Source organism: Microtus oregoni, unplaced genomic scaffold, assembly GCF_018167655.1.
Source record: "Microtus oregoni isolate MIOR12 unplaced genomic scaffold, Mior012 000013F_ref0000133, whole genome shotgun sequence".
NCBI lineage: Eukaryota > Metazoa > Chordata > Mammalia > Rodentia > Cricetidae > Microtus > Microtus oregoni.
The window spans coordinates 10,396,397-10,635,998 of NW_024543072.1; the positions used below are offsets into that span (position 1 = coordinate 10,396,397).

The 239,602-nt window shown below is 46.4% G+C and overlaps 2 protein-coding genes across 2 annotated transcripts; one reads left to right on the forward strand and one right to left on the reverse strand.

Annotated features, from left to right (window-relative positions):
* Window positions 1-1,785: 1,785 nt before the first annotated feature.
* Wdfy4 (WDFY family member 4) lies at window positions 1,786-204,158 on the reverse strand. The gene is made up of 61 exons (XM_041662791.1): window positions 203,925-204,158; window positions 195,727-195,841; window positions 194,778-194,884; window positions 193,410-193,544; window positions 191,953-192,142; window positions 189,298-189,487; window positions 187,531-187,688; window positions 185,689-186,141; window positions 184,481-184,585; window positions 181,720-181,910; window positions 175,037-175,614; window positions 165,956-166,049; window positions 152,437-152,651; window positions 151,485-151,609; window positions 150,314-150,503; window positions 149,861-149,937; window positions 148,633-148,854; window positions 147,498-147,676; window positions 146,365-146,596; window positions 145,002-145,147; window positions 143,852-143,963; window positions 143,195-143,385; window positions 141,125-141,277; window positions 139,916-139,989; window positions 138,048-138,209; window positions 137,382-137,473; window positions 136,136-136,235; window positions 133,116-133,321; window positions 132,012-132,181; window positions 129,874-129,999; window positions 125,700-125,864; window positions 122,669-122,872; window positions 122,081-122,195; window positions 120,023-120,180; window positions 118,659-118,897; window positions 115,449-115,570; window positions 113,443-113,628; window positions 111,697-111,833; window positions 92,534-92,611; window positions 87,997-88,203; window positions 86,690-86,741; window positions 84,040-84,206; window positions 72,150-72,298; window positions 66,557-66,677; window positions 64,253-64,338; window positions 62,514-62,576; window positions 34,429-34,471; window positions 33,378-33,497; window positions 30,662-30,779; window positions 29,188-29,297; window positions 20,896-21,049; window positions 18,467-18,558; window positions 17,207-17,419; window positions 16,460-16,610; window positions 14,948-15,132; window positions 13,785-13,943; window positions 10,363-10,542; window positions 9,239-9,421; window positions 6,990-7,074; window positions 3,160-3,271; window positions 1,786-2,229 (listed from the first exon to the last, which is right to left on the reverse strand). Exons 1-61 carry the CDS (start codon window positions 204,156-204,158, stop codon window positions 2,163-2,165), a joined length of 9,543 nt encoding a protein of 3,180 aa, XP_041518725.1. The 3' UTR covers window positions 1,786-2,162.
* Window positions 52,185-52,982, forward strand: Lrrc18 (leucine rich repeat containing 18). The gene has a single exon (XM_041662792.1). It carries the CDS (start codon window positions 52,185-52,187, stop codon window positions 52,950-52,952), a length of 768 nt encoding a protein of 255 aa, XP_041518726.1. The 3' UTR covers window positions 52,953-52,982.
* Window positions 204,159-239,602: the final 35,444 nt, after the last annotated feature.

Consider the following 239,602-nt stretch of genomic DNA (forward strand, 5'->3'; position numbering starts at 1 on the left):
ACCTACCTATGGCATGGGATATCTTAGGCGATCTCTCTCACCTCAAGTCCCACTTGTTTGCATTGACATCTCAGCCCTAAGATGCTAGCCAGAAGACTCAAACCCATTTCCCCATTTTCCCCTTGGGAGAACAGGCACAGCAGGAGGACGCTGTAGCTGGGGTGGGGAATCCCAGAACCATTTGGAATGGAGCAAATGAAAAGTAAAAATTCCAAACTGCCTAGGCTCCCACAAAGCCAGTGCGTGCAGTAGGATCAGAAACCCATTGCCATTGTTCTTGAGTTCTCAGTAGTCCTCATTGTCCGCTATGTTCAGAGAGTCCAGTTTTATCCCAGGCTTTGTGGGAGCCTAGGCAGTTTGGATGCTCAACTTACTAGACCTGGATGGAGGTGGGGGTTCCTTGGACTTCCCACAGGACAGGGAACCCTGATTGCTTTTCGGGCCGAGGGGGGGGGGACTTAATTGGGGGAGGGGGAGGGAAATGGGAGGCGGTGGTGGGGAAGAGACAGAAATCTTTAATAAATAAATAAATTTAAAAAAAAAAGAAAAGTAAAAATTCTACTGGCGTGAATGAATGGAAGGCAGACTTTGGACCAACAAGCCTTTCAGCCCTGATAATGTTATAGATTGTGTTTTGAAAACTGACTGCAGACCCAGCCCTGGTATTTATGGCATGCTTCTTGGCTTTCCTGGCGAGCGGGGCTCTCTGATGTTATAATTATGGCCCTTTGGCGCACAGTCCCAGCCGGACACGGCATTGCAAATGGACTGTCTGCTAATAGTGCATGCAGATGATGTAGGAGGTGGCATGATCCTTGACCCCAGGGTCAGACAAGAGCCATTCCCATCCAGAGAGGGGTATCCTGGACTTATGAATTGGTTCGTCCCCCAGCTTTCTCCACTGCTAAGCCCTTGAAGTTCAGAGATAAATCAGGATGCCCTAACTGTGCTCTTTTGCTGTGTTTGCCATGGCCGTATACCACCTCACCTTCCTTAATATTTATCTGTAAGTTGGTTCACTGATCCTTAAAGGTGAGGTGATCCAAAGCCACCAGACATCAAATTCATTTTCCTACCACCCCTAGGCCTGGGTTTAAGGGAGTAAAGACAACCGCCATAGCCCCTTCAGGCTTGGAGAAACATGCAGAGGAAACACATCCCTGCTTGGGCCCCAGAAGAAGAGGCTTTCAGAAGAGGAGCTGAACTGCTTCCAACCCCCCTGCCCCATGTACCTGCAGATACCTGAGTTTTTCTTTTCTTTTGTTTTTTTTTGTTATTGTTTGATCTTTTTTTTTTTTTTTGAGACAGGATTTCTTTGTGTAGCCTTGGATGTCGTGGAACTCGCTCTGTAGATGGGGCTGGCCTTAAATTCACAGAGATCCACCTGCTTCTGCCTCCCAAGTGCTGAGAATAAAGGCATGCGCTACCACTGCCCGGCCCAGCTACCTGAGTTTTGTCCATTAAATACTTCTCCAAGATGAGGAGCAGCTCACAATAAATGTGAGGGTTGGGGACATTTGGTGTCCAGTTAGCAATGGACAGAGGGTCGAGCTAGCCAAGGCAGGGCCTGGCTGGGAACCACTACCAGCTTTTACTATAAAGTTGGGGTAGGGATGCCCAAGTCTGGTGTATTGCCCTGCCCGAGGCCCCTGTGTCAGGGTCAGGTGACAGTCGTGTGTGGCCCTTGAGTGAGCAGCGGTCTGCTCCACAACACAACTCATGAACTTGTTGACTTATAAGAATTCAGACAAAACAGGGCGCGGTGACGCTCAAGCAGCCTTCCATTTGGGAAATGGTGTTTTAATAAAATAGACAGCAGGACGGCTTCCATGAGCCAATACCTGCCCCTTTCTTTTCTAGCATAGTAAGCCTTGGTAGATAAGTCACACATCAATTTCCTGCACAATTTGTCACCAGCCGGTCAGTTTCCACAGGAATGTCTACCAGCATCCTCATACAGAAGTCTTATGGACCCCAGAGATGTTTGGGGTATACAGTGCAAATCGTCAGGTGTCCTTGAGAACTGTGGGAGGAGAGCCCCCCAAAAAAGCTTGCTCTGGGTATAGGGCCCAGGTGACACATCACCTGGATGCCAGCAGCCTGCCGCTGCAGGCCCTGAGACACCCAGCTTCAATGCCAGGGCCTTCAGCATTCATGTGCTCCTACCCATCAGCTGACCAGCAGAAGATCCTCCCCTTCTCGTCGCCAACCAAGAGCTTGGTCTGGTTTCTTGAGAAGAAAAAGGAAAGATAAGAACATTGGAGCACATCGTCTGAGACCCACGTATCCTAGCCAGCACCTGGGAAACAGTGTATGTATGGGACTGTATCCAGAACACGGTGGGAGCTCCTCTGTCCTGTCTCCTCTGGTGCTGATGGGGGAGTGGAAGAAATGAACCCAGTGTGGACCTGAGGATCAGGGTGGGAGCTTTGGGAGGGGATTGTTGCAGATCCAGAGGCCCTGGGGGAAAGCCGAGGTTCTGAGGAGTTGGCTGAGGTCCCCCTCCATCTCTCCAGCAGTAGCTCTGGGAGAACATCTGGCTGAGAAAGGATGGAGCTACACCTCTGACAGAGCATTGGCATGTGCTCCAGCGAGGACTTCAGGTCTGTTCTTTTCTAGTCCACGACCATGCCATCCCACCCAGGCCAGCCTGGCATCCAAAATACTGAATTCCTCACACCGAGGACTTCAGAGGGCAACAGTAGGCCAGTGAGAGATAGAAAACCAGCTGCTCTTGAGATTGCAACTCCCTAGAAGGGTTAACTGGGTCACCATGACAGCTAAAATAATGAGAACCCAATGCCATCTTTGAGACGACTCTTCATTGGCTAAGGGACTTTAGAGGCTTTTCCATCCAAGTACGATGGTCATCATCGGCAAGTTATAAACACTAGTGGGATTCAGGACAACAGGACCTCTTCAAGACAAAACTACATAATATACTTCTCTACCATTTGTAATTCTTCATGAATCTGCATATTCATGAAATAGAGATCAGGGACATATAGGGATTAACAACAAGATGGGTTTGCTCGGGTTCCTGAAGTGATGTGACCTTCCTGGGTCTGATAACCTAAACACAGCTGGAAATACTGGAATTTGGCAAAGTTGACTGTAGCGCCCTCTGCTGGAGTTCTGGAGAAAGCAGTCTGCTCTTACCTAGTTATGGCCAAAGCTGTCACAGCAGGGCTTGTCTTGCTAGGCTTGCCACTCAAAGCAGCACTGACATCCAGCTCTCTGCTCAGGGCAAGGTTCTTGGCCCACTTGTGCCCTGTGGAAAGCACGAGAAAGAAAAAGTTAGAGCGCCCCGTGGCCTCACGGACAAGCCCATATGCACCCCATGCATAGGACCACACAGATACTAACATTTATATTTGTGGTCAGCAACTTGTTAAATTGAGGGGGAAAATATATTTAATCTTGGCCTGTGCTGTTGCAAAAAGGGCCGTCCCAATTTAATTTGCAGGCTGTGATAGTTACATGTGCTGACGTGCCGCGGTATCCATTGTGTACCAAATTGGATTTGTGTATTATTGCTTTCTAAATTGCATGCCTAGTTCAGCAAAATTGCTCATCAGTGTTTACTGGCTTTATGCTTAATAAGATGCCCCACAATACCTTGCTGCCAGGGTGTAATGCAGCCTGTAATTGCCTAGTAAAAATAAATTACATAAAGTCTGCATTATCAACTTAACGAAATCCTCTCACGCCCAACCAATAATTAAATGCTGAGAGAATTTTCTCAAAAAAATATAACTCAATGATTGTTACTTCACTCATTCTAATGACTACATTTGGAGACAGACAGCAATTCCTTCAACGTGAAGGGTGAGGAGATGGAGAAACAGCAAGTGGGCACGTCCCTACGAGACACATCATTGTCTCAGGGCCTGGATGTCACCGCACCCCCCCCCCCCCCCGTGGTGCTGAAGTGGCCACTTAGGGGTGCGGAGGTTCAGTGCACCAGGGGACACATGAGGATATGAGTAGAGAACATGGCTCGTGGGCAGGGACAGACACTTGGAAATCTGAGCACAGCTCCAAACATCACGCTTTCCCTGAGTCCAGATCTAGGAGCTGCTTTCGGAAGCAGATCATGCTTTCCGTAGTGGAGTTCTTACCGCAAATGATGAATAAATGCGTTCCGGGCAGAAATGAGATTACGACTGCCTCAAGTGCGTATCCTCAGCGTTTACAGATCTCCTCTCGTGCCCCTTAAGACATTTGAGGGGTGCAATAACATACGCGCCAATAGGACACGCATGCAAATATTCGCGTGCCGTGCTTAATTCTGATCCCTTCCCAACAAAATGGCTTTGAGCAATGTGATGAGGGCATCGCGCTTCCTTCTTAGAGACCTCCAGTGGGTTATGTTCACAAATTTGTTCTCAGATTTGTTGACTTCAACAGAGGCGCAATCCAATTTTCTGTTAAGTCTGTGTGCCCCACCCCCACCTTGTCGGTTCATCCTAGTTGGAACCTTGCTCCTAACTGTCAGTTCTGCAGGGCATCTGTGACCCCCAGGTCAGGACAGACAGCAGGGGGACAATGAGGATCCTGGAACTCCCTGCCAGCCGGAAAGCATCTTGTAATTCCCCTAATGCCATCATCGCTATATTCAAAGAGAAAATTTTTAGAGGTCTGAGGAATGAATTCTGGAGAGTAGATTTTTGTCTACTATTTCTCTGTCCCCAGCACCTACATGACTGGAATCACAGGGGATATTCTCAACTAGCCGAAAAGAAACAGGGCCACACCAGTTGTGAGGGATGGAGTTGGGTCTCCAGCTTAGTCTCCTTCCTGTTCGCCAGACTGCATGTCCAGTACTCTTGATACCTAAGAGAAGCTGGGGGTCCTCCACCATGCACTGAGGATCTGTCGGCCAGGACCTGAGCTCACACTTCTGGCTATGAAGGGGCAGTTGATCCCGAGACCTATATAGGTCCTATGACTTTCAGTGTCATACATGTGTATATGAGACGCGTTTCACAAATAGCCAAGGGAAAAGGATGCCTGAGCTGGATCCTCCCAGGGGGACAGAAGCAGGGGAGGGAGTAGAAATGTTGTTCTCCAGAGAAACACAGAGCACATGGCCAGGCGCTCCTCTTTCACACTGCGACAGAGCGGCCCCTCATGGCCTCGAGTCACGCTGGAGGAACAAGGACACTGAACTGGACACGGCTCTTGGTTTTATGATGTCTATGCTCTGACTCAACCCAGACTACCAGCCAATTGCTGGAAATGCCAAAGGATGGGATTTTCAGTCTAGACAGAGTGTAGGACGTAGAGGAGCCCCAGCAAACGTCTGAGTGCTTACAGAACTCACAAATGGGTACCTGGATGAATCAGGAAGGCACAAAACATGCAACAGAGGCAAACTAATTGAAAATGGCCACGACATGGCCAAGGGAGCCCTATGGGGTTGGAGAAAGTCTGCTCCTGTGGACAGTCATGAGTCTGGAGCTAACAGGAGACTTGGCTGACTGGGGAACTCTCCAAGTACGGTAATGTGTTCCTTCATTTGGGGGGCCCAGGAGGGATAGTTTGGCTCTGGACTGCAGTCTTCTAAAGGAGGCGGTGAGAGGGGAGATGTTTGCAGTGGAGGGAGTGATGGTGGCAGGGATGACGGCAGAGACGGAAGTGAAGTGGTGTCAGCTATGAGGACGAGGCTTTACCTGCATTTGTATTGCAGGGGCTGCTGGTGGTGACAGTATGATTGAGGTCAGGGTGACTGTGGCTGCTGTAGTGGCAGACATAAGGATGGTGGCAAGCTGTGGGGATGACCTTAGGCAAGTTACTGAGCTGCTCTGTGCCTCAGTTTCCTTATCTCTATGATGGGCAGCTTGCTACAGTCTGCTGTGCAGGACTTCAGTGAGAAAGGAGGGATGTGTGGGAAGGGTTCAGAGTGTCTCATGCTCTCTGAATTTCAGCCCTGGGGTAGCCTGGGTTGTGGAGATGGCAGAAGGGTTTTGTGTTTCAGTCTCACCTGCCATAATGAGAAGGCTTTGCCACCAGATAGAGGTCTTCTTGTTGTACATATAACTGGGAATGTGTGTGATATTTCCAACCCATCAACTAAACTTCTTCAAGGGCGTGGGCTGAGTCCCAGGATGGGGCACTACACTTGTATTAAACCCGTGGCTGAATGGGAAGGGGGGCATAATGAAGGCTAATGGGGCATCTGCGGTACAGTAGAGCCACCTCCTCCTCCCTGGGAGAATGGCCTATCCCTTCTGTTTACAGGATGCTAACCAGTTACATTCAGATCCTGGTCGGTGGACTCTGGCTTTCCAGTACCATTGGGGAGCATCAAAGAACACGAGGTCACATGCACCCCAAAGACCTGGGGTCCCCAACACCCACAGTGTCATTGTCCCCTGTCCAATGGGTACCATAGTCCAAATGAAGGACTCAATGGGGCTTTTCATGGTGCTTCATGATCCGCCAGATGCCTGCAGGACACAAAGTGTTCTCTGATAGCCCTCCCTGCCACTGTCTGGATCTGAAATGTCTATCAGGTTCATGCTGGAAATGCTCTGAGTTCAGCACTGCTTTGAAGGCCATAGCTGTAAGGGGTAGAGAAGTTTGGCAGGAACATGTCACGGGGTGTGCACCTGTCTGTGTCATACCCAATGCTGGTCCTGCTCTAATGTTCTGCTCCCTGCTCTGTTGCATGGGGACGTCTGCCATGTCACACTTCCTCCGCCACAGATGGAGTCACTCCTGCCACCATGCCTTCTCCCCAGTGAAGGACTGAAATGCCTGAACCAATGGGCCAAAGTAAACCATCCTGTCCCTGACCTGTGTCTGTCACGTATGGGATCACGGAATGCAAAAGTCACACATCTAGTCCCCACCCTGGCAGCGCTTTCCAGAGCTCCCATGGCTTCCCTAAACTCAGATGCTCTGGGTAGGCTGCAGCCCTGGTGCCAAGACAGGGAGAGAAGAGTACAGGAGGGCGACATGAGTTAAGCTTCTCAAAAGGGTACCTCTGGGGCTTAGGGGCTCAGTGGAGGGTTCTTCTGTCACTGCCTTCCTAGGAACAGACATCTTCACGTCCTCTGTCTTCCAGATCTGTCCAGAAAAGAGACCATATCATGCCTTGTAGAATAGCCCTATCTTCAGGGGGTCAGGGTGGTCCACCCCATTCTCTCACATCTGAGGGAAAGGGTGCTGGCAGATGGAAGTGTGCTCTGAGTATTCACTTCTGGTGTTATTATCAGGAAAACGGTTATCTAGGCTTCAGCCTCCTTGTGGTGATTCAGCCTGTAACAATGGTTTGGATGGCTTTACTCTCTTCCCTGAGACTCTCAAGTGGATCTCCTCCTCCTCCTCTTTTCTGCAATCCTTTATCAGTTCGGTGTGTGTGTGTGTGTGTGTGTGAAAGAGAGACAGAGACAGAGACAGAGACAGAGAGACAGAGAGACATACATACATGCATATGTGAAGATGTGAAGGCACATGCACCCATGTATAAGCCTGTGGAGGTCAGAGGTCAACTTCGGGTATCTAATTTCCATTCTCCTTCCTCTGTTTTGAGGCAGGAGCTCTCACTGAAGAACTTGCCCTTTCAGCTAGACTGCCTAATGAAGGAGCTCTTGTCACCACCCACTTTTTATTTTAAACCTAGCTTTTGCATGGGTGCTGGAGATGTGAATTCAGGTCTTCATGCTTGAGCACGTTATTTAAGCCATGGACCCATCTCCCCAAGTCCTCCCATACCTTATCTAACCTTAAATCCTGCCGGCTTCTTATATTGTCACTGGGTCAACACTTTAGACCCTACAGTCTATTTTTTCTGTTGTCACTGAGGGAATGCCTTCCTATTCTGCCATCTTCTAGGCCAGCCTGTCTTCTGGGTTTGATCCTAAACCTTGTGTGTGAGAGCCCTCAGGATGACCGCAGGTGGCTTCTGTCCTCTGAAAGCAAATTCAGCAACTGTTCAAAGGTTTCTGTGTGCTCCCCAGCACCTCACACAGCTGGGGCCGGGAGGTTCCAGGAGCCCGGTCACTACCTTGACTGAATGAAGGCTGAGCACACAGTGAACTCCTCCGCATGTCTGCGGCAGACTCAGGGAAGATGCACTTACGGCTCAGTCACCCCAGTTCCTCTTTCGTGTCTGCATTCAGATCATACCCACCAAACCAATGTCCTTTTGACCTTTCATTTCCTGGCCAGCTAAGGACACAGGTCATGTGCCCTTCACTGAGAACACTGTCGGAGATATTCTTCTGGGGTGTATCTCTCCCCAGGCTCATCTCTCGCCATTCATGCTGGCCCACGGACCTCCCCATACAGCAACTGTTCTGCATCTTAGAGCTCAGCTAAAACGCCACCTCTCCTGAGGTCTGTCTGGCAGAGGGAAGTACGTGCTTCGCCTGAGCACTACTGCATCACCCCATTTCTCTCCCAGAAGCCCCGTATTCTCACAGGTCCGCGCTGTGGGCGAGCCTCTCAGTTATTCGCAGTTGTCTCCCATTCTTTCATCCTCCATGCCAGTCTCAGAGAAAACAACCTGAGCCTTGTTCTTCCGATCTCGTTCCCTGGCTTCAGTGTTTCCCTCTCTTCCTGGCTTCCGGACACTCCTTTCTTAAGCTCCTGGTACTCTTGATTATCTCAACCAGGACACCTCCCTCATGAGTAACATTTTACATGTACTCTTCCAAAACCCGAGTGTCCCAGGGAAAAGTGCCTGCAGTGGCTTATACAAAATCCTTGGCATGGGATTAAGAGTTAAGTAAGTGGGTAGACGGATAGACGGATGGTTAGATAGTTGGATGGTTTAATGGATGGTTTAATGGATGGATAGAAAGATTGCTGAAAGCTTAGATAGATAACGGATGAGTGAGTCAATGGGTCGAGGGATGAACAACCAGGTTTGTGGGTAGATAGATTAGTGAGTGGATAAATGGGTTGACTCATTTCACATATTGTTTTTTTTTTCAGTATTATGTTATCCTCTACTGAACTGGACTATTCATTATTCATACCTTCACACCTTATGATACGTTACTATATGTGTATGTATGTGTGTGCAGTACCATATTCTCTCTCCCTGTCTCTCATTTTTCTTTTGGCCATGAAAAAGCACCACCTTTCCCTTGATTTTCTATAGGTAACTAGTATAAAATACTTTAAAATTTCATATGCGGTACTTGGCCCAATTGAGGCAGTGAAGAAATGAGATAAACACAAATATCCTCCCGTGTACTCATTCTGCGCCCCCAAACACACTTACCCGAACCATGCCATCCTTACTCCCTGTGACGATGACGTGACTTGCATCCCACACTGACCCCTCCACTATGCAGCAGCATGTTATGGTTCCTTCTGGGCCCCAGGCTGTGGTAATACTGGCCAAGGGCTGTCCGTTGACATCCCACAAGGACAAATGGGCTCCGGCACAGGAGACAATGGTTCCCTATAGCAATGAGAGTTGGCTTTATTCTGTGCAAGATTCACCAGCAGTTTCCCCAGCTCAGCCCCCCAGTTTGATTACCAAAGTACCCCAACTCGTCTTCTTCCAAGGCTTCAAATCTCATCAACCCACTTAGACATTTACAGTTTGATGGCATTGTTGAGATGTAGTGGGAACTAGATCTTTCTAAGTTGGAAGAAACGGGTCACTGAGGGCATGCCTTTGAAGGGTATTTCTTGTCTCTGCCCTTTTGGGGCACTCTGTTTCCTGAATACCATGCCATGAGCAACTCTGCTCCACCATGCCCCATCTAAGTGTTGTTCTGCCTTGACTTGGACCTCAAGCAGTCGAGCCAGCTGAGCAGAGACTGAAACTTCTGAAATATAGCCATAATAAACCTGTGCATTATGACACTGGCCCAGGCTTTGGGCTACTCCAAAATCCTGATTCCTAACCACATCTTGACTTTCATAGCAGACAGCCTGAAGACTGTTCCTGTTTCTCTGGATAAGAGACCTATGATTGGCTGTCTAGCAGTGCCTCCATGAAGAAAATGTGCATTTCATCTGGTGGAGGACAGCACACAAAGGTGCCAATGACAGCAAATGGCTCCTAAAACTTTGTAATGTCCTTTCAGAAGTAACCTTCAGGGAGAGAGAGCCCTAATACCTCCTAAAATACTCCTTTATATCTTGAGCGTAACTTACTCTGGCATGGGCAGATCTTCCTGCTTAACCTTGCTGTACCTGTACCAGAGCAAAGACCCCCTAGTGCCTACCTTCCACTGGCAGAGGATGGTTGGCACACATGGGGCCTGATCCACATTTGGGAATGACCAGCATATGTCTGTCCTTGAGTTTTGTGGCACTATCCAACACAGTATTTGTGTAGGCCCCAAGACACGGTGAGTGAACCCAGACACGCAGAAATGAAAAAGGCCTCACCGAAACATCACTGATGGCAATAGCCGAGATCCCTTCCCGGTGGACAGGCAGGCAGGCCACGCGAGAGAAGTGGTCCAGGTCCCAGAGGATACAAGTGCGATCCTGGGAGCCACTCACCAGGAGGCTGAAGGTGACTGAGGCTGTCAGACATGTGACAGCCTGGGTGTGTCCATACAAGGCCTAGGAACAGGAGGCATAACCAGAAGTGATGAGAGAGACTCATAGCATAGCTACTAGTGGGTTGCTGCTGCTTCTGGGCCCCAGATGAGGAAACGAAGATTCAGAGCAAGTCAATGATTTTACAGATGTGGAGGGGTGGGGGTGGGGGAGTGCATGTGTGTGTGGGCTTCTTGGTGGCATCCATTTCTAGGACCTGAGATCTACCTGGAGAGAAGAGATAGTCCCTTTGTAGTAAGTAATCCAGCCCAGAGTTTCCTTATGCTTTTTCCCCTTTCTGTATTCTTGTATCAGAAGCAGCTCCTAGCACAGTTAGTATGCAAAGGTTTCAAAGGGCAAAGTATGTGCCCAGATCAGCAGCCTCATCAAATCTGGGATCTTAGTGAATAGGCCCCTAGTCTTCCAAATCAGAAACTCTGGTGATGGAGCCCTGGAATCTGCATTCTTTCCCATCCAAGAAATTGCGTTCGTGTTCGGGTTGGTGATGTACTGCACTATGGGAGACTCAGAAACAAACCAGTCCTTAGACCAGACTGGGAAGACCGCAGGACAACACAAGAACACAGCCCACAAAATCAACAAAGCAGGGTTCCTAGGGACTCTACAATCAGGGAGCCTGCATGGGTCTGAGCCACGTCCTCTGCATATAAGTTATGTTTGTGTAACCTGGTATTCTTGTGGGACTCCTAACAATAGGAATGGAGGTTGTCTCGGACTCTTTCACCCTCTTCGGTTCCTTTTCCTCATACTGGGTTGCCTAGGAGTTGATCTAGGGGAGAGGGGAGGTACAGGGAAGGGGCTGGGATGAGTGGAAGGAGGGGAAACTGCAGCTGGGGTGTAATTTATGAGAGAAGGATAAAAAAAATCACAAGTAAAAAAAAAAGCTCAATCTTTTGTTTAGAGACAGAGCTGTGGGCAACACAGCCTAGGCCAATCATGAACTCATGAACCTCCAGTCTAAACTGGGATTCTAGAGCTCGAATTATCAGCATGGGCCCCTGAGTCTGCCTAAAGATACGGATCAGACACAGGCTGACCGGCTTGGCAGCAAACACCTTTGCCTGCTGCATTATCTCGCTGGTGTAAAACGTTACTTTTTCCGACCTAGGATGTGAGTGCGTGTCTTGTGGGTCTCAGGGGACTTGCTCTTAGCCTTCCGGTTTAAACCATTTACTCTTGGCCTTCAGGCTTGCTTCATGGATGTCTGTGAAGACAGCTCTTTCCAGACTGCTTAAGAGGCCAAGTTCCTTCTGAGTACATTGCTCCTGGCTATGGTGAGGATTCCTAAGCATGCCAGAGGGTACCCAGAAAGCCCGAGGGGCTTCTCTGCGTGAATATGCCTGACATGCCTTGGAATCAGCCAGGAGTGCAGAGGTGGCACACAGAAAGGTCTGGCCTGGCTCAATCATTGCTGGAGCTCCAGCCCTGGCAGAGACAAACTGTTCACTCATTTTGGTCATCATTTCTCAAAGCTGACATTTTGCCTGGTCACAGCTATTAAACATTTTGTCACAAGTTCCCATTTGTCCTCAATGGAGCCTAATGTGACACCAGCCAGATGGTGGTGGCAAATCTCTGGACATGACCCACTGACGAAGACTTAAGTTGCCTCAAGAGCGTGAAAATAGAGAAAGGAAGAGACTTGATAAGAATTCTCTGATCTTCCGGAACAACCTGAGTCTGATGAGTAAGTCTGACCACGGATGATATAACACCTCCAAAGGACACAGGCAAAGGGACCCTGAAGGACAGTTTGGGGCTTCAGAGAGAAGAGCTTCGAGCCTGAGTGGCAACGCAGGCTGCATTGTGGAATCAGGTTACCCTGTGCTGGGCAGAAAGGGCCGGTGTGCATGGCATGGTATTCCACTGCCGAGATAAGCGTGGTTTACTGTCACCCATGGGCCCAGAAACTGCAGCATCAGAAGGCACCCAGTGCCCTGTCATCTGGGAAGGAAGAAAATCGAGGCTGAGCCCACAGTTCTAAATGTGCACCCAAAGGGCTCTTTCTTTTCTTTACTTCTTTCTTTTGTTGCAGAAGACATGTCAATTAAAAAAACTTTGCTATATCATCTAAGTAGCAAAATATAAATACAACACAATAAAATAAAACCTCTCAAAATAATTCTCCATAATGGTGGTTGTGGTGAGGTGGCTAGTCTCAATAAACTCTTGATAGCACTGGAGAGCTATAGAGTAATTTTGAAAAACTTTGTGTCATTGCTCAGTAATTCTTCTCAAAATACATCATAAGGAAACAATTAGTCAGAAGCAAACAGCATATATATAACATGTTTTCTGTGGCACTGTTGAAAATGGTTAAAAGTTGGAAATAACCTAATTGTCTAGTTTTAGAAGAAATGGTTTATTAAGTCGTGGTATACTGACATAACAATTGAAATGTAATTTTATGAGAATGGAATAATCTGCAACAATTGAAATGCAAATTATACAGACCATAGAAAAACAGAAACAATTTGATAAGCTGACAGAGAATGGGACAAAAATATTCATATAAGATTCAGAAAGGTATAAAAATGCATATAGGGGTTGGTAGTATGCAACAATAAACATTTTTTATAGGGGAAGCAGAGAATTTATTTTTAAAGTGAATTCAAATTTGTCTTTAATGCTTCACATCTTTAAAAATAAACAGTTTCTGAACTGTTTTGAATCCATTTCATAACGACCTCTAGGAATACAGGTCAAGGGCAGACCCTCTTTGATGAGGAGCTGGAGGTCTAAGCTCCCAGCCTGCTGTGGATCTGCCTCTGCTTACGTCACCTCCCTTTGGAAAAAGTCCCATTTTCTGCATCTATACACTGGGAAGAGCCACTTAACTTCTTTGTATCTTTTTGTTTTTAACCAAGGCTGTGCAGGTGGGGGGATAATGGTCAGTCTCCTTTCCCAGGACTGTTAGAAGGTAAATCACAGGATGCTTGTGAACAGGCTGTGTGGGCAGCCAGGGCAGAAGGCTAAAGCTGGGCCTGGCTCAGGGGGCTCTGCCTTCCTGACCCTGGGCAGGAAGCACCTGCTTGTACCCCCAGCATCCTGCACTACATTTGGGCCTCCGTGGAGGTCCCTGCTCTGTCTGCTCAGCGGATCTACCCACCGGCATTGAAACCATTCCCCAATGACAGCTGCAGACTGCTCCTGCGTCCCATGCGCTAGAGAGAGGCAACACTTTTACCTGATTGTGCTTTGGCACCCCAACTGCCAGAGACACCACACCAATGAGGGGCACATACCTGCTGGAGGTGCAAGCCTCTTGGGCGACCTTTGACCAGGCTGAGCTCCCACACGCACACCACTGCGCTGGCCCCAGAGGTGACGATCATTGTAGGGGATGGGCATACAGCACACAGACAGGGGCCCCAGGCAGCCAGGTTCTCAAACGTCATCAGGATCTGTGAGGGATGGGCCATGGATGCTGACATGGGGGCAGCAGACACCGAGAAACCAGATCAAAGAAGTAGGAAGCACACAGGTGAACATGGAGGGGGTGGGGAATGGGGGCCATGCTCTAGGTTCTACCAGACTCAGGTGACTGAGTCTAGGCCATCCTCGACGGGTCCCCACAGAGGAGCTCCTACTCCAGCCAGTGGGGAGACAAGCAGGCACCTGAGTAGCTACTCAGATGCTGTAAAACCCTTGGAGTTGGGGTGGGGGTGCAGCTCAGCCTGAGACAGTGGTAGAACCAGAAATAGAACTGGAGCAGGGATAGTATTGATGATTGCCACAGGCAGCTGGTGGGGTCAGGTTAGAATGAGAAGGGCTAGAAACATGGTATATAGAGGATTCATGATATATAATCGGTGGGTTAGGAGGGGATCTGGACAGGGAGGGCTCTGTGAAAAGTTCAGAGACAACTGGAAGACTTAAAGGATAGGACCTTTAAGCAGAGAGAGAGAGGGAGGGTGAGAGGGAGAGGGAGAGGGAGAGAGAGAGAGGGGGAGAGGGAGAGAGGGAGAGAGGGAGAAAGGGAGAGAGAGGGAGAGAGGGAGGGAGAGAGAGAGAGGGAGAGAGGGAAAGAGAGAGAGGAAGAGAGGGGAAAAAGAGAGAGGGAGAGAGAGAGAGAGGGAAAGAGAGAGGGAGAGAGAGGTAAAGAGAGAGAGAGGAAGAGAGGGTAAGAGAGAGAGAGGGAGAGGGAGAGGGAGAGGGAGAGAGAGAGAGAGAGAGAGAGAGAGAGAACTTTTGCAAGTTGCTAAATATCCATCCTGAGCCACTCTCAGGTGAGTGGTGGCTGTGGAGGCAGAAGCCCAGGAACTCCCACCCAGACTGAAAACACATCTGGATGGGCCTTATGTACCCCTTGTGACCAGGGTGGGCTATGAAGGTGACAGTGTGCTTTACCAGCCTGAAGTCCACCTGGAGAGAGTCAAGACCCCAGAGTCCTGCCCCTGCCACCCACCTTGTCAGAACCATAGCTCCCCAGGCAGCAGCTGAAGTCATCAAAGCCCCAGCTGAAGGTCCTGTTCCAGAGAGGCGGCAGCAGCATCTTGTTCTTCTCCACCGCCAGGATAGTCTTCTCGGTAGGTACGATGTGGCCAATGGCCCCTTTGGGGGATTCTGATCCTAGAGAGAAAAGGTACATATCTGCTCCCCAGTGAGTACGATGGAGTATGCAATGAGGAAAGCACCCACTTTCTCTGGGCCCAGGGAGATGATACTGCAGAATAAAGAGCTCCATCGTGCACACAGCCTGGCCAGGAGCCATTCACCCAGGATCTGCTACTTCCACTGGTAGCCCAGGTGCCCCTTCCTCAGCTCCTCTAACTGCGACTCACATGTTTTAGTGACTCTCAGGCAGTGATACCAGAAGCCCAGACAGTCTGTTGGGGCAGATGATCCAAAGCCACAGGGCTTGGGTACCTGCCCACCTACCCTTCCTGCACTATCTTGAAGGGACCTCTAGCATGTGGCCTAACTCCAACCACAGATTCACTAGTCAAACTCTGGAAACCGTTCCTGGCCCCATTTGGAACCCAGCTCAGCATTCAGCTTGCTGATGACCAGATGATATCCATCCCAAGCCGGTTATCCCAGGGAAGTCTGCCCCTTCTTTCTGCAAAGTCCTCTCAGAGTAAGCTTGCCAACCGGCCAGCACAGGTACGCATACTGTGGGAGGAGACTGTGTTCAACGCGTATTCAGTCATGGGACCTGCCTTCCATCATGGTGGCAGATGCCCCTCTCTTGTCCTGTGCAAGTTCTTATGAGAAAAGCACCCTGTTCCAGAGCAGAGTTCGCACAGCTAGGAAGCTGTGGGGCTGGGCTTCACAGGCACCTGCCCAGAACACATGTCCTTAGCAATGAACTCTGTGCATATGTGCATCTGGGGGCTTGAGAGCAACAGCGGTGCAGAGCCTGTCATCTGTCTTTGTAGGGGTGTGTGTGGAATGTGTTAATACATGTGTACAAGAGAGAAGGGTGTGTATATGTGTGTATGTGAGAGAGAGAGAGACAGACATGCAGGAAGGCAGGCAGGCAGGCAGACAGACATGTGGGTCTTAGAAGTTAGGGTCTAACCTAGAATTGCTAGACCCCTCCAGAAGAGACCACCCTCCACTACCCATTGAATTTGGAGACAGTCATTACAAACCCACTAAGTTCCAAGCCCATGCCCTTGAGCTCCTAGAGCAGTATTTCTCGACCTACAGGTTATGACTCCTTTCGGTGGGGCGTTGAACAACCCTTCCACGGGGGTCAAATATCAGATTCATAACAGTTCATAACAGCAGCAAAATTACAGTTATGAAGTAGCAACGAGATAATTTTATGGTTGTGTATGTGTGTGGTGGGGTCACCACAACACAAGGAACTGTATTAAAGGGTCACAGCATTAGGAAGGTTGAGAATCACTGCCCTAGAGGAATTCAGTTCCTAAAGAGAGAAGCCTGAGACAATGCAAGGACAGGCGATCACCTTTGACTGTGACTTGAGAAGGTTTCAGTGCTGGCAGGTTGTGGAGGAAGGACTGGGAGTGGCCCAGAAGGCCCGCTGGGGAGGAGGCATCCTTTCCGGGCAGTGGTGGCTTCCCTGTGGTGTTTCTGGATGGGTGAGGTTTAGTGAAGATCTGGAGATACATACAAACACACCACATAGGTCACTAGGAGGTGGATGCCTTAGAAGGGAGCCATGGACATCACAGTTGCACCCTACTCTAGCCACTCTCAGGGCTGGCCTGTCTCTAGCAGAACTGCCGTGTCAGCAGGGTCTTTGGATGTTACAAATGAAGGGCCTGGGGCTCAGAGAATGGCCACTGTTTTTTCCAAGTCACAGGACAAGTTCTGCTGGTTGCCAATTCTTTTCTCTCCCAAACTGCCTAGGCAAAAGCTGCCCTTGCTGAGGAGGGAGGTCCTTAGGAGATCCTTTTCAGCTACTTGATAATCTTAACTCATTAGGAAATTAATAATAATAATAATAATAATTTATGGTATCTATCACATATGTAACAGAGGAACACAGCATTTGCCCCGTATTAATGATGTCATCTGACCTCTTCAGGTGGTAAGTGGGTGAGGCTCTGGTTCTGAAAACGGGATGAATCTCCTCTCGCACCCGCCACCACCTTCACTCCTAAAGGCAGAGAACATCCTTGTCCTCTTTCCCAAGCTTGTGCTGCCCTCGCTCTTGATAAAGAAGACGAACATCATGGCCTGCCTCACCTACCTGCTTGGGTACCTGTCCAAAGTTGCTGATGAACCCCAGGATGGTGCTCTTGATCAGGGGGTCACTGATGCTGGTGAGGTCTATTCGATCACCGTAGAAGTAGGGGTGGAAAGTGTTCACTGCCTCTACAGCGGCCTGCCCCTGCTGCTTACATCCAAAAACCAGGTCTATCCAGTGGTGGAGGTTGCCACTGACGAAGTCGCTCTCCAGAGCCTGAAATCGAAACCCAAAGAGCAGGAAATCCTAACTCATGCTTTTATAAAATTCAGTTCTCTAAAAGTTAAAGCCACTGTGTGTGTAGGTGTGTGTGTGTGTGTATGTGTGCTCATAGATGTGTGTATGCATACTGAGGTCAGAGGTCAAATGCAGGTGCTGCCCTTCCCCATTTAAAATATTTATTTTTATTTATTTATTTATTTGGTTTTTTGAGACAGGGTTTCTCTGTAGCTTTGGAGCCTATCCTGGAACTAGCTCTGTAGACCAGGCTGGCCTCAAACTCATAGAGATCCGCTTGTCTCTGATTTCCGAGTGCTGGGATTAAAGGTGTGCACCATCACCGCCCAGATAATTTTATTTTATTTTTTTTAAGACAAGTTCTTTCACAGGCCTGGAATTTGCAGAGCTGGCTAGACCCCGGTGAGCCCCAAGAATCTTTGTGTTTCCACACCCCTAACATGGGGCTTACAAATGTGCACAACACCCAGTTTTTATTGTTATGGGTATGCTGTAGCATCTCATTCTGGTTTGAATACATTTCTTTGATGACTAAAGATGCCGAGCACGTTTTTGTTTCCTTTGGCTAACCCAGAAGAAGTGTCCCCACGTAGTCTCTGGCCTTCATCTTCATCAGTTTTTCTGGATGGCAGGCTCAATCATCTCTACTATTGGACAGCCCTGTGGTAGGTGAGAGCTCCCTGGGGTCTCCAAACCATCTCTGAGCAATATGGAGAACACAGTTCAGATAGTGGCACTACTGGGGTGGGGTGGAGCTGGAGAGGACACTGACATCCCACCAGGGCAGCCTGAAAACCTCAGACATGACACTTGCTGGCACGATGCCCATCACAGCAGCCTAGAACAATCACAGAGCAAACCAGTGCTCTTCAACCATCCAAGAACACAAACTTCCCTGGTGCGCTCTCTTCCCTGGTTCCTCCGGACATCAAAGTCTCAAGGTTTGTCCCCACCAGTGAGATAGAAAACTACATGAAGCCTGCGGGGATACCGAAGTGCACATAAGGATAGACTGGAGTGTCTCACCTGTCTGTGCAAGCTGATGAATTTCCTTGGGTCCCCATCAGCCCAGGGAGGGAGTTGCACGTCCCCCAGGGTTGTTCCATCCTGCATGCATCCTGAGTGTGAAGGGAAACAGGAGACATAAGTGAGACCACACTAGGTTCAGAACCATGTTGTTTACAATAGCCAACTCCTTGCAGGTTGGAATATGAGCTGGATCTGACCAGATCACACTGCTTTCCACCACTTCTATCCACAGAGCCAAAGTCTTCTCTGCTTGGCCATACAGCTGGCATCCTTCATGAGGTCCTCCTGGCTTCCAAAACGACACTAGACTAGCTTTCCAAGTCACACAGTCTTACTGCTGCCACTATTGGTGCATCTGCCTCACCGCTAACAATGCCTTTCACTGGGGGGATGAAACAGAGGAAGAAGACACTGATGATGACCCAGACATGCAAGTACCCAGGTCTATGCCAGGCACCACTCGAAGTTCTTGGCACACACCGTCTTCCTAAGTCTTCAACCACTTATATGACAAATTCCAAGAGCACAAGAAGAGCAGCCTTGCTTCCAGCCCATGTCTCCCCTTTTACCAGCTGCCAACTTTGAACAAAACGCTTGGCCTTCCTGGGACTCATTTCTCTATCTGTAAGGATGAAGGTACTGACCACACCTTACAGGGCTGACACAGGTGAGAAAAGCAAGCATACAGCACTCACAATATAATACCAGTCATGACCAGCACTCAGCAATGCTCCTTTGGTTTGTTGAGCCCTCTAGAGCACTTACGATACAAGCTGAACAACATTCCCCTTTGGTCTGGGGCTTTCAGGCCGTGCCCACCCTCATTTTCTCATTACCCACACTCGACTCCAGGCTCTCCCTGGGGAACAGAATAACACAGGTGCCCCCAATTCATTCTCACACCATGGCCCTGACTGTCTTCCTCACAGGGTGTCTCAGCACCTGGCAATTTCGTGTCTTTATTTGTTTATAGCGTAAATTCTGTCCCCTCACCTGGAACATGTCTTTAGGATAAACCACATCTGCCTGAGGTACCTGTACACAGTAGGTACTATATAGTCACGCGTTCTCCTAATGACACCTGGCTGTCTCTGACCTGTTGTTTCTCCATCTAAGCCTGTCACATCTTCCTCCGAGGACACAGCTGTAATCCAAAGGCAGAGGTGAACTCTGCATGGTTCTGTTAGGCATCTGAGAACGCAAACACTGTCAGGCTCACCAAGGACCCAGGTCAGGCTTGCTGGCTAGACCAGAACTGGAGAGACTTGAGGTGCCCTATGGCACTGTGACTTCATGCCCAGGGCTGAAAATCACATGAGACTTTGTGGGAAATGATCTCAGTTGGCCTGAATCCAGGTCTGATCCCTTGCTGAAGGAAAAGGAGAGGCTAAGGGTGGGTGGGCCTGGAGGATATCAATATCCACCTCCAGGTGTTGTCTGCAGCACCCTTGGCCTGAAGGATATCAATATTCACCTCCAGGTGTTGTCTGTAGCACCCATGGCCTGAAGGATATCAATATCCACCTCCAGGTGTTGTCTACAGCACCCATGGCCTGAAGGATATCAATATCCACCTCCAGGTGTTGTCTACAGCACCCATGGCCTGAAGGATATCAATATCCACCTCCAGATTGTCTGCAGCACCCATGGCTTCTCTTGAAGCTAGAGAGCTTGCTTACCGCCTGCTCCAGCTCTGACCATTTATCCCCTCAGCATATGGTTCCTTCCACCTTCCTCTCACACACACTCATGGGAGAGACCCCTGGCACATGTGCAGTCTCCAGGGCCTCCCCAGGTCTCTGAGTCTCTGTCACTGTCTGTGCCATCTCTGAAACAGGAAGAGGACTAACACAGCCTAGGCTACGGGACAGAAGATGTGCTACCCAGAAGTCAGCCACAGTGGAAATGGGGCTAGTGAACCTCAAATAAAAACGTGAGGCCGGCGGTGGTGGCACACACCTTTAATCCCAGAACTTAGGAGGCAAACACAGATGGAGCTCTGTGAGTTCAAGGCCAGCCTGGTCTACAGAGCTAGGTCCAGGACAGTTAGGGCTTTTACATAGAGAAACCCTGTCTCGAAAAAGCAAAGGGGGGAGGGATGTGGGTAGGCAGTGCTAGACCTGAGTCGTCAACAAGGGTTCTACTATCTCACTACAGACTTCATCTCTTGGCATCCTCAGAGAAAAGGCCACTGCCCAAGATAGGTACTGGGTGCTGTCCTGGAAACCTGGGACCTAGCGCCCTTCCTGGGAAGACACTTTTGCAGCAATGTTCTGTCGCCCAGCAGAGACTTCACCCTCCATGCACTGGTCCTAACTAGGAGCTAGTAGCATTTCCATCAAGGAAACAGATTTCCCTGGAGACCTGTGGGAGAAATCCCGAGCTCCCTGGCCTCTCCCAGCAGGCTCCCCCACACCTCCACTCACCAAACTCCACTGCATTACAGTTGGTTAGAAACTCAGGCAGGTAGAAGAATTCAGGGGTCAACTCCCTGACGTCGCTCATGTTCTCCTTGGAGGCAGATTCCCACGTGCTCTTCACACTGTGGAACATTCTATCAGCCACATCAAAGCTTCCGCCCTGTGGGAGGAAGGGAGACGCCATCAGCCACATGTGTGTCTCCCTCTATCCCCTTGGCCTCTGAGGAAAGAGCCCTGAAGTCAGGAATGAATTGGCATCTCCATTCTATAGACCAGAAAACTGGCACCCAAAGTGCACTGATTTCCCCAAGGCTATCAAAGCAGTGGATGCCAGAGCTGGGGCCAAGCCCATGGGTAAGGTATAAAGGGTATGTTTTGCTCTGCCCGTCCCTAAGGAAATCGCTGGAACTGGCACAAACTTGGCCTACTATGTGGACGCGGAAGGTTGAAGAGGACTCAGCTCTTTCTGAGAGAAGAGGATCTGCACAGATCTAAGGCATGTCACCTCTGGGCAACCTGGTAGCCAAGAACTGGGTGGTCCATTTTTTGAGCCAGAGGTATTGATCCATTGTGAGCCATACATCATTTTCTGCACAAAGACAGAAGCACTAAGATCTCCGGGTCCCCATGAGGTCTCGGCCATAACACACAGCTTCAAGATGTGCCCCCACCCAGGTCACTTTGCTCTGCGTTAAAATTAAGAGACGATGTCCACCATCAAATCGAGATGGAAATAGAAATGAAGTGTGGGAAATCTAAATAAATCTGCACCTAACGAGTCGCTCATTGAAATGTATTAAGAGCTTTGTGTATTTAATCTGCAGCCTGAGCCTCACATCGTGGGAGATTGATGTCTTCTCCTGGTCCCATTTTTCCTTTTGCAGCTTTTATAAGTGCTGATGGTAATCTCCTGAGAAACAATATGATTTGGTAATAAAAAGATTACCTGTATTAAATAAAAATAATATATACATAGGAAATATTGTTAGTGCTACAAATCTGGTTAAAGATATTACCACAAAGAAAAATGTTATTTTTTTCACAGCTGTCTAATGCAGTTTAGCAAAAGTAATATCTTTAAAACTTAAGCCTGTATTATTTATAAAGGAAGCAATAACTGATTTTCCTATTTCCTATATTAATAAATGTATTTGCATACATTTGTTTCAAAATTAATGGCTTTTCTCACTTCTGCAATACAAAAGAAAACACCAAATTCCCTAGAAGAAAAAGTGGAGTTGCTTTGTTGCTCGCATTGTGAGTGTGCGGGTTGACATAAACTCCAGCGCCCGCCGGCAGTCAGTCTCAGACAGAACTCGGTTCTTAGGCAAGCAGGCAGAGATGACAAGAGACAGGGCAAGACTGAGGAGCACTGAGCTGTGTGGTTCAGCCTTGCAGAGTGACCCACAGGAAGAAAATCCGCCAAGTGGAGTAAGCAACAACAAAACGTAGTCTGGGAATGGGGAGGAAGAAAGTGATGGGCAAGAGCTCCCCTGCTGAGATCGTCCGCCTTGTCCATCCTGCAGCTGTCCTTGCCTTTCATGAATAATGTGTATGCAAATGACCAGTGAAGATCAGTAACATAACTGCTCAATGGCAGATGATGTCCTGCGTGCTGCTCAAAGCTGGAAGGCGGTGGAGCCAAGTTAAGGCCACAGAGCTCAGAGACAAAAGGTTCACACACACGATATCACACACATGGAAAATCACCAGCAAAGTATTTTGAATATAGTAAGGATCAGAAGATTATCTGTGGTATCTTACTCGTCTATAATATTAAGAAGCGCTCAGCAATACTGAAAGATACAAATCAAAATTATGAGTGAAGCAGTGGAGAGGTGAGGATATGACAAGGGGAGTTTCTGAACATCGATTTAAAACCAAGGAAATGTTGGTCCTTGCGCAAGCACGTAGGTTGTAAATGACTTGACCTGAAAAATAATGCATATTGCTGAAAGCATGCATGCAAAATGCTCCGTTTGCATGAGCCTTAGGTTGCTGTTGTCCCTGGGTAAACCTTTCAGTCGTGGCATTCTTAAACCCCTCTCTAGCCTGGGCAGGAAGAGAAGGTCAGAGGGCAAACATTCAATTTTTAGCCCATACTCAGAAGAAACTCAGACCTCACATGTGTTCAAGGACATGTGACTACACATACATTCTTTTCTATTAATATTTTATTTTTCATTATGTACGTACAGATACATGATATCGACACATACACACATGTACACACATGTGCATAATGTTCATGCCCACAGAGTCGGAGGCAATCGATTCTACTAGAGCTAGCAGTTGTGAACTGTGAGCATGGGTGCTCAGACTCAAACTCAGGGCTCTTGCAAGAGCAGTACCCACTCGTAACCAGGGAGCCATCTCTTCAGACCCTAGATATCCTTATGGTATATACTGAAACCCTTCCAACAGGGACCAATGCAGACTGGCCCACTCACATCTAGCTAAGGAATTGGACTGGTCCTGGGAGCGGATTGACGACCTATTAGCACTGTGTAGGCATTTTTCTTAATAGTTGAGAAGCATCATGTAAGCAGTGCATTTGCTTACTTAGGTCAGCTGATTTCAACGACCATCTGTCCATCAGGCAGCATGCCATGGTAGAGAATGCTGTGCTCTGGAATTAAGCTTGACTCAGGTAAGAATGTCGGTGCTTAGTTGAAGGGTGAATAGGAGTTTTTAAAGTTGCTTTAATCACCTATCCCCTCCTCTGTGAAGCTTCAGTGATTGTTTGGGGTGTGAAATCAATAATGTATATGCCCCAGCAAGTATATATATATGAGAAGGCAAGATATACCACCCCCAGGTGGTAAGCTTGGTATAAAGAAAGCAGTATTAAAGGAATGAGCCTTGTATCTTTTTAATAATTTGTATTGAATTACCTCTATGGGTTTTTGACCACACATATATGTCTGTGCACTGTGTTCTTACATTGCTCACAGAGACCAGAGCGGGCATCGATCCCTGGAGCGAAGTTACAAAATGTATAAACCACCTCATGGGTGCTAGGAATCAAACTTGGGTCCTCTGAAAGCACAGCCAATGTTCTTAACCACTAAGTCATCTCTCCAGTCCTAGTCCTATATATATCTTTTATTCTGTATACTTCAGGGACTGCGATGGGATCCCAGTCTTAAGATTCAATCTCTTAGTAGATGAGGAAGAAAACCTGGGGCTCTCCGAAGGAATAAAGAGAAATGGAGTGAAAAGTATTGGAAACAAAAGGTCGAGTCTTGAGAAACAGGCTTCTCCAGTGCCTGGGACGGAGGCAGGAGGGTAGAAAAGGTTAAGACACCTTAAGATTGTGACAGGAAGTAAGAGGGGCATTTCTAGGGCAGGTCATAGTACCAAGTAAAGAGGAAAGAGTGGGCAGGTAAGAGGAAACTAGCTGGACATCCCATGAGCCTCTGCAAACAGCCCATCTCAACATCCTACTCCAAAATATAATGCTATGGGTGACATTTGGGAAGCCCAGGTACTAGTCAGTGCTGCTCTCAACAGGGACTGGTCTGAGCTAGAGCAGCCACCGCTCTCCTTCCCATAGGACGAGACCTTTCTCTTAAGCAAGTACCCCAAAGCATGTTGACATCCATGCCTCTTACTGTGAGTCAAGCCAAGCTTCCATCCGCATCAGTCAGGGGTTGAAAAAGACGGGGAGATGGCAGCTCAAATATTCAACTACCAAGGAGAAAGTCTAGGGCCAGTTATCTGGGCTCATCAACTCTACCAGTGCCTTTTCCAGTGCCCCTAGATAAAGTCATATATCAAAATTATTTCATACTAGAGACCCTGAAATTCTTGTAGGTCATAGTTTAGGACCTTGAAAATCCCATGTTTTCAAGTCCTGATTATACATTTCAAGTATGACTGGAGGTTTTCTGGTTCAGCCCTATCCTAACTATGTACAAAGTATTGGGTACTTGGTTGGGGGCCGGAGCCTAACCTGGAAGCTGTGATGACATCAGGTAGAAGGCACAGAGGCAGTGCTCACTGACACAGGCTCTCTGTCCTCCTCAAGTTACTGTGACCGTGGTACCTACCTGAAGCTGGGATGTCACAGCACAGGCTGAGTCCACTCCAGGATTCTTAGTTCCCTGCAGTCAGCAATGCCTAGCACAAAGTTCTGCCATCCCTCCATCTCACCATCATGCCTCAGGTAGTTTGGAAAACCCTTCCCCCGCTGCTGATAACAGCTGACTTCACGGGGGTGGGACTTAATTAGCACAGTGTTTTATTTCCATTTCTTATTAAATACAGCAGCTGCCGCCACACTGTGTCCTTGCTGGGAACAGGCTGCCTTGCTGGGCACCACCCAGGCGAGATCTCATCTTAAGCCTGAGAATATACAGCACTTTTGCTAGGATAGAAACACAGACCAGGGCTAAGGTCTCACAGCAAGGGTGTAGCTTCACAATGACTTGGCTTTCAGGAGGCTCATAGATCCTGGATCACCACAGACAAGGCTCATGAGAACTATAGAATACTGGGATTGTCATTAAGATGGGGTACCAGCTACTTGCCCTGAACACAGTGGTCCATCCCTCCCTGAGAAGGAGTGAACCATAGAACACATGACCATGACAAGTCTGGTCACAGTCTACATACATCCCACCTGTTCAGACCACACACAACACCCACATCTACAGTTGGAAGACTGTATCTGAGGGATGGATCCACACTTAAAGTCGAAACCATAGACAGGAAATATTTTAATAGATCATGTCTGTCTCAAGTGTATGGACTTTTTCTTCTCACAGTTCACTGAACCATATAGTATCACAACTGCTTATAGGACATCTGTACTGGAGTGGACATTGTAAATAATCTAGAGGTAGTTTAAAGGATATGGGAGGATGTATAGGTCCTATGCAAACACGATGCCCTTTTATATAAGTCACCTGAGCATCCTCTGACTGCAGTATGGGAGAGGGGGCCTGGAACCAACCTCATGGGTGAGCAATTATTCAATATCTTCTAGACTATAACAATCTATCGTTGTATTGACAACTTTGAGTAGAAAGAGAAACACATCAATACTAAAGAGCATCAATTCTAAAAATGGGCCTAAATGTAGTAGCATTTAACCACAGGGGCGTAAGGCGCCTCTCACAGAGTCAGGACACAGTTCACTGAAGTCCTGAAACTGTGGAAATCCTGGTGCTGTCCCTACACTGGGCCAGCACATGCTAAGTCCGTAGAGCCCACAGTGTCCCGTGTCAGCCTGTCAGCAGCTCAGCAGGCCACACCAGCGGTGTCACACGAGCACACAGTGTGTGGCAGACAATGTGCTCCGTGGCACACTACTCTGGCACTTCATACCATCGAGCTCTATGCTTAAAAATAGCTAGAGGGTAGATACCACGTGATGGGCACTTTGCCACAATGAGAAAGCTTAAACTTTTTAGTGGTGATTGTAAGGTACTTGGCATCATCTGGAAGTGTGTTCCAGACTAGTGCTGTTATGAGATGGACTTCAGAAGCCGCATCTCACCCTCCATCTTTATCTCACGAATAAGGAAACCAAATCCAGAGAAATGCAAGGGTCTCTTCCACATCAGAGGGCAGAGCCAGGACACAGGACCCTGGGGCCCCAGTGACTCACTCACATTAGCAGGTGAATGGCAGTCTGCTCAGCTCAGAATGGAGAGCATGCTGATCCTCAAAGCTCAGAGCCCCAGCGTCCTGCAAATGCAGGAGGCCTCTCTCCACCCTCCAACTCATCCACAACTTAGAAGTCAACTTCTAAGCCAACTTAGAAGTCAGATCCTCTGGTGGGCGAGACCACAAGGAAGGAGACAATGTCACCATGAAGGAGGGCAGGCAAAAGTCTCCTGAGAAGAGACAGGCTTGCCCCTAGGAGGCAGATGAGATGAAACAAAGATGCCAGAACATTCCTTCTGAGATCTGGTGAGGCCCAGGGAGAATTCTCTCACAGATGTTACTCATCCACTGAAGAACTAAAACTGTTGTTGTTTTGTTCTAAGATAAGACAAAAGATGTCTGGTTCTTCAGGGCAGTGATGAGCAACTGGAAATTCACTGGTCCAGAGCAAAGGCTTTACACGGGGAGCCCACATGATTACAATTTGGATGGACCAATCTATCAAAAGACAAACCTGAGCCAGAAAAAACTAAGAGTCACACTTGAGATTCCCAGTGCGGTCACACTAACAATTGCTCAGGTGCCTCCTCCTAAATACATAAAAAGTTGGCTCTGGTCATCTCACCCTGGGCTAGACCATCCCAAATAGTTGGAACTAACTAGTTATTATTGAAGCAAACTGACTACAGAGAGCTCACACCAATGATTAGCATCATTACCCAGATATTCTTGTGGGCTTCGCAGAACCTGTTTAATCTGGCTCAGTCTGCTCTGGGATGCTTTATTGTAGTCTAGGCTGCTTTAAAGTAGTTTAAGCCAGAGGAGACCAGCTTGGACAAGTTCAGTTCTGCTCAGATCAGATCTGTTGGTCACAGAAGGAAGAGGGGAAGTAGTCACGGCTGACCACCAGAAGTGCCAGGGGCTGGCGTGAGGCTTCCACGCAAACACTAGCAGCTTTCCTTATGTTTTTTTCATTTGCTCTTCTGAATGATCCAGTGATCTGTGCAAAACAAACCCCATTTCCAGAGGTACAAACCCTCATCTCGAGGTAACATAACACGTGGGATATCTGTGTCTATTAAGTGGAAGCTTTGTAAGTCTCAGAGCACAGCCTGTTTCCATTCCACTCTATCTCTTCCCTGTGAGGAAAGACCCTTAGCAACGAGTCGAGCTGGGACCTCTGCCTTTACTGCATCTGGCGCGAAGGCCAAAGGGACGCTGTGAAAGCATCCTGAACATTTGAAGGCTTCAGCTCCCTGGCTGGGAAGCAGCAGCAGAATCCATCATTATCATCAACAGCAGTGATCATCATTTCTTGTGGATTAATGAGCAACATCTGGAAGAGGTTCCTGGCATGGGGTAGAGCTCTGGGACCATTCATTCTCCAAACTAAACTTACTTAAGATGCTTGTTGCCTGAGAAAGGCCCAGGGGGAGCACACTTATTATTTCTGAGTGGATTTCCAGAGATATGGGGGTTATACAAAGTCTAGACAAGCCACACAGTCAGGGAAAGGGGGATGTGTGCCAAGAAACAAACGATGTGAGGGGCTCATTCCTTACTGGAGAAGATGCCTGGCCTTGCCTTTCCATTCTTTCCTAGGAATTAGGTGTATGTCAGTGCCAGCTAAGGGTGAGTCTTGTCTCTCAGGGTCATGTATTTTGAGTGATCCAAACTCACAGTTTCTGGGACACCAAAACTTCTCCGAGATAAGGTTCATGTGTTAGCGTGAGGTCATGTGTGCTCAGTGGGCCCCTGATCATGAGGCCCATGGCTTTCTCTCATAGGACCATTGCAAGGTGGTGATCATGTCAGCCATGAACTCGGTCTTGTAGTGCATTCTCCCTGCAGTGAGCTCAGCCGGCTGTCTCAGGCTGGACTACCTGACAGCATTCTACATTTCCACAGCCTCTGGATGGGATCCTTGGGTGCAGGATTTCAGGGGAGGGTTTCATGGGAAGGGAGACAAAGCACTCAAAGATCTCAGCACTGTCCCAGTGGTGCCCACGAGGGACTCTGACTTTGAAATTCTGCAACCAGGATCCCAGCACTGGCTCATCCAGGACTGCCAGATGAAACAGCACTGGCGACCCAGATAACTTAACTCTCAGAGAAGCAGCAGATAACTTTGCAGTGTGTCCTTGCTTAAGTGGAAGTCGCTGACTATCCAGAAGCAGACTTGGTTGGGTATCTGCTTCTCATTTGTGAAACCTGCCAATCCTAGGCTGGGAAGGTAGCCATTGTTAGCTTATAGATGGGTTCTGAGATAGCTGGTTTTGTTGTTTGTTTGTTTTTAGTTCAGATAATTGATTTGTTCCATGGAGCCTTTCATTTGTGGTTAGCACAGATCTCTGCATTGTGATGGTCATTGTCCCTTTTCTTTATTGATCTTTGATGGCGACATTTTTAGTATTAGCAATTTTTACTTTTCTTTTTCACTCTATCTTATTTGTATTAAATTTTCGCATTTTTTTCATAAGAAATTTTCTTATTCCCTGCTCTTTGGGACCTTTTCATTTATTTTTTAGTCAGATGTGTGAGTACTGAGAATACAAAGTCATCTTCCTACAAGGGTAGGCGCCAAGTTAAGGTTTGGGTTTTCGGAGAGGAGGCACCCTCCTTACCCAAGCCTGAGACTCTGCGTGTACATACCCTTGCATTCAGGAATAAACGACCATAGCTCACCTGTAAGGAGCAGAAGGCCTGCGTGAAGGGTGGCATCCGGACCAAGTAGGAAGCAACAATGATGGCCGAGGAGTAGTGGGTGTAGTAATGGCACTGGACGGTCATGTCGCCTACAACAAAAGGACACGCTTGAGAGTGGCTGCCCACCCGAAAGCAGCAGACAGGCTTCCTTGTGCTTGAGAAGAGCATTTTAAATTGCATTTATTGAAACTCAGTAGGCAAGCAGACGTAAGGAAAAGCATCGAGGCACTAACGGCTCAGATGGCATACGAATATGGCAAGGACTGTAAAGGTGATGTATGGATTGCAAAGTTTGAGGACTGAGCTCTAGAGCCGGTCAACGGTGGACTCTATCATTGAAAGGTGATCAAGTTGCTTATACTCAGAGTTTCTTTTCTCTGCACTTTGGAAAGAACTGTGCCAGACAGAAACACTAGATGAGTGCAGTGTCCCTCTAACTTCCCTACCACCAGATGTGAAATTGCCAGCTCTCAGCATATTTTTTTCCCATCCAGGATGGTCATAAAAATCACCCAGGCTGTGCCTTACTACACACTTTTTTTTAAAAGATTTCTTTTTATTTTATGCTTATGGATGTTTTACTTTTATCGAAGTGAATCGCATACATGCACTGCCCACAGGGGCCAGGAGAGGGCATTGGATCCCTTGGAACTGGAGTTACAGATGGCTAGAAGTAGCCTTGTGGGTGCTGGGAACCAAACTGGAATTCTCTGCAAGAACAGGAAGCGCATTCAAACTGCCTAGGCTCCCACAAAGCCAGTACGTGCAGTAGGAACAAAAACCCACTGCAATTGTTCTTGAATTCTCAGTATTCCTCATTGTCCGCTATGTTCAGCTAGTCCGGATTTATCCCATGCTTTTTCAGACCTAGGCCAGCTGGCCTTGGTGAGATCCCAATAGAACATCCCCATTGTCTTAGTGTGTGGGTGCACCCCTCGTGGTCCTGAGTTCCTTGCAGTCCTTGGGCTTCCCACAGGTCAGGGAACCCTGATTGCTCTTCGAGCAGATGAGGGGGGGGGGGACTTGATCGGGGGAGGGGGAGGGAAATGGGAAGCGGTTGTGGGGACGAGGCAGAAATCCTTAATAAATAAATAAATTTAAAAAATAAAAAAATAAAAAAAATTTAAAAAAAATTAAAAAAAAAAAAAAGAACAGGAAGCGCTCTTAACTGGTGAGCCATCTCTCCAGTCCACTTAGCTAACAAGGTCTTCCAGGCGATTCTCTCATGCAATCACAATGCTAACGGCTGGATTCAAGAATTCTTTATAAACATAATCACTGGTGAACTGCGCAACCAACAAAGTTACTGACCTTTTCAAGAAGTTGAGAACAGTACTGCACACACACACTTATATATACCTGTGCACATACACACACACACACACACACACACACACACACGCACGCACGCACGCACACACGCACAGCCAAAATTAAGCAGGTATGTACCCACCTTCAATCTTTTCAACTTCTTTAAACCTCTGGGTAAATTTCAACTTCCTCTCCTTGGTCTGAGCCCCCATTGGCTTCGAAAGATCCCGGAAAGTCTTGGGATTTGTCAAGTTCAACATCTAGAAGGCAGATGTGCAGCTGAGTTAACTCCCCCAGTCCCCTGGTGCCCCAGGAGCCACGCTCTTTAGTTTTATGGCTTCCCTTTATTGGTTTATTGTCATTTGGTCTGAACCCCTGTGGTGATTAGCTAGCTACCTGGAGTTTTATGGCCCTGAAGCCAGTGATCCACAAAGACTTAATAGGGCAGAGATGGGAAGTGAGAGGAGGGAAGATGGGTTCAAGTCAAGCCTGTTCCTAGATGACCCAAATCAGAATGTGACCACCAGGCTCTGAAAGAGACTTTCAAAAGAATTCCCATGGCCTGTAAGACTTTCCTGTTGCCAGTACTAAACAATTTGCTACAATAATTCAGGGGCCTGCTTTGAGTCAAACTGATTTTTATAAAAAGCTAGAGGTCATGGGACTGGTGGGGGAGGAGGGAGATGAAAGGAACATGTTCATTTTTTTGAGGTCCACTATCTTTTGGACAATTAAAGCATGTAATGCTGGCCCTGCTCCTTGTAGAACCCAGCCGTGGCAAGTTCAATAGAGGCCCGATTCTCAGTAGTTTACCCTTAGATAATACCTGGTTCTAAGAAAGATCACAACCTGAGACCACCCAGGCACCACCTAGGAACAGAAGATCTAAAGAAAATTCCTAATGTTCCAACCATTATAGACAGGATCATCTGCCAGCACACACCCATCGCTTTTCACCAGGACACCTCTAGACAAATGTCAGCCAATCAGAGGTCCTAAATCTTAGAAAAACCCAACCCAAATTGAGTTTGGGGCTCTCCTACCATTCCAATACGTTGGACACATGGAGAGTCCGAGTTAGCAAACTTGTGTAAGAATAAAGGCTCTTTGCTTTTACATACAGGACTTGGTTTCCTAGTTAGTTTTGGGGGACTCTGTGACTGGACACAACACTCCTGACCTTGAGAATTCACTTCAGTGGGGATGGGAAGGACTTCAGTGTCTTCGGAGACTTGCTCTGTGTGTTGGGGGACAGTGGGGACACTAAGTATCCCTGGACTTAGACATTCACAAATCTCTTTTCACAGTCCCTTGAAAGAGGGACAGTGCTGTCACAACTGCAAAAGCGGGCAGAAAGCAGTCCCAGACAAAAGGAAAGCAGCCCCCCCCCCCCCCCCCCCGCTCAGTTTCCAGGCAGTGGTTCACAGCTGCCAGAGCTCCAAATTTCCCCGAGTTCCCAGATGTTCGGGAGAAATCCCCCAAGTGCGTGTGTCAGTGTGTGTGAGTGTGTATCTGAGTGTGTGCATGAATGTGGGCATCTGTGGGTATATGAGTGTATGTGTGTGTGTGCAAGTGTGTGTATGTGTGTGTTGCATGTATGTGGTGTAGGCTTGCAAGTGTCCAGGTGCCCATGCCCTCATGTGTGAAGGTGGAGGGTAGAAGAAGGTCTTCATTGAACCAGAGGCTCACGCCTCTGGCAAAGCTGGCTAGCTAACATCTCTGGGATTATAGGACACCCAGCCATGCCCAGCTTTGTACATGGGTGCTAGGATTCAAACTCAGACACCCATACTTGTGCAGAAAGTGCTCTAATCCACTGAGCTATCTCCGTGCCCCCCCCCAAATTTCCCGATTTTTAAACATAGGAAAATAATCATAATTTTAAGTGCCAGGTATGTATTAAACAGCGAATATTTACAAACACTGCTTTGCAAGCGTGGTTTGATTCTTGAATTTTGAAGGTTCCTATTTGTAAGGCCTTGGCTTCAGGTGGACCATTAGTGTGAGAAAAAACAAGTGGTGGCCCGGAGAGAAGACGTTGCTGCCTTCACTGTCTGAAGTGGAGATGGGAAGCCACGGGACACGAAGGCTTCCATCCTCCAAACCCGAGACTCTTCCACATAAGCATCCATAGGCAGAATCGGTCAGGGCGGGTCAGGCTGTTCTGACCCATGACTCATGAACTTCTGTTTTTCACACACACTCAACACATCCCCTGATAAACAGAGTATCAGGGCCCAGACCTACTTCACGACCAGGTTGTATACACATACACACACACACACACACACACACCACTCAAATCTTGCTGTGAGGGATTCCCCCTCCTGACTCCTGCGTGCTGAGATCCAGGAATGGAGGCCAAGAGAGATGAGTGGTCTGATCTTGCCATGAGCCTCCCTGCCCATGGCATGTCTATATTCGGGGGCTGGGGTGGAGCTCAGATTCCACAGACACACTAGGCAGAATGGGTTACTGTCTTTTCCTTTTCATTTCTCTGCCTCAGACCCCTTTTCCCTCTCTCTGTACTTATGATTCTAAAAAGGAAGCCCATGAAGAGACCCTCAGTGAATGCAGCATCTTCAGTGCTGACCCAGGAGATAGGCTACAGTTTCCTTCAGAGGTGACAGGAAGAGCTCTGAGGCTCATGCCATCCATGTGCTGATTAACATAATCCAACTCGTGGTGATAATCTCACTGGATCTGTGGCAGGAACCCAGGTAAAGATTGCCATGGCTTCAGAAGAGCCTAGCAGCCTTGAGGCCCAGGGAACTGAAGCTCACGGTAAGGCTCTGTGTGCTCATGATAGGGACAGAAAATCCCTGGAGCCCTGGGGCCTATCCTGAAGAATACCTTACCTCTGAGGTGTAGTCAGCAAGGACCCAGGGAAATACAGGATACTGCATGTAGTCGTTGTAGGTCCTTCCAGCCAGGGTGTTGAGGTACATGAGGTATTCAAAATTGCTGATCTCCCTTTTCTGTCAGAAGAGACAAAAGGGGACAAGTCTAACACATCTGATAACCATCTGAGGCTATGGGGATCTAACACTGAGGCCCCAACAGGAAGCCTAGACTGCAGGAGAATAAGCAGGTGGCACCTAAGCTCTCTGTCCACATCTTATACAGGAGCCAGCACATGGCAGGCTAGCACCCGCTGATCTGAGTGTGAAAGGAAGTGAGCATATTTAGGAAGCTATACTAGCCAAAGAAGAAGTAGACCAACAATCCAAAGCAAAGGGTATGGCTTTCTTTGGGACACTCAAATACTGACCGAATGCCAGCACAAATGCTGGTAGTGAACTCACTGCTGACCCTCTCACCGTTAGAAAAATGAGCTAAAAGATGGTAGCTACAAAGAAAGGAGTCCTCACTGGTCCGCCTCTGGTGCTCTGGGAAGAGCTTTCCCTGTTTGTCTTTATCAGGGAAACACATAGGGCTCTCCGGCTTAAGCTGAACGTGCACAGACAGAGGTACGGGCTCCATGCGGAAGGATGTGCAGTACTGACCTCTGTGGGGTCTCTTCTGCACTGAGAGCTCCAGACTGTGACTCATTTGTGCTGGAGCCATGCATATCTCCTATGAAGTGACTTGCATGACACCCCCCTCTCCCCAGCGTGTGCATGTGTGCACATCCTCAAGGAAGGGAGGATAGATACACATAGAGATGCCTATATATCCTCGAAGGATGGATACATAGAGGCACCTATACATACTCCGCTTCCTACTCCAGTGCTCAGAGGCTAATCTTCCATCCCTGAGATCTTGTCAGAGAAAGAGCTGGAATTTAGCACATTTAAAACACAAACTTCCTTCTGAAGTACATGGCACAGCTCCTCTTAACAGATCTGGGTCCTTTCTGCTTATGCAGGCTGTCCCCCCACCACCATTACCACCGGAGAATGGCTATACCTGCCACTTGTGCAGCATGGTCCTGTCGAAGCCCAGGTGTCTCCTGTGGTACAGAAAAACATAGTGTGACCAAATGTTCTAAGACATGACCTTGAATATGGGAGATAGGGCTTCCTGGGGATTTGGGAGGCCAGGGGATTCTGGAAATCCCCAGACTTCCACAAACACGTGACAATCATTCTGGGCTCATCTTGCTTACCCTGCCGACTGAGGTTAGTTTTTCACAGCCACCATCACTATACACAGCACACACATTCTAGAACATACTGTTATCAAGTGTAACCCAACATGTCTCCAGACCTCATTCACTGTCTCTCCTGGTTCTCATGGCTCCATATGACTTAGCCTCCCTGGCCCCACACATTTTCTTGGATGCCAAATATAAATATGAATGCGACTCAGGAAAAAAAAATGTGAACATCATGAGGGAAACTATACAACATAGGTCTTCAAGCTACTGCTTGAACCTAACAAGCTTAATTAACAACTTCTAGTTGTGTTGGCACAGAGAGCGTTTTCCCACACATATGTCTGATCAGACATGGACTCGGGTCACATGCACAAGTTCCCCCACCTCACGTGTTCAACGACGCTCCTAGAGACGCACTCACGTTGCCCTGGGTTTGTGTTGCAGCCTCAGGACTGTGCCACACGGGTGGGTTTCCAGCTGCGGCACTACTAGGTAAGGAATATTTTGAGCTTTGTTACACCTTGTCAAACGCTTCTCTTACTCTTCTCTGCAACTAAGACATGCAGAGCCAAGGAAGGCGAGAACAGTGGTTGGCCCAGCTCGAAGAGTGGATTGAAAAGTGCATCAAAGCACAGCGTTGAGAAAGGTGTGGGAAAGGAGCCCTGCCCCTTGTCACTCCGGAAGACTTGTAAAGCTCAATTCTTCAGCCTCATTGCTGTCCCTTCCTTCCTTTGCCACCTGTTTTCTTCTATGCCATAGCCATGAGAGTTCTATTCCACTCAAGATCAATTCTCTGCTCAAGATATTCCACTAAGTCCAAACCACATCACATCTCCTCTGACTGCCCATATTTTTATGAACTGTTCATAAATGGCAACCCCCACACATGCTATCTGTCATGCGAGGCCTTCCAGGACTGCCTCCCTCCCATACCTCAGCTAGAACAGGCCTGGATGCCAACAAGTCCCTGGCAGAGACAGCACTAAAGCCTTAGATTCACAAAGATGAGGTAGGTGATAGAGCATTTTCTTTAATTTTGCCTAATACAAAGAGACTAAATGTTGTAACTGTAATTCTTGCCTGATAACTGTTTTGTTATATGCAATTTTATAATGTTAAAGTTAAAACCTTCCTTTTAATTAGAAAAGGGGAAATGATGTGGGATGTCCTCTGTATTTGTTTGCTTTTGGTTAATGAATAAAACTGTTTTGGCCAATGGCTTAGCAGAGTAAAGCTAGGCAGGACGTCCAAACAAAGATATAGAGAGTAGGCAGAGTGGAGGAGACACCATGTAGCAGCCAAAGGAAAAAGAGATCCAAACATTACTGGCAAATCACGAGCCTCATGGTAAAATATAAACTAAACAAATGGGCTAATTTAAAGAGAGAGAGCTAGTAATAGCCTGAGCCATTGGCCAGACAATCGTAACTGACATTAAGCCTCTGAGTGGTTATTTAGGAACAGGCTGGCAGAGAGAAACCGGTATGGGGTGGGGGAGGGGGGAACGGACCAGCAGGACAGGGATACTGGAACTATACAGCATCTCATTATCTACCCATTAGAGCCCCACCACTGCAGCATCTGCCATGAGCACCCACCCCTCTGCATTCAGTTTCTTTCCTTGATAGATTTTCTACAAGGGAGCAACTCCCGGGCTAGAATTCACCTCTTCTATGTGGTCCATTTTTTCTCCAGGAAAACCACCAACACTCTGGGGCAGAGCATTCTCAGGTTTACTGACCTAGCAGCAGAGCCTTGTGTGAAGCCTCTTTTGGTTGTCAGGGTTCTATCTCTGATCCCGCCCTCACCCCCTCACCTGCCTTCACCTCCTCCTGGAGGACAGTTTCATTGAGGGCTGTAAAAGGGGGCAGAGCTAGGCTGGCAACAGTGAGGGGTTGCTACTTAGAACCCTCAGGAACATTCTAGAGCCATAAGCATGGGAACTGATATGCTGAAGCCCTTCTAAGTTTACTTTTTATTTTAGAATATGAAAGAAGAGTGAGAATTTGGGGTAAAATTTGGTCTTTCAGAGTTCAGAAAATAGAGGAGCCTCTGCCATCATTTCTTTCAGAAAACATTCTAGAACTCTGCTGGCCTTTGTGAGGTTTCTTTCAAGTGGAATGATGTTAGAGAAAAGAAGGCCTTCCCTAGTCCATAGCCCCAGATCACCGGCTATGAGCTCCAAGGAAGGTCCACCACTCCTGCTCCCATCGTAGAAGAATACCATTACCAATGGTGATAAGACATCTAGCCAAAAGTGAGTTCTCCTTTTAAACATATTATTTCTCAACAATATATCGGAAAAATAAGTCTATCTCTTGAAATAGTCCATGGCACTGTTATCCATACCTGGTGATTGATAAAAACCATTTCTTCAATTGATAAAACTGCACTGTCCATCATAATAAGACGTGTTTGGGAGTAAATACGATGTCAGATGTGGCTCCTGACTTTCTAAAGCCGTCCTGAGTTTCAGGAGAGGCAGTGATGGGAAGACATTTGGCTTCGGAGATGAGAATGCCTGGACTCACAGTCACTCTGCCCCATTTGACTAAGATATATGGACACCCGGACCATCTGAACCTTTCTTAGCTTGTACTTCCTAAACACTAGTTGGACTTACATAGGAGTGTGGTGATCAAATGTGAGCATCAGTGTGGATAAGGCTGGAACAGGAGTGGGCCCAGCATCCCCCATGGGTGTGATGGTAACAGATATTGGCATTTGTCAAGAATGGTGGCTTGACTGTTTTATGCTCCAGAAGGAAGAGGAGTGTGGTGGCCAGAGTGGGACCTGCTTTTCTATGAAGACCTGCTCCGTTCTGCCCATCCCTTCTAGGTGACTCTGGAATAATGTATAACCTGTTCTTTCAACCCAGTTGGCTCCCACAGTTCACTGGGAGTCTGAATGGAGTTACTAGGCATGAGTCTGGGCCCCTGGGCAGCTTGAAACTGAGTTTAGAAGAACAGAAGTTCTCAGTTGAAGCTGTTAAAGATGAGAGAGTATGACCTTGTCTAGGCTGAGGGTGGTGTAGCTTGGTACCCACAGAAGACAGCCCATCTATCACCTCTCTATCTCTAGGCATCAATATTCACTTTCTTCTAGATGACTTTCAAAGATGAAAGAGCAATGTCTCATGAGCTGCATGTTGGATCCACTTCAAATTCTCCCTTCTTTATTCTGAAGGGATTTCCAATGGGGCTTTCTCCATTTGTGATCACATGTTACCTTGGGGGCCTTCCAGAACCCAAGGGCCATATAGATCAATCTTGTTTCATGGCTATGCTTAGACTCTGCTGGCCTGGGATAGGTCCACCAGATCAGCATCCCAACAGCACTTGGAAGCCAATCTTCTGGAAGGGTGAATGGTACCCCAGCTGTATTCCAAGAACTTACATCTCCTTAGAGGGCTCGACAGAGCTCCCTAGAGTTGGGCCTTCAAAGGTGGTGGTTAGTTCCCAGAACAAGCTTTCTGCCATTTACTTGACTGCCTGGAATCTATATTCTCTCCTCCCAAGATGGAATCTGGAGTCTCTCCCAAGCTTCAACCCTAGATCTAGTCCCAACTTGGAAGATATTCAAGGAAAGCCCAAAGTTTAACATGGGCTTCTGCCTCAAAGAAAAAAACATCTTCATGCCCAACTCCTTCTATGCTGCTTTGTCTTTTAGTAAACAGTTGGAAAGACATGATATCCAGGTTAGCAGGGAGCTGGGAGATCCAATAGGATAGGTTAGCAGGGAGCTGGGAGATCCAATAGGATAGGTTAGCAGGGAGCTGGGAGATCCAATAGGATGGGTTAGCAGGGAGCTGGGAGATACAATAGGATGGGTTAGCAGGGAGCTGGGAGATCCGATAGGATGGGTTAGCAGGGAGCTGGGAGATCCGATAGGATGGGTTAGCAGGGAGCTGGGAGATCTGTTCTCAATCATCTAGAAAAAAAAAAGCCAATCCACAATGAAGAAGATTTACTAATGTCAGCAACTGGAACTATATCTCTGTATCTCTGCTGGTGGGTTTGTTGTGTGCCCCAGGACAGGGGAGCCTGTGTCCTGCCCAGTTCTTAGCCTGGTAAGGTTCTCTGTGCCAAATGATGCTAGGGACAGTGTCTACCATGAGCAGTCACCTACCAAGAAGCCAAGAGGCTGGCATTGGAAATCTAATTCCCAAGTTGTCTTGTTGTTTGAACCCCAGAAGCAAATTCAGGTTAACCTGAAGCCCAGTTTTCATATTCAGGTAACAGATCAATAGAAATCAATGAGGAGAACTCAGCATAGTGGTTCATGCATGTAGACCTGCCATGAGGAAGGCTGAGGCAAGAAGATCACAGAATTTGAGGCTATCCTGGGCTACAGAGTTAGATTCTGCCAAAAAAAAAAAAAAAAAACAGAAAAGAAGAAAGAAAAAAGAAAAAAAATCCACAAGAAGACATATTTTTTTTTTCAGACTAGAGACCTTTGCTCTGATTCATGGATCTTTCTTTTACGGCTTCTCTGCTCCCTCCTGAGCCCTCCTTAGCACACACACCTTGCATACAGTTCTAGACTTAATGATAGGATGTCATGGCTGTCTGGCCTGCTCCAGATCACAGGGATGTCTCACCTATTGTCTGATTTCCCACTACAGCCCACTTCCTCATCATAAGCGAAGGCAATGCCTATTTCACTGCATCTACTACATCTAGCTGCCAGAATTACTCCTGGTTTCCCTTTCCGTAAGAATTTACATATCAGTACTTTAAAGAGGTTTTTCTTTATATATATTCTTTTATGTAAAATTATTGATTTTCTGTTTTCATTTATCTTAATTTCATGACTTTTAAATTATGTTTTCTTACTTAAGTATTCATATATGTATGTATGTATATATTCAGATTATAAATAATGGTAATGCAGTAAAATTTTGAGTATTTTAAATTTTTTCTAATTGTATTTGTAATTCAGTTAAATCATTTATTGTGTAGATTCAATAAAGCATTTTATATTACCTTTATCTTTAGGCTAAAATATAAAATAGTAGTATCATGACATCAAGATCTTTACTTAATGGTGAATTTTTATTTTTAAATTAAAATTAGTTCAGTTTGCTTCTCTATACAAAATTTTTCATTGTTTGGATCAATTACAGATCAATTTTAAAATATTTTACTTAATTGCTAGCCATTCTATTTGTTTTCTAAATCATGTTCAGTTAGAGGAATTAACACTACAATAATAATTTTATTTCTCCATGTTATTCCTACAATGTCATTTTCTTACTTGCAGAATGATGCTAATACTTGTTGTTTGACTGATTTTCTTAAATACAAGAAATTTGATCTAAAGCAGAGGATCTTAACCTGTGGGTCACAACCCCTTTGGGATCAAACAACCCTTTCACAGGGATCGCCTAAGACCATCAGGAAACACAGATATTTACATTACGATTCATGACAGTAGCAAAGTTATAGTAGCTATGGAAATAATTTTATGGTTGGGGGTCACTACAACACAAGGAACTGTATTAAAGGGTTGCAGTTGAGAATCACTGAGCTAAAGGAAAACACAAGTTGTCAAAGCCAATACACAGGCAGATATTTGAACTGCAGCTGTGCTCCGGCCTGTTGTCAACGTGACATCATCCGGGTCAGGCTTGACTTAGTGCATTAGTTCAAGATACAGATCCCAGCAACAGTACAGCAACGTTGGCTGAGAACAGCTACCAGACAGAAAGTGGTTGTATGCTTGTGTGACCTCATGAGCACTGGGGTTGCTTTGCTCCAATCGGGTGAAACAAAGTTACAAGAGAAGTCAATAAATTCAAGTAAATAAACATTGAAAGGACAGCCCTCCCCCAACAGAAGAGCAGGAAAACCCACAAATACATGGGAAATAAGAAGGAACTCGAACGATCGCTCGTGGGCTGAAGGCTACTGAAGATGGCTTCCCTTAAAGGGTGCCATCTGAAAGGACTGTTCAGTGTTGCTGGGGCCGTTGCCATGGAAAGTCTTTTCGTTGGAAACTCTCGCCACCCTGCTGCTTGAAGCTGGGGAAAACACACAGAGATCAAGTTTCCTCTCCCTGGGAGATTAGTAAATTACCTCAGCCTTTGCCTTTGCCTTTCCCTTTCCCTGTATAGGCTGGGTCAAGAGTATGCTAATTAACTCCAAGTCCCACGACCCTTGTTGCCTGGTGACAAAGTTGCACAGTGGAGGAGCACTAGGAGGAAAGGCAGGTAAGGTTTGCTCCTTGGTGGCCCGTGCCTGCTCATCTGCCTCAAATCGGCTTCTCTCTGCTCTCAGTAAATAGCTCGCAAATGCCTGCTCTCCTGGCTGCCTCCTTACAGAGCCCAGACACCAGCTAATGCATTATTTAGGGAAGGAGGCCACACACCCTGAGCCCTGGCCAGGACAAACAGCTAGCTGGGGATACAGGCCGGTTTTCAGGTGTCGGGAGCCATGGGCAAGCTTGGCAAGGGAGACACGGAGCCACACTTTGGTTCTTCCTAAAAGCTGGGTCTCTCTGGGCATGTGTTGCTGGCCCAGGGCAGGCAGAGGTAACATGCAGGCTCGGAAAGGGCAAGAGACTTGTACAAAGTCACATACAGAGAGGAGCGGAGGAGTGACTGGTGCAGGTAAGAAAGATACATTGTCCTAGGGTTTGAGTGTCGGCCTCCAGAGCAGAAGGGAGGGGCTGAGAAAGCCCCTTGTCCAGCAGAGTCCTGGAGTGCCCAAGCTTGTCTATTGGCTTGTCAATGCTAGTGCTTGGTGCCACTAGCTTCTCTGTGGGTCTCCACAGGGTCTCTTGGGACTGGGAGGGGAAGAACTTCATACATTGCCCCCTTCTGTTGGCAGAGTGGCCAAAAAGTGAAAGCGAGGTGATCTTTCCAGGTATCTTTTCCTGTGCCTACCGAACCCAAGGCGTGTAAGTGAAGCGGCCCCTCATCCTGGCAGGTGACCCACTGCGATAGCCACCTCAGTTTATCACCAGTTTGGTCCACCGCCAACTGTTTTTCAGCTCTCTCTCTCAGTCTCAGGTAACGAGACTTGTCTAATACCGTGGCTAGGTGTGTGAGGCACACATGCCTTTAAGCCACGAGGATAGACCTTGGCCTGAGCAGGAAAAACATTTCCTCATCACTTAGTTAAGCTCCCTCCAGCTCCTAGAGAAGGTAATGAATGCATCGGGAGTTTGCCTGCTGGCTCAGAAAGCCAAATGCATTGCAGTTCACTGTAAAGTCAAACTTCTATTGGCAATCAGAAGCTAGGTTCACAGCACGAGGAAACAAAGGATGTGGGCTCTAAGTTAGTAGTGTGTGACTGATAAAGGACAGGCTGTCAAGCCTGGAGGTTTCTTCCTGTCTCCTCAGCAGCCAGTTATTCCTAGCTAGACTCAGGCAGGCCTGCTCCTAAGCAGGTACCCACCTCTCGCACATACTAAGTATCCTTTGTGTCACATGCCTTTTGCACCCTGAGATCTTTCCACCGCCTGTAAATGTAAAGAAATTCAGTCCAGGAAAGCGTGACTCATCCCCAAAGTCCCATCTTAGCAGGAAGTGGGTAGCCACAGCCTTAGTCCTCCACCTCTCTCTTCCATGTGCCAGGCCCCGTCCACATTCTGTTCTTCCCTTGTCTCCATCTCTTCATTCTCTTTTCTTCAAGATGCTCTCACAAGTCCCTTAACAGCCCAGACTTGCCCCAGCTCTCAGGACATCTGTCCTGGAGGCACCCCTCTCCCTGGACTCTTCTTCCTCCAGTCTTCTCATGTCATGTCTCCTAAGCGTTCAACAGAGCAAATGCCACCTTCCTAGAGAGGACTTCTCAGCCCCCTCTGAGATTAGCCATCCCCATACACCAATATCTGCAGCCTAACTCCAGCCCTCTCTTTTCCACAATCACTTCTATCTTCTGCATAGCATTTACACCGTTGGAAATGGCCCTGGGTTTCTTGACTTGATTGCTCAGCAAGTGGGAAATTCATGAAAACCACAACACTGTCTGCCTTAGTCATTCACTTCCTGTCTCCTGACCTGGCCTATAGCACAACCCCAATAAAAACCGATGCAGGGATGAATGAACAAATGAATGAATGAGTGAATGATTTGCTTGCACCATAGAGAACTCTAGAGATTAAAAGCAGTAAAGACATCTGTAAATTGATTTTATATTCTTGTATTGCTGGTGATAGTAACAGTGTGCGTTTAAAAGTTGCAGTGGTTTCATTCGGGAGTCTGCAAAGACTGTTTCCCAAACCTACACCTGACATAACAGACCAATGATAGTGTCCAGGATTGCTGGTGGGAGGAAGAAGATGATGAATGGCTTCATCTTAATAGTCCACAGGAGCTAACATTACTGAGTACCCACCATAGTCCTTGGCATATACAAATCACTGTATTTCCTTCCTACCTTTGTTATTTTCCTTCCTTCCTTCCTTCCTTCCTCCTCCCTCCCTCCCTCTTTCTTTCTTTCTTTCTTTCTTTCTTTCTTTTTAACAAATTACAGCCTACTGATGTATTTTGCAGATAGGCAAACTGATTCCAGGCATGTTACATGGCCAGAGCTGACAATGACAGTTCCTGTTGTCCTGCGCCACAATGCTCTCATATACACCTGGAAAGGGACAGACCACATGGCCCCCGTATGTGAGAGATCTGAGAAGTTGCCCTCACTAAACACAGCAGTGATAGTTGACATGACAGTGATAGTTGGTAACAGTCATGTCTGTCCAAAATCAGCAGGAAGGGCCACTCATATGCCTAACATCTTAAGAGTCTTGCTCTTACACACATACAGAGAGACACACACACAGACACACACACATGCAAATGCATGCACATACATACACACACAAATACATGCCCATGCAGATACACATTTTAAACAGAGTAGAAAAGTGACCAAAATTCGTGGAACGTGAAAAAAAAATGTCATATTTGTGAGTGTATGTGAACTTTTCCATATACATTGCAGAGAATCCAGAAACTGCCGACAGCAATACTGTACTCTCTAGAGCGTATGATTGTTGCTGCTGGCTGCTTTTTCCATTGCCACTTTTGTGTGTGTGTGTGTGTGTGTGTGTGTGTGTGTACGTACTCATAAGAACACTGGGCTCATATGGACATTTAATACTTTCTTGCTAACATATCTTAAACATCTTCACTTTTGGGAAAAAAGGGTTTTGCTTTGTTTTATATTTGATTCATTCTGTGACCATACAGTAATTATTCACCAATCATCTTTTATTTGACGTTTTAGCTGCTTTTAACTATTTCGTATGCAGGAGTTATATCTTTGTTTCCTAAAGAGGAGATCTTAGAAACAGCTCCCTCCATTCCCAACGGCTGGGTGCATCACTCCTGTTCTCTGCACCATCTCTTCACTCCATCCCCGTAGGCCATCTCTCCTTCTGAGTATTTCTCCTTCTCTTCTAGGTTTAACTCCGTTAAACCAGCTCCAGCTGTGGTGCTGCCAAGCCCTCCCAGAACACTCTCTGCTGTAGCCACACACACTACCATAGGGCTGGAGAGGTGGCTCTTTGATTAGTCGCACTTGCTCCCAGAGGACCCAAGGGTGTAGGGTAGGTCAACCACCTGGAACTCAGGTCTAAGGGATCCAACACCCACTTCTGGCCTCCATCACCATATGTCACACACACACACACACACACACACACACACACACAAATTTAAAAATTTATAACTAAAAAAAAAATAATAACCCAAAGTATTTCTGACCCCAAGAGTGCCACATACACAAGGCTGGCCATTGCTTTCAGTGATCAACCAACACTTGAGTGCCTGAGTCTCCTTCCACCCACAAAACTGAAAAAAATATTGTGTTCCAGGAATCATTTTAACATGGATAGAAAAACAATGAATCAAGTTAGTTATACAGGGCCAAGATGTGTTGGGGCACAAACAGAAATGCATGTGTTGCAGGCCCCACGTGACATGAGCCCTGCGCAGCTCCATGTGTCCTCTTGTCTTCCAGGATGGAGAAAAGTCTAGGTGACAAAGATGGCTGTCATAGCACATCAGTGATTCTCAGCCTGTGGGCTGTGACTCTTGAGGGGGAGGACCAAAGGGGTTTGCACATCAGATATCCTGCATATCAGATACTTTGATTATCACTCATAACAGCAGCAAAAACTACAGTTATGAGGTAGCAACGACATAATTTTATAGTTGGGGGTCACCACAGCATGAGGGACTCTATTAAAGGGTCACAGCCTTTGGAAGGTCAGGAACCACTGTGGTACACAGGGGTGTCAGGCTGCAGTTTGTAGGGGATTTCTACTCAGCATGGGTCCACTATGGGCAGTTTCTAGCCCACTGTGCACGCCTGTCTCCCCACTCCTCACAAGGCTACATGCTCTTCCCTTGTATCTCGGCACACCTCCCCCAGAATCAGCCTCTGTGGTATCTATTACCAGCATAAAGCTCATGAGGCTAAGAAGGTTGTCCAGCTTCGCGTGGAGGATGTGCGGGGACCATGTGGTTAGCATCCTGGTCTGACAGCTCTGGACATTTACCCTCTCTACTATGCTGCTTCTCTGAACCCCAGTTCTCTGCTTTGCAAGGGGAGGGGTGACTGTAGCAAAAAAAAAAAAATGGAAGCAACGCCTGCCTGCAAGAGCAGATCTCGAAACCCCATTAGAAGCTACCAGGCTGACATGAGCCCTTTGTCCTCTGCTTGTGTTCAGGCTGGGTTGCGTGTTTGGAACATGTGGTTGATGAACAAGGCCTTTCTAGTCTGTTAAACTAATAATCTTAAAATTTTATTTTAATTGTAAGGCACCTATTCCCTTTTGTTCCTTTAACAAATCCAATTAAAACAGAGTACTTTCAGAATTACAAAATAGATGCTATTAAACCAATAAGAAATCATAATCTTTCGTTATGGGGCCATGTGACCCCTGGGGAACTTTTGCTCCAAATAAAAGTTGAATTCTTATTACCCACCAGGGGGATGAGGACAGTTTGACAGATAACGCTTCCAGGCAGTACGTATGCCAAGCCACGCTGGTGCAGAGAGAGAAGTAAATAATGCGAGGGTGGGCAGGGCTGCAAACACAGAAGGTCCCAGCAAAAATCCTCAGACCAGCATTATCATATTAACCAGATAACTGCCGAATCAACGGTCACCCCATGTAGAGAGTGTAGACGCTGCTATTCTCCAGGCTGGGAGGAGCTAGGACAGGATGGAAGGAGATTCCTCCTCTACAAATCTAGAACAGAACAGTTGGCTTTTCATGTGAGCTCGTGTGGAAAGGAGCAGCCAGTACTCTCTAGAGCAAAAGTATGGCTGCTTAGGCAGGAACAGGGAATGATGTTAGCTCAGACCAGGCTGGGTGAGAATCTTGTCTCTTTACAGCCTCGGCTTATTTGGTATAAAAAGATGCTCACACTAAGTCAGCTCCATGGGTACTGAAAGGGCTGAAGGACAAAATCCCTGTCTTCATCATTGCCCACATAAGCAAACAAGCAAGCACACATATTTATTGAGCTGCTGTACGACTTCTTTGTGTATGACTTCTAAACACCCCCTTCTCCTCTCTCTCATTTGATTTTAAGAGTTAAACTACCACATCAAGGCCATTAAACATTACTAAAATTTATATTTGTATATATCTATATGATAGATAGATACACATACATACATACATACATACATACATACATATCTATGAAGTGATTAAAGGGTCAGCCTAAATGGTTTCTACAAGTCCCGTCTTCATATGTTCCCTTCAGAAGTTCAGCGGGATATGTGCATAGCTGACCCACTCAGAATCTTAGGCCAAACTTCCTATCTATATAGTTGGCAAAGAGCTCATTCCCTTCAAACAGTTCTCATATCAAGACAGGTAACATTCGTATGTACCATAGCCAGTATCTGGACACCTAGAATCTGGAGACCCTAACACTCCTGGGTCCCACTGTCATGGAACCTGCTAGTAAGAATTCACCTTCTTGGGTTAGGGCATGGTCTTAATATTATGCTGAAGAAGGTTGGACAGGATTCTAGTCTGGTAGTACTAGGACTGCAGAATGTCTTCCTCATTATGGAGGGAGTGGAAACCAGCACTGTGACCCCCACAGGAGACATTTACTACCACTGTAGCACAGATAAAGGAGGCTGAGGGGCAGGAAGCAGATTGTAGTGGAAGTATGTTTATAAATTCTGAACCTTCTAGGTTTGACTTTGCCTGTGGCTTGTGTAACCTGGGGCAAGCCACTTGACTATTGTGAGTCTAAACTCTATTTCTTTAATAAATCGGGTTGATCTCTGGTAGAATGGTATAGGGACCGGAGATGTATGAGAGCCCAGCAGCATGTTCACAGTGAGGACCTTAGCCCATCTCACTTCGTCAACAATGGCACACAACTCTGGACAGCTGGCAGCATTCCACAACAGACATCGGAAACGCTGAGATCACGACCCTGTAAGATTCCATCCACTGTCTACTTTCTCCAAAGCAGGGGCAGTTAGCGGAAAGCATGGAGCATTTAACAGCTACACTCCCATAACACTCCAAATAACACCATGAAACAAATAGCACACCGTTCCTGGTCCAGAATGGGTGCTGGACAAGCAGTAATCCTTTCTCCCAGCCCAGGCTGCGCCTAAGTGAGGAATCAGTGCTGACCTGGGGGAGAGTTGTAAGGACTTCCAGACACTTTGTCTCCACAAAGGGGACTCAGGGACTTTTGTCTTTGCCTCCCTAGTGACTCCTCATAGGACACTAAAGTCCTTCCTTAGAGTGAGCAGCACCTGTTTGGGGGAATGATAGGAAGCCATGTGGGAAACCACAGAAGCAGGTGAGCCAGTTCGTTCCCTGCCCAGTAAATGGGATGGGCAAAAGAACAAACGTCGTTCCAAGGATGCTCAGTCTGGGACGATTAACCCTGAGATTTCTTGACTTCCAGGTGGGGGCAAAAGTAACAACCACTAAGCATCATACTTGGAAGGTTTTTTTTCTTTTTATTTTAAATTGTGTTATTTTTCCAGTCTAGCAGTGTGACACATGAACCCCTCTCTCAGTGGCGGGCAGCTCCCACCAGCACTGCTGTGTTGCTAAGTTGGGCTGTTTGGGAGATTGGGTCGAGTCCATGCATTGTTCTCTCACAAGTGAGGAGGGGTCGTCAGGGCATAACATTATGCTGCATTGAGATTCAGATGTACTTAGGGGTTAACGGATTTCTCAGGGAAGTTCTCGTCACTGCCTAAGAGAGCCCACAAGCCAAGGGTATTTCTTATTTATTATCCATGTGACATGAAGTTTCCCCAAAACATGGGCTAAAAAACAGTGGTACTTTGGCAGATCCAGTTCGATTATGTTCTATCCTACATCTAAGACATCAGTCAAAGAATGAAGTAATTATTGTGATTCTATGCTAGGAAGTTATTTAGACATATTAAACCTGTGAAAACAATCAGTGTTACTTAAAAATGAAGTCCAAGACTCAGGAGTGTGAAGCACCAGACACATGCTAGCATTATTATGATTGCAAGGCGCTTAGAGCTAAAGGCATTTGCAAATGTGTTGATGGTATTAAAATATAGGTTGCCATTACATTTTTAATTTAGATATCCATGGGGTGTCCTTCCATGCTGTTTCATTCACAATGACTAGATAGAAAAATTATTCAGAAATTAAAATCAGACCAACTGGCCCACTTACCCCCAAGTATAAAACACAGATGTAGAAGACAAAAAAAAAATAGGACTTCCTTGGAACTCTCTCATACTGGGCTTTCCAGTCTGCACGTGTGCAACAGGACCCCCTTCATCCATAGATCCCCTCATCCACAACCCATTTGTCTGTCTGCTGTATTTATGTATATTCTTCCTTGTGTGGGCTGGCCACGCTATGATACTTGAAGACTTCCATGAACTGATAAGAACAAATCTAGTTAAATCATCTGCTAATGAAAGATCATTAATGAGCTAAGTTAATGATCAAAGACCATCTGCTTTACTCTTCCACCTTCACTGCTTCCTCTCCTTATCCACGGGTGGACAGGCCTGGCCTTGAACAGAAAAGTGACAGGGGATCGGTCCCTGATTTCTCTGCCTCTGAAACAGAACTCATGGCCCTGCCCAATTCCAGTGGCCCTAAGCAGCTTCGGGGATCAGAAGTGTCTTTATTGGCACAGTGTAGTAGGCTGCCTACAACTGATGATTCCAGCCAGCGAATGGTGGCCTTGAGGAGAGCATGAATAAAAGGGGAGAGGGTCCTGGATGTTCCCACGTGGCTTGATCTGTCTGGGGATCCAGACTCACTAGGGAGGTGGCAAAGTGCATTAGGCCAGTCAGCCCCCTACTCTGCCTTAAGTTGATTGATGGGTAGGCTCAGAGCCAAAGGGCCCATTGGAGAGAGGCTCCTTAATGGACCAGTTCTTTAGCCCGTCCCCAGCGGCTCCCTTGCCCCCACTACTCAGACCTGGGAAGGCTTCTTCCCACGGCATGGGTGGGCTGTGGGGGCAGGTCCAGCTGGCCTGACTGGATCCCAGTCTGCTGGAAGCATCCTGTCTTGTCTCGGAGCCTTCAAACTCATGCTTGAATTTATCTTAAGGAGAAGAAAACCAAATGGCGGCCAACCTTTGAATATGCAGGGCAGTCTGGTGGCCAGAATTAGTGACTGTTTGGATTTTAACTATTTAAACTAGGGTGTGAGTTCATGTACAGTGTGTGTCGTTCAGAGGCTTGATACCAGGTAGGCCCCGGTGCACTCAATCAAGGAGTAAACAGATGGATTCGGGCAAGAATAAGCAAAGGATCTTGGTTTAAATCAGTCTCAGAGGACTAAGAAGACCCTCAGACAAAGGCAATTTTATTTACTGCTTGGTCAGGCCCCAGGCTACGGCTGCCAAGTAAAATACAGCCCTATGCAGGATTTGAGATGTTCGAATTAACACTCTCTCATGTTCATCCGAAACTCAAGTTTCACTTGTGACTCTTGATTTTATTTGCAATGTCTGAACACTCTAAGAGAGGCACTGATGAATAGAATATTGTGAATATATAGGTTTTCTTGTGCTGAATTCATCTGTTTGGTGAACTCAAGTGCAGAACAGTTTCTCTGACATGCCTCCCGTGAACACCTCTCCCTGTGTTCACAGTAATGTTCAGATGCTGCACATCTGCCTGCTCTTAATGGACAGAATGGAACTGTTGTGGACACACACACACACACACACACACACACAATATTCTTGAGAGCCAACCTAGTCTGAACAAGCAGGCACAGAGAGATAGTCACAGAGATTGACCATGGAGTTACAATTAGTTTTTAAGTTTAAAGTGTAGCTTATGCATAGAAACATGAAATAAAAATCTATACATACATAGATATATATGTATATAATCTTGCTGAAAGTTCAAGTGGAATCATGTTATTTTGACCAATTTCAGGAGAAGTAGCTTAACAATGTTGGGTTGTCTAACTCATGCATACTATGGTTTCCTATGAAGAATATTTTTCTTAAGTCATTATTTCATAATTTTCATCATAGAAATCCTCATTAGTATATATATATATATATATATATATATATATATATATATATGAAATATGGATGCATTTTCCTTTGGGGAACATTGGTGGTTTTTTTTTTCAAGTTTTAGCTTCTGCCTGTTACTTGCTAATATGCAGATATCTGGCAAGGCAGCTGTGTCTTAACCTTTAACCTTGCTTCCCATAATCTTGCTAAATTCAGTTATCAGTTTAAAGACTGTCCTGAACATTTCACGGTCGTCTCTATGTGGACCATCGGGTCACTTGCACATACAGGTATCTTGACTTCATTCTTTTCTGTTTACCCTTCATTTTCTTGCATTATTTCACTTCCTAGAATTTCCAATATAAACTGATAGGTACAGTCAAATGCCTGTCTTACTCATACACCTGAAGACTTGAATTTTAAATTAGGTACTTACGTGTATATCTGTGTGTGCACCTCAGTGCAGTGTCCCCAGAGGCCAGAATGGGGCATTAGATTCCCTGGCACTAGAATTACAGGAGGTAACAAGCTGCCCAAGTGGGTACTGGGAACTAAACTTGTTTGCTACAAGAGCAGAAAATGCTCTTAAGGGCTAAGGGGTCCCTCCACACCGCATTTTCCTTCCTAATACAAGCCCACAGAGCTCCGGGGCTGCCTTAGATTGCGTTTGGCTCTCCTAGGTTTTGATCTGCTTTCCCTTGTCCAGACTGTGGAGATTTGGGAATGTGTCGCTCCATTGCTGAGTGTATAGAGCCTGTCTCTAGCTGTCGCCTCCCTCACTGCTCAGTATCAGTCTCCCTCTCCAGACAGCAGGAACAACACTGGGTCTCCTGAGACTGTTGAAGAGTGGGAACACTCTGTGTTCTTAGTAACTAACGGTTAAGAACCACCATTACCAGTGCTATGCAGTATTAGACAATCTATATCCCCTAGCAGCTCTGTAAAGGGACTGTTTTCACAAATAAGGAGACTGGGGCAGAGAGTTAAAGAAAATTGCTAACTGCCGGACTAGACTTCTAAGACAACTCTCCACATTCTAGGGCTCTGTGTGGTGCTCTCTGTGCTGCCCCCAAACCTAGTTATACAGAGCAATCTATAGTTGAGTGTTGGTGTGAAGGATGTGGGGGAGGCTGTGGAGCAGTGGAGATGAAAGAGCATTCTCTAGAAGCTTTGGCAGCCCCACCCTGGCACCCTCCATACCCAGGGAGAGGAGGGGCACTCTGGATGCTGCTCCCCAGACCCAGGGCTGCTCTTACCGCTCCATAGTTACAGTAAACAAAGCCTGCTAGCTCTTATAGGTCTCAAATGGGAAAGGGATATGATAGCCATTTTTAACACTCGCTGTTTCCTCCCTTCCAGGCTTCTGCTGCCTTTGACGCAGCAGCCCCTCCCTCCGCAGCCTCCCAGGATGGTCTTTTGACAATGCTAAGGAGACTCTGTATGTGAAAGTCTGGGAAAGTAGAACATAGCCAAGCATACACACTCATGCACATGCACACACAAACACACAGGCACAGACAGACAGACACAATCCACACACACATACACACAAACAACCTAGAGTCAGAAGGACACACACACATACACCATACACACACACACAACCTGGAGTCAGAAGGACACACACACACTTACACATACACCACACACACACACACACACACACACACACACGCACGCACGCACGCACACACCCTGGAGTCACAAGTCTACTTCCCAGGAAAATGGCCAGAGAATAAGACAGTGAGAGCAGCACTGAGCATCCTTCAGCTCAGCACTGCGTCTCACATCTGGGAACCTGACATCTGGAGAGATGAGAACTGTTGAAGACCTCTGATACTTTTGCTACTGCTGCTATCCTGATTCTTCTCTTCTACCCTGTTTTGTTTTCTTTTTTTTTTCTCTCTCTCTCTCTCTGTACCATCAGGAGTCACAGCACAGGGTGGTGTCCTCTACTAACCAGATTTATCTTGTTCTGTTCTTATCAGAGCTTCCCTTCTAGCAGTTTTATGTAACTCCTTCCTCAACATCATCAGCATCAACTCAGAAAAATATCCTTCAAATACACTCTTATACTAAGAGACCATGGCCAAGGGCGGGAAAGGCCCCAAGGGCAAGAAGATCACTCTCAATGTGGCCAAGAATTGCATCAAAATCACCTTTGATGGGAAAAAACGCCTTGATCTGAGCAAGATGGGAATCACCACCTTTCCCAAGTGCATCCTGCGCCTCAATGATGTGGACGAGCTCGACCTCAGCCGGAACCTCATCAGGAAGATCCCAGACTCCATCTCCAAGTTCCAGAACCTGCGGTGGCTGGACCTGCACAGCAACTACATAGACAAGATCCCTGAGACCATCGGTCAGATGACCTCCTTGCTCTTCCTCAACGTGAGTAACAACAGGCTGACCACAAACGGGCTGCCCGTGGAGCTGAACCAGCTCAAGAACATCCGCACTGTGAATCTGGGCCTCAACCACCTGGACAGCGTGCCCACCACGCTGGGGGCACTGAAGGAGCTTCATGAGGTGGGGCTACATGACAACCTGCTGAATACCATCCCTGCCAGCATCGCCAACCTTCCCAAACTGAAGAAGCTCAACATAAAAGGGAACCCCTTTCCAAAGGCAGATGAGACAGACGCATTTGTGGACACCATCAAAAGGCTGGAAAACCTCTATCTGGTGGAAGAGAAGGATCTGTGTACAGCGTGCCTGCAAAAATGCCAACAGGCCAGGGAAAAGTTGTACAAAATCAAGAGCATGGCCCCCACGACACCAAGAAAGGCCATCTTTTCCAATTTGGTTTCACCCAACTCAATGGCCAAGGATTCCCAGGAAGACTGGAGGTGACCTGGGACCCTGACCCTGAGGCAGGAAGGGAAGAGGTGGTAAGGGGGAGGCAGTGAGCTGCACCCAAAGGAAAGTACTCTTGTGTTACTATAGGAGTCTTTTCATCCAAACCATAAAACATCCTTCCCTACCTCTCCGACTATGGTTTGGTTGATTGAGGGACTTTCTGTCTCTTGCTATTCTGCATACTTTATTATTTCTTTCCATACATGCAGCTCGGGGAACAAAGAAGCCCTCATCTATCTGTCCATCTCATTTCTGTCCCGAATGCTCCTGGTGTCACCCATTGCCCAGGGAACTAATGCTACCAACATACTCTATCACTAGCATTTGGGGGCGCATTGTCAGTTCCCAAATATGGAACTCATTCCATGGGAAAGTTTCGGATGTAGGCCTCTAGGCCAGCAGTCTCTTAGGGGTTGGTAGAAAAGCAAACGTCCCAGAGATGGACAGGCATTACCACTAAACTTTGCCAGGAAATAGCCAGAAGCAGCACTTGCAACTACATTTGCACAGCTGCTCTAGGAGCTTTCCTGAAGGCCCTTGACGGACTGTGAATGCGCCCGGTGCCCTTTAGGACTCTTAGATAATGAAAGATGTCATTGTCGTAGACACAAGGACCGTGTGCAAAGAGAAAGCTTGGTTGGTATTGTGCCAGTTCTGAGAGGAGCTGGTCGGAGCATTCTGACTGAGAAACTTAAGAAGTTGGGGACTTTTTAGCTTCTAAGCCAGGTAGCACAGAGCAGACACTCAGGGGACTTCAGTTCCATCCACAAACGAGAGCCTAGAGTGCAGCCGAAAGACTGCCATAGGCAGAGTCAGGAGCCACACTAGTTCTTCAGGCAAAAATAGCAGTTGTGGTGACAATGTTCCCATTATTGTAAGGCCCCACCCCCAACAGACACACAACCCTACCATGTGTCCCTTTCACTCACAACTTCATAGGCCTGAGAACACAGGACTGAGGAAGATACCCTGCAAAAAGGCCCTTCCACTGACTTGGCTAAGTGGGTGGCAAGTTATGCAGTAGTGGCCAGTGTACAGCTCTGATGGCCTCCATGCAAGGGACAGGCAGTGGCCAGTGCACAGCTCTGGAGGCCTCCATGCAAGGGACAGGCAGTGGCCAGTGCACAGCTCTGATGGCCTCCATGCAAGGGACAGGCAGTGACCAGTGCACAGCTGTGGAGGCCTCCATGCAAGGGACGGGCAGTGACCAGTGCACAGCTGTGGAGGCCTCCATGCAAGGGATGGGCAGTGACCAGTGCACAGCTCAGATGGCCTCCATGCAAGAGACGGGGAGTGACCAGTGCACAGCTGTGGAGGTCTCTGTGCAGGGGACAGCTCTGATGGCCTCCGTGCAAGAGATGGGCAGTGACCAGTGCACAGCTCTGAAGGCTTCTGTGCAGGGGACAGGCTCATTTCTTTACACTGTAAGCAACAGTAGACAGCATCTTTCATCTTCCAGCTCCTTAGGATTCATTTTCCTTTCATAATGCTTAGCTTGCAACATTCCCTATCAGACGTCTAAAATCTCAGAATTTTGAGCTTTCCTGAAGGCCCTTGACGGACTGTGAACGTGCCCGGTGCCCTTTAGGACTCTTAGATAATAAAAGATGTCATTGTAGTAGACACAAGGACCGTGTACAAAGAGAAAGCTTGGTTGGTATTGTGCCAGCTCAAAATTCCTGCTGCAGTTTCCCCTGCTTATTAAATATTTTTCATTACAAAAATAACCCAAACAGTCTAGTTTTAAATAGAATAGCTGACCATGTCCACCATTCTGTGGCGTAAGCCAGCTGTAATAGTGGCATGCTTTCTTCCTGGTTATTTTTCTGTGTGTATGCTTCCACATGGCTAAAATCAGAGCATTCGTGTCATTTCTACCCTGTTTTGAAACCCACATTGTCACATGGTCTTTGAAGCTAACATCACAAACATCTGCAAGACGCTCGTTCTCATGATATGCAGAACTATACATTCCTGTGGGCATTTAAGTTGTTTCTAATTTTTGCACTAATGAAAATGGTTCTGTGATGAGCACCCGGATGACTAACACATGGTACCATGGTTTAGATTATTTCCTGGCAGTCTTGCATCATTGCAAATAGTGTGTCCAAGGGTCTTTGTTTAAATAGCTGTGACACATGTCATCAAGTAGACTGTACACATTTCTACCCACCAGCAATATACATCACAAAACCACTCGCCAAATACTCCCCTGTGTGGTTGCTTTCTCTTCCTTTAATATCACAGATGATTTATTGGGAAGCCATCTAAAGGGGATGTTATATCTGAGATGTGAATAACTACAACAGAGCCCTGGGCACAAGGATCCGTGTAGGAAACTTGTCTATTGGGAGTAGAAATGGTCACTCAAACAGCTCTGATCTTAGGAAAAAGATATTCTCATCAGGTCTGCTGATGGGGCCCATAGCTAAGTCTGCATGGTTGTGTTTCCCGGCTTTTGTTTCTTCTTCTCTTTTCTCCTTTTCCCACCCTGCCAGCAACATTTCTTCTAAGCTACTCAGGAATTCACTGTGTACACCACAACACTAGCCAGAGATAGAAAGTAAGTGCTGAGCATCTTTCTGTTCAGTCCTGCATCCCTAACATCTGGGCAACTGATGTCTCAAGAAGATGTGAGCTGATGGCCTTTGCTGTGGGTTGCTGCTGTTGATGCCCTGACTTCTCTCTGCTACCCTGCTTCTTTCTCTGTAGCATCAGGGATCAGAGCACAGTGTACTGCCTTCTCCTAACTAGACCCATCTATTTTGGTCCTTATTGGGGTCAGTCTTCCAGCAGAGATTGGGCCATCTCTTCCTCTCAAATGCTTGGATTAAATGGACCACCACACAAGCTGTTTCTCTTTTCCTACAAGTTCTAACACTGCTATGGGGGAAAGATACTTAGAATTTCTGTCTTTCAAGTTTTAGGCAAAACTCCAAATAAATTCATTTACAAAGTAGCTAGCCGAGTCTTCAGGTTGTAAGCTCTGGTGACAGAATTTGTCTGGCCCCTCAGCAAGAGCATAGAGTTCTGCCTTTTAGATGGGAAACCTCAGGGCTTCCATCTGTGGCTCAGTGACTATGGGTAAAATCTGGGATAGTGACAGTCCCTGCAGTTGTCAAAACTAGTATTTCCTTCCTTCCTTCCTTCCTTCCTTCCTCCCTCCCTCCCTCCCTCCCTCCCTCCCTTCCTCCTTCTTTCCTTCCTTCCTTCTTCCCTCTTACTTTGTCCCTCCCTCCCTCCTTCCCTCCCTCCCTTCTCTTTCCTAGCATCAACAGCACCTTCTGCCTAGCTTGTGATAGAATGGAAGGATTCCTGCAGTCCCATGGCTTGAGAGACTAAGGCGTTATTGCTGAGAGTTAGATGGTAGCCAAGATTAAATAGCAAGAATATAATTTTTAAAAAAAGGAATGATTTGAAAATGACAGACATCTACGTCCCCAGTAAATCCCATCTGTTCACAGCGAGGTTTCACTCTCCCACGTCTTCTTCCCTTGTGACTTTTAGCCAGTTTGTGACCCCATTGGGAGGCTTCTGTGGTTCTTTTTTTGCACCCAAATCTAGGGTTCTTCTTGGAACTGCTTGTCAAGAAAGTTTGGAGTTTGCTGTTGTTGTTGTTCTTAGTCTGTGCTTTTGGTGACAGTGTGCAAAGACAGTGAGAAACTTAGAGGCCCAGGGCTATTTGAACATCTCTGTTGTGGTCTGCAGGAGAACCCAAAGCGTTGATTTCTTCTGAGCTTGCTGGAGAGATGTGGATGATTACTTCATTCTTGTGGAATTGCATGGCACAAGTGATTTAATATCCACTCTGATGATGTACTTGGTTTCTAGAAATGGCTGTCTGGAACACCTGGCTACTATGTCTTGCACCTTGCTAAGGTCTTGGGTGAAGTGGCTGGCAGAATACCTGGCTACTATGTCTTGTACCTTGCTAAGGTCTTGGGTGAAGTGGCTGGCAGAATACCTGGCTACTATATCTTGTACCTTTCTGAGGTCTTTGGTGAATTCAGAGTTTTAGCCAAGGCTCTCAGGACATATCATTTTCATTCCAGGCATGGAGACTTCTACAGGAATCCTTATCCCAAGCACTCCAGTTAGGAGGGGGAGTCTCAGATGTGCCCACTAAAGAGCCAGGCTCGCAACTACAGCTTCTTTCTCTCTGACTCAGGCATTTCAGGATCCATACAGAAACATGATCTAGGAGAGAGCAGCAGTCTGTGGATGCTGTCCAGTCCAACTGCTCCTCCTGAAGCTCTTTCTCTGGAGGATGGGTACAACCTTTCCTAGGTATCCAGAGAAGTCAGCAAAGAGAAGTTAAGGAAAACATTGCAGCTACAGTCCGTGCCGAGAAGGGTCTGGGTCTTGACTGTGGATTCTCCTGTCTGCTGTCTCTACTGTCCTCTCCCTGCCTCATCCCCACTGGAGTTGCCACCTCTCGGCATGCTTATCACTGGTCCTCAGAATCACCTCGCTCACGGACTTGCCGCCTTCCATTGGGCTAGTGTACACAATGATGCTTCCTTTCCATCCTCACTGAAGGTGCTTCCTGCCACTTTCGCTTTTTCCTGGGTCTCAGAAAGGGGTTTAAGCACACTGAACTTCATTAGGATTGAGAACTAAGCAGGCAGACATCTTTGATTTGTCTGGCATGCACTCCAGTCAGACCCATTTTTAGCTAGGAAGCGCTGGCTACCAGACAGCGCAAAGATTGGAGAGATTGAGCACTTAGCCACCATCTTCTGCATCTTATTCAATATTGATACTCTTTCCTTCTATAAAATGCCACTGCCATGTTTATTCCTTGGAAGTTGCATTAAGCCTGGAATTACTTGATACAAAGCCATGGGTTTCTCTTTTCTCAAGTACAACAGAAACCGTCCACCATGACAGTAGTCCCTATTTCTCAGAGCCAGATCCAGTCTGGGTGGCCCTGGTGTGATCACAGTGTGACCTGTGTTTTGCCCTGGTTGCCTGGAGCAGTTGCCTTAGTATCTTCTGTCTCTATTCCTCAGGATGCGCTCACCACCTACCTCCTAGAGTAGCTTATGGCAAAAACATGAAGACTAATCAGCCAACAGAAATAAACGACTCTGAAGAGGAAAAGTCCCAAATTAGAAGACAGAGTGGCAGAGGGAACATTCTGGAAGACAGGCTCTCCGATGCTACCCAAATTATTGAATTGCTTTATAAATTTCACTTTGTTTCCCTTGGTTCTAGGCTCTCTGCTTGTGAAAGTACCTTTGGAAGATGTTTTGTGTGATTTTCCAAATGTATGTAAAAAGAGCGCTTAAGAAAATCAAACATTTTATAAATTAATAGGCAATTAAAGTCTTAAAAGTCTACATTAAGACTGAAAGTTTCAGTCTCTACACGTCACTCAAAATGGTACTTTCTCATTACCAGTAACTTGTAAAAATTACATGTATATAATTACATTTAATTATGAAGGAGATAAAACATAAAATATGCACAAAGAGAAATGTACTCAAACATACTATAAATAAGTTAAAGCCAAATTTTAACTATCCCCTTAGTTGTACACAAAAAGGCAGCAAAAGGAAAAACAGGAATCAAGGAAAGCACAGACACAAAAGGTAAGATGGTCAACTTGTGTTCTAACACTTTAATAATTACACTAAATGTAAACGGCCAAATTTACTTGTAATGGTTCCAAACTAGAAACAACCAAATGGCTTTCAATTTACAAGTAGCTGAGCAAACTCTGGTATCATACCATGCCTATAGAGTACTACTCAGCAATTAAAAAGAAACATACTATTTGAATATGCAACAACTTAGTCAGATCTCAGTGATATTACTCCAGGGTTTAAAGGGCCAGTCTTCAAATATTGCAAACTGTGATTAAGTTCATAGGACAGTCTCTAAATAACAAATGAAAGTTGTGAAAGGAAGTAAGCAGAAGTGACAGTGCAAGAGCTCTCTTTGTAATGACGGAAAGATAGCACTTGCATGAATCTGCACACATGACAAAAATCACAAAGATTCAGACATACATGGAATAGTCCTGGGTTTCAAACTGTGCAAGTCCGTGATTAAGCATGCTCTCATGAGGGTGGAGAGTAAATGAGGCAGTTATAGAGACTCTACTCTTTTGCAAATTTCTGTGAATCTACAGTTATTTTTAGAATAAAATTTTAAAAAATTACAGTCTAAACTCAATAATAGGCAGATCTTTGCACATCTCTCCAGGACAAACTTAAAAGTCACTATGGCATGGTTAATGTGAGACTCTAGCATACTGAATAGGCTCTGAGCTGCAATTCTTCAGCCATGTCATAGAGTTAAGGCATTTCAAGCAAAAGAACACATTACTGGGCACACTCATTATTGATTGTATCCTTCCAGAGTCTCAGAAACTTGCTTTGAAAAAAAAAGTATGGCTTCTGTGTCTATGTTCTAGGTTTCTTGGAGTTAGCTGAGCACATGTAGCCTCTGGGGAGGATGAACCAGTAAGCTGCTTCCCACCACTCCTAGACCTTCACACACATATTGCATAATCCCACGTTGCTGCAGGAATGTGTAAGGATCATCTGAGTGCTAGAATATTGGTTGTCACACTCATTTTGAGTTTTGTGACAGCATTTATTCTACCTCTGGTTATAACTCTTGTTCCCTACACCCAGAGGGATGGACTGAGTCATCTTTCACCATAGACCTCTCAGGGTTTCATATGATCAAGACATCCAAGAACCTTATTGCTCCATTCAGGGAGGAGCCGAAGTGAGCTTTCCTAAAGCGGTTATGTACATTACAGATACACTGATCTCCGGGGAGAGAGACTGGAGGCAGAAGCATGGTAAGAAGGGGACGTGATGCTGAGCTTGAGGCTGCTGAGCCTGTGCCCTTGGCACTGTCACCCATCCCAAAAGATCACCATCTTACAGGGATTTCATAGCTTCTTATCACCCATACTTTAAACATTTTCAAGACAATGTATAAAGGAAATAAACAGAAACTCTTCAATGGTAGAACACTATGCTGAAAAATGGGTTTGTTATAAACTCTAGAGCACTGTGGGCTGGGTTGTTTGTTGTTTGTTTTGTTTTGTCTCCAGGCATACGAGGCGACGAGTCCTCTTTTTGCTTCTATTCATTCACTTGGGTGGATAATTACAACCTCCAGCAAAATGACCTGGGGACCCCAAGTGTAGGCAATAAGTCTCTCACGAGAGCAGTGTAAGATGCCCAGGGGTGATGTCAGCCAGCCAGTGATATCCTAGAGCATATCTTCATCAACTACTGAACTATGTCCAGTAGAGCTGGCAAACAGCCACCTTACCATCGAAGACCCACAGCAGTGCCCCGACTCACTGTGACATCCCACTCTGTGAGCAAAGGAGCTGATGTCCTGCTTCTGTCAGCAGCTGACATCGGTCAGAGCTGCCAGTGATTCTGTGTTGCCAAGATCAGTGGTCCTATTTCAGTTCGTATCCTGCTTGGCCTATTGAGACTGTTTGGTCACCCCTACCTGCAGCACCCAGGAGGCTTTTTTGAGCTTTCCCACACCCGCAGCCTGGGCTAGTTAGCTCTCTGTCTCTCCCTGCTTCCCCTCTAGTGGGCTCATCCCACGTGCATCCTCTCGGCAGGCCCGTATGCTTACAAGGCACCGCTCATGACTCTCCACCTCTTTCCACATGTATGCTTTCACCGGCTGCTCTTGTCCACTTGCTTGGTTTGAAATACCATTTACTCCAAATTACATCTCGTCAAGATCCCCGCCATTCCCCCCCCCCCACCGTTAAACTTGGAAGTTCGCATTTCTACATGGTGGCCTATGACCCTCTCCTGAAAGTGTGACAGACATTTCTAAATTCACGCATCCCAAACAAAGCTGCTGATAGTCAGCACAGCAGCTTGTCCCAGTTGTCCCGTTGCATTTTCTAGCCACTCAGGACTGAGTGCTCCCTCTCACCAACACCTCACACCTGTCATCAGATCCCATTGTCTGTCCCTTCAGCCCTGTCTGCTATCTGACCATTCCCATCACTGCTCTGCTGGCTCTGACCAGCACTGATCCCCGGGTCACTGCAGCAGGCTCTGAACCAGTCTCTTCTTCTGTCCTTGACTTACTAGTTTCTTTTCCTGACCCAACTGCCAAGGTAATTCTTCTCAGACATAAGCCAGGCCCCTCCTCCTTTTTCTGCTGACCCTTAGCCCCCTTCCTCCCAGTTACTCATAAAATCGCCCGGCTCTCATGTTCCCTCCAGGACTTCACAAACTCGTTATCGAGCCTCTGTCTGGACCCTGCAGCTCCCTGCATCCCAGTGCAGCAGCCTTCGCCAGACTAGCCAAGCTCCCTGTGTCACTGCACTTCGCCTCCTGACCCCCAAAAGCTTCTTCCCAGTCTCCCGCATGACAGGCCTGTGGCTGACTATGTCTTAATTCAAGTTGATTTCTCTTATTAAACTTTCCCTCACCAGACCTTCTTTCAGTTCCCAGACTAAATTGAGATGTGTATCCTCCTCATGAGAATATAATAGTCTCAACAACAGAAGGGAGTCTGGGGTTGTTTTGCTTGTCACTTGGTTGAGCACCAGACACCACATATCACAAGCTATCGATATTTTGAGTGAATTGGTCAGACCCACTCATAGTTAATACGAATTCACTGAATATCCCTCCTGGGATGGCAACTGCCCTGCCCATACACACTTCTGGATCAAACTAGTCCCATCTTCCTAGTCTCACTGCCACCAGAAGTAAAAACATCTGCTGACCCTAGATTGGGCTTCCAAGGAGCTGGCCCCTGCAGAGGAGGTGCTACGTTTGGGGATAGAAACCTTACCATTAACCAGTAAGATGACCCACACAGTAGGCTTTTAAGTTCCCATCTAATTCACACACCACTCATACTGTATCTCCTTTATATCCAAAATGCTTAGAACCAGAAATGCTTGGAGTTTGGACATGTTTTGAATTTTGTATATTTGCATATACATAATAAGGTGTCTGGGATATAACTCTCACCGAGAAATTCCGATGGGCCTGTTAACAGTCTGTGTGACTCCCTTGTCAGCAGGTCAATGGTCGTGTTGCATAGATCCTCTAACAAAGCCTGAGCAATTTTACGCAATCTTCTTAGTGTATTTGACTGACTGTGACCCATGTGTCACCTGAGGTAACACGCAGATGTTTCTACCTATGACAACCCATTGGCACTCACAGATTCAGATTTGAAGAGTTTTGGACTCCCGAATAAGTATGTTCAGACTGCATTGATTTAATTTCTGAACATCCAGAAACCCTCATGGCTGGTGCACACCCATTCCTGAGGGCCTGGATCAGGCTGTGCTGGAGTTATCCCTTCTACAGCAGGGGACGCAAGCTATTCAGGCCTGAGACTGTCGGGGCCTGTGCGGGTGGAGTCCAGGCCTATGTGTAGAAGTTAAACTGAAAGCAGAAACGTCAGGAGTAATAATAAGGATGTCTGCAGATTGGAAAGAAATTTACAAACAAATGGCTGTGCCCTTTGTATGGATCCTGAGCAGGAGAATAAGACAGAGCCAGGGCAGAGCGCACCCTGACCTGACATTACCTTAAGTTGAAGGGGTCCTCTGCGTTGCCTTTTCCTTTCAAGCTGGGCTGGAAAGTGCAAAAGCTAAACAAAAAAATAAATCGTGTTGTGAGCAGAGTCATTGCCCTCCCACCAGCTTACTCACACACACACACACTCACAAACACACACACATACACACTCCTGCCCATGTCCCTCCTACCAGCCTGTCCTGCAGTCCTGATCACCAGGCCTCGGGTGCCTCTGAGGCGTCTGTTTGGCAGCCTCACAGGCCAGGTCCATCCATAGCAGCGAAGGCAGGAAACAACAGCCACTGAATTACCACATCAAGGGGTTTGAAGGTCCTTTTCAGGGTCTCGCATTTCCATGACCAATTTGATAACTCCTTTCGCACATTCCTGTGTATCACTGTGTGCTCTCAGCTAACATTACAATCTTACACACACACACACACACACACACACACACACACACACACACACACAAAGACCCTGGGGAAAAGACTTGGTTCCCAGGCTGCTGCTATTGGACTGTGATGGGACTTTGCGGAGACGAGAAGAAGTGAAGGCCTTTAGGTCACTGTTGGGCCTGTAGGACCTCAGATGCCTTCATTTGCTCCTGTTTACTTCCCTGCCGTGAAATGATGCCTTTGTCGCGTGCTGTTAGCATGACTCACTGTTCGACAATAGGCCCAGAGTGATGAGGCCAACTGATCAAGTACTGGGACCTCCAACACGTGACACCAAATCAACCGCCCTATTATGAAATGGGTACCTCAAAGACACCTTTAGCAAGGCAGAAAAGAGACGCATGAGGCTTCTGGAGAGGAGCAGGAAACCTCAGCTAGTACCCAGCAGCTAGAGGAGCACATGAGGCAACAAGCGTCAAAAGTCTGCTCAGGGCAGCAGACAATGTGGCTTTTAGGAGGCAACTGACCCAAAGTGGGTAGCTCTGGCAGACACAAACCTGTGAACCCCATTTCCTCCATTCCACTCCTGAGTCCTGGATATGGAAACCGGCCCTGGGGTCACTTACCAGCCAGGAGCACCCGAAGGGCAAATCCTGAAGCTCCCCAGGACAGAGGTCAGAGGTCAGAGGCCACCTGCTCCCTCAGCTCTGTTTGCTCTGCTGGTGGCCAGGACCCAACCCTCCTCTCTGCCTAGTTTCTCTGTGGACCTGTCCCTGCCTCTATAAGTCCCTAACAACAGAAATGGATCACTGTGTGCTAAGGATTCAGTCGCAGGCTGGCGTTGCTTAGGCTGATTCATCTCTTTGGAGAGGAGAAGGAGCCGAACTGCGACAAAGGGCTTCTCTTAGGAAAGATGCTTCAGCATGCGAGTGAGAATCAGGGTTTGGAGTTCTTTCTGGTTAAAATATGAAATTGGAATGACTAAAATTGGCAACTGGAATCTAAAAGAGAGATTAAGCCAAAAGAAAAAAAAAGACTTGGAAAATTAGAAAATATAGCCAAAATGTTCTGGAAGGTCCATTACACAGCCACCGTCTTAAAGAACCTCTGTCTGCAAGACTTCTCCCCGGAGTCATTACCATTGTGCTACCTCAGTCCACAGAGATGAGGCTCCTAGGCTTTTGTTTGTACTTCGTCTCAAAAGTCAGGAAGTTCTTCCTTGTACCTCACCTAAGTTCTGCTTGCTATGGGTTGGGAAGCCTTTTCCCAAGAACACAGCTGGGAAATCTCCATTTCTCTGCCAAGGGTTTAGGGTCAGTTTCTTGGAAAGGAGAATGTGTCAGGCCCTTACCTTTTGAAGGCTTTACCCCGGTCACTGTTGTAGAAGACGAGGAGCTTAGAATCGCCATTTTGGAAAAAGATCTCCAGGGCGATGTCCTGTGCAGAGAAAGTACTGTCAGTACAAATAACTCCAGTTTGCCATGTGGGCTTCTGGGGTAGGAAACCCTGGTTCGTGTAGCCCCGGGCGTGACCACAGAGTGCACCTGCTGATGGAGCAGGAAGTGGAGGCTTTCTTTGCAGGACGGGAAGAACGGACAGAGGGAGAGCATGTGCAGTTGCACCCTCAAGCTGCATGACCTTTCTGTGTCATGGGCTTGGTTTCCTAAGACTCCACCAGAAGCCCCAGAGGCTACGGAGGAGGGATGACGCTCTGTGTGAGCACCACTGTGGACTCATCTGTAGACACGCTACTCTGGGGTGCTTCCCACACCCAGGGTGCTGAGTCTTCCTGATGTGACCACACAGTTTAATGCCTGATGAATGGACTCTACATGCTTCTCTTGCCTTTTCCTTTGGCTGTTTCCTCTCCTTTCTCCACCTCTCTTTCCCTTCCTTCTGTCCCAGGCTATGCATATAACACACTTGAAATAAGCCACAGATGAGCTGAGCCTCAGGGATGACATGGCATCTGGGAGGGAGAACTCCCAGAACTGGAGGGAAGTCCAAGGAGACGGAAACCAGGACAAGGGCCGGACTTGGACCTAGGGTTGTGCATCCAGCAGCAAGCAGCACTTGCTTCTCTCGGTGGTCAGCATGCTCTCCCAGCAGGGGAGGCATTTGTATGGGCACCTCCAAGTCCTCTACCAAGACGTGTAAGAGCCCTACAAAGAGAAAGGGAAATGACGAGAAGACAGAGGGGACAGCTTCCTCAGATCCTTAGAGTGGCAGGCTCTAGCTCTCCTGGGAGAAGCTTCTCCATCAGCCACCCGGCCCCTTGGTGACACAGATGCTCCCCCACCTCTGGGTTCCACAACCATGCAGAAAACAACCACCTGGAAGCAATCGCTATTTCTTATTACCCACTGCCGGTAACACTTCCTATGCACATAAGCTGTGAGGCCAGCACAGAAATCCAGGTAAGGTTTCTGTGTCTGACAGGTGCTGTATGAGGAGGGTGGGAAAGGTGAGGCACGGCTGCCTATGCCTGGATGGTGTGGTGCCCCGGAGAATTGACCAAGGGAGCCATACTGGGGACAAAGCCCAAAACCTTGCCTAAGATCTTCCTGGAGGAGACTCTTCCACACTTGGCCTCCTCACTTCCTCCTCTCGTTTGGAAAGAGCTCAGGGTCAGAAAAAATAGGAAGTAACTTCTTCAGGCAACAGTGGAGGAAAGGGGACTTAATAGAGCCCTAGACCCTGGTCCACAGGTAGCTGCAACTCTAGAATTTACTTCCTTGGGAGGGCCTCCCGAACTTCAGCTTTAGGGAGGCTTTCATGAGGAATTAAAGTGTTCCACACCCCCACAAATGAAGCCACAAATCCAAGAAGCCCTTAGTAGGTTCTTCCAAGTCAAATAGTGTTCCTCTTCATCCTTGCGAACTATCCTAGAACCCACAGAGAGGGCGAGGGATGAGCCCCAGTCCTCTCCTCCTAGCTGGCTTTCATCTCCCTGTGTCCCGAGGCTGCCTTGAAGGCCTTGGAGGCAGCCCTGCCCTTGCTGAGGCCATTCTGATACAGGTAAGTTAGGGTGTAGGCCACTGGGCTCCAGAGCCCTCTTCCTCCTACCCGTACTGCAGGTAATGAATCTAAACAGAATGCTCTAGGCAGAAAGTGGTGCAGGAGCTCATGACTGAGTGCATTTTCTCATGGGAGCCTCCATCTGTGTTCAGAACACAGAAAGGCCTTGTAGTCAATGGGGAGGCTCTGGGAGGTGCATTGGAGGGGAAAGCCACCAGGTCCCTAAATCACTTGGTCCAGGACATAATGAGAAGCTCAGAGCTAGACAAGATCTAGGGAAAGTCAGGAGAGGGGAGTGGTGACATGTATTCAGGATCACCAGCTCTAAGTGATGTCCCTAAATTCCTAAATCATCAATACATTTGTGTATCACAGGAAAGATGCCTATTCCTAGATGACCCAGCGAGCAAGAATAACTCAGCTAAAGGCCTGGCTGGAGAGCCTGTAGAGGCAGCCAGAGCTCCAAGTTGGTTGGCAACCAGATGATGCCCAGGGAAATGATACTCACAAGAGTCTTGAGCTGTATATAGGAGCCAAGAGGAGTCACAGACAGGTATCTCTGATGATGCCTGGTTGACTTGTTGTGATGAGAGAATCACCTCCTTAAACCCTGGTGGGTCAGAACCCCTCAACGCACCTGCAGGAGAAAGCGGGCCTGCCGGAGCTCTCTGAGGTCACTGTAGGCAAAGCGTTGGCAGGAGTAGTGGTCAGAGGACCTGTCTTTGCTGCACATGTTGAAAATGAAAGGATCGCTGATGCTGAAAAGGGAACAAGACATGTGGTGTTAGTCTCCTCCCATCGTCTGCCATCTCACTGGAAGAGAATGTAGTCCAGCCTCCTGTTCTGTTGGCCTCTGATGATCTGATGAACTGAGTACCAGAAATCCACATGTTCTGCCCTCGAAGAGTAAACTGAGTGCCAGCCTCATTGGGGGAGTCGTGTTGACCCAGGGAGTGGGGGCTGGGTATGTGAAAACAGCCCCTGTGTTAAGAAGTCTGCAAACTGCTTACACCACATGGTTCTTTGGTACCTTGGACCCACTTTCCCCATCCTGTATCTTTAATGGCCCTGGAAGCTCTTCAGATGGACCACCCCATTGTCGAATATGTCTCTCTGAGACAGAGGTCCACTGAATTAGAAGACATAGTGGAGTCAATGGACAGAAGAACTAACTGGAAATGATTTGGTTTGCAAGATCCAGCCTTGAATGAGAGAAAGGAGTACCTTCCAAATTCTCTGAAGCCAGGCCTTGGAGGGTCAACCAGCAGCCTACCAGAGAGCAGAGCAGAGCCACATGTGACCTGAGTCCCACCTCCTGCAACAGGGAGGGATGACCTGTAGGGTCCAGAAGGTAGCATAGGACCACACAGAGATGTCAGGCGGCTTTCCATCCATCAATTATCGAACAGTTCAGAATGAGCCTGCATCCTTGAAGGAAGTGGAGAGGGCAGAGAACCTTAGACCTGCCCGAATATTTGTTCCCAAAGAGGAAAACATTCTATTTCAGTCACTAGTGAACCTTGAGTAGGAGAGCTTTCAGCACCCACATAGATGACATCTTGGGAAATAAAATTACCTCCCTTTACAGACACATCCACTTCTGAAGAGCTAGGTCATGTACCCAGTATTTCACATTTATTTAGATTTTATTTCATCTTAAACTGTGTGTGCACCACTACACACTTTCTGACCATTTTGATAAAATTTCCATTTTAAGATAAATGATACCTGCCCCCATACATCAGTGCTACAGAAATTCATACCCTGATCGCAAGCCTAGAAAGGCCAGGGATGGAGATATGGAGGGGGGACTGTTTCATCTCCTCCTGGTGTTGCCCCCTCCCCAGGAAGCTCATGAGGCCTCCATGCCACCATTCTGTAGCTGAGAGAAGTCAGACTGTCACAGACATGGTGGGGCTTTCTAGTCTAGTCAGTGGACCAGGTTCACTTTATGAAGAGCTTGTACTTTAATATTGGTTGAAGGTTCCCACAGGTCAGGGTGGAAACCTGGAACCCCTGGGTAGCTTCTTATACAGATAGCGTTGAAGATGCAAAGTCGGAGTCTTTGCAAGCCCAGCTAGCCCTTCTCTGAGCAGCCTTCCTGGACTCTCTGCTCTGAGCCACAGCGCTGTGGGTTAATCAGAGAGAAAATGTGGTTTGGGTTTTGGAAGCCTTGGCCACGGGGCTTTAATTCAAAGCTGTTGCTGGCCGAGGTCCATTGTGCATGTCTAGTGCCATGATAGGGTCTAAGCTGAGCTGTTTCTAAATATTTCTGACTTTCAAAGGAGCAACAGTGGTAAATCTAGCTCCCACCCTTGGCATCCAGGTCAAGGTCTGGTGGGAAGGACAACCACTAATCTTGTTTGTTCCCCCACAGGCTCCTGCTATGAGAAAACCCCATCTACACCTTAGGTCCTCCACAGAACCGGCCAGCATCTCCTGTGCAGGCAGAGGCAGAGGCTTTGATCTTGGCTTCTATTCCCTCATCTTCCCCTGAACCCTATGCATATTTGCTAAGTGACTGCCATGCTCCTCAGTTGCACAATCCTTCCCCATCCAGGGTTTACTTTGGTCTGAGATGAGTCTCCCTGAGCGTGAGCCATGGTGCTCTCCAGTTCTAAACCTGGAAGCTGCTTGTCAGGGGTGCTGCTTCCCCAAGGTGACATTCTGTTACTGTATTCAAACCCAGGTCCCCTTGATTCGTAAGCCCAAGCTCAAGCAACAGTGTCCTTGGAGGCAGAAAGGCTGGCCTCAGAGTTTTCCCAGAGCTCTTCTGTTCACATCTCTCTCCTTCCAGCTACCCCAAGCCACAGATTCCACCACTGACCTGTGAACACGGGCAGCCTGAGGGAAAATGTACTGGAATATGGAAAGGGCTTTTGGGAGAAATGAAAACAGTTATATTTCTCATGCTTATAGGAACTGCAATAACCCTACAAAACAGAATCAGCAGTTGTGGAATCTCAGAGAAGCTAACATTCCATTAATATTAATATCCACTGTTGACTTCACGGATAGAAGTTCCCGTTGAAATCCATCAGAGGCAGTATTCACACACGTGTCACAGGGTTTTTGGGATAACATCTTACACATCATGCTAATTAAATCGGTACTCAGATGTGTAATATAGATGGGAAGAAAGGTATCCTGCTCTTCGAGAGGTGGATCGGTACAAATCGTAGGATGCTGTTCAGAGTTCTGCTTCCAGGCAGCCATCTTGGCTCATGAAACTGTCTAGAGTGATCTTGGTAAATTTTTAATAGCTCCAGCAGTAGGGAAACCTACTATATCAGGAAAATGATAGTCACAGCAATGAGTGCCTGGACTTTGACAGCTGAGGTAAGTTTTAAAATAAAATATACTTTGGTTTGCTCCTATATGAAGTCACTCAATTTTGTCAGAATGGTACTTGAAGTTTATGACTGGAATCTTGGGGATCATATTCTCTTCAGTGTCCTCACCTCTTTATGTCTGTGGAGCTACCAAGCATGAGGTATTCAGTAACTTTGTGGAATTGAATTTAACAGAGAAATGATGCCCAATATTACCTGTGGACATGGAAGGGGGATCGGGTTTAATAGCTGACCACTAAGGTTCCAGTGGATGCCAGTGTTATCGGGTAGAATTGTGACTTCCTAATGGGATATGTTTATGTCAGAATGTGACTTTATTTGAAAATGGAACATTTATAGAAGTTATCAACTTAAATAAATGGATTGGGCCCTAATTCAAGACAACTTCATGAAAGGGGAGAATGGATGCACAAAGAAGATGATGGGAAAGACAGCCATGTGAGCAATGTCTGTGTATAGCCAAGGAATTCCAAGGATTTCCCAGACTCCGGAAGCCAAGGGGAAAGGAAGGCTTCTTCCCATGAGCAGCTGAGAAAGTGGCTTCCTACTAACACCTTGGTCCATTCTTTTGGCTTGTAAGGCTGTGTAATTATAAAAATCTTGTTATTTTAGGCCACCTAATTCTTGACAACACTAATGAACTAAGGCTGAGCTTCCAGTCACGGAGGGAGCCCAGTGTAACTAACATGCCTAAGTCCAGTGGCGGGGCACTCATGGTGTTCTTGGGATTGACTGGGGATATTTTTATGGTGCATCAGCGAGCCTCTTCCAAGGCCTAATGCTCAGCTGTGCTCTACTTGATGGCTTTTAGGGAAGCATTTCAGGGCTGGCCCAGCTTTATTTTTAATAGGCTTATTTATGTATCTTCCTTAGTCTCCATGGTCAAAATAAGGCCTAATCCCCATTGATCTGACATGATCTGTGAGCCTGGCGGGGAAAGCTACCTCCTTAGTAGAACCAGCACTTTCCCAGGCCACAGACTAGACCAGGAGCAGGCGGGGTGTGTGTGTGACTGTCTGATTAACAAACATTTCCTGAGGGTGAACTAAAAATACCCAGGCAATTCCCTGGAGATACCCCAAGGTAATCAATTGTTTCCACTCTCCCTGTATTCTAGAAAAGTACGGTTCAGTTCAAGACAAGGAAGTCACTCTTGCCTTACAAATCAAATCCCCGACTGCTGGGTTTCCATTGCAACTACAAAGATAAACAACTTGATGCTTAAAACAAAGTGTAGTTGGTCAATAGGCTTTCAGTTAAGGCTAGTTCAATCCAAGCTCAGGTGAAGTGTGAAGTGATGGGCTGCGCATGTCATTTCACGGGCATGCTGAGCAACTAGAAAGAACAGAAAGCTTCCGTCAACTTAGAAAGACCAGCCTGCAGACCCACTGCTGGTATTGATCGGTATCCATAAAACATGAGCAAGAAGATGGGATAAATGTGCCAAGTATTAATTATACTGCTCCAGCTTTGGAAAATCATCAAAGACTTGTAGCGACAGGAGAAGTTTCGGTATGAATAAAAGATGGAAATTAATGGAGAGGACTGGTCAGCAAGGATAATGAAGCAAATTTCAACCCTAATCTAAATCAGGTGGGCTTGCACGCAGTCTTCTTTCTACATATCCTTTAACCTTCCTGACCGAAATTGGAGATCATGACCGCTGGGAGCTCAGATTCTTACTGTTGAGAGGTCAATACTGAACTCTTTGCCAACATCCGAAAACAATGGTTTTCAAAGTATGGTCCCCGGTGACTAGTTGAATCAGCCTAAGCTACGAGCTGGCAAAGTTTCAGAACCTACCATCTATTGAGTTAGAAACTAGAGATAGGGCAGAGTCCAGAAGTCTGTGTTCTAATGATCGCTCCAGGTGACTCTGGAGTAAGCCACGCTGAAAGTAACTAGTCACTATACTAAGTAGTTACTTGGTCACCATAGGAATCTTTGCAAACCACATTGAAAAACAAAACAAATAAACCTCTCCACCTATAGGAACACACACAGTTTGTCAACTTGTCTCCACCCATGGGAAAACACACAGTTTGTCAACTTGCACTATCAGTTTGAATTCAGGGGGCTGTCCTTTCATGAGCACAGAATGGCCAGTAGGGACTAGTTGAATTCCAAAATACCAAACATTTGTCACTATAGAAGGGTCTTAGGATTTCCTGCCGGCAATGTTTGCTACCAGTTGGGGAAAAGACGGGAGACTCCAGTTTCTTTTCTTATTTGTTTTGTGGTGTTTTCTCAAGATAGGATTCTCACTTGTAGCCCTTGCTGGCCTCAAACTTGGGATCTTCCTGCCTCAGGCTCCTGAGTATTGGGATAATACATGTGCCACCTCATCTGTATGATGGCTCAAAAGTCCTGTCCAAGGCTCACCCATTGTTAGATCTTAGCCACACCCTCAGGCAGCCCTCCCTTATCACACCAGAGCCAATACGTCTCCCAAGATGGTCACGTAAACACCCCTGCCCCATGTATGTTTTGTTCCAGAATGACAGTGTGCTCAAGCTCTTTTCATGAAGCCTGTCTGTGCCGACTACAGCACTTGAATGCCTCTGCATGCAGGGCCAGCAGCACTGTCTCATAGAGAACGACGGGCAGCCAGCCAGTTGTTGCATGTGTAACTTGATATCAATAAAGTCTTTTATCCAAATAACCCGAGGGAAGGTCCCCAAGTGCTATGACACATTTCCAGGAAGGGGAGACATAGGAACTGCCACACAACATGGGACCCAGCCCAGAAGCTGGCTTTGGGGAGCCATAGCCATGGGTTCTAAGCCCACAGTAAATGGTTGGAAGGGGAAGAGGAAAAGAGGGAACTGGAAGGAGGCAGGGCTGGGAGGAAGCTGCTGGGGAAAGTGGAGAACTCACTTGGATAAGCAGTGGCGGGTGCAATAGACATCGCCTGTGGGAGACAGGGTAAAGTTCTCACAGATGTAGAAGTGCTGCTGGCCAAAGAGCAGGATCCCTTCTGAGACCAGGTGGCCCTGCACAATCACCAGGGGGACCTTCTGTGACACCTGGAGGGAGAGAGTGTGCAAGAGTCAGATTGGATGCAAGTGAAACGTGCCTATGAATCTTATGAAGAACAGGGGGCAGTCACCAGTCACTCCCAGGACGTTTGGAGGTGACAGTGGAGTGGCGTGCAAGAACGACAAGCTGTACCATCCCAATTGCAACCCAGGAGCTTTGTTTATACTAAATACCTCATGCCACTTATAATCTCCCCAGTGATACAACCACCCGGATCATGCCATCTGGGTGACATCTAATCCCAGCACTTGAGAGGCAGAGGCAAATGGATCTCTGTGAGTTCGAGGCCAGCAACTTCCAGGACAGTCAGGGCTGTTACACAGAGAAACCCTGTCTCAAAAAACCAATATATATTTTAATTATACCATTTCCCCATTCCTTTTCCTCCCTCCAAGCCCTCCCAAATGCCCCTCCTTGCTCTCTTTCAAACTCAAGGCCTCTTTTGCCATTAATTGTTGTTACATAGAATGTATATGTATATAAATATATGTATGTATTTACATACATGTCTCTCTCTCTCTCTATATATATATATACATACATACATGTACACACACTTATATATTCCTAAATACAAACTGTTCAGTCTGTGTAATGTTACTGTGTGTTTTCAGGGCTTACCATTTGGTTTTGGATAAGCAGTTGGTGTGCTCTTCCCTGGGGAAGACTATTTCTCCTGCTCCCAGAATTTCTTACCCTTTACTCTGCCCCCTCTTCTGCAATGTTCCCTGAGCCTTACGCTGGGGAGTGTTTTGTAGATGTATCTTTTGGGACTTACTGCTGTAATCCTAAGCATGCCCAAGTCTTTTCTCTTACATTAAGCTCCCTAACAAACAAAGCATTCCCCAGTTTATAATAAGGCAAGTTTGACTGGGGACAAGTAATTGTCCAGGGACCCTCTGGTACTAGCCAATGAGTAACTGAGCCAGTAATAGAACCCAGGGATGTCCAAAACCAAGTACAAGCCTGGTACTGTTGCCTCTGCAAAGCCAAGGCAAGAGTGAGTTCAGGATGTTCAGCATCTACACAGACACTTGCTCCTGAACCACAGTTCATACTCCTTCACTGACTGAGAGCACTTGGGGCAGGGGCACAGCCCTTCCCAGTACAACTTGCCCCTAGCAACAGGTAGTCATGACGCCTTTGCCTCAATTCCGAGTCACTGCTTGGGTGTGATCAGCTGAGACCACTACACCACAGCTGTGCCAGGCCAGTCCTGACTTCCACACGCCAAAATGCTTCCCGAGAGCATATGCACGTAAAGATCCTAGGAATTCTGACTTATGACAATGACTCAGAGTCCAGCATGGATGAATAAATGATGAATAAAACCCAAAGGGGCTAAGAGTAAGACCAAAGCTAGTGTTTCTCCAAGTATTTCCATCCTTTCAAATGTAGAACTCACAGGTAGGGGTGGTACACACTGGCAATGCCGACTCTGAGGAATGAAGGGGCAAGGGTGTCTGGAGACGTTAACACAAAGACTGAATGTGGCATATACCGGGAAATGCCAGTGCTAAATTCTGAGGCAGGGAAGGCATGTAGGGGGCGGGGGCGTGGATCTAAAGGCTGAAAGCGGCATGCACCTGTATTCCTAGCTACTCGGGGAGCTGAAGCAGGAGACTTGTTTGAAGCCAACCTGGACTACAAATGAGACCCCCATCTCTAAAAGGAAATACGTAGAAGTCTCGCCACAGTCACCAGCAAACTGCGGTTTGTTCCAGCAAAACTCATGTTGAGGTCAATTACCCACAGTCACAGCCATTGGGGCCATTGGGAAAGACACTTAGGGCTTCACAGTAGATACAATCAAATTATTGTTTGTTTGGTGTTTCATCTTACACGGTTTGCGGAGACTGGAGGGGAACCTGGCCAGGAATCAGGGAATGGCTGTGCCTCACAATGGTCTTCTGAATGCAAGTCAGGCTTTTTTTTTACACTGCTCTGGTCTTGACATAAGCACCCGGTTTCCACAGTTACCTTGTTATGGCTAGTCTTTTCCCTGAGCAGCCCCCATGGTGGCCTTCCTACCTGCCTCATGTAGACATGTCTGACTTTCAGTAATAGTGACAGACTATCCCAGTGCAGTTTGTTTGACCAGTTTTTCCTGAATTCAGCTTGCTTTCAAATATTTGGCATTTGCAGGGCTGTGCCAGCCTCCCTCACGCTGCACGGGTCTCTTTGAATTGACAGGTGTGTCTGAGGAATAAAGTTCTGGAAACCAGGCAGGAGGCCGGGGTGAGGGTGCTTTAAATCCTCACGGCTGTTGCAATTACTCCTGTGCAGTGGCACGAGATTGCTAACATTGTAAGACAGGCTCTACAACCTGAATCCAAGTCTGGCTGTATTTCCCAAGGACTCAAAGTCTACTGCCCAGCCGGGCGTTGCTGGCGCACGCCTTTAATCCCAGCACTCGGGAGGCAGAGGCAGGCGGATCTCTGTGAGTTCGAGGCTAGCCTGGTCTACAAGAGTTAGTTCTAGGACAGGAACCAAAAGCTACGGAGAAACCCTGTCTCGAAAAATCCCCCCCCCCCAAAAAAAAAGTCTACTGCCCATAGTGAGGCAGGAGGGTGGAGAGGGGGGGCTCTTTGGACATGGTTGCTAGTGCATCATCAACTTCATCAGGATGGAATCTCTAAGAGTGCTGAACTTAAAAGAAAAAGATCAGAAGACTTGCGTTCACAGACTCCCTGCATCTTGTCACACAATACCCGGTTTCACCTGAGACTATGTCATCCATATGGACCCTCAGCCATCCAGACCCATAAGCCTAAAGAAACCTCTTTTCCTTATAAAATAACCAAGCCTCAAGTCTTTTAGCATAGTATCACAAGACATACTGATAATGAAGAGTTATGCTAGGTTGTTTAAACTTTTTTTCCCCTGTGACAGGTGAAATTCAGAGACACCACCTTCAAGTTTATAAGGTGATATGTGAAGTCACAATGCCAACATTGGCACAGGCACCCCCAGAACCTCTCCCCTCCCCAGGCATCACCCCCATTAAAGCCTTCACAGTTCCAGCAGTGGGGTTTTGGAGCACATGCCAAATCTGATCTGACGCTTTCCTTTGGGAAGGCTTAAGTAACAACCAGAATAAACCAAACCACAAGAAAAATGTCTAAAGAGAGCTGGGTTAATAGCTTAAAAATTGATTCTGTTAGAAAAGAAATGGCATTTTAAAAACTGGAAGATGAGCCCAAGTGAACTATTACCTGCTCTTCCATTTAAATTAGCCCAGAGAGGGCTCCATTCGTGTTTACTCACGACTCAGAAATCCCTCATGCCTCGATGCTATCGATCATTTGAGACAAGGGGAACTTTTGTTTCTGCAGAAGAACTTTTTAAAGACCTGCTAGATGATGTATGGTCATTCCCAGTGGGTGGATAACTGAGAAAGTAAATACACCTCCATTTGCAGACGATGGACAACAGGTTGTCCGGAAAACCAGAAAGGTTGGAGACAAAACGTGAGTCGGTGTCACCGGGTAGCAGCTCGCCAGGGCACATGGCTCCAAAGCAAGGCTTCGTCTTGGGGCACGTCTAGAAAGCGCAAGGACAGCTACACATTTCTGGAAGCTGTGTGTGGCAGCATTAGTCTGTAATCTAGTGTAGCATTCAAGTTCATAGGAGGAAAAACTGAGACCCAGAGAGGCCATTAAAGCCAAGGAGCCAGCGAAGGAACTGCCTGATTGGTCTATTCTCTCTTCTATTTCTGTGCGGGTGAATGATGTACCCCCACCCCGTCTTGTGTCCTCAGTATGCACTCTTAGCACTAGGAAACGGATTGGGTACAGCTATTCCTTGGTATTCTTGGGGATGATTCCAGAACCTCTGTCCACTGCTATCAAATTCCACAGATACTCAAGTCCCTTTTATCTCTCCTATTGCTTTAAATCATCTCTAGATGATTTGAATATTTAATATAATACCAGCACTGTCTACACTGGTGTATTGTATTGTCTAGAGAAAAGTCAAGTCGGGGTTGGAGCCTGCAAGATCTCAGAACAGACACAATGCTTCAGAGTTAGTTTTTGATTCACAGGTGGTTGGCACCATCAACTTAGCATTTGGAAGCATGAGAGTTTGGTTATATACTTAATTAAAAAAAAAAGATTGTTGAGAAAAACTAAACTAAAACTATGAAAAAGGGGACAGACTGCAAAAGCCATATTTGTGCTGATTCCCATAAACCCCGGCTCCTCTAATTCCCCATGGATCACAATTACTTAGAGCTTCAGTCACACCAGTGATGAGAGAAAAGAACTCTAAGGCAACGTGGAGCTTCTGCATGGCTGCCTGTGTCAGTACGGCAACACTATGAAGCAGCACCATGCTGGGCCTTTTTACATGAGTGCTTCTCTCTGAGACAAGGAGCAGGGATGCCCCCTGCCTGCCTGGCTGTGCCACTTCTACCATAAACAGTTACGTCAAGCCGCCCTCCTTTCTCTGCAGGCTGTGGCACTGGGTGGAAGGATAGCGACTTCGACACTGTATGGCTGCTCCAGCGTAATGTAAACATAAGGCCAAAGGCAGTTCAAGGCCCAGTGCCCACCACTGTCATCCCTGAGGGTAAGCTTGTTGACACTCGATTGGTGGCGTGTGGAAGTGTGTCTAGCCTGGATCTCTGAGTACTATAACCCTGGATTGAGGGTCTTGGAAATTGTTACTGTTGACATCCGAAATATTTCAAAGGCTGGTGTGTTCAAGGCTTGGTGGCCAGCTGGTTGATGGAACTGAGAGGCGACTGAGTCGGGGGAGGGGGGTCTGGCCTAGTCCCATGCCTTATTGAGATGGGAGTCCTAGTTGGAGAAGGGAAGTAACTTTGGGCCTCCCCTGGAAGAGAATGACTTTCTCTAGTTGCTCATGTTTTCTCTCTGCTTCCTGGTAATCGTATGGGGAACAATCAATCCCTGCCGCATGCTACAGCCACCATGATGTTCTCCCTCGCAGACCTGAAGCAGCAGGGTCAGAACCTGTGAACTCTGAAACTGTGAGCTGTTTTCCTCAAAGTGTTCTGTCACAGTGACAAAGACAGACGTTTATCAAGAGTTACCAAAGCTGCTGCACAAATGTCATCGTCCCAAGCTGCATCTCAGTTAAGCAGGTGCAGCCTTGGGCCTTAGAAATAGCATTTTGAGAACATGCCTAGAAAATTCTGGTACAGATGACCTGAAGAGCACACAGTAACATACAGAGAGAGCCAAGAACTCGTGCTACACCCAGAAATGCTGCTTTCATCTGATTTAAGCATGTTGCTTGGAACACACTCATCTCTTTTCTCCTTCATTCATTAACTCCAGCACAACATATTAGCAAGTACCCACCCCTGGAGACACAAAGGAATTGAATCACGCCTTCAAGATGTGTGTGGTCTGAGGCTGCTGGACAGCAGTGGTGGGAAAGAACAGGCTTTTGAAAGTACAGTGAGGGGGATCTTTCACAAGCTGCATGGGAGAACAGTTCTCAAGGAGGTAACCCCAAGGGTGAGTTAGGGATTGGAAAGGTGTGTGTGTGTGTATGTGTGTAGGTAGGCAGGTAGCACTTCTGTGCAATTAGGTAAAAGGTCAACCGTGTGCTGTGCATGTATGTATGTACGTACATGTGTGCATGTATGTGAATTTATGCACGTACAGAAATGAGTTATGGGTCAAGTCAAGGGTTGCCTTGTGTAAAAAGTATGTCACAGGGAGCTTCAGAAGGCATTAATCCAGGATGACATGGGCAGCTGTGCTTTTCACCAAGTCCTGGTGATTCAGTGAAACAGGAAGTTTGGAAACAACCAAGTTAGTACTCTTGCTAACGTCCTGCAAGCAAGATGCGCAGGGAAGAGCGTATGAGATGCGCTGTCAAGAGCAAAAATATCTCACTTTGAGCTGGCTACAAAGGTCAAAATCACATTTTACAATGAGTTTGCATGAAAAAAAATCAGTTATTTAATTTGTCATGTAATCAAAGAGAATAACAAACGGCAAAAAGAAGCCAGCACTATAGGTCTGAGTCTGGATAGATCCAGAAGCTGCATGGAAGGGCATGAGATACTATCCCAGAATGGAGTGACTGAGGGGCCCACAATTAACATGCATTAACTTCACCACACAAACACAGACAAATAGAGATGATTGCAGGGAAATGTGCTGTGGTTCTGGGAATCACTAATCAATGATGCAAAGGCAGCGCTGAGTAACAAAGTAATTACCTTCCCAGGTATCGCTTGAGGCAAAGAGGGCTCAGTTGATCACACAAGGAAATGAATTCTGCTGAAGCCACCCTGGAGTTCCAGGGCTGTGCCTTGGCTTCCCTGCATCCAAAACAGACGTACAATTCCAAAGGTCTTAGCAAAGACAGACTAGGTTTCTCGAGGTTACACATGGGGCCTCTCAAACTAAGAATAAAGGCTCTCCAGACAACAGAAGGAAGGAAGAATAAGGATTCTGAGGGTTAAACATGGACATCCTGCCGTGACTTTTCCTGGAGTGTTTAGAGATTTAGAAAATGTGGGAGACCTGGTGTCTTGTGAGGACAGGGATTTATCTTCTTTATATTTGCTTGAGTGTGTTTATATTTCGAAGAACCCTGCCCCCACTCATTTCTCATGAAACTATAGTTCCATGCTTGACAAAAGCAATGGTGGACCAAGAATGATATCCCAGTGGACCAGGCATAAGACCATGAAAAGCAGAAATAAAGTCATCATGCACAAGGCATAGGCCATGGTAGACTAGAGATGAAGTCACAATATACCAGTCATTAGGCCATGGTGGACTAGGGATAAGACTATGGCAGACCAGGGATGAGGTCATCATAGAACAGGGATAAGACCACCATGGACCAGTAAAAACGGATGTCCTGAGACCAGGAACTTGACCCATGCAGCAGGACAGGGCGCATGCTTAGCATTGTGAGTCCTAGCAGTGGAGATGGGTTTGTGGTGACTTAGACACCTCTCCACCCCTCGTTAACATGAAAAGACTATACAGGAAGTACTATCTCCAGGCTGGACGTGGGAAAGCTACTGAAGGATCGAGATGGGGACAATTTATGTCACTTGCCCAATACAAAGACTCAGAAGACATTAGAGAGAGGAGAAAAATGACATGAATCATAAGCAAAGAGCAGGAGGTGTGGTGAAGAACTCATAGACATAAGACTGCATGCATCTGGGTGGCGGTTGTGTGAGGAGTAGAACCAGCCCCAGAGCATGCACCACCAGCTCAACTCCACCCAGCTAGCTGTCCCTGGTTTAGAGTAGTCTCCTTCCTCCGATCTGTAGGTTTGCAGCCCCATGTGAGTTCCCAGGGCCTGTTTCCTCACATTCCTCCCTGCCTCAGTCTCTAGATCCCAAGACTCCCTTAGTCTTACCACCCGTCTGTCCAGACTCCAACCTAAGTAAGTTTCTTTTTCCTCAGAAAAGCTATATTTTATGGAATGCATTCAAACTTTGGGAGGCCTCTTTCCAGCGGCCAAAGCTTCCTCGGGTCCCACCCTGACCTTTAATGCATTCTCCACTATCTTGGCAACACAAAAAGATCCGTTTGACCTCTTTTGGGTGTCTACTGAGTGTGTTCTCCACAGCATGTCCCTAACACCATTCCTTGGCTCATGAGATCATCCATCTGAACAGGCATTCCTGCTTCATAGAGCTCTTGACATTTACTTTTTCCTATCCTCGGGGCCATGACAGAGGTCCTAGGGGCTTTAGGAATATGAGAACAAACTGATAGCCAGGCCACTACAAGGACAGCAATAGCAATCACTACTGCTGAGAGTGTTTGGTTGGAATTATCACCCCAGCTTCCAAACACGCCTTTATACAAAAAGTCTGGATTGTTTGCCTGGGGGCTTCACCTCAGCTCCTGGACTAAGACCACTCCCACCACTGGGGGGCTACTTAAACTGCCCCCCGGAGAGCGAACAAGTGGTCTCTCCTCTCTCTCTTTCCCTCTCGATGCCTTCCCAGTGCCACCTGGGAGCATTGCATTAAACATGGGCTTCTTGTCTGATTCGGTCTGATTGGAGTTATTTGCGTCGGCGGAGAGGCTCGGCTTCAGGAGAACCTAACAGAGCTCCACTTGAGGTCTCGATACAGAGGGCTCAGCACAGGGAGTCTCGGGCTGAGGCATGCAGCACCTCCTGCAGCTTTGTCCCAAACTAACAGACAAGGAGTAAAAAAAACTCCATTTTGAAGACAAAGAAAATGAAGTTCTGGGAAGTTCCGTTAAGGATCAACGTGGCTGAGCTTGGTGGTGGTGAAAGTGGAGAGGTGAGGCTGGGACGCAGAGGGCTCTATACACAGCCTTGAGTGTACTGTCCACCCAGGGCTCCGGCACTGACCTGCTTCTCCAGTGACCTGGGTGGGCGTGGAGGGAGGGACACTAAGCCCTTCCCTGCTTCTACTGAGACTAGAAGCATCAAGAACAAATAATTCAACACAAACCCAAGAAAGACCAGTATGAGCGACACTTGCAAAATCCCACTACCCAGCCAGGAGGAAAATCCTCTGGTACAAAAGTCTGCTTCCGGTTCCAGGTTGCTGGTACTGTATTCCCTCTCCCCCACCGCCTTGCCCTGCAGGCACAGGGACGGGAACACTAACAAGGCACTGGCAGTTTCAGCCCTCCCTCCCCTCAACTCCTTTCTACCCCTGCTGGGATTCAAACACTCTTATTTGCACGTCCTGGGGACCCCTGCTGCTGCAGCCCCCAGCACTGCCATGGCTTCCTGCTGTGTAACAAGGAAACTAAAGAAGACTGAAGCTTAAGTAAGACCCCAGGAAGGATGAAGTCCCTGCTGTTTGCCTTGCCTTCTCTGTGTGGGAAAGGCAGCCTCCTGTGTGTTTTAGATCCTTGTCTATCCAAATGAGACCCTAAGAAAAAAGCTGTCACTGGGTGGTGGATACGGAGAAAGCCATACAATCTGCAAAAACAAGGCTCTCAGACACAGGGAACGTGATAAGGACTTCTGTTGGCTGCAGGAGAATGGAACTGGAACTCTTCTGAGCCAGATCTATAAACCTCGGAGCTTGCCTACAGACGTGCCCACAAAGTGTTGACTGCCACCATTACCCTGCTGGTTTTGGAAGAATAACACCCAGGTGTCTAGAGAGGTTTTCCCAGAAGCCAAGGATGGAGCTTAGGTGAATCATGAGTCCTGGGGATACCCCATGCAGTAGGTTACAACCCAAAACATCTCCAAGGATGCCAGGCTGCTTATCCCACACAAGGTAGGCTAGCCAGCTGCTCTGAGGGGGTTTGGTTTCTGGAGATCTTTCTGGACCATCTGGTGAGGCCAAGGCGAGCCCTGGTTCCAGCAACAGAAGAGTCCAGTAGAGAGTAGCAACAGAAGAGAAGACAGAGACTGGATAAGGAGAAGCAGAGCAATTCACCAATAAGAAAGATTTGATATAAACTAACTGCTTGCTGGCTGGAAAGATGTAAGAGGGGACCACAAGGCAAAGATGCAGGTCCTTTCCAGAAAGTTGAGGATGTCTAAGCTGACAGGCATCAAACCTCAGCCATACAGAGGCATGGACCAAAGTCTGCCAGCAACTGAATGATGCTGGAAAGAATGCATTTCCAAAGCCCCCAGGATGCAGTCCTTGTCAGCATCCCTATCCTGCGGGGCTCTACCAGAACCAGAGGGTCCCACAGTGCTGGATTCTTACTAAGTTCATGGCCATTTGTTAGCAGTGGAAAACTAATACAAAGTATCACAGGACTGAGCATCTTTCATGTTTATTTTGTTTGTTTTATTTTTATTTATTTATTTTTATTTTTTTGTTTTGGAGACAGTGTTTTTCTGTGTCGCCTGGTTGTCCTGGAACTCTTTCTATAGATCAGGCTGGCCTCTTTTAATTTTATTATATATTATTTTATAATATACTACTATTATATTATACCTTTTATTTCTCAAGTGCTGGTGTTAGGAGTCTGTGTTGCCACATCTAGCTACAAGGTTCTCCTCTTACCAAAACATTGAGAAGAATCTATATGGAGATGGCATGAAGTCAGCTTCCCTTTCTCTTGAGGAAAATAGAAAGAAGTGGTGTTTGCTTCCCATCCTATGTGCTCCTTTTACCCCTAGGGTCTCCCCCATCTCACCATAAACACTGTAGCGTGTACCAGCATTCCTGGTGTACCCCTTCTCTCCCCCCCCCACTGTAGTGTGTACCAGTATTCCTGGTGTCCCCTTCTCACCACACACTAAGAAGTGTGCTCCAGTCCCTGAAATCTGCGCATGCCTGTCCTTGGCTCTCTGGATTGTCATCTGTCCCTAGAAACTCAGCCCACTCACTCAGCAGACCCCAGTTAGATCCACCCTCACCAACTCAGGGGCAGCCTGGCCCTCAGTCTCAGACATTCATCTCCTTAAAATACTTACCCAGTTTGCTGGGTTCACCCTGTGCCCTCATATTTGTCTGGGGCTTCTCCTTTGCCTACATGCCACAGAAGAACCTGCTTTCTGCTCAAGACCTGAAGCCCACAGCATTTTGCAAAGGGAAGAGATTAGTGTTTATTGAGCACCTCCCATGTGGTCCATCCTCATTAGTCTCTTCTGCTACCCTGTCTAAGCCTGCCAGAGATGCAGGAAGAGGATGCCAAGGTCCAGAGGAAAGATGAGAAAGCAGGGTCACAAAGGTGGTCAGAGGAGACTCGAACTCAGATCTGATTTGTTCTAACATGTGTGGTTCATCTTCCATTCTGTTTTCAGACTTGGGTAAAAGGACCCTTTCCTGGGACCTTAACTTTATTGTGTTCCCCATCACTCTTCAGTATGTTTTGGATGAGTATCCACCAAAGGTTCCATATCAAGGTTTGGTCCCTAGGGTCACAATACTATATATATATATATATATATATATATATATATATATATATATATATATATATATATATATTAAGAGGAAAGGCCCAGTGAGAGGGACTTATGTTCCTGTGACTGTGCTTTGAAAGAGCATTACGGGATGCTAGCCTTGTGTGCCCCCCCCATCTCACTCTTCCCTCTCTTCCTCTCTCTAGATGTGATCAGTCCACCATCCCACCATGCTACAGACTCCAAATAAAGTTCTAAACCAATGGGGATGCCCAGTCTTGGACCTGAACTCTAGAACTCGAGGCCTAAACAACTTTTTATCTTCATAAGTAACCTTTCTTAATTATCACTTTGTAGCAATCTGAAGTTAATATATATTCCTGTGGCCATGCCAGGGACATGTACAATAACTTGGGATCCCCAAACACTATCCACCAGAACCCCAATTTTTTTGCCATCCAGCTCTGGCCTGTCTCCAAGATTTGTGTATACTTCCCCTCCATACAATCCTATGGAAGATGCACAATACCACACACCACTCACCCCTAAGCGTGAGTGATGTCACAGAGTTGTCATGGTATAGAGGCAACTTAGACATTCTGGTGGGCATGTCAAAATATAGTGTCCCTCCAGGGTAGCCAGATTTTAATGCGAGACCCAGAAACAGCTACAAGGTCAAGGAAAGCATTTAGAAGACATTTCATACACCAGTTTGTTAGCTTGAATCTCACCTTGTGGATGTTTTAACATAGGGCATATAGGACGTCAGGGAAATTAGGAGCCTGCTCCCTCTGCTCATTGTTCATGTAGTTGGCAGGTGTGGAAGTTATTGGAGATTCCCTGCACCCATAATGACACCCCAGACTGTCCTGTCAGACAGTCTTCATGGATTACCTTTGCTCAGCCCACATATTACCTTTTCTCCATCACGAAGCTCTTGTAAAATGATTTGTCTTTCCTTGCATAATTCCAAGAAATCTTCTGAGTTCAGACTTTCATGCAAAGCAGGAAAGAAGGTCAGTTGTGTGCAATCCACCCCCACCTCGTCTGGCCTGCTCTCAGCTTCCTCCAGTGTCAGCTCATCTGCAGTAGCATAAAACGGACACATTGTCGTGGTGTGAGCTACACAATGTCACAAGGCAAAACATGCAGCACAAGCCTTTGCCACTGAGAACTGGGAAGCTCTGAGGAAGAAGTGGCCAGCGTGCCCTTACACTGTTTCTGAGAAGGAACACAGCTGCCTGACCCCGTGTTACAGTCCACACTCCTGCAAGCTGCACCCAGCGTGGGTGTGCCCAGTCCTGGCTACTCTACAGCTTTCAAATGATGCAAGGCAACATTTTGGAATTTACCCTCACTGATTAATGAAATATATCTCTTTAGGTCTAGGATTTGCTCCTTCTGAGTCTGTTTGTTCTCCTTTCTAAAAGAATGCCATTGATATGTCTAAACTCTAGAAACTCTGGCTTCTTATTTAAAGGAGTTGGGAAAGTTATACTGCACTGATAAATGAAGAATATCATGCTTGTGTGTCCTGGGGTATGAAGAGTGTCAGTCTCCATCCAGTAAGTGCTCTGGGCTGGACACTGTGGTGGCATCTGTCTATATAGTCCTATCTCAGCTACAATATCCCACCCTCAGATTGTGAATGAAAAATCTGAATAAGGCTTGGGTCTTTGCCCAAGATCATATGGCTACTGAGTTAGAGGGGATGGGAAGCAGGTCTCCTGGGTACAATGTAAGGTCTGACCCCATATGTTTAGCCCACTATTCGCAAAGTGACTGAACAGCGTTTGGTATCTTTTCTGTATATATGTGTATATGTGATTTTTAACATAAGAATAATGTTGTACTTACAAAATTGCATTCTAGATTATGTCATAAGTATTTTCCCAATTGATTTTTAAAGTTTTTTCAATAATTTAAATGGTATTGAAGTATTACACTGTGTGGCTATTTCATAATCAATGAATACCTTTCCTGTTCTTTAGAAACATGATGGCTTCCGTGTCTGTACCACCAGGAATGTTCTGTTTTGTTGTCATTCCTAGTCTAGATTTGTCTGGCAAGAGCCAGGACATCTGGATCTAAGTTAAAGAGACCACAGCATGGATGTCTGAGCTAAGGAGACCACAGCATGGATGTCTGAGCTAAGGAGACCACAGCATGGATGTTTGAACTTAGGAGACAACAGCATGGATGTCTGAGCTAAGGAGACCACAGCATGGATGTCCTCATCTTCCTTTCTCCTCACTTGTTCTGAGTGTGTTCCTGTCTGGAGTAGGTATGTTGGTCATGACTGCAAAGCTATGAGCCATGTTCTTTGTGACAAAGTTCAGTTCTTTGACCACCTCCCCACCTGGGAATCTCACATGAGGAAGGATCAAAGTACCTGCTGTTCCCAGATCCAGTCCCACAGGCTCTGCCCACTGCACAGAGCATACTTCTGTAGGGACGGGCATCTGAGAAGGTCCTTACTACTTTTTTATAAGAGGTTTGAATTAGGGCCTGTGCTGGCAATATTAAGGAGGCTCAGGGTTGTGGATATCCATAGATTCTTCATCTAACAAAGGGATGAAGTAATCCAAGGTTATATCTATGGAAATCCAGCACACACTTCCCAGACCTTAGCCCCTAACTTGGAGAGGTGGATGATGCTGTGATTTGGAGATAGGAGTTTAGAGTGTAGAGGAAAGAAGCCAATGGGCACATTGTCATCACAAGTCCCAGTCTACAGTAGAATGCAAAGTCAACCTGGGATCAGAACTTGAGATTCTCAGTCTGAGTTTGTGTTACTACATACTGGCAGGTAGCAACCTCGGCAGCAACCTCAACAGCAACCCTGCTACTCAGGCAGCAGAGGAGCCAGGCTTAGTAGTGCAGAGATGCTGCCACGGGGCAAGGAGCAACCACTGGCTACCCCCTAAGATCCAAGGAACTCACATGCTGGGAGCATACACCTCAGAGACAGTCATAAGTGAAATCACAGAATTGAAATATTCTCTCTCTCTCTCTCTCTCTCTCTCTCTCTCTCTCTCTCTCTCTCGTGCATATCCTAGATTTTAAGCAAGTCAGAAATGACTCCACACATTGTCTTTAAGCCTAAGGTATATAGAGACTGCCATGTAGGTCATGACATAGAAGAATTTAATGTGAAAGTATTAAACATATATACGATCTATTTTCTTCTAAGACATCTTATTATTCATCTACATATTTTGAGCACATACTAAACATGTATTTAAATTGTGTTAGGGTGCTTTTAAATTCTACTCAATAAAACAAATTGATGAGGTACTCAAAGTTACTATTTTAAGCTTACTAAAAACTCTCTCACTCCCAGAGGCCTGGGTCTGGAATAAGTCCCCCTTGTTCTGCCACACAGTACTGACGAGCTGTGTGCAAACTGCTCTGGTTTCTCAGTATTTTCTCTCCCCAAACCCACACATGTAGTAGTAGCTTTAGTGAGGTGTTAAAGGAAATCATCAATAGGTTTTTGATTATTGAAGAGAAAAACTTATTATTTAACTATTGAAGAGAAAAAGATAAATTTATAAACTTGATACCTTGGTTTTCAGCATTTGTCTGAGAAAGAGCATCTTTTCTGTCTTGGCTCTCCTGAAATAGGACCAAAGAGAAGAGAAAATAAACTCACAGACATTGTTTGTGCCCCTTTCCTTTTCCACAAAGTTACAGACTGGCGTGAACTTGTGTTTTCTTCATGCTGGTCTAGACTAAGGTACAAAAGGAAGAATGTACTAAATCTTAAGGGATCATGTAAAATGCCTGCACTCATTGTCGGAGTCAGAGCGGAGACTGCAGTTAAGTAGCATTTTCAGTAGTTTTCATGAGGTGCCAGGGGAGATTCAACAGCATGCCGATGTCTGCATGTGGGTCACCCTGCACAGGTACCGTGACCAGGTTACAGAGCACTCTCACCTGCACAGCCAACAAGACACCTTTTCTCCTGCCTCCACATCCTAAAAAAACATTCTGAGGGGAAAAATGCTACCTGCCTCTAGTCATTTAGTCATAACTAAAACTACAAGGTCTACTGAATAAATTATCATATATTTATAAAATAATTTTCTCATACGTTTTCTGGAGGGCGGGCTTAGGATGGGTAAAGATGCTGAAGACTTCAAAATCAAACTAGCTCCATATCTTGAAAAGGAAGAGAGAGAAAATACCCAGCATCCCAGTGTTTGGGGATGAGGATAAGAAAAATCATTGCTACTTTTTTTTTAAAAAAAAAAAATCTGCTATAAAATAAAGCCAAATGATTTCTCTTCCTTAAAATGCAAAATGTGTATCTGATGCTCTAGCTATGTAAGCTTCAGGAAAGTCAACTCCCAGACACTGCCTGGCTCCTCCGCTTGGAAGCCAAAACAGCCTGGGTGCTGTGTGGACTAAGTGGGTCACTGGTTTGAGCTTGCAGAACTGCTGTGTTTGAGAGATTTTTCCACTGTAAAATTTATTACAGGATTTTTTTTTTTTGGTGTGTGTGTGTGTGTGTGTGTGTGTGTGTGATAACTAATTCCCAGAAGGGCAGATACCAAGTGTTCAATGAGAAAAGATTCATGTGAGCAGACAGTGGCCATTGCCCAGCAGAATTCCCCTGGATTTCTGGGGGTTGCATTGCGGAATGGATTAGGGCTTAAGGAGAATGACTACTCATTCAGGCCCCGGGGGAGGTGAGCGCTCCTCTTTCCCCTCCTAAATGGCTTTAAGTATAAAGTTGAGGACTCTTTTGAAATTATCTAGGTACACTCTGTCATCTTGGTTAACAAAACAAAACAAAATAATCACACACAAAAAAACAAAGAACATGACAGGAAGACCACACAGCCTTCCCACCATACCCAGTACCTACCGTGCACCCTCCATGGTTCAGAGCCTCCCAGGAAAACAAGCGTCTGATGCGTTTCCTCATCCGAGCTGGTCCTTCCCTCCTGTCCAGTTCCCACTGGGAACAGGGTGTGGATTTTGTCATTTGGCCCCATAATCCCAGCTCCCCAAAGAGCTGTTCCTGAATCCTGGCCCAGGCCAAGGCTGCCTTGATGCTGCCACTTTTCCGTCTCTGGGAAGCAGAGATATAACACCACGCTTAGATACATTCCCCTTGCAGGCCTGCCCCAAAGCTCCTGAAGTGGTTATTGGAGAAAAATGGCCCTCTAGGTAGCCCCCAGGATTATACAACATCCTCTCTGGAGCCAAGATCAGGCCAGGGAGAAGGAAATGATTTCTTAGCTTCGAGACCATTCAGAATCAGGTGGGGAAGGAGAAAACTGCAGCCTTTGGCTTCCCGAGCCACTAGTCTGTTGCTGGGATTGTACAGGCAGCAGCAGGAGCTGAGGACATGGGGTTTTTCCATGGCCCCTGACTTCTGAAACAAAGCCTGCTCCTCCGGGAGACCCAGACGGGTGGCAGAGTGGGAACCAGCAGTCCTGGGATGACTGATGGTTTGAGAGAGCCAGTCTCATCTCTGGACTTCAGAATCCACAGTGACTAAATAATAAAAGGCTCAGCCTACATGGTGTGTGAGGACCTTTACATCCTAATGTCATATCATTCTTGAATATGGAAGGGTCCTAGAATAGTCAAAGAAGGGAAACCTGGAGTGAGTGTACATGCAAATGACATGGCCTTCAGGAAATCCTCCGTTTAAGTCTTTTTAAAGGCACACCGACACCCCACACTGTTTTTGTAGGCCACATTCAGTTCATGCCACACCAGCAAAGAAACACTTTGGTCTAGTTTGAATTGCAGGGCTAACTTCATATGAACTTTTATAGTATTCAAATATTTGATGGCATTTGTCCTAAATATTAATTTTTCAGAAAATGGACAAGCAAATATAGTAATGGAAGCAACAGATGTTTTAAAACTTAACATATATATAAAGGGAGTGTGCACATGAATTAGGTCAAGTTTGCAGCACTCTCTGAAGCCTACCCAGGCAGAGAAAGCAGGTTTGGCTCTTCTATCTCTGTGGGGCATTTTCCCCTGGATAGTGACAGCCCTGCAGACATGTGACTTGGCATTGAACGAACTGGAAAATGATCTTGTTTCAGGATGAGGCTCAGTGCGCAGAGTGAGTTCACCCCAGGCTTGATCGTTTACCCATGTGCTCTTGGGCTTCAAACTCACCAGCAATTTCACACGTGGGCATTTGTGTGGATGTGTGAGAGAGGAATAATGAATGAGAGACAGAAAGAAAAGAGAGAGAGAGAGAAAGAGGGAAGGACGGAGGGAGGAAGAGAAAAAGGATAAAGAGAGATTCAAGAGAGGAGGGAGAGGAAAAGAGGGATGGAGGAGGGGGGAGGAAAGAGAATGGAGATGATGGCCATCTGGATCCAGTTCTGCGTGAAACCCACCTTTCTCCTGAGTTTTCTTTATCATTTCATCAGTTGCATAAGCCAGGTAGGGTTGATGCCCTGACCCCTGCTCCTGAAGAAGCTGTGCAAAGACTAGAGACAGAGCCCGAGAGAGGAATGAATCAGCCCATTGGTCCCTAAGGAGCCTGGAGGAGAGCACATGGCTCACATGTGAAAAGGAAGAGCATCTGGGGTGACAGGCTTCCTGTCAAAAGTTTAAGGCAGCAAAGGCAGGCTGAGGCACATCTGTGCATCATGGCAAGGTCCTGGCGTGGGAACAGCATCGCCAGGCACAGAGCAGAAAGAAGCAGAGTGACAGACATCTGCAGAGAAGACAATAGGCAGAGCTTGGACAAGGCAGAGGAATAAGTGAGCAAGTCAGAATGGAGCGATGCTGGCAGAACTGCTGTCGGAAGAGACATTCAGGGAAGCGTCTGTCAGATATGACAATGTTGGGGAGGACCTCCAGGGCACTGAGTGGAAGAACCAGGGATGCTCTGGGCTCCCTCCATCTCTGTGGATCTCTGAGTGGCAAAGTGAAAGTTGAGGACTTCTTTAGTGGCTTGTTATTGGCAGCTCTGCGGTGGAGCTGCTGGCGGGGCTACTGGCTTCACTGCCACTTCCATGGGAGAGGGTCTCCCGGGGTTCACTTAGCACAGTGATTCTCAACCATCCTAATGCTGCAACCCTTTAATACAGCTCCACAAAATTATTTTAGTTGTTACTTCATAACTGTAACTTTGCTACTGTTATGAATCAGAATGTAAGTATCTGATATGCAGGACACCTAATATGTGACCCCAAGGGGGTTGAAACCCATAGGTTGAGAACCATGGAGTTAGTGGAAACTGACCCGGAGTAACCATGAGATTTCAAAATGCCAACTTGTGTCAGTGTTTGAGCTTGTCCCCGGAGCAATGGCTCCTGCTTTTAATCCCAACACTGTGGAAGTACAGATAGGCGGATCTCTGTGAGATTAACGTGGTCTACTGTGATCTATATAGGCAGTCCCAGGCCAGGCAGGGCTACATAGCAAAACTCGGTCTCAAAACAGACTAGATTTTGAGCTTGACTTCTGTGGATGTGATGAGTATTGAGTACATGTGCCGGCCCTCAGAAAAGTGGGGTGAGTGCTCCAGCCCCATTATCTCTAGCAGACATGATCACATCTGCATTCCTCTAAATATCGAAACATTTTAAATATTTAAAGACTTGGAAATGTAAAATACCTTAAAAATGCTGATTTCTCTTTAAAAAGATTAACCAACAGTAAATCACACAAATTTTTTAAGTACTTCTGAACCCCTAGTCAGGTCCCACTTATGAAACCAAGCCAAGCTGGTGCTTCAGAAGACTGGTGCCCCCCTTCTTGGCTGGCACCTCTGTTGGAGTCCTAGTCCTACCAATAGGACTTCTGACTTTGCAGAGTCAGCAGGAACTTAGAAAGCCCAGACTGCGGCTCTCTCCTCGGCAGAAATTAGTGGACCAGGTTTTCACAACAAAAATAGAAGGCTCTTGGTGAGATGCTGATTGTATATACCCTCTGCCACAAAATGGCCTAAGTGTGAGGTGGATTTCCCTAAAAGAGAATGCAACCTGAACTCATCTCTCTTCCCTTTTGGTGGCAACTGACTATGTTGGCAGCATTGCTCACTCCGGACAAAATCAGTGAGTCCTTTCGGAGGATGAACTGATGTCCAAGGGTCTGGTCCCACAGTCACATACAGTACGCAAACAGGCCGGGAGGTCAGGGCTCTTCTGACTCCCAGCCCCAGGCTTCCTGTGTCAGCCTTTGGGGGTCTTCACTCCAACGCCTGCACGATGTGTACTAATGCTTTCTTCCACCCATTGTGCCCTCACAGTGGAACATTCCAATGTGAGCCTGGTCACCCTGTCCCGGAGATTCTCCTTCACCCTTGGCCTAGCGCTAAGCTCAAAACGCCTTCAAGGCAGAGTGCCGGCTTTACAAATGCTGGGTTTTCACTACAGAGCACAGGCTTCGGCCCAGACACATTTCTCTATAAAGAAGAGATTGATGAGTTTTGATACTGAGTGCCATGTTGTAGAATGGGTGCCCATTTAAAAGGTTCTGTTTTTGATATCAATCAAAACCCAACGTCTTAGCAATTGCATAGTCCTGTGTGAAATATCTTTTGTCTACCAATCACAGGCTGAGGACATAATCCTTGTTCCTGCCTTCTTTATGGTTAGAAAGATATTTATGGCAGGGAAGGGGTTAACATGGCTAGAGTGCTTTGCCTAGACTATACAGAAGTCACACCTGTGTGGGTGCTTCAGATGTCAAAACTCATCCTTATTGCTGGCAGCTCTCTACATTTAAAAGCAAAACCTTAATGTGCCAGGAACCATCTGTGGTTTGGTCCCAGCTTCATCTTTACTCTGTGACTCCCAGCCTAGGCCCTTCCAACTAGTTCTTCCAGTAAATCAGTAACATCTAGCTCCCTCCTCCCTCGGGATCCTTACACACATTTCCTAAAATTTCCTAAAGTATTTCAGCCCATGCCATCCTCTGAAGGTCTCAGTTTAAACACTCCCTTCATCAGACAAGGCATCTAAGTTGCCCAACTTAGATTCTTCCCTTCGCTAACATCTTTTATCTCCTTGCTAAATCCCCACTATAAGTCACAGATAGCCACTGAGTTTGTGAAGTTGTTTAATACGAATCTCTCCCTTATAGTGAAGCCATCAGAACATGAGACCCAGTTCAGTGTTTTGTAATAGCACTTGCAGCTCCCAGCAGGGTCTGAGGCACCTGAGCTCACAATGTCCACCTTCTGCGTGATGCAAGACCCAAAGAATGAATAGCAACAGGACCAGGCCCTCTGCTGCTGAGCTGTGGGCGCCGTGCCCACTGGACAAGCCAAGACACCTGGACCCATCCGTGGCGACTTTTCCATTCTAAAACTTCAAAGGCCCCCTGGGTCTCTCTCCTCTTTCTCTTTCCCTTTCTTTCTCTTGGTTCAGGGTAGCTGCCAGCATACTCTGTAGTGGAAGGCATGCCTCGTTTCTTACCTGCACATAGTCTCTGTACAGAGATGCATACAGCTCCTGTCCTTTTCTTCTGTAATTCTCGATACAGGACACAAAATCCTGGAGAGGAGAGAAAGCAGCCACCGTTTAGTGATGCGTGGGAGAATTAGATCCACTCTGAGCAATTGCGACAGGAAATGATGGCTAAGGGTCCAAAACAGTCATCTTGTGAAAAATAATTTCACCTGTGCTATCTGCTAACACATATTCACACACACACACACACACACACACACACACACGTGTGTGTGTGTGTGTGTGTATGCCTTTCTTTTCTGACTGTGACAGGCTCTGTCTCCCTCTTTCGAATAATCACCAAAATGTAGCTTTTGAGCAATCTACTTCATAATAGATTAGAGAGGTGGCCAAGAGAGATGTGGTCCTCAGTCCTGGAAGGAAAGAAAGCTCACCAAGGTGTGCCTAATAATAATATCTTCGCGTTTTACTTTGAGATACTTGCATATTTTTAAATAGAACAGGGGATCCGGCCGCTAAGCAGAAAGTAGACTCTAAACAGCTGAACTCAGTGGGGCTTACGGCTGCATCGCCTGGGGGTGGGGGGTGGGGTGATGGTGGTAGTGGAGAGTTATTCTCCAAGTCCACCAACATATTCAGACCACAGAGAATCAAGGTCCTGGAAATAGGGCAGGAAGGAAAATTACGCATAGCTTTCTGTATCCGTGACCTCTTAGAGAAGCTGACAACTGAGAAACGGGGTGAAATGGAGAAGCTGGGGTGAGTAAAGACTCCCGCAGCCTCAGTTTGGAGACGTGTGTTGGATGAAGACTTAAAGGTGGGATTTCTGTTAGGTTTCACTTCTAAACCCACTGGTTCAACAGTCGGTGTGTTAAAATGGGAAGTCTACATAAAGCATTCCCGGAGACCAAAACAACTGGTGGCTGTTTTAAGGATAGGTGGTTATAGAGTGAGCATGCTCTGAGCAAAGCTAGGGGGCTCCACCACAGACCAGCACTGCTTTTGTTTAAAGAATGACTGACGGACAAAACCACAATTATCAACATTCAGTATTTGGCAGATAGCCCCTTGAAAATGAGTCAACGGAACAAGCCATCCCCAACGAAACAAGTGGCTACATTTGTTGCCAAAACATGTTCAAAACTGAGACTTCAAGCTTCAGGATGCTGGAACCCTCGTCTCTGCCCTGGGAAGGCGGCAGTTTCCCACCTGCCACAGGCTTCCCTGGTGAGATGGCTGGGGACTCAAGCCTGCCCTGTCTGTGAATGCGCCATAGAGTTTTGATTGCTCTGATAAAACACTGTGACCAAAATCAACCTGGAGAGGAAAGGGTTTATGTCGCCTTATAGCTCTCAGACACCACCCTATCACTGAAGGAAATCAGAGCAGGAACTCAAGACAGAAGGCTGGAGGGGGCAGAGCACGGAAGAGCACTGTTCACTGACTTCCTCGTGGCTTACACACTGGGCTCTCTCATAGCACCCAGAAACACTTGTCCTGGGGGGACACTGTCCAGAGCTAGGCCCTCTCATTGGTCAGCAATCAAAACCCACAAATTTATTTATAGACAAATCTTATGGAAATGTTTTTTAATAGTCTAAATCTGGATTTGTTTACTCAAGAGCTGGCAGTGCTAAACAGCTCATTTTCCATGGCTCTGACTGTAACAACGTTTTCCTTATTGTTCTGTTGTAAATATTCTCTTGTAAAAATCCCTTTTGTGCCAAGGTTTCAACCTAGACCTGCCTGCCTTCCTTCCTTTCTTCCTTCCTTCTTTCTTTCATTCCTTCCTTCCTTTTTCTATTTCTGTTTTTTTTTATACTTTTCCTTTTATTGTAATAGATTTTTCTCTCACTATATCCTGATGATTGGTTCCCTCCCTCTACTCCTCATGCTCCTCCCCACTTCTCTTGCCATCCCGATCCACTCCTTTTTTGTCTCTCATTAGAAAACAAACAGATTTCTAGATGATAATAATAAGATAAGATAAAATAAAAATTAACACTTGGAATTAGACAAAATGTACAAATAGGAGGAAAAGAGCCCAAGAGAAGCCACAAGAAACAAAGATCCACTCATTCTCAATCTGGGGAATCACATAAAAATACAAAACTGGAAGCCATAATATATTTGCAAAGGACCTAGCGCATGCCCTGTGCTTTTCGCTCCGGTCTCTGTGGTTCATATGATCTTTGTTCATGTGTTAGAGGGCCTTGTTTCCCTGGTGTCCCCCACCCCTTCTGGCTCTTACACTGCAGTTTCTCAATTGAGGTTCCCTCCCAGATGTGTCTAGGTTTATGCTGAGTTGACAAAGACCCAGTGGCACTCTGAACAATGAAATGTTTCAACAACCATGAAGCACAACTCAGGAAACCAGTATCTCCATTGTATGGGACACACATACTATAATATATGTTCCAAAAGACAATATTGATGTATATTATATATACAATATAGTCTCTATTCTAAGTGCTAGGCGGATCAAAACCATTTAATGTAACAAAATAGAACAATTTCACTGGCTAAGATTTCAGGCGAGCTTTAAAAACATTGCTATTTATGCCTAGTGGTGGCACACACCTTTAGTCCCAGCTCAGGAGCTTCTCTAAGTTTGAGGCCAGTTTAGTTTACAGAGTGAGTTCCCGAACAACCAGGGTCAAGTCACAGGTGATGGGTGACCCAGACACATGGAGGGGGAAACACCCTAAACCCAGGTACAGGCAAGGCTTTCTGAATCTTGCTCCTCCTATGTCTTGCCAAGGAGGTTTTAAATAAAAGACTGGTTTAATTCAATTTCCCCTCTCATTTTTAGCATTTTTTGATTTAGTGCTTTTTGTGGTCACCCTGGCAGCAATTTTAGGTTGAATTTGGTAGAGGGAATTCCCTGAAGCGACTACCCTGGCCCTGCGGGGGAGAGGCCACAAGGCACAGAAGCATCATGTTTGACCATCAGTAACAACTGCTGGTGGAAACTGGCGAGTGTAGGGGAGGGTGAGGATAACTCTGAAATTTCCTGTTTGCTTACCTGTGTGAATTAAACCAGATAAGCCAAGAAAAAACCAGAAGAGATTAGAAAAACTAAAAAGAAAGAGCAAAATTGATTGTATGATTTAAAAAAAAAAAGACAGCTGAGTCTTTGTAGACGGAAACTCAGAAAGTGGGTCAAGGCCCATATAAATCTGTGAGTTATTAGCAGTGTAGAAAAGGCTCAGTAAAAGATACTCCCAGAAGAAAAATTACAGAGTTGGGGCTGATGGGATAAGGTCAGAAACCTGGAGAAGGTTCAGGCCGAAGGCTCAGAGAGTTGAAAGGGAACACAAAGGAGACTCTTTGTTAAAACTAAGGAGCTACGTTTCAGAGTGAGTCATTTCAGAGAATAATCAGAAGGCTGATAATGGTGACTGACAGAATAATATAGGAATAATATAAGTGTGAGCAACTCATTTAAGAAGCTTGTTTCTGCAAGAGAAAAGAAGCAGAGTTGGGAACAAGGCATCAGGCTCCAATAAGATAAGTTAGATAACCTCCAATAAGATGCTGGATAATACAGACTCCAACAACCTAGGAGTCAACCCAATGAAGAACAAAGGTTTTAAATCCACATTCTTATAATATACAGCACTGTATAGTCAGGTCTGTCTGCAACAAATATCTACCTGTTCTGAATATTTGGGAATGTTTTCCTTGTTTTCACTTCTTTTGTTTGTTTGTTTGCTTATCTTTTTCAAGACAGGGTTTCTCTGTGTATCCCTGGTTGTCCTGGTACTCACTCTGTAAACCAGGTTGACCTCAAACTCACAGAGATCTACCTGCCTCTGTCTCCTGAGTGCGGGGATTAAAAGTGCATGCCAACACTGCCCAGCTTGTCTTCACTTTTTAAATAGTAAGCAACCACATACACAGCACCGACAATGCAGCAGGTGTCGTTAGTAAGCTAAAGATGGTCTGAGGTGCATAGACGTTTACAGGCTGGGCACAAATATCCATTACACCGCTTCCTAAAGCATGGAAGAGCATCCATGAGTTTGGGTCTCAGTAGAGGGTCCTGTAGTCAGTCCAAAACATGTACCAAGGGCTGACTGTCTGTAGTAGGCGGAAGGGAACATGGCGATAGGAAGGACGAAGTCAAGAGGCAAAAGTGAGAGAAAGGTCCCCGGCGGCACAGGATGTGAGCGATGGCGAAGAGAGGCCCCTTCTGCTTGGACACAGAGGGAAGGGGTTCAGATGGGTGCCTATATGGAGAGTGAGGGGGTCCACCCCTGATTGCTTCCACCTCCGGTGTAGAGAAGGGAAGTACGGTGGCTCTGTTTTCTCTCTGAGAGCTGAGCAGGAGTCGAGTAGAATGGCAAATGGGAGGGGACCAACCTGGAGCACATTCGTGATTTATCTAGGAGCATGGAGAATCCAAATGCTGTACTTATATCCTCTACCTTATACTTAGGGAACTGATGGGCACATTGCACTTTGCAACTGGTAAAAGGATCCGTATGTACAAAGTATATCTAATATTAAGCTTCCTCATAAGCCCATGCTGTTATTACTCCCATTTGCCCAATCAGACACTGAGGCAATGTGGGGATGAGGGACTGTAGGTGGAATGGGAAAGCAAGATGGATCTGGACCCTGTACCACAAGCATCTCCCGCATGTACATCTTCATCTGGGGCATCTCCCCAGTGCTAAACAAACCTCAAGAGCCTGTGACCTCAGAGTCTTTCTATGCCCTGGACAGTTGCTATCTACAGGATGCAGGAATAATAGTAAGGAGATTTGGGTCAATTCCAGGCCAGAGGCCCATCTGCTTGGACAACAGTGCATAGGACATATTGATTAGGGACAAATTCACAGTGGAGTTCTGTGTCACTTATTGGAGCTGAATAGCCTTTGTTTAGCGGCTGGCAGTGTGTTAAAGAACTTGAGAACCCCTGAAGCAGAGCAAAGAAACTCCAAAGGCTGCTTAAGCCTTTAAGGGGGACAGAGCAGGTACACAGGGCCATGCTTTCTCGGTGTCTCCTTAGCAAAGCAAGGGCTCCAGGATACAGGCTTGATCTCAAGATGGGGGATGAATTAAATAACACATAGAAATAGTTTTTAAGTCACTGACCACAGCTTGGTGATACCAGGAGTACCCCTGGGGCTGGCCAGTTGCTGGTGACACAATTGTCCGAATGGGACGCACCCACTCTCCACTGCTAAGAGTCATTATGCTCGTTTGTGCAAAGGGTCATTAGTCCTGTAATCACAGATGTGTCGCCTCCCAAAGGGAAAGGCCGCTAGCAGAGGGCTGAAGCTCAGACTCTGCTTAGGAACTTGGTGCAGAGCTCCTGTTATCAGTCCTGGTTTCTGCAGCCCAGCACTGCGCTGCCTTTAGCGTTCTGACCACTTTTCTCATTGCTGGTAATTTATCCCAAGGACACCATCAGATAGCCACACAAACACTCAGTTGGTGGGTTGCTTTTTTTTTGTAACCTATTTATAGAAGCAGAAAATGAAGCAATTTGCATATCTTCATAAAGGGATGCTTTGTCCCCGTCACAGAATACTATGCAGCCATTGCAGACTGCATAAAGGAATGTCGCAAGTCTCTACAGCAAAGGTGAGACAGTAGCTTCCCATTACCACCCCTAACTGGATTCTCTATACAACAGTTCATGGTAGCCTTAGTGTCAGCAAAAGATTTTGTGACATGAAAACAGGTTCCTACCATAGTGAGATTTTTTTTTAGTGGAGTTAAAAAGTAATAGGCAATTACAATAATAACTAAAACAATAACAGTTACATTTGCATGGAAAAGAAAATGAATATCTATATCTTTAGATAGATAGATAGATAGATAGATAGATAGATAGATCGATCGATCCAGGAATTAGTGCTCTTTGACCACAAGTTCTAGCTCTCCCCTCCTGTATTTCTGTGGTAACATCACACTTCTTGCTAACTCTGGGCTACGTGAGATCAGGCGGAAGGATACTTAAGCTCTTCTTGAATGGACCATAAAATAGAACATTCAAGAAAGCAACTGCTCTAGTGTAACCAAGTGAGGTTAAGGCACTCTGAATCCCTGACCAGTTTGCAATGCATGAGTAGTGTAAGTGGGAAAGGAGATTGCTACTTTGGGCCAGCTGGATCTGAGAGTACGTGTCACTGGGGCTAAACTGGACTTTTTCAGAGTAATATACACAGCAGAAACAATGGGATTGGTTAGAACGCAACTGTGTCTAAAGATTTGCAAGTATTAGAAGTTTAATTTGGTGGTTGACTCCATCTTCATTGGGCAAGAAACACTGAGTGCCACCCCAGCGAAGCCCCACCCAAACCAAACAATAACAACTGAAACAAAAGCATATCTGAGGGCAGGGAAAGAGACCAAGAGGGTTACAGTAAAAGGAAGGGCAAAGCCAGGTAAATACTATGAGCGGTATGTTAGAACAACTCAAGAAATAAGATAAGCTATTTAAAGGACTTAATGGATCCTACTCCTGATTCTGAAATAAATATGGATGATTCCCTACTGAGATAAATAAAAGATTGAATAGACAAATAGATGGAGGGGAAAGGATAACCCTTCCTTGCAGGAGAATCTCAAATGATGAGCTTGCTGCTCACCCTGCCCCTTCAGGAGGTGGGGCTCACTTGCCCCTGCATTTTCAGGGTGCGGTGGACTTGTGGGTTGAATCCCAGGGAACAAGCGGAGGCAGGAATGATCAAATGGCAGTAGAAAAGGCTGGCAGATACAATCTTGACATCTGTGTGATGGTTTCACCCAACTATCGCAAATTCTAACAGACTTTACCTGACCTCTGTCTTCGTCCTTCCAAAATGCCATGCCTCCAGAAAAACAGCAAACAAATAAAATCTGACAGAAACTACAAAATACCTGCTACTCCTCAAGCTATCAGAATCATAAAAACAACTAAGACTATGTAAGAACTGTCACAGCAGAGGAGGCGAAGGAGGCATGACAACCCCGTGCCCTGTGGCTCCTCACTGTCCCGGATTAATGGTAAAATGCAGAAGATAAAGTGAAGCAGGAGATGCGTGGCTTTGACAGACAAATGCAAACCATGCCTGCTTGCAATCTCACAGGTAGAAGGGCGTAAACGGCCACAGATCTTTAAGTTTGGCCACTTCCAAACTTAAAAATAATTTATCTCTAGAATTTTTGCCCCAGTATTTTCAGACTACAAAGAGCAAAACTGTGGATAAGGGGGATAGCAGTACCTCAACAGTTTCTATAGCTTACATCTTGCAAACAAAGCTGGCATATGAACCTTGAAAGTGTGAGTTCTTAAAGAACACCTGAATGAGGGCAAATAAGAGAAGCAATTAATAAGAAAGAAAAACTTAAAGGTAACGTTTCCCCAGGTTGCTGACAAATCACCTGTCATGTCTGCTGCTGTGCCCTTTGACCCTAGCTACCAGTGTGAAGAAGATTTGCGGGTGTTAATGGCAGTAGAGCCCGGACTCTGTGTTAGCTGGAGTTGCAGCTGAGGGTCTTTGGGGGAATTTCTATTTGGACGACACAGGCCAGGAGATTTTCTTTCTCTGTGTGCCCAGATAATTGCACTTTTCTCTGCTGTGGAGGCTCAGCCCTTGGAACCTTAATAAATGTCAAACAATACCAGAGTAATAATCATATTTCCAGCAATAATGACAAACAACTGGGGCCCAGAGTGGGTGAAGAGGGACCGGCTCACCACAGTGCAATTCATCTCTGGTTAAACTCACTCACATATTAATTTCTAAGATGAACAGTGGGTTCTAATTTGTCTTATTTTTGAACTGTGATGTTTTTATTAAATTCAATCGTCATGAGTACATAGAGAATGACTACTTGAAAAAAAAAAAAAGAACACCAGCACTCTAGTGTAGCCAGAGTGAAGACTTTAAAATTGTTAGAAGCAAGGTTTCAAGAGGAAGCCCACCCTCCCTCCTTCCTCAGAGTGTCAGGGCTTCTGTGTGGCCTAAGACAGTTGGGAAATGTCACTAGACTGGCCTTTCTCTAACACTGTGTCTCTGAGGTCACACTCACAAGACTGATCCTCAGAAAGGGACAGACATTTAGGAATTACAGGAAAGGACCCAAGTAAAAAATGAATATCAGTTCTGCCCGAGAATTTGCTACTCAAGGAGACATGTACTGAGGTTTAAGACACTATCAGGGACTGAAGTGTGTTCTTATTCCTGTTTATTCAGAGGACCATATAAGAGGAATAGATACCCAGTGGACAGAACAGGAAGCTCCCTAGGAAACCAAAACAATCCTCGGCTATAGTCCCAGACCAGGGAAGGACTAAACATCTGTAGTTGAGGCTGCTCTGCACAGACATTTTGTTATGTTGGACTGAGCTGAGAGCGTCCCTCTTGCAAATGCCAGAAGTGATTCAGATTTCATACTTGGCAGATTTAAGAATATTTGCACATTCATGATGGGGTATACTATAGATAGCTCATTTGTATAAATCGCTAACTGATTTATGTTTTGCATGAATTGTAGCTTCATGGGCAAGGTGATGTGTTTTCAGAGCACCTGTGTTTGGGCTCCAACCCTTCAAAGGGAGTCATGAGTGAAGTCTCCCACTTATAAAGCCAGGTTGGTGCTAAAAGGTTTAGGATTGGGGACTTGGAAGGTTTTGGTTGTGGAGGCTCAGTCTGTAGCAGGTGTTTTCACTCCAAGGTTACCTGACATTGAAGTATCTGGACAACTCTGTTGACATTCACAGAGAAGAAAAAAAACAGGGCTGGAATTCATGGAGAACATGCCTGCTTTGGACTTACCGAGGACCCTTAGCCAAGGCTGCTTGTTGTTTTCCCCTCAGAGTAGATCTTTGCTCTAAATATTCAGGACAGCACTGGCTGCTACCTGAGGACCCAGATGAGTTTTCTGAGGGACACACACACACAAGCCTACCAATAGGACATTCACCAAAACTGTCTACCTGGCACTCTTGAGACCGACACCAGGGCTTATTAGTAGGTGCCCACTATTGATCCACACCAGGTCTCCAAGTCACATGGTCAGCAACCAGCTTCCTCCTCCATCTGGGTCCTCACAGGGACAGCCATTGTGGGGAAAAGAATGTATAAGCAAGAGCTCCCCTGATCTGGACCTTGTGCCGTCTCCAGGGCCTTAGAGATGAGCATAGCATAGTATTTTCCCAACATGGACTTTACACTCTTCTGAGGAGAGTAAACAAGACTGAGGCGAAACAGCCCAGGGTCATAGTCAGTTTAGACAAGGTTTAGTTGGCTGCCAGAAGTAGCAATGTTCTTTGAGCCTGGGAAAGAGGATTGGCCAACAGAAGGAGAAGGCTCCAAGTAGGACCTTCGAATGCCCATGAGGAGGGATGGAAGAGAGTGAATGATTACAAGGGGAGGGTCCAGCAGGAGTGAGGACCTGGAGGACTTAAGATGAACGTGGAAATGGGAGGAAAACCAGATGCAGAGGAGTTCCCATCCAGCGGTTCTGGATCTGAAACTGTTCCAGACATCATGGGACCTGATGATGGGTATTGGCCAGTACAGGACAACCCTTGGATGTGACCTTTAAAAGGTCACAGTAGGGGAGTGAAGGTAAGCTAGGGCAGGGCTAAGCTGCTAGGCAAGGTCTGTCCGCTGTGTTCTTCCTGTTCGCCGAATCTCAGGCGTCGGCCCTCATCTGGGTAGAAGCACAGCCAGTGGATGAGACGTTAATGTGTGAACTTTCCAACCTCACGGCTCACAATGGGCCCAGACCCAAGCTGGACTTGAGTCTTTCTAGACTTTATATTTATGGTCCTAACTCATCAGAAACCACTTCTTCTATTATGTTTCCTAAGCTCTTTTCTTTATTGAGTGCATCTTCATCTAAATGTATCATAAATGATTTGGAGAGTGGGTCAAAAGCTAAATACATTAAACTATCTCTGGTATTTGAGTCATTCCAAGCTGGCAGCTGGCCCCTAGGCAGGACAGTCATAACTGGCTGCTGCTTTGCATCTGGAGGGCTTTCTTTCCTCACCAACCTGCCTTCAGACCCTCTTTCTTTTGTAGGACTCGGGTTGAGTTTTTCCTAACAATGCTTAGGCCTGGTTTCTCCTTTTAAAACCTCTTACCATGCCACAATGATTGTACCTACCCAGCAGGAGGGCCACTACTGTGAGGGAACTATGCTTTTTCCTTTTTAGCATCCCCCAGCCTTGACCAGGCATCCGAGGCACAGTAGGACATCAGTGAATGTGTGTGGGATGCTGGAGGAAGGACTAATGGAGAGGGGCAGTGACAGCTACAGGTGGATGAAGATGGACACCCAGAAGCAAAAATACAGAAAAACACGTCCCAATCACCTTCCTCCTGGTCTAAACCTCCATCTGATGTCCACATTCAGCCAAAGGGGTTTGTCCATGTTCTCACCACACAAAGTCATCGCCACCCTAAAGTTCTGGCACTCTCTTTGCTCTTATCCCACTGCCACTTTCCTGAGAAGCCTTCCAGAACACTCTAACGGCGTGCTTCTCCTCTGCTTATTTTATTCTATTCCTAGCTTCCAAACAATTTGCTCCATTTGGCCGTTAGTCTGTCTCCCCGCAGAGAGAAGGTGCCTCTCTGTTTTGCTCCATTGCTCCTGTCTGTAGACCGAGTCTCTGATATGAAAGTCTATGAATCAAAATTGGTCCAACCCAAGCTTGTCCACTTGCATTGTTCCTTTTGCTTAAAGTTCTCAGCCACTACTTTAATGCTCTGTTAGGGTAGGACGAGGTGGTAAACTGGTACCCAGAGGTCCCCAGGTCTCATGCTCAGCCCACTCAGAACCAGGCTCGAAGGTTTTATTATACTCTCCGCATACTCTATGTTCAACCTCTCCTCTTTTCTTTGTCAGGCCATTGAGCCAAGTTTCCACCCACCCCCATCAACCACGGCAAAGCAAAGACATTTCCCGAACTTCCCGTTCTGAGACTTTGAAAGACTTTTTTAATTAATCAAAATGGTTTCTCATAATAGATGGGTCCCAGGGCGAGAACGCGGCTGTAACTCACGCGACAGGCGCCCCAGCGGCCGGGCTGCTAGCGGGGTGCCTAGCGGGTTGTGAATGGCAGCAACGCCTCAGGAGGGCCCCAGCCTGATTCTCCACTCCACGACCATCTGCCGTTCTATCATTTATATAGTTGGGGACACTTCTGTCTTTGGGAACAATAAAGCAATTTTTTTTTGCTTTGATGAATACATTTAAGTTTTTAAAATTTGAATTTAGAGAAATCAATAAAAATGTATGTTGCCCCACTACAAAATTCATATCTAAAAATTGAAAGCATTTCCCGGGATGAGGTCACTTAGCCCCAAATATAACCCTAGCTTTTAGGTTATAAGGTTACTAGGATGTCCTTGAGCAAACAGTACCTCAGAGAGATCCTTAGTAATGACTAGCCTCTCAAGGACCATATTCAGGTTTCAAAAGGATTTGAGCTAAAATTGTAAAATGAAATGATTTCAAGTGTTTTGATTTACAAAACTGTAGTACACTGAGCCTTTTTTGTGTGTTTGACAATTGTCTGCTGTGATTTTTCTTATATGCTGTCTAACCAGGAAGGTAGCTGCACTACAAGGCCTGCTTAAATTAGGGAGCATGAGGTTCTTCTCTATAGACTTAGCAATGCTAGTCACACACTGATAAATTGCACATGATAGTATGTATACGTATTCCAAAGTATCCTGAGATGAGTTACAGACTTAAGGCTTAAGACCCTTGAACTCTTATTTCTTTATGACAGCCGCCAGGGACAATTAGCTCGACTGTGTGATAAAATAATTCACTGCAGAAGGAAAAGGATCCATAACTAACCAAGGGTGTGGTTCTAGCTAGCCTTTTTCAGACTACACGCCTCTGCTTCGGTAGAAGTCTTTGAAGATCTGAGCATCTTTCTCTGGGGACTTTCCCAAGGATGCTTTAGAAATGATATGTCCTTCAGTATGCAGTGGTGACCCCAGGTAGAGAATGTGCCACTGATTCACAAGCCCCACATTACCTCTGTGCCTGCTCCTGAATGGCTTTGCCCTCTTGCTCCATCCCTGCAAACAAACACCCTATTCTGTGTAAGGCTGAATGATCAAAAGGCTGGTCAAAGAGGCAACTTTCTGCAGAGTACATGAAGTCCCATGACCGTTATCCTGACTAAAGACACAGACCAGACAAGGGTGAGCATAACCAGGTGTGAAAAGGACGGCAAGCCACTGTGATTAGGCAAGCTATGGCATACTGATTATTTAGGGAGTGAACTTTGCAAGCTTAATTTATGAATGAGACAGGCTATATTAAGAGAAGCTCTATGGACAGATCAAGAGAAAAATCACGGTGTAGAGAACTGGAGTGGGTAGGTAAAGTAGACACTTTCTGCAAATCGGCCTGGCACTCTCTGACCTTGGCTGCAGATTCCTTGGTCAGTTTTTGGATCTGGCTGGCTAGTCCATGTCTGCATAATGAATGAGCTGAGGGGACTCCAGTTTTAATGGATATATGAGAGGAAGCCATTCTTAATTCATCATTAAGTCGGTGCAAGCACGACGTAGATCACAGGTTTCTGCGGGAGTTTCTGTGGAGCCCCTGCCTGGATGCTTTGATCACCCTGGCCAGCCACCTCAGGGCCACTGTCATTCAATATGTACTTAAAGAAGCCATCAGCACTGGAAAAGAAGCCACTCTGGGTTTCAACCATCAGGTATTTGTCTGTTCCCTCAGTGATGGGGTGTCAGTCAGTGGTTCTGTGGTTTTTATTTACAGCCTCCATCAACAAGACAGTCTCTGACCCTGTGTTCTCTGCCTTCATTTGAAATCTACCTAAACCTAAGAGACCTGAATCCCGCTAACCACCACTGGAGCCATGGTCCAAGAACAGGCTGGTATAGTTTGATACCAGGATGAGAGACTACATCAGGGAGGCAGGCATCTTCAACAGAACCCTCAAATGACCCAGAAATTCATGTATAAAGATGCCAAGGAGGGCATCATGTACTTAGGGCCGTCTGCTCTGTTAGGAGATAGACATAGCTCTAATCTGGATTCTCCCAATGCTGAAAGCTTGGGCACTTTGGGGGAAGAGGATTCTTTCATGGGGAGCTTGGGACACCCTTGGGATTCAGAGTGGTCTTAGTCAAAGGATGTGAGTGCTTTTAGTCCCCTTTGGGCTCTTCTCAGTTCTAATATTGCACCAGAAACCACAGACTAGCCAAGAAAGCATAAGGATGTCAACTTGGAAGCAAGGACCACTTGACCACATGGGTAGGGAGAGGAACAGTTGCACCCTGCTGAACTCAGCACACTAGTTAGATCCCACAAACATAGCTGACAGAAAGGATGCATTAAAAATGGGATAAAAAGATGGCTCAGAAATTAAAAGCATTTGCTGCTTATACAGAGGGCCTGAGCTTGGCTCCCTGCACCTACACTGGGCAGCTAACAACCACCCGCACTACAGTTCCAGAGGATTTGACACCCTTTCCTGGCTTCCATGGTCTCCTGTACACTCATGAAGTACTTACAAACATATATACACTCAGGCACATAAAAGAAAAAAAATAGATCTTTTAAAATGTTTGCTCTAAAATGTCTTTAAAAGGTAAGCTTGATGAGAAAACTTAAAATATGAATTATGGACATTTTTCAAGAAAAGAATCAGTTGCTTTTTTTTTACACAAAGAGCACAACAATAAGCAAATACTTTAAATAAAGTGATCAAACAGGAAAAAAGACATTACAATGTACAACAACAAATCTGTCAACTCAAAGCTGAGTGTTGTGGTGTGCAGTCCTTGCTGTAATTCAAATACGGAACAGCACACTGGCAAGCTTAATACTCACTGCTAATAGCAAAATGGTTCTTTTTATTGAAGATGAAGAAAAAATAAAAACGATGTTGCTCTAAGCAGTTTTGAAATGAATATCTGATTCAAAACTTCCCCTGTGCATATAATTGCATGCTAATTTACATTTTAATTACTTCCTAAGAAATCAAAGCATTTGTTGACAGTAGAACATAATGTCAACTTCACGGTGCACTGTTGGTGGATGCTTAATGAACTTAATTAGATAATTAGTGATGTTAATTATCCTTCTATTATGAAGATAAAGATGTCTCACAAATGATGTACTCAGTGAAGAAACATCAGTAAAGGCCTCCGTGTTTGCTTTTGTTCATTTACACCTAGTTTTCAAATTCCTGTAACCAGCTTATGATAAACGGTGACAAGTAAAACTTGCTTAAATTGGGGGAGGGGGGCCAGTCACTGCCTTCCTTCAGCCTGCTGTTAATCGTTCCCAGTATTCTGGGTGACGACACCGTGATGGGACCGCTGTTGTTTTTGCCAAATGTCTGTTGTATGAAACTACAGCTACACACACATAGCAATGTTAGAGTAAAACAACATGTATGCCATCGGACTGTGAAACCGTAACAGAACGGCAACATCCCCATGGCCTAACCACTGTAGTCTCCTCCATGTACTTGGGTGGTGGTGCTGAGGTTGACAAGCCCGAGCGACCAACCTTTACCAGCTTAGCACTGGCACACGCAAGCTCCTTGATACTAGTCACAGGCAGTGTGACTAACTGTGGCTCTAAGTGCTATGCTCTACTCCGTCTCCTGCAGACAGCGCGCTGGGCTGCACCAGCAATGATCTGCCGTGTGCCGTTCATCTAAGGAAGAAGTTACCATTTCAGCACACGGTGAGCTTACTCTGTTGTCTATTCGATCTGGGATGTGCTTCTTTGACTCTGGTTCTTTCCTGAGAGTTCAAATTCCTGTGGTTCTTCTATGTTATCACAAGGCATACACCTTTTATGTATTCATGCACACACACACATTTTGAAACCATGCCTATGACCACTGGACAATTATCAAATATTAATCTCACCTCAAATCAATAAAATCCTTTCTTTGTTCAAGGGAGCAGTCTGGCCACCTCTGGTCAGTTCCAGGCCCCTTTGGTTCAAGTCCCCATAAAATGAGGCTTCCTTGTCCTGATCGTAAGATGATTTGGTCTCCTTTGAACTGTCTCCATGTCAGGAGGCCCTGCCATCTGGCCCATTACAATTAAGAAAACCAAGATCCCATTTACAAGGTCTTGCAATAGAGCTTACACCACTAAAATTTTAAAACACATTTTTTCCCAAATGTGTTTAACACATTTTTCCTTTGCAGATGACTTTTATTCCTTAACAGACAGCTCTATTTAATTGCTTGCTCTCACGATTTCTTTCCTCACAACCAAGTTTTCCATTAATTCCTCAGAAGGTCTGTATGTTCAGGTTGGGAGCGGCTATTTCTGGTTTCCAGTACCCCACACACCTCTTGCCTTGTGAATACAGTGTGACTCTTCTGCCTGCCAGCAAGAACATGTCCCCATGACCACCTCTCTCTCTAGACCCTCTGCACCTCCATTTTAGAAGTTCTTGGGAATTTTAATTTTCTTCCATTTTAGACTACCTACCCCCAAGCATCTCTTAACGTCATATTTGGGTACTGTGGAAGTCCTTTCTTGTCCACAAACAGTAAGTCGTATTTGCTAGATGTTTATGTAATAGTATTCAGTGTGACGACTTTGTGGGCTTCAAATGTTCTGAGCTTTTCATTAGCTCTTTGGCATCTCTGACTCCGGCTCTTTACGACAGGACATCAGAGAACTCTTGCTCACTTGGCAACTGTCTTTTCACTTCCTCAGCTCTTACTCTCTACACCATTACACACTTCTACTTCTTTTCAAAGCCCACCCTAGCTAATTTTGAAAATCTAGTCCAACCCATGGACGCTCATGATCTGAAATTTTCTATCAGGGCTTGAACTCTGAGGTTTGCCCCAGAGTGCTTTCTCTCCCAAATATGAAGGTGGCACTGTCACCAGCAGACTGCATTCCTCTTTCAGGCTCTGCCTGAGCAATAGCATCCTCAGCCCCTCATCAGGGGAACACTAGCATAAGCATGACAGCAAGGAACCCATGGACAACTCCCTTATACTGTCCAGTTCCGTACACTTGCTATCTCTTCCACAGTTACAGAGCAGATGGTCACAAGTGTCCCTTCCTTTGCCAAAGACATTAGTAAGGGTGCCCTTCAATGGAGCCGCCACCAATTTGCTGGTTGGGGTCCGCATCTTGCTCTTGGCCACGAGTAAGTCTGTTCCGTGAAAGGAAGTGTGTGTGGTATACGATCAGGGATGGAGCTGATAGGAGATGGGCTATGAATGGCAGATCCACAGCCACGTTCTCACATGAGTGCCTTGCCCTAAGATATCCAAGGGCCTAAGCATGGCTTCTGATGATGTTTATGGTGATATCAATGCAACTGGTATATGTGGCCAAGGACAAACTTCACAGGACCCTTGAGGCACTTGGAGCAAAATCAAATGTTCTTCTGGTCTTGGCAAGGCAGAAGTCTGAGTGCTGCCCCCAATGTTTATCTTTGGAATTTTAGCAACTCCAGTAAAAACCTCACACAGCCTATCTTTCCCTCCATAAGGCCATTTCACCTTTATTCTATGGTATTGAAAACAGCAACTAGAAGTGTGAACATCTGTGTCACACTGGAAATGTGGTAGACACGGGCTCAGCACTTGGAGTGTCCTTCTTTAGCACAAGCCCTCGGCTTTGATGGGATACTAGCAGGAGAAGGTCTCCTTCCTGCAGTGGGGCCAGCGGAGACCTGGGAAGCTGTGCACAGGTCACATGGTAAATATGTGTGTGGTTTCCCAAAGACAAATGGGGAGAAGTCCAGCTCCTCTCCACCCAACATGGGTTGGTGGATGCATGCATTCAGATGAGCTCCCATTTCAAGGACACCACCCCCTGCCACGCCTCCTGACTCTCATCTGCCTTCTTGTCAACAGATGCTTCTAAGCTTTACTCCTTCCTCCCACATCCCAGGCTTTCCCTCTTCTCAGAATCATTTCTTCTGGCCTTGCTGGACTTATGTCTTTACTGGTCCCAGCCTTGGATAGCAGGATTTTCCTGTATTCTTTGATGCTGGACACTCCAACCACTGTTGCTATGGCCCTATCCACCTTAACAATGGGACACCTCCTGGACACTATCTTGCCTCAGAACTATCACCCATTACCTAACCTGTACAAGAACAAGACCCCACCACATACCCCCATTCAATCTTGTACTTATGGATACATCGAGAACAGTCATGTGGTCCTTATCTGGTGCTAATTCTTGTCTTGCCCCTGACAGTACTCTTGGACTTGTCCTGCCTGGCAGCCCTGACCTACACCATTTTCCAAACCTCTCTTCTTCTTGCCTCCACCCTAAAGTGACCTCCACTGCATGAGTTCCCAGTGTCTCCCAGGATCCAGACCCCTATTCTGTTTGCCAATGCTTTTCTTTCCATGCATGTCAGTAGAAGGTGACATGTTTTGCATTTTGGAATAACTTTAAGTCTGTAGATTAACTGTGGAGACAATACAGACCATCCGTGTCTACCTGGCCCTCACCCTCACCCGATTTTCCATGACATAAACCAATACTATATGTCATGATAATGTCCACCTGCCAAAAAAGAATGGTGTTTGATTACTGCTATGGTTTGAACACAAATTGCCTCCGCCCTCATGGGCTCACTGCATCAAGCACTTGGTCCTCAGCTGGAGGCATTATTTTAGGAAGTCTTTAGAAACTTAGGAGGTGAGGCCTATCTGAACAGCTCTTCCTACCACACATCCTTGTCTACCACAGTGCTCTGCCTAAGCTCACAGACCAAGTCAACATGTCCTGAATCCTTGGAAACTACCAAGTAAAACAAATCCTTCTTATGCCAGGTGGAAAGGGAACTTCTCAGCCTGTTCTGAAATAAGGGCATCTGAAATCACATGGGCAAGAAAGCAACATCCTCTGCTATGGAGAAAAATGGCTGGCTAGAGTGTCACCCAAGATTCTCCAAGCAGACAGTGGACATGGTAAAATGGCTTCTGAAGCACCCTGAGCTGGCTTTTGGAGACCCTAGGAGAGTCCAAGCCCCCAGCCCCATCCAAATCTTCAGGTCTTCACCATGCCAGCCAACGTTGCAATTTGATCCCAGAAGGGACAGTGATGGGGCCAGAGGAAAGAAGGAAGAAATAACATCTATCAAAATAAGTGACATCAATCAAATCGGCCTTGACTCAAAGTTCAGCTTCCCTGTCAGGAAGAGTACATATTCTTGTGAAGAGGAAAAGAAGTCAAGAAATGAGGAAGCCCACCTCACATGTCTCACTCCCAGGAACAATTTATCAGCGCTATAGAGCTGTCAGCACTGACATGATAAGGCGTAACACCGAATGAATAATGCTTCCTCCAGTACCAACTCCTTTAATTACAAGCCTCTTCTTTCCAGAAGAGAGACAGAAGATGCGAAAACACCAATTTCATGCACTCGTGCCTGAATAATGTCTCCATGCTGCTTTTTCCAGATGGCGACCTCCTCACTGGAGGGACTAATGATGTGGGCATATTTAGGGAAAAACCAATAACGGAGTCTTTAACCTTCAACAACAAAAAGCGTGTTATACAAAATGTTCCTTGGGATACATTAGAAAATATCAATTACATTGCTCACTGAGGTGTAATCAGCTGTAATAATCAAAATTAATTTTTAAAAATAATTAAACAGACCCCAGGGCAAATAGTTGATGCTCTTATCTTATGACATCACAGTGTACATATGTACCTGAGAACTGTGCCTTCTGGTAACGACAAAGACGGCTCGTGGAGATGAGTGATGGATGTGGGGTGTGAAGGCTGCTGAGTTTCAATGCAGTGTGAAATCAGGAGCCGTCAACTCCCTCCTTCCAGAACCTTTGATGCCCATTCTTTAGTAGCCTCATCTGTGCCTGGTTCTGTGCCCATTCCAACTGGGTGACCAGTATAGGAAAGTCTAGCTGATTTTAAAAATTAAAACAGGTTTGCCTTGTTTCAAAATGGATTTGTTTTTTAAAATGCAGGTTCCAAGAATGCCCGTTCTTGGTACTGAAAAGTAACCCAGATCCATTTCCAGTTAATGTCAGCCCCTGACCTGGTTTTTCTATACGCGGTCCCATCTGGAAAGCCACATACACACCCTCAGACACTCAGAGATCGTAGAATTTGATTACAAGTGGCAGACAGCAAAGTGGAGATACCACAACCGGGCTTGGAGATGCCTGAGATGTCTCCCCCGACAGGCCTCACCTCTGCTCTGCATTCAGGGTCCTTCGCCTGCCGCCCTGGCATCAGTCTCATGGCTGAGGACAGACTCCCACTCCACGAAGTCACTTTGCTGTGGTATGTGACACTTGAGCGACTGGCTAGTGACTTCTTCTCGGATGCTGTGGGAGGAAACAGATTTCAGAGCTGAAGTTGAAAGGAAGAGCACACATCAGTTCCACAGCTGGTTTGACTGTCCCCCTAGGGCCTGGATGTCGCCTGCCTGCCACCGAAGAGAAGCAGCCATGCCGCGGGCACACACTGCCATCTTCTGATGTTCCTTTCACTAAGAAATGGATGTGGCCTGTGGGGCCCCTAGACCTGCTCCAAACTCCTGGCTCTACGGCTTGTTGGTGTCTAGTGAGACATAGAACATATGGTGACCTCCCAGAGTTACTAAACCTCAGTGTTCTCGTAGTGAAATAGGAACAGAAGAACCCAGACCCGCTGTGTGTCATGAGGATGGACTAAAATAATGCGCTTAAAGGACCTGGAACATTTTTAAGTGTCAGTACATGACTGCTAGGCAAAGAGAGCCTCAGAGTCAACCTCAGCGTTGCATAACTTTATATCTTCATGGGTATATGTGTCTTGTTTTATTGCACTTCTCTTTGGCATACAGTCTGATACTGTGACTCCAAATTGCATGCACACACGTATTGCTGCAGCTTGAGGATGTTCTCTTCATGCTGCAGTATTGCCACCACTATAATGCTAGGGAGATTTGGAGAAGTGGCAAAGTCATGAGGCTTTGTCCTTACGGATGGATGGAAGCCTTATGAAAGGGCTGCAGAAAATGGGTTCAAGCGCTCTCTGTCCTTCCGTCCCTTCTGCTAGGTAAAGATACAACGTCACAAACACACCTTGGTGGATATTGCAAAAAGGCCTGACTTATTAAAGCCAAAGACTTTGGCAGACAGTGAATCTCATACACCCAGACCTTGGACTTCTTGACTTTTAAAACTCTAAGAAATAGAATTTCTGTTATTCATAAACTGTTCAACTTATGCTTTTATTTAAGCAGAACAAATGACTAAGACAGACATATTCACGCATATTTTCCAGACCATTTTGGAAAGCCAGTTAGACAAGGGCTCTAGACCTCTGGATAGTAAGGCAACTGACATGCAAACGGCTAAGGTTTGAGATGCTGTAACTTTGTGGGTTTGAAATACTTTGAAGGAGCATATGAATTTTGAAAAAGCCATCTCAAAACCTCCCCCAAAGCAAAATTAAAATCTCATTGCTGAATTGGTAACTGTGAAGGCAAACGTTTGGTTACTGTCATGCTCCTGTCTTAGAGGGAGTCATTCACTTCATAAGTGACAGACAGGACAAAGCCTGAAACTCAAGACTGATGTGTAACTTGGAGCAAAGTTTCAGAGCTGAGAGGTCATGATCAGGGTCAGACTTAGTACTCCAATCTCCCAAGTCTTAGCCAGAGCCATGAACTAATGACCAGTCCCTCAAAGAGACTATTGAAAAATGCCTGCTTGGTTGGTATTTCCAGCCTTCCACTCCCCCAGCAGGCAAACACAGCATCCGTTCTTTGTAAGGACAGATAGGAGTGTTTCAGTCATGTTGTCACGCCCACCAAAGGCATGGGATAGAAAAGGTCCTGGCCCTGGGTAGAACCCTGGATAGAAAGGCTCTGCCTTTGAGTGGAACTTCGGAAGATTTGACTCTATGGGACCCAGGAGTTTTCATTCCTGGACTTCAGTAGACAGAGACCTAAGTAATGCTGCCAGGTTTTAAGCATCGTCTCCTCCCAGAGTGGGGTGACCTCTTCAATCTTCACTTCGCTCTCCCCTGCTTTCACAGAGAGGTCAATCTTGAAGGCATCTTCCAGTGTCTGTCGCCTCTGTGCCACCAGCTGCTGCCAAAGCGTCCGCACCGACTTCTGGATGTTGTGCTGGACTAACAGAGAGAGTACATAGCACAGAGAGGGTGGCCTTTCCCAAAGAACACCAAGAGGGTTGCAGAAAGAACATCATTTCATGGTATCTTGATGATTGCCTCAGCTTGGTAAACTCCCCCCAGAAGTCAGTACATGGAGCTAAAACTACCAACATCCATGTCAGCTGGGTTCTTCCTTCTTCTCATGTCTAACTACATACCACAAAGTGCTGCCTGCCTCTCGTGCCCACATCTAGAAAATGAAATGAAGGGATCAAGGAGCCTCTCTCCAATCTCCAATTCTGTCTGACACCAGTGGTATCCCGTGTGTGACTCCTTGGTAGCTAAAGGGTTAGCCTAAGCGGCTCCCCACAACCTCCCTAGACATGTTGGTCTCTGTGGAGAATGGAGCACAAACGCAATCCTCACATTGGATCTGCATCTCATAGTCTGCCCTTCTCAGTGCTGTTGGGTTATCTGAGACCTAGAGCTGTCTCCAGCCAGCTCTTCCTGGTACATCGAATTCCCTAGTCCCTTGAACTATATCTGAAACTCCTCTAGTCTTAAACCACTGGTCCCTCTCTGGTGATAATCCTAGAGTCTCTCTCTCTCTCTCTCTCTCTCTCTCTCTCTCTCTCTCTCCCTCCCTCCCTCCCTCCCTCCCTTCCTCCGTGTGTGTGAGTGAGTGAGTGTGTGTGTGTGTGTGTGTGTGTGTGTGCACGTGTGCAGGTGCAGCCAGACATGTGTGACCATGTGGAGGCCAGAGATCAATGTTAAATGTCTTCATCACTCTCTACCTTCCTCTTACTGAACCGGCTTACTGGTTTGGATAGAATGATTGGCTACGTAAATCCCCAGGATACTCCTGTGCCCACTTCCCTGCTGCTGGGATGACAGGGGTTTTGCCACCGTGATCTTCTTTTTCCATGAGCAACAAGGACCAGAATTCAGATCCTTATGCTTATTTAGCAAATGTTTACTGACTGAGATACTCCCAGGCCTAGAGTCTGTTTGGCTAACCCAACAGGGATGGACACCTGTTCACATTAACCAAATTCTAGAGTGGAGTTACTCATGCTGTAATTAACACTGTGTTCACACAAAGTTTAAAGCCACAGACTTCTGAAAATGGAAAGGCTTAGGAACTTCTGTGACTGTAGCCCAGATGTGTTCAACCTGATGCTTTATATTACAGGGTGACACAAGGCAAGTGTCACAGACTTCAAATCAAGTGGCAGAAACTTGGGACTTCTCAATCAAGACAGAATGAAGTCCTTTAAATTCATAGATGTGATTGTCATGTACGAGCGTTCTTGCGCGCGCGCACGCGCGCGTGTGTGTGTGTGTGTGTGTGTGTGTGTGTGTGTTGATATAAACTTTCAGTTCTGAGGAACAAAGCAGGGAGGTAGCAAGGTACTGGTTTGAACTAGTTGATATGGCATGTCAGTTTCAAATTAAGAATGAGGAGTCAATGGATTGAAGTAAACTAAGTTTCCTCTCCATCTTTTTGTCCATCCCTTTATCTCACCATCCATCCACCCATCCACCCATCCACCATCCATCCATCCTTCCACCCTCTCATCCATACCTCTATTCCCCAGTTATAACATCTATCCATCCATTTCCACTCTATCAAGCCTACACAGACCATTCCAGTGCCTTTCTTCCTGGGTTTCTGTGCTCTCTCACCCCTCTAAGATGTTCTAAGGTTTCTTCTGATTCTGGAAGCTTCTTTCATATTCTTTGCACACTTTACTTGGGAAAGATCGATGGGAAAATGCAACACTGCAAACTGTTGCTATCCAGCCCCACTCCCATATGGAAAACCCAGCAAAACGCACCATCGCTCAGACTTGGGAGGCCTTCCTCCTTTCTGTCTTTCACTTCTTCACTTGGAGAAAGGAAGACTTGATGATAAGGAGTAATTCTGGGCTTGGGCTCCAATCCAAATCCTTCCGGATAACTAGTAAACAGGAAAATTTTCACTGCAAACTCAAGTCTCCTCAGGACCATGCCATGGTTCTTTATGGTAAAAGGTCACCCCTTAAAATCAGTATATATCAACATAGAAAAGCACACCAAGTCAATGTAAAACAAATACATCATAATGATGTTCACAACTGATATTGAGCAATGGCTTTCCAGGCAGCTGGAGAATGCCTTGTCCTTATAGGTTGTCCTAGCTTATGAACTTCACTTGTGCCTGCAGTAGAGACTCTCACTCATCTTTCAGTGCCTCGTTCCTGTCATCAGAACCACACTCCCAAAGCACTGGCGACTCTGTTGAACTTTGATACCACCCTACAGTGCCAGGGCTGGTTCCCACACTCTGAAGGACTCTGCTATAAGCATCTTGGAAACGTAGTAATTTGTAAACACACACTTCATATTTTAGTTTTATCAGGGCTCCACACCTCACACATCCAGTTCTAATGGAAGCCCAACCATTCACACATTGGACTCCCCAAAAACCTTACAGGGTGGCAAACCCATTCATGTTAGTGTCCATGTGTCTTCTTCCAGAAGCAGGAAAAAAAAATACTTATAATCTGCAGTTCAAATATAAAATAGCAAACATAGAAATAAATCTTCCCATGTATAAGAATGACCACTGCTGAAATTTTGAGAATAAAATGTCCTACAAAGGGGCCTGAGGAGGATGCCAATCCCAATATGCAAAAGGGCATTCAGGTCCCCTCACCTGGGCTCCCACATCAAGAGACAAGGAAAAGCTGCCAGATTAACCAAGCACTGAAAATGGATGTTTTAATGAAAATGGATTAAAAAAATGGAAGAGCAAGTGTTCTCTCTCAGATAGAGGCTTCCCCGGGACTCCCCAAGGCCTCTATTTAGTCCAGGCTGGCCTTGACCTCCCGACTTTGCTGCTTCAACCTCCTGCGGGTACAATGCTTGGCTTGCTAGAGAGTCGTAACTGAGTCAGCCCCTGTGACTGCTGATGTCCAATAGGAATAGCTTCGGGATTTAGAGAAGCCATTGTTTTCAAGTGATTAAACTTATAATTTATACTGACACAAGTATGATCCAGAAAAGCCACACTGGGCATAGTGGTAGATTGAGGCCAGACTAAGCTACTTCTTAAAAATAAAAATAAAACCAGAGCAGGAGAGAGATGCTTGGGAAGCAGTGAACACCTGTACTCCTAGCGTGCAAGAGACTGGAACAGGGGGACTGCTGAGAGTCTGAGGCAGCTTGGTCTGTGTAGTGAGACCCCATCTCTACAAACGGAAGGAAAGATGAAATGACAGAGCCAAGTCTAATACCCTGCTGTCTTTTTCTCACTTCACTCAACACAGCTCTCTTGATGAGAAGCCACATTCACAGCCTCGGTATGAGCAAGCATCCCCAGCCTGACAGCTGGAGGTCAAAAAATTCCGGAATCTGAAATTTTTCAAAACAAAGTGATATTGTAAGCGGAAAATTCTACACTTGACCCCTTGTGGTGTTTCCCAATTGGAACAAACTTGTACTAAATATAGTGTACATAGGCCACATATGTAAGGCATATTTGAAATAAATGAACATGTTGTTTACTTCTGGTACCAACCCCATTATATTTAATTTTACATACATTATATGAATACATATATGCATATACATCATATATGTAGAGAGATACAGACATGGATATATCTAAAAATGAGTGCAAATATTTCAAATGTTTTAAAAATCCAAAACATGAAACACATATGGCCTCTGAAGAATCCAAGAATAAGAATATAGAAATGTAGATTCCAGAAATAAGAATGTAGAAATAAAGAAATATAAAGCTGTAAGCCTAGGAGAATGAGAGCAGCTTTCTCGGCAGCTTAAGGATTAACTGTTAACAGGGGGTCTTTGCTTTACAACCCATAGCTCTGTCTGTAAGGCTGTAGTGGCCCCTGCAAACTGAGGGTCAGCTTTTAGATGCCCCCCACCTCCCACCCCCAGCCACTCATGACCAGCAATTGATGTGAGCTGAGTTAACTTCTAAATGATGGGACGTACCTGACTTTTTGGTTGTGCATTTTCCCACACCCTACCCTGCTACACAAAACTGGCAGTATCAGGGGAGGGTAGAGCTTTGGTAAACACCAATCAGAAAGCGCCAGAAGAAACAATGGCCTAAATACAAACACTAGTTTAACTTAAAAACCCAGTTAATGGAAATTGTTAAACACACACACAAATAGGCAAATTATATCTGAGTTTTACCTCAAAACTGTAAAAATTCTTTTGCTCATGCCTTTTTCCTATAAAACGGGGAGGTCGGAAACAGCCCATTGCCAGAGCCTTAGAAGTCTATCTCTGGGTGTGGTCTCAGTTAGCTGATAAGATTTTCGTGGCCCATGGAGATTTATTTTTTTTATTCTAGTTTTATTTTTTTCCTGGAATAAAGTTTGCTTCTGGTTTAATTGACTTTGGCAGAATACCCCCATCTTTGCGTGAGCCCCGTGGACCCAACAGTCCCAGGCATTTCATGTGAAAGAATAAATGTTTTCCACCTAAAGGTGCAGGGAGTTGAGCTGAGCGTACATGGGGTCAAGCACCATGACTTCAAGTGGGGCTTCCAGAAAGAGGGGCTATTCCCCAGCAGTTTATCAATGTTTCTTGGGCAAGTGTGTCTGTTGATATTGTTCTGGATCCCTGTAGCTTCTGCAAAGAAAATTATCTCTAGCTTACATGGTACATTGAATTATGAAATTTTTCCATACTAAAAGTGCATTTATCAAATATTAATGTTTCTGAAATCTGGCTTTTTCAAAAATCAATGTATGTTCTTAATGTTTGCCATCTCTGCCTCAAAAAGTGAAATCAATTAAATATCTTAGAATTGTGGAAAAAAGATAAATTATTATTATTTTTTGATGCCTCTAGTTGCTCAGTCACACAGATTAGGGGATGGCTCGGCAATTATAAAACACTACACACCGCTCTTGCTATCCAGCTCAACAGAAAGCTTCTTCCGTTTGTACTGACCTATTTATTGATATGACCAGATAGCCTTCCCTTCTGTACTGACCACTGGCAGAGAAGAAAGTCCCAGTTCTTACCTCCTGGTATTCAGCAGCAAAAGACAATGCATGAGGCACAGGAGGAAGCTGACATTGGAATTGTAAGTGGCAAAGATAATGTCCCAGTGCTCCTGTAGGAAGTCCAGGATCCTGAGGAGGCCAAGACACTCAGACAGGGACTGCTGGGGCTTGGAGAGGCAGTGCAGGATGACTTTATTCAAACTGCTGTATAAAGCACTCATGACAGTATCCCTTTGGGAAGACGGGCTCTCAATGACCTGAATCACCAAAAGAGGATACATGTGCACTCATGAACTGTTTGCAACTTTATACACAGACCCAATTTACAACAAAACCTCTTTAGAAACAGAGCCTCTATTGAAGAGGAGGACCCATAAAGGTAATTTTCAGAATTCAAGCAGAAACTCATGTAAAGACAAAGATGCTAAGAATGGTCCACAGCCATATTTTGGGACATGAATTTAGTAATCAGAAGTTTCAGAAACACTGGTCATGTGGCTGATATTCAGTATGAGAAAATACGTGTTAATATCTGTGTTTAAAAACAAGCACATTTAATAATAGTCACAACAATATTAACAATTGAAAATATAGTTAACAATCACAGTATTGTTATTATATAACAACATATTAGATTATACATAACAAAATATTTATATATTTTATATATAACAAAGTATTACATATTTTGTTGTTTGGTGTTATATATCATATATAATTAGATTATATATGTATATATATTTATTTAGATGGTATGATATCATGAAGTAGACAATTAAATGACCTCACTTTAGGGATGAGAACCTGAGGTCAGAGTAGTCAGGTGGTCAGCAGGGTCACCTGGGACCCCTGAGCTATGCCTTTCTTTCATATGCCCCCTAAAAGAGTTGGAGGCAATGGATTTTATCCCGTTGATTAGCAACTCAGGGGTGGCTGCAGAGGGCCAGAGTATGTAGCCTTAGCACAGGGGACTCCACAACTCCATCTCCATCCATCCTCTACAGGCTATGGGTCACAGAAGTTTTTCATTCTATCAAGTTGGTTTGTTAGCTGGGTTTCCTTGTAGCAGAATAGCTAGTGCCCTATTTCTCGGCTGTGAAGTCCCATTTGCCTACAGCCTGCTGATAGGTAGGGTTCATGTTCTCATCATTATCCCGTCCCCACCTCTCAAGCCACGCTTAGGGGCTGTGGGCGTGGAAGGTCGATGGCAGGAAAGCTGAACTGGGCCTGAGGGACCACCCTTCAGGGTATGCGGTGACTACCAGGCACACCCCGCATTTAAAGAGCCCCCACTTCCGTACCGACTTGGATTCTATCTCAACTCCTGGACAGATCTGGAGAAACCAGGAGGCCTCTCTGCCAACCAGCAGGTGGCTTCTTACCACCACGATGTGCTCTATGATGAAGAGGAGGATGTGCCTGGGATCTGCGGAGAACATCCCGCTGTACAGCTTCTCCACCAGCTTCTGGGTGAAGTGGGAAATACTTGCAAGGGAAGGAACAGCTGCAGCTTCTGGGTTTGCCTGAGACTCCGTACTCCCTAGATGGGGTAAGGAGACAGATGGATACTAGAGTCCAGTGGGCTTCTCCACCCCACAGTCTACAAGTCCCTTGTGGGGACCATGTCCTAGTCATGTGTATGCTCCAGTGTTCTGAAGACGGAGCCCCTAGTAGGTGCACAGTGAGCACATATTTACTTAAAGCCAACAGATCGTGACTGAACCAGTGATACAAATCAGAGGATGAGAAGACACGCAAAAGAATGTTCCTTCTGGGGCTTCTTTGACATGAAAACAAGCGAGCTGAATGTTCAAGACAGATGAGGAGGGCCCCCTAGACCATGCCATCATATTGGACTGATGTGTTGGCTAGATTTTAGTCAACTTGACGCAAGCTAGAGCTGTCTGGAATGAGAGAACAACAGTTGTGGAAATGCCTCCATCAGAGTGGCCTGGTTGCAAGTCAGTGGGGCATTTTCTCTACTAATGATTGAGGTGAGCGAGCACAGTTCACTGAGGGTGGTGGGACCCCTGGATACATGATCCCGAGTAAGAAAGCAAACAGCAATTCATGGGGAGCAAGCCAGTGGCAGCGTTCCTTCATATTCTCTGTTTGCATTCCTGCCTTAACTTCCTCAGTGACAGACTGATCAGGATGCGTAAGGCAAACAAACCCTTTCCTCCCCAAGCTACAATAGGTGATAGTCTTTTACCACAGAATAGAAAGCAAATTAGAACAACCGAGGAACAAGCAGACAGCCAGACTCACTTACACAGCAGGCAGTGTGTTCTCAGTGTGTAGAGACCTCAGATGATTCCTAGAATCATCCTGAGTTAGCCAAGACTGTCCTCCACACCATCCAGGTCCCCAACCAAAACAAACTGTGGGGTTACTATGTCAAAACTCTGCCTTTGTTATCCCCTACCCTCCTCTGTGCCAGATACCAAAAGAAAGTCACAAACAAGTTTCAACACTGTGCCACGTGAGAAAATCCTAGAGGCAAGACATGTCACATGGGATTCCTGTGGCTCAGAAAACTCTGCGGGGACATGGGCTTGATTTTGAGATGTCTCAGCTGTCCTGTAACGAAGACCTCAAGTGTTGAGGGATAGTGGCAGCATCTTCATTGGGCCCTTTGATTCAAGAGATGTTTACTGTCAGTGATTCCATCATCAGCATGGTTAAAGAATATTAGAGTGTTCCGGGGTCAGTTATCTCACACTCCGCAGTAATGAGCTGGGTTTCTGATGACGTCAGAGGAGACCGATGTGAACCCAGAAAACAGAAGGAGTTTCTAGCTCAGAATGGCCCAACTATAGCAGGGATGTCATAGAAAATAGAAACTATTCCCCCATCTGTGTCAGCAGAGGTCAGCAGACTCTTGCTGAAGAGTCATGCAGAGATGGACATGCCAGGGGATGGCAACGCTCAGCCTGGGATCTTGGTGACCTGATGTGGGAGTGTCATATATCAATCTGTTGATTTCATTGGTTAAGCAATAAAGAAACTGCTTGGTCCTGATAGGTTAAAACATAGGTGGTAGGAGTAAACAGAACAGAATGCTGGGAGGAAGAGGAAGTGAGCTCAGACTCGACAGCTCTGCTCTCTGGAGCAGAGACGCCACACTCCCCTCTCCTGGGCAGACGCAATTCAGCTCCGACCCAGGATGGATGTAGGCTAGAATCTTCCCAGTAAGCGCACCTTGGGGTGCTACACACATGATTGGAAATGGGCTAGTCCAGGTGCTAGAGTTAGCCGAGAAGAGGCTAGATATAATGGGCCAAGCAGTGTTTAAAAGAATACAGTGTCCATGTAATTATTTCGGGGTATAAGCTAGCCAGGCGGCCGGGGTGCTGGGGACAAAGCCCCGCTGCTCCTATTACTACAGTGACCCAATGAGCTGCCCCACACGAGGAACAGAGAACGCAGAAGCCACTCACCTCTTACGGTCGGCATGCTACCCTGTCTTGTGACGTAGAATATGTCCATGGCACAAAGTAGGACCTCAGACTGGAAGTCCCTCTTCTGCTGACTGGTGACACCATCCGGAGAAGCCTGCAAACATGACCTGTGACTGAGACGGCAGCCACTGAGTCATCAAGTCCTCTCAGTGACCACATGTTCTCTCCTGCCTACTGTGGGCTGCTGCCTGGTCAGGATTGCCTTTATACCCTCCCGCAGAGTGAAGAAGCCAGTCCTAGGAGCACACAGTCAATGGGCAAATCTCTGAAGGTGAAATTGACTCTGGGACACAGCATGCTACTTCCCCCAGGAACTGGAGCTGAGAATTCTTGAACAAACTTCTGCCCCAGAATTCACTTCCACAAAACACTCTGCTCTAAGGACCTCACATCTGTTGCTCCGCCAAGACTGGAGGTTCACAGGCTCCACACCAGGCCATTGCAATACTAACAGTCAGTCTCCCAATAGCCAGCTGGTCCCTTCAGCCAGGAAGTGTCTGCTCTTGGGGGCCAGTCCCCTCCCACCTCCCACAGTTCACAAACACCCCAACATCCCTTTTAACCTACCTCCAGAAGTACCTCCAAGGGCAACCATTGCTTGGGGCTGGACACTCCAAGCAGCAGCTCCCTGAGGAGGATTTGCATGAACTCTCTCAGCTGCCTTCGAGCTGGATGTGACTTGAAAGAATCCTGGAACGCCTCTGCAGTACTGGTGGATTCAGGGGAGGTCCCAGGACTGCTGGTGTTTCCAGAGGGCTCAGATACTGGCTCCTGGAAGACAAGCCACACAGCAGCATGGTTGGCCTGGAAGCTTTTCCCCCACGTACCTCTGTTCAGAACAGTGTGGGCAGGATTCTCAACAAGCCCAACTCCTACATGGAAATGCCTATTCTGCAGAGGCATTAAGGTTGGCCTAGGGCTAAACTGCCTGTACTGTGGCCACAGCTGTCTGAGATGTCCCATGAGAGCCACAGAGTCAGAGACCAGCAAGGAGGTCTAGAATGTTGTACTGGCCATGATGATGGCTTGCTTTGGGATACAGCTCCTGTCCTGAGTCACCAGGCCTCCACCTGTCCCCCCATCCTGCTAATGCTGACAAACAGCACCCCCAGGTGAGAAAGACAGAGAGGGAGCTGGAGGATTTTCCCCAGATCCCCAAAGATGTCTGGAACTCGCTTTTCTTTTTTTTAAAAAAAAAGTGGCCAGAGCTCATTCCCCTAGATAGCCCAGGATGACATGGAGATGCTGGAAGCCAAATGACAGACCCAAGGACACATGGCCAGGGACTGTGGACTCCCGCCCCGTGAACTTTTCATGTGCCTTCATCTGTTGGCACCTCCCTCTGCTCATTCATAAAATTAATGCAGCTATTCTTAATTAAGCCATAAAATGAATTTAATGGCACCTAGGGATGTGGTGACTGCATTAATTAGCTCCGTGCAGTCTTGCCTGGAAAGGTGCCATATAAATTCACAGCAAATGGGAAACTTTTGCCCAGCCGCCTCCTGCAAGGGGAGGTTCCGCCGCATTGTCTGTGCAACAAAGGCTTGGCGAGGCTGACTTAGTTGAGGCAAGGTAGGATGAAGAGAACTTCGAAACCAGACCAGAAGCCCTAAGAAGGGCTTGTTGGCTGGAGAAACGACTGTGAGGGAGGGACTCCTTTCCTCTGCTTCCCTCCCTCAGAAGACTATATGGAGGAAGCCCCTTGGGTCAGTGTGTATTTGGCCAAAATTCCCCAGCTCAGCAGAGGCTAAACCTGGGCCAGATACAGCACCAGGGCCACAGTACCCGGCCGTGGACTTTGGGTGCCTGAGGAGAGTCAGAGCAGCCTGAAGCACCGTCCTTCTCCCTGCCTGGCCCAGGTCACCTGACTCTGGAATGTAGGCCATCTCCTAGCTGCAGCCAGCTGTGGGCTTCTTTGGGTCTTCCTGGATTTTTCACTTATTTTTCTAGTGAGTCACTCGAGTTTATGTGAATTTGTCAAATCACTGTATGGCTACTTTCTCATTTTTTACGTATCTTCTAGCCTTTATCTTTAACCTCCTTGTTTAACCTAAATGTTCTTGTCCCTTAGCATCCATGGGATATTGAGTCTAGAAATCCCTGAAGATATCAAAGTCCCAAGATGTCCAACTTCTTTCTAGAAATGATAGAGTGTTTGCACAGATCTTGCCCATATCTCTCCCCTGCCCCGCCCTAATATTTCATCATTTCCACATGTGTGGCAGTGCTTAATGTAACATTAATGTTGTTAAAAAGCATTGTTTATTAAAGTCTAAAAGTATTTCCATCTGAGACAGGTAACACTCCCAAACATGGAGCCCATTGATATAGAGCACTGGCTAGACTCCAGTCCTGGTCCGCTGTTTATTTTCAGCTGACCATAATGGAAAGGACACAGGTTTGGAGGACCACATTTGTTAATCCTGGGAAAGGTACTGGTTCTTAGTCTTGCTACCCTTTGGCCAGATGGACCCTCAGGACACCACGCTCAGCCCAATAGTACACAGGGCCATTTTGCTTTCTGAGTCACTGTGTTCTCTGGCTGGCATTGCCTTCATCTGGTGCCGTTGGGTTATACAAAGCACCAGGGTCAAGCCTGTGTGCCGGGGGCTCAGGAGATGAGCACTGTCGCCATGCACACACTTCAGGAAGGGGCTGGATCAGGGCACCTCACTCAACACACTGGCTTTTCGGCATGTGGAGATGCACAGCCGCTCCATGCCCAAGTCTGTGAGAGTTAGTGAGGGGCGTAAGTTCTACTTCTAATATGCCCTACTGGCCTTCATTACAATACGCAAACAAACACCTCAGCTCCCTCTGGGTCTCTGCTTCCTAATTCACCAGGCTCGTGACAGAAGTGTACATTTCTGCCCTTCTTCTTCTATTCGGTCCTCGGGCCCTCATCTCACCTCCTCCCCAAGGCTTTTGACTCACCTGCTCCCACACAGCTCTGAGGCACCCACCTTTGACCTCCCGGGACTGCTTTTGCGCCTCAAACTCACACATCTTCCCAAAGCCTCAGCTCTAACCTTACAGCAGTCAATATTCAAGACCTCCTCTCCTCACCTCCCAGTGAGTCCTGTATCCTCACTCTTCTTGATCCATCTGGCTCTGAGCTGGGCCCTCACAAATCTACTGCCCAGAAAAAAACCTGGATCAAGCCCAAGGGGCGCAAAGACACAAACAGTGCTAAAAACAGAAGGTGGACGGCAAAACAATGGCATCACCTACTCCCTGTCTGTGGCACAGATAGATGACAAGAGGTTCCTGGCATGGGATATTAGTTTCCCAATGCCAGGGTGGTATACATTCCATATATATTTGAACTTGAACTATGTTCAAATATCTCAGTATTGAGGTTTCTAACAAATAAAAAAGACAGACAAAAAACTGGACTCTGGAGCTGAACTTGACCTTGAGCTGCACCTCAGCTAAGAGAAGGGAAATGACCCACATTGTTTATTCAGTGTCTAGTCAAGATGCTTAACGTGCATTTTAACTTTGGGAGGCAGGGAGGTACTCAGTCCTTCACCCGTGAAGGGTGATGCTGTTCATAGCTGCTCACTCTGAGGCCTCAGAACAAGGCAAGTCCTACCTTCTGGGCTTCCAGGGGAAAAGTGATGATGGCCAAGGTCTGAAGGAAGTCAGGGGTCCTCCATGCTGGGTCCTGGGGGTAGGAGCGTTGCACCAGGCCGAGGAACTGAAGAATACTCCTGGGGAAGGTTCGCTCCCAGGCACTATCTCCTGAACCTGCAGGGGGCTGAGGACACACTCTGTGAGTCATGGCCTGTGACACAGCATACAGCAGCATGACAGGGGCAGGGGAGCTGTGTGAGAAACGAAGGAGCTGGAATCCGGGGGGACACCTTCCAGAGACTCCATATTACAGGCTGAGCAGCAGCAGGCACTGCTTAGAGAACAGGTGTGGACATTGTTCTAAGTGTTTCACACACAACCCTTCACGTACCCCAAACCTTTAGGGAATAGGTTCCACGTTTACCTCTGTTTTGCAGTTGGACACATAGGCCTGGGGAGGTCCACTCCACCAAAGACCACCCAGTAGGTGAAATTCAAGAGTGAGTTGAGGAGGTGTGCTAGGGGCTTCTGGGTCCCCACACTATCCCTGCTCTAGTAGACTTAGCATACTGGACTCGGGAGAATATGCCTGTCAGTGCTCAGCCCAGCCTTATTCAGCCCAGAGCCAATTTCCCCACTAGAGACTCCACCCTGACCCACACTGGGGCCCACCTTAACTGAGCAGGGCTTTAAGAGACCTAGCCCTGCCAACCAGGAGCCAGGAGTTCTGTGCTGTAGTGAGTTGGTCCCCGGTGCCGTATCTGGACATGAGTTTCTTCCCACAATGTGATCTCTTCTCTGGTCCAGGCTACACGAATGAGCCTCCACTACCTGGGTCCTGACCAACCCCTGTGTCTTTCTGGACCCCAGTTCCCTTGTCTAATGTGTGCAGCTGCCCATCTAGAAGCCAACGTATGCCCCAGCTGGAACATCCAACCATTGTCTGGGGTCTTGCTATTCTGAACAGACACCTGGAACTTCAAATTGATCAGCCTCATGCTTATGCCCATTCCCTGTATAGTTCCACCAATGCAGAATCAACACTCCACCTATGACAGATGACTCCTATGTAGACACTGGTGCCCTTCCTTTGATAGCCTTGATTGTTCAGCAGCAGACCCTCTCATACTGGATTCCTTATTTCCCCAGCAGACTGCCCGCTGGTGCTGACCTGGTGGGCTTGGGTGGGAATGGCCTGTGCTCCAGAAGGTCTGGACTGTGCCTCATGCTGGAAAACTAAAATCTAGTGTATGGGGAAGGGATAAGCAAGACATGGGAGGCCCCTGAAATCACACACCTAGGCCCCATGTGAGTTGGAGGTGGGCTGGAGCAGATAGGCAGGGAGGAACTCCCCGCAACAGCCTGCATCTGGGTCTCCTGTTAGTTCTACAATGTTGGGTTTAGAAGTGAATGCGGAGAAAAGAGTTCCCAGGGCTCCCTCCAGATGGAGCCTTTCCTCTACCACTTAACGCTGTGTCTTTGGGAGTGAATCTTACCCTCCCTGCACGGTGGGTTCCAGTTCTGTCAACTGAGAACCATGCTAGGCCCATTTTGGAAGATTGTTGCCATGAGAATAAAATGAGAAAGTGTAGCCATGTGGGTATTTTCAAGTGACTGGCCTGGGGTAAACACAGAAGCAGCTGGAAGATGAGGTCAGATACACATATGCAAGACTTGGGCTTTTGGAAGAGGAACTTGGAGTTTTTTTCTGCCACTCAACGGAGATCCCTAAAGCTCAGGGCATATGGCACTAATGCTGAGGACATGTGCCTTTGCTGCCCTGCAGCCAGGGACTCTGCTTGGGTGAATTAACCCCCACAGCTTCAGTTCTGACATACCCACAGTGGAGACATTGTTGTCGACTGTCCCACACAGCAAAATGAAAAACAAACCCACCACCAAACCTAACAATGGAAAAAACATGTCAAGGACATACAGCAGCCAGAGCCAGCCCAGAGTAAGACCTGGTGAGCACACACATTGGCTCTTCCACCTTGGAGAACAATTTGGCACTATAGAACAAAGTAAGCTTATAACCCATAACTTCCCTCCTAAGTACATTTCCAACAGAAAAGAATGTGTGCCTCTGCCAAAACACACATGCTACAGGCTTGCAACAGCATCATTCATGGTACTTCAAAATGGCAAGATCTCAGCATCAGTAGTGATTATCTTCTATAGGATAATCCTCAGCAGTGAAAACCATGACCTTCACAACCATGGGAGTGGGTCCTGGAACATGACGGTGAGTGAAAGCCAGGTGAAGAATATATGCCCTGTGTTTCCATTTATGCTAAGATCAAGAACAGGCAAGCTGATCTATAGCACTACTTGGCAAGGGTGTGATAGCAAACAAAGAAATTTTCTAACTGAAAATAAAATAAAACTGTTTCAGAGCTAGCTTTTAGCGTTTTTCTTGTGTTTAAATTGCGGACTTTGCCCTGCATCCCTTTAAATGTTTGCCCTGTGTAAAATCTTATCTACTGAAACTGGCAAATGTTACTTTCAAAGCAGGCACTTTTAGTGTTAGATCAGTCGCTGAGTGGCTTTGTCTCTGTTACGTATATATCAAACTAATATCCTTAATATGTGGAGTCAATGTGTTTGCTAATGCATTGAAAACATTTGGCCTTTCATTTCCCTCAGCACATTCTACAACTTCTTTGTTGTTGTTGTTGTTTTTGTTTTTTTGTTTTACATGAGTGTCTATCATTACTCTTGGTAGACAACAGATTTCCCATGCTACAAACAGAAAATATACATCTCAGATATTCCAAAAATTAATTACATATTAGTCTTCCAGTAGAATGAGTAAATTTAGAAAAGACAAAACTGTAAATATATGTGTGCATGTGTGTGTGCATATGTGTGTGTGTCTGTGTGTGTGTGTGTGTGTACATACACTCAGCCACATGGAAATTGGGAACCAAGAGATCTTTAAACACATAACCACAGGAATTCTGGGAAATAACAATTGAAGATGTCAAATATAACAGTCTTAGAAACTGATATAAATAAATTGGCATACTGATCAATATATCCAAGATAGTGTTCTCAAAATAAACCCAGGTTCTTAAAAAAAAATAGAAAAACTGGTAGAAAGAAAGCATGAACTCAGAATTGAGAGTACGAAAGTGGAAACAATCATCCAGAAAGTAAGTTAGAAGAGACCAGTCCCCATCTGGAGCTCCTATGTCCCTCAGGGGCCCGTGTGTTAAAGGATTGGCACTGTTAAAGGCGTTGGAAACTTCACAAACTTGAGTCATTGGGAATGCAGCCCAAAAGGGGATTGTTGGATGTGAGGATCGTCTCTGCTTTCTGACCGTGAAGGGTGTAGCTTCACTCTCATGCACTCCTGCCGTGAACAGACATCACAGCCCCAAAGCTATAAGGCAGCCTCCTAACCACCAATGCAGGCTCTAAGTGAGCCAAAACCAAGTAACACAATATGCATGTATTATGGACACACCTACTCTATACATGCATAAGTCTTACATTTTCTACTTTATTGATATAAAAATACGTTCACAAAACATTGGAGAAATAAAAGGAAACTTGTTATGTGATTCTATCCTCTAGAAGGACATTGTATGACTTCCAAAGGTGCCAGACTATTCCTCTACAGTTCACAGTGGCCATGCCTAGGTGAGGGGGTGTCAGATGACTTTTAGGTTCATGTTTCTATTTTGTTTGTATGTGAAAGATGATAATTATATACGATTTTAACAAAAACAGTGATGTTTCCTCACACAACAAGCCTCTTGTCAGGCTTGGTTTCTGCAGAATGAAATTGACTTTCTCAGCCTCTTACCCAAGTCCTTGCTGAAATAGCTTGACGTTGGTCAGTCCTGTTCCCAGAACGAATAGCCTTCCCTGGTCACAGTTGCCTCCACATCTAAAATAACCCCTCCTCCCCATTGCTCATGAGCCTTGATGGTCAAAAACAAGTGGTTCCTGTGCCACATGCCAAGCAGGTGCTGGTACTACACTCATGGACATCCCATGATTCATATCTTTGAGCTAACTCAGCCTCAATCCCTTGTAAATTACAGTCACAGGCATTCTTCTGTGTAACAGAGAATGGATTAATAACACCAGCATTACTGGGAAGCTTCCGGAACAAAATAAGTTGGCCCTTCTAAACTCCTTCCCCTTGGAACCTTCTAGTATATTGTGTGGGGAACAGGTCTCACCTGGCTCATGATGGCTTTTATCATTCCCAGTAGCAACAGAGCACCTTCTGTGCACAGCCCCGCCTGGAGGACTTCTTGCTGGTGATATTTCTGTAGAAGCCACTGAAGCATTGAGTCTAAGCTCTCCTGGTAGAGGAGGAAGAATCATAAGGCTGTCCACTAAGGTGGTGAGTTTTATCACAGTGCATTGTATTTCCCAGGGGTCCCCAGTAGGAAAAACGTAAGAGGACAAAAAATAGGCTAGTTCATTAGCTCTTATGAAACCTTCATAGAAACGCACAACTCTGGGGGTGCTACATCTCCCAGCAACTTGCAGCAAGTTGAGCTCTTCAGGGCTCAGGGTGTAGAACAGGGAGCAGCATGTGTCTGGAATGCTCACGGCCCTGGGCTCTAATCTTGAAAATACTCAATGTCCCAACCAAGTACAGTGGGCATGATAAATGAACTCATAGAAGACAAGAAGGATGCCAAGGTTCAGGGAAAGAGCAGAGAGGGATCAGGGCGTAGACTCAGGAGACCTGCCACTGCCCTTTTAATAGCTCAGACAAGCTACTCAGCCTCTTGGTGGTTCAATTTCCTTCTCTATGAAATGAAAGCTCACATTATCTGCTCCCATGGGATTGTTTAAATATCAAGTGAAATAGAATATGTAAAGTGTCTCTTCCGGGTCTTAGACCCTTAGATGTTTGCTTCCCATAATACAGAGAGAAATCAAAATGCTGGGTCTCATTGAACTTAACACAGCATATTCAGAACCTTGTGCTGAAGTGATAGACATACTATTTGTGTCTATCAAGATGTAGATCCAATCCATAAAATATGGGATTAGGTAATGGGCTGAATGTCCTAGCCATGTCTTTTTCCATTTCAATTCAGTTCAGAACAATGCAACTAAAGGCTAAGAAGTGATTTCCAGTCCTGCCATTCATCAGGGACCCAGGAAGATGAGCTACAGGTCACATTTGGTCCCTGCTTTTTCGGGGTTTTGGGAGGCAGCACCCCCTAATGTAAGGTCAATGCTGCTATGTAAGGTACAATGGGGCACAAGGAGGACTTGTCGAGAGCTGTCAGAAGTGGCAGGTGACAGTGGGAGAAAGGAGCAAGGGCACCACAGGTAGACACATGACAGGTGAGCACAGAATAGCTGTCTTGTAGCCATGACCCAGCAGAGTGACAGTAGGAAGAGCAGGTAAGTTGAAGCCAGGTGGAAAGTTTAGCCAAGTCACCAAACTGAAGGAGTCCTAGTGCTGGCTGGGGTCTACATCCACCTCATAGAAATAAAAGCCCAGAAAAGCTCGTACCAAATATGAGTAAGAGTGGATGGATGGTGAGATGATGTAGTGGGTGTGGGCTCTTCTTTGGGGAAATTTAGCAAAGGAATTAGCAAACGTGAGAAATGGGGCAGGAGTAAGCCAACAGTATGAATTAAGGAGCAACTTCTGGTCTAAGCGGGACATAGTTGAACTTGCTTATGGTCTATGGGGGAGGAGTCAATAAAAAAGGAAAAACTAAATGAAAGAGAAGAAAAATGCTGTATAGGGTGAGCCACTCAGGACTACAGAAAAACAAAAGCTTCGTCTCCTAGTGACACTGGGGTGGGAGCATCTGTGATGAACAGAGCTGAGACCTAAGGTGGGGCACTGGGGCATGGCCAGTCTAGAGTCCTTTAACTTCCCTAGCCATGTCCAGGAAGAGAAATATTAGATTGATCACATCACATAGTATAAGAGAGATGGTGGGAGCCAAGAAAGTCACTAGAAAAAAAGGGAGCAAGAAAATCAAACACTGGGTGGTAGTGGTGCAAGCCTTTAATCCCAGCACTCAGGAGGTAGAGGCAGGTTATCTCTGTGAGTTCAAGACCAACCTGATCTAAAAAACAAGTTGTGAGACAACCAGGACTGTTACATAGAGAAACACAGTCTCAAAAAACCACAACTGCCCTCCCCCCGACAAAAGGCTCTAAAGCTAATAAGCGGGAATCTGAAAGCTATCTAGGAGGTGCAAGGAATGAAAAACGTCAGACATAGTTCCAATAGGAAGAAGTAGAGGGATAGAGAATCTTAGGGAACAGCCATAATCATACAGAATCAGAAAAACCAAGTATGGCCCTCCTCCCCTGGGGTGTACCCAGAACATACTCTGGGTCCATCAGTCAGCTCTGTGAGTGGTGTCTGGAGGAAGAAGGAGGACACAATGAGGTACACTTCCGGAATAAAGACATGGTAGGCCAGAAAGTCATTCAAGACCTGGAACCCAGGAAGCAGGCAGGGGCTCTGGTCAGGCACTGCAGGGCGGCTCTTCAGGTTGTCTGTTGATTAGGTAGGGGAGGCATAAGAGTCGGATAAGAACAGATACTACTACAGAGTCAAAGCACACACACTGGCCACCTCACAGAAGCACTGTGACAGAACATGTTTCATCTACAAGAGCAAAGGAAAATGCTTCATGATCATCCCTCAACTCATCCACCTACCCATTCATCTATCCATCCATCCACTCACTCATATACATGTCCATCCCTTTATTCATCCATCTATCCATTCATGTATCCATCCATCCATCCATCCACTCATTAATACACATGATCATCCCTTCATTCACCCATCTACCCATTCATCTATCCATTCATCACTCTTTCACACACATGCTCATCCCCTCATTCATCCATCTACCCATTTATCCACTCACTCATACACCTATTCATTCATCAAAAGCAGATACTAAATTCCAATTGTGCAGAAAGCAACAAGGCAGCTCTGTACTTGGCAAAAGAGCTATTACACTTCAAAAAGATGTACAGATTCCAGGTACATATGCAGCAGACAGTGTAGTGGGAACAACAGGCATCAAGCCATTCATATAAATTGGTATGTGTCTATGAATTGTGACGGGCATCGGAGAGATGTTATATAGAAGCAAAGAGATGTTTTCCAATCTCTTCCTAAATCATGTTTGTCCACTCCTGTCTTGGGGGAAGTGGTATTGAGCTGTGACATGAAGGATGAATTTGCATCCACCAGCAGAGGCGTCCAGCAATGCACCCAGTGTATAAAGAGACAAGGCGATTTGAGGAGCAGATGGCAGCTTGCAAGAGCTAATAAGCATTCAGCAAAGTCAGTCTAAGGAAGCAGGCCTTGGGGACAGAGCTACACAGGCCCTAAATGGGCAGGGTGGGGTAAGGCTGATCTTCGCTCATATCCAGGACAAAATGATGGTGGTTTCCTGGAGGCAGCCACACTCACCCATCACAATGTCCACACCCTCCATGCTGCACTCCACCCAGCACCCAGCAGACAGGCCATCTCTAAATCGCCCACGAAGAGAAGGGTTCGACAGAAAGTACAGCAGCAGCTTCAATGCCAGCGTGGTGGTGCTGGGATGCAGGTGACCCTGTAGGAGCAGCAGGAACCAGTCGGGTCCCAGGTTCAGAAACACCTGTTCCTTTGTCCTAAAGAGGCAATACATTACAAGAGGTCATCTCTCATCCCATGAACAAGAAGCATGCCCTGAAAGACAAATGTGGCCTCACAAGTCACCCCACATAGGGAAGTAAGGCAATGCTTGGCCATTGCATATGGAGTATGGATTATATTTCTAAGGAATATGATAAAAGGTTGGCATGGTCATTGCACCACAGATTTATCCTTTAACAGTGTGATGCAAGCAACCAGAGCGTCTCAGGGCAACTGGGAACTAAGTACAGGCCTGAAGATGAGTGTGCTCCTTGCAGCCCTACTCGCTGCTGTTCATATTCTCCCATCTCGCTTCATTGCCAACAGCATAGTAATCTAAACACACTTTTATTTACGTCTGTCTCTAGTCAAAGCTGATCGTAAATGTCCAGTGGTTAGCTGTGATGAACTGTCACTTCCAAACATGGGCTTTCAAATGCTGTGCTTAGATCTGCTAGAGGGAACTGGACGGCAGGGAGGTCAGAAGCCTGTCTAGAAATGATAATAGAGAGCAAAAGCCCTAGCCATTGAGTTATAGAGAGATCCGTCTGTGCAGGACAGGCTCTCAGCATCAGCTGCCACAGTAGGCATGCTGAGGGGACGGCTGGTGGCTACCAACATGATCTAATACTGGACTAGATATGAAGAAACTGCCTCTCTTTGTATTGCCTTTGCTGCTTTCTAACTGGGTGGCATTGAAGGGGCTCCTAGTGTGCTAAGCCATTTCACTCAATGACGATACAGATAATAGTGATGAACGTAATGGTACTATAGATGATGATGGTGATGATGTAATGGTGGGGACCATGATGACGCTAGCAAGGATAGTCATGGTGGGGAAAGTGGTGGTGAAGATAGCGATGAGAATTAGCTTATAGATCTTCATGATATCTTAGGCACCCTTCTCAGAATTACCTGGTAATTCACTTTATCCTCACTCTGTCCCTCTGTGAAAACTGCCCTTTTCACTCTCACAATGAGTAGAAGGAGACACACAAAGGTCATGGAAACTCCTCAGGGCCTTGGGGAAAGAGTCAAAACTCCAGTCGAGTTTTCAGAGTGCAGATGTGTGAGAACCACACAAGACAGAGACTCTTCCAAAGAGAAGAGGAGCCGGGCGGTGGTGGCACACGCCTTTAATCCCAGCACTCAGGAGGCAGAGGCAGGTGGATATCTATGAGTTCGAGGCCAGCCTGGTCTACAAGAGCTAGTTCCAGGACAGGAACCAAAAACTACGGAGAAACCCTGTCCCAAAAAATCCAAAAAATAGAAAAGAAAAGAAAGAAAGAAAGACCCAAAGAGAAGAAGAAGGGACAGGAAGGGAAAGGGCTGGACTCACTCATCTCTAAGACACTTTCCAGATTGTGTTCTGATTCTAAGGATGTATAGGAATGTATAGATTTGTAGACTAAGAGATTGGCTTTAGTGTGTGTATGTGTGTACGCACATAAATTTGTGTCATGTGTGCATGTATGCATATGTGGTATGTGTACATGTGTGTTGTATGCATGTGTATATACATGCGTATATGCTGCATGCATGTGTATATGCATGTGTGTGCTGTATGCACACGTGTTGTATCCATGTGTGTTGTATGTGTGTATACATGTGTGTTGTATGAAGGCGTATGCATGTGTATATATGTGTATGCTATATGCATGTATATTGAATGCATGTGTGTACATGTGTGGTGTATGCATGCATGTTTGGTGTATGAATGTGTGTATGTGATATGCATTGTGTCATTGTATGTATGTGGGTGTTATATGCACATGTGTGGTGTGTTTATGTGTGTGCATACATGTATGAAGACTACAAGTTGATGTGAGAATCTTCTTCTATCATGCTCCAGCTTATTCTTGGTACCAGGGTCTCTCACTGAATCTGGAGATCACCAGTTCAGTGGACTAACTGCCCAGTGACTGCCTGGGACCCATGTGCCTCCACTACGCTCCCCAACACTGGAGCTATGGACACACAACATGCAACTGCTTGTGAGAGCCAAGGATCCAAACTCAGGTTTCCATGCTTACAAAGCAAGTGCTTTACCCACTAAGTCACCTCTCCATCCCCAAACTGAAAGTGATTAGCCACTATTTGCAGTTTCTGTGCTGCGGTGTTCCTCTCCACGACACCACCAAATACACCTACTGACTCCTAAACTCAAAGAAAGAGCAAAACCACGGAATGGCTGGTTTAAGGCTGCATCCTACGAGCCAGGAATAGTATACTGTATACAGTATTCTGGTATACAGTAGGTACTCAACAAATAGTTGCTAAGAGAAGGACTACAGAGTCTCAGGCAGGCAATAGGAAAATTAATATACTCAGCCTTGTGATTAAACATTATTCTGACAGTTAATTGAAGGCAGATATTTCTTTTTATCCAAGTTGGAAGAGCTAACTAAACTGCTAAGTGAACAGCACAAGAATTTGGCAAACCTTCTCTCTGATAGATGTTATTTAGGCTAACCGTTTCTCTGTTCTGTTGTCTGCCAAGCATAAGACATCAAAGACAACAGTGGTTACAACTGCCAAAACAATAGCCATTATAGGATACGATGGTGACAAAAGGATTTGTTGAAATGATTTCAAATCAGTTTCTAGTTCTCTGCGCCCATGGAACAGTACATCAGTACCTCTCAGGGCAAGGTCTGGTTTATTGGGTGGAGAGAATATTATTTTCATTCTGACTAGTGAGGACACAGTGCAGCAAGCAGGCTTGGAGATGCTTTTCATTAAGAAAAGGTTTTAACACCCTACCCTGCGTGAGGCAACCCCAAGCCAAATCACTCTTCCCGGGTACTCACTCAGAGGACAGATGAAGTTGGGGGGAAGATATTACACCAAACAGCATCTCCAGCAACTGGTTTCTAAGCCAGATTGCCTTTCCAGATGTTTGGCTTCCAGCTAAAGAAGGGAAAAAAAGAAAATTCAGATTTGAGAGCAAACAGATGTAAAGAGACATAATATTTGCTACAGCAAGCAATTGTATTCATCAAACACATAGTTTACTTAGAAATTGAGCACAGATAGGGCTCAAAATCTTGGCACTGAATTCTAGACTTCCACGAGACACTTGAAAAGAGTTTTGGAATATGTTCTTGGAGGTAGATTCAATGTTGTTTACTCTTGGGGAAAAATCTTTAAGATGATAAGGTCAAAAATACCTTTCAGCGAGAAGCAACCTGACTCTTCAAGCATCAGAAAAGCTCTAAAGGACAAGCTCATGACATTTAACAAGGCTTTAAATAGAAGACTCATAACAGGCATGGCCATGGCCATCTTTAATCCCAGCAGCAGAGAGGCATAGGTGGGCGATCTCTGTGAGTCCATGGCAGCCTGGTCTAGCTAGGGAGTTCCAGGCCAATCAGAGCTATGCTACACAGTGAGACTCTCTCTCAAAAGCTGGGCAGTTGTGGCACACACCTTTAATCAGGAGGCAGAGACAGGTGGATATCTGTAAGTTTGAGGCTAGCGTGAGGTCCAGGACAGCCAGGTCTACACGGAAAAACCCATCTCCGAAAACAAAAACATCACAGACTATATATTATAAAAAGCCCTTGGACTTCAAAAATAAAGCCTGTAGGACAGGAAATGACCAGTCTATCAGAGGAGGTGTGGGATGGGGCGGGCAGGGGTGGCATTCCTGGAGAGACAGCACGCCCCCAGTATGAACAGAGGTTGTCCCCTCATACAAAGCTATATGTAGCGCTTCAGAGGGCCAGGTTGAGGCTCCTTGGGATACTGAGGGACCATGAGTTTCAACCAGGAAAGGAGCCTGAGGCTAGCACGTAAAGGAAGCCTAGACAGGGAATTGTTCATGCTGTGGGCCTTGGAAACCAGTGCAGGGTTTGAGGCAGGAATATATGACTTGGTGGACTGTGTAACCAGAATTATTAAATGTAGCTTCCTCAGCCACTGTTTTGCCATCATAGCTGTGGGTGTTTCCCCTTCTTTCCCACAGCTCATTTTCATGCAAGGTGGTCCCCAGTGTGTGCTTTGGGTGCCCTGAGGGTCATCTGATGCTTTGGCACCTGAAGAAGGGGCTCTCACCAGGTGCGGAGGGGTCCTGGGCTCCATCCAGGCAGCTCTGCCTCTCGTTCTCTGACGAAGGTTTGAGGGTGTATACGACAAACAGTCCGACCCTGTGCAGCAAGAGACGGAGAGCACTTAGGCAGGGCTCTCAGCTGTGCCCGCTGGGTTTGTGGTAAGTGCTCGCTACATGATCCACTCGAGTGGGGCTTCTAGTGAAAGTCTGAGGGAAACGGGATTTTGCTGGGATCAGCACAAAGTTTCTAGAGATTTCTAAATCTCTAAATCTATCAGGATTGGGCAAAGAAGTTAACTCTGGTTCTTTCAGGTCAGCTTTTCAGATAGGAGCGAAGAAGAAAGGATGGGATATGGAACCGTCTGACCATCCTGAGGGAACTCAGAGCAGGTAGACACAGGGGCCATTGCTGCTAAGGGTGACTGTGGGAATGGATGATTCTGAGTCCTTGGGATGGGTGTGTGACTACTTGAGGCTGGGAAATCAGTCTCTTCCACCCTGAATAAGCAAATCCACTCTTGTCCCAATGCTCCTCCCTGGCTACAGATCTCTACAAAGGCCTAGGTTTTGTTAAGTACGGGGATGGGGGTAGGCTTATTCCCTTGTAAAATACTTCCAGGCTCTTCCACCTGTACTGTACCACCACCACTCCCAGGAGCTTGTTCAAGTACCTGAGTAAGTCCTGGATGTTAAAGTGGCCCTTCAGTTGACAGCCCAGAATGGCGATGATGGTGGAGACCTTGGACAGGGCCAGGCTTGGTTCATTGAAGAGGAATATGAGTTTGGGTACCAGCTGTGCCTGGTGGGCTACTTCAGCATTCCTGGGTCCTTCCCTGGTGAGCCCAGGAGAGAGTCATTAAAAGCTTTGGCCAGAATGAACCAACTTCTCTCTGTTTCTGCTAAAATGGTTTTCCAAGCTAGGCTTGTTCCATGGCCCTCTGACTCCAGTGTTCTCCTGGCAACTAGTCAAGATGATAGAAGACGCCCATCAGGTATGTGTCTGCCAAGTGTCAGAGTTGCTGGAGCATGTGCTGATTGTCCCTTCCCATCCCGGGAAACCGCCTTTAAAGACAACCCCAATTACTGACTTGAGTTCTGAGCCTCAGGGAGAGCTAATGCTGGCCTCAGAAAACCCAGAACAAAGACAACAGACACACATGTGACCCAAGAGCACTTCCCAACAAGCAGCAGAAGCAGCAGCGACCTGCAGAGCCCGTCTGCATGCCTGATCTTCCTGCCCACCCTAAACCACAAAGTGGATGAGCCAGAGGAAAGAGATGGAATTCAAGTGCCCACACCCCTCCTCAGGATAATCATGATCTTATTTCCAGTAAGTTCTACTCTAAAGACAAGAGCCACAGGGGCAATGTCTGTTACTTAGACAACAGGTACAGAAAGTAGAGAATGTGGAGGGTGGGGAGGTGGATGGGTGTGTGTGTGTGGGGGGGGGTGCTCCTTTGGCCCATTCTTGTTGGCATTAGCATCTTCAGTTCTGCAGAATTTTGTATCCCAGACACAAATGGGAAGAGATCACAGAACTATGTGACAGGAAAGACCCCAAACCTTCCACCCAAAAGCTGGGGCTACCGAGGCAGAGAGTCAGTCATAGGAGTTTGAATGAAAACTCTATTTATAAACACATTCATGAGAAGGACGACATTAGCGGTTACTAGGTCGCAGGCAGAGGGATAGTCCACAGCTCTGCTGCCCCTTTCTCCCGCCACAGCCCTTTTGTGTTTGCTGTAAGGCCTCACTAATACTCTTCAGCTTCTGGAAAGGCAAAGCCATGCTCTCAGGCTGGCCACGAGACCACAGTGGCCCATCAGGACTCATTACTGCCCTAGGACTATGGAGTAAAGCCCATGGAGGGTGCCCAGCAAAGAGGAAGAGCCAAGGAGGTGTCCCACAGCCGTTTGGCTGCCACAGAAGAACGTCTGCCCAAGTGAAGCAGTGCACACTGAACCAAGGTCAAGAGGGGCAATGGGAGGTACGTAAGTGGTACCCTAACATCCTTCAGGCTATGCACCCTCCACTTAACAGATGCTAATGAACTTCTTGACTACTTCCTCCAGCCTCTCCGTTTCCAGTCCCCCTCCTCCCTGCATTTTGTCTTCCTCAGAAGTTCTGGGGTTTCATTTCTGCCATTGGAACCTCCAAGTGGCTGTTTCCAAGTGACTTGGAGAGGTCAGTTAAAGAAGCAATGACAGAGAGCAGCTCAGGGCCCAGAGCAGCTATATCTTCTGCAGGCCATCTCGCCACTAGCTGAGACCTAATTTGTCCAACTCAGGGCTAGTCCTTAGGCTGTAGATCTCTATTCCCCAGCACTGTTTTCCCGAGGTCTGTCTGTCAGAGGAGAAAAAGCTTCTCACTGCTCCGCAGGGCAAGATGAGGACCCAGCATACTGGAAGGTTGCAGACGATACAGATACTGGACCACTGGTTGTCCTGTCCCCTTAGCCCCTCCTATTTGTTTAAAGACAAAGTCCCAACACAATGAAAGACATTCGTTCCAACCCCCGGGCTACTGAAACCCAGCCAACCTTGATGACTGAAGGATCTCCAGGAGGTGGGAAAAGAGAGCAAGCTCCAGGTTATCTGCAGTGTTTGTCCAGAGCTGGAAGACAGAACGGTCTTCTGTTAAGACCAAGGCATGGGTGTAGCAGGGTCTGCTGAGTCTGAGACTGGGATTGCCGATAGGTTTACCGCTCTGGAGTCAGGCTAATACCCTGACACTGAGCAGGCACGGAGGCCATCCCTAAGGGGAATCCCAAGCATCTCTCCCATCGCCTAGTGCCTCACTGTGAGTCTGGATTCTCATCAAGGACATCTCCATCAACCACCTCTCCCAGGGTTGCTCTCATGCTGGAATGTTTGCAAATATGCCCTCTATTGACAAAGCCTTTTCCCACCAAACTCTGCAAACATGGCCCAGGATTCCTGGTCCCTAAAGTATAACGGGACTTCACTCCGCAGAAACCCTGTGTCTGACTCTCTGTGGTACTGGGCAGATGGGGGGGGGGGGGGGCGTCAAAGTGTCTTCTCGTTCCTTCTGGTCGTGAAGAAGGCCTGGGTCTTGGGCATTATGGCATCTTCAGGATATAGACAGCACCTGGGTGCCATGGACACTCAATAAAGGTTACTTGGGATGGATTGATCCATCCAGAGGTCTGTTGATCTTTCCATTTGTCCTCAGAGTCTCTAGGTGCACCTCTCAGGTCATTCTTTAAAAGAATACTTGGAACAACAAAGCACCATGCAAAGGGACTGGGATATTATCTTTAATCTTCATATCAGATTGTGCTTCATGGCTTTAAAAGCCTTTCCAAGACACTATCAGATGTAACCCTTATGCCAGTTTGCAAGGAAGAAATGATAATCTTGGTTTCATAACTAACCATAATGAATCAGGGCATAAAGATACCTGCTTGGGATCCCAGCACTAGATGGGCTGAGGCAGGAAGATCATGGGTTCAATGTCAGCCCGTGTTACATACCAAGACTTTATCTCAAAAGAAAAGTAATAACGAGGTCAGAGTAATCAAGAAGCATCCCAAGGCCAAGGCTACACTCGTCAGAGATACCAGGGCTAAACTATAAACCCAGGTCTATGAGCTCGAAAGCTGTTATGATTTTTCCCAGCTACTATCAATATGATTATGAAAGAAGATGAGATGCCAGGCTTTCTTACTGTGTTTTATTCTCATACACACACATACCCCTGAGGGCCCATGCATCAGTCTCCAGTTTACCTCAAAATTGCAGAGCACATGCTGGAAGACACACGTGTTAGTGACAGCAGACGGTCGGAAGCCCAGCTCTGCAGTGCCAGCCACTGAGAGGATCAGCTGGAAGATGCGGTGGTTTAGGAAGGCTGTCTTCTTCCTCAGGAGAAAGGCTAAGATCTGGAAAGGAGAGACGCACTGTGGGATTCCTAGATGAGTCGCTGGACCTTTTTCTCCCATCACCGTTAGTTCCCACAGCACCCCTGCTCCAGGCCACACCCCCTCTCTCTGGAATGGCCTTCCTTCATTCCATATTCTCACAAGACTCACCTGCACCAAGTTCTGTGGCACCTTCCCTTTCTATGCCCGTCTTACTGGCTATTGGAGATGTGACCTCTCACAGGGACCTCTGCTTCCCCCTCATCCCCCGCCCCTCATTTCTCCACGCTTTTCCTCATCTCTCACTGGATCTATGCATTCATCACCATGGGCTCTCATGGGTGCTGCAACATCATCAGGAAGCCAGCCACATGTCCACATCTGATCGCACAGCTTTGCTCAGGCTGCAGCCCCTGGCTGTGTCCTGCTATTATGCCAGAAGGTGAGCAAGGCATAGCATCCACTCCAGGATGAAGACAACAAGGCCCTTGTTTCTAAAAATGCATTGCAGAGCTAAGGAAGAGGCTTCCCTTGTGTCCTCAAGAGCTTGGCGTCATAAAAATCAGGCTACCGGTTCACCTGCTAACATCTGAGCCATCACCTATCCCTTCAGAACTCAGATCACTGTACATAATTCAGTCTCTAACTTCTGGTTCTGACAAAGCTCACTCTCTGTCCCTGTTACCCCAAGAAATCCCTGTTGCTCTTCCAACATGCCTTCTGAAAACACTGCTCATGGTCAGCAAATAAGTGACAATTTTCACTCTCTTCTGATCTTTTTTTTTTCTTGACACATCTTCAATTTGACATCCTTCTTCCCCCAAATAAGACCTCTCTATGCTTCCTCTCAAAGTTACCATCCGACCCAGCTAGGGGTAACTGGAGGGAAAGATCCGCATCAAACCTTCTCAATTGCAGAGTCATAACAATGTCATGAACATGTCTGCAGCGACTTTTCTGAATGGGCACTCTTCTAAGTTCCCCACGTATGTCCATAGGCACAATCATCCCCACCTCTGTATCTTCTAGTAGTCCTGTTACAGTTATCCTCATCTCTATATCTACTAGTAGTCCTGTTACAGCCAACCCCATCACTATATCTACTAGTCATCCTATTATAACCATCCTCACCTCTGTATCTTCTAGTAGTCCTGTTACAGTTATCCTCATCTCTATATCTACTAGTAGTTCTGTTACAGCCAACCCCATCACTATATCTACTAGTCATCCTATTATAACCATCCTCATCTCTGTATCTTCTAGTAGTCCTGTTATAACCATCCCCATCTCCGTATCTGCTAGTAGTCCTGTTACACCCAACCCCATCTCTATATCTTCTAGTGGTTCTGTTTTACACATGAGAAAATAGCATCACAAGGAGGTTAAGAACTCAAAGCAGAAAATATTTGCTGAGCCCTGACTCTTGGTCAGGCTTAATCGAAGTCCTTCGTTTGTATGAAATCCTTCAATCCTCAAGAGGCAGGAGGGATGATGTGGATTTTATAGGTGGAGAAACTGAGGCAGAAGTAAATTGTTTTTCAAGGTTAAACAGCAAGTTAGAAGAAGGGGCAGGATTTCAAATTAGTCTGGGTCTATAATCTGGACTCAGCCAGTGTGAGGGAGGCAGAATGAGGCATCCTAGGCGATTCTGGAATCATCGAGGAGAATGCTACTTAGCAGACAAGAGAGCAAGCTGGCCCAGACAGAGTTCCTTGCAGCTGTCACCTCGGCACTTCTGTCAATGAACGGCTGAGCAATCTATTGGCTTGGGTGGCCAAGGTCACGAGGGATGCACAACTAGCTGGGATTCTCTTTCCCAGAAGTCACTCCAGACCCGCTGTAATGCTACTGGGACAAGAGAAGCCCATCCTGTGGTTGACACCTCTTTGAGAAGCTGCAGGGCCAGGCTGTGAGGGTCAGCTGTGAGGGTGGGATTACCTGGTACCCACAGATGTGCTGCATCAGGTAGTCACACATGGCGTTACTGGTCAGAACCGAGTGCAGGACTTTCATGGCTGCATACATGGTGTGATCATCTGTTGCCAGGGAGATGAGGCCCAAGAGGATAGCAGGTCCTCCAATGTAGTCCAGGCTGCTAGCGGCAGGGCTGGAGTGGAACACCCTCACCCCTGAGGGAGCCAAAAAGGACATGTCATCAGTATGTTATAGCAATCCTACACTGCAGGACTCCTGGCCGCCGCCTGTGCCTCTCTCTGCCCACGTACAGGAGGAGAGGGCTGGGAAGAGAGATTGGAGCTCCAGAAGTCTTGGCAATATGTCTGTTATTTTCACTCTAATATAGCCACAGCTCCTGCTCACAGGCCACACTGTGCTCCAGAGCAAGGGTCCTGTGGTCCAGGGGTACCAGTGTGGGTGTGTGGCGGCGGCGGGGGGAGAGGGGGTAGTTGAGTTCGTCAGTTAGGAAGCAGCAAGCTGAGCTGGGCTTCACTCCTTGGTCACTCTCTGGCTACGCTTGTTCTCAACTCTGGCCCTCCTCACAAGACCTCCCCAGGACACTCCATCTTGTCTCCCACCCCCAGAGTTCTAGCATGCACAAGCCCTCCTTCCCGAAGTAGAGTCTGTTGCTTGACCTACCTAAGTGGCCCACGGCAACAGCACCGAGAGTCCGAAGAGACCCTGAGAGGTGGCCAGCACAGTTTCTCAGCAAGAACACAGGCGTGGCATTGTCACGGGATGCAATATTCATCTAGAGGAGGTGACAACAATCAGTGCCACAAAACCCCTGCGAGAGAAGGGTTCAAGAGACCTAGAAGATTGACACCTCAACGCCCAAGGCTGGTGACATGTGTGACAATTAGTGGAGGATTAGCCATTATTGGGGACTGAAGCTGAAGTGTGGGATCACTGTCCCATTCCTCATTTGTGGGGCAATGGCAAGTGAGTCAGCTGTAAGCACACAATCTGTATACCCTGTCTTCTCACAAAGAGGAGGCCGTGGGTAGGAGGAACCCAGGGACAACAGCGAAGCAGCACTACCAAGGCCTTATCAAGCTGGGTGGTGGTGGTGGCACACTCCTTTAATCCCAGCACTCTGGAGGCAGAGACAGGCTGGTCTCTTTGGTTCAAGGCCAGCCTGGTCTACAGAGTGAGTTCCAGGACACCCAAGGCTGCACAGAGAAACCCTGTCTCAAAAAACCAAGAACAAAGACTATCTCAGCTCAGGATCTGCAAAGCCCCATTGCTACTACTGATTCCAGAGACCCAGAAGGGGAGGAATCCTGCCTTCTGTAATCAGGATATGCAGGAAAATACAACTTTGGTGCATGCCAGGGTCTCGATCCTGACCCCTGGGGCCCTCTGCCCATTAGAGTGAAGAGAATATAAACCAACCAACCAATAATCCTTAGCGCCGAACTCAACAGAGATATTTATGCAGGGATTAGGAAATGGTGAGGCGCATAGCATCTTTCTTTACACATGCATGTGCTTGTTGTTCTGTAAGGTCACTAGTGTTCAAAGCAAAGATCAGTAGTAGGGTTTCCAAAATCAAAATGATATTGAAAGAGTTCTGAGTCTGTCATCGGGAAGGGCACACATATTCCTCTTTAAACAATTTTAAAAAGGCTTAGTCCTAGCAAATGAGGCGAGAAGTATGGCGTGTGCCTGTCTGTCCATCCATGAATGGACAAGCACAGGATAGTAACTGAAGCCCTGGAAGCCAACGAAAACCACACAGTGAAGTTCGCAGTGGAGAAGAGGGAGGCAGGGTCATGCAATGCTGTACCTCCTTGGCGATTAGGCGGCTGTCCACCTCGTTGTAGGTGTTTCTGATGTTCATTATGCTGGTGATAGAAGAGCTGGACACGTGAAGGCCAAAGGAAACCCTTTCCTCCGCAATGAGGGGTGTGGCTTCACCATCCGAGCCTTCTCCTAGGACAGCATATCTCTAGTCAGTTCCCTTTACAGAGAAAGAAACTGACCCTTTGACCATTAATGCCCACCGCCACACATTAAAGCGGTCGCTGGGCGGGTGTCTGCATGTTGCTACATTTTGTATATCTGTGTGTCAAAAGTTTTACTCCAGCTATGCTTCTCTGGTTTCTAATATAAGAATGAGATTGGAACCAAGTGTGGTGAGGCAGACCTTTAATCCCAGCACTCGGGAAGCAGGGGCAGGTGGATGGATGTCTATGAGTTTGAGGCCAACCTGGTCTACATAGTGTGACCCTATAAGGACAAAAACAAACAAAACATTAGCAACAAATAAACAGATGGCAACCTTTCAAGGTGGACTCTTCTAGAAAATGAAGGTGCTGTAGGTATGAAATTAAGAAGAATAGAAACATCTATCAAAGCTTTCGCTTCACTTCCAAGTGGCTAAGCAACTTTGTCTGAAAGAGAAAGGGCATGGGACTGACAGACCTAAGACTTTGAGCACTGCATGGCTACTGTGAACATCCCACTTGGCATGCCTATTCTGGTCCTCTGGTGACTGACAGCAAACCCTTACTAGAGGAACGCTGTATGACTACAAAGTCAGTGAACCTTGGGCTCCAGACCTGAGCCAGTGGCTCTGGTCAATGTCGCTGGCCACAGGAAATGAAGGCCACACCAGACCTGGTCCTGGAAACTGAAGCACTCAGCAGCACTCAGTCGCCGTGGCCACACATAAGGCCTTCAAACGCGGATGCATTTGTCTTTATTTCCAGATGGGAACTGACCCCCTGGACCTGGCAGAGCTCAGAGAGCAAGCTCCCTGCTTGAACAGCCAACAATCAATAAAGAAAATGGGGATGCTGTCTGCCTGTTTAATAATTGAAGACAACAGTATACTTTAGTTAAAAAGCGTCTTCATTAAAAGGAATGTAACTTATTTATCCCATTCCCCCCTCCCTTTCCTTGCCGAGAGTATTACTCACCTACCCTCCTCCATTAGGCACTGAGAAGTTGAAATCTAAAGGCTATTGTCATTTCCTCTTCTGTGACAGTTTCTCTTGGGTTGTAAATATATAATGCTCCAATTACAAAGGCCTCTCCTAATGATTGACCTCTACTGAGTTTATTCTTTATAAATATGCTATAAATAACTGGGTACCCACTTAAAAACTTATACGAGCAGAACCGTTCTAAATCAAAACACTCCGTACCTTGAAGGTGCACAGCCTGAAAGTTGCCACAGTACCTCGGGCCAAGTTTGATAATAAGGGCTAACGCATCCATTGATATGTCTTCTTCAAAGAAGTATGAGGGGCCAAGACGCCAGATTAGTGACGACTTCTGTTTCCAAATTCTAGGGGTCCCAATATAGCCATAAACATCCACAAATGAAGATGGGTCCATTGAAAGGAAAGTCCCTGGTAAGGCCTGGACATACAGCATCTGTTGAAACAAGAGCAGCACTTACCCCAGAGCCATCAAAGTTGTATGTGATGATACAATGTTAGAAGCTCATTTCCCACACCAAAATAAAATTTTATTTTATCTAAAAAGTCAGAAAGATGGCTCTCAAATCTGGGAAGCACACAGCAGAACACCCAGAAAGTGTAGATGTGGAGGGGAGTGGCACTTCAATGCTACTGTTGGAAATAAATTTGACAAGAAATATCAAGAAACATAGAAGTCCAGCTTCCTTGGCCCAGTCATTGCACTAAGAACATTTCACTAAGTCCATTATTGGAACATTAATAGTTGCATGTACTTACAATAATTACTGCTGAATGGTTCAAAAAGAAGAAAGAAAAGGCTTCTCTCTGCAGATGGTGTGCCCATGAATATTTTTAATCTCCCGGAACTACTGAGCGCATCAGAGTCACAGGGTATCCAACCAATACAAAAATCAACTGCATATCTATAAACTAACAGTGAAACCAAATCCTTTCACAATTATTCATAGGAAAAAATGGTGTTTAATAAAACATGAACAGGATCTGCATTCTGAAAATTCCAAATTGATAAGAGAAAATTCAGAGATCTATGTTAAAGAAGAGATACACCATCATCACGGATAGAAAGACTCAACATGCTAGAGATGTCACATTCCTTCTCATTGGTTTGTAGGCATAATGCAAGGTCCATCAGGATATCACACACACACACACACACACACACACACACACACACGTGTATCCACACATGCAGATACACACATGTATATATACATACATAAATATACACAAACATACACACACACACACATATATACACATAAATAACAAGTAAAAATGGAGAGGTGAGTAATTAGTAGATCATATCAAGGCAACATCTTGGCTTTGACATTGACCTTGGCTGAACCAATAGCTTGTCCATCCAGATAAGTGGTCACAGTGCAATTCCTCTTCATTTCTTTGCTGACCACCACAGCCAGGTGATACCACTGGCCACAAGTCAGCAGCTGGCTGCACCTGACCTGTAGTTGGCGCCCTGCAGAGGGCTCAGCCTCCTCTTCAGGCTCCATGACATCTGCAGAAGAGAACAGTGGACCTCACATGAGACAATATGTTTACAGAGACCCAAGAGCAGTGACGAGGGTGATACCCCTGGCTAGCCCATGTGGGCCTTATGTCTGTGGACCAGACTCCCTGCAGGGATAGCTGCTGCCATCAGTCCCTGAGCTCAGCCTCTGTACCAGACACTAGTTAAACATGGCTACCAGCATTACCTCACTAACACGCCCACAGCCCTGTGAGGCAGGTCGTTGTACCCACTTACTACCCTAAGGCAGAGAGCTTAGGCCAATCACACAGTCAGCTCTAACAGCTTCAGTTAGGCACCTGTCAGGTGACCTGAGAGGGAGGAGGCAAGCAGTCTGACTGAGTGCTAAGATTGTGGCCATTTTCAGGACTTCCCATAGACTTAGCTGGGAGGCAGTGACTCTTAGCACAGGCTGAGGTATCTGGGCTTGGCTCTAAGGGAGGCGAGCTTGGGAATATGCTGGAGTCTGATGGGCAGAGCCAGGATCAGCCATCGGTTGATCACTGCTTCCAGGCACCCAGAGTTACCAACCTGCCACGTGAAAGAGCTGTCAGCCCTCTGAATTTGGGTCATTCGTAGACAGGTCTAGGGCTACTTCAGCTCCAACTAAGTTGAGTCTATTCTTCATAAACCTTTCCCTAATGATGTAGTTTGTGTTCCATATGACTAACCCCAAGTCCCAACAGTGTTCCTCCTGTCAGGGCAGAACTGGTTTTCTGGAAGGTCATTGAGCATGATCTCTAGAGCCACGCAAGGCCCAGACCAGAGTGGCACACTACAAATATTGACATAGACCTTTCACCGCGTACAGAAGTTGGGAGCATTTAAAAAGATAAAGAGATACAGGGTGTCACCAAGTTTCCATGTACATCTGTGTGAGAACATGTGGCTGAGCCTCATTCCCCAGGCAATGACCACACAGGCCTTGAAACCCAGGGCCTTACCCAGGGGCTGAAACTCTTTCTCTTCTGTGGACACAACCAGGGAGAGGTCATCCATGCAGAGGCTGACGGAGAAGCAGATAAAGGGCTGCTCGGTCCTGGCCAGGTGGCGCACCAAGGTCAGGAAGCGCAGCGGGTGGCCCTCCATGACAGTGGCCTGCCGGCTGATGAGAAACCAGCAGGAGAAGGTGAGTCCTCCTGGTGGAGGGAACGGCCTAGGGGTACCTGGGGGTGGAACACAAGCATAGCTTTACACTCTGTCCTGCCAAGGAAGCGATTGAGACACAGACACCCCTCAGCTCCGACTCCACTCTGCAGGGCCTCCTACCAGGAACTAGCTCTGCATCTTGCTTATTCCGCACTCCGCACTCAATCCTACTCCACCAAACTTGGGTGCTTCTCACTGTTCATGTCAGGATAAGGAGGCTCCCAGACCTGGAGCCCTGCTGCCCCATGCCTCTGCACGGCATGTGGCCTTGCCAAGGGAGCAGAGAAGTCACTGTCCCTGAGGCTTATCGATATCTAAGCCTCTGCAACTGATCTCAAGTCAGGCTTGGGGCCCCGTGGAGGTGAGGACCCTAGCTCAGCTGAACCTAAGGTGAAGAGATGACCTGGTCCATGGAAGCACCATGTCCTTGTTGCAGCAGAGTTGGCAATACCGATGGCACTACTGTCCCTACTAGCATAGCTGCTGCAGCCGTGTTAGCACACTTGGGACCATTCACAGAGAGGAAGTCTGTCCTGAACTGACAGGCCAGCCACGAACCTCCAGGAACCTTAGGTCAGTCTGGGCTCTTGCGCTGCGCTGCCCAGTGTGATATAAGTTCAGTGAAAGGCTTTACAAAGCATGGCCAGGCTCACAGCTGATGCCCAGAAACCACCTACCATGGTTTCACCTCCTCCGGATGCCCCCCATCCCAGAGCTTATACCCCTATCTAGAGAAAGCTGCAGCATACACGGCTCCATTTCAGCCCGTTCCGGGCTTCTGTGCAATGGCTCAGCCTCAGAGGCAGCTACTCCACAGATGTCAATGCTACCTGAGCGCTGGCTGTGGAGTGAGCCCAGGCAGTGCATGATGAATAGGGTAGCTGCTCTAAGGGACCGTGAGCAGATGCAGTAGGCAGAAGTCTCCTCGTCCGCAGAAACTCGAGACTGAGGAAAGACTCGTGCTTTCTGGAGATGTGGGGTAGAATTTTGCCAGGGTCCCCTAAGGACTTGGGAGATGCTTACCTGATCCAGTCCCTCCAGAGATGGAATGCTCTGTGCTGGACCCCATGACCGTAGACAAGGTTGGAATAAAGAGGCATCTGGAAATAGGAAGGAATTGCTGGTCATTGGATGTCATCAGCAGTCTGGGCTGTGACATCTCCCTGCTCTACCCTACTCCAGCAGCAGTATGCCCTCTTAGGCCATGAGGTTCCAAGAACAGAAAACAGTTGGCGCTGATGGGACAACATGAAGAACATTCTAGAAGCAGGTACAGTAGGAAAAAAGAGGGCTCTGGTCCTCCAAGGATAGAGACTCTGTGGTTCTCCATTGGGCAGAGGTGTAACTACTTAAATACACCTCTGTTTGAGCAACAAGAACCAATAGGGGCCAAAATTGTGTAGCCAGTGTTATATATTATCAGAGGTACTGGGAAATTAATAAGTCATTTTCCAAATACATAAGAATTCTCCATACCCATAACCTTCCACAGACATGTCGAATTCCACGAAGGATGGAGTCAGAGCTGCCCTCTGAGGCTGCAGATTGCGAGGGGAGGTCATGGAAATGAGGCTCAATGTTGTCTGGAGGGCTGTGGCTGAATCTTGGGAGGTCCACGGGTCCTGAGACCCTCCAGGGCATGGGATGGCATCTGTAGGTTTGTCAGCTGAATCGGCACATGACCCTGCAACAGGGAACAAGAAAAAGATGTGTCTTTGCCTAATGTACCATTCCTGTTCTGGCAGTATCTCTGATGTTTCTGCCACAGCCTAATGGAGCATCCTGCAAGAGACCCTAGGTACTTCCCAAATACAGTGGACCCCCAGCCTGGACTCTGCCCATTTAGACACCATGCAATGGTGGCAATAACTACCTCTAAGTGACTTCTTTTAAGTCTAGCATGTTCTTCTCTCTGTATAGCATTTGCAGCTACTGCCAGAGTCTTGCTTGCCTGGCTGCTATTCCTTGCTGGCCTCACTGTGACTTGACCAGCTCTGTCTTCCATATTCGCCTGCCTCTGACTGCCAGCTCTAGATTCTGAGCTGGCCTTTGCTTGCCTCGGTGCTGTGTATGATCTTACATTCAAGGTGTCTGTAACATCCTTCTTTCCAAACTGGATCCCTAGCATGGCAAGCTCTCAGATAGCTCGCTTGACTCTGGGCATCGTCCAACGCTTCCACTCCCAGCATCTCACTTTGCTCCTGAGCTGTGAACTTTACAAAAAGCTTTGCTGCTCACCTCTGCCCAGTGCAGCACATGGGACCCCTGGGTTGTAAAGAAAAGAGGATCATTGTTTTGTGACCTCAGGTAAAAGGGTCAGGCAGCTGCCTAATGCCACATGTCTCACGTGGAGGCTGGAAGAGGTTCTGGGACCCTAAGCCCTACGCAAACTTCATCTACCCCACTGAGCAACAGGGGAAAAAAAACCTTTTAAAATCCGCCCACTTTTCTATCTTATAGCAATCATTCATCAGTAATAAAAATGGGTTCTCTCTGACTCCTCTCTTCTTTCTCCCAGCATTCAGTTTAGTTTCCCTCACCTAGCTCTGTTCTCCTATAGCTCTGCTATAGGCCCAAAGCAGTTCCTTTATTAACCAATGGTAATCACAGCATACATAGGGGAACCCCACATCAGTTAACTGTTCACTCCTCAACAAGTCCTGTTCTGTCTCCTCACCTGAGTTCCCAGGGTTGTCTTCATGCCCAGGAGACGAATGGAGGCTTTTCCAGGCAGCTGGCTGGGGTGAGTGAATGCCAAGGCCTAGGAACTGCCTGAACATCGTAACATCAAGAGAGGCAGCTAAAGTCACATTGCAGGCAAACTTTTCCAGACTTCTTCCCTAGATACCACCACCCCTGACATACAATTTCCAAAAGTCACACAGAAACTGTGTGCCCCTGTCTTGTTTTCTATCCAGCAGAGTTGGTGAAGCTGGAGACTTCAAGTTGGACTTCATTCTATGCACTATTTACAGGTTTATAAATGTATTTCCTGTGTACTTAGCTTTGTGGCCTGGTCTGACAGGCCTGAGAGTGCCTGAGAGGCTTCTCCAGAACCTGGGTCCCAGAGCCACTGTCTGGGGGGGGGGGGGGGTTATTCTCTGTCCCTTCTGCTCCTTTGGAAGTAGCAGTCTGCTGAGTGTGAACCTGGACCATCTTCTCCATCCTGCTCTGGGGCAGTAAGGGCCTTAACTTTTCTTGCATGATGCATGTCCCTCCTCTGCTTTCTTGTCCCTTCTCCTGAGTCCTTTCTATCCCTCCTGTGTGCAGGAAGACCTCTGCAGGGTACAGTGGTGTCCTGCATCTGATCCTCTTCATGCTGCCCTGGCCACTGCCCCTGAAAGTCTGGCTCTTTGCAATCTGACCCTAGATCCAGTCCAAGCCTCTGGGATTAACTCTAGATTTACCTCCTTGACATTTCCATTCCCCAGAGAATGCCAGATGAGGCTATGCCTGCTCTGTGTGCATACACATCCGATGCTGGAGCAAAGGAGAGGAAGATGCACACACCTTTCCCCGGTGACTTGATTGTGCACAGGGTTCCCATTATCCATCCTGCCTTGGGGTCTGTAGTGTTGGATGCTTAATGCATGCAGTACCTTAGCACGTCTGGCTCGATGGCTTGGGAGCCAAGCTTTTCAAAGATCCTGATGAGAAGCGAGTGCAGGGCACTGCCACCCGTGCTGAGGGTTCTGCGGCAAAAGGTCATAAGTGTCCGGAGCATCCCTGCCTCACACATGACCTGGCGATTCTTCTCCGATTTCACCAGGGATAGGAGGTGACTGGCCATAGAGCACTGGACCTCCTCAGAAAGCTAGGAGGCAATCAAAGCAAGCAGTGAGTCTGGGAGAGTGGACTGTCCTCTGGGTGGCTCTGTCAGACCACCTGTGCCCCCCACAACTGCCTATACCCACTGTCTCAGCCGTTCTTCTGAATGCTAGCCTCACCTGCAATAACAGGCCAGGGAAAGTCAGCTACTTGAGTTAGCCACCAACTCAGAATACAGGCTGCACACAGGAATGCAGGAATCTGGGTCCCCCTCAGAAAGGTGATGTCGGAACCATTTAACACTGGGAAGCTTTCTGAGTTGATTGCTAACACTAAAATGTCTATGGATTTCAAAAATCAAGACTTACATCTCTTACGAAAGGCAGTAAAATCTGGTCATACAGCTTTATGACCTTCTCTGAGAAAGTCACTGGTCCCGAAGAGTGGCTATACCACTAAGTGGACCCACATTCCCCAAGCTGAATTTATTCAATAAATTTCTACATTTTAGTTTGTACTTGAGTACCAAAGCTAAGGTCCACCTAGTTGCATGAACAAAACAGTCAACACACACACACATGCATGCATGTATACATATGTGCGCACACACACACATGCACACCATCCTTTAAATATTTTAAGTCTTTGTTTTACTTTGTGGTTTCAAGAAGAGAAATCTATGCCAGTGTCAATGATGTTAGGACACCAGAGCCAGGAGAAGCCACAATGGCACTTACCTAATACAGTCATCCCCACCCATCCCACGAGAGAGGGACTCCAGGACTCCCTACGGGTGCCAACACCCACAGATGTTTGAGCCATTTAGATAACGTACCATGGTATTTCTGCTTAGCCCATGGACATCATCCTACACCTTTTAAATCACTTTTAGATTACTTAGGACACGCAACACAATGCAAATGCTGTACCATCAACATTCTGCTCTATCGGGAATAAATGACGAGAAGCAAAGTCCACACGTTCGGTACGCACGCAGCATATTCTGTCTCCAGTCCATGGAATAGGCTGATATGGAGGCCAGCTGTGATACCTCTCTCATGAGCACTGGCATCCGATACCAAGCCACAGACGTGTGCTACTCCCATCCTCTATGGAGGTTTCCCTGGAACCTTCCCAAGGCTCTCTTAGTCTCGGTCCAGATACTAAAGGGCCTTGCACTGGTAATGCAGACACTGCCTACTCTCAAAGAGAGTCACAAACTAAAAGTGATATGGATGAGAAGCCAGGGAGACCATTTGTACACAGCAAGGAAAATGCTCTAATACAACTCAGTATCTGGGAGGGAAGGAGTTTCCTGTGGCCCTGTGTACATTTCATGGACTCTTAAAGGTAAAATAGAGGCCAGGGCTGATGTTTGCTTTAAGAGTAGTGTTTTTCCTGTGACAACAGTAACTTCTGGGTACTTAGGATGTGTTCTCAGCATTCCAACAAGGACAGAGTGTATAATCACGGCATCATGGCCATCTCCGCTCTGCACACAAGGAAGCCGGGCTCAGAGAAGGTAATTGCCCAGAGTCACATGGCAAGGGACTGGACTGATGATGACCCTGGGACTCATGCTCGGAAGCATATCACTTCGTCACCTCCTTGCCAGGTTTATCCATTTGTGTAGCTTAGTGCCAAAAGATAGCACCTTCCTGTTGTTATGTCATCCTCAAGACTTATCTGCCTAGTGCCTGCAACTCCTGTCTCAAAGTTAGACATTCAGTAATTCCCCTTTCTTTCCACCCCCATGTATCTCTGTGTGTGTGTGTGTGTGTGTGTGTGTGTGTGTGTGTGAGAGAGAGAGAGAGAGAGAGAGAGAGAGAGCACACTTATGTGTATAAATTTGGGCATGAGTGCATCACAGCCTGCACTTGGAGGTCAGAGAGCAACTTCAATCTCTGTCTTCACCTTCTACCTTAAGACAGGATCTTTTGCTGGTTTTTTTTTCCCACAAGGATGACACACCAGCTTCCAGGGATTGTCGCTTTCTGCCTCCCATTTCCTAGTAGGAGGAATGCTAGGATTATGGACTGGACGCTCGTGTTCTGGGGATTGGAACTCAGGTTCTTAGTCTTCTGTGTCCAGCTCTTTTACCCTGAAGAGCCCTCTAGCCCTTTAACGTCCCATGTCTAAGTTACCTTGAGTAATACTTCTGGCTTAAAATTTGGGGGCATGCCACTATGTGAGTGACTTTAGTGATGATTTTTCTTGCTGGGAAGGATTTTGTCATTCAAAACTGTCAATTTTGTCAGCACCATCATTGACTGACGTTGAAGACATGTCTCATCACATGGAGGAGATGCTGCTAACACTAGCCTGGTTTCTGTTACTATAAGGAAATGACTAGTACTGTATATTATAAAGCAGGTCCATTTAGCTTATATTTCTGGAGGCTCAAGGGCATTTGCTTAGCTCTGGCTATGTTATACCTACTTGGCTGTGTCACGTTCAGATGGCAAGGACAGAAGAAAAGGGGGGTGGATCACAAAGTGAGACGAGAAGCCAGAGATGACAGAAGGACCACACTTTCTCTTTTAAGACAACATGCTGGGGTCCTTTGAGAACTATGTCAATTCCTGTCAAAGGCAGCATGCCCACGGCCTCCTACTAGGCTCTGTCCCTTAAAGCCCCCTGGGCACTGCACCAATGGGAATGGAGTTTCTACCACAGGAACACTTGAGGGACACATTCAAAACCACTTCTAAAGTATCATAGACTTATATTTAAAAGTGATCTCTGCATAGCTGGTCTGAGCTTGCTGATACCCACGCTTAGACAAACAAAAATCAGAGTCTAAAAGCAGACATAATTAAGTTGGTGTGCATCAAACAAGTCCTGTGCCATAGCTGGTACGTCAAGGGCCTCATCTGTGTGGAAATGCATCAACTTCCCTGCCTTTGCTTCCCACATCTTTCCTCTGATGCTGTCTCTTCCTGCATCCATGTGAACCTTGTCTGCCTTTCTCTGCACTCCTGATAGCAGAGAGAGAGCATTCATCTTCCCGCCATGACCATCCTCTCTACCAGAGTCGGGCTATCATTTGGTAACTGTATTCTTTTAATTTGGGGTAAGAGTTGGGGAGACAGTCTGCATGAAGCTAGATGCAAAAATAATATCAGAATGTATTATTAATAAGAATTAAAGAGAAATGTCTCCAATCTCCAATTTTTCATTACCAGTAAGTATTTCCTTATTGCTTTAGGGACTTTGACTCTGTTTTTTGTCTTTTGACTCCCTTCCCCCACCAGAGAGCTATAATTACAATCTAAATATGCAAAAAGGAAAAAAAGAGAAAGTTTTCAGAGGGGAAATGCTGATCCTGTCTAATGCTGCCACAAGTTCACTCCAAAACTGCTCGATACCCCATAATGGAGGAGGCGAAATTGATTGTTCTCATGATCACGGCAGCCCCATCAATACCAATATTGTCTTGTTTTGAATAAAATGTGCTGGTTTTTTTTCAATGCTGGTTCCAGTAAAATAGGGTTTTAGTGAAAATATGAGCAGTGGCAGGAAACCAGTCTGGTTTCTCCCCCTGCAAATGGATTGATTTCCCTAACGCATTGTACTTCCAATGCAGGAAAGGGGAAGGTGGTTCAATTAGGACTCTGTGGTAAGGTCAAGGGTCACCAAGCTGGTGGGTTGGATTCTCAAAGCTAACTCACAAAGCGATAGTGGGGTGGCCCTAAGTCAGGTTCTGCTTTGTCCGCCTAACAGTCAAAACTTGGGTCCATCCTGGCTTATTTTTTTTTTTCATTTCCCTCCTTTTCCCAACTTTCTTCCTCATCCACATTAATAAGTCACAGTGTCCAGAAAGAACTTGGTCTCAGTGGGATGGTGACATCCTTTAGATGTGGCTTGTCTCCCAAGGGGCCACGTTCTGGAAGCTTGGCTTATAGGATGGTGGCCTGGGATGTGGTACGACCTTGAAGAGAAGGGCCTGGTGGGAGGTGGATGAGCCGCTGGAGGTCATGCCCTCAGAGTTAGCCTAGTTTGTGGGACCTCAATTTCGTACCATCGGGGTGCTTTCTCTCTCTCACCTTTCCCTCCACTATAATGTCATCTGCCAAGAGAACCTACCAGAGCTGAAGCAATTCTAGTTCTGCAGCCAGAGGCTTTTGAGTCTCCTCTTCTTACAAAGCAAGCAGCACCACTTGCTTTCTTACAGCTGTAGAAAACGGGCTAACACAGCTAAGCGTGTTCAAGGAGGGTTGAACACTCCAGTGGGCAGGGTGCCTTCCCGACACTAACCCTGATGACCTGAGAGACAAAATCTCTACACCCAGAGTCGGCTTCTTCTAGAACTCTGACAGTACCAAGGGCTTTCTTAGTCACTCATATTGGATTCATTGTTTACTCCAATTTGGTTGAAATGTTCTCCTACTTGGGGAGCAAGGTGACAGGTTTTCCAAGACATTCGCTCTTCTGGTTACTAAAAATTATAAGAAGGTTGCTAGGGATGGGGGCCCTCTGGAAAGCAGTTCTTGATAAGTTGTGGGGGTTTTGTTTGTTTTCAAATTGCTTACTTAGACTCACTTTTTTCTCCTTCCACGGCGTGGAGCTGCCGCCTTGCCATGGTTCCATGTTCTTCTGTGCTATTCCTACAGCATCCTAGACATGGGAGTTTGTGATCTCAGCTCAGTTTGCATCTTAGCTAAACTAAAATGTATTTTCTTCCAGTTAACATTTGCAGAGCTGGAAATGCCATGACCTCAGTCAGCTTCCAAGAGCCGAAGTTCTGGATGAGGAGCATGTCTGGCATACGCATGCTAAGGGCACAGGGCTCAGGCCTCCTGGTCTCCCTCTCCACTGGTCTTTTCAATAGGAGCCATTACCCACTTTGCAGGTGAGGCCCTGAGGCCTGAAATGCTTCCATCCATCTTCTTGGGTCATGATAATGACATCAGAACAGGTGCTGTCTCTAGCGTCTTTTGAAGGTGGGTAGTTTGCCACACATGCTGCCTTCATTGTAAAGAGAACTTGGCACCTCACAAGGGACGTAAACGGTGGCGACAGATGTGTTTGGGTTTGCTAGGTACAGTTTGTTTTTATTTCTACTTTTCCCCTTAGTTAAATGTGAACCCCTTTATGTGGATAAATTTACCTCCTGTGACCAGAGGCCTCACTACTCCTTACCACTTGCCTTTATTTATACATTCCCATGATCCCTGGCCCCAAACTATGTATGACCTGTACATAATTTGAGGCACTAAACTTGAGGTGCAAAAACAGGAAATGGTATGGTAAGATGGCAGAAAAAACTAGAAGAATGATCAGCTGCCATTTGGGCCACGAGAATCCCACTTGACTTTAATGTCTACCCCACCACCCCAGGTCCCAGTGAGCTTTTCGTTCTCTTTGTCTCCATGTAAGATCGGGTCCATTTGCTTTGCTTAACAGATCACCCCAAGAAGCCTCCTGGATTTTGAATGCAGCCTGAAATTTTTCATGGGACAATAATGGAAATATTTGAGGTTGGGCTTTGTGGGAAAGGCAGAAAACACAGACTATTGACTGCGGTACAGTGTAACAAGCCCAGATCTTTACCAAGTTCCTTGTTGGGCAAAATAGCCCTTTTCAATCACTCTTCCTCACGTAATGCTATCCACAGCTATTAGCACTGTCGATATTTTAGGTATTTGAAATTTGATGTTTAGGTATTAGTTCAAGTGTTTGAAATACAAAGGCAAATTCCAGAAAACGACACCCATTTCCCAACTTAGACACAAATGAGACCAGAGATACATGAATCTCATGTCCCTCCTCTCTGCCCCATTGGGCCGTGTAGGAAGTCTCCTTCAGGTCTCTGGAGCACACGTGACACTAACTCACTGGAGACAGACAAGGTCTCTCAGATGCCTGGATTCGGACAGATCACTGTTTTCCATACTTTCTCACGGCCATGCCTCTTGCAAAAAGGGCAACCTGGCCAGGAGCAAGTGGTTCAAGCCTTGCTTTGGGATCATACACCAAACACTCAGCAATGATCTTAATTTTACCCATTGCTTTCTGAAGCTCCCAAGAAGAAAGGTCATATCTGTATTGAACATCCTACAAGGTTCATTGACCAATTCAAATATTCATGATTGCGGAGTTAGTTGGGATGTTACAGACCCAGAGCCAAAACTGACTTGGGCTACCTTGAGTCCCCTTAATAGACAATTTATTGCCCACCTCTGTACCTGACCTAACAGTTAGCAGTCCACTAGCTTGCACCAACTCAAAAGTTACGAATATCCATCGAATAGCATCTAAAACTCATAGCGGGGCTTTCCCTCCTTTGCTGTGACCCACCTGCCTGCCATGCTCACTCATTGTCTTTGCCAGATGCAATGCTTTGTCTCATTATGCATGCTCTGCCTATAACAGTTCACATGACCACATTCATAGTGGAGCGTGTCATTCCAGGAAGCCGGGAACTGTGATCCCAAGCCACATTCAGTTCAGAATAAACTACTTCTTATCCTCTTGAGGGAAATTTTGGGTTGGGGCCCAAGGACAAGTCATTTTCATGAATGGAGCCATCTGGATCAGTGCCAGGCACAAACACAGGCACTTGCTCGATTGTCCGTGTTGCCTGACTGGGCGGATGTCACTGAGCCCTTCCTGCCTAGTGGTTTATTCTGAGCTGGTAAGGAAATATCCTTTTATTTGTGGAAGCATTTCTCAGAACCATTGTTTGCTAGCAGTCTGTCCTTTTCCCTCCATACCTCCTGCATTCAACTCTGCAGCTCTTGCTGTCTCCTCTCCTGCCTAAGGGAGCCTTGGCTCTTTGAGTTGAGAAATGCAAGGGATTGGAGAGACAGCTCAGCGGTTAGGCACACTGGCTCTTCTTTCAAAGGACTCAGGTTCAATTCCTATCACCCATATGACAGCTAGCAATTGTAACTTCCATTCAAGGAAATCCAGCAGCCTCCATGGGCATCAGGAACACAAGGCAGAATGCGTATACACATAAAGATTTTTTTTTAAAAGAAAATGAATAAGAGAAATACCAAGTGTCTGATCATGAAGTAACTGGAAAGAAGTACTTGCTCCTTCCAGCCCAGTGAAATGGGCATGTTTTGGGACTCCTCAGGAAACACCATAGCCTCAGCCAGGATAACAAATACCACAGTCTCAGGGCCCTTCTTGTCTGCATAAATATGTAAAATAATTTGAGTGGGAGGAACTGACCTTGAGGCAAGCCCAAAAGAGCTCCCTACCCACCTCAGAACACCCAGTAAATCCACACATCCACCAGTTGGCAGAAAGGCTGCGATTTCCCAAAAAAGGAAAGTTAGAAGTCACTAAAACTCCGGGAACTAGGAATTCAAGGAAGATGGAAATGTTTGGAGACAAAATATGGAACATCTGACATTTTAAATGGCTTTTGTTTTGCTTTGTTCACGCTGCCAGAAGTCCTAAATAAAGTAAGTAAATGGGTGACCAGATTTAATTGTCATTTTAAAGCATCTGGAAGCAAAAAATATGAAATTGATAATTCTGAAGAAATTAGAAGATATTTTTAAAAGATAAGTGGTTTTTTAAAAATTAGGAAACTCCTAAGAAAATTTTAGAGGCTTTATGAAAACCAATGATAAATTGTAAGGAACCTCATTTTTCTCAGCCCTCCTCTCTCCTCTCTGACCTAGCCTCTCCCCTTCATCTTTATCACTGTCTCAGGTCTTGTCTCTTTAGAAATCTCTGAACAGAACAAAACTCAGTATTGAAGGAAAAGATTCTTATGATGTCCCCTATGACAGAGCAGGAGGCATAGGAAGCCTGAGACTGTTCAGCAATGCAGCTGACAGTGGTGCCCCTCGGAGCTCTTTGGGTTTTGCTAAAGACTTTCATCCAGGCCACCCTGTGGACCCCACACCAGGCTTTCCAACCCTTAGTACTGAATTGGATGCTCCCCTTGGTATTGGTGCCTCTCTCTGCAGAATAGCCGCTGAAACAGGGATGTTAACCTGAGCCTGAGGCATGGGAAGCCGCCTCTGCTGACCTCTTAGTTTTCACTTAAGGGATACAATTTTTTCCCTCTGCTCTGTTAAGAGTTATGTCTTTGGAAGTGAAGGCTTAGAATTAAGGGTTGCTTAATGCTATGGGGGAAATAATCAGACCCGTGGTCTCTTAAAAATGGCAAGCGATGCACCTAAATGAAAGCTACAATGTCTTTAGGGCCAGTGGACAGCCTGCATTTTATGTATGGCTGTATGTATAACTCGTCCTCAAGGGTGTTTATGTCTGTACCATATTTACACAAAACCCAAGCTTATGTGTTTCCATAAACTGTAGTTGTTAAATTAGCCCAATTTTTTGTAGTTCCCAGTTTAACAGAGCGTTTAGGGCAAAGGGGTCAACTTCGATGCCAGGTGAGTTCAGCCTCCATCACAATATGCCAACTGGTGGGGCTTACATAAAGAGAGGAGATCTGGGCAATATGACAGCTTTGAGGGAAACAGACACAGAGCTCCAATGATGCTGTGCCCATCTTCAGGGTACTGACCTGGTCTTTATATTTAAATGGGAAAATGGAGCAAAGAAGAAAGAGATGCTCATGATTATGAGTCTGCTCAATCACTGTGACATCTATATGGTGCTAAGGGGAGTCCAGAGGAGTTCTCATTTCTTGGGCACTGCTCTGCTCTGGGGTACAGTCTCATTCTGTGGAGAACTGCTTCTCATGGAAAATGACCTGTTCTGGGGACCTTTGCAGCTCCTGGAGCCCAAGGTGACTCCAGCTTTGCAACAATCATTTACTTCTGTGTCTTTGACTTTGAAGGAGGAGGAAATAACTCAGTAGTCGCGCCTTACGTGATTGGCCTATCTATGCAGAGCTGGGCATGTGTCTGCCTCCAAGTAAAAGAGATAGACACAAAGTAAGGGCAGGGGTGCCAAACTTTCATCCTGTTTGGAGTTACCTTGTGGGTCTAAGTTGAAGAATCAACACTTTGTATTTTTAGCAAAAGCAACAGCTGAAAGCTTGTTATGAGACTTTTACATATTTAACCAGTTAGTTAACTCAATTATTTCTGCAGGAAAAAACAGAACTGTCCCCGGATTGTTAACGTTCGATACCCGTGCTTCCTTCTGCAGCAGCTTCCTTGGTCTTCATTGGAATAGGATGTTAGTTTACTTTTTTAAAAAAGCTTCCTAAATTTTAAGGAAAACTAAGACACAGAGGCGTCATCAAGCAGCAGTGGTACTGACAGTTATGAGGATCGGTTGAGAAGCTTGAAAAATATTAAAGAAAAACTCTTCAACGTAAGGAAGGACCTTGTATGGTGAAATAAAATGTTGTCCTAATGCAAAGAATTTCTAAAAAGGAAAGGTGAAAACAAAACTGAAAGGTAAAGTATGTTGCATGAAGGTTCATGGAAAATAAAGCTTAAAGACAATATGTATACATACAGCAAGGCTTGTTACAAGGCAGGATTATCAAAAAACCCAAAGGTCAGTATTGAATTCATGATATAAAAGCAAAGCCTAACTTTCTATGTCTAACAATAAGGATCCACATTTAGAAACAATACTTCAGAAAGCAAGGGTTTCATGTTTTACCCTTCCCTGCAAGGACCATTTAAAGCCTGACGATTATATTTCACTTAAATTCTTCCAACATAAAAACATAAATATGTCTTGATGCTAAGTTGGTATGCTTCCCCATTGGATTAAAGTCTTCCCTCATCAGATAGCCTTGGCCTTGGCTCTCATTGGCCTTCATGATTGTCCTAAGAATAATGGTATTATTGAGTGAGAACCCTAACAATCCCCATGGTACTGGGATTATTGGATGGCACACGAGAGACCTGACCATAATCTACTGTCTACATGGCCTTTGAAGAGTAGTCATTAAATCTAGAAGTGTTAGCTGTCACAATGTTTGGTAACCCAAGAAGGTTCAGATCTCTTAGCTTGGCCCACGAGGCTCTTGACATAATGGCTGACCTTCCCAACCCCACTTACATGTTAAAATACGTAAAAATCCAGCAGAACAAAACCAAATAGGCCTCTTCTTTTGTACCTTTCTGTGTCTGAGCCCTCCCCCCCCCCACTCTCCCTTGGTGAGGGCAGTCATGTCTTTTCTTTCAAGCCTCTCACCAGTGCCCCCAGGCCTGTAGAGGAACTATCCTACCACCAGGTCAGTGTTATCCACCTATCTTCTGTGACCTCTGCCCCTCCATCCTCAAACCCAGAGCCTGAGTTCTCACACCACTCGTCTGTGAAGAACCAGAGGTGCACGCTAGGGGATTCCAGTTAGTCACGAAAGCAAGCCATCCCATTGGTTGCTCCAACACAGACTGGGCTACAGCCAGCTCTGTTAAGTTGGATTCTACTCTATACTACAGCTGTCTGATGCACAGGCAATATCTCCATGCCGACAGCTGACTGACGGCCACAGCCCTGGGGGATTAGAGAGGCATTTTGGCCGGGCGGTGGTGGCGCACGCCTTTAATCCCAGCACTCGGGAGGCAGAGGCAGGCGGATCTCTGTGAGTTCGAGACCAGCCTGGTCTACAAGAGCTAGTTCCGGGACAGGCTCCAAAACCACAGAGAAACCCTGTCTCGAAAAACCACAAAAAAAAAAAAAAAAAAAGAACTGGTTAGAGCTCCCGCCCACAGCCATGTCTTTACAGTGTCAGATCCTTGCCTCTGCTGAGAGTGATGGGAAAGGAAGGCATCTTCCCAATGAATCTGGGTTTTCCGAGCCCAAGAAACTGAGCTGAGTTCCAATTTTTTTTATTTTTTATTATTTTATTTTTTTTTTTGCATTGTGCACCACTGATTTTCTACCGTTTTTAATATGGGTGAAAATGCTAGCGGCAGAGAGAGAGCGGGGTTATCTGTTTCCAAGAGCAGCCTGCGCTACTGGCATTTCTAAGGGCTGCACACAGAACAAATTTAATGTAGCCGTGATTGGAAATAAACCAGAACGGGATACCCATAAGGTTAGTTAAGCAGTGGCCTCTGGCACCAACCATTTCTCAGTCAAGGGGAGGAAGGGTCAGAGTAAGATGAAGAGCACAGTGAGCATTAGGAGCGGAGCGGCCTGCAGACCCTCGGGAGCTGAACAGCAGCTGTTTTCCATCCCTTCCTAACACTGCCATCTACTGAGACACCCAGTCCTCTCCTTTCCAGGCAACAAGGGCGGCAGAAGCTTAAAAGCAGCTCGGTTTCAGCAATTTCTCGTGTGGCTTCATTTCTCCTTTGATTTACTGTTCTATCTGATAGTACGAGGTTTCCCCTACCACCACCCCCCTTTTCAGAAATTAATTACTGTAATTATCCAACTTTTAATAGCTGCTGATTTGGCATCTGCAGAAAATATCCGAGAAAATGCATCACTGTGTTCATTTGCATATCTGAGAAACGGTGAAGAGGAATCGGGACTTTCCCTCAATTACATATTGACCTGAATAGAAGAAGAGGATCATGCAAATGGATTTCTTGTTTGCATATTTAATTTGCGTGGTTGATACCACAGAGCGAGCAAACATCTGAATGCCAGGTTCAGCTACATCCAAGAGGATAAGCAGCAGTGGGACAGCCCTCCCTATGTCAGCTCTGTCTCCTCACTGTCTGTCACTGGAGTGGGTTTCTGCAGAACATAGCCATCAGGTTGGTTGCCGAGACACCCAGACCACTGGCATAGCCATTCCCATAGTACTGTATGAAACAGCCGAAGGAGCCAGCCTCGTGGGGAGGTGAATGCCCGGGAAAGATGCACCATGCCAACGCATATCCCTGCACTTCACAGGAGCTGCAAAGATCAGAGACCTACTCACTGAGCCTGCCCTGGGGCCAGGTCTTGCAGATCTTCTCCTCACCAACTATAAGATCTTAGAAAGTCACGTAACTCTCCTGAACTCAAGCACTTGCACAACGGGGCAGGGAAGGGCTGCTTATGGGCTTTTAAGAACTGCTGGAGAATATGGCTGACATTGCACTCTTGGCAGAGAGGGGCTGTCTGATGTATGTGTTTCCGGTATGCTTAAGACAGGCATATGGAGGCATTAAGGTAAAGAAGGAAAGCTCTCAGAGTTTAGGTAACTCATTGACTACAAGGCATTTGATTTAAGGGCAGAATGCCTCAGGAAGTTGGTCTTTAAATCTGGTCCCCTTTAAAGTCCCTTTTCCTGTGCACACTTGACAGCACCCACATCGATAAAGGGGTGTTTAGTTCCCCATGTGCTAGGGCTAAGCTGAGCCTGTGACTTTCTCACTTGGAATGACAAAACACTGTGGAGACAATGTTGACTTGTCCCAGACCTGAATTTCCAGAAAGCCTAGAAGCCTCTGTTTCTGTGCCTTTAGGGACCCTAAGCTGTTGTGCGTCTTCCTGGAAATCCACATAGAAACACGGGCAGAGGCCTGATGCAGATGACCCTGTAGAGGAGACCTGGACCAAATTGACAGCTTGAGACAAGGGCACAGATAGATGACCAAGCTGAGCTGGCTCTTCAGTGGCTCCTGGTCACAGGTGCTGGCCCCCTGAAGTATTGGGTCCATTCATAAAGGAGCCTTTTGTGGGGTTCCACCTGAGCCAGTACCGTGGGGAGTATGTTCACATCCCTGCTGACACACAGTGTCATGAGAAATACTGTCATGTGCTGCTTAAAAACAGGGGAACACTATGTTAAGTCACTTCATCACATGAACACAGGAGGAGTCTGACCTTGGTGGAGTATCACCCCATGACCCAGGACTGTGAGGGCATAGTTATCCCTAACCCCGTAGCCCATGTATCCAGTCCATTCCACGCTGCTAGATGCACCTCCCCCTTCCCCAGCTTTATGCTCACTGTGTCGCTGCTCTTCAGGAGAACAGCATGCTGAATGAGAAACGAAGTCACCAGGGAACAAATGCGCATAGAACATAGTAGGGCTATTTTCACTCCTACGCCAGACACCACCATTTCTTAGTTAAGACCAGTCCCATCTCTACCAGCAAGAGTCTTCCGCTCCACTTCACTTTTCTCAAGTTTCAGAGACCTGAAAATTTGTGCCATGTCACAGTTACATTCAGATGGCGTGAACACCAATTGGCTGCTGTTTCTTCCTAAAACTGATGCCCTCTGCAGATGAAGCAAGGCGGATCCAATTACCTTTAACTAGGTTCTTTCACCTGTTGTTTTGAGAAGGCCACCTAATCCAGGAGTGACTGCTTTGATTACCCCTTGAAGGCTGGTCACAGATCTACCCAGGGTCCTAGAAACACTGACGCCACCCTTCAAGAGGTTCTACCTAGCGGTGACTCTGATAATCACTGTACAATAAAATGAAGAAAGTGTCACACCAGATGGCACGCTATAGACAAGCCGGGCAGCAAAGACGAAATCCATGTGTTCATCAAGAGATACCTGTGGGTGGTCGTCAAGGTACAGGCGAGGCAGCAGTCTCACCATGATGCATATAATCCCAGGATGCATGATCGTGATGTCACCCTCATCCATCCTGCATCGAGAAAAAAAACAGGACATGTGACTTCTTTTGGTGTCTTTTTGTACAGTTTTTTTCCCCTAAAACAGACCACCACCCACATTCTCAGTGCACCACCCAATGGTTGAAGGACCTTGAACCGATGCATGTGAGCCTAACGCAGCCAAGCTGTAGAATGGAGTTAGTGGTATCACACTTCCTTCTAGGGACAGAGACACAAATCTGCCTCAACGCCTTGGTTATAAGCATGTGTCACAGCGCTAGCTCACTTTTCTTCTCAAGCTTGCAAGGCTTCTCAAGGCTTTAACAACTGAGCAGTTTCCCCAGCTCCTCAAGGAAAAAATGTAAGTATTTCAAACAGAAACGGAAAGGGCATTCATGGAAACACGTGTGGGACACTGTCAAAGCATTGCCTTGAGAAGGTTCGTGGGATGAAATGTTTACATTACACAAGAAACAAGGTCTTCAGTCAAACAGTCTAAGTGTCTACTTTCAGATACTATATTTAAAAAGAAAAATGTAACTCAAAGCAAGTGAGGAAATATAATAATAAAAATAACAAAAATCACCCAGAGAGCAGAGGTGGAGGATTAGAGGCAAGCAGCATCTTCCCATTCTCTGACACCCACTTAGAGGGTGGCCATCTTGAGTAGGTCCTGCTCAGTCTTACTACTTGGCAAACACTAGTTTGTATAGTTTCACTTCCCCTGGGAAGCTCACCATGCTTTCCACTCAGCATTTACCTAGGGGTCCAATGTGTCCCCAGAGGAATGACAAGAAGCAAGTCCACTGAAAACACGCAGTAGAAGAAAAGAATGTATTTCACAAGATGAATAGATGTGCCAACCAAGCCAGGAAGGGACTTGTCATGTTCAACACAGTCAACCAGCAAACACAGCTACTAGTCCATTAGAAGGAACCAAATCGCCTAAAAAAACAGAAAAACTAACCATCCCCAAGAACAGGAAACATTGGAGAAATGGACAAATTTCTAAATGCGCAGGAACTATCGAATTAAATCGATAATGTACTAACAACTCAAACAGACCCATAAGCAATGAAATTGAAGAAGTTAGCAAAAGGCCTCCCTACCATGAAAAGCCCAGGACTGGTGAAGTGGTTTGGTTGGTAAAATTGCTGCCACCAAGCCTGAAGCCCTGAGGGTCATCCCTACATGGTAGAAGGAGTGCCAACTCCCACAGTTGTCCTTCAGTCTCCAGGTTGTACATGCACTCTCAGACATGTACATGCACTCAGACACACACCAAACAAGTTAATTAATTAACAGAGAAATAGATGTGATTTTCTAAATCTTTTAAAATAAACAAATATAGAGAAAAACTCAGACTAACATATTTGTAGTTTAATTCAGCCAAACTTGTATGAAAGAACTGACTCTAATACTTCTCAAGTTGTCCCATGGGAACAACAGAGGGAGGGACTCTGACAGACTCATTCTATGAAGTCAGTGTCACCCTGATACCAAAACTGGGTACGCATACAACACCAACAACAGAACTACAGACCAATGTCCCAGATGCACACAGGCCCAAAATGCTTCCAAGAGCACTTGCAAACCAAATTCAAGAGCGCATCAAGAAGATCATATGTTGTGACCAAATTGGTTGGCCAGTGAGGAAGTCACCTCCCAAAGACAATGGTGAATACAAGCTGGTAGGCTTTCCAGATGTCCTCAGAGCCTCTGTCCCAATAAAGGGGAAAAAAGAAAAGGAAGGAAGGGAGGAAAGGAGATAGGGAGGGAGGGAGATAGGGAGGGAGGGAGATAGGAAGGGAGGGAGATAGAAAGGGAGGGAGATAGGAAGGGAAGAGAAAGGTGAAAAAAGAGAATAACAGAAGAAGAAGGATTAAAAGAAAGGAGGGAAGGGGGAAAGGAGGGAAAGAAGGAGGGAGGAAGGAGGGAAGGAGGGAGGGAGGGAGGGAGGGAGGGAGGGAGGGAGGGAGGGCAGGCAAACCTTAAAACACCAGAAATCAGAAACCAAATTTGTTACTTGAAGGTAGGCATCATAGACGAGGACTCAGCCAAATGTTAGTCCGCATGGCTTATCTGAACCTGAGTCCAGGAGTCCCCTCTTTCCTCAGAAGAGATTGACGCGAAAGAGGATCACAGAGAGGGGGGAGTGAGCAGCCACATCAACCAGCCTAGGAGGAAATAGCAACCAATGTCATCATAGCTTCTATTTCATTATGCTTCCCTTTTATAAATTTTTATTTCTATTTTCTATATTCACTTATCTATGCATTTACTCACTTGTTCCCTGATAGCTTAGAACATCTCATAATAGGCTTTTAAGACTGGTCTTCCCCTCCATGCACCTACCCAGCCATGACCTCTTTAGTCATTCTTCATACCTCTAACCCATAAACTCTATCCTTCATTCATACCTCTAACCCATATACTGTATCTTTTATTCATACCTCTAACCCATATACTGTATCTTTTATTCATACCTCTAACCCATATACTGTATCTTTCATTCATACCTCTAACCCATATACTATGCCTTTCTTTCATACCTCTAACCCATATACTGTATCTTTTATTCATACCTCTAACCCATATACTGTATCTTTTATTCATACCTCTAACCCATATACTGTATCTCTGGGGTTTCACTTCCTGTTCTTAAACACCAAGAAAGGTCAAAGCTAACTAAAGGAAAATGTTCTATTCAAAATGTAACTCATTTATTTATTTATTATGTATACAACATTCTGCCTGCATGTATGCCTACATTCCAGAAGAGGGCATCAGATCTCACCATAAATGGCTGTGAGCTACCATGTGGTTACTGGGAATGGAACTCAGGATCTCTGGAACAGCAGCCAGTGCTCTTAATCTCCGAGCCATCTCTCCAGCACCAAAACATAACTCTTAACACATCTTAAAATTACTCACTAAACCAGGATGACACCAGACATCGGTGTCATTATAATGAAGCAGGGCTGTGTGCCCTGTAGAATGGAGCCTGAACTTTAAACATCAGCTTTTCAGCCCACACTGAGAGTTCATCGCCTCTATTGTGCAATGTCAGGGAAAGACAGGAAGAAAACATACTCAAAGCATGCATATGCTTGCACATATGTACACACCCACACCCACACACACTCTGGAAGTCAACTGGGTCACATTCTGATCCTCACGTGTGGCCTTGGACTGTTCCTCATTCTCAGGTTTGGCTTCCTCATTGATAAATTTCTAGCTTGTGGAGGAAGTTAAATAAAGATAAACACTGAAGCTCAGTGTTGGGGACAGCCATCAGTGAACTTCTCACTTGCTCCATGTTTTCTGATGCTAACAAACATGCCTTGCCCACCAAGAGCTGGTAGAATAAACTGAACAAGCTTCCTGACCAAGATAACAACTTAACCCTGCACGGCATCAGTTCACCTGAGCAGAGTCCCCTCAGAGCACTCCCCTAGAATGCAGAGATCTAGATCTTCTGAGAACAAATGCTCCCCAAGAGAAAGACGGCAAGAGAGCAGAGCATGGTGTCTGTCAAGGCCTGGCTGATACGGGAAAGCCACCAACTCCAGCAGGCATCTCTACAGCGTCCGAAAGTCAAGGTAGCCAGGGAGACATGGCTTTCATGGAGACCTTAGAAGGCATTAGCAATCACAACCCACATAGGAAGCCTTCAATGACAGCCACAGACATAGAATCAGATTCTCAAAAGACACAAAAGACAAAATCACTGTGATTCATGTGGTTGACGAAATAAAAGAGACAGAAATGTGAGGCAAGGAAAAGGGTCGTAAGACCATAAAGTTGATTTGTAAAAGACCAAATCGTGTGTGTGTGAACTGCAGCCTTTAAATTTTGGAACAAAACCTAAAAAGCTAATGGTGCACATTAGATTAGACACAATTAATAGGAAACAGGGTGAGTTGGAAGAGAGATCAAAATAAACTCCAGAAAGACTATCTAGAGATTAGGAGATGGAAAGAGAGAGTGGCTGACATGTGGAGGATAAGAGCGGATAGTGAGGCACATAGTTATCTGTCTTAACATCTATTATAAGTGTGCACTAATATATATTAATTTATGTTCTGAGACACAGAGTTTCTCTGTGTATCCATGGCTGTCCTGGAACTTGTTTTGTAGGCCAGGCTGGCCATAAACTCAGAGGTCCACCTGCCTCTGCTTCCTGAATGCTAGTATTAAAGGTGTGCACTACCACCACCAGGCAGATCGTAGTATATGTTTTTAAAGGTTAGAGAAGGGTAATAAAGTTACATGGAGAATTGATGAGGAAGCTCGATGGATGTCAAGCAGAATAATAAAGTCCTAAAATACTCCCCAGCAGGATCCATGAGGTGAAACCACAAAGCAGAAATGATGCAGTTTTTTAAAGACCCCAAAGAAAGTTGAAAAAATAACTTCTGTTTGCAGGCCAAGATTTTTCCAAAGAAAAGAAAATTAGTAAATAGCCACAATTGAAATCAATAGCTAAGGGGACTTTTACATGCTCCAAGAGGGGAAAAACCTCTTGGTCCAAAAGTGTATACCACGAAAAACTATCTTCCAACAATTAAGGAGAGAATTCATGTATTTTTCCAAACCAATAAAACTTAAGAAAGTTTATCACAAATAAACCTAAAGAAAAAAATTCCAATGGTGTTCTGAAGGGAAACAAAATGCCACATTAAAAGATAAAGGTGCAGGAAAGAATGGGGTATGGAACATATATAGTATAGATATAGAGTTTAAATTATATAGCCTAAATAATATATGAAAGTCTAAATAAATTTTGAATAAAACAATAGATAACAGATTTGTGAGGTTAACTGAACAAAAGTGGAACTAAACGACAAATCAACACTAGCATACAAGTCTGCATAGTAGTGCTAAGATCTTCGGGTTCTTTTTGTATAACAAAAAAGAAGAAAAGATTTAACTTTAAACATTTTTAAGAAGGCCTATCAAATTACTTTGGGCAACCACTAAAATACTAAGCATAGAGGATATACACTGAATACTAGTCGATGGAAAACATTAAATTAAAAATCTAGCTATTTGGATACAAAGAAAAATAAGTCAAATATAAAATAAGAAAATATCAAGTTTCCACTTCGTCATTTTATACTGGATACACACCTACAGAAGAATGAAATTAGATCCACAGCACTCACCCTGCTAATCAATTCAAAATTAAATGTCTTCATCTACAACATGAAACTGCCAAAGGGAAGCACACTACAGGTCCCGGCGAGACTTTCTGAGCAGAAGCCTAGTAGTAGCACAAGAAGTAGTTGCAAGAACTGGCAAGTGAGATGGTACAGGATTAGAGAATTTCTCCATGGCAAAGGACACTGTCGTCCAAGTAAAATGATGACAGCCTCTGGAAGAGGCAAAAAGTCTTTACCAAGTGTCTTTCAGAGGCTGTAACAGCAATACAAGGAGAACTGCAAAAATTAAATAAAGAAACAAAACTCCCAATCAATAAAATGAGCGAACGAATATACAGTTCTCAAAAGCAAAAACACAAAGTGCCAATAAGTTTCTTTTTAAAATGTTCAACATCCTTAACTTTTAGAGAAATGCAAATTAAAACTTTTATAGGATTCCATCTCACCCCATTTAGAAGAACTAACACACACACACACACACACACACACACACCAACTCAAAAAAAAAAAAAAACCCAATAACACATGCTGGCAACTACTTGCTTGTGGGAACGTAAACTTGTACAACCATGGTGGAAGTCAATTCGGAGGTTTCCCAAAACACAACAAATAGAACTAACCTAAAACCAAGCTATAACATTCTTCTGCATATTCCCAAAGGTCCTTGTCCTACCACAGAGGTACGGTCACATCCACGTTTACTGCTGTTTTTTATAATAGCAAAGAAATTAAATAAGTCTAGATTTCTGTCACCAGATGAATGGAGAATGACAATGTGGTTCATGTACATGATGGAATTTTATTCAGTCATAAAGAAAAATGAAAATGTCAGGAAAATTAATGGCTGGAAAATATTTTGCTAAGTGAGGTAAGCAAGGCTCAAAAGACAAATGCTTCTGAGGTGTGTGTGTGTGTGTGTGTTAAAGAATGTGAGAAGAGACAAGGAAACTAGAAGACTCTGAGATGGGCAGGGGATTTCAGGGAGGGAAGTATGGAAAGTTGGGGAGCACATGAGATGTAAAAGTGGAAGGGGAAGGTTGGGAATGGGAAAGTATAGAGAGATGGGCCAGGGAGATGGGGGCGGGGAGAATCAGTCAAAAGTAAGTTATATAAGAAATTGCCATAAGGAAACATATTACCTCCCATGCAAATTAAAAATAAACTAAAACATTAATAGATACATATTTCCCATTTTAGTGGTTTTTAGTGTATTTGTCTTGACAAGTATCATGCCAAGCTGACTTAACAATTTAATGGTCTGGGGAAACAACTACAAATTTGATCCAAAAACTGAATATTGTTCGGACAGTTAGAGGATGGGCATTTTTTTCCAGACCCATGTGGAGTATTTATGAAAATTCACCACCTATAATGGCCATGGAGGTGGCAGTGGACAGAAAAGGATAAGCAGGGCTGGTCTGCAACACTGCAGATTCAAAGACAAGCAGCACAGATCACAAGGAAAGCAGGAAACACAGAGCTGTGTAATGATGTAAAATCAACTGTATTGAACATGGAACACAAAGATTACAGAGAAATGCATGTGTTTAAAAGAAGACAGAGATTAATCTCCTAATGGTCTGAGGCAAGGAAAGGATTCCAGAATGAGCCCCAAAGGAGAAAATGATGACAAATCAAAAGAAACTGGAATACTCAGGTAAGAGAAACAGAAAATGCCAAAAGCTGTTCAAATGGCAAATTAAAGATGAACTTCTGACCGAAATGCTGAGGGAGGAAGAGCCAAGGAAATCACTATGCAGGACGATCAGGATAAGATGGGGGAAAACTCAGCATCAATCACTATGTGGGATATTCAGGATGAGTTTGGGGAAAACTCAGCATCACTATGTAGGATGTCCAGGATGAGATGGGGACAACCCAACATCACAAGACAAATGCTAAGAAGACAACCGGGCCTGCTGTCACACATTTGAATTCCCAGCTACCCACAAGGCTGAAGCAGGAGGATCCCTTGAGTCCAGAAGTTTGAGGATAGCCTGGGCAACATAGTAAGACACATAGCTCCTCCAATCCTGAAAGAATTTTTTTTAAAAAAAAAAAGCAGCCTTTTCTAATAAATTGAAATTTGGATAAATGAAATGGGGGTAATCTTGAGCAGTAACTTACCTTGGTAAGCTCAAAATAAAATTGTTCTCCAGTACAAATTGTTCTCACAAGAAAACACAGGCCACAGCGGCTTGGCAGTAAATCCTAGCACAAAGCCCAGGACTACAAGTGTTTTGTTTTTGGTTTTTTGTTTGTTTTTTGTTTTCCCCACCAACTCTGCCAGAGAACAGATGACAGTACAGCTCACGCCTGGACAATGTACATTTAACAGTAAAACAGCTAGAAAGGAATAAGAAAATCAAATGCTCTCATGAACATAGATACAAAATCCCTTCGAAAATTAGCAAATCAGGTGTGACAATCAGTAGACTGTGAACACCTTGATTTGTGCAGGGATGCAATAGAAGACACGATGGGGTATGTTGAGGATGGAATGGCCACAGACAAGATGCATGATTAGAAACACAAAGCCCATTAACAGACCAAATTATCCATGAAACAAAAATATCTAATCACTGCCTCAGTTTGTGAAGACTTAACAGCCATCTCTCTCACCTCTGGAAAATGGGGACTTTCTCTGGAAAACTGTAGAGTCTCCTGGGAGATGTCACTACAGTATTAATGTCATCTGTCTTTGTTGCTTGTGTGGTGTAAAAGGGCATCAGCTATTGATACTATGATTTTAACATACACAGAAAGGCAAACAACATTTTCTCTAATTTGTGGGTCTTAGGTTTCTTTAAAGACATGTAAAATACAGAAGGGACAGTGGAGGAATAAAGAAAAATGGAAAGAAGGGGACAGTAGACAGCGTACTTAGAGTGCTGAAGGACCCTGGGATGAAGGAGAAAGTGCATATTTGAGAAAAATGCTTCCTGGAGAACCTAATTCTTTGTTTGTGTGTTTGGTTTTCAAGACAGGTTTCTCTGTGTAGCCCTGGCTGTCTTGGAAACTCACTCAGTATTGTAGACCAGGCTGGCCTCAAATTCACTGAGATCCACCTGCCTCTGCTTCCCAAGTGCTGGGATCAAAGGCATGTGCCACCACCACCCAGTGTGTAGAACCTAATTTTGTGTGCAGAGAATTTACGTCACTAAAAATATTTTTGGATAATAAAAATAAATAAACTATGATTTTTATACAAACTGCAAAAGAAGTTTTAAAGTAATATTTAAACTGGGTGGGGATAGGTCCTCACATTCCTTGCATTAGTGGGACTATTTTCTACAGTTACATGTTTTTGCAGAAGTCTGAGTCATGGAGAGGTATGCTTCTGGAAAGAAGGATATGTCTTTGCTAGGAAAAATAGAAGTGACCCAAAAGACAAGAAAGAGCCCTGTGGTTTGAGTCTTAACAAACTGAAAAAAACTCATCCAAGCCCTGGCAGCACTCTGGGGACAAGGCCATAGAGGCCAAGGTTACCTGAACACTCAGGAATACTCCACCTAAGCACCCACAATGCCCAGGAGCACAGAGGATCCAGAAGAGGAAGTCTGTCTTCCTGGAGGCCAGCTCTTGCCTTCAAGGTACCCAGAAGCCTTGCAGGCTCTTGTATAGATCAACAGACTCCTCCAGCCTTATGCTGACTTGAGTCAAATTTGCTATGAGTTCCCAGAATAGAGGGGCTTGGAGTCCTCTCCGGGACTTAAATTCTGGCAACTCTAGCACACCCAGTCTGTAACTTGGCCTGTCTTCCCAGTTATGCCCACAGAGATAGTTGTATAAGAAAGGAACGGGCCCCAGACACACTGGTGACCCACAGCAGAAGCAGCCAGCCCAGTGCTAACCTCTCCTCCAGGTCTGGCCACTGCTTGAGTTTGCCTTGATGGCCACTGGCATCTCCCTTTTGAGCATCCACAGAAGGTTCCTGCCCAGCCCTGGCCGGCTCCATCAGGTCCCTGCGGAGGTGGAGGGTGCCACTGGCCATGCTGTCTAGGAAGCTCAGGATCTGTAGGCAGCTCTGCAACCTGGGTGGGAACGGACAGCTGGAGGAAAAGGCACAGCTCAGCAAGTCCCCAAAGGGTCTGGCCTTCATGTCAGATGAGGAGAGCCGCTGGGCACCCTCCTCCTCTGGAGCTCCAAAACAGCCCAGCAGACAGAGGTCCTCGGCCAGTTTCTCAAAGAGCCCATTGGTCCTGAAGAAGTGCCCGTTGACAGGGTCCAAGTGCAGTGCAGCAGACACCACACAAAGAGTATGCAACACCAGCTCCAGGGTCTGGCTGAGGGACACAGAACCCCATGTTGGCACTACAGGCACTTGGAGGGACCCCTCCAGGTCGGAAAGCAGGGACAGCAGTCCGTTGAACCCACTGGAGACTCGGAATGCAGCGTGGCCCTTGGGGGTCTCCAGGATCCGGAGCAGAGACTGAAAGAGCAAGCAAATAAAGTGAGTGAAATCCAGAGGCGGATCAAGGTCACGTACAAGCACATCCACCCAGGTTCAACCCTGTTAATCATGGTCACCAGAAACTAGGTAAGCAAGATGGGCATTCCTCAAGCATTGTGACGGCAGTCTTGTTCACTTCAGCTGTTATTTTAGGTTGTCTGTACGTACCTTTCCTCAAAGGGTGGTCTTTAAAGGGAGGTCTATCTATCTGCTAGTATCTTTATGGAAATAATTTTCCCTAACAGCAGTTCTCAATCTGTGGGTCACAACCCCTAGGGGAGTTACATATCTGATATTTACATCACAATTCATCACAGTAGCAAAATCACAGTTCTAAAGTAGCAATGAAATAATTTGGGGGTGGGGGGGTCACCACAACACGGAGAACTGTATTAAAGGATCTCAACATTAGGAAGTTGAAAACCACTGGTCTAGAATGAGTTTTGACCCCTGGCCCACAGCCCTCACCCCATCCTGAAAACAAAACTCTTACACACACACACACACACACACACACACACACACACACAACTGCTGGGAAGTTGTCTCAGCTTGCCAGCAAACTGAGGCTTCATTTGTTAAGGAACCATACCAGACTTGCTCACCCCAAGAGAATCCAGTCCTATTTAATTCTCTCTGTGAGGTATGTGACATCCCTCCGATGTGCAGAAGACCCAAAGCGACAATGTAAAGCTTCAGCTTCCTATCCTCTATCTCCCTCTCCATGTGAGCAGCGAGGCTCTGTCACATGAGGAGAGAGCAGAGGCAGTCTACTCTGCCACAGGCTGGAAAGATGAGTCCAGAAGGAGGACAAACCTTCCATGGAACAAGATCCGTGGCTACCAGACAACCTAGACCCTGTGTGGAAAACGGAGCTCAAGGGGTGAGAGCGTACACAGAATCTCCCACCCTCCAGTTGGCTGAGACTTCTGCAGGAAAACGTGTTTCTCACAAAATCAAACCTTTACAGGGCACCTACACAGTGCATTCTCTGTCCATAGTACATGGTATTTGATAGATAGTCCATACGTGGACAAGGATGAGAAAGAGGTGAAGGAAAGGAGGGAGGGAGGGAGGGAGGGAGGGAGGGAGGGAGGGAGGGAAGACATGGAAGAAGAAATGAAGCAGGTATGGCCAAGTTATAGACATATTTAAACCCCATGGCCATTGACCTCCACGATAGCCAGCACTGGAGCCCATCTGAGACCGGACGCCGTCTCCGGCATGTTTTTGGACAGCTTATGGTCTTTGTGTAGTAGACTATGGAGAGAGGTTTGAGGTACTTTGTTTTGCTTAGAAAGTCAACGCTGAACTGAATCAAGAAAAGGAGCACAGTTCGGGATCAACTCTGGGACGCTCAAGATGATTCAAAGGTCAAAACTGAAAGAGACTCACACTCTGGGCTAAGAACCAATGCTGTGACTTAATGACGTGGCTTAAGATGATGACCCAAAGCTGGACAGGTGGAAGTCAACAGACAGGGAAACCTGGGTACTCAGAACCAAAGACCCAGACTAGTCCTTCAAGACAAGCATGTATATGGTCAGAACAAGGTTCTCCCAGAAGGGCAATGCTCGGTAAACATGAAAACTCATGATACACTCCAGGCAAGGCCCTTGTCTGTATAGACAGGGTCATAGCTACCTGCCATTACCTATGGGCAAGGCCCTTGTCTGTAGAGACAGGGTCATAGCTACCTGCCATTACCTATGGGCAAGGCCCTTGTCTGTAGAGACAGGGTCACAGCTACCTGCTGTTACCTATGGGCAAGGCCCTTGTCTGTATAGACAGGGCCACAGCTACCTGCCGTTACCTATGGGCAAGGCCCATGTCTGTAGAGATATGGCCACAGCTTCCTGCCATTACCTCTGGGCAAGGCCCTTGTCTGTATAGACAGGGTCACAGCTTTGGAAACCCTGGTTTGCATGAGCAACTCATTCCCAACCGAGAAGCATTTCTTCGACTAAACAGGGAACTCACTCTGTAAAGTAGGTGAGAGTTTAAGCCTTGTCCTTCTAAATGATAATCCACACCGCAGTATGAACACGAAAATTGGCCTGTAACTGAGACTGGCCTTGGGCCTGGTCGTGTGATATGTGCCATGAAAACATGAATCAGTCACCAAGATGTTAGAAAACCTTATGAAGGCTCACATCCAACAGTCTACATCTCCATGAGAACCTCTAGTGGCTCATGACCACTAGGAGGTTGGTTTCAAGCAAAAGGAATGAAGAAAGCCCTTTTGTTTGTCACGTGACATAGGCCAAAGCAAATGCAAAGGGGGAGAAAGATTAAAACTGAAGACTTAATAGATTGTAGCTAATTGTCTGGGCACTGTACCCTAGACCACTTAGGAAGCAAATCCCAGTAGCCTACCGTATGCCAGACATGGCTAAGAAGGGTTTCATCTATCCTTCCAAGAGTGGTGGGAACATATATTTCAAAGGAGAATCAATCCAACAATAATATTTACCCATGATCTGTGTCTCTCAGTGGGTGTCACCTAGATGGCTACTTTCTTTCCTCTGGTTGGGAGGGGGAGGAGAAACGGATGCCCTTAATTGTTGCTTTGTTCGATTTATTAAATTCCGGGTCATTATCTAAAATGGGGGTAATCTCATTAGAATGTAGACGGCTCTATTATTTCTTGGGATGGGGTTAATTTCATATTTGCAGAATCATAAAGTAAAGAGTCCAAAATCCAATTACAAAGGCTTAATTTCATAGCAACTAAAGAGAAACATTTCTATCATAAAGGAAAATAAATATTTCGGGACTTCAGGAAATGATTTGTCAGGAGCTGGGGGCTCAGGAGGAGGGGTCTCCATTACTGTCATTCAACTTTGCATGATAATGCATCACACAGGGTTCCAAGTCTGCAGAAAGGGATAAATTGAATCAACAGAAGTCACAGTAATCAGGGTAGGGTTGACACATTTCAAGAAAGGTCAGCCTTTAAGCGTATTTTCTCATTCTTAACTCACTTACCATGTCATCGGCTCTGAGTTAGTATTCCTCTAGCTCGAACCTCTAAAATGGATGTCTGCGGCATGGCGCTAACTGCGTTAGGACTAACAGGATTTATTTCACATCCTATTATTTGTTATTCCTCATAATTTTCCATGTGTCATGCTGGAAGACTGGTGAGGTAATGTGATTAAGCTCCAAGTTGAACAGCTAAATGTATATTAGCAAATCAATCTGAATTTGTGCATAACCCAATCACAGTCCCCTTGGCCACAGGGAGGAAATTCATTTGCTTATATTATCCTTTAACTCCGTTATCCTTTGCCAGAATCGGTGGTGTAGTCACACAGCTCTGGTGTTGGTACTGAAGTGCCATTGGATTCTGGAAGCATCTGCCCCTAAGGTGGCCTTCCTTCTCCATGTGTGTGCTGTGACTGCCCTCCAGAGACTGGAAAAATGCTATCTGCCTCCTTCCCTAGGGTCCCAACACGCCACAATGGGTCCCCCACATCCTCTATCTGACCCTCTATGGAAACCCTATCATCTGAGCTCAGCCAGCTTTCAGCTTCTGAAATGGCAATCCAGCCAGAGAGCTCATTTCACACGGATGTTTGTGAAGTTGCAAGGGGTTCTCAGATGATTTTAAACCAATCAGAGATGCCACATCAGCTTCCAGGGAACATTCACTAGCGACTACTCGTGTACTCAGAACCTGGGCTAGGCTCTGGGGACCCAGGCCTCTCTACCACCCACTGCACAGCAGTGTATAGCAGGTCCTACTCTACTGAGGGCTCCTAACTACCAAGCAGAGCCCTGGAATGAGGAGAAAGCGGGAGGAGAGCCTGTGGGCTCTGACTTTGTTAAATAAGCTCACAGAGGGCTCATTCCTTATGAACTCTCTTGACGCTGTGATTCTGAAATTATATTGAATCTGTAAAACACTATAATGGCTTTGCATTGCTAATTCTAGAAGTTCCGTCCTATTACCCAGGGGCTAGCACTCCAATAAGATGCCTCTGGGCTGCCGAGTAAACGAGATGAACTCGCTGTGAACAAGATGGAATGCTCTCCTCCACTTTGGATGAGCTCCTTTCAGTTTCCCAGCACAGAAAGCATAGCTTTCTTCTCTGTGGGTCTGTTCGGATCTCACTACGAACATTTCAGAAATAATTTTGCACCCCAGAAATAATTTTGCACCCCGTGGAAAACCAAAGTTCTGGCTGCAGTCCTACGTTCCCAGTTCCTATCAGAACACACAAATCCAGCCAGCAAAGGCTTGACAACAGGGAGTGGCTGCCCCGTTCTCAGCTGCTGGGCTCATCTTGAGTGACAGTGGTCTTGGAAGCCCTCTGGATGCTTCTGCTTCAAACAGGAGAGAACTAGCCCATATCAGTCTCTGGTCTTTCTCAGCGCTAAATCCCAATGAACTTTTTGCCCTTTTGTGATGCTAGCTATTGGATCCTAGAGCCTCCCCCATGCTAGGCAAGCTCACTACCACAGAGCCTCACCCTAACCCTCATTAATCTTTGTTTTGGTTCAAATTACAACTGCATTAATGTGTCTCTCAAAAGACATTTATTTTTCTTTTTTCGTTATTAGTAATTTTTCACTCATTTTCTTGCTCTGTAATTAGATAATTACTTGAGTTCTTTTCATCCATGAAATGCATAATTATGATCACGGTACCATTCTCCTTTGAGCCTCTTGGGATGCCTTGTGTACCTAGGACTTTAGATAGGTCAGGACAACATTGACTTCTTCATTGCCTGGCATGTGCTCTGCAGAGACTCACACACCACACTCCTCACATTAAAAGGGACAGTGGAGAGAGAACCAGAGCTAAGGCAGTATGGCTCAATGCCAGGGCAATTGTGTATTTTTCCTAAAGTTCCTCAGTAACCAAATATAACAAGTTTGGAAAAAAGAATGTGTGTCTTTTGTGTTGTGTCACACATAAGCTCTGCTTAGATCGCCAGGGGAGTGTTTGCATTTATGTCCCTTCATTCAAACACCATAAAACAAAGAGAATTAAAAAAAGTTACCAGCCGATAATTCAGCCATTAAAGGCTCAGGCTCCCTACCGAAAAGACAAAAAAAAAAAAAAAACTAAATAAATAATATTGAAAAATTAGAAAGTTTTTTTTTTAAACACAGGGTCACAGTAATAGTGATAGCTCTGGCTTATCTGGACCTCTCTATAATAGATCAGACTGGCCTTGAACTCACAGAAATTTGTCTGCCTCTGTACCCGCCCCAAGTGTTGGGATTAAAGGAATGCACTACCACACCAACCTCAAAAGAGAGTTTTTAAAAGGCATAGGTCACAAAAGAATAAAGGGGAAAAATAGCAAAAAAAAATTACAAATGGATGGTAAATTAATAGAGTATGCATTTCTTGGACTCCTTTAAGACAATGTGATGACTATTGATCATATTACAAAAACAAATCCTCTCTGCTCTGCGCATGTGCTAACCTAGACTCACAAGTCCATCTGTGTCCCTGCCCCTTCAGCTTTGACTCTTGTGAGCTTCCTTTCCAGCTCCCGCTATTCTCTGGGAGTCCCCGGATGAGTCTGGCCTGTTACCCTCTTCCCACAGCTCTCAGTACCCACCGGGCATCTACCCAGAGTGCCCACCACCTTCCCTGATGTGGCCAACACTCTTGGATTGTGAGCACTGCTCCCTAAGCTCCCAGATAGCAAGGGTTGTGTCTCATTCGATGTGTGTCCCAAGCACTTTCACAGACCTGGTCACAGGTAGATGCTCAGAAATAGAAGTCAGCAGAGCCCCTGTCAGGTCACCACTGATTCCCACACTGATTTGGGGGGTGCACACCTGGAATCCCAGCAGTTGGAAGGTGGAGGCAAAAGAATCAGAATCTCAATGTAATCCTTGTCTAGACAATGCATCTGATGCCAGCCAGAGCTACATGAGACCCTGTCTCAAGAAATGTTTGTGTCAGGTAACTAAGTATATGGGAATTATTTATTACGGCAGCTCAAACTGCCTGGCCCAACTATCCGCCTACCCAACACAATGAACCAGTGCACAAACAAAGGAGGATCACTCGGAGCATACACATGAGAAATCCAATTACAAGGGAGGGCTTGACCTCACCTTGAGGAGATCCAGCTTCAGCTGCAGCTCCCCCTGAGTGGAGGAACACAAAGCGCCCACAATGATGCTCATGTACTCCTCTGCGTTGATGACTGAGAGCTGCTCCAAGATGCTGAGTGAGGCCCCTCGGTAGGACTCGTCATCCAGGAAGATCTTGACGAAGGGCACCATGCCATGATCTTTCAGGACAACTAGGAAGAAGACAGATAGCACTAGAGAAAGGTGGACTGTGGTACTGCAGTTCTATCATAAGGAAGTTATTTTTTTCTTTCAGCTTCCCAAATTCATCATGCTGCATTCTCTCTTTGACCCTCTGGACACATAGTTTTATGTTTTATAATCTGCACCCATAATGGATTAATGGGAAAGAGCAACTTTGGTGGTGAGAATTAAGAAGAAAAACCAGTTCAAACCTTGCTCAGCCTAGACTTTGTTAACTCCCCATGGAAAGCCTTACTCTCTCTGAAGAGTGGATAGGGGTGGAGTGGGTAGAAGGTGGGAGGAGCAGGAGGAGGGGAAGGAGAGAGGACTGAGATTGGAATGTAAAATGAGAAAATATTATTAATAAAAAATAAATTAATTAAAAAAACCATATTCTTCACCAATGAGGATTTTACTCGGGGGGGGGGGGGGGTCAACGTCTTCCCATAGGAGAAAGTTCAAGATAGGAGGGATACATTCAAAAGATTTACTGTACAAGATAATGATTAATTGTGGTTTTGAAAAACTTCAAAATCTAAGTAATCCAGCCCTTGAGAGTCCACTCTCCATCTGCCTACCTTCATTCCCTAATCCAGGGCCTACACCAATTCTTCATCCTCGCTGCCAAGATTCTTTTTTCAGTGTGTTGACTTATTCTTTGGGAATTCCATACAATATATTTGATCATATTATTTCCCTTCTCCAACTCACCTGTCTACTTTCCTGATGTCATATATTTTGTCTAAAAAAATTTACAAAAACACACGAAGTCTGGTTTGTATTGAGTGTTGTTGGCCAACTGCTCCTGAACACGAGGCCTGCCCTGGGAGTTTTAATATGCTCATTGTCACTCTATTGGAAATAAAACTGATTTTTTTCTCCTTTCTCAGAAGCTATCAATTGAGAATAGCTTCTTGGCTGGCATTGGGATCTTGTCTTCTATACAATGCAAGCTAGAATTTAAGTTAGGAACATATTTAATATTCTAGGTCTTTCCTTGGGGAGAAATTAAAGGAATCTAATTTTGGTTTGTTTTAGTTTAGAGGCAACCTCAGGACTGGCATTTTCCTGCCCAGGACTAGCATTCAGGTTCATTCTCGTGGAATAAAGACTCAGTATTGACTTGCCAACCCAAGAGCTTAATGAGTGAGGATTTGAGAGTTGAAAGTCCTGAGTCAGGATGTTCAAATCCTGGCCACATTCCCTCTACATGGAAATCATGCTAGGAGGCCCATTTAAATGCAGATTCCTGATACTGACCTCCATCTGCTACCACCCCAGAGTCTGAAAGTCACCTTAGAAACGTGAATTCTAACCAGCACTGGTGGGGAACATTTTGCAGGCTTTCCTCTGTTGGAATGAAATAGCATAGACACTCTATAAGGGCTTCAAAGCCCCTGGGATCTAAATCACCAAGACTATGGATGACAGGAATCTGTGCTGCTGCTTCATGGCGTATACTGATATGCAAAGAGGAACCTTTTTAAAAAGAAAACCATGAAAGCCACATGATCTTAGAAAACTAAAGCAAAGCCACCAAAACAAAGATAAATATAACTGCTGAATTTATCCTTGACTGGGGGGAATGTATGTATGTATGTATGTATGTTTATAACACATACACACACACACATATGTTTGGTTGTTTGGTTGGTTTTTGAGACAGGGTTTATCTGTGTAGCCTTGGTATTGTGGAATAATCTTTTTGTACAGTGTGAAGATGTGTCTTTCTTAAGGCACCTTCTGATTGGTTTAATAAAGAGCTGAATGACCAATAGCTAGGCGGGAGAGGATAGGTGGGATTTCCGGGGGGGGGGGGAGGAGATGAATCTAGGCATGGAGAGACACCAGCAAAACAGGGAACAAGTCAGACATACAGAATGGAAGACAGGTTAAAAAAAGAAAAAAGAAAAAAAAGCCACATAGCAGAATGTAGAAGTTGTAAGAGCTATTTGGGAGCAAATCTAAGCTAAGGCCAAGCTTTCAGAATTAATAAGAAGTCTCTGTGTTGCTACTGGGGAGCTGGTGGTCCAACAAAAAAAGATCGATTACACCTTGGCTATTCTGGAACTCACTCTGTAGACCAGGCTGGCCTTGAACTCACAGAGATCCACCTGCCTCTGAGTTCCAAGTGTTGAAATTAAAGGCATGTGCTGCCATCCCCCCCAGTTCAAATTATATTTCTTAAAAGATTAATGTGTTCAGTGTTTGACTCTGTAGTTTATTAAAAAAAAATAATAAAACAGTGTCTCTATTTAATGAAGCAGGGTACCAACACATTTTACTTAAAAAGAGGTTAAAGGAATTTTAATGGTCTCATTAATTTAGAAAATACTATATTGAGTAGCATTTCTTTGCCACCAACTTTATTATAAAATATTAGGAAATATCAACTGAAGTGTGTATTTTACAGATGATCACCAAGTACCAGCGAGCACATGGATATTAGCCACCATGGTCACACTGACCATTCCTTGAGTACTGCCTTTAAACACTCATAGGTAATTCATAGTTCTTGTTTTGTTGAAGACTAATGCAGCACAGTTAGTACCATCATTACCTGCATTGCGAACAGAGCCTTGCAGAAGTGCGACCACAGTGTTCAGCATCACACAGGTGAGTTCCCTCTCTGGATCTTGCACACCAGGACTGGGCACTTTGCTTCCTGCCACATTTAAGAATAAATAAATATATACTAAGTCTGCATGGAACAATCAACAATCTCTTCCTCCTTGAGTGTTCTGCCTTCCTGAAGAGATGTTAGTGCAATGTCTCCATTAGAAGGGAGCATGTATCCCAACCCTGAAAAGCAGCCATGAAAACTCTAACCACATTGACTCTCCAACGTGATCTCATCAGAAGCCTGAAAATACTAAGGGCAATACTGAAACCCTTCCTTGGGTTAGGAGATCTTGGATAAGACCAGGTAATTCTTGTTTCTAACACATTCCCAGAAGAGGCCGATGGGCCTACTGCAGCAACCACTCTCTGAGAAACATTGCCCTTGATGACAAGCCAAGCCCTGCTCTCTTGGTCTTCCCCTTACAGGCTACCACTGGTGTCTCGGAGGGATGGCTGCCAGTTTATTGACTGAACTAAAAAGCAACTTGAGGGACCCTGGAACAGGTAGATGAACCACTAGATCTTCGAGACCCAAACTGGCTCTCTTCATCCACCGCTGATTCCCACGGCTGGGACTTACCAACATAAATTGGAAGTTTACCTCCTATTTGGGAAATTAAAAATAACTAAATGAATGAGAACAATGAGAATTTATTTACTAGAGAGAATCAATAGGTCACATTTAAAAATACAAAGTAAGACTGGAAACATTAGCTCACAGAAAGAAACTAAACCCCTCTGGGAGTGGTCGTAACTCTGAGGTCAAATGGAAGAACAGATTTGTTGAAAGGCATTGTCTGTTCAGGGTACCACAGGAGCACTGAAGGAGACTATGTACCAACTGCCCTGTGAATGCCAAGGAAAGCAAGGGAGCTGATAACCTCACGCAGGAGGCGATTAAAGACAAGGAGGAACTGCAAGCTCCCCCAGTCAGTTTCAGGAGTTCCCTCACAGTGGCGTCCATCCCTCTCACCTCTACCAGGGAAGACTTGGAGACTGGCTGATCTCTGTGAAGTTACAAGTGCCAGAGTTCCTTTCTCTCTCCATCCCAGTGTGATGCACAGGCTCACATTCTCCGTGGCACAGTAGGGTGGGTTGATCAGCAGACCCAGCCCAGCTAACAATGGCGGCAGCGCATCTACCCACCTGACTTCCTCATGATTTTGGCCTGCTTCCGGAGCTGGGCCAGCAGCAGACCTAGCAGGCCTGAGTCCCGGAAGATGTCTGTGAAAAGCAGGTCACTGGCCGTGATCCTGAGGATGCTCTGCAGGGCCACAAGAGTGCAGGGCTGCTCAGGGCTCTCCTTGATCAGATGCTGCACTTTAGCCAGGATCTCGTGGGGCACGTAGAGAAGCTTGAACACCAGAGTCTCCAGCAACTGGAAAAAGTGCACCTGCACCGGGGGTGGCTTCAGGGGTACGAGCTCCACAAACTGTGAGATGGGCTGCAGGGTCCACTCCAGCAGGAAGAAATTCCGAGGGTTCCAGGCCCACATGGTCTTGATGGCCAACAGCACTTTGGTGCAAAGGACAGAGTCGCTGGCTCTGTGGAAAACATTCTGCAACACCTGGAAAGCCTGGAGATTCTTCACGGTCACCCCTGGAGACGGAAAAAAGCAACAGTTTTGCAAGTCAGCTCCCTGTCTATCTAGAAACACATGCTTGTGCTCTCCTTGGGACACGGTATTTAAAATTTCATTTTTATAGTTCCAATGAGTACATGTCTAGAAAACCTACAAACTCCAGCCTGTGGTGGGGAAAGAGCGGCATCAGCATTTTGGAGACAGGTTAGCTAACTGAGTGTTCCAGCTATGGCTGCTCTAAACCAAAAGGTGCCTGTGCAGGTCAGATACACAGGATCCCCAAGGGGCAGAAAAGAAAGGAAGCAGGAGTCTCATTAACTGCGCTGTCTTCAACTGCACATTAAGGTATAGTATCTGGGACCTACAGAGGTAGATAAAAACATGTGGTCAGAAGTAACTCAACCAGCTTAGTCTTATTTAAAATCAAAGGTAGATATTTCCACTGAACAAAGCTGGGCCAAGAAGTTTGGTTTCAATCAACTAGAATCAAATGTTGCTGGAAAGGACCTTACAGGGTCAGGTTCGCTTCTAGGTGGGTGAATGGATGTACCTTCCTTAGCCCTTTGGCCCTTCCCCCATTTACTCTCCTTAAGTCCACCCAATGCCCTTCTCCGCCTGCTGCCTGCTGCACCAGCTCCCTCCTCTCGCAGTTTGTAAGTTCCCGCCTCAGCTCGCATATCCAGACCCACCCGGCTGTTTCAGACAACCGTGTTTCTTCCCTGGTCAGTACTCTGTGCCATTAAATGCTTCCCTTCCCCTTCATCCTAGACAACAGGCAGCTTAGCCTTCAGAATTCCCTCATCAGCAGCTCTGTGCAGGGATTCCTGACTGACCCACTAGAGGTCAGGCGTGTGCCGGTGCTCTCCATCCAGCAGCCTGTATGTGATGCATGCTTGGCAGTGTAAGCAGGGGACATTAGAGCGCCGACACTAGCTGTTCACACCAGCACCCAGTAGGGTGCGGAGCACCTGTCACTCAGAAAGCATCAGTGCGCTTGCTGGCATCATCGATTCGTGTTCAGCATCCCGGGAAGAGAGTAGCCCGGGTGGCTACTGCGGGTATTAGTCTCCATTATACAAACAAATGGTCCAGGGTAAGTCACCCACGGATAGGGCTGGAATCCAGAGGTTGCCTGTTACTTGACAGGGCCTTTGCCTATGTTAAGCAATATTCCCTCCACTTGCCACGCAAAATAAACTTTCTTGTACAAAGCCAAAATTACACAGCTGGAATGTAAATTGAGGGGATATTTATTATCCACAGGCCTGGGTCATATCTCTGAAGGTCACAGAAGCGTCAGACCATGCAACATCATTGACAGGTGTAAATGAATCAGAAACACACAGGGCCCCTGTCAAGGACACCACTCTGACCGCCCAGGTACTTGGAGACACAAGAGGACCCACCAGAAGCCTCTTGATGGAACTTGAAGCCTTCAAGCTGGGGATAAGTGACACTGTCAAACACCTTCAGTTCTGAGCGCCCACAGGTGGTCAGCCACATCACAAGCTCCAGCAGCTCCTCGAGATGGGGTTCCACATCACCCTGGGTCAGCCCGTCATACCTGCAGGACAAATAGAGTCAGCTCCTCGGACTTCCTGGATGGAGCAGCCATGTTTGCAGGCAGTACTCCTTAGACAGACAAGGGAGAATTCAGCACCAAAGGTGACAAGAGAGCCCTGGATGAACATTACTCCATCAAGCTCTATCCTTTCTAGATCAGGAACACATGAAACATGGCTCCTGGGAGGCAGGAAGGCAGTGCGCTTCCTCATTCTGGTTCTTCCTTCTGTCTTCTATAAGAAGCCTAGGAAAAGCTGTCCATGCAGTGAACAGAAGAAACATCTAGAAATTGCAATCCAGAGCACCACAATAGCCAAGGAACTGACCATCAGCCAGACTGCTTGCTGTGCTCTGTGTGCAGTACCCAAAGAACCACTTATTCTTTGCATTGTTTTGAAGGAGGGTTTCAAAAAAAAAAAAAAAAGCCCTGTAGAAATGGAGACTACACTCGGGGCCTTCAAATCTCCCTCATCCAAATCATCTTCAATGCATTTGAAGCTTGGTTCTGTCATGAGTCTATAAAAGACATTGCTAAGGGCCACATTCACTGAGATGCCAGGAAGAGCCCAACAGCGTATGCACAGCCTTGCTCGGAGGCATTTTCCCCAGCTTCAGTGGAAGAGCCTGTGCCACCATGAGGTTTATTTATTTCCATCCTTTGCTCTTGCTAATACCTAGGTATTAGCACCCACCCCCTGAATACAACACAATAACCAGAGTGGATAAGCTGATCCAGCCACAGAAGCACAGTGTCTTCCCCACAGTTCATGGGTCTGGCAGGGAAGACTTTCCCTTGGAAGTTGATCTCAGAAAGGACAAGCGGGGGCGGGGGGCGGGGGGGGCAGGTCTTATGAAGTAACAAAAGGAAGGGAACTTCCTGAAATGCATTCTCAAGCGGGTACCTTCCCAGACTACTACGCTTGTCCTTCTGACGGATTTGGGATGGTGGAGCAGAAACATCCGAAGAACACCTTTATTGGGCAGTTACCAATAAAGTTAGGAGAGGCGATGGAGTGATGGAGCCAGGGGTGAGGCATGGTTTTCCCCCACACACAGTCCTTCAAACCTTGAGCTAGGGCAACTTGCAGCAGACCCCAGAAAGCTTCTGAGAAAAGCATAGAGACGCATGAGCTCTAACAGGTGGAAACCAGGCCAGCAACACGTGTGGTATGTGCCATGCAGCAGACTTACTGAAGTGGTGTTTACTGTTGCTCATTGATTCCCTTAAAGAAGTGGTTCCCGGGCTGGAGAGATGGCTCAGTAGTTAAGAGCATTGCCTGCTCTTCCAAAGGTCCTGAGTTCAATTCCCAGCAACCACATGGTGGCTCACAACCATCTGTAATGGCGTCTGGTACCTTCTTCTGGCCTTCAGGCATACAACAGACAATAATATTGTATCCATAATAAAATATTTTTTAAAAAAAGAAGTGGTTCCCACATCTGTCTGCATGTTGAGTTACTGCTTCCCAGAGTGTTTCTAGTCATGCTCTTTTGAGCCTTGAATTTCATAAGACACACTTAGACACTCTTGCTGTCTGTCTTGCCCAAAGGACAGGGATTATTCTAAGCACCACAGCTTCTCCCGGTTCTCATTAGGCCCAGCCACTTACCGCAACAGTACCTTGAGTAGCAGAGGGTAGCCCTCCCCGTTCTCAAACTCCAGGAGCAGCGCACAGGAGATGGGGTAGGAGTCTTTCACGAAATTCAGGATGAGGCTCACTGCCTGGCTCACCTCGGGTGCGGGGAGCGTGTCAGCCAACTTGGAGAGGTTCTGAACTGAAAGCCTGACACAGTCAGCAGCTGTGGGAGGGAAGCACAGCCCTGTTGAGCTAGGAAGCCGAAGGCCCGGCTGCTGCCCCCTCTCACCACCATCCACCTCCACTCCAACTTGTAAGGCAAGACTTGAGTGAGAATAAATTGAGAATGTTTTCTACAACCACTTGTATTCGAGAAGAGGTTCCCTCCCTGTGGGAGGTGCCCTCCTGGGAGCCACCGACACTGGGGTATGAGAAGCAGACTCTTAGCTCCTCCTTCCTAGAATATGAGAGTTCCAGTCCCTACATAAGAGATTCCCTATAAGACTGGAGCAGAGAGGAAGGCCTCAAAAAGCAACATGGAGCCACCATGGGGTGCTGAGCAAAAATCAGCTTGATGAGAAATCCCAGGAAGGGGCAGTAGATGAGTGAGGAGGTGGAAGGCCTCAGAGGGAATGTTCCGGAACTCAAGAAGCCAGGGCATTCAAGCAGAAGTGTGAAGGGTGGGGAAAGAGGGAGGTGGGGTCCACTTGTGAGGAGCCTGCCATTGACTTTGTTGGTCGCCTGGAGTGGGGGGAAGGCAGAAGAGGGATGTCCTCAGAGTGGCATCTGCACTAAGTGGAGACTCTCCTAAGTAGCAGGCAAGTCACAAAATTGGAACTGAGAGGATGCAGGATCAGACAGACCATCCGCTGTAAGGACTCAGAAAAGCCAGAAGTGGAACCTTTGGCAAGAGAGGATCCAAGAGTACCGATGATGTAGTGGCCACCAGCCTCCCTTCCTAAGCACCTTCTAGCCCACAGCTCATAGCAATTACCCAGGCCTATAAGAAGTTTCCGGGATGAGAATATGAGCAAAGAGGTCAAGACCATGATGGGTTCATCCATTGAAGCAGTTTACCCGAGCTAATGGGAGCTCACCAACTCCAGCTGGACTGGGAAGGACCAAACTAGTCCCTCTGAATGTGGTTGACAGTTGTATGGCTGAGGCAGACTGAGGGGCCACTGGCAGTGGCACTGGGATTTGTCTCTGCTGCAGGTACTGGCTTTTTGAGATCCTATTCTCTTTGGATGTATACTTTGCTCAGCCTAGATGTAGTGAAGGGCCTTGGACCTTCCACAGGGCAAGGTGCCTTGCCCTCTCTTAGGATTGGAGGTGGGTGGGGTAGGAGGGTGTGTGGAGGAAATAGGAGGAGGGAAGAGAATAGGAATTTGGATTGGTATTTTAAAAAAATCTAATAAAAAAATTTCCTCCAGGGGAGGAAGCTTTGTGAGGCCTTGGCCGGAGTAGCAGAGGGTAACAGTCAGAGACCCCTGCGGTCCCTGCCTGCAGCCTCTAGCTAGGACGAGGGTAAAGGAAACCGAAATGTCAAGGCATGACTCAGCTTCAATATAGGCCTAGGCTGAGCTAGCGGGAGGCTTCGAACCCCATGGTGTCTCCTCGGGAACTGGCCTACAGTCAGAGAAAAGGCTGATGGGCATTCTCCATTCTAACCAGCAGATGTCCCTTGTCACAGAAAGAGGAACAGATCAGAGCATGCATTTGGGAGCATGCAGGTGATATTAGCAGCTCAGAAACCCAGCTTGTTCCCAAAGAGCACATTCTCTGGGATCAGCCCAAGAAAAGAAGTGTAGTGTTCCAAGATGACTGCTGTGCTCATCTGGGAAAACTGAGATGTTGGGCAGAGGGTGGGAGTTAAGCAGGGATGAATGAGAGCTTTTCTCGGCGTGTGCTCCTTCGAGCTGGGTTTAGAAGGCTTTCTTCTCTAGACCAAACACCTCTCCTGAGACCTGTGTGCAGTCTCAGAAGTCTCCATGCTTATCTGGAGTGTTACCTGGCTCCTGCAGAGGCAGTGGATTCTAAGGAAGGCCCCTGAGAGAGCTAAGAGATTGACAGCTAATAAAACCCCCAGGGATGCCTGTGATGCTGAGGCCAGTATCCAGGTGCTGTCTAGGCACTGTGGGCATACCAACCCACTGAAAATCAGAACACAAGCAGTCAGCGCTATCTTACTGCCCGTCTTAGAGATAAGACAAACAGGATACCCCTGTGGTTACAGCCCTGAGATCGTTCACTGGAGTTCACAGCCTGGCTGTGGTGTCAATCACCAGCCTTCACCCCAGTGCGCTCCCTAACGCAGGCACTAAGGTGCAGGAATCAGATGTCTCCGCGTTTAACAACAGAATTTGTCAAGTTCTTCTGCCACTCCTGAGCTCCACTTTCACAGTGCCAATACCTACCTCCAAGGGACTAGCAATGTAAGGAACACGCAGGCCCTGAGTGCTCTCTGTGTGGGCGAATATATGTGGTAAACGAGGCCCCCTTTCCTCCCTCCTCCAGTGCAGCCTCAAGAGGAGCGACACACATATTTTCCCAAATGGAGCCATATAAAGTGGGGTCATGTACTGGGTACATGCAGAAAGGGCGGGGGAGGCGGGGCTGGAGCTTTGCTCTGAGTTGCAGGAACCCCTTGAGTGACCCACAGCCCACACCTGGTCTCCAGAAACCTACTTCGCAGATACTGGATGACGCTCGGGCTCTGAGCCTTGGAGATCGCCCTCAGCACACAGAAGGTGGGCTCCTTCCAGAAGTAGCAGCTGTGTTCCCGCAGACAGGTGGTAGCAATCAGCAGAGACTGGAGCTCGCTTCCTGAGAGAAGTCCCTCCAGACCCTGCGACTCGCTGCAAATGTTTAACAACATCTGGGAGTGATGCGAAGTGAGGAATCTGGTTAGGACAGGCGCTCCTATGGCAGCTTGCTCCCCCCATCTCCCCGCTTCTCTGGAGCCTTGACAGCCATGCCTCAGCAGAAGGCACTGAAGAGTGTCCACGACCACCCTCTGGCCCAGCCAGGACTGCCCACACCGTCAGCTAGGAAAGGGACGTCCTTTCTGCTTACAAAAAGAACTTCCTGTAAAACATATCTTTCTTAAACATATCGAGAGGTTACATAGGATGACTGACGTGGACAGTCTAGGCCTGTGCACCTGTACTCTATGGTACTCAAACAGTGAGAGGTCACACTGGGAGACCGACGTGGACAGTCTAGGCCTGTGCACCTGTACTCTATGATGCTCAAACAGTGAGAGGTCACACTGGGAGACTGACGTGGACAGTCTAGGCCTGTGTACCTGTACTCTATGATGCTCACACAGTGGGAGGTCACACTGGGAGACTGACGTGGACAGTCTAGGCTTGTGCACCTGTACTCTATGATGCTCACACAGTGGGAGGTCACACTGGGAGACTGACGTGGACAGTCTAGGCCTGTGTACCTGTACTCTATGATGCTCACACAGTGGGAGGTCACACTGGGTAAGTGACTTGGACAGTCTAGGCCTGTGCACCTGTACTCTATGATGCTCACACAGTGAGAGATCACACTGGATGACTGACGTGGACAGTCTAGGCCTGTGCACCTGTACTCTATGATGCTCACACAGTGGGAGGTCACACTGGGTGAGTGATGTGGACAGTCTAGGCCTGTGCACCTGTACTCTGTGATGCTCACCCAGTGATAAATCATGGCACCTAGCGATTCACCTCTCAGAAGTGATGTAGCAAGTGCCGTGTGACTCCATTTTTAAAAATTTTGGTTCCTGTCTTGCAAGTCAAACTGGGGGGGCGGGGTGCAAAGAGAAGTGCTCCCTGTATGCCAGGAAGGGGTGGAACTTGAGAGTACAGGTGGAAGGGGAGCTGGGGCAGTGAGGGGAACCACGTTGGGGGAGAATCCCACTCTTCATAGAGAGCACAGGGAAATGTGGATATTGATACATGGATGCCCTGAAGAGAACAAGGGAGAAAACCATCTTGCAGCCACCCAGATGTTGCATAGTGGAGATGCAGGAAGAGCAGAGCCTAGAGAGGACAAGGCATTTGGAAGCTATGGTTGAGATGGGCAAAATCCAGGAGCCTGGCCCCGGCCAAGCAAGCTCAAGGCATAGGAAGGCCAGGGCCCTGCTCACTCACCTGCACAAACATCCTCTGCCCTTGAACATCACACTCTAAGAGCTCATCCTTCTCCACAGGAAAAGCAAAGAAGAGGTACAGGCACTGCAGGAGCAAGGCTGGGAGCCCTGACCCTACCACTCTGCCCAGCGTCTCCTGCAAGGGAAGAGCACAGGTCACCCAAAGTGGAGGGAACTCTGGCATGCACCAATGTGAGGACATCTGTGGAGCTGTGGGGAAACCACTTCCCCTCTCTGCATCCCATGCCCTCAGTTGGGAAATGTAGGTGATCATGGGACCCATCTATGGGGACTGTTTGTTGAAAGATAATGCCCTCCCTCCGTTTACTGGAGCCCTTGTTGTTCTTAATTTCCTAGGGTGTCCCTGTCCTCCTCAACAGCAAGCTTTTAGCTTCCCTCACTGCTCCAGGGCTGTCTCTTTCTGTGGACACAAAGTTCCCACTTAGACTGCAGACAGTCCCTGCCCAGGACAAACACTGAGTACAAGCTATGGGCTCCCTTGCAGTTGGCATTTATGATAAGGCTGTGAGCCTGTCTCAGACAGCCATGACTGGTTATGCCACCCCAGTTACACACAAACATCCAAATACCTACCTGCTACTTCATGCCGAGGGCCGCTGCACCCCAGGTCCCTTGCCATAGCCCCTACAGGATACTCACTCCCACTACCTCTGTACATCACTTAGCCTGTGCTGCAAGGGTCCGTGGTCATTTCTTCTGATGACCACAACTGCCAGTATTCCTGAGAGGGAACTAGCTGCTCATCTGCTAGCCACCCGAGAGGAAGCCTGCGACACCCACTTCCGTGGTGAGAGGTTACAGTCACAGCCAGCACAGGGCACAGCACACTCAGGAAAAAGGTCAAGGGGGGACCTCACTCCCATTGAACCAATTGGGAAGCAACATGGAGCCCAGATCAGGAGCTCTAGGGACGTCGGACAGGAGTCTTCACACAGGAAGCATGCCTGTAACCCAACTCAGGATCCTTGAGAAGACTAGTTGGCACCCTGCCTGGGACACACCCAGCCTGGCCTTTATGGATAAAGTCAGCCATAAATGTTCTCACACTGATCCTAGGAGAGAGGCATGACTAACCCAACTTCTAAAATCAGAAGCAACAACACAAGCAAGTAGAAGATGTGAACTAACTCACTTGTGGTTATACACCGCTCGCCCATTGAGAAGGCGGGGCCCAAGCCTGAACCTCAGGTCCTGAAATCCATGTGTGACATCAGAAAGGGAGAAGGGAGCTGAATATAATGAGTCACTCTATGGAAGGGGACCATTCATTACTCTGTGCTGGACCTTAATTCTCTCTGTCCACAGCTAAGGGGCACTGGGGACCCTTGGGTAAAAGCCTGGAACTCACCGAGTCGGTCCCCGTGAGCACATACACCGACTTTAGAAGCAGGTAGCCATCCTGATCCACGTCCCCCTTCCACCTCAGTAGCTGTCCAACTGCAGCCCGGGCTTGCTCTGCAAGATGTCAAAAGCTGATTGATGGAGCATCCTGCCCACCCAGCTTCCAGGACCTCTCTTCCCCCAAGAGGTGCTTATGTACTGCTGAAAAACACCTGAGTATGTCCCAAACTCCTCAAGATTAGTAACTTGGGGTGTGTGGGGGGGACCTTTAGTACCCATGGTAGTTATCCATGGTTCTGTATTGCCAAATGGGTAATGACTAGCCCTTCACATTGGACCCCTACAATCCAGACTTCTCACCCCACTTCTTGATTCACCCAACAACTTATACCACTGAAGATCCAGTAACCCATGACATGATCAAGCTTCTTTCTACCTTAAATTCCAACCCTTAGCTCACAGACCCTATGGCACTCCCACTAGCCTCCAAGTGCCAGCTAACATGATTGGAAGATCACGAATCAGGCACCTCACAAAAAAGGATGCATTCTCTGGTCTCAGCATCTTTATCAGACCAAGCTTTCCACTGAACACATGGGTCCTCCTCTGAACTCAGGAAATCTTCCCAGAGACCCAGTGTGTGTGTGTGTGTGTATGTGTGTGTGTGTGTGTGTGTGTGTTATGAATGCAGCATTTGTGTGAGTGAAGTATTCATGTTTAGTGTCTCTGTGTATGGTGTGCAATGTCTACAGTGTGCTGTGTGTGGCTGTGAACATCTCTGTGCTAAGTATTTGTGTTTTGTGTCTCTGCACGCAGGTGTAGTGACCATGTGTGTCTGTGCAGATGTAGTGTCTGTGTGTGTGGAGAGAGAGAGCTCTGGGGGTCGGGTGGGTCTGCAGTCAACTCTGTTCTCCATCCTGCACATCCTGCACATCCTGCACCACCTCTCCTCTTACCTGCAGGCTTTCCCGCAAGTGCCTGCTGTATTTCTTGGGCGAGTTGGTCGGACACATCTTCTGCCAGCCTCTGGAGACTACGAAAGCAGATGATGCCCACGGAGTGTTCCCAGGCCTGAAAGGCAGCAGGCAGACTCCAATTAGAGAGAGCCATGCGACGAGCCATGCATGAAAGTCACCTGGCCTGCCTCCAGCCAGCCAAAGGCTCCGCCTTCAGTCCCAGGTGTATCCAAAATGCTCCCCATCATCCATGGTGATGAGCAGTCTTGGTTGTCCCTTGGCAAGATCTGGAATCACCATGGCAGCTCACCTGTGTGTATTTCTTGAGGGATTTGCTACTTTAGTTTAACTGAAGTAGGGAGGACATACATATGAGCATCAGCTCTCAGTGTACTCGACCCAGACTGAATAAGAAAGAGGTCAACAAGCAGCGAAGAGATGAACGCTGTTGCTTAGCTCCCTTTTTCCTTCTTATTCATCCACCCTTAAGGAATGCTAACTAAACTCGCAGCCTCGCCAAGCTGGACTTGAGTAGGAATTGTTTGTTTCTGTGTCCTATTTGGGGTGAGAAAACATTTCACTCACACACCTTCAGAAAAGTTTGCCCAATAAGTGGTTCTTCAGGTTTCCTTCCTCGCCCTCGCTCACCCAGTCATTGTTTTATCACACTGATTATCTTCTCAGGCAGTGTGCTACTACAACAAAATGCCTGAGTTTTACCTCAAAGCAGGGTTTATTAAACCCATAGTGAAGTCTGGATGGCCAAGACTATGTGGTTTCCTCTGTTTGGACTGTGGTGAAAGCCACTCCTCTGTAACACAGCGCATCAGAAAAGTAGAAATAGCAAAAGCACATGCAGAAGCACCTGCAGAAGGGACCAAGACATGGTGACATTGCTTTCTAACAACTTACTCTTTTTTAATAGTTTATTTAACTTTCTCTTATGTGAGTTGATGTAAAGTTGTCAGATCCCCTGGAACGAAGTTGCAGACAGTTGCAAGCTGCCATGTGGGTGCTGGGAATTGAAGCCAGGTCCTCTGGAAGAGCAGCCAGTGCTCTTAACTGCTGAGCCATCTCTCCAGCCCCTGTACCACTTACTCTTGTGAGAAGCCACTTCGAGAGACCAGCATTAATTCCTCCTAAAGGTAAAGCCCCCTACTCACTCGCTTCTGGGTCCCACTCTGAAAGGATCCTCCCCTGGGTCCAAGTTTCCAACAGCTGAGCCCCTGGAACTCAAACCTGACCTCAAACCATGTCCAAACTCCAGCATACAGTTTTCAAATCTTACTCCTGTCAGTTTCAGTCACTCACTATGTCACTCAGCTAAACTCTAAAAGGTGGTACTGCAGGCTATCGCATGGCCTTTGGTTCAGTGTTGTATAATGTCATTACCTCCTCCAGCTGAGAAATGTCTTCACGGCTTCATGCATTTAAATACTTGGTCACTGGATGGTAGTGCTCTTTGGGGGCTTGGGTATAGAACCTTTAGGGGGAACAGCCTTGCTGGAGAAAGTACATTGCATGGACAGGACTTTGAGGGTTCCTAGTCTCACCCCACTTCCTGCTTGCTCTCTCTGCTTCCTGTGTGCAGGGAAAGGAAGGCGTGGCGACAGGCGCGCACAGTAACTGGAACCAGAAACTGAGCAATCCCGTCTCAACTGCACGCATGCTGTGTCTAACAGCTGTCAGCATTCTGTTGGGGCTGAGCGCGAGAGCACTGTCGGGTCTCCCGTTTACAATCCTTTGTCAGTTAGGTCAGCATTTACAGAATAGAGAATTTAAAACACAACACCAAAATTTCAGACCTCCTGCAACATTTAGCTCAAAAGGTAGCATATAAATCCTCACCACCTAGTATATAAGAAATAAAACAAATCTTGTGGCCACACCGTAGATCCCGTTCTTGCAAATGTGTGGGGACAGTGTGTGTGTAGTTGAGACATGATTGCTCAGACTGTTGCTATGTTACTATGCCTGCCTGTTGCCATGTCTCCCCTGCCATGATGATGTTCTAGTCCCCTGGAACCTTAAGCCAAAATGAACCCTTCTATAAGCCACTCATCATGGTGTTCTATCACAGGAACAGAAACGTTACTGATACAACTGCCATATGTACACCATGGGCTCTGTGGGAGCTCCCTGGCTTCTCCACACCTGACCGTCCTTGTTACTGTCATCTAGCAAATGAAATGTTGCTTGTCTCAAGTTCAGATTGTGGCGTGCAGAAGTGTTTTTTCTGCCTCTTACACTGCAGACTCATCAATGAACTGAAAGGGACCCACACTCTAGAGAACCCCAGGTCCACTCCTAGACATACTCCCCAGAGAAATGTTGGCGTTGGACACGAACTACTTCTGCAGCTTTATGTGTGATTGGAGAGAATTGGAGAAAAACCTTGCTATGAATAATAAGACGGTGGGTGAATGCATTGTGGAATGTTTATATAATAGGTCACAGAAAGTCCTGAAAATACTAGACTTGATGTATTCGCACAGATAAACACCAGAAATGTAATGTTTTGAGAACCACTTATACAAGTTCATCACGGTAGGCATCTTCAGAACCTGCTGGATTTGTGCTTCATTTCCCATATGCTAGGTGGTAAAAATTTGTGCACGATCTTGTGAGCTAAATATTGCATGGGGTCTGAATTTTTAGTTTTGTATTTTAAATTTTCTATTCTATGCATGCCGACCTAACTGACAGAGGACGGTAAACAGGAGATAAGATGGCACTTTAGAACTCTGATAAAACAACGAAACTGCTCTTGACTGTTGGACACAGTATGTCTTCAGCAAATACTTGACAAGCAGAGAAAATGATTATAATAACCACAATGCACAGTAACAATGATGGCCAGATACATAATACGATGGTCCTAGTTCCGCTGATCTTCACACCAGCCTTTGATGTCGGCACTGCCTTTAGTCCCACTCTGCAGAAATGGAGTGGTCTGGTTAGTGCCTGAGAAGAAAGCCTGGATGAGACATTTTCTAATCAAGTTTGTCTGGGTGCGCTTCTATGGGGATTTGCTTTGGTTCTTAATTGATATAGCAAGACTCAGCCCAATTAGATAAAGTAAGATTAAGATTAGATAAAGTTAAGTGCAAGCAGGCAGGTGGCCTGAGTGTATTTGTTTCTCTCTGACCTTGACAATAGAGACAGGGGAGATTAAGTTGTTTTAGTTCATGCCTTGACTTCCCCTCAGTGATGGACAGTACCCTGGAATTACGGGTCAAATAAACCCCCTTTCCCCTATGTTGCTTTATAGTCAGGGTTTTTTGTCATAGCAACAGAAAAGAAACTAGAATCCTGGGTGTGGGGGAAGGATTAAACAAAAGAATCAGTTAAGATGCCACCTCAAGAGTTCAGTTGTTTCAGCTCGGTAGCGTGGTCCACACCTGTGGTGCCAGCACTCAGGGACTGAGGCACAAAGATCACAAGTTCAAGGCCAGCCTGGGCTACCTCATAAGACTGTCTCCTGAAGGAAAACAGAAAGAGGAAGAGCTGAATTATTTCACACACTGTGAGCCCAACCAAGTAGCTTTTTTATGTCCATGAACATGGCAGCCACCACCTGGAAACCAAGGGTCCCTCAGACATGCGATCTCTAGGTGGAAAGTAGTGCTTCCGCTTGGAATGAGGTAGGCTACTACCCTTCCCCAAGAACACAAGCTGGGTGGTGCAAACTTTCAAATAAGCTCCTTACTTCCTCCCTGTACTCCCAAGCCTTCAAAGACCAATTTCCAGGCCATTGACTCTGGAGCCTGGATATTGTCTGGGTAGCAGTGGGACTCCTGGAGGCAAGCGGCAATAAAGCAGATAGGGCCGCTGTGATTTGAGCAGTAATTGTACTCAGAGCTGGGGCTCCCAAGGCACAGCTTCTTCCTGGGACTATGATGGGCGCTTTCTCCGGCTGCTTTAACTCTTTCCGGCCACCAGGGTGCCGTTTGATGCACAGAGTCAATCAGTCACTGAATGGTACCTTGGAGACTCCAAAGAGTTAAAGCAACTTCCAAAAGGCCCTAATTTTTTCCCCAAACTGGGACTTGCATGCTGAGAGAATATTGCTCAATATTTAAAAAAAAAAAAAACCAAAAAACTTTTATTTACTAACATTATCTAGGCTGCACCATCATGCCTTGTGACTGTCCCTTCTCTTTCCATGTAGGAAAGAAAATGGTGTTATGATCTCCAAAGGAAAATAAAGACAAACATTTGTGAGGAGATAAGAGAAAAACCCCAGCTTCTGAGGACAAAAATAAAAACTGTGGCTGGGTTTCCTGCCTGACCATGATATCATTACTCTCACTGTGGTCTCAGAGGTTTACCTTTCAGTTCCAGCCATTCCCAGGCTTTAGGTGGGGTTTTCTGCTTAGTGTGGGACCGAGAACACCTCCTGTCTAAATCAAAAACAAAAGTAAAAGTGCTACAGGGAAGCTTCTGCTAAAGCAGCAGAACTGCAGGTCCCCCCAGTGAGAATGAGCCATGGCCAGTCTCCAAGGTAGGGCAGACTTGGGAGCGAGCCCAAGGGTAGATTCAGGAGTGAGTTCAAGGTAGGGCAGACTCAGGAGTGAGTTCGAGGTAGGGCAGACTCAGGAGTGAGTTCAAGGTAGGGCAGACTCAGGAGTGAGTTCGAGGTAGGGTAGGCTCGGGAGTGAACCAGGAGACAATGACTCTCTGTGTCCCTCTGGAAATCACACTAGAGAAATAATTGTTAGTTAACCCTTCTATTATATTCAGCATTACTTAACTTTCTTAAATTACCCGTAGATTTACTTTGTAATTGACCACATTCAATGAAACAAACTCCATCAGCTCAGTAGTTAGCTATAAACTTGGGTATACCACTCTCACACACGCACCTACACACTCATTCACACACTCATTCACACATGCATGCACATACACTCATGTACGCATGCCCGCACACACACACACACAGGGAGGGGGAGATGAATGAGGGAGAATGAGCACATCCCTGTACACATGGCTCTCTACTCAGGACTGTCTGACCTTCTTAGTACTCATCAGAAACACACAGGGAGTGAGTGAGTATCCCAGCATTCCCAGGGACAAGAAGTAGACACATGAGTTTCCTGAGCCCTGTGCCTAGAAATATTTTTCTTCCCTATTCTTTTAGCCAAGCCATTAAAACCTACCTAGATTCAAGAAGAAGGTTGTGGTAAAATCAGAGATGTGGAGCCAGTCCCAATAGACACACCTATGATAGAGTTCCCACACCTAAGGCTAAGGGATCACGAGGAAGAGGGGATAGAAAGACAGTGAGAGCCAGAGGGTCGGGGAGTTTGCTGTAAGATGGTCTCTTCTAAGACTGTTGGAAGCTATACTCACACAATCTCCCCAACATGACTCTCCAAACATGAGATAAACAAGTACACAGCAATACATACACTGTGTACACAGAGAAAAGCCCAAGAGGCCTATAACCAAGAGGTCTATGGGTATATAATCCTATACAATGACCTACAGGCAACTAAAGAGCACTGAGACCAAAATAAATAGTCTTCCCCAAGAATCACACACCAATTATTATCCAATCCCAAATGGTCAACCCTGGAAGTAATATTATATGAACTGAGCGTGTTGTATTTATGTATTTCGAAATGTGTGTGTGTTTGTAATTTTTAAAGTGGAACATCAAAGCTTTTGCTGAGACAAAAAATGGTGTGTGTATGTGCGGTGTTAAACAACAATTAATGAGAAATAAGCCATGGATTTAAAAGAAAGCAAGGAAGGGTATATGGGAGAGTATGGAGGGAGCAAAGAATAGGGGAAATGATAGAATCATATTAGAACCTCAAAAATTAGAAGAAATAAGTTTTACAGAAGGAACAGAGACCTCCCCTCTTCTATGGAGGAATGAACCCATTGGCAGAACCCTTGCTCACCACATCCACACAATCCCCCATTTCTCCCATGTGCCTCCCCTGTTTCATACAGTGAAGGATTTTACAGTTACTTCTGGGCTCTTTCTGCCTCACTTCCTGTTTTTCTCAAAACACAAATTCTAAGAACAGTCTTTAACAGTGAGACCTATAGTGTTAGCCCTCCTGGTGCCTGTATCTTTGCAGGACCTGGTGTGCCTCCCATCTCCTGGAGCAAGCTCAGCCAAAGGCTAGAAGCCAGCCAGCCATCCGTGCTTCCCCCAGGCATACTTCTCCTTCCAGCCTGAGACCCTGTGATGGGAAATGTGCTCATCAATCAAAGCCACTGTTGCCTGGACAGCAGTCCTGATAACATTGCCCTATATGCGGCAGAAGTCACTGGCCCTGTGCTGTTTCCTATGTGATGCAATGGCACCTCTTCCCTGCCTGCCACGCCCTGGAGTCAGCTGCCCAAATGTCATGTGTGCCGGGAATGACAACCATTTTGTCACCAAGGGAAAAGTAAGATCCTAGCCAGGCAAAGTCCTCACACTGTGAGTCATTATTGGTCAGGAAAAGGGAAAGCAGACAGGCCTGTCCTACAGACTCAAGCAGTGAGTAAGGAAACCCAGCGGTTAGCAATGCTGCCTTCAGGCAGCCTTTCCAGTTCAGTTCTGCCCCCACCACCCAACTGGATAACCTTGGGCAGGTTTCTCAACATCTGCAGACTTCCTCACAGAGTTGGCATAAATTTAGGTCCTGTCCATAGCAGGGCTATGGTGAGAACCTGTAAACCCCTAGCCCAGTAGCCTGGTCAGATACAATGGTGGTGAGTGCTGTCTAGGTCCCATTGATGACAGTGTGTGTTCAGTTGACATCACAACACTGGTCTGAAGGTCTTACTTCTGCCCCCTGCTAAGTGTTTGAACTTGGGATATCACTCTACTTCGGGTGCTGTTTGTTTCTATTATGCTCCTGGATTTACTGAGTTTGCATTCCAATAAACCTACTGTAAATGAAAATATATCAAACACAGCTAACCTACTGAGCATGCTCAGCCTTGGCTGCTCAGCTGTCATGCCTAGGCTAACTAGGAGCTGGGACTCACTGTGGAAGTCCAGTAGAGAGAGAGAGAGAGATCATACCACACACTGCCTGACCCAGGGATGATCAAGATCTTAAATCTAAAATCCAATTTCAGCTGACCACATAATACTTTGTACATAAAGTCAAAACATCATAAATCAAACCATGGTAAGTCAGTGAGCATCTTCATATAGTTTTGGTAATGCTAGTTAAAGACAGAACAAGGTAATACTAAAAAATACAAATAAAGAACAGGGGAAGAGTGACCCTAGATCAGGATGGAGACACTGTTGACTTTGGCCTGCCTGAGACCTCTTCTTTCTGTGCAGAAGGGACATGAGCCCCAACCAAAGGGAAAAAGCCTATGATCCTAGAGGAGACTTGCCCCTCAGATAAGCCCCTGTCAGAATTTTGTACTCTTTGGATTCCATAGGCCTTCTGTTACTAAAATGGTAACCAAAATCTTGCATGGGTCAGTGACTCTTCTGTCATTCTCAAGAGTTCCTGGGCTAAAGCATGTCTAACTGCTAACCTTCTTCCAAGCTTAACTCCACAAGGCTCTCGCCCCTTCAATGCCAATCTGACTGACAAAGAAGTCCAGCTAGGAGTGACCTCACACCTCAGAAAATACTCCTTTCCAAGCAGGAGCAGCTCAGACTCACGTGTGTTCAATGCCTTCATTCAAAGAACATTCTAGATCACCTTATTTTTCACTGGGCAAAACATTAAGAGTCAAGTTTAGACATTTCATCTCCATCAACTAAAGCCATCCAGGGCTTTTTATATACACTCAGGAGTTTCAACTATCTGGTTACTGGTATTATATCTACCAATATATTTTTAAAATAATTGGAGAAGTGATTTCCATATTGCTCATAAGCCATGACAGCTCATAAACGAACTAAGACAAGCCTTCTCCGGACTCATAAGAGATCCTTGTGCTGCTACCCAAACCACCTCAAGTGTCCTCAAAGCACTGTATCAGGGTATAGTGGCAAAGACCAGCAAGGTCGCTAACAGGGGCATGCGTTTCCAGATAGCTAGAAATGGGGCTTCCGCACAATCTCGCCAGACACAAAAGGTAAATGGCTGAAATGCACAGCTTACTAAACACTCAATCGTGACCGTTGGCTGGTGAGTGTATCACAGCCCCACAATGTGCCCCCCAAATAGCTAGAGTCCTTATGGGCCAAATAAAAATGAAATGAAATTTGAGGTTCTGACCTTTAGGAACAAGGGGAGCAGGCTCAGCAGGTTCTTCCGACGTTCTTCTGGGTTCTTGTGCGTCAGCTGCTGGTATTCCAGAAATTTCTTTTCAAGTGTGTCCCAGAGGGCAGTGGGGCCAGGACACTGTCCTTCTAGTGGGAAATCAGGCTTCATAGCAGGGGACTGGTCTTCATTTTGGAAACCTGGATCTTCAGGTCTGTCCTCGGCCTTTGAGAGATCTTCAGCCTCCATCTTCGGCAAAGCAGATCTGAATCCAGAACAAAGAATTGAAAATGAAAAGTCCTGCTACTTCCCGTCCTGAAGACTGATCGGGAGACAGGTCCAACATTACTCAGTTCAGCTTCTGGAAAAGTATCTGAAACCTACTACAATGAGGAAGCACTGCCCAGGAGATTCAGGTTTAGACATGACACACATAGTTCACAATACCAAGTGTCCCAGGCACTGGGCAGCCTTTACTGCACAGATTCTCATACAGTGACGCTGGGGGTGGGGGTGGGGGCTTCTGACACTCTCTGCGGATACCTAAGGAAAGCCGCTGGGCCAGAGGTGTAGGGGGATACACATCAGGCTGATAAGGTGAAGCCTTATAGCTGCTCCCCTTCTAAGAGACTGTGAAAGCACAGGAGATATGCAAACTCTTGAGCTGTCTCAGTAAGGGAGAAGGGGCTTTAAAAACAAGTCTCAGGGGCTGGAGAGTGCTCACAGGTTAAGGCCACTTGTTGCTTTTGCACAGGCTACAGGTTTGATTCCCAGTACCCACAACCATTCCCAGTGGCTCACAACCATTTGTAATTCCAGTTCCAGAGATCTTACACCCTCTCTGTCCTCTGTGGGCATGAGGCACACATACACACACAGACAAGATTCTCGTGCATATAAAATAAGATAAAAACATCTTTAAAAACATTTAAGTCTTAGGTGCCTTTAAAATTTTAACTAAGATATAATTCATACAACACACAATTCACTTACTAACTTTTCTAAGTTACAGACATATATGTTACAAGTATATACAATTGGCATAAATGTATGTATCTATAAAGAGATGACATATTAACAATTTTGAAGCATTTAAGTGCCATAAGTAGAGCTAAGGATAGCCTGATGCACCCTCCTGTGATCCCAGAACTTGGGAAAGTGAGGAAGGAGGATTACAAATTCAAAGCAAGCCTGAGTTGTGTAATGAGTTACACGAAAGCCTAGTACATTGTAAGATCCTGCCCCAGAAAGAGAGAGAGATGCAGGAAGAGAGAAAGAAAAGGAATGTTCACAGCTGAACAACCATCACCATTAGCAATGCCTAAAACTTTTTTCTTGGTATGTAATCTATGTCTAAGTCATAGCTTCTACCACTTAAGTTCGAAAGGGTAGGTTCCCCATTCACTCTCAGCATTGTTTGCTTTGTAGTCAATATTTTTAGAAGACTGTGTCCTTAAAATGACCCTTGAAACTCTGAGCATGCTGGGGTCTGTAAATATATACAGGGACAGTCTATGGAAGCCAGCACCACACAAGTCAGTAAACACAAGAACCTTGGGGATGGTAGCCGCTATATCCAGGTCACCAGGCAGCCATCCCCCGCACACACACACCAGAAGCTGCTTTTGTTTATGTCCTTGGCTTCACTGTTAAACATCTCAGATGAAATGTAAGCACAAACCAGGCTTGCTTACGGTCCATTTGTCTGAAGTGAAACACATTCCAAATAAAGACCAAAATATCTAGGTTGTCAGAATCCATCCTGAACTCGAACGCAGAGGCATGCCTGTTACACTTGACTGCAAAGGGAGAAGGAAGGGAGACTAGATGTTGTCCCTGCATTACCTGGCAAAGCTAACCCCCCCCCACACACACACACACACAACATTCTGAACTTGCTTAGGTACAAATCTGTGCATCCCCGGTCCTCTTCTGTCACATGTGTTTCCTACTCCTCCCAATCCTCCCAATACCATTTAGTTCTCAAGTCCTGCTGATTTTACAAGTACAACAGACACAAAGCAAACACCTCCCTGTAGCTTCTGGTTGTGACTGCTACAAAGTGAGGAGCTAAGGGTGTTACTCGTCCAGCCCACTCCAGAGTCCCTCCAAGGCTGCTAGTCTGAAGTCAGATTCCAGTATGTTCTTGCCTTTTGTTTTCTTGCCAGGGGCTCAGCTACTTTCTGTGGTCTTACTCCCAAGGGCACATATCTAAGGAGCGTCGGGTCTAAACACTAAGGTACTTAATAAAGTGTTATTGACTAAGTACGTGAAAGAATACGTGAGCCAATGAAGAAATCAGCCTCCATGTAAACTGTACAACACACACATACTCTCTCTCTCTCTCTCTCTCTCTCTCTCTCTCTCTCTCTCTCTAGAACATCACTCTAAGATTTTCATATGCTTTCCCCAAACACAGAGAGATGCTTTCTGTAAGTCAAACTGCTATCCCTATGAAGCTGGACCATATCCAGATGGTCCACCCAACACATAGTCCTAAGCATGGGCTCTATCCTATGTATCAGTCACACTGTGACCACACTCACAGGCTACACCAGCCAGCCTGCTCAGTAGAGGCTATATCTGAGGACCCACACAGCACCCGATGATGGAGGAAGGTCATTGGCTAATAAAGAAACTGCCTTGGCCCATTTTGATAGGCCATCCCTTAGGTGGGTGGAGTAGGCAGAACAGAATTCTGGGAGGAAGAGGAAGTAAGCTCATACACCTTAGCTCTGCTCTCTGGGGCAGATGCGATGAAGCAAGCCACCAAGTCAGACATGCTGAATCTTTTCCGGTAAGACTGGTGCTATACAGATTACTAAATATGGGTTAGGCAAGAGTTAGCCAAGAAGAGGCCAGAGCTAATGGGTCAGGCAGTGTTTAAAAGAATACAGTTTGTGTGTTGTTATTTTGGGGCATAAGCTAGCCAGGTAGCCAGAAGCCGGGCTGTGGGAAGAGGCCCGCAGCTCCTTCAACAACCCGACTTCGGGGATATGCAGTAGAAAAACAAGGCATCAGATTATAAAAGAATGTGTGTGCCTGACCCAATTAAAAAATGGGGTACTGAACTAAACAGAGAATTCTCAACATAAAAAATATCAAATGGACAAAAGACACTTAAGAACATGTTCAACTTCCTTAGCTATCAGGGAAATGCAAATCAAAACAACTTTGGGATACCATCTTATACATGTCAGAATGGCTAAAATCAAAAACACCAATGATAGCTTTGCTGTAGAGGATCTGAAGTAAGGGGAACACTCATCCATTGCTGGTGGGAATGCAAATTTGTGCATCCACTTTGGAAATCAATGTGGTGGTTTCTCAGAAAATTGTGAGTCAACCTACCTCAGGATCCAGCAATACCACTCTTGGGAATATACCCCAAAGATGCCCAATCATACTACAAAAGCATTTGTTCAACTATGTTCATATCAGCATTATTTGTAATAGCCATAACTTGGAAACAACCTAGATGCCCCTTAATGGAAGAATGGATAAAGAAAGTGTGGCACGTCTATACATTAGAGCACTAGTCACCGGGGGAAAAAAAAACAATGTCATCTTAAATTTTGCATGCAAATGGATGGAAGTAGAAAACACTATCCTGAGTGAGATATCCCAGACCCAAAAATATGAATATCATATGCACTCACTCATTGGTGGATTCTAGCATAAACAAAGGACATTGAGCCTATAGTTCATGATTCTAGAGAAGCTAAGTAATAAGGTGAACCCAAAGAAAAACATATATAGATTCTCCTAAAAACTGGAAGCAGACAAGATTGCCAGGCAAAAGTTGGGAGCATGGGGGGTGGGAGGTAAAGGGAAGGGGAGAAGGAGAGAGAGGGGAGAAAAGGAGGGTTAGGAAGAGCTTGGGTGAGTGGGATGGTTGCGATGGAGGAAAGACAGATATGGGAACAGAGAAGGAGATATCTTAATTGAGGGAGCCAATTTGGGGTTGGCAAGAGGCTTAGCTGTGGAAGGGTTGCCAGGAGTCCACGGGAATGACCCCAGCTAGGACCCTGGGCAGTGGAAGGGAAGACGCCTGAACTGGCCTTGTCCCATAATCAGACTGATGACTATCTTGAATATCATCATAGAACCTTTGTCCAGCGAAGGATGAAGACAGAGACCCACATTGGAGCACTGGACTGAGCTCCCAAGGTCCATTTGAAGAGCGGTAGGAGGGAGAATATGAGCAAGGAAGTCAGGACCACGAGAAGTTCACCCACTGAGACAGTGTGCCTGAGCGAATGGGAGCTCACTAACTCCAGCTGGACTGGGAATGAACAAGAATGGGATCAAACTGGACCCTCTGAATGTGGTTGACAATTGAGGCAGACTGAGGGGCCAATGATAATGGCACTGGGATTTGTCTCTACTGCATGTACTGGCTTTTTGGGATCCTATTCTCTTTGGATGCATACCTTCCTAAGCCTGGATGTAGCGGGGAGGGCTTTGGACTTCCCACAGGGCAGGGTGCCTTACCCTCTCTTAGGACTGGGGGGGGGGGGTGTGGGAGGAGTGAGAGGGAAGTGGGAGGAGGGGAGGAAGTGGGAATTTTGATTGGTATTATTTATTATTTATAAAGTAATTTTAAAAAAGAATGTGTGTTCCTGACAGGTGTGGTTGTGCACACCTTTATTCCCAGCACTCAGGAGGCAGAGGCAGGAGGATCTCTGTGAGTTAAAGGCTACCCTGGTCTACAGAGCATGCTCTAGGGCAACCAAGGCTACAACCAAAACAACAAAGAATGCAGGATGTGGGGGTCTGACAAGCACAAGACATAGCCTGTCCCCTCTGGGTGGAGGAGCAGGGTTTGCTGAACTGAAACATGTGATTCACCTCGGAAAGACACCCAGACTTCGGAGAAACAGAAGTTTCTAACAAATACGGATCCATGGAATTAGCTTCTGACTCAGATATGGAGCTGGGGCCACAGCCCTCAGCCTCCTGGCCCTTACCTGTGTCTGCTTCAGTTCTGTTTGTCAGGGGAAGGAAAACCAGGGTGGAGCAGGTGAGATTGGTCAGGGCAATGATCATCAAGAAGAAACAGTTGTAATGGCCCTTTACCAGGAAGCAAGCACCATAGGGAAGTTCCAATACTGGTTCCTACCTAGAGAAAAAAAAGGAACCAGTATGGGGTGAGGGCCACTGGAGGGGTCTCTGGGGACAGGACCAGCACAAGGCATTCACCGCACACACTAAATTCAAAGATTTTGTTTGTTTATTTAATTCCAGTGTATTTGTGTGTGCACGTGCATGCATGTGTGTGTGCATATGCGCACACATGCCTGAATATACATATAACAACCAAGTGTGTTCAGCAAGCACACTGTTTCTAGACCTGCTAGAAATATTGAGCTCAGGCAGGATTTTAAAAACAAATCATTTGCATTTCTTGCCTCTTCTCCCCAAGCTGCCATCTTGAAAAGAATGGAACCTAAGAAAACTCCTGAGATGTTGATGTTTTGCTGCTAAGGAAACATTTGAGGGCTGGGGAGATGGCTCCATCAGTAAAGTGCCTATCACGTAAGCAGAAGGACCCAAGGGCCCATCCATGCAAAGGCCAGAGCCACAGCACATGTTTGCAGCCCCAATGTTGGAGCTCACTGTGGGGCCAGCCTAGTATAACCAATGACCTTGCTGGGTGACCAGCATAGCACCAGCCAATGAACTCAGCTTTCAATGAGAGATCCAAACTCAAAACATACAGTGGAGAATAGTCAAGGAAGACATCCAGGATCGACCACTGACTTCCATTCATGTACACACGTGTGTGAGCACACCCACACTAACACACACACATACACCAGAGGTAGGGGGAATCCTACTGCCATTTCTGAGTTTCTATTGAGTTACAGGCAGGCAGACCTTTCTAGCTGTGTGCCTTTTACACGAAGATTCCAGAAGGTGCTTTAGGGAGAAATTAGTCTTAGACTGCAGACTCTAGAGCAAGAAAGCACGGGAAACAGCCTCAAGGGTAGGCTGGGTGAAGCCAAGGGAAGCCTGGGGACGAAAACTCAATTCCATAAAACAGAAGATAAAAATCTCCTCCCTGCTTCCGTGTCTGCCTATGACTGTTTCCAGTTTCTATGCTCCTGGAATAGGTGCTGGTCGCCTGTGTCACAGGTCTTCCCCAGAGCTAGGGATGCCTCTATCTAACTAGGAGCCCTGGAGTAGAAGAGTGACCGTCCATGTGTGTCTGCTTTCCTTCCCATTCATCTAGTGAGTTCTCCACACTGGGCCCGTGACACGGGCTTTGCATGCGCAGTTGGATTTAATTCCCTAAATTACAGAATGCCCTTCCCTTCCTTTCTGTAAAGATGAGGACGCATGGGGGTCGTTTTGACATAAAGCAAATCCCTAGGTGTGTCACAAACCCCTCTCCTTCACAGAGAGATACGAAATCTCATATGGTCTGAGAAGTCAGTAACATTTGCCACATTTGTGGCAGGCATTAAATCAATGGGGTTATAGGAAATCAGTTATTGGTTGATGAATGACTAGCTCTGGGCCGAACAGACATCTCTAAAGTAGAATGAGCACACAGTTGACCCTGGGTACCAAGATCAGACAGTAGGGAAGGGCTGGGTTGGAGAACATGAGGAGAATTGCAGAATGGACAAGAGCCTAGGAACTCCTGTAGGATGTGGTCCAGGGTCAAATGCAGCATATGCATCTGGGGCCTGAACTGTCTGCTGGGCTCGTGTGCTGAGCTAGGAGTTTACTCTAGACCTCTCCTGGTGTGTGACAGACACTGCTGTGTTGGCCAGACATGAGCTCCTGAGTCCAATGTGTGTTCAGTCCTAGAAACACTTCTTCCTCTTGCCCACAGCCTTCAAAAAAACACCAATAATCACCACACAGTGCCTCCTACATTCTGCACAGTGATATTTGATTAGTCCTTAGGGTCCAACCCAAAAGCAAGGTAAATTGTCCCAGTCCCACCCAAGACCCCACTTCTCTCCTACATCGCTCCCTCCTCACCTGCCCACTGGGTCTGTCAGATCTTAGGTTTCTCCCAGCAAGGAGCTGGTCTGGATGGATGTTGTGTACAAGTGACCCTGAGTGTTCAAGCCAGGGCTGGAAGTAAGGATTTACTATCTTGAAGAAAGTGAGTAGCTCTGGGAAATGGGAGGACAGTCCCCAAAACTATGAACCTTTGTCAGGGGACACATGAGGAGTAGTAAAACAAATGGCCATACTAAGGAGCAGGAAAGGGGAGCAAGGCAAGGGGATCCCCAAGGGTGCTCACAAGGAGTCTGGATACTCAGCTTCTCAGGTGAAACAGGGCAAGCACCAGGCCACCACAGGACTTGACCTCTCAGATGGCGCCCATCAAACCCCTTGGTGCTTCCCCACAGCCCTGCCGTGAACAAGCATTCCCACTTCCTACCCAAGGCAAGCACCACACACGTACCTCAGGAAGACAGCAGCAGAGCTGGGCCCTGCAGTCTGCTTCACAGGTCCCAGAAGAGAGGGGTAGCTCAGGTTGTTCCCAGAAGCTCTGGAATTCCCCTAAAGACTAAGTAAGTGGGTCACCCTTGCCAGGAACCAGTTGGGTCCACAGAAACTTTTAAACACTGAGGACTTCCTTTTTCTAATCCCAGGCCATAAAGCGCTCAAGGCTAGCACACACACCTCTGTGGTTTTTGCAACAGCAACTGAACACAGGAACTCTTCATACCCTGCAGAAGGAGCTACTTTTGTATCTTGCTTGGTGTGTGTACCAACTTCCACATTGCAAAAATGGCCAAGGAGTGCTTCCTCTGCCTGAGACCCTAAAGCTAAGCTATGGCATATGCCACGAACAGCTCAATGACAAGAGGTTCAACTCCAGTCATACACCCCTCCACCATAGAAGCTGACATGTGACTTAACCTCACTGAGACTCAGGAAAGTTGCCGCAGAAAGCCTAGTCACACATAGATGACATCTTCCAGCAGAGAGACGCATGTTTTCTAACACAGAAAATCTACTAGCTGAGGGTCATCACTCCCATGTGTGTGGATGGGCCTTGGAAGACTGAGAATCCCAGACTCCAGAGAGGAAGCGATAGACCCAAAACCACATTGCTAACAAGCATCAGGATCAAGGGCAAACCCTCCCATTCCTTCACTCCAGGCTGGCTTGATACAGCAGTCAACCATGAAAAGAATATGACAGGGACCTCCTTGGACACCCAGGCTAAACTTGCAAAGTTTTTACCAAACACAGTTGACTCCAGATAATACCACAGTCAACCGGGATCTGAGCAGGAACCCCACCCACTCCAGAGGCACCAGAACATTTAGTACAGACCCCTGTCTTGCAGCCTAAGTCAATGGACTAAACCCTACTTGCCAGGCTCTGTACTGGATTATTGGTCATAGAAAGAAAACCATCATCTAAATCCACATCTTAAACCTCAACACTCGCTGTCAAAGAAGTCAGGGAAACCACTGAACAGATGTTGAGCAACAAGTTACCTACCTAAGGACATGAAGAGACCTGTGGCCCAACCTGTGGATGGCCTGGATATCTGGAAAGGCTGTTCTGAGAGCCATGATGGGTACTGTGAGATTGGGGTGAGCAGCTGAGGCAAGGGGACAGGCAATCCAGACAGCGTAAGCATTTGAGGACATGCTCTGTTTCTCAAGAGAAACCAGAGCAGAGAAAGCTGAGATTGGAGAGGGTCATGCACGTGACAGGGCTGAGAATGCCTAGCTGACAGGCCCTGGTGACCTAGCTGACCTTCTCTGGGGTGATCTCAGCAAACAATAAGATGGATTTCTAACAGCAACCTTCTGCTGGCTTCCACTGGCTTCTGCTGGTTTCCACTGGCTTCTCCTGGCTTCCGTTGGTTTCTTCTGGCTTCTGTTGGTTTCTCCTGGCTTCTGTGGACCCAGGCCTATTCTCTAGTTGCTCACAGCCTCAGGAACAAGAGTCAGGGAAAGTGATACTCAGGTACACAGACTGAGCAGCCTTGGGAGGAGAACAGAGTCAACTCTGGGGAGCCCAGAGAAGGAGCTGTCTGTCAAAGATGATGTGGAGTTGGTAAGACAGTGGGAGATAGAAGAAGCTCTGCAGAATCAGGGACAGAAGTAAGCCACATGGAAGTGTGTCGGGGAAATTGAAGGTGTGTGGGTGGCTTGAATTCGAACGGCCCCCATCGGTTTACATGTCTGAAGGGTTTCCCTGTTGGTGGAACTGTTTGGGAAGGATTATGAACTATGGTGGAGGAGGCATGTCCCTGCAAGTGGGCTTTGAGATCTCAAAAGCCCACTCGATTCCCAGTTCTCTCTCTCTCTCTCTCTCTCTCTCTCTCTCTCTCTCTCTCTCGTGTGTGTGTGTCTACCCTCTGTCTTTCCCTGGCACTCTCAGCTACTGCTTCAGTGCCACGCCTGCCTGCCTGCTGCCACACTCCCCTCCATGATCATCATGGACCACTCACCCTCTAAAACTTTAAGGAAGCCTCCAGTCAAATGTTTTCTTTTTTTTAAATATTTATTTATTATGTATACAATGTTCTGTCTGTGTATATGCCTGAAGGTCAGAAGAGGGCACCAGACCTTATTACAGATGGTTGTGAGCCACCATGTGGTTGCTGGGAATTGAACTCAGAACCTTTGGAAGAGCAGGCAATCCTCTTAACCACTGAGCCATCTCGCCAGCCCCCAAATGTTTTCTTTTATACGTTGCCTGGGTCATGGTGTCTCTTTGCAGCACTAGAACAGTACCTAAGACAGCACGGGAGAGGAGTATGTCTGCTTCTGTGCAACTGGAAGGATGTAGGGTAGGTTTGAGGCAGAAAGCAGGGGCAGGTCACACAGGTCTCCAGACTCAGCTTCCCCCCCCCCACCTCGTTTGTCACCTTTATACCTCTGATGTCACTGGCTCAGATTAGGAAGATCTGTGACCTTCCTGGATAGCTTGGATGGTTGTGCAACCATTCTGTTTAGCTAATTCAATAGCTCATATAACTTGTTCAGAATATAGGAAAAAAGATTCAGTTGTAAAGCATGTCTGGAAGTTCACATGCTTGACCTTTTAAGAATTCAGTACCTCTCAGGGCTGGAGAGATATCAGCAGTTAAGAGCATTGACTGCTCTTCCAGAATACCTGGGTTCAATGCCCAACATCCAAATGCCAGCCCAAAACTGTTTATAACTTCAGTTCCAAGGGATCTCACACCTTCACACAGGCAAGCATGCAGAAAAAAAAACACCAATGAACAAACAATAAAAATAAGTAAATCTTTTTTTTAAAAAAAAAAAAGAATGAGTACCTCTCAATTCTCAGAGATCATGAAACCCTTTAAAACGAGGGCCAAACCACCTTGGAGATTATCAAACACGTCACAAAACAAGAGCTGAGCCCTCAGTCGCTGGGAGTTCTGGTTCCCATGCTGTAAGAAAATTCCTCTCTTCTGCACCAGGGGACTCTGGGCCCGAGAACACTGCTTTTTGAAAAGCTCCACTCTCTCACTATGGAGAAACAGACCCTTCCTGATGTACCTTTTACCCAAGATGCTTCTCTCTCCATTTAAGGTAGGAGTCAGCCTCAGGTGGAGTCTCCCTACCTCTGCAACTCAGGTTCCTACCACAACAGCTTGACTAGATGTTCTCTAGGGAGCTGTTTGCCTACGCAGGTCTGCTTCGCTAGGAAGACCAATGCTGTTCACAGACTATAGCCCTCTCCTCTGAGAGCTGAATGCTTCTTTAACCAGAATGAGCTTCCCAGGACATGTTAATGTGCCAGGGTTATTTCTTAAGGCAGACCCAATCATTCTATGTGTCCAGGAGGGACAAGAGTGGAACCCATGAGAAACGGGAAGTGCCAAGAGAACCAAGAACGCTACTCAAGCCGGGTGCCTGGTTTCTCTGGGGCATCTCCAGGCAGTGGGGGTAGATGCTACATTGTCCATCCCTGTTTCACAACCCTTCGTCCACCTTACCATGGCAAGCGTGGCTGCCTACAGCCTTCCCCTCCACCCTACACTGTCAGACTTAGACATGTGGATCCATAACGCTACTGCTCTTTCTCTCGAATATCTACACAGCTCCCATATTCTCCAGGAACAGAGCCAAGCTCCAAGCCTAAAGCAATATTGACCCATTGTCTTCCTTGTCTAGTTTCCCACTGCGTCCCCAATGGGATCTGGCCAAGGTGACTGTTCACGTCCTTCCATCTTGGCCCTCTGCCTTTACTTAGCCTCTGCAAAGCAGAGACTGCACACAGCAAATCACACAGCCTTCCAGACTATTCTTAGCAGTCTCCTAGACACCTTCCCAGCCCACAGTTCCTCAAGTGTGGGGTCCCCTCACTGCCTGCAATGCCAGGGGCTCTCTCAATTTCTTCCCCACTTCTCATGACTCGTGAACAGAATTCTTTCTAGGGCTCATATTTCCTCAAATAGGCTTCTATCAATTATGAAATGTCACAATGATTTCATTAACACGTTTTGGGGATGAGTCATATTAAGCCAATCAAAAATCAACCTGCTCAGGGATGTTAATCATGTGAACAAAGACGTAATCTTTTGGTAGGAAAGCCCTGTTTGGGGAACGCAATTGGGATAACCTTCTTGCCAGGAGCAGAGGCACTATCATTCTGAAGGGCATAGATTTCCCATCCCCTCTGCCAAGCACTGCCTGGACACTCAGCTAAAGTAACTGTCACAGCCCACTGGCCTATGAAAGGAGCAGCCCTGCATTCTGGTGGCAGGAGAGTGGCTCTGAAGTCCCTACTCCACCCACTACCCTTGATTGAAGGACATCTACCATCTGAAGATGGAGGAGCTTCTCATCATTGCTACCCAGGCCCAGCGCGGCCCTTCCCACTTTCTTCAGGGCTGCGGCTAAGGCACAGATCACACACACACACACACACACACACACACACACACACACACAGGCACACACACCTTCATCCCCCCCACTCCCGCCCCTTCCTGAGAGGATGCCAGTGCTCATTCAGGTCTCACTCCCGAAGCCTCCCTGGCCGGAGCTGCCAAAGGCTGGCTTTCCTTTTTACAAAGGCAAGTAAGACACAGGGGACAGAGCGGCAAAACCTTTGACCCTACCTTGGTCACATCGACCTCACCTCACCCGCTGCATCTGGGGCCTCTCTCCTAGATTCTGTTTACAGTTCCAGGGAGCCAGGGGCAGAGATGTCGGCTCTCTGTGATGCTATGGCATTAGCAGCCATTTCAGTCAGCCTCCAGGATGGTTTTCTGTCTCTCTCTCTCTCTCTCTCTCTCTCTCTCTCTCTCTCTTTTTCCCATTTATTGTTTACTGAATATCTAAATTTCTTTGCAGATATATTTTAATATATTTTATTAATTCTCTGAGAATTTCATACAACGTACTTTTATTATGTTCACACCCCATCTCACTGCAATTCCCTGTCCTTTTATGTTTTTATAACTCTTTCAAAAGTCCAGTTTATGCCCTTATACTCCTGGGTGTGGGACCGCCCACTGGAGAGTGACAGGTTTACCAGGAACCATGCCCTTGAAGAAACCTGACCCTGCCTCCTCCTGGAACCATCAGCCGTCCACAGATACTCGGGTCAGAGCTTGGAGACATCTCACACACACACACATGCACACACACACACACACACACGCGCGCGCGCACACACAAACACACCATACTAAAATGTTGACTGGCTCCATCTTGTGCAGGCACCTACACAGCTGCCAAGCGCTCATAAGTGCAGCTGTCCTGTTGTTTCCAGAAGACACTGTTCCGCTCTGGTTCTCCCAGATCTCTGACTTATGATCATTCTGCCGTGATCCCTGAGCCTCTCAGCGGAGGGTGTGTGTGATTCATTTCTAACTGAGCCCTTAAACCAGGTGTGAGTTTCTGCCTTAACCACAATCCACAGCACAAAGAACTTTCTCTACTGAGATCTTAACATTTATATAGAAGCATAAAAGGCCTCAAATACCCCCCCAAACAATCCTGAGCAATAAAAGCACTGCTGGACAAACCCTTGTTATCAAGTTCTTCTACAAAACAATGGTAACATCATAAAAACAAACTCAAAGATCCATGGGATGGAATAGAGGATCCATACATAGCTCTGTGTAACTACAGATACCAGGAGCTGGCAAAGATGCCAAAAGCATGCATGGGAGAAAAGACAGCATCTTCAACAAATGGTGCTGGGAAACCTGGAATTCAACCAGCAGAAAAATGAAACCAGATCCTTACCTCTCACCCTGCGCAATTCCAAATGAATCAGAGGTCTCAGTGTGAGAGCGGAACCTCTAACACTTCTAGAAGAAAGAGCAGAGAGTGCATTTCAGGATAGAAGTTCAGGGGAGGACTCTGGATAGGATCCCACTGCCCAGGAAATGAGACCAGCAATCAGCAAGTGGGACTATAAGGGGTTAAAAGGCTTCTCTGCTAAAACAGTTAACTGCCTGAAGAGGCAGCCTACAGAGTGTGAGAAAAGCTTTGTCAGATATATACCTGACAGGGGCTGGAGAGATGGCTCAGAGGTTAAGAGCATTGCCTGCTCTTCCAAAGGTCCTGAGTTCAATTCCCAGCAACCACATGGTGGCTCACAACCATCTGTAATGGGGTCTGGTGCCCTCTGCTGGCCTGCAGGCATACACACAGACAGAATATTGTATATGTAATAAATAAATAAATAAATATTTTTTTAAAAAAAGATATATACCTGACAATGGATTCGTGTCTAGAATGCACAGGGAACAAAAATAGATAGGTAGGTAGGTAGATATCTAGATAGATAGATAGATAGATAGATAGATAGATAGATAAATTGATAGACAGACAGACAGGCAACTAAACAGTAGGCTATGAAACTGAACAAAGGGGTCCTTGGACAAAAGAGCAGTGGCTAAGGAATATTTGTAAATGTTTGCCATTCTTAACAATCCACCATGGAAACATAAATTAAAACTACTCTGAGCTTCATCTGACCCAGAATGGCTATTTTAAGAAAGCAAAACCCAACAAGTGCTGGTGGAGGTGTGGGGGGAGGGGAACTCGTGTTCACTGTTGATGGGGATGCAAATTTCTGCGACCATCGTGAAAATTGGTGTGGAAGTTCCCCAAAAACGAGAATAGATCTACCACGTGACCCAGCTGTACAACTCCCGGGCAGATACACAAGACTGCTTCCTGCCACAGAGACACGGGCCCATCCATGTCCGTCACTGCACTGTTCACAGTAGCAAGGACGGGGACACAGCCCAGAAGCCCACCAGCTAACGAGTGGATGCCGAAAATGCTGTGCCTACGCACGAGAAAATTTGCTTTAGATGTAATGAAAAACAAAATTCTGAAATCCACAGGTAAACAGTTGAGCTGGAAAACATTACCCTAAGCGAAGTCACCCAGACCCAGAAAGACAAACATCATATGGTTTCACCCCCATGTGGACCTCAGGGGCAGGTCCTTCAATTTGTGCATTTGATTTGAAGTATTCGAGGAACCCAGGGAACCAGAAAGGGACCATGGGTGGTGGAGAGAGGACCACAGCAGAGCCTGGCAGATGCGGGAGGGAAGATGGGTAGTGAGTGTTGTGTGAGGTGTTTTACTCTTTTGGCTTTTGAGGGCACAACTCCACACAAATCACACACAGAAGCCTTATTCTTATTTATGATTTCCTGGCCTTATCTTGTCTTGTTTCTTGCCAGCTTTTCTTAACTTAAATTAACTTGATTATCTTTTGCCTCTGGGCTTTTATCTTTCTCTATTTCTGGAGACCTGTCTTTGCTTCTTTCTCCCTGGCTGGGCAGCTGGGTGGCTGGCCCCTGATGTCTTCCTCTCCTTGTTCTCTTGTTCCTCCCTTCCTCGGTTCTCCTTCTACTTATGAACTCTGCCTGCCAGCCCCACCTGTTCTTGCTCCTGCCTCGCTATTGGCCGTTCAGCGCTTTATTAGACCATCAGGTCTTTTAGACAAGCACAGTAACATAACTTCACAGCGTTAAGCAAATGCAGCATAAACAAAAGTCACACACCTGAAAATAATATTTCCCAACAGAAGAGGGGGGGTTAAGTGGAGAGAGGGAAGGGAAAGGAGGGTGGGAGGTGGGGTGAGAAGGAGTAACTAGCATGAAGTATGTTTCATATATTTTAAAGCTGATATTAGAGTATTATTTGGACAATTTTTTAATTTAAAAAAATAGTCAATGTATATTTAGAAAGTTTTCTAGTTGTGTTGAATAGGAAACATGACAAAATGTATTTTGCATGCTCTATTTCCATTCAAGCATGCTGTATAATTGATGGGTAAGTTGACTGGATTATGTAACCGCCCACATTCTATCATAAACGTATGGTATGTTGGCATTTTTCTTACGTTATCAGCCTGAATCGCCCTCTTTCTTGACCTGAGTTGCCTCCACCACGGCCCAGTGTCAGTCACCACCACTTTGATAAGGGCTGCTGGCAGAGGACACTTGCCACAGTGACTTTGCTTCCTTTGCATCATGTGAGACTGTGAATTCTTAAGGGATGGTTTAGTTAATCATTTGGCTAAAGTGAAGAGAAGCGTCACAGTTCTGCCAGACGGTGACGGTCATCTGGAGTCCTAGTCCTTTGATGCCTTAGTGGTTGTGCTGTCCAATGCCTAGGGCATGGTATGACTAGGATCAACCCCAGCTCACTCGCCGTCTGCGAGCCTCTGAAGAATGGGGTGACACTAGTCTCACCCTGGGGTGTAGATGAACTCCGCCTGATCACTGTGGGCTCTACTCCATTCTCCTTAGCATCAATACGCCCTTCTTAGAACTAGGTGGGCTAGCAGCCCTTCACTTCTCTGGATTCTCATCCTTCTTGAATCATGTTCCTCATGGAAATCACCGAAGAAGAATTCCCCTGCCTCTGACGGACACTATGCAATACAAACATCAATGCAAACATAAGCCTGCCATGAGCTCAAGCTATGTATATAGCCATAAAAGAAAACTAAAAGTAAATAGATTAAATCCATTTGAAAATATGTTTCCCGGTAGGCTCCCTACATCTTCAGGTTCTACACTTGAAACACAAAATATTACGGGAAAATTTGCATCTGCAAATAGGCACGTATAGACTTCCTTGTCATCGATCCCTATCAATAAAGTACAACTGCTTAATCTCATTTGCATTGCATTAGATAAGTTAAGCATTTTTAAATCATTTAAAGTATAAGGGAGGTATGAATAGGTTGTATACAAATATTATGGCATTTTATGTCACTGATTTAAACGTCCTTGGATTTTGGTGTGAGCGGTGGCTCCTAGGACCTTGCAGATTCTTGGTTCTAGGGGTCTCATGTGCAAAATAGTTCCATTTTATTAGCTACCAATATTTTTTTTTTTTAAATATTTATTTATTTATTTATTAAGTATACAATATTCTGTCTGTGTGTATGTCTGCAGGCCAGAAGAGGGCACCAGAACTCTTTACAGATGGTTGTGAGCCACCATGTGGTTGCCGGGAATTGAACTCAGGACCTTTGGAAGAGCAGGCAATGCTCTTAACCACTGAGCCATCTCTCCAGCCCAGCTACCAATATTTTTAAGTGTTAGCGAAACACTTCAGATTTTAATATTTATTCATAATATCCTTGAACTTTGGTATGCTTTTCAAATTTACAGTACATCTCAATTTTGACTGCCCAAGTTTCAAAGGCTTAGGAATATTGTCTGGAAACATCATTCCGTCTGGATATCTGTGGTTCAAAACAGTTGCAGGAAGATAACAAATGCAAAGGCCTCATTGTAAGTGCAACGAGAGATGGTCCCACCATGATGTAGAGTGAACCTGGTAGCATCTTCTTCTTCACTCCACAGTTGGCCAAACTGCCTTGTTCACTTAATACAAACTAGGTCTGGGAGAGGGGTGGTACCAACACTTGGTTTGCAGGTCCCTGTCTATCTCCATCTTCATGTCCCTGAACCACCAACTCCAAAATCTATATCTATGCCCTTGGCCCAGCTCTGTGCATAGCAACCCAGGAGTCCTAACATTCTGGGCTTTTCATCCGTTTGCCTTTTCTACAATGTGTTCAAACCCCACTCTCAAAACATGGTTTAAAATCTCACCAACCTCCACTATCTCTGACCCTATCTCTTTGTGGCAAGCCACTATCACCCCAGCCTCCATGATGGCACAAGCTCCAAAGCCTTGCTCATATTTTCTTCTTCTTCTTTTTAATTAAATTTTTTTCATTTATTTTACATCCTGACCACAGTTTCCCCTCCCTCCTCTCCTCCCATCCCCAACACACACCATCTATTCCTCTTTGTTTCTGTTCAGATGGGCAGGTCTCCCATGGGTATCAACAAAGCAGGGCATATCAAGTCGAGGTAGGCCTAAGCTCCTCTCTTGCTCTTTCTTTTGCTTCCCACAAGAACCCAAACAACTCCATTGTAACAAAGCCTCATCAACAACAATACAAAACTTCTTGTTTAACAAACCTTAAAATGATATAAAATAAAAACCACTTAGGAGTCAATCTGAACAAAATGTATGCTGCTTTTAAAAGATAAAGCATCAAATTTTACTGGAATATTTTCAAATACCTTCTTAAATAGGGAGACAAACCACGTTCATGAACTGGATGAGTTATCTTCATAAAGACAAGACGTCTCCCTGAATTCTGTTTTCATTCAAACATGAGCATTGCTTTTCCGTTGAGCTCAATAAGTTGATTCCGAAATCTACATGCAAGTGCAAAGTATTGAAAAAGAAGGAAGAAAATAGCAAGATTCTTTCCAAACACGAAGATTCATAATAAAGCCCAGTAAACAATATTGCTTGGTGTTGGCATAAACAGAGCCAAGTGTAGATGGTGACCTAACTTACTGCAGGGCTGTTACATAGTGGTGGCCTTCATAATAAATGCAGATGAGACCCCTGACCATCCGTGTGAGAAAACCAATGATCGTGCATAAATGATCTGAAAGTAGATGTGAGAGAATCTGGGGCAAAGAAGAAAATTGTGGGAAAATGGGATGATCTCAGGATGTGGATATGGGGAATGTCATGATGGACTTGAAAGAAAGCATCCTTAACATATCACAAAAAGGAGAAAAGGGCGCAGACGCAACATTGTGACACTGAGTAGATGCGCATCTAGATTTTTAAATAAAGATAAAAACCAGCTAAACTGCTGTCATTTTCTTAAACCAACATGACTTCTAACCGCATCCTAAATACTTCTATGTACATGCACAGATATGTGCAGCTCTCACCCCTCATCAAGGGAGCTCCTTTTTGCAGCAGAGAGCATTACAGAAAGCCACCCCTGCTCACAGTGCAGAGAATAAGGGACTGCGGATACCCCACTCCAATGCATGCCTCAATAATGCAATCCCTACACTGAAGGCTCAGGGAACATCATGGAAGGGGGTGGGGAGATTGTAAGAGGCAGAGGCCAGGATGCCTGTGCTGAATATGTCTCCCAGACATTACAGGGGAAACATGCACATGAATTTCAGCAAAGAAGTTACCTGGACAAGACCAGCAAAATGGCAACACCAGCTGACATGCCAATATAGACGGAGAAAACTCCACAGGGTTCCAACTCTACAAGAGGAGCTGCAACAGTCAAAGGTTCTGAGAGAGAGAACAGTTTCCCCATGGATGAGTTCACTCCTAGGATGTCAAATCCCAAGTCTCAGTCCAGGACACATGCACATATGAGCAGCATTAAATAAATGAACTAACCAGGTTATATATACATATGTACATATTTATACACATATATACATGTATGTATATGTAGCAATAATAAAGAGGCCATAGATTTGGGGAAGGGAGGCACAGAAGTGGTTTGATGGGAAGGTGGGAATGATATAAACATGGCATTCGCATACAAAAATCTCAGAAGATAAAGTTGAAGAACAAGAACAACCAAAAAACCCATTTTACCTCCTACTTCACACTGAGTAGGGGAAAACTAATTTCCACCTGGATAAAAGGCTGAAAAACAAAAGGCTAAAGTACTTTGTAGAAATATTGCTACTGTCAAGTGTTGGCGGGAATGTGGACCAGAGCAGCTCTGCTGCATTGCTGGTGGGGAGGTGAAATGGTTCACACCGTGCATCTGCAGGCTCCACGCCTCTGGGTTCAGCCATACATGGGGCATGAGGAGGGTAATATGGGGAGGTAACATGAAAATCCTGTACCAATTTTCTGAATGGTCTTGAACATCTACAGATCTACATGTGAGGGGAGCCATGGAAATGATCTTCAGAGTACACACCAAGACTGAAGGTAAGTTTACCTGTGGCTCATTCCATTTCTAGAATCTACAAGTTAGAGCAATTCTTACATATAACCTAGTATATTTTGCTTGTAACAGTTTAAAAAAAAAAACAGAAATAGGTCACGTTCCTGTGAGCAGAATCTCAAAGAACAAAGTTCTTGGGATAGAATGCTACACAGAATTAGATATTAACAAATTAAAGGGATATGCAGTAATACAAACAAATTTCGAAAACAGCTTCGAGACAAGCAAGTCTTCAAAATACTTAACTCAGGCTGGAGAGATGGATGGTTCAGAGGGTAGAAGTGCTTGCTGTGTAAACATGTTGACCTGAGTTCAATTTCCTAGCTCCCACAGAAAGTCTAGCACAGCAGTAGAGATCTGTAGCCCTGTATCTGGGAGACAGAGATAGGCAGATCTCCTGGGCTTGCTGGTCAACCAGTCTACTCAAAAGGGCACCTCTAGGTTCAGAGACCTTGTCTTAATGATTGAGATGGAGAGCAATAGAGAAAAACACATGATGTCAAAGTCTTCCCATCATATGTACATGCTCAGGGAAGTGCACCTGCACACACGTGCACACACACACACACACACACACACACACTATATATATATATATATATATATATATATATATATATATATATATTTCAGGATAATGAAGTTCAAGAATGTTTAAAACAAAACCACATACTGTCTTTGTTTCTTTTCTGCTGCTCTGATAAAACACCATGACCAAGGAGACTCAAAAGAAAGAAGCTAATTTGGGGGTTCCAGTTCCAGAGGGTTAGAGTCCATGATGGCAGAGCAAAGGAAAGGTGGCAGGAACAGTGGAAAGCTTAAGATGCATCTTAAGATGCGACCAGGAAGCAGAGAGAGCACACACACACCAGAAACAGGGTGAGACTTTCGAAACCTCAAAACCCACCCCCAGTGACTCACCTCCTCCAACAAGGTCACACCTCCTAACCCTTCCCAAACCGTTCCACCAACTGGGACCAAGTATTAAAATCTATGAGCCTATGGAGGGCATTCTCATTCAAACACCACACATTATTAAACAATACAGAGATTGTGGGAAACCAGAAATAAAAGCCAGGGAACAGTGGGACAGTCACACCCATCCTGGGACAGCAGCTGCCTCTGAAGGAAAAGGATGAATGCACAAAGGGCCTCAAAGAAGTGGTGGCCTTTAAATACCGAACTCAGAGGTCAGCACATGGGGTCAGGTATTCTTAACCCTCTGGCCTCTAGACTTTGTCTAAGCTGTCCCTCCATCTACTCAATGTTGAAAATGCTCCTGGGGGTGGGGAATGGCTCAGCTGTCAGGAGCACTGGCTCTAGAGGACTGGGATCCAGTTCCTAGCACTGGCCTGGTAGCACACAACCATCTGTAGCTCGGGTCCCAAGAGGTCTAACACTCTCTTCTGACTTCTGTGTGTACTGCATGCAGGTGCCTCACAGACATGCACACAGTCTGTAAATAATAAAATATTTAAAAGAAAAAGAAAGAAAATTCTTCCAGGCCCATAGAAGTTCATACCAGACACCCAGGATGGACCGACAGGAAAATCTTCCCACACCTGAGCCCTGCACCTCACCTCAAGCTGGGTCCAAAGGCTTCTAAGAGCAATTCTCAGAAACCACAGTGCAGGTCCGGGCTCCTCCAGTCTCCTTTCGGCAGAGGAGAGCCCTGCCTGTCCTCCCTGCACACTCACCTCCAACCTACTTCACATCACTGCACAGAATACCACAGGCCTCTGTCTGTGAATTGTCCCTTTGCCAGCTTTGAGTGCTCATTGAACAATTAAATGGATGGAGACACATAGACATTTATACTGACATGCAAATATTCCCTGGAAAGGTAGTACGCAATACCTTAGTTATCACTTCAGAGAGACTGGGACAAAGGTTCGAGAAGGCTGGATTTTGAAGAAGGAAAATCAGTCCTCAATCAGAGAACTGTTCCTGTTTCTGCAAAAAAGTTGACATTCAAAGGTTGGGTGTGACAATTCAGGTGAGGAAATGAGGCCTAAAGGGACTTCTACTTACCAGATCCTGGGGCAGGTGAAGGTAGGGCCAGCTAAGGGCCAGACCGGGTCTGCCCAGCTGTCCTGAAGGCCAGCGTGGATGGTCACAGAGACAAAGAGGGGGAGTGTCGCAGGCAGCGCCCCTCTCTACTCCTTGACACCTGGCACATAGGCCAGACCTAGCTTTCCCCAGCTGTGGCAGACGCCCACTCCCCTAGAAGAGCCCAAAGAGGAGACTTAACTTGTGCCCAGAGAATAAGGAATGAGCCGCTGCCTGGTCAGCTTGGCAAAGCCCACAAGTGACAAAACCAGGGACACAGTCACTGAGTAGCGCTAATCACAACAGCTGCCCTCACCGCCCACTTCCTGCCTCTTAGCTCTCCTCTCTACCACCCCAAACTTAGACTAGGTACCCGTGGTCACCCATGTGCCCCACAGTTGGCTTTGCAGGAGGCAGTGAGGTACCCACCACAACACACAGCCCCCAACAGGCTGGCCTATTTTGTCCAAGAGCAGGAAATCCTACCTGGATGGGTGGCATTCAAAGTCTGCTGACGTCACATGGTGTGGGTCCTTCCATCCCCAGCCTCCAATGGCTCAGCTCAGGGGAAGGGAAGACCTGGCCTCACGGCAGCCATCAACAGTGTTTCATTATGAATCACTTGGACTGAGTTAGTTTCTCTTTATTTCCTGGAGAAAGCAGAAGTGGGAAGTCTGCAGATGCCTGCCCTGCTCGCCCAGCCAATGACAAAGCTGCTTCGCCGATGACTGGCAGAGCAACTTGGGTTTCACAAAAAGGTCCTGTGGGACTGTGTGCTCAGTGGTCAAGCAGCGCCAGGTGGGACCAAAGACCAAAGGGGAAAGGAGAGCTAACTGACCACGTCTGGATTCTGTCTGTGTCCAGCAGGCTTAGGTCCACGTGGCTCCCAGTACTACCCCTCACCTGCCTGAGACTCAATTTCAAATCCCTAGGAACTGAAGTTGAATAGTTTCCTTTCTCCAAACGGTTACAGTATGGAAGCAGACATGTGGAATACCAGTGTGGGAGAATGGTTTTCTAAGACCCCAGCAGAGCTCTTGGAGTCTCCACTGGAAGGGAAAGACTGGGTTGAAGCAGAAGCTTAGAAAAAGTCAGAAACACCCCTAAGTCAGGCACTCAGGGAGAAGGAGAGGTAAAGCCAAGGGCTGGTAGGGGCAGGAGTGTGAGGTTCCAAACCACACCAGGAGAAAGTGCACATTTTCCTGACAGTGTCTTCATTCTTTTGGTTGATGTTTTCCCAGGTGACCCACAGGACGATGTGGGATAGCGGAGGAAGGGCAGAGCCGGAACACTCACAGAGGCTAAGTGGTGTCTCTAATTTTGATGTTGCTGCTTCATGTGCTTAGAATACACGAGCTCTGATAACCCCACCTTTTCCCGGGGGAAAATGGTTATGCAGTGGTTCACAGCTGTGCTCAGCAAATAATTCAGGCCCAATGCAGAAGCTGCCCACTTGGGAGCAGAGTGACTCCTTCCAGAGGTGGACACACGGAAGGAAAACACACTTAAGCTCTTCATGGTCAAAGTCCTGAAAGTCAAAAAACGTCACCAAAAGTGACAAAAAAAAAGAAAGGCTCCAGGGAACAACTTGATCCACCTGAAGCTGATGTTATAACAGAAACAACAGAAGTCAGAAGACAATGGAGGCTCGTGTGGGCCTCCCCATCTGTGTCGGACTGTTGACTGGCTTGATCTTGGGCAAGTCTTACGCAGACAGTCACAGCTTCTGGGAGCTAATGAGTACAGAGTCCTGTCGTGTCCAAAGGCACTGTTTGACCCCTGTTCTCCATGACCTCTGACTCTTACGATCTTTCTACCCCTTTCCAATGAGGTTCCCTGAGCTATAGACAGTTGACAGTGGCTGCTACAGGAAGTGAGAATCGGCTTTCCCCGGAGGGAAGGTCCCTGGTAGGTTAGCTATGCTCTAGCGGATGACCCCACAGCTAGTAGTATATGGGTGGCACTTACCAATCTCAGGGATTAAAACTGAGACAGAAAGACAAAAGAAAAGGAGAAATGGCATGAACATGGGAAGAAAATGTGGACTCCAGGAGAAGCTGGAGGGGATGGAGAAGCTGGAGGGATGGAGAAGCTGGAGGAGATGGAGACAATGGAGGTACATCGCATGTGCATATGAAATTCTGAAAAATAAATGTCTTAAAATGTAGGATAATTAAAAACTTAGATTGACGGTGGAAAGATATCTTTAACCTCCTTTAAGAAAAATAGCAAGAAAATGTTAGCCCATTTATATATTTCTACAGCCAGCGAAGAAGACTGAGCATAAAATAGTTATTTCAGATAAAGGAGAGCTGGGGCCACTCATGTCCAGAGAGCTTGCAGTAAGAATTCCAAGAACCTTCTCAAAGCTAAAGGAGAATATCTCTACCAAGGGCAGCAACCAGGGCAGTGCTGGTATCAACACATGAGGGGATTTTGCTCTCGCCCTGATTTCTCTAAACCAGTATGAGTATTTAAAGGAAAAAATTGCATCATGCAAACTTTAGAGTTTACGTCACTTATAGATTATTTGGAGATGGTTCTCAACTTTATGCTCCAGCCTACAACTGTGCTGTTTTACAATGATGCAAAACCACTGTGTGTTCAACAGAAGCCTTGTAGCAGATTAAGGCTTAAATCTTGTCCCAAGCTGGAGATGTGTGTTCCAGTCCTTTCCCATGATTCTAGGCGGCGACAGGAAGTGGAGCTCCCATCAGTCATGAGGGGGACAACGCAGGCCGGGGTACATTGTGATAGGAGTATTTTCAGATGCAGATACTTGGTCATCTCATAAGCTGCTCAGTTCTCCAGTGTCCATAGGCTTTGGGGGCGAGCGCTCTGCACTAACATAGTGCTCTGAGCCTGGGAAAGGAGCCTCCGTGCTGGGGCACTGGGGACACAGTGCAGTGGGGTGCTTGGTGTACAAGCAGAAGCACTCGAGCTAGGATCCCCAGATCCCATGTAGAAACTGGTGCAGCAGAGCCTATCTGCAGCCTCAGCTGACTTATTTTGTCATGTTAAAACATGTTAATTCTACACGTTATGTAATAATGGAAAGACTGGGAAATGAGATCTTAAGTTGCTGCCCTGCTGACGGCTGCCAAGTGTGTAAGGACACTGCACTTTCTCCTGGGTTTGCCTTAGCATATGTTTCTGTCTCGTTAATATGTTTTGTTAAAGTGTTGGAGTCAGGGTCTGTACTCTGCTCTGTTCCCCACATTTGTTGGTGTTGTTTCACTGGAAGGGGCCACAAAAGCCTCAAGTGTTCTCTCTCCAGAGACTCCCTGTCCTCTTTAACTGCCCCCTGGGCCTGGCACTATGCAGGGTTCACATCCCCTGCCTTTGCCAAGCTCATAGACATCGCTCCCACCCCTGGGACTGAAGCACCATGCACAGCAACACACACCTCAGGTTTTCTTTGGGGGAAGTGGGAGAAGACAACCGAAGCTTCATTTTAACTCTTAAATGCCTGTATAAAGCCTTGTGGCTCATGAGACATTCCTAGAAATGGCATCTGTGTAGTTTAGGTTTTTGTCAATTTGACACAAGCTAGAGACAGTCATCTGAGAAGAGGGGAATCTCAGCTGAGAAAATGACCCCATCTGGCTGGCCCTGTGGGCATGGCTATCAGGCATTTCCTTGATTGCTGATTGAAATGGAAGAGTCCAGCCCACCGTGGGTGGTGTCATCCCCTGGCAATTAGGTGTATAAAGAAGCAGATGGGCAAACCAGGAAGCAGCACTCCTCCGTGGTCTCTGCTTCAGCTCCTGCATCCAGAGTCCTGCCTTGAGTTCTTGTCTTGGCTGGCCATGATGACAGGCTGTAAGCTAAATAAGCCATTCCTTCCCCCAAGTTGCTTTTGGTCATGGTGTTTTATCATCATAATCAAAACCCAACTAAGAAAGGGTCCTACCAAAGGAGTATCAGGAAATCTAGAATATCCACAGTGGGACATAGGGGGGAGCTGGCTTCACAGGGAAATTGTAGGAGGAAGGCCGGCTTGTTCGTTCCGGCCACCTGGCTAGCTTAGCTCTGAAATAATCACACATAAACTGTATTAATTAAAACACTGACTGGTCCATTAGCTCTAGCTTCTTATTGGCTAACTCTTACATTAATTTAAACCATTTCTATTAATCTGTGTATCGCCACATGGCTGTGGTTTACCTGCTAATGTTCCAACCGGGATCTGTCTCTGGCAGCTCCATGGCGTCCCTTCAGTGACTCTGCCTCCTTTCTCCCAGCATGCCTTTTAGTTCTCTCCGCCTACCTAAGTTCTGCCCTATCAACAAGCCAAGGCAGTTTCTTTATTCATTAACCAATAAAAGCAACACACAGACAGAAGGACTTTCCATACCAGGAAATGGCCCATGGTAGGGGCCATATAGGGAGCTAAACCTCTTTCAACAGCATGGAGAGCCATAAAGAAAATAAATTAAGGCACCTTTGTCAGACATCAACCGACCTTCATGACTTTATTCTGAGCTATAAAACTTTTCCACCGATAGATGCGTCTGTTTCCATGTCAATGCTGTGATATTTGCTCACTCTGACTTTGAAATTTGGCATCATGAGAATGTGTGTGTGTTTATGTGCCAAAAAGTCAAGTCTTCTTTGGGTTCATTTCAAGATTTTTGTACGTTTCTGTGAATAATCACATTGGAATTTTAAGTGTTTATATTGGATTTAAACATAAAATTTGAAAATAAAGTTATAGAAGAAAACAAATATCTGTGCCACTGAGAACAAAGACTTCTTAGAGGGGCCATAGAAAACAAGAGCAGAGAGAGAGAGAGAGAGAGAGAGAGAGAGAGAGAGAGAGAGAGAGACTGGTGCATCTGGCTTCATCCAAATCTGTTTTCTTCTGGCTAAAAGGAAGGGAAAACACATGCTAGCTGATCAAGGAAGTGCCGGAACCCAATACATACAGAACTGGGAGTCGGGTGGAAGCCCAGAGGCAGAGAGCTGGCCTAGCATGCATAGAGCTCTGGATTCCAACCCCATCAAGGAGTAGGAAGCGGGGAGAGGAGCAGAAGAAGGAAGAGAAGGAAGAAGAGAAAGAGGAGAAGAGGAGGAAGAGAAGAAGAAAGAGGAGCAGGAGGAGAAGGAGGAAGAGTTTATCACTCAGCAAATTGGTAATCAAAAGCTAAACTACTTGGGCCAGAAAGATGGCTCTGTGGGTAGAAGTGCTTGCCCTGCAAGCCCAACAGCCTGAGTTCAATTTCCAGAACCCACAGCGGAAAGAGAGAACTGAATCCCAAAAGTTGTCTCTGACCATCACTTGTATATCTACACATCACTTGTATATCTACACACACACACACACACACACACACACACACTAGTTTTGTGAACATCAAAAAATAAGCAAAAATCATGAATATGTACTTTGCATCCAGATTCAGAAAAGACTGGAAAGGGCATGGAAAAGTTCTCACTACTGTTACTTAGTGGAGAAGTGTAAACTAAAACCGCATTGAGCTATACGGGCCTCTCCTGATTTCTGCATTGCTGGTAAGACTATTGGACATCATAGCTTTTGTAAATACATCAGCAGCTCCTCATGAGGTGAATATACAGAAGATATGATCATATTCCATTGAATATATACATTCATTCTTAAAGAATAAAAAAAAAATAATTTTATAAGTCTCTGACTTTTACACAAGTGCCAAGTGACCCAGGAACTCCACTCTCAAGATGATAATGCATGAACATTCATAATAGATTCATCATTTTGGCTGAAAAACAGAAGCAACCCAAATGTCCATTCTATCGGTAATGGGTAAACAGATACTGGTAAATTCATTCAATATGTCAGCTTAGCAATAAAAAGATTGCAATGATTGAGCCACACTGAAAAATGAATGAATCTCACAGACATTGCAATTAATTTTTTAATGTACAAAAACACTCATTTCAAACAAAATTCCCAAGTATGTAAAATGGTAGTGATTTTTTTAAAATTTTTAATCATTTATTTTTTATTTTATGTGCATTGATGTTTTGCGTGCATGTATGTCTGTGTGAGGACGTCAGATCTTGGAGTTACAGACAGGTGTGAGCTGCCATGTGGGTGCTGGGAAACCTGCACCCTCCAGAAGAGCAGCAGTTAAGTGTTCTTAACTGTCCAGCTATCTCTCCAGCCCGGTAGCCCTTGTTTCCATGAAACTTTCTGAAGTGGCAAAAATATGTCTACCTCTCAGCTTCAGAGCAGCTCAGACTCTACACACGAGGCAACTTCTCAAAATCACAGAGGCAAGGGATAGAGGTTGAGAGCTGTGTAGTTCAGACCCGCCCTGTGAGCCGGCCCCTGAGGCCAGGGACACCCAGCTGCAGCACGCAGACCAGAACACCCAACTGCAAGCTCCAAGAAATTTGGGGGAGGGAGAGGGTGGGTGGCCAGAGTATTTCTCATTAGGGACCTCATCACAGACCCTCTTGTCACTCAACACTCCAGTGACCTGCCTCGCTGACAGTTGAAAGAGACGAATCAGACATTTTGAGTAGCTTGGCTTTGGAGAAAAGCGGATGGAACCAACGGCCACGATCAGCGGCTCTGGGAGGCAGGAGTTAATAGGGACAACGTACTCTGTGCAGTAAGCAGCCCCCCCGGGAGCAGTGTGTTGTGGGTGATAGAGCAGAAAGACCAAGTGCATTTCCGGTCTTGGATGTGAGCTTGGTCGAGGTTGGAAGCCTCTCTGACAAGGAGTCCCAAGGCCTCGAGACTATGTGAAGGCCGATGACATGGCCAAAGGACGGGGCTTGCCTATCCCCTGCCTCAGGGACAACCTCCGTTGCAGGAACAGAATTCAGCTTGGGGCTTCTGCTGGGCACAACCCCTCTGTCCAGGGGCAATTGCTAGGAAGGGAAGCTGCAACACCTTAGGTGGGACCTGCTCCAGGGCCCGTCTCTTGTGCCAACCACGTAGCTCCCCAACAAGCTTACTCCCAAAAAGCTTGCCCCAAGCTCAGCACCATCAGCTCCTTCCGGATGTCCTGCACCTGTTCTGAAGAGGGCCACAGGAGGCCTGGAGCAGGAGGGACAGGAACTGGTCCACACCCCAGCTTCGGGGGGCGGGGTGGTTAGGGTGCATACTCTCACCAAGGCCTGCACACTTAACCACACTGAGGCTGTTTCCTCATCTGAAATGGAGGAACTCATCACTGGTCCATACAGACTCTGTGTCTGTGAAATCAAATATTATAAACTAGCAGCTGCCCTGGACCACATGTCATGGGCACCTACTTAGGAGCACATCAGAGACTTTCTGTAGAGGGCATTTCGGAGCCTTCAAGGGCCCACCAAGAGGGAACCACCTCCTTGGTCCAGGTCCTTTGTTCCACGCCCTACTTCTGAATTTCCCGGCCAGACCCTCTGCTCCATTCAGGTCATCTCGTTCTCCTTTATATGGTTGCAGCGTTCACAGTGTAAGACCTGTCTTTGTGTATCCAGCGTGCCTTGACTGACGTGATGTCAGCTACCTCCAATGGGTGTCTTGCTCGGAGGGAGTGTGGGGTAGTGGGCCACAATATGCTGGCCAACACTAGTTGATCCCTTTCAACCCTTCGCTGCAGAGAAGAGGAAGCTGCCTGGCTAAGCCACTACACTGCGGGACCCTGAGCATCGACTTCACAGTCTAAATCTGGAGTAGCAGAGATAAAAATAAGAACAAAGCGTATTGCTAATGGCAGTGTTCAGCACACCGTGTGTATCTGTGATGCTGACGGTAGCTGGTGTAGCCAGGCGGGCAGGGCCAAGAGACAGATTAATTACTTTGGGTCATTCAGAACAACAGTACATGTGGGCAAAGCAAAAGACTCTTTGCATAGGATTAGTGCAAAGCAGACAGGATCCAGGCTGAGAGAAGTAAAAGTTGTCTTTTTAAACAGTGCAGTTTGTTCATGAAGTTATTCCTCCATGTGGCAAAAAAAAAAAAAAAAAAAAAAAAATTCCATTTGTGAGAACGTAAGGAAGGACTTTGCCTTGTCCTGTGACCTTTCTCCACTCGGACAAATGGTCACTAGGCATGAATGACTTTAGAGTGTGATGTTTGCTGTGAGTCTTGTAACCAATTCTCCTCTAGGGTTTATTCATGTCAAGCAATGCCTTAATATAAAAGCTCAGGAAACTGGCCTGGAGTGAGGCTTAGTGGGAGAACAGGTTCTTCATATGTGCAAGGCCGTGGGGGCAGATCTTCACTCCTGAAAAGAAGGAATGGGAAGAGAGGGGAATGGAGGGGAAGAGAGGGGAAAAGAGGGGAAAAGAGAAGAGGCAAGGAAAAATGAACCTAAAAACCATCGGGTTTGCACAGTCTTCTCTCTTTCCCTGGCTCCTGAGTGGTCTATAATATTTTACTTCACTTTTCTCATAAAAGACTTTCTGATTTTGTTAGTTAATTTATTTGGCTTTTCAGTAATTTCTCTGTGAAATTAAGTAGTTGCATTCATTCTTACAGATACCCAGTTAAGATATTTGTTCTATGAAGAGCAAAGACTTCAGCATAGCTGCTCCCCTTCCCTCTTCCCTGTCTCATCTTACTTTGTTTGCTGTGTTTATATCACCATGGTTAAAACTATTTACGTTAACTACTTCTTCTGCATACTGTAGGTCCTTTTTTGGGAACTAGTGTTTTGCCAGCATCTACGTACATGCACCACGTGAGCGCAGTTCCCCTAGAGGCCAGAAGAGGGCATCACATCTCTTGGAACTGGAGTTACATGCAGTCCGGAGCTTCCGTGTGGATGCTGGGCTCTCTGGAAGAACAAGTGCTCTGAACTGCAGAGCCATCTCTCCAGCCCATATCTATGAAATTGAATTCTGTATAATTGATCCAATTCCTGTGCCATTCACACTTTAAATTGTGGGAACTTATAACTAAATAATGTAGATTAAAACAAAGGCAGTGCATAGCAATTATTTATTGATTACGTCTAGCCACTGGGGACAAGTTCGAGGTGTTGTCATGAGTCTTCCCAGATCCGCATGTGGCGATGCCAGTGGGCAGCTTAAAATTGGCCATGCTGGGAGTATTTACACTGTAGGAATTGGGAAATGCTACAAACAAGGGCTTGGTTTATTGTTTTGGTCACTTGACTTTTAAAAAATGGATTAAAAAAATTGGATTCTGTTTGTTTCAGCTCTTTCTCTTCTCATTTTACCACTTCTTCGAGGAGTGTGTGTAAAATATATTTCAATCATATTCCCTCATTTCCCCCTCCTCCCAGATTCATCCCCTTCCAACCCACAAAACTGTGCCTGCCCTGTTTTTTAAACAAGTCAAATTCGTGCCGCCCACATACTCTCTGATTTGTAGTCTTTGCGGAAGGGTGGTCAACCCACCATAGGCCTCTCCCTTCAAAAAGCTAAACAAAGCAAAAAACCCTGACCCCTCCCCCGGCTGCTATCATTTACCAAACACAGCTCCCAGGTTGGGGGTGGAACTCGGTGCCCGCCTTCCCCCACCACGCTGGTTTTGTCTGGCTCCAGCGTTCCCAAATCTTGTGAATGCTGTCTCAGTTCACAAGCGTACACGTCCTGCTGTGTCCAGAAAACAAACACCCCAGTCTCTTGCGATCATTCCACCCCTTCCACAATGATCCCTGAGCCTTGGGGAATGGGGAAGGTAGGAGAAATTTACTAATAAAATAGATGAAACTTAAATTGCTCTGAATTGATAAACTCTATAATGTGAAAGCCACAGGAAACTGGGGGAGTATTCTCCAGTGTTTGAAACTGTTACCCCAAATCAGCAAAGCGACTTGTACCGTGGACAAACGAGTGGAACCCAACCCTCACGGAGCTGGAGGTGCGAGTGTCTTCCATCTGAGATCTGTAGTGTGTGAGAAGGCCAGCTCATCACCAGTGGATTGCAGGTCAGGGTTTATGCCTGTGAATCTATTGGGTAAGCTGTGTGAACTGCAATGTGGGCCTATCTGTCAAATCATGGGTAAATAAAGACATAGCTTAACTCAGACACAAGAGTTGGGCAAAAATAAATGAAAGCATTAAGAATCAATCAGCCGTGCAGAATTTCTAATGAAGAGCACTGCATGCTCCATTGTTTGTAAAGAATTGCTGCCTATCTTCTATATTAGCACATTTATTTCAATTTATTTTTATTTATTCTTTTTCTGCCAAGGAATGAGCCCACAGCTTTGTGTGTGCTGGATGATCATTCTACACCCAGCCACATTTCCAGCTCTATCAGTAAGTTTATGATAAACTCAGCTGTTCTGGATACGCAGACAGACAGACAGATTTATCCCTCGGCTTCCTTGGTGATTAGATCTGGAAGCCCCAGTTGTCACCAAAACCTACATATGTCACCGTCCCTTCTACAAAGTCATTTGCATAGAACTGTACCCACAGCCTCGGATATTTGAAACCCCCTCCAGATGACTTTCCTACCTAATGCGATGTAAACACTATGTGGATCCTTCCTATACAGCCTCTCAGCTAGATGAATGCCAAGAACATTGTGCATCTGTGCTCAGTAGAGAGAGGTACACACGTCTCTGGGTACTTTTCATCGGAATAAAGGGTACAAACCTGCAGAAACAGATGGGGAGCTGAACGGTCTGCTACCACCAAAATCTCGAGCCCGGACCAGATACCACTTTCTGGGGGTACTTATCACATCACCTAAGAAAGCAGAAGGAAATGAACAGAAATGCCCTTCCTCTTTTTCCCAGAGCCAACGCAGTCCAAAGGTGACAGGACCATCCCAGAGGACTGCAGAAGCAGAGGCTGGAAGGCTGGGAGGCTGGGGTGAGCCACCCCCTAGGACCTTCTACCCTCAAAGGACTGCCTCCCTGCAGCTCTCGCAGCCTCTCGGCATGCTTGTGAGACTTAAAACAATATCACAGCTGTGGACGAGGATATGCAGGCCCAGAGGAAGGCAGAACGGGAATAACTCTTCTCACGAGAGGATTCACCATCCCCGCTATCAGGCCCCCATAGAGTAAGTGACTCATGACAATATGGCCACACAGGGGAGGCCGGCCCCACCAGGAGATGCTGGGGAGTAGCCAGCCTAAACCAGTTCTGAAGGGTGAGGATGGGACAGAGAGGCAAAGCCACTTCTGCTTTCTGTTCAGGGCCACCAAGGCACCAGCCCAAGGAGCAAATTTGAATTCTGAGACCTCAGCACAGGCTCACTTCAAGTTCTGAGGGGAAATGTGGATGCTCTCATGGTAGCTGTCTGGGCTTTCTGCAAAAGACCCCTTCACCGCTTCCAGAGGAGCTGTGGACTCAGTGTGACCCAGTCACTATCAGCTTGGACACTGATAGCCTTTTGCTTCTAGACATTTCTGAGAAAAAATAATCACCCTTATTTCTCCTGGTGTAAATCCATCCTGAGGACATGAGCCAGTACCAGTGGGGACTTTTGTATTCGCCTCAGGCGCTTGTCAGTGGTGGGAAACTGAGGCTATATATGAAAAGCAGATTCCTATGTGGAGCCGTGTTCTCTGAGTGAGGGAGACAAGCTGAAGGGGACCATTTCAGGAGACTTTAAAATTGCACGCTCAGCCGTCATTCAGGCTCCAGAGCAGAGGTTAAAGTCGCGGCTCGGTTTGCAGCGCTCGGTTATAGAGCTCAGCATGGCTGTGCGCACGCGCTCTGGGTTCGGAGGGCCAGGTCTGAGCAGCCTCTGTCCCTCCTCAGCTTGGCCCTGGGTGTGTCACTTCAGCTTTTTACCCTCCAGCGTCCCCATTGGAACACTAAGACTATCACATCCTTCTCTCCAAGCTGTTCTGTGGGGAAGGACACTGAAGGACAGGCTACCTGAGACCGCAGCTCCCTAGCCCAGGAGCCTTGAGTTCAGAAGTCCTCAGCAGAGAGCCTGTGTCCCTTACACACTGTGACCACAGAGCTGCGAAGAAGCCTTCTCATTCGACTCCCCAAGGACCCTAAGCTGGTTCCCATGGGCCGTGCCCTGTAGGTGGAGACCAGTGTAAGCTGGACGGGCAACCACACTCTTCAGGAACCTCGCATGCTCTCTAGGCACGAACCTGGCAATGCCTTGCTAGAGATACCGGTGTCTGTTTGGCCCTAGAAGTATTGAAACAAACTGCCACCTGCCCAGGAGAGCAAAGAGTGTCCCATCTAAAGCCTCGAGCTGCAGAGGACCATGGGACCCCAACACAGCACACAGGGTGCGTTCTTCTGCCCTTCGGGATGTGGGCCCAGTGCTGCCCTGGCCTGAAACAGGCCGCTGACCCAAATGTCTGCACGGTGGACAAGGGTGTCCTTCATCTGGTTCTGTGCGCGCCCTCCAGAGGAGAAGTGACTGGATTCGAGGGCTCTGGATTTGCATCAGGTTCAGCAGTGAGAAGCAGGTTGTGCTTCGGGTGGGGCAGTGCGTCTGTCTCCAGGGGAGATTAACTACGGAAGCGAAGCCCTCCAAGTTTTCCTCTCGGACCGGCTGAGTTTTGCAGGCTCTCCACAGGCAAGTCTCACTTTCCGATTACAGTAGACCCCACGATCAAATTCACATGGTGACAGGCAAGTCTGTGCACGGGACGGGTGCATACATGTCACGGCAGTGTTGATAATGCTCAGTCCCTCACGGCAGCCTAGAGATGCTTCACACGACTGAACAGCTCACTTCCTCTCTCAACACCACACTGACTACTAGAGGGAGAATAATCAGTAGATTAATCCACACCGTGTGCATTCATTTTATATTTTTTTAAAATAGAAGCTTTATTTTCTTAAAAATAATTTTACTTACATTTTTATATTAACCATCACATATTATTGATCTTTTAAAAAAGTTATTTGTTTTTATTTCCTGTGTGGGTGTTTGCCTGCAGGTACTAATGCACCCCATGTGTATGTGCCTGAGACTACCAGAAGAGGGCGTCAGCTCTCCCAGAAGTGGAGTTAGAGGTGATGGTGAGGCGCCTAATGTTGGTGCTGGGAGCTTAACCTGGGCCCTCTGTAGAGACAGGGTCTATTGTCATGGTGAAACGCCAGGGCCAAAGGCAACTGGGGAGCAAATGATTACCTCATTTTCCACCCCCCCCCCCCCCCCCGTCATACTCCATCCTGGAGGGAAGTCGGGGCAGGAACCTGGAGGCCAGCCCTGGGGCAGAGACTGTGGAGGGGGGGCGATGCCTACTGGTTTGCTACCCACTAATTGCCAAGCCTGATTCCTTATACCACCTGAGACTACGAGCCCAGGGGCAGCACTGCCCACAGTCATCTGGGCCCTACAACTTCCAGGACGACATGGTGAGGGCATTTTCTCAGCGAGGTTCCTCTTCGCAGATAACTCCGGCCTGTACCAAGCTGACAGGAAGAGAATGAGAACAGGACAGGCGGTAAGTGCTCTCCACTGCTGAGGGATCTCCAGTTCCTACACTTACCTTCTGACTCTCATGGAAATATTTATAAATGTAGCAGTAACCACGGCATGACAGCTCCCACTACGTGCACACAGTAGGTCAGAGTAGACGGCAGGGCAGCTGGCGGGCATTCACTCTGTAAGATCTGTGCTAAACCCTTGCTTTAAAAGTGCTCATAACCGCCCAGCATGGCAGTATTTACTCTTGTAATCTCGCCAATTACGAGGCTGAGGCTGCGATCGGAAGCCTGTGTATCCCTGCGCACAGGTGTTTATGTCTGTGTCTCTGTGTGTGAGCGTGTCTGTGCGCGAGTGTTGGACCCCCACACCGCTGGTGAGGACCACGGTGGGTGACAGACTACACCGGGCAGAGAGAGCTTGAGTGTGGAGTTTTACTGAGAAGAAGGTATTGAGAGGGGACAGGGGAGGCAGGGAAGGGAAGACAAAGAGACAGAGAGAGACAGAGAGAGGAGAGAGAGAGAGAGAGAGAGAGAGAGAGAGAGAGAGAAACCAAGATGAGCTAGCTGTCTCTGCAGGAAGACAGAGACCAGGAGTGGGGCAGAGCTTGTCTCTTAAAGGGACCTTTCTTTGCACCTGCCTAGAGTCGGAGCTGCTTGCCATAGCAGAGAGGTTACTGTGCCAGGTTTCCAGAAAATACTAACAGACGTACATTTGTGTATGTTGTTTAGTTGTTTGTTTGCTTGTTAGCACATATGTAGACTCACTCATGTTTGTCCGGTAACACATACATGCAGTGTCCTCAGGAGCCAGAAGAGGACACTGAGTACCCTGGAATTGTAATCGCAGGCCTTTGTGAGCCTTCCCTGGTCACTGGAACCCAAAACCTGGTCCTGTGCAAGAACAGAGTGTTCTCAACCACTGGGCCGTTTCTCCAACCCCAGACTCGAATGACTTTGCTTAAAACAAGGGCAAACCTTCTCTCTCACTTCAAAATCGTGTGAGAGCTAATTTAGAGATAAGAGATTTTCCATGGAAATTTGGTATACGAATTGAATGAACGTAAAATACGCCTCAAAGTTTG

Coding starts and splice junctions, on each gene's coding strand:
- Lrrc18 (XM_041662792.1), top strand. CDS start 52,185: ATGGCCAAGGGCGGGAAAGGCCCCAAGGGCAAGAAGATCACTCTCAAT.
- Wdfy4 (XM_041662791.1), bottom strand. CDS start 204,158: ATGGAGGCTGAAGATCTCTCAAAGGCCGAGGACAGACCTGAAGATCCA. Junction 184,586..185,688: donor CAAAATCATGAGGAAGTCAG/GTGGGTAGATGC, acceptor TAAATGTGGCAG/GAAGCAAAGTGCCCAGTCCT. Junction 152,652..165,955: donor ACCTTGACGACCACCCACAG/GTATCTCTTGAT, acceptor ATTGCCTCCTAG/CTTTCTGAGGAGGTCCAGTG.